The following is a 262,353-nucleotide window of genomic DNA, read 5'->3' as shown; positions in this document are numbered from 1 at the left end:
CAAGTCCAGGGGGTCTCACATCCAGTTTCAGCCACCTGTTCCCTAAGACAGGCACTAACAAGGGGGTTAATATGCCATCAGAACCCTCGTTATAATCAGTCAGGAACTTTCCCCTACACACTCACTTAAGGAGATGTGAATCTTACCCATTGGTTTCCATGGAATTGCCTCAAAATAAACGTATTTGGTCATGCTTTGTGGTTGGTGAAAGGTGATTTAGTCCAAACCATATTCAGACAGCAGCTTTGACGTCTGATATAATTTCTACCCAGTGAACCTCAGAACATACGTATTTTCCACATACCTGGGAGCCTCTGTAAAACGGTTCATTTTGTAGAAACTGAGACGTCTGCTTTACCCAGAGGTGCAAGTGATGCCAGCCCCTGAAGTGGGACAGCACACTGGACAGTGGTCTGTCCTTTCCTGTTGCTCCAGGATGAAATTAGACTTGTGTTCAAATGTACAGCATCAGTCAGGGCCCAGTCAGAAGAGGGGACCACACAGTAACTTGAATAGGAAAGTTTAATAGAGAGTGACCATTGTAACTGGGGATTGGATTAATGTGGCATTGGCTGGGAGGAGAGCTCAGGAGGAGACAGGGCAGCAGCTGTGAGGGAGGAGCAGCGGCTCACGCCACCGGCTGCAGAGGGCGTAGCCGCACCTTCTAAAACTTGCAGAAGTCTGCCCTCTGGCTGCCAGGAACGCTGTTCGCTGGGAGGGGTCTCACCAGAGGGACTTCCACCACGGAACTGCCTGGGAGGTGTCAGGTGCAGCCGCCCAGGTGGGATTCGGGAGTGTGGGGATCAGGGCCCAAGTTCAAACCGTGGTGCTGCCCAGGCAGCAGGGGCACCAGGAAGCAGGCCCTTTCCTGGGTCCCTGTCCAGCACCCTCTGCCGACGCAGCATCACAGGGGCCAGGAGCTGGTAGGCAGGACGAGCCCAGAGCGGAGAGGCAGTGCGTTGGTAATGGGTACAGTTGCTGGTGATGGGAACAGCGTGTCTCCCCAGACAGGGTTTCTTGCCCCAGCCTGAGGGGGTCACAGTAACTGATGGGTGTGTGTCTGTCTGGCCGTGACGCTATTCTTGTTCTCATAGGTTGAAGCTAATAGTTTAGCAGTTAAATTGGGAAGCAAACAAGGGGTACAGTAAGCTTGGCCCTTTTGCCACTGCAGGTGATCACGTCAGGCAGGCGACATGGGGCTGACTTTCCTGTCCTGAAACGGCAGCAGGAAAGCTTTGCGAGTCTCTGCGCAGCTGGGCTGGTAGAGGTTGAAATGTCAGTGCCAGAGTTAAAACCGACAACAGAGCTTTCCTGTACACACGGGCCCGTGTCACGCCTTGTGTGGAGCCTCTGACGGCCGAGCCTTTGGAGGGCAGTGTGGCTCCAAAATCACTTGGGATGTGCCATTGGCCGATGGCTCGAACCCAGCATGGCCACCTGTGGGTCCAGGCGCTGGGGCCAGCCCCTGAACCGAGGCCCGGTTGTGACACCATCTGAAACTTCCTTGAGGGCTGGGACCAGGTGACAGGCCCCTGAGATTGTCCCCGTGCCCCTGAATGTTTTGCTGAGCGAGCCTTTCCGTGCATGGAGCTGGCCTCGGGAGCGGGTGCTGCATGCCTGCGGACACGCCCCCACCCCATATCTCTTTCGCCTGAGTTTCCTGCTTCCTCTCCATCCTCCCTGTCTGTTCTCTGACACCGTTTTCCTGTTTGTTTTGATTTCTGCAGTCCATCGAAGCAGCTCTCCAGCAAGAAGGTGGCAAGGTAGGAACCCTGGTTGCCCACTGAGATGCTCTTCTGAAATGTGTCACTGGTCATAGTGCTTTAAAAACTTGTTTAGAAAATACTATTTTCAAGGTATTTTTTAAAAAACTTCTGAAAGTTACTTCTCATGGTTTGGGATTGAAAATAGTTTGAGGGGACGGGTTGTAAAAAGAATTTCCAAAGCAGTAGATTTGGACCTGTGTTTGTGGCTGGGGGTCTGTGGTGGAAACTTTTGTCCTTCCTCCTGTTCAGTTGAGTCTTTCCCATGTGAGGGCTGTAGGCTAACCTGGTGGGGAGGGTCAGCGGGGGCCCTGATGCCACAGCCCAGGTCTGGGTCCACCTCCTTCAAGGGCTGTGTCCTTTCCACCCCTGCTGGCTCCCCAAGGTGAGGAGGAGGTGGAGGAGCTTCTAAAGAACAAGCGTTGGTGACCACTTCTTCATTTTTCAGTTTTGGGAGCTGCCCACTGGCTTCTTGCAGTGAGAGGTAACAGCACATGCGTTCACCCCTCCTGCCAGGCCTGCTCTAGGCTTGTAAGATGCCGGCATTCTTCACAGGAAGCCATGTGATGTGTTACTGGATTTCCTTTCTAAGATGAGTTGTTGCTTCTCCTGGAGGCAGTGATTGCCTTTATGTTTTTATTTGCGTCGTCTTCTGCCTCCACTGCCTGGCCCTGCTGCTGCCTGAATGGTTCCCCCAGAGCCCTAACCCCCTCCGCCCATGCTGTGTGGGCTGCACTGCTGCAGCCCCGCATGTCTCCCTGATGCCGGGTCCTGGTGTCTGTTTCAGGTGTTGGATCATCTCGCCCCCTGAGCCCCTTCTTCCTTTTTTTAATCTCCATTTTCTATCCAGCACGTCTTCTGGTAGCTTCTTGAGAAAAGACGTGCCCAGGAAATAAATTTTCGAGCCCTTGTTGGACATTTTACTCCTGTGGTTTGGCTTGGGGTGGAATTCTAGATCAGAAGTGGTTTCCGTTTAGCCATTTTGTAGGCGTTGCTCATTATCCTCTAGTCCTGGTGCTGCTGCAGGACAGTCTAGCGCTTGCTGGTTTTTCTTTGTGACTGCTTTTCCCTTCTGGAAGCTTTTAAAAGATGTTCTCCCTGTCCCTGAAGCTCAGACATTTCAGGACGAATCTTGTGCGTCCTTTCCACCGTTAATTACGCTGGGTGGTTCCAGTCTGGAAGTGCCTGCCCTGAGCTCTGCGGGCCTCTCTGGAGCACGATCCGATCCACAGAGCCCTCCACCCCACCTCCTGGTCCTGGAGCTCCTACCCCCGGAGCCCCTGCCCCCAGAGCCCCTGCCCCCGGAGCCCCTGCCCCCGGAGCCCCTGAAGGCGGCCTCTCTGCTCTGGCTCCCCCACCCTTCCCTGAGCTCTGTCTCTCTTGCTAGAGGTCTCCCTCTGAGTGGGGTCCTGCCTGGCTGCCGACCTTCAGGTAGTTCATAGGCTGTGGTGCAGCCCGTTTGGAGGCCTGCAGTCCTGAGTTGGGTGCCTGGTGGGGGCCGCCCCTCCCCCATCTGAGCTCCTCCCTGCTGCCCCTCAGGTGCCAGCCGCCTGGGCTCTCCTCCAGCGTCCGGCGCCCTGGACATCTCATCTCTGGCCCTGTCTACCCTCCTGCTTCTGTCCCTGAGGATGTAAAACACTTGTTTTTCTTTTCCTATCATGTTAAGGGCTGAGGGTCCAGGGGAAGCAGAGGTGAATCCAAAGGCCCACCCTCCTCACTTGCTCTCTCCATCACCTGGGTCTTGGGAGCGTCCTAGTAATTCCAGACCATGCTTTGATCATAGTTTCAGCATTCCCTTCTCGCTCCACCTTTTACCCAAACAGCCTGCAGCTGGTGAGACTAAGGAAGCTGACTTGCCCTCCCAGCTCCCACACCAGGCACGTGGACGGACCTGGAGCCGCCAGGGCCCAGCTCCTCGGCTTTTGGCCTCTGTGGCTGCTGCTCTGAGAATTCATCTTCCTTTGCAGATACCCTTTGGTATAAAAAAAGGCCAGCCTGCAGGTGTTTGTTGTTTACAAACAGGCATCGTCTGCAGTCGGTGCGCGCGCACACACACACACACACACACACACACGTGCACTTTGAATCTGCTGCTCTTCTGCCCTTAGAACTGCCACCAGCCTTCCAAAGAAACTTAAAATGCTTGCTGTCATTTCACTCTTGTGGCATCGTTTCAGCCCAGGCCTCTGACCTGGCTGTGTGCTCGCCTGGGTGCAGATGGCTCTGGGATCGGTGTGCCTGGGGACCTCACAGGGCGACAGCAGGTCTGGGGTTGGGTGACATTTAGGGTGCAGTCCCGTCCACCGGCCAGGCTTGACCTGACTCCCTTTGGGGTGGATCAGGCATCCCCCCACTTCCCCTGGTAGGTCTCCTGAGCCAGGATGGGCTTAAATAAACAAGCTCCCCACCCACCATGGGAGGAACCTTGGCCTTACCCTAAGGTGGCTACATGCTGTGGCCACACACCCCAACCCCAGATTCAGCCCTTGGAAAATGCCTGAACCCCTGGTCTGAGATCAGGATCGGGTGTCAGCCCCCAGGCTTTGGACCCTCCTCAGGGTGGTCTCTGGGTCTGGGGTGGGCAGCTTCCTGCCCCAGGAGTGGGGTCAGGAGCTCATGTTTAGGTCAAGGTCATGGATGTTAAGAGGAGTGATTAGATGGCAACTTGATGGCCTGTCCTCCCCTGGCCCTTGGGATTCAGCGCCCTCGGGGAATTCAGTGAAATCCACAGAAATGCGCTGATACGTACCCCCCAAGGCACAGTTGGGGATTGTGGTCTACAGGGTTAAAGATGCCCTTCCTTTTTGTTCCCCTGAGAATGTTTCTGGAAAAGAAATGTAAGGAATGCGCAAGCTCAGTCAGTGCTGAAAAGGAAATAGAACTTCTTATGTTTGGTAAAGAGACTGTACTTTTTTTTTTTTTGGCCATGTGGCACGGCATGCGGGATCTTATTTCCTCAACCTGGGAACGAACCCGGGCCTGCTGCAATGGAAGCACAGAGTCCTAACCACTGGACCACCAGGGAAGTCCTGAGAGTGTACTTTTTAACAGTGTTTTATTGAACTGGCTCTGTGCTATGTCCTTAGTTATGTGACAGCCTGCAGATCCCCATTCTGTAGCATAGGGAGGGTGCCTAGCTTCCTCAGGGTCACACAGTGCTGAGGCGTCTTCCGCATGTGTCAGAGCCAAGGGCCTGTGCCCTTTTCACGGTCGGCCCCCAGAGGCCCCGAGTGTGTCTTGCCATGGCTGCCCCAGGAGGTGTGCCTGGAAGTCAGAGATGGAGAGGACGTGGAAGTTACAGTGTGCCCACAGGTCATGACCTTGAATTAATGTTTCACGGCTCGGGGAAGATGAGATTATTTCATATCACTGAGAGGAGTGACGTCCTGTTTTATTGCCCAAGTTCAAAGTATCTTGGCCCAGTAGCTGGTAGGGAAGGAGGCCGGGCCCGTTGGGCTCCACAGACTATGGCCTGTTCACCCAGCCCTCAGTAGTGGTGTCCTGCCCGGAGTCCCCTTCGGTGGAGACCTGGCCGCCTGCTGCTGGGTTCTGCTTTCCAGACCAGCCTGGGGGTGTTCATGTGTACAGGCCTGGCCGCGAAGTTGTCCCCCTTCTTTGCTCTCCTTGCTCTGCTGAAGGACCTTCTCTGGACAGGGCTGTCGTTTATTCTCCCCAGGCACCTGCATCAGTCAGGGGCCCTGACCATGGAGGCCCTGCAGGACCCTCCCCCAGACCCTGTGGAGGGCATGGAAGAGGACATTGCTGACAAGGTAGGCCCTGGATGGATGGCAGGGCCGGAGGGCCACGTGTGGACAACTCAGTGGCCTCAGGCACAGGCCCCGGTGGGTGTGTTGAGTGAGGTGCGCAGAGGGCACAGTGGGAGGTGGTGATGGCGCCGGCAGGGCTGCGCCGTCCACCAGCCCTGATGATCTCTGGCGGGTTTCCTCGGGTTGGCAGCCACGGGGTGAACAGGAGAGGTGTCACGTTGTCCATGGAGAGGTGCCGGCCGGGGAGGCGGGAGGGCCTGCAGCCTGCAGTGATCCTAGAACCAGGACGGTGGAATCGGCCACTCCTGAGAGGTTGCTGGGGGCAGGGCAGCCTCCCCGTGGCCAAGGCCCTGGGGCTCCAGGACCAGCTCCAGGAAGTGCAGGGGCAGGGTGGCCACAGACACCCCCCCCCACCTTCTCTCCCACCTCCTTCTGTCCCCCTCGCCCACCTCACCCTGCCCCCCACCTCCTGGACCTCTACAGCACCTCCAGCATCTCAGCTCTGCAGAGCCCTCCCCAGCTCTCCGGTCTGGCCGTCATGCCTCCCACCGCCTGGTGAGCGTGTCTGGCTCCAAACCCCGGGCCTTTCTGTCACTCGAGTCCCCAGCGTGAGCCGCCTCTGTGGGCTGTGTCTGGCCGAGCAGTGGCCCTGCCTGCGGCCCCTCAGCTCCTTTGCCTTTGAGGGTTGAGGGCACCACGTGCTCCCCCGTCCTCACTGGTGCCCATAGGGCTGCGCTGCCTCGTTCACGGGGCGTCTCAAACCACCATCTTGCTCCCCAGGTTGTCTTCCTGGAGAAGCGAGTGTCGGAGCTGGAAAAGGACACGGCTGCCAACGGGGAGCAGCACAGCCGGCTGAGGCAGGAGAACCTCCAGCTGGTGCACAGGTGAGTTCAGGCCTCTTAGTGCCTGTGGGATGTGATCCGCCCCCTGGTCGTTCTCCTCCCCTCAGGTTCTCTGAGCACCACCCTCCATTCAGCTGCTGGATGGTGTGGGGTGAGCAAGGCTCCTGCTGAGGGCTCTCCCCAGAGGAAAGGGCGAGGGAGGGACCTCTCAGGAGAAGCCGGGGCTGACACCCGGCCTGCAGAGTGCCCGGCTGGGATTCCCGTCTGGGGGTGTCTGGCGTGTGCCCCGCTTCCAAGACCTGTCCTGACCAAAGGTGCGCCCCCCACCCCACACAGGCTTGCTTCATCTCCGCATCTCCTGGACAAGGAAACCAAGGCAGCAAGTGGGGGCTCTGGGCTGGGGCCAGTGCCTCCAGAGCTCCCTGTGCTCGGGTACTTGACCCACCCTTGAAGCATGGGGTCCTCATGGGGCATAGCAGTGCGACCGAGCCCCACGTGGAAGCCACGAGCTCTGAGTTAGAAATAACAGCCGTGTGGAAGTCGGTGTAAGGAGGGAGCAGGTGCTTCCCCATCTCCTGTTTTGCAGACTTTTCACAGCACGTGGTGTGGTTTTCGGTGTTGGGAAGCCGGTCACGCTGTGTACCTCACCCCAGTTTACAGCACTTCTCCTGCAGAGGACAAGGGACTTGGCCTGTGTGCAGCCAGAGGCTTGGGGTCACAGACCCCTTTCAAGAGGTCCAGAGGCTGGGAGCACGGCATGTGTTCTGGGCGAAGCCTGGCCCTGCCGAACCCTCTGCAGCCCCAGGCTCCTCACCCTCCGAGCACTTGTACCAGCGCTGGACACTGGCCCTGAGGCTCTGGGGGACGCTAGCCTCCTGTTGTGGCTTCTCCTGGGCGAGATGGGCCTTCATGACCTGTCCTCCTGCTCTTGGAGGCTGGGAACCGGGATGTGCCATGCTGTCCTGGGCGCCTCGCCCACTGCTATAACAGAGCAGCAGAAGCACGTTCTCCTGTGTGGTCGAGACCCTGGCTCGGGGGGCCACCTGCTTTCCTGCCCTGCTTTGCTGCTGCAGAGCCAGGGGTGGGGTCGGCCCTGCTCATGCGAGGGCTGGGGCTCCAGTGCTGCGTCTGCAGGACATTCCTTACTCCCTCCCTGTCCTTGTCCAGGGAGATCTGGATGGGCCACCAGACTCCTTTCTCCAGCTGACTGGAGGTTCATCTCATCCAATGGGCACTTATCAGTTACCCACGTTTGTGGTGGAAAGTCCACACTCTGTGCCCTGCCCGGCCACCCAGCCCCAGGGCCTGTCATATCCACTTCCTGGGGCCGTTTCTGCCAGTGTTTGCCTAAGTTCCCCTCAACCACACACTCCTGCCGCTGCTGCTTGGCGTTTCCCAGCCGCACTGACCCGCCGCACTGCTCTCCTTTCTTTTCATCCTAGGAGTTCCACCTGCTTTCTCCACATCTGGTTTCTTGTTCTCCAGATCCCGCATTTCTTCTTTGCTTACTCGCTTTCTGAGCAGATGCCCTACTCGCAGCATAGGAGCCAGGCTTCCTAAGGCCTCACGTGTCTGAAAACGGGGTTGTGTCGTGTCCCCCCTCCACCCCCACCATCGATAGTGTGGCTGAGTCTGGGATCCCGCTGGGAGCTGGGTCCCTGGAAGCCGGCTCCGCTGCCGTCTGTCCCGTCTGTGACCAAGGCCCTGGCACCGCTGGGCTCACTGCTCTTTGGGGTCCTATTCTCTCCCGATGCCATGAGGGTCTCTTCTTGTTTCTTGTGCTGAGGGCACGTGGTTTCCAGCCTTTAAATCTGGAAAACGTGTCTCTCAGAGTTTCTTCCATTTTCTTGTCTGTCTGAACTTCTGTTAATCAGATATCAGACCTTATGGACCTTCCTTCTCATTTTCTTTACTTCCTTATTCTCTAACTTTCTCATTATTCTTTTTTTCTGTGTAATAATCTTTGGTTTTCTCCTTCAGTTATTCTATTGAATTTAAAATTTTGTCGTGTCGTAGTTTTAATGGCTAAGAGTTACTTCTGTTACCCATTCCTTCTGCAACAGCTGCTCCTGTTTCGTGGACGTGGTGTCTCAGGCCTCTGAGGGTGATAGTTACAGGGCTTCTGTGGTATTTCCCACATGATGTGTGTCTCCTTCAGGTCGTTTTTTCTGTTTGCTTTGGCCACTTTGTATTAAGAGCTTTCCTGTGATGTCTGGTGGTCTTTGGCTGTCTGTTCACTCTTGGGTGCGAAGCACCAAAAAGCAGATGAGAAACCCTGTGTGGACGGGCAGCTTAGAGGCATGGGCTCCAGCCATCCACAGGCAGGGCCCAGAGCCCTTCTCTGTGGTTTGGTCCGTTCCTGTCTCCTGCACTTGGGAGTGGTGGTCTGGGAAGAGGCCAGGGTCAGGGTCCTCATGTGTACCTTCCTTCTGTCCCCATGTTCTTGCTATACCTGCCTTCGAGTCTGCCACGGCTGACCTGGGTGGGGTGGGTCTGTACACCATGTCTCCAGCCTGGAGTATCAGTGCAAGGTGCCCTGGGGTCAGGGGCCAGGCACCTGGTGGGCTTGTGCCCGGGAGGGTCTCCTGCCCACACCCAGCGAGCAGGAGGCAACTGTGGGTGCAGGCCAGGATGGGGGTAATGCCCCCTGGGAATGATGGGGACTGTCCTTGCCATCAGGACTGTGCCGTGGTCTGAAGGCCAGTCACCCTCTGTGAGGTGAAGGGTGTTTGGGGGGATACATGTCCTGCTTCAGAACTGCCCTTGACTAGAGCTGTGGGCCATTGGGGGACGTCTCAGTGCCTTCCTGTCCCCTCTCTGGGCAGGGCCGCTCTCTCCAGCTCTGGGCTTAGCATCTCAGGACGGTTTCTCCCCTCCCCCTCTGCCTTGCAGAGCCAATGCCCTGGAGGAGCAGCTCAAGGAGCAGGAGCTGAGAGCCTGTGAGATGGTCCTGGAGGAGACACGCAAGCAGAAGGAGCTCCTGTGCAAGATGGAGCGAGAGAAGAGCATCGAGATCGAGAACCTGCAGGCCAGGTGGGGGAGAGGGGGGACAGGGGACCCGCGGGCCAGGTTGGGGAGAGGGGGACGAGGGACCCGCAGGTCAGGTGGGGGAGAGGGGGACGGGGGACCCGCAGGTCAGGTGGGGGATAGGGCTGATGAGAAATGCAGCTGGGCTCTCACCACAACAGCTGGCCACCCCAGGAGGGCACGATACCTAGGAACAAATTTGATTTTACGAACAGTGGAAAAACCTTTGTGAAGAAAACTAAAAAACTCTACTGAAGGCCACAAAGTATTTGAAGGCAAAGACTGACACTACCTGGATGTCACTTTCTCTAATCTTTCTCCAGTGGATGCTGCACCATTCAAAATCAAAGTCAAAATCTTTTTTTAAGGCAACTTGAGAAAATTACCCCTATGCTCCCCTGAAGGCATAAGCCTTAGATAAGTCAGGAAAAGAGGAGCATACTCTGTGCAGACACCCCACAAAGGCACAGGAGTGGACCAGGAACTCAGGCTGGGGGCGTCCACTCACGGTGACGCGTGGATCTCAAACGTTGTTTGTCAAACAAAACCAGCAGAGAACCTAGATGTCCACAAGTTAACAGTCACCTGGAGGTTCCTGCTCATCCTCCCTCTGCAGAGCTTGCTCCTGGGTGGGTAGTGATGGGGAGGCGGGTATTTCACAGTCTTTTTAACTGAATGGGCACCACTCTCAGCCTTCATCGTGCAGCCATTTTACCCTCGTGAACGACAACTCTAGGCTCTTTAGCATGTGTTTACCTTCAGCTCTTAAAGCTGGAAAATACATTTTGACACATTTTCAACAGTGGGAGGTGGCAGGAGGGACTGCACACAGAGCTGTGCTGGGGTCTTCCTGGACGGGAGGCCTCCCTGGGGGCTGGCCTGCAGTATCACCTCCCGGGAAAGCCTTCTTCCTGGGCCTTGGCACAGTGCCATCCAGTGGACCTGCAGGCCACAGCCTCTCCGTGGGGCCCTGTCCACCGGGCTGTGGGTGCCTAGGGGCGGGCCGTCCTGCCTCCCGTGTCTGCCAGCACCAGAGCCTGCACGGCAGGGGGCATCCTGCTGGCTGAGTGGGACATCCTGCTGGCCGAGTGGGACAGCAGCTGCAGGGGCCCGAGGTGGACAGGGCCTCATGAGGCCCTCACAGAGCAAGATGGGACTCGGGGTCACCGCTGCCTGCTCTTTGCACCTCAGTTAGCAGCTTCATGTGCCTGGACCCTGGTGGCCTCCCTCAGCTCCCTGGGGTTCTTGCGGGGGTGAGGACAGCGGGGCCATGGAAGGAACTGGGGATTCTTGGAGAAGGGCTGGGTCTGTGGCTGGGACAGAGGAAAACCGGCAGAGCCTGGGGTGCCAGGAAGCAGAGAGGTGCTTGAACAGAAGCACACACAGACGACGGTGTGTCATGGCTCCCAGTGGGCATAGCTGGGGCACAGTAGGAACCGCCATCCAGAGTGTAACCCAATGTGGACTCCTGCAGAGGACACCAAATAACACACAGACACGTCCGCTCGGGGGTCCCTGAAGCGTGAACTGGACCCCATGACTGGCCTCCAGACAACAGAGAAGGAACAGGAAAAGGAGAACTTGACAGAGGAGACACCTAGCAGACACACCCCAACCAGGCGATCCAGGTCAACGTCACCCATGATGCGAAGGGCACCTCTTCTCTGTGGGATTCTCCCCAAACCCACAACCTGTGCAGTCACGAGAAGACACCAGACAAACCCAGTCTGAGGGACATTTTACCAAATACATGACCAGACCTGCTCAGAACTGTCAAGGTCATGAAGAGCCCGGGAAGTCCAGAGATTGCTGCAGACCAGAGGGGACAGAGGAGCCATGACGGCTAATGCGGCGCGGGGACACCAGACGGGAAGGAGCGCTGGTGGGAAAGCTGTGTTGAGTCCATGGGTTGGTCATTTGCATTTCCAGCATGGGTGTGATGAACGCCACGATGGTGAGCAGATGCCTGGAGAAGCCGAAAGGGGCTCAGGGTCCGTGGAACTCGCTCTGTGTCTGCAGCTTCTCTGTAAACCGGAGGTGTGTAGAGACACCATCCTGGCTTACAAGAAGCTTTGGCCCAGGGCCCTTGTGTTGGGTGCGTGTGGTGGCCGGGGGACAGCTCTGCGGGTCCCAGCCTTGTTCTTGTGACCCAGGCTGCAGCAGCTGGACGAGGAGAACAGTGAGCTGAGGTCCTGCATGCCCTGCCTGAAGGCCAGCATCGAGCGCTTGGAGGAGGTAAGCTGCCGGCCAGACTCTCCCCGCCCTCTGCCCCAGGTGACTTTGGGCCATCAGGACCTGAGACAGGTTCTCCAAAGCAGGGCAGCCGCACTGTTGGCCGATGGGCCTGTAGGGGTGTGGCTGCAGGCCAGGAAGCTGTGCTGCTTGAGAGCAGGCTGGTGGCCCCGGGGGTGAGGGAGCCAGGACACACTGGGCCTGGCCGTCCCTTTCCTGGAAGATGCGCGACCCTGCCTGGCTTCCCGGCATCCTTGGGCCTGAAGAGTCACGCATAGATTAACACCTGGTTTGAATCTAGGATGATGTCCTTGAGGGGCTGACTTCAGCTTGACCCCTTGTGCCCCGTGGTCCCCTCCCCACCCAGGGATCCCTGGGCAACTCTGCACCCTGAGGACATCTGAGAGCACTTGGGCTCTGGCCTCCTCCCGGAAACAGTCCCGGGCGCCTCGCAGGCCCACCTGCCACGTGTCGGGCGCAGACAGCTGAGGAGAGCTGCATGGATGGGCGGCAGACGGGCATGTCTCCGGCAACTGTTTCGTTCTTGCAGGAGAAGCAGAAGCTGCTAGATGAGATTGAGGAGCTGTCTCTACGGCTCAGTGAGGAACAGGAAAACAGGAGGAAGCTGGGGGACAGGCTGAGCCACGAGAGACACCAGTTCCAGAGGGACAAGGAGGTGACCCAGGAGGTGAGCACAGAGCCCCGGGGTCCCCCCCCCCTTGGCGTTTAGACCGCCCCAGAGGTCCTGAAGCCAAGCTGAGCCAACTCCCGCTGCTGCAGCTGATCGAGGACCTGCGCAAGCAGCTGGAGCATCTGCAGCTCTTCAAGCTGGAGGCCGAGCAGAGGAGGGGCCGCAGCAGCAGCGCAGGCCTGCAGGAGTACAACAGCCGCACGCGGGAGAGTGAGCTGGAGCAGGAGGTCCGGAGGCTGAAGCAGGTGCGGGCTGGGCTCATGCTTCCGGGGGCCGACATGGGGGCGCGTGGGGGCTGGTGCCCGAGTTGGTGGTCCTGCCTCGGCCCAGAAGTGACGCCCCGTGTCCCCCAGGACAACCGCAGCCTGAAGGAGCAGAATGATGAGCTCAACGGGCAGATCATCAACCTGAGCATCCAGGGCGCCAAGAACCTCTTCTCCACGGCCTTCTCTGAGTCTCTCGCCGCAGAGATCAGCTCCGTCTCCCGCGATGAGGTAACGCCCCGCGCCGTCCCCTGCGGGTGTCCGCAGTCTGGGCACCTGGACCGACCCCTAGCTCCTCCCACAGCTCATGGATGCCATCCAGAAGCAGGAGGAGATCAACTTCCGCCTGCAGGACTACATCGACAGGATCATCGTGGCCATCATGGAGACCAACCCGTCCATCCTGGAGGTCAAGTAGTGCCACTCAGCGGGGCTCCAGCACAGCACACACGCAGCTGAGACCGAGGTCCCTCACCCACCGTGGAGCACACAGCTGGGCAGGGCAGGGCGGGGGAGGAGGGATGCTGGGACCGGAGCCTGCAGTGGCTCTGGCCTCTCGCTATGCCCTCCTTTCTGCAGAGAATGAGGGACAGTCTCTCAGGCTGGGGTGAACCCCTCTGTGACCTCTCCCACGCTTCCTGCCTTGTCAGGGAAAAAAGGAATGAAATGGGTCCCCGCTGGGGGTGCTGCTCCCTGTGCCCGCCAGGCACCCTAACCTGGTGCCATCCAAGTCTCAGCCACTCCTGGATGGCATAGAAGCCCCAGGACCCTGGCGCCAGACATGGTGGGGCAGGGGGAGGGCAAGCAGGAGAGGCCAGTGTGTGTCAGGGTCTGGCCAGGAGCTGCAGGGCCACCCCCCTCCAGCTTTCCTGGAGCTGCTCAGGCTGGCATCCAACCAGAAGGGGCCCCTTGGTCCAGCTTCAGGCCCAGGGGCCTCTAGGCCACGGGCCTGTGCTCACGGCCAGCCTCTCGCTGCAGTAACTCTGGGCGCTGACGCTCCTGTGACTTGAGAGTCATGGCATGGAATGTGCTGTCTGTATCGGGTGGGTGTTGCTGTTCCCCTCTGACCCTGGGGGTTCAGGCAGGGCTGTGGCTCCCAGGGGTGTGTCCTCTCCTCCCTGTGCGGATCTCCGCTGGCCCGAGGAAACCAAACGTCTGGAACCAGTTTCCTCTGGGAGTTTGAGGTCTTTAGGAGTCGTCCTGTCTCCACAAGGTGCACTTTGCAGGAGGCTGGGGCGGGCAGGCTCTCACAAGTACACAGTTCAAGGCCTTCCTGGTGGCTTGGGGGCTCCTTCAAGGAAGCCCCTGCCCGGCACTTGCACTGCCAGGAGCAGCAGCATCACCCACAGGGGCTGCTGGGCCTGCCCCCCGAGCCTGAGCGCCAGCCAGGAGCCTCTGGGTGCTCCCAGGTGGGCCAAGACCCTGCATACAGGTGGGCCACCGTTGTGTGCGAGCGCATACGTGAGGGTGTGTGTGTGCGTGCGTGCGTGAGCGTGTGTGTGGCTCTGTGTCCCTCCACCCTCCACGTGGCCCACCTTCTACACTAAGATTTAAGACATTGCCTCGTATTGTATATTTTGGGGAAAGCTTTGGGTGTAAATCAATGTAAACTTGGAGGAGAGATTTTTCTATCGTGTAGAGTAGGTATTTTTTATAGATTGAAGGTTGATCAATTTTTTAATACTTCTAAGAGAGAAAACTATCTGTGTATACACATGAAATATATATATGTACGATAATAAACACTGGAACTCTGCTCCCCGCCCAGCTGTGCCCCGCCACACAGACTGGGTCTGTTTCTGTGAACACAAGCTGCTCTGAGACCTTCACGCAGACGCCGGGCACTGGCTGGCACGCTGACCCTGTTTTCACCCCCTCGAGAAGAATTTCCAGGCCGAGCAACAGTGGCCTGGATGATGTAGGAGCACGAGGCCAGGGGCCCCAGCACCGATGAAAGTTGGTGCTGCATGTGAGGGGGCTGAGGGGTGGACCAGGAGCTCCCCATGGCGTCATCTGGGCTTGGACAGCAGGAGGCCTTCTGGTCCAGCCAACTCCTCTCAGAGGCAGCAGGATTCCCCCTCCCGGCTGGGCCCACAGGGGAGTCCAACTGGGGATGCTCCTGGGGTGGGGTGACGTGGTGGGGCCCCAGGGCCATGTGTTCCTGGTAGGACACAGCCCCCAAGTGCAGCCTGGCTGCTGACATGGTGCTGACGGCCAGCCAGGCCGAAGTGGGTAGGGGCAGACACAGTACCCAAAGGAAGACACAGGAAAGGCAAAGGCACCATGGGATTGGGCAGGAAAGGCTTGGCAGGGAAGCCAGGGAAGGAGAACTCAGGTGCCACTGCAGTCATGGGGATGCCACCAAGGAGCTTCTAAGGGTGAGTGACCAAATCTGACTTGAAGGGGGGCTGTTAGCTAAAAGTCCCCCAAACTTGATTCCCTGGCCTAGGCATCTCCCACCTCCTAGCACGGAGCTACCTGTGTACCAGACATAGATGGAGAAACTGAGTCCCCACCCGACCACCCAGTGGGGCAGAGAAGGGTTTGAGCCCAGGTCTGCTGCCCACTCAGCCCCCGGGTGATGACAGGTTGGCCTGGCCTGCAGCAAGCAGGGCCCCCAAGGCCTTGTCCTCAGCTGGGGGTGTGGCATTAAGACACTTTGAGGGTCACCAGGAGTCCTGGGTGCTGTGTGAGTAGCACCGAAGGGGCAATTGGAGGGTGTGGATGTGTCGCAGGAGTTCCTGCCTGGAGCCGGCATCCCTGCCAGGATTCAGGGGAGGGCCTGGAGAGGATGCAGGCCCCCAACCATGCTCCTGGGGCTCAGAGGGGGTAGCTCCTCAGAGTCAATACATACATCATCAAGTTCATTAGTGGGGGGCTTCCCTGGTGGCGCAGTGGTTGAGAGTCCGCCTGCCGATGCAGGGGACACGGGTTCGTGCCCCGGTCTGGGAAGATCCCACATGCCGCGGAGCGGCTGGGCCCGTGAGCCATGGCCGCTGAGCCTGCGCATCCGGAGCCTGTGCTCCACAACAGGAGAGGCCACAACAGTGAGAGGCCCGTGTACTGCAAAAAAAAAAAAAAAAGTTCATTAGTGGGGCTGGGACTTGTACCTGGCCACCCCCAGGGCCCAGTGCTTGCCAGGTGCAACCAGTGGGCCACGTGGCCAGGGCAGCATTGTGGTGGGGCCTGGGGTGCGGGCTTCAGCCCCAGACTCCTGGTGGAGTTGCACAAGGGGGCCGGCTCAGCACTGGGGGTACCGGGGTGCTCCAGCAGGTTCAGGAGGTCAGTGGGGGCCTGGGAGGGCCTTGTCCCTAGCCTTGCTGCACTGGGGACATCTCTGCTGACCTGGGAGGAGGCCAGTGCCTCTGCTTTGACACCGGCTGATGTCCCGGGTCTGTCCGTCGGGAGCTTGAAGGGCCCGTCTCTACCTAGGAGAAGCTGGGTGTGGGGAGGGGCCTTTCCATCAGGTTAAGCCAAAACCAGGAAAGAGCTCCTCCCCGTACCCCACTGAGGCCTGCCAACCCGTTCCATTTCCACTCAAACGTGGGGGCCTGTCTGCAGTCCAGCTGGTCCCACCAGCCAAGGCTGAGATCCTTGCCCTGGTCCTGCAGGGGTCCCAGCCCTACTAGAGACAGAGCCCCCTTGGGACAAGGTGGGGTGGGAGAACACATGACAAAAACCCATTGTAAATGGAAATGGCAGTGCCTCTCTGCTGCACAGGAAGAGCTTCCCGGAGAGCCCAGTCAGGTGGCCCAGGCGGAGTGTGCCCAGAGGGTGCTAGAGGGGACCGCGGAGTACACGAGGCCACTGTCAAAAGTGCATCTCTCCCGTGTGGGGAGCCCCCACCCCCAGCCCCAAAGCAGATTCTGTCTCAAGTCAGCTCCTCCCTCACATTGCTAGAGCCCCGGCTTCACCCTTCCAGGTCTTGGCCAAAGAGCACAGAGCAAGACTCTGCCCCTCCCCTGGAAGCAGACTGCTGGCAGGTGGCTGCACAGCTGGCCCCAGCCCCTGGTTCCTCGTGCCCCACGTGTACTGCCTGGGTCCTTGGCTCAGCCTGCTCCAGCCTGTCCACACTAAAGGAAGGGGTGCCCGCCTTCGCCCCCAGCCCTGTGGCACCAGCGCCTGTCACTCCACCTGCTGGTGGTTCAGAGACCAGGAGATGGAGGCCCTGTGAGGGCATCTCACAAAGCAGGTGATTACGGGTCGTTAGGTAAAACCTGCCAGAGCACAGGTGTGTCCTGTCCTCAGCCGCCTGCTGGCCTCAGGTCCCACGTGCCTGTCACACCACGGAGGGTCCCTGTGCCCTCATCCCCACAGAATCTCCACTCCTTGAGAGCATTGGTTCACTGCTGTGTCCCAAAGCTGTGAAAAGCGCGAGTGAGACCTGCACAGGGACACTTGAACTAATGCTGCCCCCCACCCCCTCTCCCCTCTGGGTGGCTATCTCCTGAAGGTCACTTATCTTCTGCTTTATAGTTACTTAAAATTTACACCTATGTGACTGACAACATCTAAGATGATCACAGGTTGACCGTACAGATGCGTCCCTGGTCTCGCTGCTCTCGTCCTCCTGCTGCCCCTGCACATGAAACCCCTTCCTTCCAGTTCTCTCCTGGGACAGTCTTGAAGAATCCTCCTGAGGTCCTCTTCTGGTGACTGGGCTTTCTCCCTGTGACAGCAGGCCTTGGCCCCTTACTGGGGAGAGCTGGGATGCTCCTGCTCTCTCCCCACCCCCACGTAGGGACTGGCTCTGCAAAACCCTGCAGTGAACTGGCAGGAACCTCAGCTATCAGGACACCAGCCTCAACTTTGGCTGTTTTTCTTGTTGGGAGGTTATAGGGCTGTGGACACCGGTTCTGGCCCAATCACCCCAGGCAGTGCAGACGGAAGCGGGCTGGGAAGGAAAGGGACTTGTGGTCACTGAGCCACCACTAGGAGTCGGCCCTTAACTCCATCCTCTAGTGATTCTGCAGCCACCAGGCCTTGGTCAGAGGCCTGTCATTGTCACCTTCGTGCAGGTGAGGAAGCTGCAAGTGGGCTGAGTCCCCAGAGGCACTCAGGAAGCAGCTCTGTCTCGGCTGTCTGAGCCCAAGCACCTATGATTGGGACGTGGGTGTCCTGGCTGCAGCACCTGGAGAATAAGATGGTTTTCCAGGAGCATTGAGCGCCGTCCCTGAAGGTCCTACTGACTGGACGCTGGAGCAAACATTACCTAACCTCCCCTTGCAAAACTCCTCTCCATCTGGAGGCAGAACTGGACCACAACCACTCTCCTTAAATCTGTCTTAGCTTAGGGGCCTTGCTTCCGTGTCTCCTGCATGGGCCGTGCCTTCTCAGGATCCCCACGCGCCCCTGAATACCAGGGTCCCTGGAGCTCCGCCCTCAGCATCCCCACTCCCCGCTGTGGCTTCTCCGTGCTTCGGTTGTGCCTGGTAAACCGCTGACACCAAAGCGCTTTCAGCAGGTCCGGCTGCCTTCACAGCCTCTAGGCGACAGAGGGACCTCCGGCTGCCCAAAGGACAGGGAGCGGCCGCCCCTGAGGAGGCTCTTTGCGAATGGGGGCGGATTCTGCTCAGAGGCCCCCCGCTCACCACACCGGCTTCCTTCCTGCCAGGCGCCGGACTGCGCCTCCCTCCGTCCTCCCAGCGGCGCGGGGGTGCTGGTTTCCCCGGTGGCCGAGGAGAAACGGGGGCTCAGACAAGCAACGTGCCCAAGTCACACTGAGTGGCACGGCCTTGGATCAGCCCAGGTCGGTCCCAGCGAACCGGAGCTTCGGACCATGAAGCCTTTGCGGGGACCCGAGGAAGCAGACAAGCCCAGAAGAACCCCATAAGGGAGGTGGCGGGTCTGCGGACACCGCAGACCTCACGGTCCCGAGAGAGGTCTGCGGCCGCAGCCCCCCGCCTACCTGCACGGCAACCGGAAGCGCCGTGACCGGGGAGGGCTGGAGGTCCCGCCCCTTCCTCCAAGCGGGGCATTCTGGGAGTTGTAGTCCCGGTCCCGTCGGGGCCTCCTCTAGCACGGAGCGCCGCCCGGGACCGGGCTCGGCCACCTCCCTGGGCGCCCCGGGAAGTCGGAGAGCCCCAGTAGAGGCGGCTACTGGCCATCGCCCCGGACTCCGCCTCCCGGCCTGCCTCGCGCGCCGCGCCGCCTTGTGGGAGTGGTAGTCCGGGCAAGGGATTCACAGCGCCGCGTGCGCCCCGGGCGCGCCGTAGCCGCGGGGCCCCGGCAGGGCGCTACGCTACGGAGGCGGCGCAGGGCGCTGCGCGGGACGGGTCGGGCCGGGTCGGTGCGCTTGCCCGCTCCGCCACTCAGCGCGGGAGGCCGTCGGGGCAGCGCGCCGGCGGCAGAGGGCCCGCCCGCCCTCCGAGAACAAGTTGTGGGCCGGCCGGCGCAGGCGAGCGAGCCCGGGCCGCAGGGACTGAGGAGGCGCCGCGGGTTTGCGGAGGTGAGTCCCGCTCCTGGGCCAGGCCAGGGCCGGGGGCGCGGCCTGGACCCCCGAGGGGCCGTGGTCGACGGGCGGCACCTCCTGGGCTTTGGCCGGTACCGGCCGGGCTGGGGGCGCTGCTGGAGAGGGGAGCCGGCGGGACCTCGGGCAGGGGGAGACCAGCCCGGGGTGCTAAGGACACGGGAGGCGGCCTCAGCCCCTCCTGCCCTTGAGTGCCCTTACCTCCGGGCAGTGTCTCGGCCCCGGCGACGTTAGGGGTTGTATCCCGGGGCGGCCCCGTGGAGTAGGGGAGCAGGCGCGCCCTGTGTGCCCACTGGCCACCAACCACATTTCCTCCTCCCGTCCCTGTCTTGCTGGCGGAGCGAACCGAAAAGTTACCTATGGTGGCCCTGAGAATGTTTGCTAGGCTGCCGGCCGACCCAGCTCTTACTGTTGCCCACAGGAGGGGCCCTTCTGATCCTGACCAGTGCAGCCTTGTTGTGTGGTCAAGTGGCCCTGACTGGGCTGGCTCTCGGGACCCCTTAACACACAGGAATTTGTGACCGGACTCCAGGCAGCAGGACCCCAGTGAGGCCAGGCCTGGGAGTTTGGGGTCCTGTGGCTCGGAGCCATGGCGTCCTGTGAGGGAAACGGGCTCAGCTGGGTGCTTGGTAGTTCTGAGCTCTTTCTGGGAGCCCCTCCTTTGGAGATCCCTGAGCTCCTCCCTCTGCCTGGGTCTGGGGGGCTGTGTGAGCCACTGTTAGGAGGATGCTGGTAATCACCTTCCCGCCCCCAGAGGCTGGGGGGAGGGGGTAAGTCGATCCTTTCACTTCTGAGTGCTTTCCTCAAATGTGGGGAGAGAGGTAGTGTTTCCCTGGCCCAAGTTGCAGAAGGAGGGCCCCAGATGGACGGGGAGCCTGAGAGCCACTACTCTGCAGCCTGGCTGGTGGGAGCAGGTCTTGGAGAGGCCAGCTGAGCCTGGCCCTGGTGTTGAGCTCCTCTTACTTCTTCTCAGGTCGTTCTGCTCCCGGGACGAGCACCCCTCTTTTCTTCTGCATCTGAAACTCTATAGAGCTGCTTCCCCTGAGCAGCCAGACTAGTGATCTCGTGACCTACTGAGAGCCAGGCTTAAGCCCCGCTGGGCCCAAAGCTCAGTGATTGCACAGCTTTAGACAGGGACCTTCGGTCTCGGATCTTGTGTCTCTGCTTTGAGCCCCACGGCTCTGAGAGCAGGAAGTGGCTGGGCCCTCCAATCCTGCATCTGGAGGATGGTTCCAAACCCCTCTGCCCTTCTTGACAGGGTAACTTTGCTGAAACTCCTTGCTCTCAGGCCCTGCATGAAATTCTCTGGGCCCCTGTCTCTCAGGTAGCACTCTACTAAGCCCCACTTTACAGACCCGGAGGCCGAGGCTGAGGGGCAGCCGTCGCTGTTGAGGAGGGTTGGATGGGGCTGCACATCCAGGTCTCTGATCCACGAGGATGCCTTTCAGCCTCTTCCTTCCACCACTGACGGTTTGTTTTTTATACATGGAGTTGGGAAGGACTCTGCTGTCCTAAAAATTCTCTGAAACCACAGATGTTTTCACCGGCCTGAGCTGGTTGGTGAAGAGCCTAAGTGGTGCGGCCCACACCCTGACCAAGGGTGCTCCATGGCCTCCGGGTCAGTTGGCTCCTCACCCTGCTCTTTTGCCTGGACTGCCTCAGGCCCTCCCACCCGGCACCCACAGGAGCATCCCAAGGCAGGAATATGGTTGTGTCTCTCTTGCCTAATCCCTTCTGCCAAGTTCACAGGCAGGGACCACTCCCCCCCACCCCCTGACCCGCTCTGCCAAGAATGCCCAGCAGGCCTGTGGTATCCCTTTGGCTGTCTCCGGCTCCCCCTGTGCCCAGCACTGCCCCATTCGCACCAAGGGCAGGGTGGTCAGCGAGCATCCTCTGTCAGCTGCTCGCTGGCAGGCAGCTCTGGTGACCCAGCTCTGAACTCGGAGGGGAGCTCCGGGGTTGGAGGGGGAGGCATCCAGAATGGCCCCTCTCAGCCTCTCATGGATGAGGAAGGGTCACTGGCCTCCACCTTCTTTGAATGAGCTGGAAGGAGGCTGTGCGTGGAGTTTCGGCTTGGAGACCTGCCCAGCCACACCCTGTCATCCTGGGTCACTCTGCAGATGGCTGTGCTGGTGCTGCCAGGACAGTGCACGGAGCCGGGGGCTGTGGGAGAGCAGCATGGGGCCTCCCGATGCCTGCGGGATGTGCTGTTCCTCCAGTAAGGACTTGTCTGGGGCACCCAGGGTGGACTCGCACAAGACCGAGTGGGACACATGGCCTCACTGCCTGTCCTGGCAGCACCATCTCACTTGAGCACCTGATCCACACCCTGCTGTCTGCTTCCCCCTTTCCCTGGTGGCCAGGCTGGGGGACGTGCCTGGATGGTGCTGCAGAATATCAGAAGGAAAATAGGTTGATAGCTGCTGTTGACGAGAGTCATGGTGTCTTTGTCCTGAGGAAGGCATCCATGGCTTCTGCTCCTCTGGGTCGTCTTGGCCAAAGGCCAGGGCAGGGGAAGTCTTCCCACACCTGGCCCCCCCACATCCACACTGCTAGAACCTCCTGCCCCTCCCCCCACGGAAGGGGAAAGGCCGCGTGTTTGGAGGCTGCAGCTCCTGAAAAGGTGCCTCCCTTTGGGGTGAGCTGGAGGCTCCAGTGCCCTCACTGTGAGGTGGCTCTGCCACCCTCGAGGCCCGAGGTCACTAGGCTGCCTGGGCCAGGGCTGCTCCTGCTGCCACTGGGCGAACAGAAATGTGGCAGTGCCAAAACCAAGCGCACTCATCATCAGACGGTACTGAACTCGTGAACTAGAAACGAGATCTTGGTGGCATCCCTGATTCCCTGACAATAATTTCCTTTTCCACGACGTACGACTGAGGCAGGTACAACTCAAAAGACACAGGACACGCCGTGACCCTGTCCCCTTCTGGGAGGCAGCCCAGACCCCCGCAGCTTGTCCTTCAGCCTCCGTGCTGGCGAGCTGCCCCTTACACATGGGTTTGATTTTGAGGGGCCTGTCTCCGCTCCTCCCTCCCCAGAAAGCAGGGACCCGAGAAGCAGAGCAAATCCCACCTGACACCTGCTGGTCGTTTATGTGACCAGTACCATCGGGGCCCTGAGTTCTGACCTGTGGCTGGATGCTTTAGGGCTGAGGTGCTGGACAGGCAGAGAAGTCCAGAAACGCCAGCAGAGCGGCCACCTTAGAGTGTGTGCAGGCAGGGATCTGGGGCTCCAGCATTTCTCCCCAAGTTGGATGACAGGGAGGGCTCGTTACCATTTTGTTCCTAGGCCTGGTTCTTAGGGGCGTTGATAGCAATTTTCAGCAGAACCTCCACAGTCTCCTCTCAGAGGTCGACGATGCTGTTGTGGGGTTCTGGCCTGGCTTCGGTGGGGGGGGGACATCTGGGCCTCACAGCACTCCTAGAAAGGACTGGCAGGGGGACATGTGCCCTGTGGGCAGTTGGAGTGGCCAGATGGTGCCAGGACCTGGGTCCAGATGAGTCTCAATGGCTACTGGCTGCTTGCCCAGAGCCCTGCCCCACCTGGGCACCTTTCCCTGGTGGCCCCAGCCATGGGCAGAGCCAGGCTGAGGGAGGCCTTGTTCCCTATGGCCCTGGCTGGCCTAGAGGTAGTTGTGGCCTTGGACCAGGTAGCGAGGAGCAGCTGAGTCAGGCCATACCCCTGGGGCCTCCAACCTCTGGGTGAGGGACAGATGCAGCTTCTAAAGGGACATAGTCCCCGGCCACTTCCCATGGGAGTGTTTCCCTGGGGCAGCGGAGGTGGGGCGGCCTCTGTGTGACCTTTGCCTAGGGGTTGGCCCTGGTCGGTTGACACCACTCTCTGATGGACTCTGGCTCCTGCCGATAAGCCTGGGGGCTGGGGCTGCTGCTCCAGGGGCCAGAGTCCAGACCCTTCCAAGAGAGGGACAAGGCATGCCCTCTGGGTGGATGTGCTCTTGGCAAACCTGCCACGAAGCCTCACCTCCCAAGGCAGAGCCCAGGCACGAGCACCGTGGATTTGTCCGGCTGCAGTGGAGCGGTGTGGGCACCCCCCTCAGAACCCTGCTCCTCACAGCCCTGCAGGCCGCCATGCCCCTGAAGCTTGGGGCTGTGGTCCCGGCATTCTGGGCACACTGCAAGGCAGACATGTCTCCTGGACTGTGTCTGCTGTCCCTTTGGTGCACCCCAGGTAGAGCCACCACGTCCCCAGTGGCCCAGCCCCTAACTGTCCACCCCACTGCCCTCCCACCTTGCGGGTTTGGGCCCATGAACTGCTGGTGCCTGACCCCTCGAGGGTGACCGTGGGAGGATGCTGTCCTACCCATGCTGGGACAGGGGCCTCCTGGCATGTGGGGGGGGTGTCCCAGCCTGGTTTCTGGAAGGGATGTAGGTGGGTTCATTCACTGTCCTGGCCTGTCCCTCCCTCAGGCAGGAGTACCAGGCTTCATGTCTGGTGGGTGCAGCTGGGGCACCCGGGCACAGGGAGCAATGCTCTGGGAAAGCCTGGGGTCCCCTCACGGCTGCTCTCCCTTCATGCCCCGTCTGGGCTGGTTTTGGGTGGCCTGTTGGGGTTGCTGCAGTTGCGAAAGCACCATTGTTACGAGATGAGATTTAACGAGACTTGCGCCCGGGGCCCTGAGTGGGAGGTGGTGTGCAGTTGGCACATGGCAAACCAGCCAGGCGTTGGGCACGTACACTGTGAACACGGCTGGGCGAAGCGTGTACACGTGTGTGGAAGCATCATCAGGCGGCCCGTGTCTGCAGAGCCTGGCTGTCCCAAGGGACTCTGGTGCCCTGTGTGTGTGCCCCGCAGGCTAGCGGGGGCAGTCTGTGCTGATGCCCGCAGGACTCGCGGGAGCCCCCGGAGCATTGGGGGTACAGGGAGTAAGGATCCCGTGCCTCCCCGCCCTGGACCTGGGGTTCAGCCTCTGCCAGGTGTTGGCTCAGCCCTAGTCCTCAGTCGGGTAACCCACCGCGGGAAGTGCCCTGTGGGCAGTGGGACGAGGTGAGCTGGGTGAGGCCGTGGGGTGTCACCCCCGGGACCCAGCTTGCCACCACCAAGACAGGCGCGTTCCACGCAAGGTCCTAAGGAGGCTTCACCCTCGTCCGGCCCTTCATGCTCTTGTCACTCTGGGGGAGGGTCCCCTGCTGTCCCCAGCCGCTGGGGAGTGCTGGTAACGCCAGGTGGGGGCTGCCATAGCCCTGTGCCTGCCCTTCCCTGAGGCCAGATCTAGGCCACCATCCCACTCAGATCTAGGGCAGCAGTTCCCGAACAAGGGCAAGGAGGCACTGGCTTGGTCTGGGCGGTGGGATAGGCACACCCACCCTTCGGGCCCTCGGGAGGCTGGCATTGCCAGCGTCTGAGCCCAGGCTTCTGCCGGGAGACGCGATTATGTTGCATTGTTCCTGAGACAGAGCAGCCAGGGAGCGGCCCTGGGCAGTGCCGTTGGAGCCCAGGCGGCCTGGGCGCTGGTGAGTGAGTGAAGGATGCAGGAAGGCATGGATGAAAGGACCTGACTCAGGGCGGGAGCACAGGGCCTGGGCCAGGCAGCCAGGGCTCCCCATCACCCTGGCGGGCCGAGCAGGGTGTGGGGGTGTTGGTGCTGCCATCCCCAGAACTCCCCAGAGAGGCCCTTCCAGGTCACCCTCCCCCAACCCTCTTGATTGCAGGGTCAGAGTTTCCTGAAGGTGTGTCGGGAGGCTGGCACGTAGGGTACAGCTGCTGCCGGGCTTGGGTGCAGAGCTGGCCCTGCTTGGTGCCTCGTGTGCTGTTCACATGCGGTACCCCAAGTGTCTGTGACAGGCCTGAGCGCTCAGTCCCCTGAGGCTAAGAGTGTCGGTGAAGAGCAGGCAGGTCCTCACAGGACCTTGGTGCTCCTTCCTCCCAGCGAGCCAGGCCCACAGGCCCCCGGGAGGTCCAGGGCTGTGTCCTCACTCTTCCCTCGGCTCTACCTGCATCAGGCACACGTGCTGCCAGCCCTGACCTGGCTGCGGGTGGACCGTCTGCCCTCCCCCGTCCTTTGCTCTCACAGTGGATGCCGGCCTGGGCCCAGGCTTGAGTAGTCTTGCTCCAGGGACACCTTTCACTGGGCTCAGCTTCAGCTCAAGCCCTCACCTGCTCAGGATTTGGCTGTGAAAGGGGAGTGTCAGAAACGCTTGGGCTCTTTTCCCACAAAGGGTTCCTATGTGGAGTGGGATTCAGGAGCCTGGGGGCTGTTCTAGTTGTTGTGGTGTCCGACTCGTAATCATGGGAGAGGCAGGTGTCTTGAGTGACCCTGCTCGAGGTGGAAGTGACCACTGGGAGTGTGCTCTAGCACCGCCCAGTACGGAAACCTTGGGCAACCATGGCTGCTGCCCCTGGAGTGTGGCCCATCTTCGTGGAGGTGAGCATCAACCACAGTGGAGGAAGGACCTCAACTCAACATAGGTGGTACGTGGTTCACACGGGTTTCATCCGGATTCCAAACTGACCTGGCAGTACATTGGACGTGTTGGGTGATGTAACATATGCTACAGAGATTCCGTTTACCTGTCCTGCCTTTCTTTTGTGGCTGTCGGAGGGTTAGAAATGACACTTGAGGCTCGTGTGATGCTCCCACTGGACGGCACTCCTGTCGGCAGGAGCCTCAGCCCTTCCTTCAGGGTCCAAGTGGGCAGTGTCGGCTTTAAAGGCCACTGGGGCCTCTGCCCCCACCATCGGCTCTGGTCGTACTGAGCAGGGGAGGCCTGAGTGGTAAGTGACTTTCAGGATCTCCAGGCCTTTTGGGCCCTACGCTGCTCTATCCTGTCCATGTCCCTTGGAGGAATGGGTCCAGGTGAACAGTATTGCTACAGGGGACTCGGCTGGTCTAACTGAAGCTGTTATGGGGCAGGGGCCCAGACTTCTCCCACCCCTTCAGCCTCCAGAGCTGCGTGTGCTGCTAGCCACTCAGGTGTGGGCATCCCCACCCGTGTCCCCTGGACGCAGCATGGACCAGTGCTTCAGAGGCCTGGGCGCCCTCCAGCCTGCCTTTGTGCAAGGACGCGTCCACCATTTCCACCCCTGCTGCTGGCCCCTGTGTCCAAGGGACTTGTTTGGAAGCTGGGAGAAGGGTGTCATTGGGTGACGGTGGACCTGGGGGTGGGGGCAGGGCTGCTGGTCACCTCTTTGGCCAAAAAGCCAATTGGACGCCCACCTTGGCCCAGAGCCTGGCCCAGGCAATCTTCCCTGAACCTGACTGGAACTCGCCTTATTTGAAATGAGGTGCACCTGGCCTCCCATTTCAGGGCGGATGATCTTGGGCCCATTGGCCTCCCCCTGGAAGGCGGGCAGCCTCCCAGGTCCCTCCTTGGTCACCCATCTCTGGGTGGAGGGAGCTGTCCCTCCGGAAAGGCCATGGTGGTGACTGCACCTCCCTGTGACTTTGGACTCTGCCCAGTGCCCCTCCCAGAGGCCATCCTGCCAGGGCTCGCCTGCCTCGCTGGGCTCTCTTCCCTTGTTTTTCTTTTCTCTGCCTAAATATCCCCTAAATCCTTTCTTTTAAGGCTGATACCCTTTTGGCCAGCGACCGTGGCACAGCCGCTCCTCCCCTGTGGGAGCAGAGAGGGGGGTGCCACTCCAGGGTGGAGGCGAGCTGTGCGCCGGGGCTGCAGCCCTGTCGGGACCCTGGCTGTGGGGACCCCTAATTTGGGCTCTCCTTTGCCACCCCAAGGCCACTTGTGTGCTGGGAACCTCCCTGGGCTCCTGGGGGCTTGGTGCCTGTGAATCACGCTGTCTCTTCTCTCTCTATTCTCTGTGTCATTTCTGTTGTTGTTGTGTGACTCGGACCAGCCCGGCCGCCCTGTCTCCTGCGTGGGTGCCCTCCTCCATGCTCCACCTCGCCAGCCGCCGCCGGCCACATGTGACCAGGCCCGGCTCTCAGCGTGGCCACTGTCGCAGGGGCCATGGGGAGCTCCGCCTCCTCGCTGGCCACTGAGACCGAGTCGGACCACGGCTTCCCCAGGGGACTGCCCTACCCAGGGCCCCCGGCAGCGGCCGGCTGGTGTAGGAGCAGCCCTGGGGGGCCTGTCTGGGGTGACACCCTGGTCACCCGACAGCACCAGCCCCCACGCCCCCGGGCCCGAAGGTAAGAAGGTGGAGACGGCGTGGCCCCAAGGGACCCTGCGGGGCGGGTGCTGCTGTCAGGTGCCCCTTCCTCGGCAGAGGGACTTTCAGAGAAGTGGGGTCCCTGTTCCTTAGGGTCCTCTGGCAACTCATATCCCCCCAGACACCTGAGAGGCTCTGGGGTTGTTCACTCAGTAGAGAAGGCCTGGGATGCTGGCCCCTCCTGGAGCCGGGCTTCAGGTCTCGTCTGGCTGGTCGGAGGTGGTTGGGACGGGACCTTGCAGCCCACCTTGAGCCCGGGGGCTTGCTTGTCTGCTGGAGCTGGAGCTTCTTGCTGGGTGGGGAGGGGCAGGGGCACAGCATGCACCAAGAATGCTGGCTTGCTTCCCATGGGATTTGGGGGGCACTGCCCTGGCCCCCCAGCCGTGCGTGGTACCCTGCGCTGATGTGGCTGCCTGCAAGGGAGCAGAGGGGGGCGTGGGTCCCCGCTGGCAAGGCTGCACACGCCAGCTCCCGCCAGCTGCAGCCGTGGCTGCACTCAGACCCACCCAGGCTGTCCTGGATCACCTGGAGAGCTTCCCCTTGGGGTGCTGGGGTGACGGGCGTGGGGCAGCCCGGGCACTGTGCCCACTGCTCACGTCTGGGTGGGTTGGGCTCCAACGTCAGCCACGCACACACTGACGCCCCTGCCTTTGCCCCGTCCTGTGGCCTCACTGGAGGGAGAGGTACCTGGTGCACAGCAGACACTCAGGGTCCATGGACCTCTGGCCAGAGGTAGCCTCACTCTCCTGGGCCCACACGCCTGGGCTTAGTGGGTAGCAGACACCCTCCTCCATCTCCCGGAGGCCCCTGCCAGCCGCCCTTGGCTGTCACTTCTCTCAGACACAGCTCACTTGTGCAGGACAGTTTCCTGGTGTCTGTGGGCCCCATGCATGTCCTGGGCTCACCGTCTAGGTGGCCAGCAGGCGTGTGGGAGCAGGACCCGCCTCCTGGGAGGCTTCAGGGGTAGTATGAGTGGTCTTGTCTGAGTTACCCTTAGTGGATGGAGTCATGAGGGCTTGAGGTCCAGGGGGATGTGCTGGGAAGCAGATGGTGGCAGGCACCAGGAGTTAACAAATCGCCTCAGTTCACTTGTTACTGTATCAGTGACGCGTTTTATTGGGGTGTAACGTAACCTACCGCCAGATCCTCCGCTCCTAAGCGTGGGGCTCAGTGGTTTTAGTCCATGTGTGCGGTTGTGCAGCCATCAGCACAATCCAGTTTCACAGCATCTCCGAGACCCCATCTCCTGCCCATCTGCAGTCACCTCCCACCCCCTGGAAATCACTCATCCACTTTTGGTCTTTGTGGATTTGCCACAGAGACCAAAAGTGGACATTTTACGTTTTACGTCAAGGGAATCATACCTTTGTGTTTGCTTCTCTCACCGAGCATTGTGTTCTCTGGGCTCATCCACAGTGTAGTATCAGTGCTTCACTTCTTTTATGGCTGAATGATGCTCCACTGTGTGGAGTTTATCTGCTTATTAGTTGATAGACGTTTGGGTTCTTTGCCCATGGATTTTATGAATCTCCTGCCGTGAACATTTGTGTACCAGTTTTTGCATGGACGTGTGTTTTCACTTCTCTTGGGTAGATACATAGAAGTGAGTTGCTCGTGTTTATTGTAAGTTTATGTTTAACTTTCTGAGAAACGGCCAGGCTGTTTTCCACAGTGGCTGCAGTGTTTCCTATCCCCACCAGCCGGGCAGGGAGGGTTCTGTTTTCTCTCAACCCTCCCAATGCTGTTACCGCCCACGGTTCTGATCCTGGCCTCCTGGTGGTTTGAGGTGGTCGCTCATGCTGGTTTCATCAGCTTATCCCCAGTGGCTGGTGCGCCTCTTCACGCCTTTCTCCATGCACACGTGTCATTTTATTTCTGCATATTTATGTCCTCAGGATAAATCGCCAGGGGTAGAATTACTGGGGCAGGGGGCGGGGGGGCTGCAGCGAGCAGCAGAGGTGGCGACCCTGTGCCCCAGCGCGTGTGTGCCTGTTGGATCTTGGCTCACACTGACCAGCGAGCGGCCTGGGCGGGCAGCGCCCTCTCTCACTCTCTGGCCTCCCGCCAGGCCTCTCCGCAGGCTGGCGCATCCGGCCTGGCACTCCAGGCAGGTACTGTCTGCCCCTGGGAGCAAGTTGTGGGAAGAGCTGCCAGTGACCTTGAGGAATCCAGACACCCAGCATGGACACTAGAAGGAGCGGCGCAGGGGGCTGGGCGCCACAGATGCAGGAAGAGGGGCAGAAAGGTCGGCTGCTAGGACCCCTCCCCACACCCATACCTGGACACGTGGACACGCACGTGCGGACGGTCCGGCTGACTCTTCCCCTGCTCTCATGGGCCCCGGGCATCGTGCGGACACCCGCCGCACGCAGCCCACCCTTCACTGAAGAGCCTCCAGGTCTGGGCATGACACCCACCACCAAGCCAGGCCAGGAGCTGCGAGGCCTTGAGGAGTAACGGGCATCCACCACCTATGAGCTCGGGCCTCCCCTGGGTACACAGAGGCGGAGAGGACAGCCCAAGGCTGGCTGAGGACGACCTTAGAGGGAGGGGCCCACGTGCACCTCAGAACCAGCAAGGGGTCAGGTGGCGACATCCTGCCTGGGAGCCTGGGCTTGGGTCTGCTGGCCTGACCGAGCAAGGTCCTTGAGTGGGGGCAATACTTAGTCCTCTCAGCTTTTTTGCGGAGGAAAATGCCGTCCCCAGGCTCCTGCAGACCCTGCGTGTCACAGGCCCTTCCATCACCTCCCTTTTGAATTGGAACCGAGTGTTGCAGCCCCAGAGAATTGAGGGCAAAGCCAGGTATTTGGTGTCCGTTTCCCACTTGGCTGGCCTTCCTGTCGTGCGGAGTAACACCCGTGTCCTGGAGTTCAGTATGCCGGTCTCCGACTTGCAGGCTTTGTCTGGTGCTCTGGCCTCACCTCGGACACTCTAGGGATCCAGGTCCTGGGCCCCCAGCGCATCAGGGTGGCCGTGAGGGTGACCCTGTGTGTGGAGACCGGAGCAGGGTAGTTGAGGGGGTGGGGCAAAGGCCCAGGGCTCCTCTGGACACCTGGTCGCTGACCCCAGAGCCACTTCATCTCCGCCCACCTGGTGACGCTGAGGTGTGGGCCACAGGTGTCCCTGAGGGAGCATAGCTCCCACCGCCTCCAGGTGTCACCTGCTGTGTGTCCTGGGTGTGGCCTCATGTTCATCCGGCCAAGGGACTGGCCAGCTGTTGGGTCATGAGAGTGGGTGGGACTTGGGCTCTCTCCCCATCCTGTGTCTTCTCAGCATGTCTGGGACCACCAGGGGCCTGGAGCTGAGGGCAGGTGTGTCCTAGGAGGGCCCCAGGCCCACCTGTCCTGTGCTGGGGGCGGGAGCCCGAGTCTTCTCCCTGGACACCCCTCTGCCAGGAGCAGGTGGGGCACCCAGGGCAAAAGACCATCCTCTGAGCCTGGGGCCCATGTGGAGGCTGCCCGGGACGCAGCGTGTGTGTGCACGTGTGTGTCTGTGTGGGCACACATGCGCCCACGCCTTGACCGTGGGCCCTTCTGTCAGTGGGGAGCAGCAGGGGAGGCTCCAGTCATCTCCAGGCAGATTTCTTAGGCTTTTGGTAGTGCAGAAGACAAGGCCAAAGCTGACCTGGCCAGGCCCCACCCCCGTGCTGGTCGCCCCAGGGCCCATCCACCCACTTGGGTGCTGTGGGCAGCCTGTGAGTCTCAGCCACATGCCCGAGAAGACGGCTTCACAGTTTGCTCTGGGCCAAGGAACAGTCGCGCTGCTCGGGGGACATTTTTTGTTTGTTTTTTTTTAATATTTATTTATTTGGCTGAGCTGGGTCTTAGTTACGGCATGTGGGATCTTTAGTTGCGGCATGCGGGATCTTTAATTGAGGCATGCGGATCTTTAGTTGCGGCGTGTGGGATCTAGTTCCCTCACCAGGGATCGAACCCAGGCCCCCTATATTGGAAGTGTGGAGTCTTAACCACTGCACCACCAGGGAAGTCCCTTGTTTGTTTTTTTTGAAGAGGGAAGTTTTCTTTCTTCCTGAAAGATTTGGCACAAACATACCATAAGAAGCACAAACTTCATGACTTGTTATGAAGAACAGTTGACTTTTCTGCCAAGCAGAGCAGCTACAGTCAGGGTAGGAGACTGTGTGTGGAGTGTGGACGCCCCTCGCACCCGGGTTAGTCCTCAAGAGGCGGGTTGCGGGGCCAGCTCTGCCCACCCCAGAGGCTGCCAGAGCCCTGCTCCCACCCCCCTCCTCAGCCCCCAGGAACCATCAGGCTCCTCTCTGCCTTTGGGTTTGCCCATCCTGAACATTTCCTGTGGATGGAATCACACCACGTGTGGCCTCTTGTGTCTTCCGGGGCTCGTTGGTGTTGTGTGTTGGTGCTTCGTTCTTGGTTGCTGAATGATATTCCATGTTTCGTTTATCCATTTATTCATTGATGGATACTTGGGTTGTTTACACTTTTTGACTGTTGTAAGCAGGTCTGCCATGAACATGTGTGGGTGTGTGTTTGTGAAAAGCACCAGTTTTCAATTCTTTGAGCATATACCTAGGAGTGGAATAGCAGGGTCACAATTGTGGTAAGTCTGTTTAACTTTTTGAGGAACCGTCACACTTTTCCAAAGCAACTGTAATACTTTACATTCCCACCAGCAACGTAGGGAAGGCCTGTGGTTTCTCCACATCCTCACCAGTGCTGTTACCGTCTGCCCTGTTGGGTGTGAGGTGGTACCTTGTAGTAGTTTGATTTGCATTTTCCTGATGGCTGCTGGTGCTGAGCATCTTTTCATGGGCTTTTTGTGTATCTCTGGGGGAGTCTTCTCAAGTCCTCTGCCCATTTTTTAAATAATACTTATTTACTTATTTGGCTGTGCTGGGTCTTAGTTGCAGCATGTGGGATCTTCTAGTTGTGGCGTGCGGGATCTAGTTCCCCAACCAGGGATCAAACTCCAGTTCCCTGCATTGGGAGCACGGAGTCTTAACCACTGGACCACCAGGGAAGTCCCCATATCTGCCCATTTTTAAAAACAGGTTGTTTGTTGTGTAGTTATAAGAACTTTTTATATATTCTGGATACTAGACCCTGATCAGAAATAGATGATGGGCATATATTTTCTCCTGTAGGTTATCTTTTCACTTTCTTCATGGTGTGCTTTGAAGCACGGAAGTTGTTAATTTTGATGAAGTTCTTTTTTTCCCCCTTTGTTTGCCTGTACTTTTGGTGTCATATCTAAGAATACGTTGCCAAATCCAAAGTCATGAAGATTTACTCACATTTTCTTCTTCAAAGAGTTTTACAGATTTCGTTCTTACATTTAGGTCATTGATCCATTTTGAGTTAATTGTTGAATGTGGCATGAGGTAAGGCTCTGGCTCATTCTTTAGCATTTAAACCCAGCACCATTGATTGAAAAGACTGTCTGTGCCCCATTGAATAATCTTGACACCCTTGTCAAAAATCACTGACCGCGGCCTTCCCTTGCAGCCACACGCACTCGCCCGGGCCCATGGCTGCAGTCGGGGAGTGGTCCTGCGCGCGCTGCACCTTCCTGAACCCGGCCGGCCAGCGCCAGTGCTCCATCTGCGAGGCGCCACGGCACAAGCCTGACCTCGACCAGATCCTGCGGCTCAGCGTGGAGGAACAGAAGTGGCCCTGCACCCGTTGCACATTCCGCAACCTCCTGGGCAGGGGAGCCTGCGAAGTGTGCGGCTTTGCCCCCGAGCCTGTCCCCGGGGCCTCCCTGCTACCCGTCATCAACGGGGTCCTGCCGGAGCCCAAGGGCAGCTGCGGGGAGGAGGCAGGGCCTGCACAGACGGCAGGGCTGGCGGCCATGGAGCCAGCTGGGGGGCAGCCGGAGGAGGTGGAGGGGGAGGAGGGGGGCGCGGCCGCAACTGGGAGTGGCTGGGCCTGCCAGCGCTGCACACTGCACAACACGCCCGTGGCCAGCTCCTGCTCGGCCTGTGGGGGGCCGCGGAAACTCTCGCTGCCCAGGATTCCTCCCGAGGCCCTGGTGGTCCCAGAAGTCGTGGCTCCCGCAGGCTTCCCCGTCATGCCTGCCCCGCCCCAGCCTGGGGAAGGCGCTGATGCCAACCCTCCCTCTGCTGCAGACCAGGAGCCCCCCCGGGGGCCACCCTTCAGCCCCTTCTCGCCTACCCTCCAGAACAACCCTGTGCCTCGCAGCCGCCGCGAGGTGCCCCCCCAGCTGCAGCCACCGGTGCCTGAGGCCACCCAGCCCTCGCCCTCTGCCAGCTCCAAGGGGCCCCCCCAGGGCCTGGGGCGGACCGCGGCTGGGGCCTCCCGCCTGGCAGAGCTACTGTCGGGCAAGCGGCTGAGCTTCCTGGAGGAAGAGGCAGCGGAGGGTGGCACCACGCTGCGCCCACCTGGTCCCGCCAGCCCTGCCCACTGTGAGGCTGGCACCACACCGGGCAGCGACGTCATTGACCTGGCCGGCGACACCGTGCGCTACACGCCCGCTAGCCCCTCCAGCCCTGACTTCACTACCTGGTCGTGTGCCAAGTGCACGCTCAGGAACCCCACAGCTGCCTCCCGCTGCACGGCGTGCGGCTGCTCCAAGCTGCATGGCTTCCAGGAGCACAGCGAGCCTCCCACCCGATGCCCCGACTGCAGCGCGGACAAGCCCGGGCCCTGCTTGGCCCACAAGGCTGGCCACCTCTTTCCCACAGCACCGTCTGAGCGCCTGGGCCAGTGGGCTTGCCCAGCCTGCACCCTACTCAACACGCCCCGAGCCAAGCACTGTGCCGCCTGCCACACCCCCCAGCTCCTGGTGACCCAGCGCCGGGGCACAGCGCCCCTGAGACGCAGGGAGAGCATGCACGTGGAGAAGCGGCGGCAGACGGACGAGGGCGAGGCCAAGGCCCTATGGGAGAACATTGTGGCCTTCTGCCGGGAGGTGAGGCCCCTCTGCATCGTCTGTCCTTCCCCACTGTCTCTTCTCCAGCTTGGGGGAGGGTGGGACTCTCTTCCCAAAGCTCAGAGCACTAGCTGGCCCTGAACTTGGGTGGGGCCACCAGGTCACTGCCCGCCTGAGTGTGCTGGGCCCTTCTCCCTGTGTCCACAAGGGTCCATGACCCCACATTCCGTGGTCCTGACCCCTCGGCCCCACTGTGAGTTCCTGCAGATGGTGGTCCCACAGGGAGGTGGGGACAGGTAGCAGCTTCACGCCAACAGGCAGGCCTGGTGCTTCCCACAGCCGCAGAAACCCTGCTGAAACTCAGGGTTGGGGTGCCCCTTAATGCCTTCTTCCCTTGGAGCTGCAGGAGGGCTGAGCCCAGGGCATCACCCACCCCCAGGGGCACCTGGAGAGGGTGTCCGTCCCCTCTCATGCTGCTACCCTCTGTCACTGCTGGCAGCCCATCCATGAGCTTGTGTTCTGGCTGCCCTGCCCCTGTCAGGTCCCCCCACTTTTCTTCCTGGAGCCTTCGGTGCAGTGGGCTGTGCAGGGAGGCCACCCAGGCTCCCTGCGACCCATGCCCACCACGCAGCCTACAGGCTGGGCACTGCACCCTCTCCCTGGGGCTCACATACTTCCCACTGACCTGTTGCCCGGCCAAGCCATCCACAGGGGTCAGGGGGCTACACATGTGCCCACCTCTTCCTCTGGGGCTCAGGCAGCAGGATGCTCTCTTGGGCAGTGGGTCCAGCCTGACCTGAGCCTGTGGCCATGGTCTCTGCAGAATGGCGTGAACTTTGTGGATGACAGCTTCCCCCCTGGACCTAAGTCTGTGGGCTTCCCCGCGGGCGACAGCGTCCAGCAGCGTGTGCGACAGTGGCTGAGGCCCCACGAGATCAACTGCTCCGTGTTCAGGGACCACAGTACCTCGTGGTCCGTGTTCCACACTCTCCGGCCCTCAGACATCCTTCAGGGGCTCCTGGGGAACTGCTGGTGAGTTTGGGGCACCCACTCGGGGGTGGGCTGCCAGTGGGCGGCAGGCAGGCAGGCCGTGTTCTCCGTGAGCCCCAACCTCACGCAGGTTCCTGAGTGCGCTGGCGGTGCTGGCCGAGCGGCCGGACCTGGTCGAGCGGGTGATGGTCACGCGCAGCCTGTGTGCAGAGGGCGCCTACCAGGTGCGGCTCTGCAAGGATGGCACGTGGACAACGGTGCTGGTGGACGACATGCTGCCCTGCGACGAGGCCGGCTTCCTCCTCTTTTCCCAGGTGGCGCCGGCGGGCGCGGGGTGGGCGGCAGGCATGGGCCGGGCAGCAGCAGGCCTCACAACTCCAGCCCCCCCTGCAGGCTCAGCGCAAGCAGCTGTGGGTGGCCCTCATCGAGAAGGCTCTGGCCAAGCTGCATGGCTCCTACTTTGCCCTTCAGGCCGGGCGCGCCATCGAGGGCCTGGCCACACTCACCGGCGCCCCCTGTGAGAGCTTGGCCTTGCAGCTCAGCTCCACGAACCCCCGCGAGGAACCAGTTGACACTGACCTCATCTGGGCCAAAATGCTGAGTTCTAAGGAGGCTGGGTAAGAGGGGTGGCCATGCTGGGGCATGGAGTAGTGGGAGAGGCAGGGCCAGCGCCCTCTGACCTGTACCACGTCTCACAAGATATCTCGGGCATGGGCTGACCCCAGCTGGAGCCTGGCTCCCGTGTTGCACTGGCCGTCCCACCTGCCCTGGCAGGGTAGCAGCAGGCAGGATGCTGTCTGTTGGCCTGTACATTGAAGGCCCTGTCCTGACTTGGGCTGGTGGTGGCCATCAGCGTCCTTGTGGAACTGTGTGGAGTAAGCCCCACAGAGGCACCTGGCAGCAGCAGCCGGGGCAGACAGGTGGGGGGAGTCGGGGGACTTCTGAGCCCCAGCACGCATTGGCCAGTGTCTGGGGAGGGTCCTTGACCCCAGGCCTGGGAGAGACAGCTCATTGGTGCTAGGACCCTTGCACTCAGCTGTTGCTGGGCAGTTAGGTGGCCCCACCCCTCAGGGAGCCGCAGCCCTGAGCTGGCAGGATCAGCCGGCCTCACCAGGCCTCCGAAGGCCCTGGGTCTGCCTGTCCCCCAGCCCAAGCCCTCTGAGCTCTTGGGCCAGCACTTCCTGAGTCCCATGTGTCTCATGTGGGTCTCCCAGAGGCAGGGAGGGTCCCCTATCTCGTGCTGCACCTCCCCGGAGGCAGGTCTGGGCCGGCAGGGGTCCCCTGGAGAGTGAGCCCACCCCCCCTCCCCCATCATTAAGGCCCGTTACTCAGGGGCTCCCTGGTCAGCGTGGCTGCTTTGCCTGCACAGATTCCTCATGGGCGCCTCCTGTGGGGGAGGCAACATGAAGGTGGACGATGCTGCCTACGAGAGCCTGGGCCTGCGCCCCCGCCACGCCTACTCCATCCTGGACGTCCGTGATGTCCAGGGCTCCAGGTAAGTGTGAGCGTGTGGATGTGGCAGGGGCGTGGGGGCATGAGAGTGGCCTTCAACCCTGTGGTCCGCAGGCTCTTGCGCCTTCGTAACCCGTGGGGCCGCTTCTCCTGGAACGGCAGCTGGTCGGACGAGTGGCCGCACTGGCCGGGGCATCTGCGGAGCGAGCTCATGCCGCACGGCAGCAGCGAAGGCGTCTTCTGGATGGAGTACAGCGACTTCATCAGGTACTGGACGCTGGGCAGCCACGTCCAGTGTCGGCCCCATGGCTGCCCTGCTCGCCCCAGTGTATGCGGTGTCCTTCCTGCCAACCAGAGGCCTGGTCCATCCTGGAATTCGGGTCAGCACAGGGTGGGGGTGTTTCTGCCAGGACTCTGTCTGTGGGTCAGCCTTACGGCCTGGCGCCCCCTGGTGGTGTCCACAGGCAACAGCCAAGACCAGGGCTTCTGGGACACTGATCCCAAGAGATCCCGATGGGCAGGATGCCTGCTGGGGTTACCCTGCCCAGGGACGGGCGCCGTGTCCGGGGGGAGGGTGGGGGCTGCTCAGCAGGGCTGTCCTCTCGCTGCCCAGGTACTTTGACTCCGTGGACATCTGCAAGGTGCACTCGGACTGGCAGGAGGCGCGAGTGCAGGGCTGCTTCCCCAGCTCGGCCAGCGGGCCGGTGGGCGTGACGGCCCTCACGGTGCTGGAGCGTGCATCCCTGGAGTTCGCCCTCTTCCAGGAGGGCAGCAGGTGGGTGGGGGCCGGGCGGCAGGGGTGGGGCCTGGCCGGGGTGCAAGGGGCGGGCCAGCTGGGCAGGGCCTGGCCACCCGTGACCCCTGCGGGCCACCGCAGGCGCACGGACTCGGTGGACAGCCACCTCCTGGACCTGTGCGTCTTGGTGTTCCGGGCTTCCTTCGGCAGTGGTGGCCACCTGAGCCTGGGCCGCCTGCTGGCCCACAGCAAGCGTGCAGTCAAGAAGTTTGTCAACTGCGACGTGATGCTGGAGCCCGGCGAGTACGCCGTGGTGTGCTGTGCCTTCAACCACTGGGGCCCTGCACCGGGCCCACCAGCCGCACAGGGTGAGCGACCCACGCCCGCCCACACAACCCCCACCCCGGCCCAGCATGGACCCCCACCCATGCCTTCTGGCCGCTCCGCAGGGTAACCGCCCTGCCACGCCAGCACAGCCCTGCCTGCACCCAGTGGGGATGTCTGCCCGCTCTCCTCACCCAGTGCCCCCCACAGTCTCCGGCCCCTCAGCGGGGGTCCCTCGCGGCACCCCGGAGCCGCCCGGCCACGTGCTGGCCGTGTACAGCTCAAGACTCGTCATGGTGGAGCCCGTGGAGGCCCAGCCGACCACGCTGGCAGACGCCATCATCCTGCTCACGGAGAGCAGGGGCGAGCGGCACGAGGTGGGCATGGGTCCGGGGTGGGGTGGGGGGGAGGCGGCTGCCCACCCACCCACCCACCGACCCCTGCACTACCTGCACCCAGGGACGCGAGGGCATGACCTGCTACTACCTGACGCACGGCTGGGCAGGGCTCATCGTGGTGGTGGAGAACCGGCACCCCAAGTCTTACCTGCACGTGCAGTGCGACTGCTCAGACAGCTTCAACGTGGTGTCCACGCGTGGCAGCCTGCGCACCCAGGACAGTGTGCCGCCCCTGCACAGGTGGGCACCCCCGCACCACCACCACCCCACCGCCCCACGGCCCCCAGCCTCCGCAGGCCCTCATCGGCCCCCCTCCCCCAGGCAGGTCCTGGTGATCCTGTCCCAGCTGGAGGGCAACGCCGGCTTCTCCATCACCCACCGCCTGGCGCACCGCAAGGCGGCCCAGGCCTTCCTCAGTGACTGGACGGCCTCCAAGGGCAGCCACAGCCCCCCACTCACGCCCGAGGTCGCTGGCCTGCATGGGCCCCGGCCGCTGTGACCACCCTGCCCCCACCTGCCTGCCCCCACATGCACTTTACGAGGACGACCCCAACACAGGATGCTTGAACCAGAATCTCAGGACCCCCACCCAGGGAGCGCCAGCGGCATGGCGCAGCTTCCCCTGGGCCTTCCTTCCTGCCCCTCCCTCCTACCCAGGGCCTCATAGCCACCAAGCAGAATACCTCGAAGCGGCCTCTAGCTCGAGGGAGCTGTGTGCCAGCTCCTCTGACCAGCCCACCTTGAGGTCTGGCCCAGATTGCCAGGGCCAAGGTAAGGCTGCCCCTTCCCATGGCCTGGGGCCTCCTGCCTGGCAGCAAAGAGCTCCATTCACAAAAACAAATCTGGGGGGTCAGAGGCCAGGACCCCAGCGTAGGAGCAGGGACCGCCCCTGTTTTGAGGGGTCAGAGAACAGGACCCTGGGGTGAGCAGGGACCACCCACCCTTATGGGGTCAGGCCAGGACCCCAGGTGAGAGCAGGGACCACCCCCCCTTGTGGGGTCAGGCCAGAACCCCAGATGAGAGCAGGGACCCACCCCCTTTGTGGGGCACGAGGTCAGGAGCCTTTTCTCCGCAGTTTGCCCCTAGGTCCCATCTCCCGCCAAGCCCTCATGAGGCAAGCAGTGGTTCCTGGAGTCCCAGCAGTGTCCCAGGAGGCAGGTGCCTGGTGACCATGGGCTCAAGCAGTGGTGGGGAGGGACACTATGCAATTCCTGGAGCGCCAGCCAGGATCGAAGCCATGCCCCAGGCTGGGGTTGGGGCAGTGGGTCAGGTGGTCCTGAGCCCAGGCCCAGCCCTGTGCTTGATGAGGGGGTTTGTCCTCAGCACCACCTGACCTCTGCTGGGAGGAACAGTCCAGGAGAAATCCTTGGCCAGCCCTGTCCAGGCACATGCAGGGTGTGGCCCTTCCCAGCCCCTCCACACCTCAGAAGCCCAGCGTCCTCCCTGTGGCTGCTCAGCCCTGAGTTCTGTGTCTGCCTGAGGATGACTGAGGCCGGCTTCCTGGGCCGGCTGGCCTCACTGTCCTGCAGCCCCCAGGCAGCAGGTGGCCCAGTCTGTGGCCCCTCGCTTCCCGTGGGACTTGTAGGCGGGTGGGTTTACACCTGGAGAAGCACCCAGAAGCACTAGACTCCCCTTTGGGCCTCCTTTCTATTCTCCTTTTACTCTGAGCTGTGAGTATTTTTAACCCTGTACATACGGCAGCTCTTCTGACACAGAGGCTATTTTATCAGTCGTCAGTACCATCCCTGTAGGATGATTCTCCGTGGGTGTTTCCAGACTCAGGCTCCGATGGACCAAATAAAAATGTTTTGTTTTGTAAGGATTCCTCCTCATCTGTCTCTCCCAGGGGTTCCTGGCCCCTCACCTCTCCTCCAAGGGCTGAAGGGCACCAAGGCCCACCTGGTGACAGCTCCTCGGGGTGGCTGAGCCAGTGCCCAGGCCAGCCTCACAGGGAGCCTTTAGGGGTATCCTGTTCACCAGCTGCCTGCATCCCAGGAAGGACTGGGTATCCAGGTGGGACAGAGGCTCAGGCCAGACCCCACAGTGGTTGGCGGACTGGTCCCCACGAAGCCTCAGAAGGACCGTATGTGTGCTCAGCTTTTCCCAGAGCCATCTGCGTTCAGGGTACCTGTCTGGATCCATCAGAGTCATGGACGGAGCAGAGGAGTGAGGGGCAGGGAGAAAAGTTTGTCTCCCGCAGGTGGTGGGGTCCTGTGCCCCCTCCCTCCTGTCCCATTTTACAGATGGCAGCCAGGACCAGGCACACAGCCTGCAGCCCCAGCCTGGGCTCCCAGGTTGGAACGGCGGCGGGCCCAGCCTCCTGGCCGAGAGGGGGGCTGGGGTGCAGAGGCCGCTTGGCGGGTGTAAGAGGCCTGTCACAGGCCAGCCTATCGTATGTGAAAGCAATTAAAGCCACCAGCAGTGTTGGCTCCAGGCGGGCCTCGGGCAGCAGGGGAGCTGCCACAACACATCTCCCCTCAGCACCCAGAGACGCCCGCCCTGCTCCACGGCTGCGCGGCCACGCCGGACCTTCTCCCGTGGGGTGGGGGCTGGGCTCCCCCGTCACTACTGGGATGTCCCGGGCAGCCTGAACCCGCGTTTCTCCAGCCCCAAGATGGCCTAGGAAGCAAGATCAGAGAGGTCTGGCAGGGGTCTCCACAGTGGGGTGGGGGCTGCGTGCCCATCCTGTCGGCTGGCCTGGAGACCCTGGCTCACCCCAGCCAGCGCCCGCTCCCCTGGCACCCCTGCTCCAGCAGGGAGGGGCTGAGGGGAATGGGAGCTGGGGGCCCCCCCGCGGTGGGGACGCAGAAGCTCATGGGAGGTGCCGGTGGGGGCTGAGGTGGGGGCCCGGCCAGGGGCGGGGTCAGGGCCTGGGGCGGGGGCGGCCACTGTGATGAGGTTCGAAGGAGGGGGAGCCGGCCTGAGGATTGGACTTGGCCTGCTGGGCCTTCGGCCTTCATCGGGTGGCACCTGGACCAAGGCCTGTGCGAGGGGTGGACGAGGGTCGGAAGAGGGCAAGCCGCCTCCACACCGCCCGGCCCCACTCCCTGCCTCAGTCTCTGACCCTCCGGCCACAGGGGCCCCTCGTCCCGAGCCCACCCCCACTCCCCACAACCCCGGCCCCCTCCCCGTCTCTGCTGGGCCAGATCCCCCCACGACCCGCTTCCTGCCCCTCACCCAGGCCACCTGGCTGCCCACCCGTTGGCCGTGGTGGCCTTCCTGAGGCGGGTGGTGCTGTGTTCTCACTTGTGAGGCATCCCTGTCAGAAGCACTTAGTGTACAAATTAGCTGCGGCCTCCCGCCTCCTCCGCACGGCTCTGGGCGCTGGGCTGACTCTCCCGCCTGCCCTGGGCGCCCACCCACGACGGAGCAGCGGGTCTGGTCCCGCTGACCACCTCCTCTCCCGGGCTCCTCTCTGGGCCCCCGACCTTGACCTGGACAGGGGTGACCGCAAGGGGCGGGTGTCTGGCGGGATGTCGGGGTCTCCCACTCCAGGCCCAGCACCTGCGTCTGCTCCGACTGGCAGGGTCAGTGTCAAGAGCCGTGAGGGACAGACCCAGAGTACGCACAGGCTCTACAGCCCCCGCCCACCCCGCCCGCTGGCCGGCCTGCCACTCAGGCAGGGAAAATCGCCTGTGACAGGCCCAGGAAGGCTGGGCCCCGGGGGCCGCGGAGGGACTTGCGCAGCTCCTCTTCCAACATATGGTTGCTGTCGGCCCCAGGCGCTGCTCTGCCAGGGCCGCTCGGAAGCTGGGTGGGGGCTCTAGGTTGGGGCTCGGCGGCCTGAGCCATTCCTCCCACTCGCCTGGCCAGGCTGCTCCCTCAGTGATTGGAAAGGCCCCTGCCCCAGCTGGCATGCCTCTCATAGCGGAGAGCTCACTCCCGCTGCAGCCTCTCTTGGCGCCTCCAGAGAGCGTCCAGGAGTCTCTCCATCCCAGGGCCTGAGGCAGATGGAGGATCAGATCGCACCCCACCCCACCTCACCGCAGGGTGGCCGGCTAATCAAGCATGCAGGGAGCGCTGGCCCGGGTGACTTCCAGAGGAGGGAGCTAATTGGGGGAGGGGTGCAGTGAACAGGTTTGGGACCAGAGGCCTCCTGGGGTTCCCGGTGCCAGGAGCCTCCCAGCCAATGTCCTTTCCCTCAGGGGGGCCCGCTCCACCCCACATCCCTGGACCAGCTTGGGCAGCACCCCCATACACTCCCTGGAGAATATCTGGGCCCTGCATGTGCCCGCCATGGGCCACACCGCCCACCCCTCAGAGGTTTATAGTGGAGTTCCCCAAACCTGCTTGCAGCCCTCTCCACACAGTCAGTCACCCAGTACCATCTCTCTGGCTCTGCTGCTCCCTCACAGACCTGCTGTGAACCTGCTGTGGCTCCCCAGTGCCCTCAGATTCACTGGACTCAGACTGGCACCCAGGGCCCTCAGGTGTGACCCTGCCCCTCTGTGGGTGTTTTGGGTTTTAAAAATTATTTATGTGGCTGCGCTGGGTCTTAGTTGTAGCATGCAGGATCTAGTTCGCTGACCAGGGCCCCCTGCGTGGGGAGCTCAGAGTCTTAACCACTGGACCACCAGGGAAGTCCCAACCCTGCCCCTTTGGACCAAGCCGTGGGTCCCTGAGGCCACCTCAGATGGGCAAGGAGAAGGAAGTGCCAAGGACAACTCACGCACTGGCCTGTGGAGGGGCCCTCAGACACTCTGGGGGCTGCCATGTGTCCCAGAGCTCATCAGCGAGAGGGTGAACATGCGCCGTGGCCATCATCCTGCATGGCACTGACCCCTCCCAGGGGCTCCCAAACCCTGCCTAGAGGCTCTACCACTGTCCCTCTACCCACGGGGCAAGCAGAGGCTGGCCCAGCCCCGACACCTGTCCTGGTGAGGCCGTGTGTGGACACTGAGGGGAGGAGACAGACCTGCCCTGGGCACTGCACCGCCGTCCCCCTGCCTTCCCTGGACCCACTGTCTGTCCTGCCCACGTGCCCCTGGCGCACAAGTACCAGCATTAACGGAGGTGACAGGCGGGCAGCCTTGGGCAAGCAGGCAGAGGACGTTAATGGCCACAATGCCCCTGGCTGGGGGCAGAGAGAGGGGCTGCATGTCCCCACCCCACCCTGCACCAGGATAAGCTGAGAAGACTGCTCCCTAGGACCCCACTGGTGCCAGAAGCACCCAGAGACCAAGTCTTCCACCATCCAATCTGCAGACAAGGGGACTGATGCCCAAGGAGCATGGGCAGGGGATTCAGGGCTCAGGTCACATGGGGGACCAAGCCCCAAAGCTCGGGGATCCCTGGCACTGCCTCAGGGAGCAGGGGCCACCTCCCTGGGCCCAAGCTTTCCCCAACATGTTGCAGGGTGGGGTCCAGTGGGTGGGTCATGACCTACCACCACGCCCCACTCCTTGGTGGAAAGTGGGACAGGCCCTAGGCACACTGTGCCAGCTGTGAGGGAGCAGATGTGCCTGGGAGTGCCTCAGGCAGAGAGCACAGGGGCACAGGGGCTGGCACTGCTGTCCGGCCTCGCCTGGCTGCAGACCGGAAGACAGTCTGTGCACCTGATGGGCTGACCTGACTCGCACACCCGTGTACAGGCCATTAGGCTGCAGCCATGGCCAAGCTCTCGGGACCCCTGGGGCAAGTTCAGGGCCCACCTGCACCCCTGGCAAGACCCCTCCTGGAAGCCCAGTCATGCCTCTCAGGTGCTGAGCCCCTTGGAGATGCCGACACCTCTCCTCCCACCCAGACTTCTGGAAAGGCCCATCCACAGAGGCGGCCTCCACGGCTTCTTCTGAGCTGCCCTCCCTGGACTCCTGCTTTTCCCAACATGCTGAGGCCTGGCCTCCTCCCCCCTCTCCGGTGCTCCTTGGTCACCTGGCTTCACTGGGCTGTCCCCTCCGCACCCTGAGAGGCCCCTCCCTTCCCTTGGAGGACGGTAACACCCTCCAACCTGCCCGGCCCCTGTGCTGGCAGCATGGCCTCCCCAGACCCTCAGAGGAGTCAGCAGTGCAGGGCCAGGAAGCACAGAGCCGTCCCTGAGACCCCCCACCCCCACCCCCACTGGCTCAGGGTGACCTTTGCCCCCTGCCCTCTCTGGGCAGTGCCCAAGATAGGGGCCTGGGCCTGGCTGAGTATGTCCGGAGTGGGGTCTGTGTGCAGAAGGAGCAGGCCTCCCGGCCCCCACTCTCCACAGGGCTGCTGGCGTGACGACTGCTCAAGCTGTCTCCCGGCCTGGGGCTGCCTGCACGGTCAGCTGGTCAGCTGGGCCAGGCCAGGCGGGCAGAGAGGAAAAGGCTGGTGGGCTCTGCCACCCACAGCAGTCCTCCAGGCCCCCACTCTGCCCTGTGGACTTTATGGGGAGAAATGGGGTCCCCCAGGTTGTGTCAGAGAAGGTGGCACTGAGCAGTCACCCTCACATCAGTGTCCTTGCACTGGGCACCCCCAGGACATGGCACCCTGCTCCTTACAGATGTCTGTCGTGGCTGACCAGAGCCCCAACAACTGGGCCATGGCCTCTCACCCTCCTGCACAGCTGGGGAAACTGAGGCCAGGTTCACAGGGCCCAGGAGGCACTAGACTCTGGACCTAGTGTTCTCCATCCCACAGACCCCTACTGGATACTCCTTTTTTCCCCAAAGCACCCCAGCCCCCCAAGCTGAGCTTGAGATACCCCAGGAGCCTGTAGCTGAGCCTACAGGGAAGGCCAAGTAGACACTCACAGGGACCTCTGTGCCTCCACAGAGTGGGCCTGGGGCAGCACACACCCCTCCGACGGCAGACCCCACCCCATGCCTGAGATGGCACATCGCTCATCTCTGGGTTAAGGCACCTTCCCCTGAACAAAGGCAAAAATTTCTTGAGAAACGTGACTGGCCTGTCTTGAGTATCTGTGTCCACTTCTGGAATGGTCCTGGCTGATCAGATGAACTTCCGCTAGGACCCAGCTGAGAAGTGGGCTCCAGACTGTTAAGTCTGGATGGTTCGGGGATCAACATGGAGTCTAGTACCCTGGGAGGTGGGGCTGGGAGCAGCTCTGGCCGTGAGGACATTAGGGGCGGGGGTTTTCTGGTGGGCCCTTTCCCAGGCCCCGCCTCATTCACCCGGGTCCTCCCAGGAGGGACAGCCAGTGGAGAGGAGTCCTGCCAACAGCAGGCAGATGCAGCCCTCCTTGGGCACCTGCCAGGGGAGTGAGGATTGGGGGCTGGGGGGTGATGCTTCTAGAAAGGGGGAGTGAGTGCATGTGACCCTCTTTCTGAGCCGGTAGCCATCAGTGGGCAGGACAGAGGTTTGGGGGTGCAGACCTTCTGTTTGGAGAAGTGGGAAGGGTACTGCAGGCAAGTCTTGGCCAGAAAAGGAGGCTTGCTTCGCCGTGTGTGCTGGGCTCTGCTGCCGGCTCTCTGCTGCAGCCCTCCCCGAGCTAAGTTCTGTCCCCTCTCGGACTGGGCTGCAGCCCTCCCCAGGCTGGCTCTGTTCTCCAAGGTCCCCCTGTCCCGGGGCTCAGCCCAGAGGCCCTGGCTCAGGCGGAGGGGCTGTCAGGGGCCAGAGCCCTGCCCTGACGGATGAGTGCTGACGGCCCCACTCCCTGCGTCCTCGGCCGCTGACACCCCATCACACTGCTGCGGGGACCCCGGGAGACCTGGCTGCCTCTGCGCACCCCCGCGGCAGCCTGCAGGCGAAGGGGGCGGGGACGGTGCCAGGAGCCCCTCATTCGGCAGCACACCTGCGTCTCCACTCTCGGCTCCGCCGCGACGCTACCCGTCCCTGCCCTGCTCTGGTGGCGCCACTGGTGTCACCGGCCACGGCTCCATCCAGGAGTTGTCGGCGCGGCGGAGACTGCTGAGCGGGTCCCGGGCGCGCGAGGCCGGTGAGTGCGCGGAGGGGGCGACTGTGGGCAGGGAAGTGGGAGAGACGGGGGGGTGCACCTGAGGTGGCCGGGGGGAGACCGCTTCCGGCGCTCGCGCCCCCACCCCCACCGCGAGCCCGGGTCGGAGGTCGCTGCGCCCCCCGGAGCCCGGCGCCGTGGCGCACGCGCGGCCGCTCCCGCCGCCAACTTCTGTAGGTGCGAGTCGGCGTCGGGGGGACGCGGTCCGTGGCGGAGGCTTCGGGGACTCGCTGCCTAGTGAGTGACCGCAGACCGCGTGGGGGCCGCTCCTCAGTTTCCCAGGCCGGAGTCCGAGTTGCGCCCCGAGAGCTTGTGCGGGTCCCGCGGGGTGCGGGGTCGCGGCAGGCGCCGGGCGGGGAGGGGCGCCGGGCGGGGCGGGAAGTTCCCGCGGGGTCCCGGGGCCACGCGCTGACTTATCGGGGCGCCGCAGGTTCTGCTCCGTCCGGGGCGCAGGTACGGCGGGCACGGGGCGGCGGCGGGTCGGAAGTTTGGGGGCCGCGCGGGGCCCGGCAGGGCGTGAGGGGCGCCGGGGTGGCGGGACGCCAAGCTTGTCGGGGCGCGGGCGGGGCAACCCCAGTCCCCACGTCCCCCACTTAGCGGCGTCCAGGCTCGGCGCACCGGGACCATCAGGGCGCAGCAGACCCATCCTTGTAGGAGGGCGCCCTCCGGGCTCCGCTGTGGAGGGAAGGGGGGAGGGAGTTGGGGTCTCGACTTCAGCCGAGGAGGAGCCTGGTCACCTCCTTTGCACCACGCCCTGTGGGGTGCTCCCAAGTCCCAAGGGCGCCAGCCGGGATGGGTGAGCGATAATCAATCCCCTGGTGGCTGGTGGTGGCTCCAAGCACTGGGTGCCCCCTCTCCCACCCTGGGGTGAGGCCTCCTGTGCCTGGCCTGCCACCAGTTCTGCCCCAGACAGGGAAAGGTTAGTGGGACCAGGTGTCTGCGCAGGCACACTGCGGGTGCAGGCCGCCCTGGGCACACGCACCCAGTCACGGGTTGGGACACATGTGCGAATGAATGTGCCTTTGGGGGTGTGTGCTGCTGTCTGTGGGTGTCTTCTGCTTGTGTACAAGCACGCTGGGCAGGTGCCAGGTGTTCTCTGGGCCCCTGTGGGGTCAGCAGGTGCTGAGATGGCTCTCAACCAAGCCCCCCCACCCCAAGCCAGGTGACTGATCTGAAGCGGGAGCACAGGAGGGGCCCCTCGCCCCCTTAGTCCAGAGGCCTAGGAGGAGCCCCCCCAGTTCAGGGGTCCGGCTGGGAAGTGGGGCGGGTGGTGGCACCAGGCGGCACAGCTGTGTGGCTCCCAGGGCTGGGTGATCGATGGCCCCAGCACAGCCGCCTCTGTCTCCAGAGCACACACACCCATTTGTCATCTGTATCTTGGGGGGGTGGGGGGCAGGGATGGGGCCTGCCTCTGCACCCACCACCAAGTCGAGGGAGTGTCTGCAGCCCCTAAGGGAGCCCCAGTTCCTCTCCTGGGCACAGCCCCCTCCTCCCAACCATGCACTCCTCTTGGAGCCCTGTCCCCTCCCCGATGTGGACATCCCTGCACAAGCTACTCACTTAGCCTCTGCTCACCCTGCTCTCCACACTCTAGCCATGGCCACGCCAACCCCACCTCCGCAGGGCCCATTTGGACAGGCAGCCCTCTCCACCCCTGTGGCTGTTTCCATAATGGGGGTGCCCATCCAGTGTTTGGGGGCAGCAGACATGACTGCCTGCCATGTACAGAGCCCGAAGGCCAGCGGGGAGGACAGCTTGCTCCCAAAGGCTGCCCAGCTACCCCAGCCCTGCCCTGCTCAGTGCCCTGGCCATCCCTGAACCCTGGGAGCAGAGCAAGTGTACATGTGTCTACATCCGTGAGTGACTGTGACCCTGTGTGTCCTCGGGTGTGCGTGTGTGTGTGTGCATGCACCCTGTGCCTGTTCACACCCCCGGCCGTGCCGAGTGTATTCATGTGTGCAGTGACCCCGTCCACTCTGAGTGGAGTGTGAGCCTCGTGTGCCTGGGCCCCTTGCATTTTGGTGGCCGCCCTGCTCTCTGTTCCGAGTCAGCCCAGCCGTGCAGAGGTGGTCCCTCCAGGCGCTGAGTGAGGAGGGCTCAGCGGGAGCTGTACGCTTGTGTGCACACACTCGCTAAGCACCCGGCTGAGGCGCACACTGGGGCGGTGGACAGCCCAGGTGGCAGCCCAGATGGAGTGCAGAGCGGCTTCTGAGCAAGCGTGCGGGGGCATGGGGAGAGGAGGGTCTTGGCCAAGCTCGGCCGCTGCAGGCTCGGCTGCCGACCTGCCGGCAGCCACCCAGATGGAGCCAGGCTGAGCAGGTGGCTGTGCCGTGAGGCCATGCTGGACATCCACGCCCCCCAGCCTGGCCTGGCCCACGCAAGACTGGCCCCCTCAGAGACCACAGTACCCACCCGACGCCCTGCAGACCAGGGACACTGTGTAAACAGGCGCTCAGAACCTCTGCTGGTTTCTCATCTCACGGCTCTTATCTTGGCTTTCCCGCGGGCAGGAAAGTCTCTGGAGGGGTTAAGACAAGGAAGGGCCGTGTCCCCAGGAGTGAGTCTGGTCATACTTGACTTCCTCCAGTCACTCACCCAGTGCCTGTGGGGTAGACGGAGACCCGGGCTCTGCTGGTGTCGGGGAGATGGGCGTGGATGGAATCACACCAGAAATGGGCCTGCTGGGGACTGGCCAAGCCTGAGGGGAGAGATGCTTGTAGGGTCAACCAATAAAGTACAGGACTTAAGCTTTAATTTCGGATGAACAACAAATAATTTTTTTAGTGCACATTCCAAATATTGGCTAGGTCATACTTATACTAAAAAAGTATTTCCCGTTTACCCGAGTCCCATTTACCTGGGCATCCTGCATTTTTTCTGCCATGTGTCTGCTGACCCTACAGAGAGTGAGGCAGGGAGGCCACTTCTGCTGGCAGAGGCCAGGGAGGGGGGCGGGGCGGGTGCCGGTGCCTGGATGCTTAGCCTTGAGCTGTGACGGAGGGGAGGGGGCATCGGCCGGGGCGGCTGGCAATGACCGAGGCCCTGTCCGCAGGTGGCCATGGGGCCGGGGCTTGCCCGTTAGCAGCTGCCATGTCCGGAGAGGCAGGCTCATGCCGCCTGGGCCCCGGGGCACGGGCCCGGGCGAGGAAGCCTAAGAAGCCACACTATATCCCACGGCCCTGGGGCAAACCCTACAACTACAAGTGCTTCCAGTGCCCTTTCACCTGCCTGGAGAAGTCCCACCTCTACAACCACATGAAGTACAGCCTCTGTAAGGACTCCCTCTCCCTCCTGCTGGACTCCCCCGACTGGGCCTGCCGCCGGGCATCGGCCGCGTCCCGGCCACGTGCACCCACCCCAGGCCACCCCACGGATTCCTCGGACCCCGTGGACCCCAGCGGCCGGCCCCAAGGAGCGCTGGACGCTCCCGCCACACCCGACCATATGGTCACCGATGTCTTCTCCCTGCGCCGCTGGGTTGGGGGCCCCAGGCCAGGGGCTGAGGGGTCCCCAGAGACACTGCTCCCTGAGGCCAGGGACCCCCAGAAGGGTGTGAGCCTCGGTGGCCTCCTGGCCGAGTCGTGGAAGCCGGGGAGGTGTGGGGGCCCGAGGAGCACGTCCGGGGTGGACGTGCCTGCCACGGGCCCTGAGAGCAGTGTCCCCTGCTACCCCCCGCCCACCCCCGGGGAGTTCCCTGAGGCCCAGAGCCTCCACCTGTCCCTGCTGGGCGTCAACTACCCTCTCGGCCCGGGCCTCTTTTCCTACCTGGGGCCCTCCCTGGCCGCTGCTGCCCACGTGCCCTTCCTGGCCTCAGCCAGCCCCCTACTGCCCCCGGCCACTGCCTTCCCTGCCCCACAGCCCCCAGAGCGCCCGGCCCTGGTCCCTCGCCTGTACTACCCCCTACTCCTGGAGCACAGCCTGGGGCTACCGGCAGGCAAGACTGCCCTTGCCAAGCCCTCCGCCCCGCCCAAAGGGCCCCCCGAGACTCTGATCCCTGGGCTGCTGAAGTTGCCAGTGCCTGGGCTGGGTGGGCCCTGGCCCCGTGGTGCTCTCAGGGACCCGGGGAAGGAGGCGGAGCTGGAGCGGCCTGCCCAGAGCGACCCCAAGAGGAAGCTGGCCCCGGGAGGCAGGCCAGAACCCCCACAGGACCCCTGCAGCAGGATGAAATTCAGTTCCCAGAGCAGGTGGGTGTCAGGGGCCCCAGTCGTGGGGGTGTTAGGAGAGGTGGGAAGAGGGCTGGGGGGGAGGGTGGCTGGGCCCCCAGCTGGAGCTCAGTCACCAGGAATAGGGGCTTCAGGCCGCAGAGGGGAGACTGAGACCAGAGAGCCAAACTGTCCTTCCTTCTGGGGTTCCGAGGCCCTAGGCCAGGGCGCCAGGCTGGACAGGGGCGTGAGGGGGTGGGGCACTGTGCGCGCAGCACAGCCTCCTGACTGGCTTCTGCCCCCCAGCCTGAGGACCGGCCCCTCCATGATGCTGTGGCCTGAGGACAAGGAGCTAAGTGACCTTGAGGGCCCTGGTCCTGCGGCCCCCCTGCCCCAGCAACCGCTGGGCCTGGTGCTGGGGGGCCCTGGGCACGTGGGCGAGGACCTGACTCGGGCCCTTGGTGACTGTGCCAGGGTGGAACAGCGCCTGGGCCAGTTGGCGCCTGCTGGGGGCCTGGCCCCGCGGCCTCTGCGGGAGCAGCTGGGGAAGATCCGCCGGGAGCTGCTCACCATCCACCAGGCGCTGGAGCGGGCCGTGCGGCCACCTGACACTCCCCTCGACCTCTCTGTGAAACGGGCACCCACCAAGGCGCATGAGGTGCCCCCAGGGCTCTGGGGGCAGCCGGAGCTGGGCCCCATGCTGGTCCGGGGGACCCCCAAGCCACCCGGCATGCTGGCAGCCCAGCCTCTGTCCAGCCACACCACCAAGTGTGAGGCTGACTCCAGTGTCCCTCCACCGGGTCTTCCCCTCCAGGCCCCAGAGGACCCTGTCCTTCCTGGCAGCTGGGGCACCCGTGGTGGGCCTGGGGGCTCCTGGCCCCCTGAGGCTGTCCCTGGCCTGCAGAACCCCACGGGTGCCGAGGTCTGACCACAGCCCCTGGTGACATCTCTGTCCTTAACAGACAGGGGACCTTCTCCAACCCCATGCCTGCTGCCTGGCCCCACACCTGCCCCAGCATGCCCGTGGACAGACCCCACCCGCCGTGGCCACACCCATGTCTGGGGCCACACAAGCACAGCAGAGGGTCATGGCTCTTTAGTGATCACAGTTGTGGACATTAAAATGGAAACCACCTTCACACCCCGTCTGGGCCTCCTTCATCCCTCGCTGGTCTAGCGTCACCTTCTACAGAAATGTCCCCAGACTGAGCATCAGGGGGGCAGTGTCCAGACCTCCTCTTGTGGACTGGGCCCTCCCTAGGGGGCCGGAGTCTGGGGAGAGAGTGGGGAGCTTTCTATGGGGGGGGCAGAGTGGGGCGGGGGGAGGCAGGTAGGTGTGCACGGTCACAGCCCTGGTCAGGCCTGTGTTTCTGCACATGGGCTGTGGACAGGGACCCCTGGACATGCTTCAGCCCCCATCTGGCAGGACAGGCCTAATGTCAGATTCATGCAGGAGGCCGCTCCCTCTGTGGTTCAACGGTGCCCCCACATTCTGTGGCCCAGGGCTGTTCGCCCAGCGTGGCCTCCGCTGGGCCCCTGCCAGCCCCTGCAGCCACGATAGGCATCGGTGGCCTTCACAGCTCGCTGCCTCCCTCCCAGCGCGACCAGACTTGGCTTTTCCCACAGGCGGGGGTGGGGGGCGGGGGGCAGGCGGGGAGGGGTGCCCGGGGGACCCTCGGACCCAGCGAATCACTTCTGTTCCTGGGAGCTGGCCACACCTCCACACCCACCCAGCAATGGCCCCAGGGAGGGCAGTTCCTGCCTGTGCCTGGCTCCCCACGCTGGGCCAGCCGGGCTGGGGCCAGTCGGATCAGGACCTGCGGCCGCCCCATTAACCGCGCCGGTAGCAGATAGCATCACCACCCACCCCTCCGCAGTGTCCAGAGCTGGGGTGCAGGCGGTCAGGTAGGGAGTGCTGTGGGTCACAGACACGGCTGACCCCCACCTTCCAGGGGCTTCCTGGAGGGGCTGTGGGCTGAGTCAGGCGGTGTCTGGAGAATCCCCAGGTCCTGAGTCTGAGGGAGACCCACCCCACCTTGACCTCCCGTTAGCACCCCTACCTAGCTACCGCACCCCGACTTCTTATCACCCAATGGACAGACATAAGCCTGACCCTGCTGGCAGGCTGGTGCAGAAACAGGATCAGAGAGACAGGACCCAACCTGTCTAGTCTGTGGGGGTGCAAGATGCAGCCCCTGGAGGCCCTCGCCCTGGACTCTGGTGAGGGACCCAGCCAGCAGGTTGGGGGCACAGCCCCTTCCCCCAGGTCCTGAGATTTCAGTCCTGCTGGAGGACGGAGGCGGTGCTGTCTCCTGAGACAGCAGGTGGTGGAGGCCCTGGGCCCCTGGGGAGGGTGGGCTGAGAGGACCGTGAGTGCAACCAGCCGTGCAGGGGCAGCGTGAAGAATGTCCCAGAGGCCAGAGTAAAGGCCCCGAGGCAGGAATGTGGCAGCACTGGAAGGTACGTGGTGGGGTCAGCAGCTGAGTGATTGGACTCCTTAGAGCTTCCTTGGGTGCTGCTCAAAGGTGGCCCAGCCAGAGCTCTGCCTCCCTGCCCCCCTTACCCCCTTACCCCCCTCCTCTGCCAGGTGGCTCCCCCTACCCCCTCAGGCTCTGGTTTCCAACAACAGAGCGCGAGCCCCCCAGGTAGGAGATCCCTCCCCACAGCCAGAGAGGCCTAGGAAAGCACTCCTGCTTCACCCCTCAGGAGTTGGAAGTCTCCAAGGGCTGTGTGGGGCAATGGGCAGGGGCTTGGGCTGCCCCCAACAAGGGCCACTTTCCCTGCCTGGAGAAAAGGTTCTATGGGCAGAGGCGTTTGAGAAACACTGCTCATCTGTCACCCCTCCCCCCACATCGGACACCTAGACGCCCCTGAGCTCATTCCGGCCTCAGAACAAAACCCACAGCAGCCCTCCTGGGTCATGTGTCTCCCAGAATTGTGTTCAGGGACCGCATCTGGGAAAATAGGGCCCAGAGGCACGGCTGGAAGTCGGGACCTGGTGGAACAGAGTCAAATTTGTAAAACAGGAGGAACCAGCACCGCCGGGAAGTGTGCAGGGGGACCACTGTCACACTGCTTGGCACATGGTGGGGTGTCGTTTCTTTTGCAGCCCCAAACTTGGCCCAGTTGGAGGACTGGCTCAGAGAGGCTGAGGCTGTGATGTCTGCCTACCGGCCAGCTCTCTGGCCTCCTACCCTGACCTCCTGGGCCTCCCCCACCAGCGGGTCAGCCGCGTCCCAGGGACCACGCCTCATACTGGACCTGCCTGGAGACCCCGCGCACTCCTGGTGGCCCTGGCTGCTTGGGTGGTTGCCAGTGCCCGCAGGGGCTGGGGCCTGCACTGCTCCCCAGATGGCCTGCTCTTCCTGACGGCTGGGACTGCACCCTGCATCCACGTGCTGGACCTCTAGGGACCCTCCATCTGCCACCTGCCCTGCCTTGTGCCAGGGGCCAGGGCCTTCGTGACGGAGGACGTGGCTGTGACAGCTGCTGGGCTCGTGGTGATCAGTGACCTGGTCCACAGGGCTGTCCGTGTGCTGCAGCACACCATCCGAGCCCCTCAAGGCCGCTGGGTGACAGTGGGCACCTTCTTGGACCCCAGGGGGCTAGCTGTGGACACCCTTGACCACCTCTTGGTGACAGACTACGTGCCCGGGGCTGTGCACAGCTTCACACTGGGCCCTGCCTTGGAGCCACTGGCCCCCGCCTCCATGCTGGGCCTGGAGGGCCCCTGCTGGGTGGGCCTGGGGCCCAATGGGGTCCTGTCTGTGAGTGAGGAGTTCGGGGACGTGTGGCTGTTTGGCAGTGCCCGCCAGCCCCTGTGCTCCCTGGAGGACCTGGCTGGGCACCACTTTGGCAGCCCAGCAGGCGTGTGCACCGACGCAGCGGGCAATGTCATTGTGGCGGATGAGCAGCGACACCAGGTGACCCTGTTCCCCTGGGCCAGGGCGCCCATCTGCCTGGTGTCCGAGAGGCTGATGTGGCCCCTGGGTGTGGCCTGTGCGCCCCAGGCCCAGGTCATGGTGGCGGATGCAGAGGACGGCTACATCAAATTGTACCAGTCCTACTTGGAATTGGCCTGATCCGGTGGGCTTGAACGGGAGCAGCCCCTCACTGTGCATGGGTCCAGCCCCCCGAGTTTGGACCACGACAGGAGGAATGTTCAGGGTTTGCAGGGTCCTCCAGGGCTGTTGGCCATGCCTTCCTGACCTTGTACATTTGCTGACACTCCTGAGCACTGCTGTCGGGCCCCGGCCTGGCCTCCTGTCTTCCCTCTGGGGAGGATTCAGACTTGGTCCACAGCCTGGATCAGCTGCCTCCCAGCCTCCAAGGCCCAAGAGGCCTGCGCTTTGGGGCTGGCAGCTGAAGCCTGGAGATCTTCAGCGTGTTGGGCCAGCTACCAGCACTTACCCAGGCAGGATCTCCCACCAGGTGCCGCAGCCCCAGCCTCCTAATCAGACAGAGGCAGGCAGGGAGGGTGTGGCTGGGCGGGCAGGGCCGGGCTGGGCTGGGCTGGGCAGCCTGGGCAGGGGCGCGGCCCTGCACTGTCCACCATTTTCAGAGGTGCCCCAGGTGCCAAGCCTCCTGAAGCTTCTCTGGGCCCAGCTGAGGTAAGGGGGGAGCAGAGGAGGGGCCCCCCCGGAGGTGCCCTGGGGTGACACATGGCTGGGTTGGAAGCCTCCATGCTCCTGGCCCACTTCTCCCATGTGACACTGTCTGAGCCTTCATTTTCTCCACTGCAAATGAGGATCAAACAGCTCCAAGCTCATGGGTGGGGTTGCTGGGAGAGTTCCGGGCAGTGGTCAAGTGCAGAAGAGCCTTCCTGTGAGGACAGACTCTTGCTGCTTAAAAATAGCAGGAAAATGAGGCCAGAAAGGGTAGGGGGTGTGTGGGGTTACTCTGAGTCAGGAGCCCAGCCAGGCTCCTAGTTCCAGTGGGTGGTCTTCAGGGGAAGGGGCCAGTGCCTAGTCCTGCCCCTGGGGGCTGGTGAGGGGATGGTCTCAGGGGTCTGTGGTTTAGGCCATTGCCTGACAAGGTCCCCTCCATATGTCCCAGCCCCTGCAAAGGTGGGGCAGTATTAAGTGGGTCAGTATAAGGAAGTGTGTGGGGCAGGTGCTCTGTAAACTTTAGTAGTTGCTGCTGGTGCTAGGGCTATTGTCCCCTGGAACAGGAGGGGCCAGGGACGCCTCCTGACCATCAGATCAGATGGCTTCAGACCCTGGGCTGGCCCTCCAACCTTCGTAGCTCACTTGGCCTCTACAGGGACTAGGGTGCAAAGGGGCCAGTCTGGGGCTGGGGTGGCAGCTTCTTCTGGGACCCCACCCAGGGCCTGGGGATCCTTTCACCCTGGGATGGTGTAGACAAGGTGAAGTCTGGGACCCTCAAATGTCAGGTCTACTGGATCCCTCAGATGAAAAAACCAGGCATGGGGGAGGTTTGGTGGCTGTGGGAAGGTGGGGAACTGGAAGGCAGGGGTGTTGGGGACACTGTGGGTAGACTGGAGGGGGAACAAAGATGCTGCGAAGGGGACAAGGACATGGGGGACAAGGACGTTGTGCACAGGGCATGGGGAGGACAAGGACGCAGGAGAGACAAGGGCGCTGCGCGCACGGGCCACCGGCTCCGGCGACCGGAACGTTGCGTGCACGGAACGCTCCGGCGAGGGCCGGAGGGCAGCCCGGGTGCCTTTGGAGCCGGACCGTCGCGCGGCAACGCCGGGAGCGGACGGAAATGGGGCTCGTGTCCCGCGGCGCCGCCGAGGCGGGGCTGGGGGCGGCCAGTGCTGTTGACCGCCCGGGCCCGCCCGACGCGGTCCCCAACCCCACCCCGACCCCGCCAGCTGAGGGCGCGGACCCGGGGAGCAGCCGGTGAGCAATCGGGGGGCGGGCCGGCGTCCTTGCGGCGCGACCTTGGGGAGCCGCCCCCGCCGGGCTGTGGGCCCCGACTCTTGCCGCGGCGGCCGCGGAAGCAGGGCCGGGAGCCCGAGGGTCTCCGGAGCCTCCTCCCGGAGACGGCGCAGGCCTTTTGCCTCTCGGAGCCTCTATTTCCTCATCTGTAAAATGGGGACGCCGCCGGCCGCCGGCCGCCGGCCAGGGTGGGCCTGAGACTTGGGAGGGCAGTGAGGACCCGACAGCCCCTGCAGGAGCCCGCCCTCCCATCCCCACGGGCCGCGTGGATGCCCTGGCGGGGAGTCTGGACCCCCGCCCTGTGGGGTGAAGGGCGGCCGGCCGGTTCCCTCTGGCCCACCCCAACCCGGGTCCCTCTGTGGACCCTTTGGAAGGGCATTCATGGTCAATGGAACTGGCTGTCAGAGCTTTAAAGTTGTTCCTGACTGCAGTACAGGGCAAAACCCAGAGCCCTAGATTCGTGGGGAAGAGCATTCTTTACTGAATGCCTGTTGTTTTTTAAACACAAACACATGGAGTAACAATGAATTCTTGTGAGCTACTGAGGAGCAGTGACCAGGAGGCTCCGCAGAGGACGGTTTTAGCCATTTAGATGTCCCTGGCCAGTCATAACTGGGCTTTTGCTCTGAATCAGTTCTTGTGGAGGATGACAGGATGTCCACTTCACAAGGTGGATGGTTGAGTTCAGGTTATGCGGGGAGGGTCGTTCTAGTGACTGCATGGCCTGACTGATCTGGAATGGGCTGGGTCACAGGGAACCAGGTGTCATTCATAACAGAGGCAGCTTTCCCAGGCCTGTGCCCTTGTTTTTATCATAGTCTTTAAAGATGCACACAGCTGCATGTTACTGCCCCGCTTTCTCCCATCTGCACCTCTGCTATCGATTGCCTCCTCTTTTATCTTTTCCTGGCTGTCTGATCTGAGCAGACTTCTTTGTGTTGGTCACTCCCAGAGGCTGAGGTAGTGGTGGGGATGGGAACTTACCCCGTGATTTAAGAGTTCTCTCTTACTACCCCACAGATGGGAACACCAACCTCTGCCCTCCGCTCTTCCCCAGACATGAGGAGCTTTTTTTTTTCTTTAAGGTAAACTTTGTAGATGAAGCATAAAACACACAAAGAAAGTGCACAGATCGTATGTGTACAGCTCAGTGAATTTTCTGAAAGTGAACCCACCGTGTAACCAGCTTCGCCCAGAGCATCTGCTCACTGTTAGGCCAGTTGTGTTTATTTTCTGACAGTAGCTCTGGGCAGTTTTCCTTAGCTCCTGTGAAAGGAGTCCCTGAGCAGGGTGTGATTGTGTCATTTGGCTGAGCTGGTGGGTGCCGACAGGCTGGTGCTGAGAGGCTTGGACCATGATGGCTGGTCCCCTATGGTGGTCACCAAGCGAGATGTACTGGGATCCTCACAGGCAGAATTGCTCTGTGTCTCTCACGATGCCCGTGCAGAAGTGTCAGGAAGACAAGGTGGTCCTTGATACCCTTGCTGATGGCCACAGGAACTTAGCCCCGGGGCTGCCTTTGGGCTCCAGGCTTTCCCCTGCTGACACCCATGTTGCCTGCCATCTCTGGTCTCTGGGGGGGAGTGGTATTTGGGAGTCCAGCTGCTGCTGGACTCAGAGGGATGCTTTTCAGTCAAAACCCACAGGTGGGAGAAGCCTCGCCCCTCCAGCCCCACTCTGGACTGCAAGGGAGGAAAGCGTCTTCACCAGTTGCCTTTTTTTTTTTTTTTAATTTATTTATTTTTTGGCTACATTGGGTCTTCGTTGCTGCGCGTGGACTTTCTCTAGTTGCAGCGAGTGGGGCTACTCTTCATTGCGGTGTGTGGGCTTCTCATTGCGGTGGCGTCTCTTGTTGCAGAGCATGGGCTCTAGGCGCGCGGGCTTCAGTAGTTGTGACACACAGGCCTAGTTGCTCCGCGGCATGTGGGATCTTCCCAGACCAGGACTCGAACCTGTGTCCCCTGCATTGGCAGACGGATTCTTAACCACTTTGCCCCCGTGGAAGTCCTACCAGTTGCCTCTTAAGCCCTGGGCATTTGAGGCTCCTCCCACAGCCCCCCTGACCCTCAGGAAAGGGCTCCCTCAATGTCGCACCTCCCCAACATGTGTGTCCCTCTCTCTCCCCCTCTCTCCGAGGGCCTGTTGAGCACTGGGGCCTGGAGGACCAGGCTCAGTCTGAGGCCTGTGTCCCTCCCTCAGGTGTATCTCCAACTTGGGGGTCTTAGCTCAGGGCAGCTTCTCTGCCTTTTGTGCTGACACAGTGGGGTCGTTAGTGTCTAGGAAAGGGCGAGCTCCAAGGTGAACCCTCACCAAGGTGAACCTCCTGCCCGTCAGGCCCTGTCTAGGAGGGCTCAGGTGGGAAATGAGTTGCTTACTGAGAATCCACATCCGCAGTGAGCTGACTCCCGTGCAAGGCAGGGCTCACAGTCCCACAGGATTCAGGAATTGCAGCTGCTTGGGGATGTTATTGCTGCTCAGAGGTCCTGGGAAGGCTGGTATCCCCTCAGCCATTCTCCAGGGCTGGAGAACTTCTCCCACCCCCATTTCTAGAACACTGCCTGGTTGCAGGAATAGGTAGTCCTGAAGGAGGTGCTCAGCTGTGACAAGAGGATGGGGCTCCCAGGGAAGGATGGGCACAGCCGCAGGCTGGAGGGTTGGGATAGAAGCAGAAGCCCCATGGAACTGAACCTGTTCCCTGAGCACCAAGGCTCCCCCAGGGGGCTCATTGGGAAGGGAGGTGGGCTTTGGCACCAGGCATGTCCCCAGGCATCTTCTGGGGCACCTGTACCAATGCCCACAGCTGCCAGCGGTGTGGACGCATCTGATTTCCCTCAGCTCAGCGGCAATTTGTTTAAATGTTCATCTTTATTCTTGCTAGCTTAGTAAGTAAATCAAGGTTTGTTAGATTTTTGATTTAAATTACTTTAATTGTTAATGAGATTGTAGATTTTTCCATGTGTTACACATCAAAAACTAATCAGTTCCCTAAAAACAAAAATTAAACCCTTGTGCTCACCCTGGCACAGCCTGTGAGGGGTGCTGAGCAGGTCATGTGACCTCACCTGTATCAGCCTGCCTGCATCTGGAGTGGGGAAGCGTTGCCCTGCCTCAGGGTAGGAATGTGAGTGGCCTGGGCCTGTACTCACAGCAGCCAGGGGCAGAGATGGACAGCTGGGCCCCCCTGCCAGCCTCGTGACCAGACCCAAAGCTGGGTCGCCCCCACCTATGGGCCCAGTGGCCACGTGGATGCGTCTGTCAGGGCCACCTGTTGGCCAGGACCTGCAGCCCTGGCACTGCCAGGCACCCCGGGTCCTCGGGGCACAGTGGCACCCGCAGCAGCTCTGAGCTGAGCCCCTCCTCTCTTCCAGCAGCCCCAGCATGGTGCTCAAGGCCTTCTTCCCCACGTGCTGTGCCTCGGCAGACAGCGGTCTCCTGGTGGGACGGTGGGTCCCGGAGCAGAGCAGTGCCGTGGTCCTGGCTGTGGTGCACTTTCCCTTCATCCCCATCCAGGTCAAGGAGCTCCTGGCCCAGGTGCAGCAGGCCAGTCAGGTGGGCGTGACTGTGCTGGGCACCTGGTGCCACCGCCGGCAAGAGCCGGAGGAGAGCCTGGGCCACTTCCTGGAGGGCCTGGGCGCCATCTTCTCCCACAAGCCCTGGTTCCAGCTATGCCGGGAGAGAGGCAGCAAGTCCTGGAGCTGCAAGGCCACCCACTGGCAGGGGCCCGCCTCCCCTGCCGCCTCCGGCGAGGACCAGGTCATGCTTATTTTCTACGACCAGCGCAAGGTGCTGCTGTCCCAACTGCACCCGCCCACGGCCCTGCCCAACCGCCAGGCTGGGGACACCACAGCCAGCGCGGGGGGCCTGGCTGCTGTCTTTGACACTGTGGCGCGTAGCGAGGCACTCTTCCAAAGTGACCGGTTCGATGAGGGCCCCGTGCGGCTGAGCCACTGGCAGTCGGAGGGCATGGAGGCTAGCATCCTCGTGGAGCTGGCCAAGTGGGCAGCAGGGCCTGTCTGCCTGTTTCTGGCCTGCCTGCTGTCTCTCATCTCGGCTGCCAGCGCCTGTCGGTAGGTACCCCTTGGCCAGGCGAGGGAGAGTCGGGCCCCTGAGGCCTAGGCCCACCCCTTGGTGTGCAGGGATCAGGGAGGCCCAGATGGCCCTTCTGAAGCTTACCGCTGCCCCCTGCACCCCTGCTCTCATCCCACGCTCCCTCCGCACTGTAGCTCAGAGGACACCCTAGTGGTGGTTTCTGTTCTGGTGTCCCTCGCTCCTGTGGCAAAGCTAGGCTTCCTGGAAGCCCCTGTGGTTGCGTGGGACACACTGAGTAGGGATACATGGTGACGCTCAGACAGCTCAGGTCCCTGAAAGGAGAATTAGATGATGAACAGACCGGGTTGTTGCCGCGCAGGGGCCACCGTTTTCCTTGCTGGCGAGTTGCTTGTCCTGCAGACCCACAGGCGCACCTGCTTCCCTGGCCCTGACCTCGCAGGAGAGGCAGCCCTGGGAGGCTGTGGGACAGCATCCACTTGCTGTCTGTGGGGCTGGGGGCGTGGTCCCCAGCCTGGGCCGCTCTCTAGAATTACCGGGACACTCCTGGCTGCGGGCCTGGTCGAGGGATTTGTAAAAGCCCCTGGGGGCCCTGAGGATGCTGGGGCAGCACGCGGGTGTTCTGGCGAGTTAGCCACAGGACCCTCTCTCTGTGAGAAGCCACCTCCCTGGTGGCACCACCTGGTATGGGACAACTGTGCTGCATCCTGAGGTCCAGGGTTTCGGCTGTCAGGTTTGGGGACTGGCCTCGCCGGCTCACCAGGGGCTCTGGGAGCGCTTGGGCCTGTCGCTGCAGAGAGACCCCAGCAGCTATGTGTGCACACCACCTTGGGCTGTGGGGGCTGCTGGGTATCCTGTCCTGAGTGGTGGGTTTCAGAGCTTCACAGCCCCTTGGAATGAATCGTGTGTGAAAGTGTGTCTGGGCCTGGGTGCAACTTTGGGAAGAGAAATTCCTTTTGTCAGCTCTCAAAGAAAGCAAGAAAGGTTATGAACCGCTTGAGTGCCCCGAATCCCGATCTTCCCCTTAGGTAGGCAGGTGCTGGCTGTTGGTGGAGGTCAGGAGCCCTGTGACGTCCATGTGGGGCATGGCTGTTGCTGCCCAGGGCAGGTGCAGGTGCTGCCCACGGCTGGTCTGAACCTCGGGGAGACCCTGCATGGGGGTCTCTGCAGCCCATGCGAGGCTGCCTTCCACTGGACTGGAATGGGGGGTGCAGTGCAGACCACACTTCACTCTTGGAATTGGGTCAGAGTGGCTTGGCTGAGGACAGAAGCTTCAAACCTTCAAGGTCAAGACCTCCTTCCTCCTGAGGGCCTGAGCGTGATCATCTGGCGGCTCTGCACTTTGCACGAGCCCTTTAGGTCCCTCCTGCTGGCAGTGGGGCTCTGGGTGGGAGCCAGGCACTGAGTTGCCATTGGACGCTTTCTCCACCTTTGCTTGAGAACATCTCCCCTCAATGCCTGCATGTCTGTGAAGTGTCTGGTTCTTTCTTTGCTGCGTGAGAAATCATTCTCGTTGAGCAGTCAGGTCAGCTGAAACCCTTGACATGGACACCCGTCTGGCAGGCACTCAGCTTCAGTGCCTGGAGTCAGCACCTTGCGTTCCCAGTTGATGGTCGTGAGTGACCGCAACCCCCGCTGGGCTGCCCACCTGGGTCCTCCCCCCGTGTCCCTGCCCCGCTGAGTTCAGGAGTGTGGCTACTGGTATTTGGGGAGACCAGGGCCCTTCCTCTCTGCACGTTGAGGGATATCGGCCATGGCTGAGACGGCCCTCCCTCCCTGGTGGGCAGAAGAACCCCAGAGACCCAGAGGTCCATCCTTCTCCCCTCCTCCGCAGGGTGTTCAAGCTGTGGCCACTGTCCTTCATCTGGAGCAAACTCTCCACGTGCGAGCAGCTCAGGCACCGGCTGGAGCAGCTCACACTCATCTTCAGCACCCAGAAGGCTGAGAGCCCCGCCCAGCTGATGAGGTGCGGGTCCTGCCCTGGTCTCCTCCACAGTGGCCAGACGCGCCACGGGCCCAGCCCCTTCCCCACAGCAGGCCTGCCCAAGCTGACCCTTTCTGGCCACGCCACCCTCACCACTCGCTCCTGTTGGACCCCTCCTTCCAGGAAGGCCAACATGCTTGTCTCTGTGCTCTTGGATGTGGCCCTTGGCCTCATGCTGCTGTCCTGGCTCCACAGGAAGGACCTCATCGGGCAGCTGGCTGATGCCCTCATCCCTGTGGCTGACGTGAGTTGGTTGAGGTGTACTTGAACACCTGTTTCCCAGGGTTGGGGGGCAGGACCCTTCCTGGGGGCAGCAGAGGCCCCTCAGCCAGCCAGAGCAGCTCACCCCTGACCCCAGACAAGTCCCCTAGGAGCTGCTGTGTCTTACAGAATAGGTGGAGCTGTGTAGACCTGGGCCCTCCAGCTCCTGGCCTCTTCCTGCAGGTGGCCTGTCTGGAGCCCCCTTGTGTTGGAGACTTTTAGGGGGAGCCACCTCCCTGCCAGGCTCAGTGTCATGGCATCCCCATTGCCTCCCCACCGTGCATGACCATTTCTGCTCTCCTGGTTCTTCGGGGTGGCTCACTTTCGGCCTGGGCGCTCTGCACAGTCAGCATCACAGAGACCTTGTGTGCGTGCCGGTGTCTGTGTGGTCGAGCTCAGCCTCCCACCCTGATGCCTGCACCAGTTCTGCATCTCCCATGCTGACAGCCAGAGGCACCAGCTCATCGGCTGTGCTCCTGAACTTGCCCTGCACAGTCTGTGCGCTGTTCCCAGGGCCTGGGCACCGCCCCAGCCTCCTCTCCCTTCCACAGTCATCCTCCCACTGTCTGTCCGTGCTGGCTCTGAGCCTTCATCTTCTTTGCCTCCTTCAGAGGCCCTGTCACTTCTATTGGGAGATTGTCTTCTTGCCTAGGGCAGCCCCTCTGGTCCCTCAGTGCCCCACCCCCCCACGCCCTCTGCCCAGGCCTCTGTGGGGCTCCTGGCCCTGGCTGTGGTAGAGCCGCTGAGGCCTGGCTGCGAGGTCCTTGTGGGCTCAGCTGCTGCCTGCTGTCATCAGCGTCCAGGCACAAGTGTGCACTGGGCCTGCTTGTGGCCAGGCCAGGACCCTGCAGGCAGGAGCCCCTACAGGCCAAGAGTCCCATAGCTTCTCAGGGAAGCCTGGCCCAGGAGGGAGGAGGGTGCTCTGCCTTTTGGCCAGCTTCATCCTAGGCCTCCTTTTTGCAAAATTGCTCAGAAATATAAATATTTAATTTAAAAATGAAAGCCTCTTCCTGCTGCCAAGCTCTTATCCTTTAAATATTAAATAAGGTCTATTTATAAAGAACATTCTGTTCCCCTTCTCACTGCTTCTGACACGGCAGAGGCCTTCACCCAGGGTTGGGAAAGGCCTGCATTGGTACTTGGGAGGGAGGTGGCAGACTTTGGGGCAGGGATGTCGGTCCTGTGGCCTCAGTGTTGGTGATGTGGCCAGGAGTCCTGCAGGCCTGCCTCCCAGGGCTGGCACAGCTTTCCTCCTGGGGCGGCCAGGACAGTAGTTGGCCCCCCTGCTTGCTTGTGAGGGTCCCTGTGCTATCTCTGGTCCTCACTTGACATTGTTCTTCCCTCTGTGGGACCCTCCAGCACCCACCTCCGCCCCGCCCGCCTGCTACGGGGGCCCGTGATGGGCTTGACCCCCTCACTCTCACTCAGGGTCACCCAGATGGGTAACTGGGGTGGGGCCAGTTGATGGACGGTGTGGCCCTCATGTGTCCTCACAGCACGTGGCTGAGGAGCTCCAGCATCTGCTACAGTGGCTGATGGGCGCACCTGCTGGGCTCAAGATGAACCGGGCGCTGGACCAGGTGCTGGGCCGCTTCTTCCTGTACCACATCCATCTGTGGATCAGTGAGTGCCAGCGGTCAGGCGGGCCGCCTCGGGGTTTCACCCAGCCCCACTGACCCGCACTTTGGCTCCTGAAGCCCGTGCCCCCAGGGACATAGACCCTGGCTGAGGGGGGGCAGTGGGGCCCAGCCATGCCCTGTCCCCTTGGTCTCTGCTTCCTGTTGACCCAGCATCCCGTGTGTGGAGCCTTGCTATGCTGTGCTGGCCACTCACAGTTTCCAGAAGCTTGGGGCAGCCATCCTCATGGTGGACTTGGGGGGGGACCAGGACCTCCCTGGGCTCCCCCCTCAAGGCTGACCCCCATCCCACCAGGCTACATCCACCTCATGTCACCCTTCATTGAGCGCATCCTGTGGCACGTGGGCCTCTCAGCCTGCCTGGGCCTGACGGTTGCCCTGTCCATCCTCTCAGACATCATAGCCCTCCTCACCTTCCACATCTACTGCTTCTATGTCTATGGCGCCAGGTGGGTGTGCACCCCGCCCCCCACTCCTGCGGGCTGACCCAGTGCAGCCCCCCGAGCCCTGGGCACCACAGACAGGCTTCTGGGGCCGGGTGGGCATGGGGTCACCAGCCCAGCTCTGATGGTACCACGTCCTGCAGGCTATACTGCCTGAAGATCCATGGCCTGTCCTCACTCTGGCGCCTGTTCCGAGGGAAGAAGTGGAATGTTCTGCGCCAGCGCGTGGACTCCTGCTCCTATGACCTGGACCAGGTACTGGCTCCAGCTCCAGTCCAGCTGCCCCTTCCGATGGGCCGGTGCAACTGCTCAGGCACCGCAAGGGGCAGCCTCACTCCTGTTTTGCAGGGCTCCGGGGTGTATGGGGAGCTGCAAGGGGTAGGGTGTATGCAGGACCTCAGACAGGGCAGAACCTTGCCCAGGTGGGGATGGACCCTGCTCTCAGGAGGCCGTGGGGCTGCAGGTGCTTAAGGTGACCTCGCCCAGGGCTTGGCTCTGGCTAGTCCCATTCGCTTGCTCAGACCTGACACAGGGACCCTGAGTGCTGCCTTCCAGGGCACGTTTTTTGCTGCCTAATTTTCACCACTCTCCTGTCTTTAGTGTATGGGCTGTATACCCTGTCAGCTGGTCTCCCCAACCCCTGTCACCCCATGTGTCACCGGGTCTGGAGGCAGGTGTCCCTCCCAGTACTGGAGAGAGCTGTCCTGAGTGGGCTTCCCCAAGTGGTCTCAGGAAGCTGGCAGGCGTTCCATCTCTGCTCAATTACAGGATGGATTTAGTGGGATGGGTATCGGGTGTGCCCAGTGCTGGCAGGGCTGTCGCCGATGCTGGCATCCTTTCTCCCTGTAGCTGTTCATCGGGACCTTGCTGTTCACCATCCTGGTCTTCCTTCTGCCCACCACGGCCCTGTACTACTTGGTGTTCACCCTGGTGAGCCAAGTGCTGTGTACCATGGGGGTGCTGGGCGTGTCACCTGGCCAGTGGACCTAACCCACGGTGCTTGGAGTGGTGACTGCTAGCAGCTGTGGGCAGGTCGTCCATCCCTGCCGGCCACATGGGGTGTGGCTGTTCTGGACTCTGGGCAGTGTGTGCTGGCCCTGGAACAGGCAGGGGTCCCACCCGCGGGGGACACCACCCACTACTGCTCTGGGACACGCAGCTGGGTTCACAGAGGGCAGGGGTCTCCCATGTTATGGGGGAGGCGAGCACAGACAGCAGGAGGGGAGTGGCCCCCGGGTGGCTGGGCTGAGGGCCCAGTGGCATGTTTCCCTGGGTTGGAGCACCACCTCCTCTGACCTGGCAGCAGGGCAGACCGCTCCAGCCTGTGGCTTCCCTGCCTTCCTGTGCTCAGGCCTCAGGTTCAGGGCGGGGTCCCTGCCTCCTCTTGGGACCCGTCAGGCTGTTCTGCTCAGGGGCATGCATTGTGGCTGTGGCCACAGTCCCAGGTCAGAGACTCTGAGCACTGTCTGTGATGCAGCTCCGGCTCCTGGTGGTCGCTGTACAGGGCCTGATCCATCTGCTTGTGGACCTCATCAACTCCCTGCCACTGTACTCACTCGGCCTCCGGCTCTGCCGGCCCTACAGGCTCGCAGGTAGGTCTGCGTGCTGGCTAGGCGGCGCACCTGCGGGCCCTGGATGCAGCCATGTGTGGGGCGGGCAGGGAGGACAAGAACCTGGTCCCGGGGCCTGAGCTGGAGGGAGAGGCTCCCTGCCCTCAGGTTCAGAGGCCACATAGGCAGCCCTCCGCCTCCTCAGCCTCCCCTGTGACGAGTGTGGACGTTTGCTCTGAGGTCTGTCTGCAGTAGTCCTGTAGGTGGTGCCTGAAAGTGGCTCAGAAAAGATGTGTCTCGTGTGGTTGTGTGGAGCTGTGTGTGCCTGCTGGTGCCTCTCCTCCTGGAGGGGACCGGCCAGGGTGGAGGACGCAGGGCTGGCCAGAGCTGTGTGACAGGCGTGCCTCCCGCCCCGCCCCCAGCAGGCCACCACCTGCGGGGACAACACGCACCAGCTCAGCTGCTCCTGTCATCCCCTCTGCAGGTGATGCCCCTGTTTGCATGCTGACACCAGCCACGGGTTGGCCAGATGCCCCTGACAGGAGGCTGTCCCCACTGCAGGCCTAGGGAGGCCCGACCCAACTGGTCACTGAGTTGTGGATTGGCTTATCCGGTTCAGGGGCTTTGAACATAACAGGGAACTTGAGGAGTTGCTGGCACGGCCCCGGAGCTGACCAGCATGCCCAGGAGGCCCTGGACTAGTTTGCAAACGGCAGCTCGGCCGCACGCCAGAGTTCACGGCTGCTGCTCCCAGCCAGTTCCGAGTCAGAAGACATGAATGTGCATGTTCCCTGGGCTTTGGGCCTTGAGTCTGCCCGCTGGATGTCCTCAAACCCTCTTTCCAAGCCACGTTCTCCACAGACCCCCAGGTGGCCCAGGCCAGGGGCCCATGTGTAGTGCTGCCCATGCTCCCTGGTCCCCCAGCCCCCACCCACACTTCAGCACGCCTGGAAGCAGGCAGGTGGAGAGCCTGGACCCGGCACCTTCCTCTCCCAGCCCTCAGCTCACAGCTAGAGCAGAGTCCTTTTAACTTGACATAAAAGGCCACAGATGCCGCCTCTTCTCTCCACCGAGTTTGCCTTGGGGCCTCTTCATCAATTGATAATTAGCTCCTGTTTCTCCTTTCAAGAACCTTCCGCCTTGGGAATCCCCAGGCTTGAGAGCCCACACTGCAGGCCAGAGTGTGGTGGGTCCCTGAGTCAGCCACGCGCACAGCAGTTGGAAGGCACTGAGATGCCAGCAGGGTGCCCACCACCCAGCAAGTGCCTCGTCCACTCTGGGAAAACCCCCGTCCTACTCAGAAAGCAGCACAACCTGCCCGCTTTTCCCCACCTGCTAGACCCGCGGCTTTGGTCTCTCAGTGCAGTTCTGCAGGAGGCCCTGACGAGGGCCAGGCTGCAGCTCAAGGAGGCAGATGGGAAGGACGGGCTGGAGAGGCGAGCTGCTGCCCGGGCAGCCTGTAGCCCTCGGAATGCCGCTCGGAGCAGGAGCGCTGGTGGGGGCGGCCTACAGGGCCCTGGGAGCCCTGGAAGGCCACCCTCCCTCACAGGGACCTTGCTCTCCTTACAGCCGGGGTGAAGTTCCGAGTCTTGGAGCATGAGACTGGCAGGCCCCTCCGCCTCCTGATGCAGGTAAGGCCTCCACACAGCCCTCATGCTGTTGCCCGCCATGAGGCCGCCCATGTTCTGAGGCATGTTCTGTGTCGCCCTGGGTGTGGGCCTCACAGGCCTGGGTGAGGTGCAGGCAGGAGGGCCCAGCAGAGCTGAGGGGTGGGGTCCGGGGGAGGCTCGCCCACCCCCAAGGCCTCTGGGCACCATCAACCTCTGTGCCTGGAACCTCCCCCATACAGGGCCCATGTATGGGGTCCCGTATGCTGTGCCAGACACCCTCAGCCACCCAGGGCACCTGCCTGCTGGGCCTGCATCCCTGTCTCCTGCCCTAGGCCCCCGGGCTCTCCTTCCAGGCAGAATAGCAGAGACTTGGCAAAGGCCTCAGGACACACCTGAGGCCTACTCTGTTGAGCTCCTTTATCTTAAGCTGTCTGGGGCCTGCCTTGCGGGAGGGAGTAGGCCAGGTGCCGTGTTGCTGGATGCAGGTGTCCGGTTGGCCTGAGGGGAGAAGTCAGATGCTGAGGCAGCCAGGCCCTGTGTGGTTTTCTCGGGAGTGTCCTGAGTCCCACTTGAGGAGGCTCCAGGGAGCTGAGTGAGTCCTGGAATGGAGGGGTCGGTGCCCCGCAGCCGGGCCAGAGCGGAGCCCGCCTGACCGTGGCCCAAGCCTGCCTCCCAAGCTGCTCACCCTGACCCCCGTGTACCCCAGGTGAGAGCGCATCTGGCACAGAGCTGGCCCTGCCCCATGGTTGTCCAGCCCAGGGACCCCCCACGCAGGCCTGCCGGTCCTAGAGAGCTGGACTCCCAGGGAGTTGGGGGCTGTGTCCCGCTGACCGCTGCCCTTGTGCTTCCAGATAAACCCCCTGCCCTACAGTCGCGTGGTGCACACCTACCGCCTCCCCACCTGTGGTTGCCACCCCAAGCACTCCTGGGGTTCCCTGTGCCGCAAGCTGTTCTTCGGGGAGCTCATCTACCCCTGGAGGCAGAGAGGGAACAAGCAGGACTGACGGGCCCTGGCCACCAGCCGGCCCAGCACCACCTCCTGCCAGGGTGTCAGGGTAGCACATGGTCCTGCTCTTTGCCTTCCTGCCCCTGGTTGCCTGGGGCCTCTGCAGGCCCTGCCGGGGCCCTGCCTGCCACATCTCCTCCTGACTCTGAGGTCGTGGGAGTAGTGAGCAGGAGGATGCGGGAACGGCCAGCCAGGCCAGCGGCCCACGCTCCAGCACCAGCACATTTGCCTCGGGAACCCCCTGCTGACCTGTTGTGATGGCACGGTAAACCTGGTGCGCACCGGCCCCCCAGGCCTATCCAGGAGCCCCGTCCTGCCCCCCACCCCAGTCTATACCCAGGCCCTAGGAGGGGGTGCAGAGCCCTGCCTCTGCCCACCATGCCCGTTCCCAGTGGGGTGGGCTGGCAGGTCTTTCTGGCTGCTCATTGGCGCCCCATCCTGTCATGAGGTGGAGGGGATCCTTCCCAGGGTGCACTCAAGTGTCCTTGAGACTCTGGCCCCCCAAGCATCTCCTTCTCTGGGGGATGCCCTCCTGGGTCCCCAGTGCCTTCCAGCTGTCTCAGTGGAGCCACCGCCAGCCAGTCTGGGGGATCCAAGCCACTGCTGACCCCCAGCGCAGTCCAGCAGCTCCAGGAACCTGGGCAGCAGTGCCCCTCACGCCCTGATTCGCACAGGGCTTACTTGTTGATGCTCCTGGAGAGACTGCTCTGCAGGAGGAGCTGCCCTCAGGGCTTTGGGTGTCCCTGTGTGAAGCCAGGCCACATGGGGTGCCTGGAGCTGTCAGCAAAGACCCACGCACCCGGCTGCCCCGTTCCTGCCCTGTACCCCTGCAAATCTTCTATCTCGCTCACTGGCTTCTCCTGGGCAGATGCTCCTGCAGCCCCCAGGGAGGGGTCCTAGCACTCAGGCTGCATCTCCCTGCTGGCCACAGGCAGAATCTGAGTGTGGGTGTGAGCCCCAGAATCCCCAGGGGGAGGAAGCCTCAAGATGCGGTGGCGTCACATACGGTGTGTCATCGTGGAGTTGGAGATGTTCATGCTGTAGGCAGCGGGGCAGTGCTCTCTGTCCATCCCAGGCACTTGGGACTGTCCACTTCTGCCACCCACGCTCCTTGGCTGTGGACCACAGTGGGAGGGGGCCTGGAGGAGTCCCCACCAGCCCAGGGTCAGGCAGGAGGGGTACTGGCTCTGTCTTTTCTGCTGGGACAATAAAACCTCCCACATATTTGGAGTGTGCGCTCTGCCTTCCCATCACCACGGTGGGCAGTGGGTCTGGGGAGGCGCTCCTTCTCCTGGGGTGGCGGGACAGCTGGCCCCCACTTTTTGTCTTGAGATGATTACCATGCCTGTTTCCTATTTGTTGCCAAGCTGCGGGGCACTGGGCTCCCTGTCCCCTAGAGCAGGCCTCTTTGCAGGTCTGGTGTGTGTGTACGTAGGCTCTGGCCTCTTGAAGATGTCCTCGTGTGGATGGATGGACCCAGGGCCACTTGCTTTCCAGTTTTGCCCTTGCCGTGGCATGAGGAGCTCCCAGGGCAGGGCTGGGGGCAGGGGGGCAGGGCTGGGGGCAGGGTTGCAGACCTCTCTGGGAGCAGGGGTGAGCTCTGATATATATATTTGTCACCACCTGAAACCTGTGGACTCCACACAGGAAGGGGCTCTCCCTGATGGACTCTGCCTGACCTGCAGCCTCCAGGGACCCTCAGGTGGCTTCCTCTGTGCCTGCTGTACTGGCTATGGAGGCAAGGGGGTTGGAGCGCAAAGAGGTCACTCAGCAACTGCCAGGCCTACATCACCACTGAGGGTCAGCAGAGGGCCCCACATGGCTCCTGGTGGGCAGGACCACACCCCAGAGCCTGCTGAGAAGAGCCTCCATCACCTGCATTTCTGGGGCCACCTTCCCAGTCACTAGATGCCAAGACACAGAGATGGCCCATGGGGCCTGCCTCACCTCCCGCTGAATTCTCTCCCCTGCTCCGCCCAGCCTGCTGGGCAGTGGTGGCTGTGTTCCAGGCCTTTTCTGGCAGCTGTCACTCTCATGCCAGGTGCGGGGCTGCCTGCCCATCTCCCAAGGGCCAGCCCAGGCCTGGCACCAGAGCTGGCCAAGGGAACAGGGGTCACTCCAGCCACTAGCAGCCACCAAGACGTGCCACCTGCATGTCCCAGGCTGCTCCTATCCTGTGTGTCGTCCCTGGACCTGTACAGCCCTTGCCTAGGGACAACCTTCATCTGTGGCCCCTCATCCTCAACCCAGGGCTCTGACCACTCCTGCCACGCTGACCTGGCAGAGCCTTGTCCTACAACTTCTCCGAAGCTGATCCTCAGGCTGCCCTGAAAAGTGGATGATTCCCCTTTCAGCTGGGGCCACCACCTCCCAGACAGGTCCTCACGGCCACCCACAGAGAAGGGCCCTGTGCTCTTCCAGTGTGGAGACAAGCTCAGAGAGGGGCGGTGAGCTGCTGAAGCAGGCGGTCTGAGCCACATAGTTCACTCCCGCCAGCTCCCTCCTGTCCTTGAAAACTTACTTTGATGTGATTTCAACTCAAAGAAACAGCTAGCACATCACAACCTTCAGCAAATTCCCTGGGGCTAATGTTCTGCCACAGCTGCTTTTTCGTGCTCGTGCTCTAACTTTTCTAAACCATCTGATCATCAGTTGCCCCTAATTGTGCTCCTAAGATGCCCAGTATATATCTTGTAAGGCCAAGGACTGACCTGTGTAATGAGGGCACGGCAAGGAGCATGGGTGGAGCCACCTTGCTTCCCATGCTCCTGGGCACCAGTCTCAAGAACCCTTTGCCCTCAGCCACCCCACAGCCCGTCTCTGCCTTTCCCCGCACTGGGGTCCTCAAAGATCCAGCCAGGCACTTGGTAGCCTGTCCCTATGTGGGGTTCGTCTGATGATTCTGAGATTCAGCTCCTGTGCTCTTAGTGGGAACATGTAAATGCCGCTGTGTCCTTCTCAGGCATTGCCTTGGGAGGAACACTGTGTCTGCCCAAACCAGTGACGTCAACCTGACCCACCAGGTTCTCTGCAAAGCTACTCTCCCTTTTACATAACAAGTGATTAGTACAGAGATATTTTCAACCATGTGACCGACCAGTCCCTCCTCCCCCTCTGGCCCACTAGCTGGCAGCGTCCACCATTGATTCTTGCCGGGTGCACACAGCTTTCCACGCCCTCTGCCTGTAGGACTTGAGTGGGGCCTCTCCTGGCAGCAGGCCTAGACTGGGGGTCAAGTAACTGACACTTGTGTGAGAGCTCCTAGGGCACCAGGGCCAAGGTCTGTTTGCCCCAATGGGTGGTCCCCAGGCCCTTCTGAGTGGACAGCTTTGGGTATCCTGGAGTGGGGGGAAGGAGACACCCCAGACCACTCGTTTGTTCCCTCCTGGACAGAGGCTGAGTCTGGAGGCCTGGCCCCCATCCTCGCTCGGAGCCAGTGGTGTGGGAACTGCAGGGGAGACTGTCAGGGCTCTTCACCAGACACCTCTGGGCCTCCAGAGGGACTCAGAGTTACCCTCGACCACCCAACACCTGGGCGCCTCGCAGGGCTGACCCAGGACCTGTGAGCGGAGGGCTGTTCTGGGCTGCTTTGTCCTTGGCCTGAGGTTCCTCCAAGGTCCCCTGGGCCAGGCCTGGCACTTAGTGGGTCCCAGAGCATCCTTGCAGAAGGGCATGCAGCTACGTTGGAGGCCAGCTCCTCCACCCACAGGGCCTCCTGGACAGCAGGGAATGGCACCCCTCCAGCCATCCCTCCCTTGACTGGGCCCCACTGCCCCAGACCCTGTGGGTTCCTGCGGTGCCTTTCTGCTCTGAGGTTGGGAAGTCGTAGGTCAGAGGGAACCGGAGCAGCACAGGAAACCAGTAAATCAGGACAGGAAGCACCTGACAGGTTGCTGAGTCTTGCTCCCAGGATCAGACTCCGTGGACAGGTTCTAGGGATGGTCACGCCTGCTGCACAAGCTGTGCTGGGAAGGACCCAGCCGGCCTCACTTCGTCCCTGGTGATGGAGAACCAGGCAGCGGGGCCTACAGCTGCTGGAGCCCCTTCGGGGGAAGTCCTGATGTACAAAGGGTGCTTTTGGTTTAAATTCTCTGCAAAGTGGAATGATAATAGTTTCTCACCCCCCATCCCTTCTGGGCAGCCTCAGAAACCTAGGACATGTCAGCCCCACATGGCTTCCAGCCCCAGAGAGGGGCCTCAGTGACTTCAAAGCAGGGAGTAGGCAAAGCTAGGCTGAGGCAGGCTCCAGCTTGGGTGTAGTGACCTCTGCCAGAGAGGCTGCCTTGGCCGTGGTTGGGGGGTGGCAGGTGGTGGGGACTCAGCTCCCCGCCCCCACCAGCTGAAGGCTAACAAGACTCTGCCCACTGGCTGTCGCTGCTGTAAACACTGTGCTGTGGGTGCATGTGCCCTTTCTCTCTCTTTTTTTTAAAATAAATATATTTATTTATTTTTGGCTGTGTTGGGTCTTCATTTCTGTGCGAGGGCTTTCTCTAGTTGCAGCAAGCGGGGGCCACTCTTCATTGCCCAGGCTCAGTAGTTGTGGCTCACGGGCCTAGTTGCTCCGCGGCATGTGGGATCTTCCCAGACGAGGACTCGAACCTGTGTCCCCTGCATTGGCAGGCAGATTCTCAACCACTGCGCCACCAGGGAAGCCCCATGTGCCCTTTCTGTACACGCTGGGGGCCATGTCTGCTGTAAGCCATCATCCAGGGTTTGGCCACTCTGTGGATTACGAATGAGCAGGTGGCCTTGCCCATCCCTGGCCAGCCTCTGCTCTTGAATGTCCCTGAGGGCCAGGAGGATACCAGGAAAGCCTCTCCCTGAAGGCAGGTGAGAAAGGCCCAGGTGCTTGCTGCCCACCCAACAGAGGGACCAGCTCCTCAGGAAGCCTCCCCGGGCACCCCACCAAAGTGAAACAGCAGAGTCCACATGGCTCACTGCCCAATGAGGGTTATCTGCAGCTTGTGGGGGGTGGTCACTCGGTGTTGTGCCCTGCCCATGCAGGGGTCTGCTCTCTATGAAGACCACCTGCTGCTGGAGACACAGCCCAGGCTCAGTGATCCCTTGGGAGGAGTTCTTGCTGCCCTGTTTCTCGCCTGCTGGACAGATGTGCCAGCCCAGCTGTCCTTGGTGCAGCCCTCGGGGCCTGGTCACTATGATGATGTGCCTGTTCTCTCTGCACAAATCTGCTTTTTAGGGAGCCCCAACCCACACGTGGCCTCTCCCTAGCACGCACCCTCAGTGCCTCGTCCAGCTGAGTCTAGTGGCTCAGCTTGGACAATGTATCCTTTTGATTGATTTATTATTTTTAACAGCTTCATTGAAGCATATTTTACGTATTATAAAATTCACCCATTTCAAGTGTGCAATTCAAGGATTTTTAATAGCTTTACCAACTAGTATAACCATCACCAATTTTAGAACATTTTCATCACCCCAAAGGGAAACAGGGTACCACTAAGCAGTTACTCACCATTTCCCCCTCCCCCAGGCGCTGGCAACCACTAATCCACTTTCTGGGGATTTGCCTATTCTGGAAGTTTCACATAAATGAAATGTAGCAGGCATCAGCACTTTATTCCTTTTTATGGATGAAAATCCATTGTGTGGATAGGCCACATTTTGTTTATCCATTGATTTGTTGATGGATGTTTGGGTTGTTTCCACCTTTTTGCTATTGTGAGTAATGCTGCTGTGAATATTCATGCACAAGTTTTTGTGTAAATGTATATTTTCATTCCTCTAGGAGAGGAATTGCTGCATTGTATGGTACTTTTATGCTGAACTTTTTGACTTACTAGTTGTCAATTACATGTCATATGTGAATATGTTCTCGTGAAAATGTTATCAATGACGAGAACATCACTCTCCACCTCCAACCCCAAAGGAAACGATGCTGTCCATTTGGTGAGCATCATTCCAGGTTTTATCCTGTGCATACATTATATTTTGCTATATGTAAGTCTAGAATGAAATGAATTAAGCTTTTAAAGCATAATCGTTGAAGTTACACTGAATATACTGTACTATCATTTGCTTACTTGTCTTCTCAGGTCAGTATTGCCTGCATCTTACCTTGTTCATCGAAGGGGCTGCGTGAACCTGGTTGATTTAATGGCACCCTATCGGGGGCTCCAGATGGCTTCACTACTTTCACCATCACCACAGCGCTACAGTGAAATTCTTTGAGCTAATTTCTGAGAATTTCTCCAGGCTCAATGAGATACGGAATTATTAGGCTGTTCAACCAACCTCCCAGAGAGCTGTTCCCCACATCCTGGCCCACATGCGACATTGCCAATCTAATATGAAAAGGGTATTACTTTGCTTCACTTTCCATCTTGCAGAGTAAAACTGTATCTTCGCACGACTTCATACGCTTTTCATAATCCATCCATTCTGTAAACAACCCCAAAGTCACTTGCTCCTCGAGTGCCCCTGGTCAAGCCTCAGAGCCTCACGCCCTGACCCTCTTCCTGGGCCCTCCTGGGTCCCCCACTCGGCCTGACCCCGATTGTTCCCCGGGTAGGAGGCTCAAGCCGGTGCTGCCGTCGTCTCTGGAGCTGGAGGACCACCAGCCCACTGACCCCGACGTTCCGCAGCGTTGGGCTGTCGGAGCCCCGCTGTCACCTGCAGGCCTCGCCCAAGGGAGGGGCAGACGAGGGGCCAGAGTAGAGCCGCCGAGCTGGGGACCCTACGCCCCCGCCAGCACACATGCGTCACTCGACCGCCACCTGCGCCCCCCTCTCCGCGCCCGCCCCCACCTTACCCCACCGCCCCCACCTTACCCCACCGCCCCTCGGCCGCGCCCCCTTGCATGAACGGAAGTCCCGCCTCCTCGGCCACTCCGAGCGCCGATTGGCCGCCTTCATCCCGCCACGCCCTGCCACGCCCTCGCCGCGCCCCCGCCGCGGGACAGCGGCTTCCGAGAGCGCTGTTCTGGGTGGGCCCCGCTGTTCTCTCCGGGGTCTCTGTGGGAGCAGCGGCCACAGCTTTCTAGGGGGTTCAGTATTGCTGGACCCAGCCGCGTCACCTCAACTCGGGGACAGCCACCATCCTGCTCCGTCTGCGGAAGGAAGGGGGCGTATGCAAACAACTTGGAGTTCCAAGTTCCTGATTGGTGAGCGTCTCGGAAGGGAGCGGGAAGCTCGGGGTGAGCAGGGCGGGCTTAAAGGGCTGTGATCGACGTGCGGACGGTCCAGTGGCTCTGGGAAGATCGGCAGCAGTGGCCAATGGCGAAGGGGAGGGGGCGGGCGAGGGCCGTGAGGAGGTGCGGGGGCAGTGGGCAGGGTTGCTGGTGAGTCTGGCATGCTCTGCTGGAAGCGACGGGGGCGGTAGTGCTGTGACGGACGTGCAGGCGGACCACTGTTTCTGGGAAAGCGGGAGGCGAAGGGCCAATGGCGACGGCTGGAAGGAGGGGCGGGGCGACGATGGGACGGGGCAACCGGAGGCTTCTCTGAGCTGCGTGGGAAGCGGTGGGGGCGGGGTATCTGTGATGGACGTGCGCACGGGCCAATGGCCGCGGGAAGGGGCAGTGGGTGACCTATGGCAACAGTGTGGTGGCGGGGCGGTGACGGGGCGGGGCGAGCGGAGGTCTCGCAGCGAAGTCTGGGAAGCGGGGAGGGGGCTGGGGCGCTAGTGGTGCTGACGGACGTGGGCAACGGCCAATGGTCGCGGGAAAGGAGGTGGCAGGCGGCCAATGGCGGCGTGCGGGGCGGGGCGGAGCGGCGGGTCTGCGCGGCGCTGTGCGGGAAGCGGCGGGGCGGCGGCGGCGGCGCTGAGCCTGAGTAAGAAGAGTCCAGGCGGGGGCGGTGGAACAGGTGCGGGCGGGGCGGCCTCGCCGTCCGCCGGCCCCGCTTACCCGCGTCGGCGCCCGCAGGTCAGTCGGAGGCCTCCGCCGCCGGGCTCCGCGGCGCAGTGGGCATGCGGGTGAGGCCCGCGCGCGCGTGAGCGACGATGGGGACGCAGGGCAGCCCGGTCAAGAGCTACGACTACCTGCTCAAGTTCCTGCTGGTGGGCGACAGCGACGTGGGCAAGGGTGAGATCCTGGAGAGCCTGCAGGACGGCGCGGCCGAGTCCCCGTACGCCTACAGTAATGGTAAGGCCGGCCGGCGGGCCGCTGCGCGCACCAGGCGCCGCCCGGCGACCTGCCGTCCGCCTGGTCTCGAGCCGGGGCCGGGCGGGGGCCGGGGGAGCAGCGACCCGAGCTCGCCGAGGCCCTCTGGGGCCCGCAGCGTCTTTGGGGGCGGAGATTTGGCCGCGGGCCTCCAGAGGAAGAAGGGCTTTTCTTTGGTCGCGGGTCCGCACCAGGTGTGCATACCTGGGTGTACTCAAAGGCAAGCCGTTGGCTCAGGGCTCAGAGCATCAATGCCTTGTGCTGGAGGAAGATAACCGTTCCTGACGGAATTAAATGTTCTCTCCAGATTTCTGGATGTGTGGCCAAAATACACAGCAAATACCCGTCACTGGCACCTGCCTGAGCTCTCCTCAGCTTCTGCAGTTGAAGGGGCTAATGCGGCCCTGTGGCCGGTACCCCTGCCCTGCGGCCCCTCCCAGGCTCACGGGCCCTCCCTCCCCGAGGACCTTCGTGCTCCTGGCTGGGCTGTCTTTCCTGACGAATTCTGCTTCTTGGCGTCCTCATTCTGCACACCCTTTGTGGCTTTGTGTCTTGGGCTGTTGTCGGTCCCGCCTGACCACCGCGAGCGGCGACTGTTTGCTAAACTGCTTGCCTGTAGCGGCCGAGAGTGTGGGCGCTGCTTTCCCACCCTTTCGTTTTAGGACTCGTTAGGGTCGTGGGGTTACCTGGGCTGGCCGAGCACCCTTCCTGCTGGGGGCTGTGCCGCCTCCCCGAGCACATGCTCCCAGCCCCAGCGAAGGACAGGAAAGCAGGGCCCTGGGTTCGTTTTAGGGGCGGGAGGGAAAGCAGGAGGTCTCCGGGGCTGAGCCAGCCCCTTCGCCACCACTGCCAGGTGTTCCTCCAGATGCAGATGGTGGGCGCTTGAGTTGCCTCCCCAGAGGTGCTGTTGCTTCCCGGAGCCCCGCGCCCAGGAAGCTGGCAGTGTGTGTCCGGCAGAGCATGAGGGCCTAGGCTCCATCAGGGCGGCAGCGGTTTCCCAGGACGTGATCACTGCTTCCGAGGGTCCTCTAGCCGGGTGCAGCGAGTGCTTGGGGACACACAGCCACAGGTGGAGAGGGGGACCCGCCTCCTGTCACCGCTGTCAGGGAGTGATGTGTTGCCGCACTTCCTGTGACACGTTGACCGAAGCAGGGCTGAGGCCTGCCTGAGGTGGTGGAGACGGAGGGACTCACAATGACCTGGGCCAGCGGGACGGCCGTCTGCCAGACCGGTGAGGAGAGCCCCCTCTTAGACAGTCCTTTCGGTCAGGGCATCAGCTCGCTCCCCTCGGGAGCTCTGATTTCCTTTCTCTTAATACCCAGTAGTGGTCTGAGGGGAGGGGTCTGTGCCCGCTTCAGGACTTGGCAGCGGTGGCGGCGGCGGCGTTGTCAAGGCTCCTGAGGGCCGGCCGCTGGCTAGTTAGGCTCAGAGCATGGGCAGCAGGAGTCTGCATGGTGGAAGCTGGCTGGAGGGAGGGCCAGGCTCTGGAAGCAGCTTCTCCCCAGGGCAGCGCCAGACTCTGCTCCATGCTGGTGGGCCCTTGGGGCGCCAGGCTAGTGTTGGCACAGAGGCAGCATTCCGGGTGCGCCCTGGAGCTCGGGAAGTGTTCTGCTGCCATGCTTGGGCCCTTCCCACTCTACCGAGGGCGGTGAACAGCCTCGGTTAAGGCAATTCCATTCTCCGTACCCTGGTTCCCAAGAGTCTTCACATGGAGGGTTGGGGGCCTACAGGAAAACACATCGTGGTTGATGTGCCCACGTCCTGGAAGGCTAGAGAGTGGGCATAACTCCATCCTCACTGTCCACTCCTCGGGGTCAGTGTTGGTGGGAGCTCGCCTCCTTTGAGCCCAGGGCGTGGGGGAAGGAAGGAAGGAAGGAGGTCTGATGGCCAGAGGATCAACGTGACTGTGACGGGTGTGCACAAAGCATGGCCAGTGTGGAGGTCTTCCCTGAACCTGTGGGGCCTGCTGGCTGTTTCTGTTTCTGGGACCCAGCGATGCTGTGTGCCTGCGCCCCAGCGTGCCAGTGCGTCACCATGTCCCTGGACAGTTCCAGGTGTTTCTCTGGCTGGAAGTTGGTTTCTGTCCTCAGTGAAGATCTAAGGGAAACTGCATCTTCAGACGCTCTCGTGCTGGACTGTGCACGCCTGGTGTTTTCTCCACTGCTTTGTCCCCAGTGCGAGCTTGAGAGCTGCACACAGGAGGTGCAGGGAGCAGCTTGGTGTGGCACCCCTGTGCTGATGGTCACCACGCAACCCCTCCCAGTCCCTTCTCTTTCTCTGTGCTTGCCTGGGTGCCGGTGTCTGGATCTCACCCATTTTTCTGGGTGGTTTTTTTGGGTTTGCCTTTCCTCTGGGAGGTGCGAGGTTCTGAGGTGAGGTGTGGGCCCAAATGTGATGTGTGCCAGGCACTCCTCATCCTTTCCTCCCCACCACCCTGGATGAGACACCAGTATCCTCCCATTTTATGGGTGAAGAACCGAGGCTCAGGCAGCGCTGGGCAGCTGGGCGCTGAGCTCCCCCAGTTAAAGTCTGGCTGCCAGGAGCCCGGCACTGTGGTTGCGGGGGTGATCCCTTCTCACCACTCACTCTTGGGCCCTTACCCTCGCCTCCACCCTGGGCCTGGGCCTGGCTCCTCTCTCTGATGACCACAACCCTCCCCTCCAGTGCTTCCTGTCCTCAGTGCATCCCAAGCTGAGCTCTTTCTTTTCTCCCTGCACTTTCTTGCCCTCCTGGCATCTCTGTCCCAGGTCCTGGGGCCCCTCCCTCTGCTCTGGGGCCTGGGACCAGGCACCAAGGCCCATTTGTTCTAACTTCACTGCAGTGCTCCTGCTCTGCCTGCCTCTCTCCTGGGTGTGCCAGCAGAGCAGAGTCCCAAGAGTGCCCAGGGTCAGCCACTAACCCGGACAGCAAACCACCAGTTTCCAGAGAAGTTTCTGGAAGCCAGACAGGGTCACACGTAGACCCATCTGCACACCTGGCGAGATTCCTCTAGTCTGCCCCTTTGTGGGAGGTACTCACATGCTACATGTGGTGTAAAGACCAACCTACCCTACCCAAGAGGATGGCAGGCTTTGAGGGATGGATTTTGGTACCTGCTTTGGATTATGCTAGTTACGTTGATTTGTAATTTGGGTAGGCATGGCTTTTGCTAGATTTTCAGGTAATAGTTAAGTGTGTAGCTAGAATATTTTCAGTTTTAGAAAGCCTTTCCCCAGCTTTCAGCACATGCCGTAAGTTTGAGCAGAGGACAGCGAAGGCTTCAGTGGCAGGCGCGGGCAGCGCAGAGCTGGTCTCCCTCGAGGGGTTGCGTGGTCCTAGCAACACTGCTGTGTTGTGTCGTGCACACATGATATCATTGTTTCCATCAGCAAGAGTGTTTGTGGCTTGGATGATGAACCAGGTAGAAGTGTGTTTCAGGAAGGAAATCCTAAGAGGGGGTGGGGAAGCAGGTGGGAAGGGTCCTGGGGCACTTTTGGCTCCTGTTCCCTTTGAATTGGAATTGGCAAGGTGCATGGTGGCTGGTCCGTGAAGAGCTGGCCACTTACCTGGTCTGGGCCTGGGCGGGGGAGGAGGAGGAGGAGGCAGGGTTGCAGCCAGGCCGGGGAGCGGGGAGTATCTAGTGTGGGGACACGCCGCTTACAGGGTGTCGTGGGGCCCGGGGCCACATCAGTCAGGACGTCGTCCATCAGGCACTTGGAGAAAGTGGGGAAGGTCTCAGTGTCCGGCACCCTTGCTTGGAGTGAGCTGCAAAAGGAATGCGCGAAGGGAGAGAGAGATGGCGGGTAGGCCTGGATTTACTGCCCTGGGCACTCGGGAAAAGGGCGTTGGGACTGAGTGCAGGCATCAGAGACCGAGATGGGGCCGTCTGCGGCAAAACCGGGTCTGCGGGGTCACCCTTAGTGTGGGAAGGTGGGCCGTTTAAGTCCTTTGGGAATGAGCTGGGAAATAAAAGTGAATAAAGTGAACTTGAACTCTGAGGGTAAGGTGGTAACCTAGGTTTTCCGGTCATGACTGGGGTCTGATAGTGACGGACAGACTCCGGTGTCCACAGTGCTGCACGATTTTCTTCTGTGGAGGTCAGAATGTCCAGGACCTCGTTGGCTGTGGACAAATGTCTTTCAGAAGGTAGAGGAGGGACAGGGGAACAGAGGTAACGGGGTAAACTGATGCTGATGGAGGCGGTGGGGCGTGATCAGGCAGCCTCGGCTCTTCACGGCCCTTTGGCTAGAACGCAGAAGAGGGAAGCTGTTCACACAGGAAGAGGGCTGCTTGGCAGACAGGCTTCCAGAATCGTGAGGAGGGAAGGAAAGTGAGGAGGAGTCTAACCAAGGTTTAGCCAAGGAGTGCAGAGGGTGTGGTGTCAGGAGGCCAGCATACAGAGAGGAAGCCCCCATCCCCAGAGAGGAAAAACAGAGTGGAGAAGGCCCGAGCCCTGGACATGGACCGGCTCTCTACAGGCAGCCAGGTGCCAGGTCTGGGCGAGGGAGTCAGTGTCACCCCTGGGCAAAGGTCTTGGCTGGTGATAAACACGTTTGTGAGCCCGGGAGGCCACCCGGTGTGTTCTGTGAATCGGAGCACAGCACTGTGGTCCCTGGGGTTGGGCAGATGCGCTGGGACTGAAGCGGTTCTTGAGGGAGTAAGCTGAGCTGTCGCCGGCCTGCACCTTCCCGGGCAGTGGTTGTCCATCACCTGGGCAGAGGTAGGGTGGGTGCCTACAGATGAGGTCTGTTGCGACATCTTGCTGGGAGGGCTGATAACAGGGACATAAGATGCTTTGTGCAGCCTTGGAACACGGAGATATCTAACAGGGTGCTGAGGGTCTGTGTTTAGGTCCAGAAGCCACCACGGAGGATTTGGGAGCTCCAACTCGGCAGCAGCGTTGCCTGGCCACTTTGCCCACCTGCTGCTGTTGGCCATTGCCTCCTAAGCCCTGGGCTGGTGTGGCTTATAGCAGTCCCCTAGTTTTAGCCAGTTGTTTTGCATTGATCTCTGCTTTCCCTTGTTTAGGCCTCTCTCTCTTCCTGGGTCCGATGTTGTTGGTCCTCAAACTGCTGGAGTGTGTTGGGAGCTGAGTCTGATTTTCCTGCTGATGTAGTTGGGGCAGGAGAAGGTGTGTCCCTGAGCACGGGCTCCGGTGCGGCATGGCCGGCAGAGGCCCCTTTCAGCGCGGCCCATGCTCACTGGCTCACACATGCACAGGCACACGCATGTGCAGGCACACACATGCGCACAGTTTTGCGCACACGGCTTGGGTCCCAGTCGGCAGCGATGAGGCCCCTCAACAGGTAGGAACAGCTTGATTGTGTTGTCATTGCTGGGAGTATCTTCCATACTTCAAGTCACTTGGCAACACGTAGACCCTTCAGAGAGGAGGTCCTGGTGAAGAATACATGGAAGATGTTTAACCTTAAAATCCAGCAGGATGGAACATTCACCCAGGAGCTCCTCATAGAGCAAGTCTGATGGCGCTTGCCATCTTGCCGGGGGACTCAGCAGCCTGTGTCCGAAGCTGTGAGACACTTCCCTTTCCACCAAGTGATCAAGAGCCTATCCTAGGGAACATAAGGGGACACAAGTGGAGAAAAGCAAGGCTTTTTTTTTTTTTTTGCGGTACACGGGCCTCTCACTGTTGTGGCCTCTCCCGCTGCAGAGCACAGGCTCTGGATGTGCAGGCTCATTGGCCATGGCTCACGGGCCCAGCCGCTCCGCGGCATGTGGGATCTTCCCAGACCGGGGCACGAACCCGTGTCCCCTGCATTGGCAGGCTCAACCACTGTGCCACCAGGGAAGCCCTTTTTTTTTTTTTTTTTTTTTTAATAAAAATGAAAAACTTGAAGCAGCCCAGGGGTCTGGCAGGGGACATATGGTATATCTGTAGAGTGAGATATTATAGGGCCTTTAAAAATGCTGGTTTGGAACAATATTTAATGAATATTCAATGATATGGGGAAATCTCTCTGTTATCTTGTTAAGTGGGGAAAAAAAGCATGTCAAATTACATAGTGTATAAATGTATGTAAGATGAAGAACAGAATCGTCGAGTGAAATCTAGGAGAATGTTAATGGTAACCTTTGAGTTTTGGGGTTATGAGTAGTTGTGTTTGTGTGTTTTTATAATGTTCCGTGTTTCGCCAGGTGTTGTGTGCGAAGTGTGCTTGCTTTTTATGGACGGCAGAAAGCTTTTGCTTTGGTTTGGTCTGGTGTGGTTTTTAAGCATTGAGGAAACCAGCCCACAAACCGCCCTCAAGCTGCTCCCCATCCCATGTGCCAGCATACAAGGACGTCTTGAATTGTATGAGGTGCCTCTGTGTCCTCTCTGTTCCTGAGCAGCCCTGGCGGCAGGCTGGCACATGCACCCGTCGTGCCGACCCGTCTGGAGAAGGGCAGGTGCTGGAGCCAGCAGATCGTCCTTGTCCGTAGAACGTCCGCGTGGTCAGCACATTAAATGTGATTCTCTCGTGCCCTTTCGGGTCCCCACTGGCCTGCTTCTTGTGCCTCTATGTTCCTTTTGCCAGCACTTCCTGTAAGTGGAACCATACAGCACAGCCTTTCTCATCTGCTCCTTCAGCTCAGCAAGTCCATTCACATTCGCATACTGCAGTGAGTGCCGTCCTATCCCTGGTGGCACTCCTGTGCACGCAGGCACCCGGTTTGTTTGTCCATTTACCTATCAGTACGGTTTGGGTTTCCTGATTTTGGCTACTGTGAATGATGCTGCTATGAACATTCTTGTACAAATCCTTTAAAATTAAAAAAAATATTTTTTTTGTGGTGAAATACACATTTATCATGTTGGCCCTTTTGTAAGTGTCTGGTTCAGTGACATGAGACATTCAAATGCACAAATCCTCATGTGTACGTGTCTCTGGGAATGGGGTTGCTGGCCATGTGTGTGTCTGCTTCCCGTACAGGGAGTGGTCAGACTGGGTCCTGAAGTGACCTTTCATTTTGAGTCCCTACCGGCAACACGTAGAGTTCTGTGGCTCTACATCTTGGCCAGCCTCGGCTGTTGTCAGCCTCTTTCCCTTTTAATCAGCTTTATTGAGGTGTAATTTATGTAACCCAGAACCTGTATCTATGTAAGGCCTGCAGTTCAGTGGCTGTGCTGACAGGTGCACTCACCTGAGAAGCCATCACCTCCCTCCACTCTTTGCAGACTACACCCCCTACCCCAGACCTGGCCACCGCTGACCTTTACATCACAGACTGGTTTGCATTTCTGGTGTTTTCCTATGAGCGGAACCACACGGTGTATAGTTGTGTGTGGCTTCTTTCTTTCCCCGTGTCGTGTGGGTTTTGGCCACGTCGCTGTGTGTAGTTGTGGTTCATGCCTCCTTTGTGTGCAGCGTTCCACGCGTGAGGACGGCAGTGTATTCATCTACTCTGCACATGGGCTTTGGGAGACTTTCCGTGTTTGGGTCACTCTGAGTAGTGCTGCTGTGAAAATTCTCACACGTGTTTTTGGTGAGTGAGTGTCTGTGTTTCTGTATGGGAAGCAGTGAGGGGTGGGATTGCTGGGCTGCAGGTGCAGCCTTAGTAGATACCACCCAGTGGTCCAGAGCAGTTAAGCAGTTTCTATCCCATCAGGAGGGTATGAGAGTTGTGTTCGCTCTATATCCTGCTTCCGTCCTCGCCATGCTGAGGGCCATACAGCATTCCATCCTGTGGATCACCTCCTGTTAAATCCTCCCAGTGGGTGGATTTTTAGCCTGTATTGAGTCTGTTTATAATAGAAAACGATGCTGAGGTGAATACCGTCGGTTACTGGTACCCTGGGACGTTCCCTCTCTGTTGCTGCTGTACCTCGTCATCTTACTGTTCTGTAGGTGTAGTGATCAGTCACAGTGTAGGACCACGGTCCCTGTTCCTTTGCTGGCTGTGAACAGAGGGCTGTCCCAGCTTCTCAGGGTCACCTGCACTCTTCACCATGTTCCCCTCCTCCACCTTCAAAGCCAGGTCAGCCCTCCTTGCGTCTCATCTGTCAGACTCGCCGGCAAAGGGTCCCCACTCTGAGGGCTCCAGATGACATTGGGCCCACCCGGGTAACCAAGGGTCCTCTCCCTTCTTGAGACCCATAACCCATCACATCTGCAAAGCCCCTCTGCCCTGTGGGAAGCATGTCCCCAGGTTCCAGGGACTAGGACTCTCCCACCACAGCCTGATGAAAGGTTCTTTTTGTTATTTTGTGTTGGTAGGGTTTTACAGGCTGGTCGGAGGAGTGCACATTTGCATTTCTGCGAGATGCTGCCAGGATTAGTTAACTGCTGTGGACTGAACATGTGTCCCCCCAAATTCACACACTTACACCTGACTTTCAAGTGGTGGTCTTAGGAGGTGGGGCCTTCAGGAGGTGATCAGGTCAGGAGGGCGCGTTATTGTCCTTGTAAAAGAGACCCTGGAGAGTTCCCTCACCCCCTCTGCCCCTGAGGACACAGCGGGAAGCCGCCCCACCAGGCACAGAATCTGCAGCCACTGTGGTCTTGGACTCCCAGTCTCCAGACAGTGGGAGATAAATGTCTGCTGTTTGGAAGTCCCAGTCTGTGGAATTCAACCCAACCAAGAAATACCACAAACTGAGTGGCCTAAAACAGCACCTACTTATTAGCGCCCAGCTCCTGCGGGTCAGGAATCTGGGCATGGCTTGGCCGGGCCTCACAGGGCCTCTGTCTCTCACAGGCTGTGCTCAGGTGTGGGCTGGGGCGGAATCCCTTCTGAGCTTATGTGGTTGTTGGCAGCAGCTGGCCACCCTCCTTCCTGGCCATGGGCCTCTCCCCGGCACGGCTTGCTTCACGGAGCAGCAGGGCAGTCCCGTGCAATGTGATCACGGAGGGGACGTCGTCACTCAGCCCTATTCCAAGGGTCAGAAGCCAGTCTCAGATCCCACTACCCTCGGGAGGGGCATGTTTGGGGTGGGAGTGCCGGGAGGCGGGACCTGTGCCCACCTGCTAGTGCCCACACACTGTTCTGAGACCCTCCTCTGTCTCCACGCACACCGTGGTGCGAGGTGTGTGGCCTTGACAGAGGCCTGTGCTGTGGCCTCCCCCTTGGGAGGATGCATAAAGGATGGTCAGGCATGTCCAGGAGGACCGCTTAGCCTAGGGCTGCCTGCACGGCAGTGTGTGGGTCCCAGACACTCCTGTGTGTCTGCCTGTGTCACTGGAAGTTTTTTCTCGTTCCAAGAGGACCTAGACATTTTTTTGTTTTTGTCTGTCTCTGGGAACTTGGCGAGACCTTATTTTCCCTCCCTAAGGAGTAACACTAAGAACAGCGGCTGCCTGTCTTGAGTTTGGGAGCAGCGCCCTGACGCTGTGCGTTGGCTTCGTGTTGGAAATGCATGGGGAGCCTGACTGGGTCCAGGAGGCGAGGTCTGGGAGCTCTACTGGAAGACCAACTCCTCCAGCGTGGGGACTGAGCTGCGTCTGCAGCGCCCCCGTGAAACCGCGGGCTCCCCTGCTGCCTGCAAGGGCGTGTGCTTGGGGCCACGCTGCCCGGGAGCTGCGTGCCAGTTTCAGGTGCTGGATTTAATACTGCAGAGGAAGGCATTGATTAACATTTTCTCTTTCATTCCTAACTCAGTCTTTTATCACTCAGTTTTTGTTCTTTGTTATGAATTTTTAACAAGTTGTCTTGTGGCTTTTCATGTTGTTGGAAAGTAGCTGGATGGTTAGGCACTTAGTGTTGACTGAACAGACATAAAGACAGAAGAGAGGTTGGGGGATGTGCTGTGTGGTGGGATGTCCCTCCTTGCCATTCCCTGCAGGTGGGTCTGAGTTGAGCCTGGACAGGTATGTGGGAAATGCCTCCACCCAGGGTCACTCAGGCTGTGCCTAGTGGTCTTCATTCTCACTGGCTCCTGCTCCCTAGGAGTGATGGACAACTAGGCTTTGAAACATCTGCAGTCTTGGTTTGTACACACAAGCTGAAGCTGCGAACTAACTTGGTTTGTTCCCTTTGCCCTGATTACCTTGTAATTTCCTAGGGGTGGAGTGAAGATGAATTTTCTAGGGGTCTTTTGTTCTGAGTTGATGCCAACAGATGTGGAAAGTGTGACTCCTGAGGGAGGACCAGCCATGCGGGAGAAAAGGTGCCCAAGGAACGTGGCTTCTGCACCAGGTCAGGTTGTCCTTGACAGGCTGGAGCCGTGGCTGTGGATGCCCCACTCAGATGGAAACACCCCATGCCCGAATGTGGGAGGCTGCAAAGACAGGGGTGTGTCCTGCTGGTCAGTGCCACCCAGCGCTCAGCCTTCCTCCTGTGTGTCACTGTCTCAGGGGGCCTGTGGGGGTGCCCGGTAGACTCCCCAAATCACTAGGATGTGAGCAGCTGTCAAGATGAGACTTGAGGAATTCCCTGGTGACTCAGTGGTTAAGAATCCACCTGCCAATGCAGGGTTCGAGCCCTGGTCCGGGAAGATCCCACATGCTGCGGAGCAACTAAGCCCATGCGCCGCAACTACTGAACCTGCGCTCTAGAGCCCATGAGTCACAACTGCTGAGCCCACGTGCCACAACTCCTGAAGCCCGCACGCCTAGAGCCCGTGCTCCGCAGCAAGAGAAACCACTGCAATGAAAAACCTGCACACCACAATGAAGAGTAGCCCCCGTTCTCCGCAACTAGAGAAAGCCTGCACACAGCAACGAAGACCCAACACAGCCAAACAAACTAAATAAATAAATAAAAGAAAGAAAATATTTGTTAAAAATCTTTTTAAAAAAAGATGAAACTTGAGTGACCTTTTTGGTAGCCTTCTTCCTTCTGCCTCCCCCGTCTCTTGAGTCTGTGCTCTGAAGCACCTCTTGCACAGGCGGCAGCATCAGCAGCCAGGCAGTTACAGTGCTCCTGCCTCTCCAGCCTGTCACGTTTTCCCAGAGCTGGTGAGCTGCTTGGTGCTTAGCTCCTCCCTGCTGGGTGCAAGGCCAGCGATGCAGAAATGGGGTAGGAGGCCAGCAGGACCAGTGCTCTGCAGCATCCCCTTTACTGTCCTGAAAAGGAGTGAAGTTAGTAGATCATCTGTTCTACCCACACTAGGAACTAAAACACACACATACGTATACATACTTCGGTAATGTAAAGGAGGAAGAAAGGGGTGCAGTGGGATGTCGTAAGATCGTTTGTGGTTAAGCAAGTCAGTGCTTGGGGACAGTTGTACTAGATGCTGAGAAAGTGACGAGGAAAATGTACCTGATATAGGTATTACTGTGGGTGATGTGATTTTTTTTCCAAAATGGTGAACAATTCTCGTTAAAATTCTGAACAAACAAGACACAGTCTCCTGTGATTCACAAGGTGGAAGCATCCCTGCAAAACGTGGTGTGAGGGTGGGGCCCACACGTTGTGCGGGGCGGGTCAGGGTCTCGGCACAGAGTGAGAGCCACCGGTGCTGCGCCGTGAATACCCAGCCGGTAGGGACACGTCGGTGGGAATCTGAATGCTCAGGCTGCAGGCCCTGGCCGGGTGCTGCCCGAGACAGCTGGGTGCCTTGTGGACAGTAGAAGTTTAAAAAGCCTCTTGTGTCAAGTGAATTGCACTCCTTTCAGAAACCCCATGAAACAGTAGGAAGACCTTCTTAACAACTCGTGAACACCTCAGGTGACAGGGGCTGACGGTCTGGGAGGGGCAGAGAGCTGAAGCCTGGGCTGTGAGGAGCCAGCAGGGACCCCCGAGCCAGGGGCCAAGTGGCTGCGCAGCCCCCAGTGGGGACACAGGAGGTCTACTCTGGCCCCTGGTGGCCTCCGAGCCCTGTGTCCATCAAGGGAGTGTCTACAGTCCTAGAGCCTGAGGCCTGGTCACCTGGGAACCCCTCCTCGTGTGTGAGGTGCCCCCGCCCCCTTGCGCACCGGGCAGCTGCCCCAGCTCCTGAGAGCTGGTTTGTGTTCTCAGCAGTCATGCCTGTGCTGTACAAGGTGTTAGATGCTTTCCGTGAAACCTCTGTTCCTCACGTTCTCAAGCACGGGTGGGGTGAGGTGAGGGAGAGGTGATGGAAGTTCTGCAACAGCAGATACTGAGACCTAAGAGCTGTCAGAGCTGGTTCAGCCGTGGAGTCTGGCTGGCACCATCCTTGCCCACAGGAGGTGCTGCCTCTTCGGGCAGGCCTCCCTTTGGACTTGCTTTGTCAGTATTTTCTATGAATTTATAAAGCACACCGTACATTTTTATCCAGATTTGGGAGGTGGGCAGGTGAGAGGCAGAGCAAGCGTGAAAAATATACGTGAGTTTTTTTGTTTTGTTTTTTTTTATTTTTTGGCTGCACCGCACAGCATGTGGGATCTCATCAGTTCCCCCACCAGGGATCAAACCCTCGCCCCCTGAAGCAGAAGTACAGGGTCCTAACCACTGGACCATCAGGGAAGTCCCCTACTTGAGTTGTTGTTTTTTTTTTTTGCAGTACGCAGGCCTCTCACTGTTGTGGCCTCTCCCGTTGCGGAGCACAGGCTCCGGACGCGCAGGCTCAGCGGCCATGGCTCATGGGCCTAGCTGCTCCGCGGCATGTGGGATCTTCCCGGACCGGGGCACGAACCTGTGTCCCCTGCATCAGCAGGCGGACTCTCAACCACTGTGCCACCAGGGAAGCCCCCTACTTGAGATTTTTTTTACCTCTGAGGGAGCATGTCAGCCTGAGGGCTGTCCGTGTTTTCTGCACGGCCAGCTCCCCGGCCATTCTCAGCTGGACACTGCCGTCTGCTGTGGGGACCTGCCGTCCACTGCCCTCAGTCCCCTCACAAGGCTGCTCAGCCTTTCTGGGGGTGCCAGTGCCGTGCTGTAGGGAGGGCTCCTGGGCGGGAGTCTCACTGGTTTAGTGGCCCATTCCCTGGGAACCCTGTTCTCCGGGAGCCCTCTGACCCAGCTGGTGGACTGTGGGAGGTGCGGGGGGGCGTGCTGGGAGGAGAGCAGAGCTGATCCCTCATGGTGCCTGCTCCTGGCTCTGAGTGCCTGTCCCCACAGGTCTCTCTTGGACATTTGGCAGAGCTTTGAGCAGAGCCCCTGGAGGGTGGGGACTGGTCATCCTTTCTGAAGTTGAAGTCGTGAGTAAGGGGTCGGTTGGGCGCAGGCGGTGGGTGGGCAAGGTGCCCAGCTGTGCAAGCCTCACGGTGTGCAGAGGCTGGCCTCCTCCCCAGAGGCGGGCAAGGGCAGCAGCCCCGCTCCCTGTGCCCTGCTTCCTCCTGGGCCCTTCCTGGGCGCCCGCTCCTTCCTGCAGCTCCAGGCTGGGCCTTTGGGCCATGGTGCCACCTCGATCGGGGTCCTTTCATGGGGGCTGCCCTTGGCAGAGGATGTCCAGTCCCCATGGCCAGAACCTGTTGGGCTGGTCCAGCACATGGAGGTGACATTGCGTAGAGGATGGGCATCCCCATCCACAGCCTTCCTGGAGGTTGCGGTTTCCAACACTGTCCTCATGGGGCCCAGCTCTCACAGCAGCTGTAGAGCCAGGACTGAAAGGAGGGTGTCCTGGGCCAAATCTGAGCTTCCTGTTTGACAGAGAATTCCAAGAGTTTCCACCCAAAGAAGTGGGTTATCAGCAGACAATTGGGGGGAGGGGTGGATGCAGAGGAAGGACAGTGGAGACGGGCCTGAGTTCTATTCCTCCCTGAAGAGTGTTTCTTTAGCTTGAGAATATGTGCAGGAGAATCTTCTTTCACTTAAAAAAAAAAAATGTGGCAAAATATACACAACATAAAATTTACCATTTTAAATATTTTTGGGTGTATAGTTCAGTGGCACCCCCATCAGCTCCAGAACTTTCTTATCTTCCCAACTGAAACTGTCCCCACTAAGCACTAACTCCCCACCCCCTCCTCCAGCCCCTGGCGACCTCTATCTACTTCTGTCTCTGAATCTGATGCTCTAGGGCCCTCGTAGAAGGGATCATACAGGATTTGCCCTTTTGTGTAGGGCTTATTTTACCAAGCATAATGTCTTTAAGGTTCATCCATGTTGTAGCATGTGTCAGACTTTCCCTCCTTTTTATTTTTTTATTATTTTTAAAAATTATTTTTATTTTTGGCTGCATTGGGTCTTCGTTGCTGTGCACGGGCTTCCTCTAGTTGCATCAAGTGGGGTCCACTCTTTGTTGTGGCGCATGGGCTTCTCATTGCAGCGTGCGGGCTTCTCATTGCAGTGGCTTCTCTTGTTGCAGAGCACAGGCTCTAGGAGCGTGGGCTTCAGTAGTTGCAGCACTCGGGCTCGGTAGTTGCAGCATGCGGGCCCTAGAGTGCACGGGCTTCAGTAGGTGCAGCGTGTGGGTTCTAGGGTGCGTGGGCTTCAGTAGTTGTGGTGCGCAGGCTCTAGAGCGTGGGCTCAGTAGTTGTGGTGCACAGGCTCAGTAGTTGTGGCACACAGACTTAGTTGCTCTGCGGCATGTGGGATCTTCCCAGACCAGGGATCAAACCCATGTTCCCCCTGCATTGGCAAGCAGATGCTTAACCACTGTGCCACCAGGGAAGTCCCTTTCCTTCCTTTTTTTTTTTTTGCGGTACACGGGCCTCTCACTGTTGTGCCTCTCCCATTGCGGAGCACAGGCTCCGGACTCGCAGGCTCAGCGGCCATGGCTCATGGGCCTAGACGCTCCGCGGCATGTGGGATCTTCCCAGACCCGGTCACAAACCCGTGTCCCCTGCATCGGCAGGAGGACTCTCAACCAATGCACCACCAGGGAAGCCCCCTTTCCTTCCTTTTTAAGGTGGAATAATATTTTGTTGTACAGATGGACTTCATCCATCTTTGGACGCTTGGGTTGCGCCCACCTTTTGACTATTGTGAATAATACTGCAGTGAACGTGGATGTGCAAATATATACATGTTCGATTTCCTGCTTTCACTTCTTTGCGGTATAAACCTGAAGTGGAATTTCTGCATTACGTGGTAATTCTGTGTTTAATTCTCTGAGGAAATGCTATACTGTTTTCCACGGTGTCTGTACCATTTTCCATTCCCACCAGCAGTGCACAAAGGTTCCAATTTCTCCACATCCTCACCAATGCTGCTTACTTTCTGGGTTTTTGATAATAACCATCTAGTGGGTGTGACGTGGTATCTCATGTGGTTTTTTCTTTATTTTAATTATGTTTTTGGCTGCATCAGGTCTTCATCGTTGGTTCTTCATTGCTGCACACAGGGTCTCTCCAGTTGAGGCAAGCGGGGGCTACTCTTCGTTGTGGTGCAGGGCTTCTCATTGCGGTGGCTTCTCTTGTTTCGGAGCTTGGGCTCTAGGTGCGTGGGCTTCGGTACTTGCAACACACGGGCTCAGTTGTTGTGGCTTGCGGGCTCTAGAGTGCAGGCTCAGTAGTTGTGTCACACGGGCTTAGTTGCTCTGCAGCATGAGGGATCTTCCAGGGCTCGAACCCGTGTCCCCTGTATTGGCAGGCGGATTCTTAACCACTGTGCCACCAGGGGAGTCCTTCTCATGTGGTTTTGATTTGCATTTCCCTACTGATTAGTGATGTTGAGTATCCTTTCATGTGTTTATTAGCTATTTGCATATCTTCTTTGGAGAAAGTCTTTTGCCCATTTTCTAATTGGATTTTTGTTGTTGTTGAGTGGTAGGATTTCTTCATATTTTCTGAATATCAGTTCCTCATCAGATATGTGATTTGCAAATATTCTCTCCCATTTCGTGGATTGTGTTTTCATTCCGTTGAGTGTCTTTTGATGGGTGGGAGCCAGGTTTTGACACATGGTTAGAAGTTAGCCAGATGGAAGGACGTTGGGGGTAGAGGCTTCACGTGCAGCTCTCTGAGGTTGGCTTTGCACATGCACACACAATGTGTGAGAGCAGTGTCTGCATTAAAAATGCCCATTTCCAAGCCTTCTTAGAGCAAGTGTTGTAAACAGCCAAGAAGCTGATGACATCTTTAAGGTTTAAGGGAGGAGGAGGAAAGACAGCTTTTAGGAAGTTTCCTGATGGCCTATAAGCCAGTTGAAGATCTTACATCTAAAGTAATGCATCCAGCACTGGCCCTGCTCCTACCCACCTTTCTTGGACTGACTTTTTTCGCTTAAAAGTATGAAAAAATAATAAACAAGGATCTACTGTGTAACATAGGAAACTATATTTGATATCTTATATAAATCTGTAATGGAAAAGAATCTGAAAAAGGATAGATAGATATATATAGCTGAATCACTTTGCGGTACACCTGAAACATAATTCAATTATACTTCAATTTTTAAAAGTATAGGGCTTCCCTGGTGGTGCAGTGGTTGAGAGTCCGCCTGTCGATGCAGGGGACATGGGTTCGTGCCCCAGTCTGGGAAGATCCCACATGCCGCGGAGCGGCTGGGCCCGTGAGCCATGGCTGCTGAGCCTGCGCGTCCGGAGCCTGTGCTCCGCAACGGGAAAGACCACAACAATGAGAGGCCCGCGTACCGCAAAAAAAAAAAGTATAAAGAATAAAAACTAAAGACATGGCAAGCAGAGGTTCTCCAGATACCTCTGCAGAGAAATGGCATTTTAGACGTTACTGTACCACTAAATCATGCTCCAAGCACGCTCCCGTTGTCAGTACCTGGGAGCTGCGATGAACCCAAGAACTCAGAAAACCCATTAGCTTTGAGAAGCACACGACGTGGGCTGTTGCTGAGACCAGCTGCCCTCCCTTTGGCCGGTGCCATTGGTACCCGGCTTGGGTCTCTGGGGTGACAGGAGGGTGGCCAGCTGGGGTCACTGGGCTCCCTGGGCTGGAGCCACACTTCTGCTTGGCTTCAGGGACTGGGCGCTGGCCAGGTGCGTCCTTCAGCCACCCTCTGCTTCCTTGCAGGGATCGACTACAAGACTACCACCATTCTGCTGGACGGCCGGCGGGTCAAGCTGGAACTCTGGTGAGTCGGGCTGTGCAGCCAGGGTGCCTGGCTGCCACATTTCAGTTGTGCGGGCCGGGAAGCCAAGCAAAGTGACTCAGGAATCCTTAAGGAGACTGGAAGGCGCCCTGTTTACGTGTCAGTAGGCTAGCTATTGATACCGCCCCTGTATAAACATGGGCTGGAACGTGATGCAGAAACCAGAAGGCCCAGGGCTGCTTGTTCGGGCAGAGCCCAGCTCCCTTTGCCCACAAAGACTCACTTCCACAGGGGCCACAGCCCCTCTCGCCTTGCCCTTTACTGGGCTCCACATTAAGGGCATTTCCAGAACCTCAAAGTTGAGATGTAAATTCCTCCAGGTTTGGGGTTCTCCAGCCCCACAGGGCAGTCTTCTGGGGTGCCCAGGCCCATGGAGGTTGGCCAGCATGTGCAGCAGAGTAGGAGGGGGTCATGCTGTGCATGCTGGGGTCCCACGGGCCGCATCCCCAACCGCCTTTGTTTCAGGGACACATCGGGCCAGGGCAGGTTCTGCACCATCTTCAGGTCCTACTCCAGGGGCGCACAGGTAAGACCAGCGGTGCTGCCGGGGCTGTTCTCCAGAGGGGCCGCTCTCCTCACATGTGCGGTGCTGTCAGACACCACGTGCAGGGTTCTTTCCAAGGAAGTTTTTCGTTTGAACATCAGCCTTCCAACCAGGAGCCCAAACAAGGATGCCCCCGAGTGGAGGGGCCTCAGCCTTCAGAGGGTGCCAGGGCCCCATGAGCTCCTGTGGCCCTTGCTGCCCAGAGCTGCTGCGGGAGGTGTGTGGGAACCCTGTACTGTGGAGAGGTCCCCCATCACCTGGTTCACCGGGGTGACTTCTCCCTGTGCTGAGTGAGGAGGCTGCTGGAGCTCCCAGGGCCAGCCGGTCTGGATCACTCATCAGACTGCGGGACTGGGAGCAGGAGCCGCCGTGGGAGGGGCTGCCACAGGTCCTAAAGGGCAGGGCATTAGCAGGGAGCGGAGATGGGGGCTGTCCCAGGCGGCGCCTGCCCTGGAAGAGCACCTAAGCTGTGGCCTGTGCAGGGGCGAGGGGGCTCACTGGGGGGCCTGGGGACTTGTTCGTCCCTCTCTGTGTCTCCTGGGCTCCCTACGACGGGCTTGCATGCTGACCGGGTCTGTTTGTGATTCAAGGCTGGAAGGAGGGGAAGAAGCAGTTGTGTGAATAGACCAGCTACCCACTCGCTGCTTCAGCTTGAGGGGACTGGATTCAAGACCAGCCCTGTCTGTGCAGGGTGGGGCCATGACCCCTTGGGCTTCTGGAATTGCTGAGGAGAGCCCTCAGTCAGCCCTGTCCAACCATTCTCCCCAGACAGGGTGCTCTGCAAGGGGGCCCATGGGCCTGTGTCAGGACCTCTGGCTGTGTAGAGCCTGTCACCCCTTCAATCTGGCCTGGGGAGTGGGGAGCCCCGGGCGTCCTTTCTGCCTGGTGAGCAGGAATCGATGGTGTCTTCAGGTGACCAGGCTCCCCCTCCTGAGACGCTCAGGGGTGGTGAGAGCGCCTCTCTCCCTGCTGAGGTGTGAATGTGGGTGGAGGACCCTCAGGCTGTGCTCAGAGGCTCCAGACTGCAGTGGTGCTGCCTGTCCGCTGGCTCCACCCCCCAGTGTGTGCCTGGTGTGAGGGGCCACAGAGGTGGTGCTTAACCTGGCAGTTCCACCTGGAGCAGCTGGTGCTGGGTGGTCAGGGACAGCAGCCCTCAGGTGTGGACGGCACTGGATGTGAGGTTAAGGAAGGACAAGGCCCTCACAGCCGGGCCCTCAGTGGACACACGGGGAGCGCTTGAGCACCAAGGAGTGTGTTCCGTGGGCCACCTTCTGTAGAGGAGGGACCCTGACAATGATTCATACATACAAGGAAGTGAGAAAGCCATGTTCCAAGGGGAGGTGTTCATTATTTCTGGACCATGGGATTACTGATGAGTTCTGTTGTCTTCCCTTTGCTTTTGAATGTTTCCCAGTTTTTTATGGCACACACATTGTTACTTTTTCGATAAAAAAAGAAAATGAAGAGATAAGGGGAGTAGTTACCTTGGGTTATGATAATTGGGCGATTGGGAAATATCAAGGAAGGTCCTGGGAGACTGAAACCTGAACGGGCTCAGATGTCGACTTGCTCGGATGTGAACATGGAGCAGGACAGAAGGGCACGCCTGAGAACCTGGGCATTCGCCAGGGCACGCGCTTTGGGGAAGGGAACACCTTTACCACGTCCACATCCTCTCCAGAGCAATCAGCAGTCAGCGTGCATGTGTCGTTGCTTGCGCTTAATTCTGTGCTAATTCCAGAGGTTCTTGTTGCTTCTGGGCTGGAGGAGCCAGTTGCAGATTCTGAGTGCGCATCTCGGGCCTGGATGGTGGGTGGATAGGTGGTTTTTGGCCGCAAAGCTGACCGTGGGTGCTCCTACCTAAACAGTAGTGCTTCGCCTTTCCTGTTTCCATCCTGCTTGGTTGGTGTTTTCCAGATTTGGCACCAGCATGGCTTTGTGCAGCCCGATGGTGCAGACTGGCATAACTGTCTTCCCAAGTCTTGTTTTTCTTGTCTTGTCACCCTCCTACCCTCGGTTAAGAACAAAGAGGCCTTGCAGATCTCTCAGGGCCCAGGCCACAGAGCCGCCGACCAACCCCTGGCCCTCTCTGTCTTGTGGCCCTTGTTTTCTGTTGCCGAGGTCTGAGGTGGCCACTCGTGGCCCAAGAGGCCCATGCTTCCCGCTCGGGGAGAGCGGTCCCCTGCACCAGTTCCCCCAGGGCTGTGCATGTGGAGGGAGCCAGTGGTGGGCGACGTCCTGTTTAGTTGGGGTTTGGGATCAGCTGGATTAGGACGAGGGGGAGCTCAGTCAGGCACTAGTCTCCTGGAGGGAGGGTTTCAGGTTTCACATGGAGAGTGGTCTGGGTGCCCAGTGAGTGCTGACTAGGACACCAGCCTGCCAGTTGGCCCCGCCTGGGTGGGGCGCGTGTGGATCAACAGCTTTGACGGCTACTCCCCTTGTCAGTGCGCTCGCTGGCTTCTGGGCAGAGCCCATGCATATGAGTGTGGGCAGGTGTGTTCAGCCACAGTCTCTGGTTCCTTGGCAGCTTCACCACACAAATGCATTACTCACTCCAAAACTAACTTAATTAAAAACCGCACCTCTGTGCTTTAGTTGGGGTGGTGATTGCGCAGGTATATATATTTGTCCAAAGTCATCAAACTGTTCATACCTAAAACCTGTGCGTTTTTTGGTGTATAAGCTCAATAAATCACCTTGGCAACAATAAGGGTGCGCGCTCCTAGGCCCAAGCTCCACATCCAGAGATTCTCTCTTACAGCTCGAGTTATATGTATGTACTCAGAGGTTCATCGCTGATGTTTGTAATAAAATTAGGTGCATTACCTGAAACCCAACAGCAGTGCTAGCTGATGAGCCTGGCATGAGGTGCTGGCCGCTGTGGGGGAAGGGCCCTGCGGGTGCCAGGCAGTTTGCACCATGACCCAGTCCGGGTTAGGAAACACCTGGGAGATGCTTGAAAGACAGGTGGTTCCTGGGCGGGTTAAGGGACCAGAGCTTCTATTTATACCCTAGAGTACTTACTAACTTTTAAAAAGCTAAGCAAAAAAAAAGAAAAGAAATATAGTGAGAATCTCTTTGCCCCTCCTCTGGCTCTTTAAGATACACAGCTGATTCTGGAGTCCTTTGAGGGGGTAGTCCTGTTAACCAGGAGCCTCATTTTGGTTTCTCAACTATCCCACCTGTGGTCGACCCTAGGTGTTTTCCCTGCCAAGCCCATGATCACTTTGGTCCCCGTCTGCAGTGTGACCAGCTCTGTGTCCTTCCTCCTGTGACCTCTCTGTCATCACCCTGCCCTGTCAGACTTAGGTGGTGGTTGTTGGTGGTGGGCAGAGGCTGGCGCCAGCCAGGGGGAGCAGCCAAGGGCAAGCTCCTCGACAGCCTCAGGGTGCAGTTGAAGCCTGAACCCAAGAAATGGGCTTCTCCTCATTTGCTTGAGCTTTTAGGCCCGCCCCTCTTCTTTCCCTACCTGCCAGTACTGGCCCGAGCTTTCGCTAGGCTTGGTGGGTCTGTGTGATTGGCCGGGGCCCGTGAGAGCCTGCCAGCAAGATGCGGCAGCCCTGGGGAGGGCAACCAAGTGGGCTGTGACCACAGCCTTCCCCCAATGCCCCAGAGTCCAGCAGTGGCAGCCTCGCACCGATCTGATCAGTGGAGACCTGTGGAGGGGCGGCAGCAGTGACCTGGACAAACCATCTTTCTCTAGACTTTTATACATAGAACATCCTGGAGTCCACCATGATTGGGCAGTTGAATCTGAGTGGGAAGCTAATCATCAAAGCTCAACTTGGGGAGGATATTCAGCGAATTCCCATTCATAATGAAGATAATACTTATGATGAATTAGTGCTAATGATGCAGTGACTCTTCAGAGGAAAACTTCTGAGTAATGATGAAATTACAATAAAATATAAACATGAAGATGGAGATCTTATAACAGTTTTTGATAGTTCTGACCTTTCCTTTGCAATTCAGTGTAGTAGGATACTGAAACCGACATTATTTGTTAACTGCCAACCGACACCCCTTGAATCAAGTCAGGTGAAATACCTTCATTGAGAACAGATGGAACTTCTAAATAAAGTGAATCACTTATTGGATAGCTTGGAACCACCTGGAGAACCAGGACCATCCACGAACATTCCTGAAAATGATACTGTGAATGGTAGGGAAGAAAAGCCTGCTGCTAGAAAAGGACATTAAAAAAAGAAGCCTGCTGGGCTTCCCTAGTGGCACAGTGGTTGAGAGTCCGCCTGCCGATGCAGGGGATGTGGGTTTGTGCCCCGGTCCGGGAAGATCCCACATGCCGCGTAGCAGCTGGGCCCGTGAGCCATGGCCGCTGAGCCTGCGCGTCCGGAGCCTGTGCTCCGCAACGGGAGAGGCTGCAACAGTGAGAGGCCCGCGTACCGCGCAAAAAAAAAAAAAAAGGCCTGCTGCTTCTGATTCTTCTGGAAAACAGGCTACTCAGGTTATGGCAGCAAGTATGTCAGCTTTTGATCCTTTCAAAAACCAAGGTGAGGGACTTCCTTGGTGGTCAAGCGGTTAACACATTATTGCCCAGAGATGTATCAATATGTTTTTAGAGAGTGATATGATTAACATCAGCATGCAAAGTTGTTAGAGCTTAAAATTGATCATGGGTTCATTATACAACTTACGATTGTCGTTATCATTCACATTTTGCTCCGTTAGGTTTTTGTTCCAACCTTGTGTATATTATAAATGTAAAATTTTCAAAAATGATGCATCGCGAAATTTTGAGTGAAGTAGAATATTTCGGTGAATTTTATGCAGATGCTTTCTCTGATTGTCCAAGCGACATATGCCCTAGTGTCTCAGAAGATGGTAGTTCTTCAGAATATAGTCCTGATTCAGACGATGTGAATAGTAGACCAACAAAAGGACAAAAAACTTTAGTGATTGATTCTGATACGGAAAGTGAACATGAAACTCCTTTGCTTCTGCAGAAAAGTGGATCGAAGACAACATTTCTCAAAAATTAGAGGACTTTACAGGTGTGTCAGGTGTAACTATTGAATGTGATAACCCACAAAGTGTTAGTGAAATAGAAGAATTAACTTTTTGGCCGGCCAAACTAAAAATTGCCAGCCACAGGCGTTAAGTTTCTGCAAAAATCCTCCGGTCCATAATGAGTTAAGACTCCATGCTCCCAATGCAGGGGGCCCAGGTTCGATCCCTGGTCGGGAACTAAGAGCCTGCATGCCACAACAAAGATCCTGCATGCCGCAGCTAAGACCCGGCATGGTCAAATAAATAAATTAAATAAATAAATATCTAAGAAGAAAAAGAAAACCAAGGTGAAATCAATAAAAATGTCCTGTCAGCGTTCGGCTTAACAGATGATCAGGTTTCAGGGCCACCCAGTGCTCCTGCAGAAAGAAGACTGTTCAGGAACTCGCAACAGCATTGCTGCCTCCTCTGCAGCTTACCCACCAGGAATTCAGCCACAGCAGCCACCATGTACAGGAGCTCAGACTCAAGCAGGTCAGAGTGAAGGTCAGATGTGCCAGCAGTACCTGCAGCAGGCCGGCCGTGGCACTCAGCAGCCACAGGCACCTCCCAGCCACTACAGCAGAATGGTATTCAGTATTCAGGCTGTATCGGCCAAATGCACCTCAACAGCCTCAGCAGTTCCAGGGACATGGCCAGCAACCAACTTCTCAGGCACCGGCTCCTGCCTTTTCTGGTCAGTCTCAGCAACTTGCCTGCTCACCTGGCTCAGCAGTACCGGGCGATCAGTTACCCACCCTCCATAGACTTTCAGCCCACTAGTTACACTGTGGCCCCTGCCTTACAACCCAGTATGGCTCCAAGCCAACCCAGGTCCTGTCAACCAAGACCAGGTTTCACTCTACCTCCTGGAAGTACCAAGTGGGTCTAATCCTTATGCACATAGCCGTCCTCCCTTCAGTTAGGGCTATACCCAACCTGGACCAGGTTAGCGATAAAGAGGCTCAGTTACACTCCCAAAAGACTCTAATACTACTATTTTAATTCGTACTGAAGTACAGAAATTTAAAAAGCAGAGCATAGGGCTTCCCTGGTGGCGCAGTGGTTGAGAGTCCGCCTGCCGATGCAAGGGACGCGGGTTTCGTGCCTCGGTCCGGGAGGATCCTACGTTCCGCCGAGCGGCTGGGCCCGTGAGCCACGGCCGCTGGGCCTGCACGTCTGGGGCCTGTGCTCCGCAGCGGGAGAGGCCACAGCAGTGAGAGGCCCCTGTACAAAAAAAAAAAAAAAAAGCAGAGCATTTTTTAATGATATCATTATTGCTGTTAATTGAAAGTATAATTTGCTGGGGAAATAAAAGACCAAAATGAAAGGTGTTTTTCCTCCCTTGCTTAAAAGTAGCAGCTTCCTAGTCATTTTGGAACACTACTCTTACATGTGCGCAAAGTGATTGACTTTTCTAGCTTACCTTGTCCAGAGGATATTAAAATGCTAGGTTGGGGACTTCCCTGGTGGTGCAGTGGTTGAGAATCCGCCTGCCAATGCAGGGGACACGGGTTTGAACCTTGGTCCGGGAAGATCCCACGTGCCGCGGAGCAACTAAGCCCGTGCACCAGAACTACTGAGCCTGCGCTCTAGAGCCCAGGAGCCACAACTACTGATGCCCGCACACCTAGAGCCTGTGTTCCGAAACAAGAGAAGCCACCACAATGGGAAGCCTGCACGCCGCAACGAAGAGTAGCCCCTGCTCACCACAACTGGAGAAAGCCCACATGCAGCAACGAAGAGCCAACGCAGCAAAAAATAATAAATTTATTAAAAAATAAATGCTAGGTTGAAGTTCAGCCATCTTACTTGGCTTTTTACTATTAACACGATGTACTAAAGTAGATCCTTATTTTCTTTTTCCCCCCACTGCACGGCATGTGGGGTCTTAGTTCCCTGACCAGAGATTGAACCCATGCCCCCTGCAATGGAAGCGCAGAGTCTTAACCACTGGACCGCCAGGGAAGTCCCCTAAAGTAGATCCCTTTGAGAACACAACTAGATATTATGTATAAAATGTAACATTGATAGGTTAATAAAGATGGTAGAATCCAAAAAATAAAAAAATTAATAACGTTACATAGGAAGCATAAGCAAGAAAGTCAGTCCCCATCCAGCGCTTCCATGTGTGGTCACGTCCGTGGAAACCTTTTCTGTGTGGTGTGTGGAGTGTTGATACTTGTATTTTTTTTAATTAATTTATTCATTTAATTTTTGGCTGCATTGAGTCTTCGCTGCTGCACGCAGGCTTTCTCTAGTTGCAGTGAATGGGGGCTACTCTTTGTTGCAGGGTGCAGGCTTCTCATTGTGGTGACTTCTCTTGTTGCAGAGCACAGGCTCTAGGCGCGCGGGCTTCAGTAGTTGTGGCGCATAGGCTTAGTTGCTCCGCTGCATGTGGGATCTTCCCGGACCAGGGCTCAAACCTGTGTCCCCTGCAATGGCAGGCGGATTCTTAACCACTGTGCCACCAGGGAAGCCCCTATACTTGTATTTTTTTAAAAACTGCCCTGTCTGTAACGTTTGGGATCCGTGTTTGTCACCTTGCAGTCTGTTATGCATGTGATCAGCACAGGTGCTCTCAAGTGAATCCTTACTTTCATTGCCTGCCTGCCTGTCATGGGAGTCTGCACCTCGCTGGACTGCTCAGCAGCCCTGGGGGCCGCATGTTTAGTTTGTTTCCTGATCTTTGTCTTACGAGCGATGCCGTGATGAGCATCTGGCAAAGCTGGTCTTTAGATACGTCCTCAATTATTTCTTAGAAGGGGGTTTCCAAGTTGGAAGGCGGGTGGCTCTACCCCCATCCCAACACCAAGGGAGAGGGCTTTGGTCCCTGTGCCCCCGGGAACAGGATGAATTCCTTGTCAGTGTACTCTGTCGACCACCACAGCAACTGATTCCCCTCCAGGCCTGGCATTCCTCCCTAGCAGGCAGCTCCGCCCTATTCTGCGCAAGACATTCTATCCAGGGAGCAGGAGCCACCAGGATGGGTTAAAGTAATCTCAACCTTTGTCTTAACAGGACCTCATCTTCTGGAATTTGAAGGACATTTTTAAGGGGAAAGGCTTTAAAATTCCTCATTTTGAGATGGAGGGTGCCCTGTTCCTTCCATCTCAGCTGCACTTTTCTCCTCCCCTGTGTGTGATAGAGACGTGGGCTGAAAGAAGACTTCCTGGGATGGGGAGGGGTGTGAGTCCTGCTTGGGGTTGGGTTCTGGCGGAGACTGCTTCAGGGTGGGATGTAAGGCCAGAGACAGGCAGTGGGCTTGGGGGCCACACTCACTTGCTGGAGTTGCCTTCCTGAGGCTTGTGACAGGTCCCTGCTGAGATGTACCAGGCACAGACGACAAGGAGAGCTGGGCAGATGGAGTAATTGGTCTCTAAGGAACGTGACAGGAAAGTCCCTGCAGCACATCCTCTGTGCGGCTTGTGGGGGCAGCTGCCAGAGTGACTGGAGTCCTCAGCAAGTGTGGGTTGGAAAACTCAGAAACACCTCTGCTCGGTGCCCCCCGGGAAGAATGCACTGCTGAGTAGTGTGGTGATACAGCCCCTCACCATACGTGGTCCTTTGTGCACCTGTCTTAGGTCGAGTGACTTTTAAATGATCACAGGGTAATACAACGTGCTTGAAGGAAAGACACTGAAAAAATGCCAGTTCTGCCCCAGCTGAGTCCTCAGGGGGAGGGAGGAGGCAGTATTGAGTCCACGAGATCCCTGACAGTCAGGCAGCCCACACACACAGGCAGCGTCCAGGGCCACAGGGCCAGGCCACGGTGAGGAGACAGGGACAGGGCTAGCTGAACCCTGTGCACAGAGCCTCCCTGAAACGCAAAGAGGAAAGCTCAAAGCACATTTCCCACGATGCCACCTGTTGAGTAAACTGTATGGTCCACCTGACAGCTGTCTGGCTGGTGCCCTAGTGTCCCTGGCTCTGCCTGTGCTGGGAGGGAGCGGTGTAGGGCCAAGCTTGAACCAGACCCCTTCCATCCGGGCGGCCCCTGGGCCTCGTAATGCCCGCGTTTCCCTTGCAGGGGATCCTTCTGGTGTATGACATCACCAACCGCTGGTCCTTCGACGGCATTGACCGGTGGATCAAGGAGATCGATGAGGTAGGTGTGCTCCTGTGGACACCCCCTTCCAGGGTCACCCCCTCCCCAGCATGTGCACTCCCATCCCCCATGAGGAGACTCTGTTACCCCCATTTTCAGCCCCTCCTGTGCCCCGGCTCTGCATCTTCTCATGCACTGACTGCTATGGCACTCTCCCAGTGGGGTCCTGTGCCCCAAGGAGCCCCACCTCATCAGAGAAGCGACAGAGGGCCCCCCCCGGGGGGGCAGCACAGAGAGGGGGCGTCCCACGTTCTTGCCTCTGCTGAGTCCTGTGCGCTACCTAGCACGCACCTGGGGTCCCCCGGATCCTGGTTGGGAACCGGCTGCACCTGGCCTTCAAGCGGCAAGTCCCGACAGAGCAGGCGCGTGCCTACGCGGAGAAGAACTGCATGACCTTCTTCGAGGTCAGCCCACTGTGCAACTTCAATGTCATCGAGTCCTTCACTGAGCTGTCCCGCATCGTGCTTATGCGGCACGGCATGGAGAAGATCTGGAGGCCCAACCGAGGTGAGGAGTGTGCCCAGCGGGGCCGGCTGTGGGGCTGGGGGTGTGGCTCAGGAGGGGCGGGGCCGTGACTGACCTGTCCCACCCCCAGCAGGCGGACAGGTTCCAGGCTCCGCCTCCCAGGCCCTTGGACTCAGCAGTCCCACCAGAACAGAGCTGCCAAGGCGGCCAGGGAAGCTCAGTAGTTGCCCAGGCTGAAGGGCTGGAGGTCTAGCCGCCGAGCCCTGCAGGGTCTCCCAGGGCACCTCTCAGTGTGCCGTGGCTCCGGGGATGAAACGGGAGCAGGGCGTCCAGTGGCTGCTCTCTGCATGCCTGGGGCAGGGGCAGGGTCTGGGGGTGTTCTGGTTCAGGAACCCTGGGAGCTTTGCAGACCTCCCCAATCCCCAGCCCCCTCTAGGCGTCAGTTATGCTTACCTGCTGGCGAGATTGCCACTGGCCACCGAGATCTCCCCGCGCCTCACGCCCACCTGCCCATGGTCTGATCCCCTCCCCACGGTCTGACCCCGCCTCCCATCTTCTGACCCCCACCTGCAGTGTTCAGTCTGCAGGACCTCTGCTGCCGGGCCATCGTTTCCTGCACCCCCGTGCACCTCATCGACAAGCTCCCGCTTCCTGTCACCATCAAGAGCCACCTCAAGTCTTTCTCGATGGCCAATGGCATGAACGCTGTTATGATGCACGGGCGCTCCTACTCACTGGCTACTGGAGCAGGGGGCGGCGGCAGCAAGGGCAACAGCCTCAAGCGGTCCAAGTCCATCCGACCACCCCAGAGCCCACCCCAGAACTGCTCGCGGAGCAACTGCAAGATCTCCTAGCTCGGCAGGCTGTGCCCCATCCAGATGCACTCTGGGAGGGCTCACACTTGGGGAGTGCTCCCGGCTGGGCGCTGGGCCCAGCGCTGTGTGCAGGGAAAACTTTGGCCACACAGTCCCTCCTGGGAAGCGTGGGGATGCCCCTAGTAGGCTGGTGGTCTCAGCCAGACCAGCTCCACAGGACAGTGGAGGGCCATGCTGCTGGGATGGTGGCAGATCACGCCCAGGACCCTGAGGTGTGGCTGAGAAGACCCCTGGAGGCGGCCCTGCCTGGCCCCAGCCGTGAGGGGGCTGTCCCTGGGGACTGGGAGACCAGGTTCCCTTTCTTATTTATGTAAAAGATGGTTCACCCCTTTTGTACATTTTTAAAGGACCAGCAGGGAAGCCTCCGTGCAACCACGTGGTGAGCCCATGACAGCCGAGGGGACGAGCTTTGGGACATTGGGAGAGAGGAGGTGTTTGAGGCAAAGATGGGAAAGAATCCACCATCAAGGCTTGAATCTGAATTCACATAACACTTCACATGGGCTATGGACTGTGTGGGGGCCAGTGGAGAACATGTGGAAGCTTTGGGCAGCAATCTTGGACTCCCCAGCTACATGCATTGGCCTTTCTGAGCATGGTGGTCAGTGTGCCCGCCATGTGCTGAGGGTGCGGGCCCCAGTAGTCTGCGTGCTGGAGCTGCAGTTTCCAGGGCTCCCGCCGGCCTTCCTGGATGACATCCGTGTGTGTCATGGAGCTACGGGTTCAGAGCCAGGGGCGACTCGCAGGTTCCCACGTTGCTTGGAAAAGAGGAAGCGGGGTGCAGCCCCCACGTCCCTCCCCAGCTCCCTCTCTCCCCAGTGGGGGCCATCAACCTTTCTTCTGTGATTCTGCACCTTCAGTTCCGTTTACATCTGTTGCTGCATGAAACTGGCTCGGTGTCTCTCCGAGTTGACACAGAGCTATTTGTAGGCAGTGCTCACTGGGGCCACCAGGCCCTGGGCAAGTCTGGACTGAGCCTGCCCCACTTGCCTCCTGGGGTGTCTAGACCCTTCTCTGGCCAGCTTCTGTCTTCTGACCTTGGGTGTGATCCCATAGCTGCTCCTCACCCAGTTGCACCCTTATGTGAGGTCACATGTCACCAAAACCTTTCTCACCCGTTTCTTAGTGATGGACGCTGAGCCCCTCCTCGAGGACCCACCGGCCAGCCTGAGCTGGAGGCCTGGCCTCCTTCCGTCCACCTGGCTGGTGACGTGGCCACAGGTCACTGGTGCTCAACTCTACCTCCTGCCCACGGGCCCCTCCCTGGCCTGTGACCCCCTTGCTCGGGACTGTTCTGTGGTGGGTGCCCCGAGGGCTGCTGTTATGGGAGGTGAGGTGGGGAGGGGCTGCAGCACCTGTGAGCAGGATCCTGGCTGAGGCCTGGCTGCCAGCAGGGTTGGGTGGGCAGAGGAGGCCCCACCCATCCTGTCCTGCCAGCAGGAACCCCTTCTTTGGACATTGCTTTGAGGAAACGGACGATCTTGCATTCACCATATCAACACTACCCTTTGCTGCTGTCCACACTTGCACTATTCCTGGGCTCGTTTTGGACAGTTTTAGTTTCTTTGTGTAGTAAATATAATTCAGCTCTGGCCTCCAGGCTACGTTGTGAGTGCATGAAAGTCTGGCTTCAACCCACTGGGCTGAGTGGCGGTTGGAGGGGTGGCACTGCAGAGGGCTGCTTTGTTCCTGCTCCATCCCCCATGACTCCCTTGCTGAGCTCCGAAGGGTTTCAGGCCTCCCTGCGTTTCTAGGTGGACCTGGAAGCAGCTTTCCCCAGCTGTTCCTGCCTGTGCAGTAGTTCAACCCATGGCCGCTGGGACCATCTGCTGCCTGCTGCCCCCGGGGCTGGAACCTGGGATACTGAGCCCTCACTAGTGTCCTGGGCAGGGCCTACCAGGTTCCTCTGCTGCTTGAGCAGGTGGTGGACCAGAAGAACTGTCCCCCGAGACTCACCACAACTGAGAACCCAGGCCTTGGGGCCAGCACCCTCAGTGGGAGAGCCACCCACTTAAAAGGGTATGTAGGGCTCAGCTCGGGGGTGTGGCAGACGCCCTGGAGGTCAGCAGGGCTGGGGTTAGGGGGACAGTTGCTCTGAACATAGCCCACACACTTGGAGACCGCTGTCTGTGGCTGTGGCTATACAGGGCAGGGGACCCATGGTGTCCTCCACACCTGGGGTGTCTCTTGGTCTCATTTGGACCAAACCAGGCTCTTATTACCCTGCCTCTCGGGTCAGCCAGTCAGACACAGGGTCACAGAACACTCTTCCATCCAGTCTCAGAGCAGGCACTCCTGGGGCCCCAGACCCCTGGGAAAAGCACATTCTGGCAGTGGCTGCGTTTGATCTCCCCGCTCCCCCCACGCCCAGGAGGAGCTTCCATCCTTCCTGAATGTCACAGAGGCCTGGAGGGGCAGGCGAAGACCTTTGGGTCCTTGCAGTTCCTTAAGCTCTCCTGGGACACGCTGTTCTCAGGGTGCTCTTAGATGCCCTTGATCTCTCTCAGGACTGTGCTACCCCACGCAGGGCCACACACAGCCGCTGAGATTCAGATCAGTCCAAGTAAACACCCTCACCGCGTCTCTAGTGTCCACAGCCCTTGTGACCGGCGCCTGTGCCAGCCAGCACACACAGACCGTTCCCTCCCTGCCCACTGCTCTAGTACCCCACTTTTTTGGCAACCACCATAACCCTTTGAGGAAGGGCCTGGACCAGGAGACAGGTGCCTGGGTTTCAGAAGGGGCGGGAAGCAGGCTCTCTAAATGCAAAGTTCTGCCATGCCTCAGCCTCTCCCAGGCTGTGCCCATCAGGTACCTTTGTGCTGCAAAGGCTTCACCTCCAGCAGGAAGGGTTTAGATTTGACCCCAAGACCTGCTGGCACAGTGTAACCACGAGAAGGGGTATGGGGAAGGTTGTGGAATCTTCCTTGGGAAGGGAGCAGAACCCCACCGTTGCTGGGCTTAACACAGAGCCCCTGCACCTTTGCCTGGACGTAGTGACTACCAGGTGGCAGGCCAGGGTTGGATGGGGGAGCCAGAGGGGTTGGCCAGCCCTGCCCCCTCTTGCAGGGCAGCTTTGATCCCAGGGCCTGGAGGGAGGAGGGGCTCCGGTTACAGCGTTTACCCCTCCTCTCCCCGGCCGGAGCCGCCCTTCTCCGCCCCTTGGTGACCCTCATGGCCAGTGTTTCTGTGCTCCTGGGCGCTGGCCCCTCCCCAGCCTTCCTCTCCTCTCCCCGCCCCCTGCCCTGAGCTGACCAGAGGGGCCAGGAGGGGGAGGGGCCGGTGCCACAGGCACAGACTCAGCTCGGAGAGACCCGGAACCCACCCAGCCTGAGACTTGAGCGTCTGCTGTGAGCTCCAACCTTGGGGGACAGAGGGGAGTCCAGGGGCAGGGGGCAGGGGGCGGGGCACCGATCACAGATCTGGGAGGGTGGATGCCTGCAGGGAGTGGGGATCGGCAGGGCCTGAGGAGGGGCTAGCGGCCACACCCCCCACCCCCTGGTCCCTCAGTCCCCATGCCGGCCCTGAGGCCACTCCTGCTGCTGTTGCTCCTGGTTGGGCTGACTGCGGGGGCCAGCCTGCCGCCGGGGCCCAGGAGCCACCCGGGTGTGTGTCCCAACCAGCTCAGCCCCAACCTGTGGGTGGACGCCCAGAGCACCTGTGAGCGTGAGTGCGTCAGAGACCAGGTGAGTACAGGCACTGTCACCACTGGCCCAGCTTGGGGGGAGACAGACTACGTTGGGGGCCCCTGGTCAACATGGGAGAAGCCAGGACCTCCCCCATGCCCCAGGCCTTGCCTGCAGAGGGGACCCTCAACCCTGGAAGTCCCTCCCTCCTCAGGCTCCCCACTCTTCTGCTGGGGTTTCACGCTGTGCTCTATATGAGGGGCCCTGAGGACAGCCGCCCCGTCTTTGCCTTCATGTCTTAAAACTGGAGGCCCCCTTCTCACTTCTCAGACCTGCCCACCCCCACCCTGCAACTAGCTGTTTTCAGGTCCAGCGGGGCAGAGAGGCGGGAACCTGTTTGGAGGTCCCGCCTTTGCAGCCCGGCCCTGCACCACTGCAGTGGCCTTGAGCACTTTTACGTCCTCCCCGAGCCTCAGTGTCCTCATGTGTATGATGGGATAACAAAAAAAGCTGTTCTGGGGGCCAGGGGTCTGAGGATTCCGTGAGGCCCAGTGAGATGACCTATGTGATGGGTGCGCCAGGCAGTTGTAGTTCATTGTCCAGATGGAAAGCAAACCTGCAGACCTGCTCAGCTTCCAGAGGGGAAACAGATTCAGGAAGAGGCAGCAGGGGACTCACCCCTGCCCTCGCTGGGCATGCTGGGGCAGGGCTGAAGGGGGAGGGGTATTTGGGTGTCTGCTGAGCTGTCCGCTCCCGCCCCCTCCACAGGACTGCGCTGCCACTGAGAAGTGCTGCACCAACGTGTGTGGGCTGCAGAGCTGCGTGGCAGCCCGCTTCCCTGACAGCGGTCTGGCCACACCCAAGCTGGCGGCCTCATGTGATGGCTTCGCGTGCCCACAGCAGGGCTCCGACTGCGACATCTGGGATGGGCAGCCTGTGTGCCGCTGCCGTGACCGCTGTGAGAAGGAGCCCAGCTTCACCTGCGCCTCGGACGGCCTCACCTACTACAACAGATGCTACATGGATGCAGAGGCCTGCCTGCGTGGCCTCCGCCTGCACATCGTGCCCTGCAAGCATGTCCTCAGCAGGCCACCCAGCAGCCCCGGGCCCCCCGAGACCACCGCCCGCCCGACACCCGGGGATGCCCTGGTGCCGCCTGCCCTCTACAGCAGCCCCTCCCCACAGGCAGTGTATGTAGGGGGCACAGCCAGCCTCCACTGTGACGTCAGTGGCCGCCCACCACCCGCTGTGACCTGGGAGAAGCAGAGTGACCAGCGGGAGAACCTGATCATGCGGCCAGACCAGATGTATGGCAACGTGGTGGTCACGAGCATCGGGCAGCTGGTGCTTTACAATGCCAGGCCAGAGGACGCCGGCCTCTACACGTGCACCGCACGCAATGCCGCTGGCCTGCTGCGGGCCGACTTCCCGCTCTCCGTGGTCCAGCGGGAGCCGGCCGAGGACGGGGCCCCAGTGGCCGCCGCCCCAGCCCAATGCCTGCCCACCACGCAGGCCTGTGTCGGCACCCCCTCTGGCCAGGTCCTCTGGCACTTTGACCCGCAGCGGGGCGGCTGCATGACCTTCCCAGTTGGCAGCTGTGCCGGGGGTGCCCAGGGCTTCGAGACCTACGAGGCGTGCCAGCAGGCCTGCGCCCGTGGCCCCAGGGACGCCTGCGTGCTGCCGGCCGTGCAGGGCCCCTGCCAGGGCTGGGAGCCACGCTGGGCCTACAGTCCGCTGCTACAGCAGTGCCACCCCTTTGAGTACAGCGGCTGTGAGGGCAATGGCAACAACTTCGAGAGCCGCGAGAGCTGCGAGGATGCCTGCCCCGTACCGCGGACACCGCCCTGCCGGGCCTGCCGTCTCCGGAGCAAGCTGGCGCTCAGCCTGTGCCGCAGCGACTTCGCCATCGTGGGGCGGCTCACGGAGGTACTGGAGGAGCCCGAGGCGGGAGGCGGCGGCATCGCTCGCGTGGCCCTGGACGACGTGCTCAAGGATGACAAGATGGGCCTCAGGCTCTTGGGCACCAAGTACCTGGAGGTGACGCTGAGCGGTATGGACCGGGCCTGCCCCTGCCCCAACGTGACGGCTGGCGACAGCCCGCTGGTCATCATGGGCGAGGTGCGAGACGGCGTGGCCATGCTGGATGCGGGCAGCTACGTCCGCGCGGCCAGCGAGAAGCGCGTCAAGAAGATCTCAGAGCTGCTAGAGAGGAAGGCTTGCGAACTGCTCAACCGCTTCCAAGACTAGCCCGCCCACCCGGCCCGCCCCGCCCTCCCCACAAGCCACCCACTCCTGGCGCGCCCCGCCCTCCCCGCCCTCCGCCTGAATAAAAGCGTCCTGGACCTCATAACCTGCCTGTGCTGGGGGTCCTGCCACCACACGGGGATTTGGCTCCAGTCTGAGGTCACCAGGGAGCACCAGTGAGGACCAGCCTCTGAAGTGGGTGTCACCTCCCATGGCTGGAGGGCCAGGCAGCCAGCTCAGTCGTGTCTCAGCAGCCCCTGGGTCCTTCCTCCCCCCCTCCTTTCTGTGCCCGAGTGGAGCAGCAGAGTCCAGGATGCCCCCAAGCCCTGACCCACAGGCCAGACCCTTCTTGTCCCCAGGATGGAACCCTTGGAGACACAGCCTGCCCACCCAGCACCCTGCAGGAGTGCTCCCAGGAGGAGGCATGGCAGATACCAGCAATGGGACAGCAGGAAACACTTTATTCCCAGGCTCTTAGCAGCCCTGTGGCCACTAGCTAAGAATCCCCAGTCTGGGGAGGGCCAGTCCCCATAGTCTGGCCCAGGGTGGTAGGGGATGGTGATCAGGGTTTGTCCCAGGGACACAGGCATGGCGGAGAAGAGGTTTACTCTTTCCGGAAAATGAGGCACTTGTTGTTGGCTGGCATGTCCACCTGGGGGAGATACTTTGGCTGGAGAAGCTGCTCCTGGTCCCCAGGGAGGCTGCCTGTGACCACAGTCCTCCCCACTTACCATCCTCTCCAGGAGCAGCTGGCTGGCCTGGCCCAGGTTCTCCAGAAGGGCCGTGTCCCGCAGCCCCCACTCTGGGTTCCTGCAGGAGAGAAGGAGGTGGAATCGGCCCGGGGGTCTACCCAGCCCACCTGCCCCCCAACCAAACCCCCTACCCACCCAGCTCTGACCTGCATCTGAGGGTGAGGTCAAAGTCCACGTTACTCTGGGGAGAAATCTTCCCATTGATGGCATAGGGCTGTGGAGACGGAGAACACTATTCTGTCTGCTATCCACAAGCTCAGCCATCCCCTGTCATCCACTGGGCAGACTTGCAGGATGGCACCCACAGAATAGAAAGGACACACCCCTCGTTGCTTCCCAGAGCGGGACAGCTGAGGACCAGCAGCTGAGCCAACGGGGTGCAGAAAGACTGGCAGATGACAGAGGAGTGTTGGAGAGGGGAGGACCTGGGTGTGTTTCAGTGATAATGGGAAGCTGGGGAAAAGGGCAACTGAAAATACGGAGACAAGAAAGGAGTCCTGAAAGGCGGGGACAGCCAAGGCCAGATGGGGTGGTCCTGCCAAGAGAGGCCCGTCTCAGGCAGAAGCACTCACCCCATAGGTGATGAGGAGCGCCTTGCGTTTGAGCAGGTGTCCTGCTGCTCTGAAGAGCCCCTGGGAAGTGACGGAAGCAGGAGAGCAGTGAGGAGCCTTCCCCAGGGCCCAAAAGAGCCCTGGGCCCGGGACTGGAATCTCAGCCTGACCTCCCCCGGCCTGAGTGCCCTGTCTCTGATTCGGGGCAAAACTGGCATCCCGCTCCCTCCCAGTGCAGGGGAAGGAATGCCGCACGACGCAGGTGGGTGGCCCCTGGGTAGCTCACCCACGCTCCCACAGACCTCGGTGCAGCTCAGGGGGCTGATGTGGCTCATGTTGATGCAGAGTAGCAAGTCCAAAGATTGCGGCAGGATCCCGCCCCACTGCTCCCAATCCCACCTCACGTCCAGGTACAGCGGGGCCTTCACGTTGGGCAGTCCCTGGGCCTGAGTGGTGGCCAAGATGCTGCGGGAAGGCAGCCCGTGGGTGGGGTGGCCTGTGCAGCCATTTCTGCAACCCTATTTGGGGGAGGCTTAGAGGGATCACAATAGCGTGGGGATCCAGGGCAGCGGGACGGGGCACATTTTCACCCCCGGGGTCCCGCCTTCCCGCCGCACCTGTCCAGGCAGCGCTGGTCCACGTCGGACGGCTGCCACTCGGCGTGGGGAAAGGCCCGCGCGAAGTGGGCCGTGTGCTGGCCAGAGCCCGAGGCCACTTCGAGCACGCGGACGCCGCGCTGGGCCGGGTCCACGTACTGCTGCAGCACGCGCAGGATGGGTTCCTTGTTCCGTTCGGCGGCCGCCGCCACCAGCATCTTTCTAGTCCCGCGCGGCGGGGCCCGTTGTGAGTGTTAGTCCAGCACCGCCGGGCCCGTTGGCAGTGGTGCTGTGGTACCGCGGGGCCCGTCGGGAGTGGTAGTCCGGCACCGCGGGGCCCGTCGGGAGCTGTGGCCTAGCTGCCGAGCAGCCGGCGCCCCCCCTCCACACACACCCCCACAGACTACAATTCCCAGGAGGACAAGCGCCGCGCCTTAAAGGCCCCGCAGCCGCAGAGGCGGGTAGCGAGCCGCGGCCTCCGCAGGGGGACGGGGCGAGGAGCTTGGGGGGCTGGTTTACAGGAACCCATTGGCTCAGCACTCCGTGCCCGTGGCTGTCCTGGCACATTTTCATAGAGCTTGTTACTCCAAAGTAGTCTCGTTCGTGTCGCATCGGAATGGGATACTTCCCTCTAGTCTTTCTTTCCTTTATGAAATCTCTCGGGGTTTTTTTGAGTTGAGGGGAAAGAAAAAACATGACATGCGCCGCCCGGGAATCGAACCCGGGTCGCAAGAATGGGAATCTTGCATGATACCACTACACCAGCGGCGCAGTTGGTACCGAGCTCGCCCGCGAGACTTAGGTGATTGTGACGCAACTACCAGCTTCCTCCACTACCTTTCCCATCCCCGCCTCCCCGGCTCCGCGCAGAGACATTAGTGCGCATGCGTCGCTAATGGTTCGGTGCACCAGGTTTGGCGGGGTCCGCGATGGTGTGGGGGGGCTCGGGGTGTCGCTCGGGCACCCAGCACTCGAGGGGAAGGAGCGGGGATGAGCTACGTGGGCTTGCAGCCGACTGGATTCGAGCGTGCTCCGTGGAAACCACGGCAACCGCGGCATTCGGAATTGTGGGGGCGGGGCCATGGGAGGGCCTTCGTGGCTGGGGCGGGCTCCTGGCTGGGCGGGGGCTGCGGGTGGGTGGGGTTGTGTGGCGGAGCTCCCTGTGGTGGACTGGGCTCCGCTGGGGCGGGGCTGGGGCTGCAGCTGGGTGGGGTTCTGGGGCGGGGCTCTTATGTGGGCGGGGTTGTGCTTGGCGGGGCTCCTTGCGGCGGGTGGGACTCCGGGAGGGGCGGGCCCAGCCTGCCGGAGCTGAGCCTGTGATGCTCAGGGCTTCTCTGTGACACCGAGATGACCAGGGAGAGCCTAGGTAGGGTTCACGGATGTTGTGCGGGGTCGGTGACCTCTGAGTCAAGTCGGAGGCCGATTTGTGTTGTGTCCACGGTTCTTCCCTGGTTGTCTTCTTGGGGCCCATGCCTCAGAAGGGGCCCTTTCAGCAGGCTGGAGACCGTGCTCTGCAGTCAGGACTAGCTTATCTCCTTTGCTGGGCACTTTTTCTCGCGTGAGACACCCCTCCCCCCATACCCAACGTCGCTCTGGCAAGAGCTCTGAGAATGGCACTGACCGAGACTTTAGCCTGGGATTGCTGTTGAGGGGGCATGCAGAGTGGGACCAGAGGCCGCTGTCTGAATGTGGTCAGAAAAGGAGGACAACCTTGCATCTTAGGGACGGGAGATGCGAAAATTCCACTCAGTGGGTCGGCCTCCAGACAACCCCTTTGGCATTCTGCATTACGACCACCCTTTTTTCGTAGCTGACTTTCCCCTTTCATGGACCTGAGTTTTTCATTACCTGACTCACTTTTGCCTCACCTCCTAGTTTGTTGGCTGAGCATTTTCTGTGTCTCCAGGTGGAGAAGAGGTGTCCCTCAATGTGAATCCCTGACCCTCACCTGTAATGATCAGTGGTCATCTGAGGCCTCACCAACCAGGCCCCTCAGCCCTCCTTGCCCACTCGAGAGGCACCACGCTTCCTGGTGACTTAACATGGCATTCCTGGGCACGGGCCACCCTGTCATATTATAGTATAATAAGAAACAGATATTTGGTCTTCGTCCTGGTTCCTGGAATAGAACTCTTAAAACCCTGAAGATTTCGTGAGTGATGGGGTGAGAGGAGCATCTGTTATTCATAACAAGCCCCTTTCAGCCTTACCTGGATTTATACCAATGAGGTGACTCTTGGAGGATGGGGGCTGGTTGCCAGGGGAACCCTGTGATTAGGGGGTTGGAACTTTCTGCCCTACTCAGACTTCTGACTCCTGAGAGGGGGAGGGGCTGGAGACACAGCTAGTCTCCAATCGCCAATGATTTAATCAGCCCTGCTCTTGTAATGGAGCCTCCATACAAATCGCAAATAGAGGGGTTCAGGGAGCTTCCAGATGGTGAACTTGGAGGTGCTGGGAGGGTGGCTCCCAGGGAGGGCATGGGGGCTCCGCACCCCTTCCTCACACCTTCCCAGGGCATCTCTTCCACCTGGCTGTTCCACAGTCGTGTCCTTTATGATGAACCAGTAAATATAAGTAAAATGTTCCCCTGAGTTCTGTGAGCCATTCTGGCAAGTTATGGAACCCAAGGAGGGGGTACTAGGAACCCTGACTTAAATCTGGTTGGTCAGAAGCACAGGTGACGACCTGGACTCCTCATTGGCATCTGCGGGGGTGGGGGATGGTGTTGAGGGACTGAGCCCTCAGCCCGTGGGTCTGTGTGGACGCTGGGCAGTTAGAGTTAGAGTCCAGTTAAATTGTCGGACACCCACTTGGTGTCCAAAGAGAACTAGAGCATTCTCACTAGAGAACCAATAAGAACTACCCCCCCACTTTTGGTGTCAGAAGTGTTGTAAGTACAGAAAAATAAGTTTTTCCTTTACACTCATGTCCTGTAAGAGAGAAGGAGCCTGCTTCCGCCATGTTGTATGGTGCTGCTTGAGGAACTGCCCACATGCCCTGCAACGTCTTCTGTTTAACGGCACTTGACCTCAGGTTGACGTCCCCCTGCCACGTTCATCACTCTGGACTGGATGCTGTGGGAACTGACACCTGCCCTCTGCACTCTCCAAGCTCAGAGCCTGGGACAGAAGCAGCTGGGTGCAGCCAAGCGGTGGCCTTTGCTACAGTGCGTGTGTGTGTGAATGCAGGCACGTGAGCATGTGTGAGCTGCGTGAACAAGTGTGAGCACACATTTCCTGTAAAGTGCCGTATGTGTGTCAGACTCTGGGAGGGTCCAAATCCCCCAGGGGATGCTGAACATGGGACACCTGGAAGTGCCCCAGACCCGGGCCTGTGCTCAGTGGTACCTCCTGGGGTTGTGTCTCCTACGGATTACTCTTGGAGCCAGGGGGGCCTCTCCTGCTAGTCATGCTCATCTACAGAGGGCTGTGGAGTAAGCCCCCCTAGTGTCCAGAGCCAACAGCAGGGTCCAGCTTCCTTCCTGTGGTCCAGGCCCATGTGCCCACCATTCACTGAACTTCCTCCCAAGCCCTCCAGTGCTGCACCCTGGGCACTTCCCCTCCCATTCCCTCACCGTCACCCACTACGGCTTCCCTCTGTATGTTAATTTTCTAGAGCTAGTATAACAGATTACCCCAAAACTTGGTGACTTAAAACAAAAATTTATTTTCTCACAGTTCTGCAGGCCAGAAGCCCAAAATAAAGATGTCAGCTCCCTCCAGTGGCCCTACAGGAAGCCCTTTCGTGATCACAGCTTCTGGCTTCTGTGTGGCTCCAGGCGTTCCTGGGTTTGTGCAGGCTCACTGCAGTCTCTGCCTCTGTCTTCACCTGGTCTTCTCTGTGTCTGTGTCCAAATATACCTCTCCTTTCTCTTACACGGACACTCATCATTGGATTTAGGGCCCATCCTAATCCAGAATGACCTTATCTCGAAATCCTTGCTTTAATTATATCTGCAAAGACCATTATTTCAAATAAGGTCATGTTCTGAGGTTCTGGGCGATGTATCTTTGGGGGGCCACTGTTCAACTCACTGCACTTGGGTATGGGAATGGGCAATCCCTTGGGAATTCCCTGGCGGTCCAGTGTTTAGGACTCAGCACTTTCACTGCTAGGGCCCAGGTTCAGTCCCTGGTCAGGAAACTAAGATCCTGCAAGCCACGAAGCCAAAAAAAAAAAAAAAAAAAAAAAAAAAAAGGAATGGGCAATCCCTAGAAACTCGGTGGCAGGTGTGGCAGCATCCAGCCGGAGCCTTTCCTGGGGGCCACCGATCACCCTTTATTGGCAGAAGCCCATCCTCTAGTCTGGGTTGGTGAGGGCATGGATTTCAGATCTGAAAAATGATGGAGGATGACTGAAAACTTAAACATCTTTCTCCTCTAACATGACATTTTTGTATCATATTTAGAGGCTTTTAGAAGAGAAAAACCATACTTGTTTTTATTATAATTAACTGGGGTCAGTGAGGTAAAGGCCTTTCCTTACTATGACACCCATTTTTTTCAGCCTGCTAGGTGAGGCCCCTGTCTCCTCTTCAACTGCCCATGACTCCAACTCCAGGATGGGTTTCCAGCCTCTCTGACAATAGGGAATGTTGCCAGCTGCAAGACGCTATCTCTACGGGGGCTTAGCAGGGTGGCACGCCGTCATGGACAGTGTAGTCCAGGGAAGGCCAGGCTAGCCAGGGTTCCTACCCTAACAGGAGAACCAAACTGAGAACTTGGTTGCAGGCCCATCCAGACCCTGACCTCTCCCAGGCTCTGGCTGGGCCCTCCCCACGCCCCTTGGCTCTGTCCCGGGGCCAGGGCAGGTCTCACACTTGAGTCCTGGGAGCAGTGAGGCTGGAAAGGTGCCTCAGGGGGAGATCAGCCCCACCCTCCTCCCTGCCCTCCTCTGCTGCCTGTCCCCTACAACCGGGCCTTTCTCTCCCTGGCTCCCCTCTCCCTTAGCTCAGTGTCTTTTGGGGACCTCTGGGTTCTCTCACTTCTCCCCTAGGCCCAGCCTGTCCTGCACCCCCTCCTCCCCTGCCTGTCGGGACCATTTCTGTTCTGCTCCTCTTTCCTGGAGCCCTTCCAAGGGGTCTTGGACCCAACCTTTGACATCAGACAAGGCCCGTAGGCAGGGCTGGGACATTAGAGTCTAGCAGCCTTGGCCACCATCAAGGCCAGGCCTATCTGCTCATCAACAGGCCCTGTCCTTCCCCTCTTCACGCTGGCCTGAGGGGGTGCCTGGGAGAGGAGGAGCTCTCAACTCATGTCAACCTGGGGGGAGGTACTCCCCCACCCCAGGGCCTGGCTCCTTCTGCCCAGAACATGTGCCTTCAGGACACAGGCCCGCCCTCACCCTGTGGGGCCCCTCACCCAGCCTGAGTGAGTTAGCATTGTGCTCGAGGCCACCAGGGAGACCAGGGCAGCCAGCATAGACCAGGGCAGGAGCGTGGTGGCCTTGACACAGCTGGGGGGCGGGACGAGGGATGGGCACCTCGGGTGGAAAGGGGGGCCAGCTTGGCCAGGGGCTGTGCTCATGCCCAGACTCCCTGGGCATGCTCTCCCCTCTCAGGGTCACAGGCTTTGCTCAGCCCAGCCCCACAGAGCGGGCAGCTGGGGCCGGGGATAGGGGTCTTATCCTTTGGCCTTGGGTAGAACAAGACGCAGAACCAAGGGGCTATGGGGGACTTGGGAGGAAGGACAGCACAGCTGCCCCAGGGAGCAGACTTCCCTGAAGGAGCCCCAGCAGGCCCAGTGCCCCCACCTCAACCAGCAGCTACACAGGTGCATGGGGTAGGGGGGTGGGGGCATCCTCCCGCTGGTTGCCCCCCCCCCCCCGGCCATGTTGTACACAGTACTTGTTGTCTGGACATGATACGAGGAGAAAGACGTGCTCTATGGGTGGGAGGCTTCAGGCCCGCTCAGGTGTGGGGTGTGGGGGGAGTTGCGCTAGGTGCCCTCCAGGAACCCACTGGGCCACAGTGCTGAGGGGAAGCCCCCTTGCCCCCTGGGGCAGCGGATCCCAGACTGAGACACACCCCAGGCTCTGGTGCTGGCCCGACTGAGCCTCCCCAAATACTTGTGGGAGCAGTGTAGGAGCCCTGAGGGACCAACGTGGTTGCACAAGCCTCTGAGGCGGATGCCATACCCCCTGGATGACCCTGGGCAGTTTGTTTTTTTTTTGGGGGGGGGCATTAAGGATTGAACTCAACCAAAGGGAGGATGGGTGCCTCCTGCAGAATCCAAAAGGCCCTCAGGCTCACAAACCCAAGAGTTGTGTGGTTCCCCCTCCCCCAACCCAGGCTGCTGCGTGTGAGACCCTGTGATGACCCTGCCCCCACTGGCAGCCTGAGGCAGCCCTAAGCAGCCTGTGAACTGGGAGGAAGGGGCATCTCTATCTAATCCTGAGGAAGGAACCCTGTGGGTAGAGCCCCCTGGGAAGGGGCTGCCTGGCAGATTAGGGCACAGCAGCCGCTCTCCTCCGGCAGGCAGGTCTGGCTCCTCCTGAGGCACTGTCACTGAAGTAGGTCTTGTGGCTGACCCCACTGCCTGGGGGGTTTGGAGGAGTAAGTGCTCTTTCTCCCCTGTGGAATGACATAAACTGGGTTGCTTCACCCACCTTCTCCATCCCCAGGATCCAGCCCCCACGATGCTCCTGGATTGGTAAGTGGCCTCCCACCTCCCTGGGGTTGGGGGCAAACATCAGCATGGAAGGCTGAGCTGCGGCAGAATGTACTCTCTGCTCCTGCCCCATGGGATGAAAGGGAGATTCCCAGGGCGTCATGTCTGCCCGAACCCGGGGGCTGACCGCCTTTTCTCATCTCTGACCCCCTCAGTCCCATGACTGGGTGAACCGGCACACTGGCCCAGGCCCACCCAGGCACCTTGGAGGAGGGTCTCCGACGTGAGTGGGAATATCCTTGCTTCCAGGGTCCACACAGCTCACTCCCAGCGTCTGTCAATGCCTCAGCTCCTTGGACATCACCGAGGGCCTGGGCCAGAACCTCGCCACGTCTGTGTGCCTATGGCTCCTGTAGCCTCCTGTGGCGGACGGCGGCCCAGGCCTCAGGGAACTTCCTTGACCTAGGCCTTGGGCCAGAGGGGCGGGCGCTGCTTGCGGCCGCCCAACCCCAGCCTCGGGCCTCGCCGCGGGTCCAGTCAGTTTCCCAAAGGCCCGAGCACCACCTCTGCCGCGTGCCTCGGCGCGGGCCCTTTAAGGGCCGGGGGTGTGTGGCGGGCCCGCCCACTCCCCGCAGCGCCGGCCGCCCGTTAAAGGGGCCGCGCCCTCGGCACCCGCCGAGTGTCAGCCGGGCGGAGGGCGCGAGATCTGGCCGCGGGCCGGCGGGCGGGGACGGCGCGGAGGGCGCGGGCGCGCTGCGGCCCCTCCGCACCATGTACACCATCACCAAGGGACCCAGCAAGCTGGTCGCACAGAGGCGCACAGGTGCGCAGCGGGGGCGGGTAAGGTAGGGAGGGGACGACCGGAGTTCCGCACGCGCTGCCCGCCCCCAGCGCGACGGCGGCTGACGCGCCCTGCCCGTGCCTGCAGGTCCCACGCAGCAGCAGGTGGAGAGCAGGCTCGGCGAGCTCCTGAAATGCCGGCATCTCGCGCCGCCGACCCCGCAGCCCCCACGGGCGCAGCCGCCGGGACCCTGGCCCCTGTCGAGGTGAGACGCGCGGCCGCGGCCGGAGCCCGGCCCTCCCCTCCCCCGCCGGCCGCCGCGGGGCCTTGAGGGTGACCTTGGGGAAAGGTTAGCGGAGACTGGGCCACATGCTCCGGGCGGGCGCGGAGGGGGCGGAGCACGCCGACCCCGCCCGCGCGTGCAGCTCTGGCACCGCACCTCCGCCTCACCTGGCACCTGGCTGGGTCCGAGGGGGCCGGACCGGATGTGCGTGACACACCTCCGAGTCCTCTGGGATCCCGCGGACCCCGAGTCGGGAGAAGGCCGACCGGCTCCTGGATCTGAGGGGCTCCGGGCGGCTAAGTCAGGTGCCTGGGCCGACCTTGGGGCTTGAGACGAACTGCTGGGGACTCGCCCTAGAGAGCGGGAGCGCGGTGGCCCAGGACGCTGGCCCGCAGGTGGCCTGCCTCTGCCCGCGGCTGGAGGCTGCCAGCGCCTTGCTTGCGGGGCAGCAGGGGGAGAAGTGCACGTGGTTCCCTCTGGCCCTGCCAGGCCACTGCTCGCCTCTGCCCTTCACCCCAAACACCCTGGTTGGGCGCGGAGACCCCCGCAGATGCTTGGGGCTTGCTGGAGTTGTGGTTTTTCCGCCTTTCTTGACCAGCATTTTTGCCATAGGAGGCTCAGTTCAACCACTTTGGCCTCCAAGTGACTGTGACCTGGAGGTCATATCCTCCATCCCCCAGGACTGAACCTTTCACTTTTTGGCTCAGGTCCTGGCTTCTGGTTTCATTTATTCTATGCATGTTCTGGGCCCAGAGCTTAGTCCAGGCCCACACAGGCCTGAGGGCTCCTGAGCTGGGCTGTGGATGGGTGGGGGCAGCAGACTCAGGGCCCCGAGGCAGCGCTGACCAGGCCTTGGGATTTCTTCCCAAGTTGAGGACAAACAGCTTCCAGGATTGGCTAAGAGGTGGGGGCTGTGTGCTGCAGGCCACAGCCTGCCCTTCCCCCTCAGTTACTGGTCTCAAATGCCACAGGTGGGGGCAGCCTGTGAGGACCCTTCTTGGCTGAGGCCCTTTCCTGGGGCCACCTGCTAGGAGCATGTTGACACTTTGAGACTGGTCCTAGTGAGGAAAATGTTCCAGGCCGGCCACAAGTGCATCCTGGGGAGAGGGGTGAGTGGGACCTTGGGGGGCACTTCCCAGGACCCAGCTGTGCTGTGACACTGCCTGTGACATCAGCCTTGGTCCTCACAGCCGCCCTACCTCCCAGGGGAGGGAATAAGGCATAGGTGTGTAGACCCGCCCCTATCACCCAAGCAGGGAGCCTTCCCCCCCCCCATCCCCCCGCTGCTTACCTGGAGAAACTTGTTGCTTCCTCCATGGCCCCTTTGCTGGGGAATGGGGAAGGAAATGTGTGTCTGTGGCAGGATCAGGGTGCTGGGGAGAGAGATGGGAAAGACAGAGCAGAGCCCTTAAGATGTTGCAACCTGCAACCTGAACCCGGGGTTCAGGGGGGTGCTGGTGCTTGGCCCCTCAGCCTGCTGCAGTCCTGTGTGGCACTGTGAGTGCAGGGGAGTGGCAGGAAGGCAGAGTGTGTGCTGGTCATGCTGTCCCCCCTTCCCTCTGAAGTCACTCCTTCCCTGAGCTGCCCCCTGCCAGTCTCAGGGACCTTGAAGAGTACCCCCGCTGGGAGGCCAGAGCAGCCAGCAGGTCCTCCACACCAGGAGCCCCTGAAACTTCTGAAATCACTCCACCCAGACTTCCTGTCCACCCTCCCTCACCCAAACTTTGCCCAGGAGGAAGGAGTCTGAGCCACTGCTGCACCCTCTGTGCCTGGTGCACCACAGGTGCTCAAAGCATCTGACCTGCTAAATGTCCGGGCTCAGATTCTGGCCAGGCGCTGCCTGTGGTGGTAGACAGGCCACATAAGTCTGTGCCTGTGATGAGCTCTCCCTTCCAGCGAGAGAGAATAAGATCAACTGTTGGGGAGAAGAGAAAATGGGGCCACCTGATGGTGCAGGGGAGGTGGACTGGTGGGGGAGGGGGCTTGGAAACTGTACTGGGTTGTGGGCTTTGGGGTCAGACAGGCATAGAGTTCTGATGCTGCCACCCACTCACCACATGTAACCTTGGACAGGTCACTTCTCTCTTGAACCCAGGTTCCTGGGCTGAAAATGGGTGGGTGGTCTACCTTGGAGGGTAGTGAAGGGGGTTAAGTAAAAGGAAGCGAGGCCTGTATCAGCAGGCACCTAGCAGGGATTCCGGTGCTGCTGTTGCTGTGGGCAGAGCTTGCCTGTGGGCGGGGCTTTCCTGCAGGCCGAGTCCCTGAGCGCTGGCACAGAGAAGAGTGGGGAAGACGGACGCTGGACTCGTCCATAGGTGCACAGGGAGCTGTGCCCTTTCCCCCAGAGGGCCCGCAGAACTGCCTTATGTAACTGCCGGCAGCGGGCGGCCAGGTGCCCGCTTGCTGGGGCCCCTTCTCAGCCCTGGCCAGGCCACTGTCTAGGTACTTGCGATTTACAGCCTTTGACTGCAATTCTTTTTTTCCTTCTCTGATGTTCAGTCTCCAAATTTTTCTAGGGCTAAGGGTAGCAGGCGAGGGGCTGTTCCAGTTAAGGACAAACAGCTATGCCCTGTGGTTGGTATAGCTCAGGCCTGGGAGGAGCCCTGCCCCTCCACACTCTATGTGGCCACCTGACCCTGCCAGCCTGGAGCTGGTGGGACTGGTGCCCCTCAAGACGCTCCTCTTTATTTTAGTGCCCCTCTCAACTGAGGAGGAAACCCCAGCGGCGGTGGGGCACCTGAGCCCAGGATGGCGAGCAGGCCGGCGGGACCGCGAGTGCCTGGCGGAGTGGCACGTGCAGCCCAGGACTCCCGGCTCCCACCTCCTGCTGTAGGTGTGGGCCCCGCACTCTCCACGGCCCTGTCCCGGGCTTCATGTGCACAGGGCTGGGCCAGCTGCCACTGGCCAGGGCAGCCCAACCAATGCCCTGGGCCCGGCTTGCCGGGATGGGCCCAGTGGCCACCTGGACATCGAATGCCCACCAGGCCGAGCTCCAGCACCCAGGGCCATCTCCTTACTCAGCATTCCTGCCCCCGTGGGCAAGAGCATAGCCCCTCGTCTGGGGCCTGCAGGGGTGGGCCAGGGTTACAGTCACACCCTCCCTACTCAGGATGGCCCACTCAGCACTTGGTGCTGTCTAGCCAGACCAGGAGCTGTCCCTGGGGACCTGGGGCAGCTGGGAGAGGGAAGGGCAAAGGCCGTCAGCTCTTGTTTGGGTCCTTCATCCCACACTGGGGGGCATCGTGAGATGGAGAGACTTCTGTGGGGGAGAAAGTGGCCAAGAACTGCGCCTGGTGGGTGGGGTTGGGCCAAGTGACCTTTACGCAGGTCAAAACCTGGGCTGATGGAGGCCTGGCTGGTCCAGGGGAGGTGGGTGGCTGGTGGCAGTGGGGGTGCCTGAGACCCTTGCAGGGCCGCCTATGTGCCTTGAGCATGGAGCTCTGCAGGGGTTCTGGGGACACAGGCCCCACTCCACCCCCGCAGTCTTAGGCCTGGCTCAGGGTAGGGGGGCTGCAGTTGTGAACTGAGCTGCTGGGGGCGCAGGCCTGCATGACAAAGGCCTTGGCCACTGGCTGCAGCACACAGCCTTCCTGTGGTTCAGGGAAGTGCCCAGGCTGGCCTTGGCCCAGGGGTGGTGAGGGTGGCCTGAGGCTGCTCCGGGAGCTCTGCCAGGTAACACCTGGGCTTGGAACAGTTGCTGACCATCTCTTCCCCCTTCCTGCAGTCCAGGGCCGAGGCTCGTGTTCAATCGGGTGAATGGCCGGCGGCCACCTGCCACATCCCCGTCCCTCAAGGGAACCCAGGAGACCTACACACTGGCTCACGAGGAGAACGTCCGATTTGTGTCCGAAGGTAGTGCTGAGGCCTGAGGGTGTGACCTGGGCCACTGGTCCTTTTCCCACTGTAACCTCACTCGAAGTTGCCAGAGGCCTGAGTTCTTCCTGGGTTCTCTGCCTGTTTCTCCTGTGACCATCCAGCAGGCTGCCCACTCCCAGTTCTGGGCTGGGGTCCAGGGTAGCCACCATGCCCTGGGGTGGGAGACACGGTGCCAGGGGCCTGGCTCAGCCTGATGATCCTCTCCCCACAGCCTGGCAGCAAGTGGAGCAGCAGCTGGGTGGTGGCCCAGCCGGTGAGAGCGGGCCGAGGCCAGTGCAATACGTGGAGAGGACCCCCAACCCCCGGCTGCAGAGTGAGCCCTCCCCCGCCCTCAGGGTGTCCCCTCCACCTCCTCCAACCCTGATCTGGCTCAGCCAGGTTCTAGTCCCAGGGGGTTGGGAGGAGGACTGGAGCCTGACCCAATTCTTCCCAGCGTCTGCTACAGCTGGGGTCTGGGTGAGGGGCTTGTGGTCAGCTCGAGGTGGGAGACGCTGGTCAGCCTGGGAGGCACATCATTGCCCAGCCTTCTGCTCCCCCACAGACTTCGTACCCATCGACCTGGACGAGTGGTGGGCACAGCAGTTCCTGGCCAGGATCACCAACTGCTCCTAGTCGCAGCTTTGGAAGGAACGCTGCCCATGCAGGGCCTGGCCCTGCCCCACGCTGGACCCTCTGCCAGGAGAGGACCACGGCGCCCTGTCCAACCGCTGCGGTGTGCCGTGCTTCACCCTGGGCCTGGCCAGGAGCCGGCCACACCTGAAGTGCCAGAATTTGGACTTTTGCTCCTGCTGACCCCTTGGCCCAGCTGTTCCAGGCTGCCAGAGGCCAGGGGTTGAAACTGTCTGACCTCAGTCCTGCTCACTGTGCCCGGGGACCAGCCTGTGGGGCTGGCAGGGAGGAGCTCCAGGCTAATAAAGTTGAGAAACTGCCCTTTGGAAAGGCCTTTACTTGGGGGTGGTGGGGGGTGGATGCGGGAGGGGGCGCTTGTGCCCCAGCACCAGGCCCAGCCCAACCTTCCATTGTAGCCTCATCTCCTCACAGCTGAAGCTTTGTCTAAATTTGGTCCCCCCCCAGCCTCTTGCCCAGCTGCCTTCCTGTGTCCTGGGCCAGGTCATTTTGCATAGAAGTCTATAAATGCCACCGCGCCCCACCTGACACCACCCCCCCCACCTCCGTAGTCATTGGCAGGTGTCCGAACCCGGTCTCAAGACCCAGAAATGTTACATAACAGGCCCTGAGATGGTGCCCCAGTCACCCAGGATTGCGGTCAGGTCTCAGGACGCCCGGTGCTGTCTCTGAATCCTCCAGGTCTCGTGGGGAGCCCTCGGGGTCCTGTAGGACATTGCTTTGCCTGTGGGGCCAGGTGACTTTGCCTGCGTCTGACACACGTGCCTCCAGAGAGCTAGGTAGCAACAGGGTAGGTGGGGACAGCTCCTGCCAAGTGCGGCTCACAATTTCTGGGCTGCGTCTCATTCCCTATACAAAGATGCCTCCCAGAGGGAGTCAGGAACCTTCTCGGATCCCACAGCTGGTGGCGCTAGAGTACCCCCAGGGGATCCCAGCTTGGGAGTGGCCGCAGAGGCCTGGGGCCGGAGGCTCTTTATGCCCCGGGGCACGACAGCAGAGAAGAGTAAGTGGTCGGGCAAGGTTTTGGGGCGCCCCGAGAAACAGCTGGTGAGGTAAGGGTCCAGACGCCCAGCGCGGTCACTCACCAGGCCCCGCCCCATCGCGCGGTCACGTGTCAGGCCCCGACCCTGAAGCGCGATCACGTGCCCTGCCGCCGTGACGGCGGAAGTGGCGTTGTTGCCAGGCGGCCGTTGCTAGGCGCGCACTGCGTGCTCTGCGTGGGGCGCGCGGTGGCCGAGGCGGGAAGCGCGAGCGGCGGCGCCATGGCCGGAGGTAGCGGCGCGCGGGGGGAGGGCCGGGGGCTCGGGGCTCGGGGCTCGGGGCCGGGCGCCGGGGTGTGGGTCCCGAGATCCGGCGCCGCCGCGGACTGGTTGGTGCTGAGATTCGCCCGGAGCCCAGTCCGCGCGCTGCGCTGGCTGTCACAGCTGGGGAGCGCGCAGACCCTGCCCCGGCCCCCTCCCTAGACCCGCGGTGGGTCTGGCACCTCACGCCCCCGTGTCCCCCAGTGTGGCAGCAGCCGTTCCTCAACGTCTTCAGACACTTCAAGGTGGACGAGTGGAAGCGGTCCTCTAAAGAGGGCGACGTGGCCGTCGTGATGGTAAGTGGGCCGGGGCACCTGGCAGCAGCAGCGGCGGCCTCTCCTCTGTCTCCTGGGCCGCTTTGCTGCAGCCCTCCTGGCGCTCCGTGGGGCTGAGCAGGACGCCACGCCTCCCGTGTCTCTCTGCAGGACAAGACCCTCAAGTGCACGGTGTACCGCGTGCGGGGCCCTGTCTCTGCTGGCAATTACATCCAGCTCCCCAAAACCAGCACCCAGTCCCTGGGGCTGACCGGACGCTACCTGTACGTGCTCTTTCGGCCCCTGCCCGCCAAGCATTTCGTCATTCACCTGGACCTGTGTACCGAGGTTACAAGCTGGAGAGCGGGAGCTGCCGGTGGGGGCCCTGCACTCCTGCTGCAGTCTCCTCTTCTCACGGCCATGCTGTATACCCCACAGGGCAGTCAGGTCATCCGAGTGTCATTCTCCAACTTCTTCAAGGAGTTCAAGTCCACAGCCACATGGCTTCAGTTCCCTTTCATCTGTGAGACTGGGACACCCAGGAAAGGTAACATGCAGATGAGGTGTGAATGGGTCACAGATGGTCTGGGAGAGGCAGGCAGCCAGAAGGCTCAGCGGGGAGGCAGGCCAGGGACAGCCTGGGTGGAGGGGCACGTGGCTGTGGCCATGAGAGTGGGGCCAGGCTGAGGACAGAGAGTGCTATGGGCCAGTTGGTGAGGGTAGGCTCTGACCTTTGCTCCTGTTCTGCACACCTGGCAGATGTGGGCTCCCCTGGTGCCCGCTGGACCTGCCTGCAGCTCGACCTGCACGACATTCTCCTGGTCTACCTGAACCGACGCTACAGTCACCTCAAGACCATCAGGCTGTGTGCTAGCCTGCTGGTCAGGAACCTCTACACCAGTGACCTGTGCTTTGATCCCGGTGAGGGCTAAAGATGTGCTTAGCCTGCAGCCCACCTGCTCTAACTCCCTGTGTGCTGGCCTCCACACCCTCCCTGGCACTTGGTGAAAATGCCCATGCTGTACCATCTTTGAGCCTCCCAGCTCCCAAGGCAGCCACTGGGGGAGGGGGTGGCGGGGCTGGTGGCCAGGCAGTACCCTGCTGGCTGGCACCTGGTGTTGTCTTGTCTGGGCTGGGAGAGGGAGCTGGGTGGGCTTCCTTGGACTCTGCTCTTCGTAGCTGTCACTGTCGGTGAAGCCCGGTGTGCAAAACTGCCCATCACCCCCATACCTCGAGAAATGGCATTCCCGGTGCCGAAAGGGGAGAGCTGGCACGACCACTATGTCCACATCCGGTGAGCAGCTCTGCCTGTCATGAGGGCGGCCGGGTGGAGGGATGGCAGGGCCGCCCCTGGAAGCTGACTGTCCTTCCACCCCGTCAAGATTTCCAAGCGACAGCTCAAAAACACCCTCCGAGGCAGTTCAGAAGAGCTGTTCCCCTTCTGAGGCAGGTGGGCCTGTGGGACCAGCGGTGACCCAGGTTCAGGCCTGAAGGGCCCATGGAGCTCGGCGGGAGAGGGGGGCCTGATGCTGCATCTGGGGAGGTGAATGCAGCAGCATGATGCCTGCAAGGGTGAGGGGAGGCTGTCTCGAGGCCCCAGACCCAGTGTGGGAGGTTCCGACGAGGGTGCCTGGTGGCTTCAAGCTTTCCAACTGGGAAGGGGTGCCGGGGCCCACGGTAGGGTAGGCTGCAGCTGTTGTTGTGGCTTCCCTCCTGCAGAGTGGGCAAGGCCAGGGCCCACTGCTGACCCCTGCCCAGTGCCTTGTGGCCACGTCCTCACAGGCTTGTCTGCACTCTGCTCAGTGGGTTCTTCTCAATTGCAATCTTAGCGGGGCCTGTGCTGCGGCTTCTCCCTCACCCAGCGGCCTTCAGCAAGCCTGTTCAGGACAGCCTGGCCCTCATGGTCCAGAAGCATGGCCCCACAGCCGTGAGTGCCCTTTGCCCTTGGAGATGGGGCTGAGGGTGGTGGCCACAGGGTGCTAACAGGCACTTGTCCTCCTGAAGTCCCGCCAGGCCCTCTCTGTGCCCAGGCCCCTTCCAGAAGTCAGCGTGTCCTGTGAGCGCTCCGAGGTCTCTAGTGTGGGTGGCCCCAGTGGCCGTAGCCAGGAGCCCTTGGCCTGGGTGGAGGCTACTGACAAGCACGTGGCCAGTGACAGCCTTCACGTGTCTGTGTATCAGACGACTGTGGAGCCCACGGCCCCAGGGGATGCATCCCCACAAGAGGTGAGTGCTTTTCCCAAGGAAGGTGGGGCTGGACTGTGCCACTGAGGGGGGTGGGATGTGGACGAGTTGTGGGTGGAGGGCTGCTGGGCCTCTGTCCACTGGGAACATGTGTGGGGCAGATGGTCCCTTCCCATCTAGTCTCCTGGCAGAAAGCAGAACCAACAGGAGGTGGTTTTGGGCAAGAATCGTTTTCAACAAAGAGTAAGGAGGCGGCTGGTGCCCTGACCCCAGCCCCAGTGGTTTGGTGGGGGGCGGGCTCAGGCTCCAGGCAGGCGCAGGACTGGGGTACTTGGAGGGTCTAGCAATGTGATTGGAATTCTGGTTTCCTGCCATAGAGCAGCTGGCAGAAGGCACTAGAACCAGGTGGCTTTCTTGGGAGGCAGGCACCAGCTCTGGGTGGGGCAGCCCTGGTGGGACAGGAGCCTCGCCACTTCGGGGTTTCACTGTGAGTTTGCCTATTTCAGAGCTTCCTCCCGGATCCGGTCCTGAGGCTCAAGGGGGTCATCGGCTTTGGGGGTCACAGCACCAAATGGGTGAGGGGTCCTCTGTTCTTGCTGGGTCATGCAAGTGTCAGATACACAGAGGGGACAGTGGGCACACCCCGTGTTTCCCTGAGGTGGCTGTGTGGACAGCCGAGCTCCCCCAGGCGTCGGGTCCCTTCACCGCTGCGGACGCCCAGCCCTGCCCGCATCCTCACACGCTCGGTGCTTCCTTGATGTGATGACATCCCGTCGCAGGCGTCCCTTTGTGTCGTGAACACCAGCTGGGTCGGTGCTGGTCCATTCGCTCAAGCTTCCAGAGACCTGAGAGCCCTTGCTCACCCTTTAAAGCTTTGATGTGTGTCGTCCAGCCGAGTGGGGCCGGGTATGGGCGAGACTTGTGGGACCCTGCAGGAACAGCAGCAGGAGAGGAGGCTGTGTGCTCACCAGGCCTTCCAGGACACGAACTCTGAGTCTTTGTGGGCTCTCTGGCCTTTTGTCACCTGAATCCCAAAGTTTCTTGTGTCGCAGACAGGGCTTAGAGGAAGCCCTGCCTTTGCGCACGTGCACCCGAGCTCTTTCTGTTCTTTTGGCACGTGCATCCCATTGACTCCTGTGTGTGGGGCTCGGGGGAGTGCTGGGGTGGGGGGACGAAGCCGACCAGCCTGTGACCTCAGCCTCCGGCCCCTGTGCACAGGCCCTGTGGACCCGGGATGGGACCGCCGTCGTGTACCCTTGCCACGCGGTCATCGTTGTCATGTGTGTCAGCACTCGGGAGCAGCGTCTCTTCCTTGGCCACACAGACAAGGTGGGCACCCTGGCCCAGGGGTGGCTTGTTCTGCAGGCACACACCCTCCCTCACCCTGCTGCCCCCCAGGTCTCTGCCCTGGCGCTGGACGGGAGCGGTTCCCTGCTGGCCTCAGCCCAGGCACGGCCGCACAGCATGCTGCGTCTCTGGGACTTCCAGACCGGGGAGTGCCTGTCCCTGTTCCAGAGCCCAGTCCACACCGTCTGCTCCCTCAGGTGGGTGCAGGGTCTCCAAGGGGGGTGGGGGCTGCGCCTGCAACACTGACCTCCGTCTCTCCATCTGCAGCTTCTCTGACAGTGGGGAGGTGCTCTGTGGTGTCGGCAAGGACCGCCACGGGCGGATGGTAAGCAGGCCAGGCCGGGGGAGGTGGGGCGGCCCATCCTGGGGTGCAGGCAGGCAGCAAGGGTCCCCCGCAGGCCTTCCCCAGCCCCGCTGGGCACCACTGCTCCATACTTGCCACAGAGTGTTTGTTTCACTCCCTTGTGGAGGGAGCTGACCTTTGACTGACCGGCCTCACCCTCTTCAGTGGCAAGTCCCCCATGCCTGAGCTGGGCGAGTTTAACATGACAGCATCTCTGAAGTTGGGTGCTTCACCCAGGGCCTCTCCTCCACTCGTGGTTGTGTTTCCTGCTCCTTTCTGCATACACATGTCTGTGGAAACCCCGGGTGGGCACATGTAGGTTCCTCCGGGCCGCAGGGGCCAACTTTCCCACCCCCTGCAGCCCAACACGCCTGCTTCTGTGGGAGAGGCCAGGCAGGTGGTGGGTGCTCAGAGCGGACTTGTTGCAGACTGTGGTGGTGTGGGGCACGGCCCAGGTGGGGCGAGGCGGAGAGGCCGTCATCCTCACGAAGGTGCACAGCGACGTTGACATCCAGGCATTCGAGGTGGCCTTTTTCGATGAAACCAGGTGATTGGCTGCTCTCCTGCCCATCCTCCGTGCTGGGACCAGCGAGTTGTGAGCTGGCCCCTCCTCCCTGGCTCACCTCCTACCCCTCGCAGGATGGCATCGTGCGGGCGGGGCAGCGTGCGGCTGTGGCGGCTGCGAGGTGGGGGGCTGCGCTCCTGCCCTGTGGACCTGGGGGAGCACCAAGCGCTGGAGTTCACTGACCTGGCCTTCAGGCAGGCCCAGGACGGCCATACACTGTGAGCCCCACCCTCCCTCCCCTAATGGCCAGGGCCCGCCCATTCCTTGCCCCGCCCCTCGGTCTCTCCGCCTTCACTTGTTACCTCTGCCTCTCTGGGCAGCTACGTCTGCAGCCGTAGCGGCCACATCCTGGAGATTGACCACCAGCGCATGGCTGTGCGGTGCGCTCGCCGCCTCCTGCCTACACGGACCCCCGGTGGCCCCCTCCCACAGAAGCAGACCTTCAGTTCAGGTAGGTGGGCCCTGCTGTGTTGGGAGAAGCGGCCCTGACGCTTTGGGCTGACCGTGCCTCCCCCTACCCAGGCCCCGGCATTGCCATCAGCAGCCTCAGCATCTCCCAGGCCAAGTGTGCCGTGGGCTCCGAGGACGGCTACCTGCGCCTCTGGCCCCTGGACTTCTCTTCTGTGCTCTTGGAGGCAGGTGGGGCCTCGACATCACCTTGCCACCAGGGTTGCCGCAGGAGGGCCGTGTCCCTGGGCTGGACGGCAGTCATGGGGCTCCAAGGGGCTGTGTCCTGAGCTGGGAGGCACCTGTTGTAGCTCACAGGGAGATGGGGCTCCAGGCAGCAGGGAAGCGCATTTCTCAGTGTCCTGGGCAGAGGGGCTGGGCACAGGCACAGCATGGATATGGTCACCCTGCCCCAGTTGGCCCAGGTGCCGGGCCCACCCCACTACAGGCCTGGGCAGTCACCGACCCACCCTGCCTGCAGAGCATGAGGGCCCCATCAGCTCCGTCTGCGTCAGCCCTGACGGCCTGCGTGTGCTGTCTACCACCTCCTCGGGCCACCTGGGTTTCCTGGACATCCTGTCCCGGGAGTACAGCATGCTGGTGCGCTCCCACGCCGCCCCGGTGCTGGCCCTTGCCACTGAGTGCAGCCGGGGACAGCTGGCCACTGTGTCCCAGGACCACACTGTCCGCATCTGGGACCTAGCGACCCTGCAGCAGGTGGGGTGTGGCTGGAGGGAAGCCAGCCAGGAGGGAGGGACTGGAGGGCCGCAGGCCATACTGAGGCCTGGTGGGTGGGGCCCTGAGTCCTTCTGCCTGTGTTTGGGGCCTGAAGGTTCAAGGCATTTGGAGAGAGACTGGCTCTCGGGCCTTGTGGCCAGCTGGTTGCCCCAGCCTGTCCGCCCTCACATGGCCCTGTCCTCCAGCTGTACGACTTCGCGTCTCCGGAGGAGGCCCCGTGTGCTGTTGCCTTCCACCCTACCCAGCCCACCTTCTTCTGTGGCTTTAGCAGCGGGGCCGTCCGCTCCTTCAGCCTGGAGACCACCGAGGTCCTAGTGGAGCACAGGTGGGTGGTCAGCCGGCTCTGGCCCCACAGACGATCGAGGTGGAAGCTCCAGTGGTTTGTGGGTCCCCTGGGGAGTGTGGGAGATCGGGCAGTGCGGGGGAGGGCCGTCTACTGGAAGCCCCGCCCTCTGCTGCCCCTGCGGGATTCTGCAGGAGGTCTGGGACAGTGCAGCTCAGAGGCAAGGCAGCGGCGTCTTGTGTGCGCAGGTGTCACCGCGGAGCCATCACCGGCCTGGCCGCCAGCCCCGACGGCAGCCTCCTGTTCAGCTCCTGCTCTCGGGGCTCCCTGGCCCAGTACCACAGCAGCGCGCCCCAGTGCCGCATCCTTCGTGTGACAGGTCAGGCCCCCAGGCCCAGCCCCAGCCCCACTCTGGCCTCCCAGCCATCCCCTGGTCAGGTCCCTGCGGGGATGGGGGTACGTGTCGCCCCCGATCGTGGTACTGCGTTCTACAGTCACACTACTGAGACCCCCAGAGCCAAGTGTGGTTTTAGGACTCACCAGCCCCCCGAGATTGAAGGTCAGTGAGAGTCTGTGCCCACCCTTCCCCAGGAGGAAGTGAGTACCTGAAGCCTGAGCACCAGGCCAGCAGGGGAGTCGGCCCCCTCCCATGGCCACTGTAACTCGGTCCAGCCAGATGGTCACTTGGTGGTCACTCTGGGAGAGCCCCCAGATTTCCTGGCAGTCCGTGGTGCCCACTGGTGTCTTGGTGCCCTCACATCCAGGCCCCATGGGCTCGCTGCTGTGGGATCTGCCCAGCCCAGGCTGGTGTTTTCCGCAACAGTAGGTCTCTGACCAGTGTCTGTTCTGGTGCCCCACCCCTACCCCGACCCAGCTGACTGCCTGTCCCCATATGCCGGCAGCTAACGTGGTGTGCCAGGAGGCCTGCCCAAGCCCCAGTGCCCTGGTGGTCAGTGGGGACAGCCACTTGCTGGCCTTTGTGGGTCCCTCCAAGTACACGGTGACCGTCATGGACACAACCTCACTGGATGAGGTGAGTCAACTGGAACCCTCCCTGTGTGCAGTGAGAGTGGAGTCACGCCAGTTTGGCCCACAGACCCCGTGGGCACCCTGACCCTGGCAGCTGCGTGTTTCCCTGGGTGGGAGGCCGTGCTCATTTCAGAAAGGACTTGGGCCCTGCGCCCCTCATGGCACAGAGGACATGTGAGCTGTGGGCAGCCTGCCGGATGGGTGCCCAAGGCCGCCCACGGCCCGGGCCCCAGCTCTGGGGGCTCGACCTCTGGCCGGAGGTCATGGTGAGGACACTTGCTGCTCTCCGTCAGCTGCTGAGGGTTGACATCAGGACTCTGGACCTGGCTGGCAGCCGCCTGGACTCAGCTGTGGCCGTCTGCTTTGGCCCTGCACCCCCTGGCCACTTGCTGGTGTCCACGTCCTCTAACATGGTTGCAGTGCTAGATGCCACGTCGGGCCGCTTGGTCCGGGAGGTGAGCCCAAGACTGCGGCTGGTGGCCTGGCCTCCCCCGCCTTCTCAGCTCCGGCCTTGCTGCCCACAGTGCCCAGAGGAGGGGAGGCCCTGGGCCACTTGCTGCTCCCTAGAGGTTGTGTTCTGTGAGAAGGGGGCTCCCCCAACTGGTGGTCCTGTGTGCTCCGACTTTTTCCCTCAGCAACCACCCTGTCTCACAGCTGTCCTGTGTCCCCACTGCGGCCTGCTCTGTCCTAGCTCTCAGCGGGGATGGCCGTTTTCTGCTCACAGCCGCCGACCGGGCCATCAAGGTGTGGGACTACTCAGCACAGGCCGGCCCTGGCTGCCAGGTGTGTGCCCTGGGCGGGCGCACAGCGAGTAAGAAGGAGGGTGGAGGACAGTCCCTGAGGTTCCCCCGTGCCTGCTGGGGCCTGACACTGCACGAGGTCCTCTTGGTCAGTCTGCAGTCTGGTGGCCAGGTGTCTCCAGCTGTGCCTCAGTGGTCTCTATATTGCCACACTGCTGCCCTCAGGTGTACATCGGCCACTCAGAACCTGTGCGGGCCGTGGCTTTCACCCCCGACCAGCAGCAGCTCCTTAGTGTGGGAGACACCATCTTTCTCTGGGACGTTCTGGCGCCCTCTGAGAAGTCCCCTCCAGGAAGGCAAGTTCCTGCCCTCAACATGCATCTGCCAGGCCTCCCTCTGCACCCCTTCACCCCACCCGACCATCTCTCTTGTCACCTCTGCAGTGTCCAAGGCTCTCCTGGGGCGCCCACAACCTGCGAAGCTGGTGAGTGGTCCCACCACACTGGCAGGCTCCATGGTGATGTCTGGTGCTGGCACTGTAACCGCTGTGGGTGCACAGCGCTGTTCTTTTCCTGGGGGTCCCGATGCAGAGCTGGTTGGGCGTGAGGGGCTGGGAACGCCTCCTGCTCTGCCCTCCCCAGGCCCTGAGCTCAGCCGAGCTCCTTCCGTCCTCAGGCCTGGGTACAAGACAACTGGAGGACACGGTGTCCGGGGCCAGTGGGCTTCCCCGGCAGCAGGTGCCCATGCCATCCCAGGCATCCCCACCCTGGCTGGACATCTGTGCCAGGCCCCCCAAGGACCATGATGGTGAGAGCAGGGGTCCTAGGAGGGCCTGGAGGGGATGTGTTCCTGGCTCCCATCCTGACATGCTTTGCTGCTCCTGGCCTGGGGGAGGGGCAAGGGCATGGGGGTGCTCTGCTCCCTCGTCTCACTGTCTCCCCACCCTCCTCAGGTGCTTTCTCCATGTCAGATGAGAGCTGTGGCCCTGAGGGTCTCCGCCAGGCCTCAGGCCCACCTGTGCTGGTGCAGAAGGAGACTGACAGGGCTGGTGATGGGGCCATGGGGGGCCCCTGGGACCTTGGCAGGCCTCCCCACCCCCGTGGTTGGCCCAGTAAGCAGGGGAGGGGCAGCAGGGTGGGGCAGGGTCACTCATAACTGGACCAGGGCCCAGGTGCATGTACCACGTGGACTCCAGGTGGCCTAAGGACAGACCTGGCTGCCCCTGGCAGACAAGGGATGGTCACCTACAGGACAAATGGAGAGTCCAAGGCCCCTACTGGGCCAGGTGGGTGATGGGACGTGGCTCATCTCTACCCTTTGAACCCAAGCGTCTGACCAGCCAGGGCAGGGTGCCTGCAAGGAGGGTCACTGTGTGGTCCCTGGGGGTTCACAGCCTCATTCCCTTCCCTGACAGGTGCCTGCAGCACTGGAAGAGCCAGGGCCCAGCCCCCCACTCACCGGGACTCCTATCGGCATTTCACAGCTCGCTACAAGGCCTCCCTGCTGTCCAAGGTTGGCTGGGTGGGGCATCCTCATAGCCCCTGCCACCAGTGGATATCCTGGAAGCCCAGGGGTCCAGGTGGCATGGCCCTGTGGTGTCTGGGGGACTCCTGCTCCCTGGTAGACACAGGCTCCCTGGCGTTTCCCTGGGGCAGCTCCCAGAGCTGACAGCAGCCCAGGCCTTGCTGGCAGTTGCCCCACGGGTCACCCCTCTGCGCTGAGCCCCATGCTCTCACCGGGCTGGTTTAGGTTCTCACTGTCACGCAGTGACTGGACCCAGGCGTGTCCTGCTGAGCCCACACACTCACTTCACTCCATGGTCCTGGCTCCCCTTCACCTCCCGCCTGGCAGGCGCCTCCCCATCTCCTCCTCCTGCCTCCCTGTCTGCATGCTGCATGCCAGGCTCCCAGCCCCGCTGGCCACCGCGTGCAGACTTTGGAGCCCACGTACCTGCCGTTTGCCTCCTCCCGGGAGCATGCATCTCCCAAGGCTCAGTTCCACGCCCGGCCTGATGGGCAGAGCTTGAGGTTGGGGGCCTGGGCCAGGTGGGCCGGTGCCAGCGTCCTGGGTCCACTTCCTCACAGGGCCTCTCCTTCCCTGCTGTCGGCGATGAGCGGCTGCACCTGAAGGCCGTCATGGGTTACAACGGGAACGGGCGCGCCAACCTGGTCTGGAGGCCAGACACAGGTGGGGGCCACGGCCCAGACGCTGCAGGGCGGGCTCAGTTCTGTCCATCCCTAGGCCAGGCCCCATGGTGGGGCCCGCAGGTGGTTTGGGCTGCAGGGCGGGCGTGTCCTCCTGGTGGCACTTCCTGCTGTGAGCAGGAGTTCTCCTTGGGGTGGGGTTGGGGGGTGTGGGCACGAGTGCCTGGGGCTGTGGGGCTGATGGGGTGGGCGCTTCCTCCCTGCCCACAGGCTTCTTCGCCTACACGTGTGGTCGCCTGGTGGTGGTGGAGGACCTGCACTCTGGGGTCCAGCAGCACTGGCTTGGCCACCCTGAGGAGATCTCCACGCTGGCCCTCAGCCACGATGCCCAGGTGCCTGTCCTGCAGCCTGCCTTGAATGCCCAGGGCCGAGGTGTGCCTCGGAGCTTGGCTCCTTGAACTGCGTGCGGCTGGCTCTCGCTTCCAGAGCAGCCCTTAACACAGAGTGGGAACGGGCCCGTGGACTGCACCCTTCCTGCTGACCACCCACCTGCCTGCCCACCAGGTGCTGGCCTCTGCCTCAGGCCGAAGCAGCACTGCCTCCCGCTGCCAGATACGTGTCTGGGACGTGCCAGGGGGCTCCTGTCGGCAGCTCCTTTCTCACCACGACACTGCTGTCCAGGCCCTGGCTTTCTCACCAGACGACAGGCTTCTCGTCACGCTGGGTCAGCAGGGCGGGGGTGGAGGACAGTGGTTTCCGGACTCCCCTGCCTGTCCTGGGAACCCTGGGCAGCTGACGTGGTCACTGTGCATCTCCCCCAGGGGACTATGGCGACCGCACCCTGGCCCTGTGGAGCATGGCCACCTACGAGCTTGTGTCCTCCACGTGCCTGCCAGAGCCAGTATACGGCATGGCCTTCAACCCCTGGGACGCTGGCGAGCTCGCCTGCGTGGGCCAGGGTGCCGTCACCCTGTGGCTTCTGCAGCAGCGTGGGGGCGACGTCAGCCTCCAGGTGCCAGGGTTCAGAGGAGGCTTTGGAGGATGGGGTCTGGCTGGACCCCAGGGCATCACTGACCCACACTGTGCTCGTGTCCCTCCAGGTCCACCGAGAGCCCATCCCTGAGGAGGTGGGGGGGTGCAAGCTGACCTCGCTCTGCTACGGGATCACACCCCTGCTCTACTGCGGCTCCAGTGCTGGCCAGGTGTGTGTTTGGGACATGTGTGCCGGCTGCTGCTTCCTGGCCTGGGAGGCGGACGACGGTGAGATCGGTGGGTGTCTGACGGAGCCCCCGTGGCCCTTGACAGCTTGGGGCTCGGTTCTCCCTGGGAGTCCCAGTGCTGGGGCGGTGGACACCGTCTTGAGTCCCAGGCATCTGGGGACGTGGTTCATGGCATCTCCTGTCCCCCAGGAGTGCTGCTGTGCTTGGGCGCGCGTCTGGTCAGTGGCAGCAACACCAGGCGGCTGCGCCTGTGGGCCGTGGGGGCCGTACCAGAGCTGAGGTGCAAGGGCTCCGGGGCCAGGTGAGTGTCTACAGTGTGTCTGGGAGCTGGCACTCTGTTGCCAGCTGGGCCCGTCCCCCAGGGGACATGCTCGGGCAAGGCCAGGGCCCGTGGGCCAAACCACCTGGCTCCCTCGGCTCTCGCTGCTGCCACCCCTTTGACCCCCTGCTCCTCCAGGTCTAGCTCTGTGTTTATGGAGCGTGAGCTGACCCTTGATGGGGCTGTCGTGAGTGCAGTCTTCCACGAAAGCATGGACATGGGTGTGGTGGGCACCACAGCGGGCACGCTCTGGTACGTCAGCTGGGCTGAGGGCACAAGCACCCGCCTCGTCAGCGGCCACCAGAGCAAGGTGAGGCCGCTGGGCCACCGGCTTGCTGCCGAGGATTTCTGAGGGGATCCCAGCCCTCACAGGCCGGGCAGCTGCCGTGCGCTCCCTCCGTCCCCGCCCCCACCGGGTGCTCCCAGCCCAAGTGCAGCTGCGAGCGTCCAGGCGTTCCCAGGACCAGCTGCACCCCTGGAACCACGTGCCCCTCCCCGTGGGCATGGGGTCCATGCCGTGTCCACGTGCAGCAGCCCCAGGCCCTGTGGCCTTCTTGACCCTTCCTCTTTTCTGCCACTCTATTCTCTTGTAATTTACGTGTTGAAGAAAACTGGTCGTCCACGCTGGAGTCTTCCACCACCGTTGTTGGACATGCTTCCCTGGGGTCCGAGGGGTCTGGAAGCCGGGCCAGGGTCTAGTCAGGGCCAGCCAGTCCCAACATTACTTCCTTCTGGGAGCGTTCTGTCTCCCACCAGTGATGCCCTTGTCTGGTGGCACAAGTTGTAGGTGGCCGTAGTCAGATCCCTCGTTCTTTCAGGAGAGAAGTGGCCTCTAGAGCTCTCAGATTTCCCGGGGCTGGGACAGGGCACAGGTAGATGAGTCTCTCCCTCGTGGACCAGGTCCCCCAGCAGCAGTCAATGTGTTACTTTCTGAGAGCTATTAAGGGCTGGTGGGTGGAAATGTGGGTCTGGCTTCCCCACCGTCACTTTCTCTTGATGCTCATGGAGTCCTGGCCTTGGCTGGTGGCAGGGTCTTCAAGTTGGCTCCTGAGTCTTTTTTAAAAAATTCTACGTTCATTTGTTACTGTTACGTTCAGGCGTAGCAGTAGCCAACGAAGAAACTCTTGTGTGAGGTAGTGAGGATTACATGTTTCCTTTTTCTTTGGTAATGGCTTTATGTCGAGGTATAATCTGTGGGCCACACACCCATGTAACATCAACGGATTTTGAAACATTTGCAGAACTGTGCAACACTGCAGTCACTTTCATCCCAGAAGGAAACCCCCCAGCCATTAAACACTCACCGCCCAGCCCCTGGCAGACGCTCACCAACTCTGTGTCTGTCGGTTTGCCTATTCTGGATGGTCCCTGTGAACAGAAACACACTCTGTGGTGCTTTCTATCTGCTTCTCTTACTGAGCATCGTGTTTTCAAGGTCCATCCGAGTTGTAGCGAGTGTCAGTGCTTCACGCCTATTTACTGCTAAATACGCTTCTGTGGTACAGATAGGATGAGTTTATCCACCCACCAGGGCATGAGCTCGAGGGTGCTGAGTTCTTGACCTGAGCTGGTGGTCACTGGTGGTCCCCCTCTTCTGTGGACCACAGGTGCTCCAGCCTCTCCCTCTGCAGCTCCACCCAAGACCGGACTTGGCTGTTCCAGAGCCTGTGGGCCCCTCCAGTGGGAAATGGGCTTAGAGGTCATGGTCTGAGGCCCAGAGGGGCCCATCACTTCTCAGCCAAACAGACCTAAATTATTATTTTTCTGAGATAAAATGCATCAGGAGTTTATACTTAATGCTTGAAATTCACATTCAGGACTCAGATATTTTGTTTTACCTCATTGGTGCACGGCCTGTCTCCTTTTTTTAATTTTTTTTTTTTCTGTCTCCTTTTTTTTACACCAGAGATCCTGACTCTGTGTAATCATACAACTGCTTTCTCCCTTGATACACATGACACACACACACACACACACGACAATCTCAGCCCCACCCCCCCTGCTGTGATGAGGCCCAGGAGTGGCCCCCCTGGGAGTCCCGTGTTCTAGGTTCTGTCAAGACAGTTCCTTCTGTGACGTCCCAGCAAGTGGATGGTCAAGTTCAACTGACTGGTGGGCTTCTTGCAATTTGGATTTCACCCAGGTCTAGTGTGGGGACACTTGGGAGGGAGGGAGGTCAGGACAGTTTCTTTGTGCCACATGGTGGGCCGGGGCCAGGTAGGCTCAAGGGGGAGATGGATGCTCTCATGAATGACCTGGCCATGCTGTGTTCCCTCTCTGCTTGAGGGCCATGGGCCTCAGGTAGGGTGGTGACTCCTCACAGGTGAACGAGGTGGTCTTCAGCCCCAGCGAGTCCCACTGTGCCACGTGCAGTGATGATGGGAGCGTGAGGGTGTGGAGCGTGGCCAGCATGGAGCTGCTGATCCAGTTCCAGGTGCTCAGCCAGGTACTCGGGGGGCGCCTGGGGCTGGGGTGCACGCCCGGGGCTCTGGCAGCCTCGTCCTCCCTCCAGCCTTGGTGTCTGTGGCCTTGGGCCTGGGCCCCTTCCCCCCTCCCCAGGGGAGTGCTAATGTTTTCCCACCGTGGGTCCCCAGAGCTGCCTCTGTCTGTCTTGGAGCCCCCCATCCTGCGAACGCCCAGAGCAGCAGTGGGTGGCAGCGGGCTACAGTGACGGCACGCTGCGGCTCTTCAGCATCCCCCTCATAGCGATGGAGCTCAAGATGCATCCCCACTCGGCTGCACTGACGGCCATCGCCTTCTCTGCTGACGGTGAGGCCGGGCTCACGGTGACAGCACGGTTTCTGCCTGGCCCAGGTCACACCTTTGGGCTGAGGGCTAGGGGCTCACGAGTAACAGCTTGGTCTCTGCCTCGCCCAGGTCAGACCATCCTCTCCGGAGACAGGGATGGGTTCGTGGCTGTGAGTCGCCCTCGCACGGGGATGACCTTCCGTGTGCTGAGTGACCATCGGGGAGCCCCGATCTGCACCATCCAGAGCACAAGAAGAGAGGTGAAGTAGCCTCGTGAGCCTGCAGGGCCTGGCCTGAGCCGAGGGTGCTGGCAGGGAAGGGGATGGGAGAGCAGGGCAGGCGGCGCCTACCAGCCTTGATGTCCCCAGTATGGAGACTTCGGGGCAGAGGGTGTGGACCTGTGGCTGGCTGCCAGCGGGGACCAGCAGGTCAGCGTTTGGGCCTCCAACTGGCTGCAGGACCGCTGTGAGCTCGTGGACTGGCTGAGCTTCCCAGCGCCCGCCCTCACGGAGGTAAGAGTCCCGGTGGCCCTGTGGGCAGGGTGCCCCCCCACCCTGCCACAATGTGCTGTGCCCTCCACAGGTTCCCAGCTGCCTGCCGCCCTCCCTCGCCGCCTTCTGCCCCTGGGATGAGGCGCTGCTGGTGTGTGCGGGCCTCAGCATGCACCATGAGGTCGTCTTCTACAGCCTCTGCCAGAAGCAGGCACGTGCACCCCTCCATGTGGTTCTGGGAGCCTGAGGGACCCGGGGCTGGGGAGGGACAGGTCTCGGGGCCACGGGAACCTCCGCCCAGTGCCTCACGCTTGCTGTCTGCAGGTGATAGAGAAGATCCCACTGCCTTTCTTTGCTGTGTCCATGAGCCTGTCCCCTGGGGCCCACCTTATGGCCATTGGCTTCTCTGGTGAGTGCTGGTGTCTTGAGTGGGGCCCGGTGGGTACACCTGTGCCCCCACACTGAGCCATACCCCTCATCCCTGAAAGTGGGGTGAGGACACTTGCTCCAGCGGAGTCTTTCAGGTAGGGTCAGGAAATGCGGGGGGTGGGGTGCCAGGTTCCCCCAATGAGGCACTGGCCCCAGCTGGAGACAGAGCCAGGGTGGGTTGGAGGAACCCTGGGTCCTGGAACTATACAGACACAGGCACAGGGCCCACGGCACCCTACCTGTCCCAGCCCACCCGATGCTGTCCCCCAGCAGAGCGTGTGCTGAGGCTGGTGGACTGTGCGTCGGGGGCCGTGCAGGACTTTGCTGGCCATGATGACTCAGTGCAGCTGTGCAGGTTTGCCCCATCTGCTCGACTGCTCTTCACGGCGGCCCACAATGAGATACTGGTGTGGGAAGTCACAGGCCACTGACCCCCAGTGGGGAGTGCGGGGTCAGGTGTTGCCCTGCTGGTCAGCCGGGCACCTGGCCTGGGCAGAGGCTCAGCTGAGAAGCTGGGTTGGCCGGGGGCCTTGTACTGGGCCAGGATGGCTGGGTGGGCTTCACCCCTCCACACCCGGCTGCCCAGGAGTGTATGCAAATCATCAAGACCTTGAACATGTATGAAGTGCTTATTGCTTCTTTTCCTTTGGGCTTTTGTTTCTACCTTGTACAGTTCAAATAAATGTGGGTGTTGCTCTGAGGCATTGTCTCCTGGTCACTCCAGACTGCCTGAGCTCAGTTTCTGCCCAACCTCCAGACGTCCTGCTCCCTCCCAGGGATCCTGACCCCTGCAGGAGCTGCGGGGGCGGGGCGGCACTGGGCAAAGGCCCCACCCCCCTGGCCGGCGCGGCGCCGGCAGTGCCCGGCGCGCCCACGCGGTGGCGCTGCCGGGCAGCTAGGCCTGTCTGGCCCGCCCGCCTCGCTAGGGCGGCTGCGCGGGCGGGGGCCGGAAGTGCGGGCGCAGCTACAGCGCGGGTCGGGGTCGTGGGTGGGGACCGGGCCTGCACTGGGGTCGGACTGCAGCTCCCGGCGGCCAGCATGAAGCGGGACGTGCGCATCCTGCTGCTTGGCGAGGGTATGTAGGCTCCTGGGCCTGGGTCAGGCGGGGGTCGAGCCTGGTCGGGGATCTTGGGGCCGGGGTGGGGAGAGGCGCCGCGACCTTGGCCGCCGCGCTGACCGCGCCGCCCCGCGCAGCCCAGGTGGGGAAGACGTCGCTGATCCTGTCGCTGGTGGGCGAGGAGTTTCCCGAGGAGGTAAGGCCGAGCGCGCCCCCGCGCCCAAGAAGGGACCAGGTCCGGGCGCCGCCGCCCTCCGCCCTTCCCGGCTGTCCTCACGGCCGCGTCTGCCCCAGGTCCCTCCCCGGGCAGAAGAGATCACCATTCCCGCGGACGTCACCCCAGAGAAGGTGCCCACGCACATTGTGGATTACTCAGGTAGAGGGGCCGCCCGCCCGCGGTTGCGCCCAGGAGCGGACGTCTCCGGCAGGTCTGCAGTAGGGTCTCTTTTTCTACCCAGAGGCTGAGCAGACAGTCGAGGAGCTTCAGGACGAGATTCACAAGGTACAGTGGGTCCTGGGGAAAGGGGTGCTGGGCACGGGGGTCAGGGCTCAGGCCTTGGGGATATGGCTGCCCTGGCTTGATCGGCTTCAGCCTCTGAGGAATTGGGTTAAGGTACCCAGAGTGTCCGCAACCTCGCTAATTCTGTTGTGACCTGTTAGCACTGAGTGTCCTTGGGGTCCCTGTGATGCGCTCTGCTGGGAGCCAGGAGGAAGGCCCATTCCTTCCTTTTGCATGCGTGGTTGGCCAGCCCACAGCTCTCCGTGCCTAGCCTTCCCTCTTCTGGTGGACCCTGGGGAGCAGTCTCCCAAGTCCTTGAAAGTGATCCCTTGGACAACTCTGTGCCCAGCACCCCCATTCCCCACTCCTTAGTCCAGCCCACTGTCCTGGGCCTCTGGGCCGCACCGGGTGTCATGACCAGGGCTGTGGGCTGCACAGCTAGCTCTCTGCTCTCTGCACAGGAGGACCTGTGCTTGGACCAAGCTTCTGGTGGGGGTGCTGCCCCTGCAGCATCTGCTGTGTCCTGGGGGTGCCACTGGGCAAGGGTACAGGCCGCAGCCACTGTGTTGCCATCATCCCCTACCTTGTGCTGTTGTCCTCCGTCTGCTGTTGCCTGTAGTGACCAGGGAGCGAAGGGCTGAGGCTGGGGCTGGGGAGTCAAGTTTAAGGGTGGCTGTGTCCTGAGCCCTCAGGGGACTCGCTGACCAGAGCTGCAGTACTGGGGCCTGGCATCTGCAGCAGAAGTAGGTAGGGAAGAGCTGGCCTGAGGTGTGCCTAGCCAACAGCCAGTGACTCGGCCTGGGAGCAGCTGGAAGGGTGGGCTCCCCCAGTCTCTGAGCCCTGTGCTGTCCAGCTTGTGAGTGGAGCAGGGAGCTTCAGATCCCACCATACAGTTCCTCTCCCTGTCCCCAACAGGCAAACGTGGTGTGTGTGGTGTATGATGTGTCTGAGGAGGCCACTATTGAGAAGGTGAGCAAGGGAACTCTGTCCATCCTAGCTTTCTGTCACTGGCGCCGAGCCTGGTCATCCACCTGTTCTCTGCACACACCACAGGCGGATGCTCAGTTGACCCGGGTTCTGGGCAACTTGCACCCGTGGCTGGCCCCACTGGGGAGCTTCACAGAGCCACCCTGGCCAGGGCCCCCAAAGCTCCCCCCGAGTTCCCGTGACCCTGTCTCCCGCCGAGAGCGTGGATGGCCTTGCGTCTGAATCTCTTGGGCCTGCGGGAGGAGTTGCTGATCTCAGGCTCTTTGTGGGTGTTTGGGAACTGCTAGGATCAGATGAGGTCCTACCTGCCCGCTGCTCTTCCCCACTGGTCTTGTTGCCAGTGGCCGTGACTTTGGCTCTCAGTGGCCCTCAGTCTCCCCCGTCTCTCCTCGAGCCAAGTGAGAGTTCCACATGGGAGCTGTGGGCCAGGCAGGCCCCCATTCTCATGGCCAGGTCTTACCTTTCAGATCCGAACCAAATGGATCCCGCTGGTGAATGGGGATACCAAGAGGGGGCCCAGGTAATAGGCAGGGCTCGGGGAGGGGGGCTGGGCCCCGCCAGCTCCCTGACCCCTGGTGACCGTGGGTCTCTCCCCCAGGGTCCCCATTATCCTGGTGGGCAACAAGTCGGACCTGAGGCCGGGGGGCTCCATGGAGGCTGTGCTGCCCATCATGAGCCAGTTCCCTGAGATCGAGACCTGTGTGGAGGTGAGCAGGCAGGGCCCCGGGGGTGCCAGGACTGCAGAGGCGAGGACAGGGGGCCTCCCTGCCTCCCCCTCTGAGTCTGTTCCCACGTGTCCCAGTGCTCGGCGAAGAACCTGAAAAACATCTCAGAGCTGTTCTACTACGCACAGAAGGCCGTGCTACACCCCACGGCCCCCCTCTATGACCCTGAGGCCAAGCAGGTGGGCCGAAGGCACCGGTGGGGAGGGCGAGCAGGAGGGAGTGGTGGGGGTGCTGAGCCGCTGTCCCCACAGCTGATGCCCGAGTGCGCCCAGGCCCTCACACGCATCTTCAGGCTCTCAGACCAGGACATGGACCAGGTGCTTAGTGACCAGGAGCTCAACGCTTTCCAGGTGCGCCCCCTTCTGTCTCCTGGCGGTACCCACCCTCCCAGCTGCAGCCACACCCCACGCCTTTGCTGCCCTTGTGACGGATGGAGAGGGCAGCTGGCTGACTAATGGCGACTTTCTCTCGGAAGCAGATGTCCTGCTTCGGGCACCCTCTTGCCCCGCAGGCCCTGGAGGACGTGAAGGTGGTGGTGAGCAAGAATGTGGCAGGAGGCGTGCGGGATGACCGGCTGACCCTGGACGGTGAGGCCCGACACTCTGCCTACATCGGTCGTGGGGTGTGGGGCAAGGCCGGGCTGTGCCTGGTGTTACTTCCTTTTCTGCTTCTCCTGAGCAGGCTTCCTTTTCTTGAACATGCTCTTCATCCAGCGAGGCCGCCACGAGACCACGTGGACCATCCTGAGGCGCTTTGGCTATGGCGACTCGCTTGAGCTGACGGCCAACTACCTCTGCCCACCGTGAGTGGTGTTTGGGCTCAGGGCTCGCCTCCCATCTGTGTCGGATGGGGCCTGGGGCTCCTGGACCCTGTGCTGGGGGCCATCGGGGCGTCTCTCCCTGGCGGGGGGACTCTCTGCCTGCCTGGACGGCCTGTGTTCGGAGGAGGTGCCCTGCGGAGCACAAGGAGGTGTGCACAGCCCCACCCCGATCCCGGCACCCGCAGGCTCCGTGTGCCCCCTGGATGCAGCACAGAGCTCAACCACCGCGGCTACCAGTTTGTGCAGAGGATGTTCGAGAAGCATGACCAGGTGAGGGCGCTGGGCCCCACTGAGCCCCACCTTGGCCTCCCGCCCGCACATGTCACCGCAGCTCCTCTGCCCGCAGGACCGGGATGGCGCCCTCTCGCCAGCAGAGCTGCAGAGCCTCTTCAGCGTGTTTCCTGCTGCTCCCTGGGGCCCCCAGCTCCCTCGCACGGTCCGCACCGAGGCCGGTCGGTTGCCCCTGCACGGGTATCTCTGCCAGTGGACGTAAGTGCAGCCCTCACCCACTGAGACATGGCCTCACCCTCTGCCCTGCTGTAACGCCACATCCCCACTTATCCCGTCTCCAGTCTGGTGACCTACTTGGACGTCCAGCACTGTCTTGAGCACCTTGGCTACCTGGGCTTCCCCACCCTCTGCGAGCAGGATTCCCAGGCCCACGCCATCACAGGTGGGTGCCCGCTTCCATACCGGCCCCCAGCCAGTGCCTCCCCGGCAGCCCCTCCCTCACGTTCATCCTCGCTCCCTGCCCACAGTCACCCGGGAGAAGAGGTTGGACCAGGAGAAGGGACAAACGCAGAGAAACGTTTTCTTGTGCAAGGTGGTAGGGGCTCGCGGAGTGGGCAAGTCCTCTTTCCTGCAGGCTTTCCTTGGCCATGGCCTGGGGGTGAGTGTCCATGTGTGCCGTGCGTGGACCTGGGGGGCAGGGGTTCTGGAAAGAGTCCAAGCAGTGAGCTTCAGGGGCGTCCCTCCTCTGCACCAGGATGCTGGGGAGCCTGCCGGGGAGCCCTCTGCCTACACCATTGACACCGTGCAGGTCAACGGGCAGGAGAAGTACCTGATCGTGAGTCCGGGGTCCCCAGGGTAGGCCTAGAGTGTGCACGCTGAGGGAGCCGCCCAACGCAGCCCTGGGAGACCTAGCCTGTGCCCCTCTGAGGCCACCCTTTCTGTTCAGCTGTGTGAGGTGGGTGCAGACAGTCTCCTGACCGCCTCGGCCGACGCCACCTGTGACATCGCCTGCTTGATGTTTGACAGCAGCCACCCCAGGTCCTTCTCGCTGTGCGCCAGTGTCTACAAGGCAAGGTCCTGCCCACCCTGGGGGCCCTGCTGCATAGCAGGGCTGTGGGCAGGTGTCCCCCAGCACACTCACATGGCCCCTCCCCCTGCAGCGCCACTACATGGACAAGCAGACCCCCTGCCTCTTCGTCTCCTCCAAGGCTGACTTGCCTGAAGGCGTCTTGCTGCCTGGTCTGTCTCCGACTGAGTTCTGCCGTAGGCACCGGCTGCCCGCCCCCGCCCTGTTCTCTTGTGCCGGCCCAGCTGAGCCCCGCGCGGCCATCTTCACCCGGCTCGCCACCATGGCTGCCTTCCCGTGGGTACCAGGATCGAAGCCCCTGTGTGGCAGACCCCTCCCTATCCCAGGAGAGTGGCACAGCTGTGGTGTCAGGACTGGAGTCAGTCAAGGTTGCAGGGTGGGCCTTGGTGCCCGTGCTGATGCTCAGGCGGGGCCCTCGGGGCCTGGCCTCACAGGCTGCCCTCTAGTCTGGGGGTACTGCCATGCTGGGCACTGACACAAAGCAGCTGAGTGGGGCTCTGGGACTTTGTAGGAGACGGAGGTGGGGTTACAGCAGCAAGACTCCCCTCTCTCCTGCAGACACCTCGTCCACGGGGAGCTGCACGCCACCTCCTTCTGGCACCGGGTGGCGCTGGGGGCCGTCGGGGCTGCCGTTGCTGCTGTTCTCAGCTTCTCACTCTACAGGGTCTTGGTGAAGAGCCGATGAGGTCCCAGACCCCACAGTCTGATCTCAGGGTGCTGGTGTGGGGCCACTTGCTTGGTGGGGGATGGAGACCCTCTCAACTTTCCTCCTGAGGACAGTCCACCTGCTGCCCCACCCCTGCCTCAGCCCCGAGGGTGGCCCTGGCTCCCAGCAGCCTGTGTCCGGCCTTGCTGCAGGTGCCGGGCATGACCCTCTTCTGTGGGCATCATGTGTTGGAGGGACTGGGAGGTGTGGGTGAGGAAGTCAGTGACCCCAGACCCGAATTCTCAGGGCTCCACTCCTCCTTCCTGGTCCCATGTGACCAGAGGGTATGAAGGGGGTAAGAGGGCAGAGCTTTGGGCCAAAGGCAGGGGTGTGGAGGCAAGAAATGGCTGGACCATTGTGCACGCCCCCACCCCCCAATCTGAAGACAGGTCCAGGGCTGTGCCTCTCACAGAAGACATGAGATTGGGTTTCCTGATTAAACTTCACTTGTGTCTTTTACATATTGGGTCCTGCTTTCTGAGGATGACTTCTTGAATTAACTAAAACATGTCTTTGGTCTGGGTGTGGGCTGGGAATGTTACTCCTGACCCCCCCCCCCCGCCCCCGCCGCCTCCTCTCTGGGTCACCATCCTGAGGTCTCAGGCCAGGGTAAGGACGAATTATGGCCCAGCCGCAGCCTCAGGGCCTTTAGGTCCATTGAGGTCCATGCTGGCCTGAGGGTGAGAGGCTGGAGGGGGCCTGATACCTGAGGACCCCCCTGATGTGACCCTTCCCCACAGCCAGGTGTATTCACTACCCAAGCCTCAACATCCTGTCAGGTTGGCTGAGGTGTGCTGAGGATCTGGGGTTTTGGGATGTGCTGAAATGTCCTGGTGTGCGAGGTGGCCCTGGTCTGGGGGAGCTGCCCTGTTTCTCACACCCCACCCAGAGGCCTTTGCCCCTCCCACTGGGCAGGAGACAGCCAGAGCTCCAGCCTAAGGACAAGGGGACAGAGAACCTTTCTTGGGCTGAGGAGGGGGCTCAGCTTGGAGTTTAGGTGCTCACTCTGGCGTGCATTCTGGACGTGGAGCAGAGGCAGTATGTGGTGTGCTTGGGTGGAGGACCTTGGCCAGACAAGTACCCCCTCTACTTCCTGTAATTAGTCATTCTTTGCAAGACAGGCCTTTAGGCCAGGGCCCCTCCCCCAGCCCTGACAAGCTGTTTCTAGAGGCGGGGGAGGTGCCTCCTCGGCACGGGATGCTCAGGCCTGACCCAACAGGGGCTGGGGGTCACACCCTTAAGTTGTCTCAACCATCCCGCTGGCCCCCCAGCTCCAGTGACCTGAGGACCCCTGGTGCAGTTCTTACTAAAGCTGGGCAGGGCAGGATGCTACTTCTAGCTGCTGCATCTGTCCTGAGGCGCAGCTGCACAGGCATTCTGAGCGGTGCTGTCAGGGGTTGCTATGGTTATAATTACCACAGCCTGTCACCTTCCTTATTGTAGGGGGTCTACCTGTCCTCCCTGGGAAGTAGGGCTCCTCTCCATCCCAGCTGCGGTCTTGTCCATTGGGGGCTCTCCCCACCCCCATGTCCATGGGTCAGTTTAGCACTGTGGCCACAGGAGTAGTCAGGAACCTCCAGCCCAAGTTGTGTTGGTCCCCACCCACTGAGCAGGGCCTGCTGCAGGGACCTCCCTCAACCCTAATAGTTGCCCAGTTGGCTTCAGTGCTCGCCGCTGGGGCCGTGGAGCCGCTGTTGCCGGGACGGTCAAGCATGTCTGACAGGGAGGGAGGTGCCTTCAGGGAGCCCGGTGGGGGGAGTCCCCAGCAATGGGTTGTTCCCTGAAGCCTTCCCCGAGGAGGTGGCATCGGCGCTGAGGCCCAGCCCGGGGCAAAGGGGTGGGCGCAGAAGGGGTTTGCGTGCCGCGCATGACTCAGTTTCCCGGCTGCTGCCCCGCGGGACGAACAGCTGCAGCCCGGGGCGGGGCGGGGGCGCCGGCACTGGAGCCAAGCGCCCCGCGCAGTTCTTGCCCGGGCACGTCCGCGTGCGGGTCGCGCGCGTGTCCTGACCGCGAGTGGCTGGGCTGGTAGCGGCGGCGTGTGCGGCGGGGGCGGGCGGCTCCGTGACGCGGCGCCGAGCGGAGTGGGCGGAGCCGGAGGGCAGGGGCGGAGCGGAGTAGTCCGCAGAGAAGCCCCTCCCGGCCGCGGCCGCCGACCCCGGCCCCCGGCCCCCGGCCCCCGGCCCGGCCTGGCTCTATGGACAGGAGCTCGCTGCTGCAGCTTATCCAGGAGCAGGTGCGTGGAGAGGTGGGGGGCGCCGGCACCGCCCCCGTTGCCGGCCCCCCGCCCTTGGGTGGGCCGGGGGGACGGAGCTCTGAGACCCTCAGCGCAGCCCCTTCCCTGCACGACCTTGGTCCCCTGCACGAGACCGAGCCAGACTAGGGCGCTTGGGGAGGGGCAAAAGGGTTGGTGATTGCCCTCAGACCTTGGCCCTACCCTTCCAGGATGGGCAAGGCAGAAATGAGGTGGGGAGACGGCTGGAGAGCTAGCGGAGCTAGAGGCCGGGGACCTAGGTACCGGTTCCTACAGCTAGCTCCTGGGACCATGTGGGCACAGGGGCCTGGACCCAGGGTGCTCGGAGCCTGCCTCTCCCGCCTGACGTGGCTCAGCCCTGTGGTCCTGGGGCCCGGCCCACCCTCAGACCTTGGCCGCTGGCCCCCCCGACCCCAGCAGCTGGACCCTGAGAACACCGGCTTCATCGGTGCGGACACCTTCGCTGGCCTGGTGCACCGCCATGAGCTGCCCCTGGACCCGGCCAAACTGGACATGCTGGTGGCCCTGGCCCAGAGCAACGAGCGGGGCCAGGTCTGCTACCAGGAGCTGGTGGACCTGGTCAGTGCCACAGTGGGTGGGCAGCTGGGGTGTGGGCGCAGTGCCCTGGCTGGAGTGGGTTGGGCAGGCGGCCCCTCCTCCCTGCCTTTCCCATTGGGGAGGGCTATAGCCATGGGGCAGGGCTTCAGACCCTGTGACAAGCTGGGTGGACCACTCAGGAGGGACGGCCACGGGGGGAGTATGGTGGCCTATGCCTAGGCCCCGCCCCCCAGATCAGCAGCAAGCGCTCAAGCAGCTTCAAGCGGGCCATCGCCAATGGACAGCGGGCACTGCCCCAGGACGGGCTGCTGGACGAGCCAGGACTGGGTGTCTACAAGCGGTTCGTGCGCTACGTGGCCTACGAGATCCTGCCCCGAGAGGTGGACCGCCACTGGTACTTCTACCGGCACCGCAGCTGCCCACCCCCTGTGTTTATGGCTTCGGTCACCCTCGCCCAGGTGGGCCTGCCCGTCCACCACCCACCACCCCGGGAGCCTCCCTTATCCTTGGTCTTGCCTGGCCCCAACACTTGTCCCTCCCAGATCATCGTGTTCCTGTGCTACGGGGCCCGTCTCAACAAGTGGGTGCTGCAGACCTACCACCCTGAGTACATGAAAAGCCCCCTCGTATACCACCCCGGCCACCGTGCTCGGGCTTGGCGCTTTCTCACCTACATGTTCATGCACGTTGGGTGAGTGGGCCCACCTCTGGCACCCCTCGGATCGGATCGGGAGGGCTCAGCCTCTCGAGGTGGGGGCAGGGGCCTGGTAGCCCCCTGGCGGACCCCACCCTTCACACCTATTTGCCCCATACGGCCAGGCTGGAGCAGCTGGGGTTCAACGCACTCCTGCAGCTGATGATCGGGGTGCCCCTGGAGATGGTGCATGGCCTGCTCCGCATCAGCCTGCTCTACCTGGCTGGTGTGCTGGCAGGTGAGGCAGGTGTGTGCGCCCTGGCCACCTCACTGGTGGGCCTCACCCTCACGGCTCTCCCCTTGCTCACACAGGCTCCCTGACCGTCTCCATTACTGACATGCGGGCCCCTGTGGTGGGGGGCTCCGGCGGGGTCTACGCCCTGTGCTCTGCACACCTGGCCAATGTCGTCATGGTAACGGGGCAGCCCCTGCGGCGGGGTGCGGGGAGGGGCCCATAAGGCCTCCCTCACAGCCTTTTTTATTCACACCCCATCAGAACTGGGCTGGGATGAGATGTCCCTACAAGCTGCTGAGGATGGTGCTGGCCCTGGTGTGCAGTAAGTAGGGAGCCAGGGTGGAGGGGCCTCAGCCTACGGCTAGGGTGCCTCTCACCTGTTGCCTCCCTCTGTAGTGAGCTCCGAGGTGGGCCGGGCCGTGTGGCTGCGCTTCTCCCCGCCACTGCCTGCCTCGGGCCCACAGCCCAGCTTCATGGCACACCTGGCGGGCGCGGTGGTGGGTGTCAGCATGGGCCTGACTATCCTGCGCAGCTATGAGGAACGCCTGCGAGACCAGTGTGGCTGGTGGGTGGTGCTGCTTGCCTATGGCACCTTCCTGCTCTTCGCCATCTTCTGGAACATCTTTGCCTACGACCTGCTGGGTGCCCACATTCCCCCGCCACCCTGACAAGAGTTCCCAGGGCCACACCAGCCAGGGCGCAGCATCCGTGGGCCAGCCACTAGGGAGGCCTGCATGTTCGTCCTCTGTGAATGTATGTCTTGAGGCTGCTTCTTCCTGGTGGGTGCAGGTGGCCCCTGTGGCCCACTGACTCCAGGCCAAGCCTTACACCAGCCCTGGCCGCCCCCTCCCAGGCCTGGAGGAATAGGACTGATGGACTGGGCTGAGTGGTGGAGGTCCCCAAGGGTGGCCCCAGAGGAGACCCTGCCCTGGCCTCTCCCATGAGACTTGCAGTCTGAGCCTTTTTGGAGAATGAATAAATATTTTACACAGCACCAGGTGGCTGTACTGGGCACTGCGGGCTGGGCTGGTCTCCCCCCAACTCACTGATCAAACTGTGAGGGCCCTTCCCTCCACACAAGCAGCAGCCTGGGCTTCCCCCTTGCTTTTCTGCACCCAGCATGAGGTGTCTCTGTATGGGAGATGGGAGCCCCTGGGGAGGGTCATGGGCCTCATAGTCAGGTTTGAGTTCAGCAAGCATTTATTGAGCTCCTACAGCAGCCAGCCCCCTGTCCAAAGACTTGTACCCTGAGATCACAGGGTAGGTGTGCAAGCCCTGGGCCACAGCCAAGTCAGTAGGCCTGGGTCCTGTGCTTCTTGGCTGGCCTGGTGTCCTCAGGGGTGGCCAGGCTGGGACCGAGGTCAGGCAGCAGGTCAGGGCACAGCTTCTGCCCTACAGCCCAGATCCACAGTGCTGTCTCCACACGGTGAGGAGTCCACAGCCTGAGGCACTGCCTGGGGTGGGGCAGAGGGAGTCTGGGGCTCAGGGGCACCAGTCACCCTACCCTGCTGGATAACTCTGCACATCACCCTGACCAGAGTCCTGGATGCCCTCTCTGGCCGCCAACAGATCGCACCTTGGCTCAGGGCTGTGGCACGCTCCTGCACCCGGCCCAGGTAGAGCAGGTAGTGCTTCAGGGTGTACTGCAGGGCTGGCAGACCGGGCACTGCGGCCACTGCCTTTTCAGACATGGAGGCTGCTACCTCGAGAGCTCTGGCAGCCAGGACTGCCGCGGGAAGTAAATGGACAGCACTCAGCCCCACCTCGACGTGGGGCTGCCATTCCCAACAACTCTCGGTGTCACGTATCTGGCCATCTAGCCATTTCACAGATAAGGCCACTAACACGCCAGGTCCCGCCCACGACCTCGCCGGGGGGACGCCCAGCTCTCCCTACTAACGCGAGGTGATAGCCGGGCCCACACCCCGGAGGGCGCACAATTCCGTGACCGCTGCGTTCACGTCTGGCAGGAGACGGAAGGCGGCGGCCGAGCGCTGCACCACCAGCTCCGGGGAGTTGGCGGTCAAGAGCTGCTGCAGGCGCGGCCGAAAGCGGCCCCCCGGTGGTCAGGTCGGGTCTGGGGTCACGGCTGGTGGATCTCGCTAGGGGCCCCGCCCCCAGGCGCGAGGGCCCGCCCCCAGGGTGAAGCCACGCCCACGGCGCTACGTCCCGCCCCGGAAGGCTCCGTCCCCCACGTGGGAAGCTCCTCACCGCCAGTTTCCGCGCCAGCAACTGCTCCAGCTCGTCGCGTGTCACGTGCTTCTCCGCCCGGCCCTCGATGGCTGCGGGCAACTCCTCTCGACACCTGGGGAAGGGCGGTGACGGGGAATCCGAGCCACGGGGGTCGGCCCGCCCGATGTCCCCACCGTCCTACCATCGCTCCAGGGTTTCCAGCCGCCCCTGGGGGCTCGCGCGCGCCCGCAGCACTTCCCCGTGGCACCCCAGGACGGCGGCCCAGCTGCTCGAGTCCTCACAGCCCGAGCCCGCGGGCAGCCGCCATCCCCACGCGCCTGGTTGGAGCCTCGGGGGCGGGGCGTCGGAGCGCCCGAGCGGGCTCCTGCCCCGACGACCTCGGCACTTCTCAGGCCCCAGACGCTGCGCGTCGCGTCGCCGCGAGCGCATGCTCCCCCGCCTGCCCCGCCCCCTCCCCCTCCTCCGCCTCGCGTCTGGTGCACGCGCGGCCCCGCCCGCTCGCAGGCCATCCTTCCCGCTGGCCCCGCCCACCTGCGCGGCCGGAAGTTCCGGTGGCGGAGCGCTGGACCGGGCCCGAGCGGATCGCGGGCTCGGGCTGAGGGCGTAGGGCGGGCCCGGCGCGGAGCCTGGGAGCGGAGCCCAGGCCGTGCCGCGCGGCGCCATGAAGGGCAAGGAGGAGAAGGAGGGCGGCGCGCGGCTGAGCGCCGGCGGCGGCAGCCCGGAAAAGAGCCCGAGCGCGCAGGAGCTCAAGGAGCAGGGCAACCGGCTCTTCGTGGGCCGCAAGTACCCGGAGGCGGCGGCCTGCTATGGCCGCGCCATCGTGAGTGCGCCTGCACCGCGGGAGGGGGCCGGCGTCCGAGCCAGGGGAGGGGCCGGGCTGCGGCTTCGCCTCCGCGTCCTCCCCGGAGCCCCTGTCCGGCCGCCCCCGCCCGACTTTCGGAGGCGGGTGGTGCTTGGGCTCTGAGAACTCAGTGATGATGTTGTTCCAAAGGGGCCAAGGCCACGGCTCCCGAGCCAGTGCTGGTTGCCAGAGAACTGTGGCGGGTGGGAGATTCCGAGTGCTTGAGGCCCACTCGGCTGGGAGCCAGGGACCCTTGCCCTTTGAGGAGTCCAAGCCCAAAGCTGGTGATTTCCACAGATCTGGAAAAGCTACCTTCACAAGACTCACTGGAGTCCAGAGGGTGGGCTCAGGTAGGCTCCACCCTCCCTCAGAACCCAGAGGCTTGGAAGCGGAGAAACCTGTAGTGTCTTGATTCCAGCTATGGGCTTCAAGCTGGGACAGAGGGGGTAGGCTGAGCTCACTCCCTCACGCTGGCTGGTCTGCCCTTGTTCTCCAGACCCGGAATCCCTTGGTGGCGGTGTATTACACCAACCGGGCATTGTGCTACCTGAAGATGCAGCAGCATGAGCAAGCTCTGGCTGACTGCCGGCGCGCCCTGGAGCTGGACGGGCAGTCTGTGAAGGCACACTTCTTCCTGGGGCAATGCCAGTTGGAGATGGAGAGCTATGATGAGGCTATTGCCAACCTGCAGCGAGGTGGGCTTACAGGCTGGCTGGTGCCAGGGTGCCTGGGACCAGGCGGGTGGACTGGCTGGAGGTTTATCGAAATCTATTCCTCCAGCCTACAACCTGGCCAAGGAGCAGCGGCTCAACTTTGGGGACGACATCCCCAGTGCTCTGCGCATCGCGAAGAAGAAGCGCTGGAACAGCATTGAGGAGCGGCGCATCCACCAGGAGAACGAGCTGCACTCTTACCTCACACAGCTCATTGTGGCCGAGCGTGAGAGGTGGGCTGTGATGATGACAGGCGCCCCCCGGAAGTCACCACTTTTAGGTTAACTCTGAGTCGTGAACACAACCATTTATTGAAGGTCAACTCTGGCACGCAGGAGATGGAGGGGAATGAGGCCTGAATGAGCCTAAGATTGGAGTAGAGTCTGACCTCCTGGCCAGACCCATCTCTGATCAGCTTTTGGTCAACCTCCAGGGAGCTGGAAGAGTGTCAGCGGAACCATGAGGGTGATGAGGACGATGGCCACCTCCGGGCCCAACAGGCCTGCATTGAGGCCAAGCATGTGAGGGTGCCCCAGCCCAAGTGTGGGTCCTGTGTGTATTTGCATGCGTGTGATGGACGTGAGGTGCCCCTGGCTCCTGCTGGGTCTGTGAGTTTCGGTGCCTGGGGAAGGGAGATGGGGTGTCAGGCCCACATATATATAGCTGCTTGGTTCTTTGCAGGACAAGTACTTGGCAGACATGGATGAACTCTTCTCCCAGGTAGACGAGAAGAGAAAGGTGAGCTGCCCGTCTTCTGGGGTCTGTGGGTAGCAGGAGTTGGAGCAGTGCCCCTTCCCAGCCCCTGACCTGACCCTGTGCTGCAGAAGCGAGATATACCCGACTACCTGTGTGGCAAGATCAGCTTTGAGCTGATGCGGGAGCCCTGCATCACACCCAGTGGTATCACCTATGACCGCAAGGACATTGAGGAGCACCTGCAGGTGAGGGCCCATGGGAGTTGGGAGCAGGACCCACACCCACTGAGCCCCTCCTAATTCTGATTCTGTTGTCACTGCAGCGTGTGGGCCATTTCGACCCTGTGACTCGGAGCCCCCTGACCCAGGAACAACTCATCCCCAACCTGGCCATGAAAGAGGTCATTGACGCGTTCATCTCCGAGAATGGCTGGGTGGAGGACTACTGAGGCAGGGCGAGTGTGTGAGCCACTCACCTGCCTTGCCCGGTACCCTGGCCCAGGAGGGCCTTGGGCAGTAGTCTCTAGCCGCTGTACATAGTTTGTGTCCCTAGATCCCTGTCTTGGTGTCCCCAAGCCCACCCCCATCAGTTCTGCTGGGTCATGAGCCTCCCCCATCCCCCTCTGGGCCAGAAACAGCGGGTGAGAGTGGGCTGGGCTGAGGCTGCCGCTGCCACCTCTGTCCCTGTAATAAAATCTGTGAGCACTATAGGGGCATGTGCTGGTGTGCGACGGGCTCCCCAGCCACCCCCTTTGGCTAGCTGAGAAAGGTAGAGATGAAGACGCTGGTCTCGAGGTTGAGTGTGGCGTGCCACCATCGGTCAGGGAAATACAGCACCTGGGAGTGGGGGGGGGGGGGGACACAGGGATTGGTTGGGGCCCCTTGACCCAGCCCAGCCTGGCCCCTGTCTGCCAGCCACTGACCTCACCAGCGTGGATGGTGCATTCCAGGGGCCGTGCAGATAGTGCCAGGGCCGGGTATGTGTCCCGGAGCCAGGCCAGTGTGGTCTTGTTGGGGTGGAATTCAGGTGTCTTCGCAGGAGGGTACAGGAACCAGCGCTGAGGGTGGGAGCAGCAAGGTCACTCTTTGTGCTGTGGTCAGTGAACCCAAAGTCTCAGCCCCACCCTTTGCTGACCTTTCGGCCATAGATCACCTCTGAGAACCCGGGCCCGTGCCAGTGGAAGGGCACCCCAGAGCCGGCACCTGTGTGGTGAGTTACGAGCAGCTGGTTACCAAGCCTAATCCTCCCCCACCCAGTTCCCAAGTCCCCTGGTCCTGCAGGGCACTCACCTGCAATTCCAAAGCTATAAGCAGGAATGGTACCTAGCAGGTTGAATGGAGGTGGAGAGTAGTGCCGAAAAAGTGATGCCCATTCCGTGAAGTTATTGTCCCCAAAGAAGTACAGGGTGTCTGACAGTAAAACACACAAGAGGATGCAGGGATCTTGGCACCTGGGTACTAAGTCACCCCACCCCACCCCATGGCCACCTGTCTGGCTCACCATTGCCCATAGAGAAGGGGTCCTGGGGGTGCAGCATCTGCTCCACATACTCCTGAAAGGGCAGGTCCACTGCAGTTTGAAAGGGGTTGGTCAGGACTGGTTGGTGCTGCCTTCAAGATGCTGGCAAGCAGGCTGGGCTGCAGGGAGGGGCAGCTCACCTTTCTGGTAGGAGTAGGTGTTGGCAGTGCTCAACCGGACCACGCTGTCCCCAAACAAGGCCAGCAGCCTTTGACGGGAGCACAGGTCCCGGAACCTCTGTGGGGGCGGGGAAAATACTCAGGGGCCAAGCTCAGCACGGGCGAGTGGTGGTCGCGAGGAGCGTGAGCACTCACCGAGTTGTCTGTGAGCCCCTGCAGAATGACAGGTCTGGAAAAGGCGTAGCTAGAAGAAAAGGAGGAATCATGGCCTCAGTCTGATCCGCGCCCATCGTCCGCCCCCGCCCACACGCGCTCGCACGAGCTCAAGGGGAAGCGGCCTAAGGAGGCCCGGGAGGACGGGCCGGCGACCAGTGCGCGGCCTCAGCGGTGCAGGGTGACGGAGCCCCAGAGTTTTCAGGCGTGGGAGGTGTGGCCATACAAGAGACGCACTTACTGCTGCACGAACTCGGCGTAGCTGAGATCGGCCCGGCGCTCTACGGTGCAGCATTCCTCCTCCGCCACGGCCGCCGGCGCCCCCGGCCCGGGCCGCCACCTGCCGACACAGCTGGTCAGTGCCCGTGGCCGCCCCGCCGCCCGCTCCGCTCCGCCCTGCCGCCCGGCGCCGCTCACCACCCTCCGTCGCCTGCCTCCCGGAGGCTCCGGGCCGGAACCACCAGCGCCCAGAGCGCGAGCAACAGGAGTAGCCGCACCCCCAACGCCATAGCCCGCCGCCGCGAGGCATGCCGGGAGCTCCGTCGTCGTGGCAACAGGCCGGCTCCCGGAAGCGGCTTCCTCTGGCCCGTCCGGGAAAGAGGGGGCACTTCCGGAGGGCGGGACGAAGGTCGCACCAAGAGCTGCTATTGGCTACTGCCAGCTCGCGTGGACACACTGCCACCCGCCCACCAGAGTCGCCCGCGCGGGGACTGGACCGTAAGCCACGCGACCGGGTGACAGGCAGCCTCAGAATACGTCTCCCGCTTCCTTTATTTGGTTCACAAGCCCCGCACACCCATCCAGGTCCGGCAGGCGGGTCAGGAGTACTCGCACAGGTGGCCGCATCCGGCGGGGCAGTGGGAGCTGCCCTCCAGCCACTTCATGATGTGCTGCAGGTGTCCGCCGTGACTGCAGCCCTGGCACCACACGAACAGACCCTTGACCACGTGGTGGCAGACGGCGCACATGCTGGCGCAGTGGTGGCACCTGTCGCAGACCCAGCCCCGGCTGCTCATGGGCCGCTTGCAGTGACTGCAGTTGACGTGCAGGGTGGTGGAGGCCTGGTTGAGGCAGCTGATGGCACGGCTGGTGCTGAGCTTGACCACCTGGTTGGACACATTCCAGAGGCAGAAACGCTGCAGCAGGTCGATGTAGGACGTGTACCAGTGCTCCTGGTGGTGCAGGGAGGGGAGGAAGGAGGTAAGAGACCAGGGTTTCGGGCACACTGAGGAGCTTCCCCCAAGTGTGCTGGGCACAGACAGAGGGGCGTGTGCAGGCGGGGCGTGCAGGGGTAGTCCTGGGGGTGGCAGCTGCTCCAGGGAGACCCCCCAGACCCTGTCACCCACCTGGGTCTGCTCGTCGATGTCTTTGCGCACGCGTTCACCCAGCACAATGAGCACGGACACGGCCATCTGCACGTCGCCCTGCTCCGCATAGAAGCGCAGCATGTCACACACCAGGGCACTGAAGAAGTCAGGTGGCAGGCGGCTGTCGTACAGTGCGTGTGAGACGGAGATGAGTGAGAAGGAAGAGTCCACAGGTACCAGGGAGGCTGCATCTGCCTCATTGCCACTCACATGGGGCGAGTCGGCCTTGTCTTGCAGGTGCTCAGGCCCGGGTGGGGTGTCCACAATCTCGTGGCGCAGTGGGAAGGCTTCCTGGGGCAGCACGTACTCGGGCTCCTCAGCTGCAATACAGGGGGGGGCGGTAGGCAGGGTATGAGCCTCTGGCCCCGCCTCCTGGCCCCACCCCTCCCCAAGTCCCCACTTACAGTGAGCGTGTTCCGGGTCTAGCAGGTACAGCTCGTCATCCTCACCTTCCACATCGCCCAGCAGGTAATCGGCAGGCACGTCGCTGCCTTCGGTCTCCTCGTTATCTGCCCGAGGGAGGGAGAGCATTGCAGGGCCAGCTCACTCTGGGAGGCCCCAGTCTCACTCCCGTGAATGCCCTGCGTCTGCTCCCAGCCTACCTTCGTTGGTGATAAGCGTGGCTGAGGAGTCCAGCAGCACTGTGTCACTCCGTGCGTCACCCTTGCTGCGGTCCAGCCGAGTCTCACTGCCCAGCCCTGGGGCCATATCCTTTAGATTGAAACTGGAAACAGGGAAAGCCGATGGATAGGTGGGCCCCAACAATCCCACCCTCTGGGGAAAGCCACCCCCAGGTATCTACCTGTTCATGAGTGGCAGGCCACAGGAGCTGCCCTTGCCCACACTGTGGTTGAGGTTGGTGGTGGACACCAGGCCAGGACTACAGTAGATGATCCGTAGCATGGTCCACGTCTGCGCCACCTAGGGGTGGGCACTGGTCACTCACGGGGGTCCTGGGTCCCTGGCGCCCCGTGCAGGCCCCCCTCTGCCTGGATGGAACCACAAACCCTCAGCTTTCAGCTGCCCCAGGGACCCAATGTTCTGGCCTGCCCCAGGTGGGAAACCGACGCCCATGGAAAGACAAAAACCCCAGCCTCGATCCTGTAGAGGCACAGAAAGAAAAGTGGAAATGAGCCTGGAGTCCCCAGGAGGTGATAAGTGAGGCAGTGTGGGCCTTTTGTGTAGGGCTGGACACCTCGGGAAGTCTAAAAAGCAAAGATAAGCCAGAAGAGGGGGCTCCAGCCCCACAGCACCCCAGACCTGCATCCCAGGAATGGCACTGGCATCTGGCCCACTTGGGGCTCTGGACACCCTTAGTTACTGGGGCAAGAGCCAGTGGTGACCTCAACCAGAACTGAGCACTGAACTCAGGGCAGGGTCTGGGCACAGCAGTCAGAGGAGCTCTCTGACCCTGCACCACGGTCATGGCCCTCAGCCCAGCCCTATGTACCTGGTTGCGGCCAAGCTCCCGAGCCACTTTCGCATTGTGGTCACAAAGCTCGGCCAGTGGCCGGCCAGCCAGGGCATAACGCTCAGCCGTGTCCACGAACCAGCTCATGCTACTGCTGCCAGGCTCCATCTCAAAGACACTGAGGGCACTGGAGGCGAGGCCTGAGAAGGGCTCGGCAGGGTCTAACTTGCGCTTGAAGAAAATTGGGTGGCGCCGATCCCCAGTGTAGGGCTTGCGCCCCGACTCAGTGGCCACTAGGCTCTCCTTGGCTGCGAAGGCCAGATCCCCAAAGAGACCATAGCAGAGGCCCTCAGGGTTGGCGCGCTCAACAGGCTGGCTGGCATCACGGAATAGGTGCTGGCATAGGGTGCTGTCCTTGGAGCCGGAGAGCAGGAAGGAGGGATCGTGCGGGTGGCGCCAGGCAATGCCTGTTGTGACATCGCGGTGCTCCTCAAACATGGCAGCTGGCACAAAAGGCCGGCGCACGTCCCAGACGTAGATGTTGTGGTCCACCATCATGGAGCACGTAGCTAGGTGGTGGCGGCACTCAGGCCGCCACTTGACTCTGGCCACGGATGCAATGGTTTGCACGCAGTGCACTTCCTTAGCGCGGTGTGTGGTCATGTCCCAGACCTTTACCATCTTGTCACGCCCACCTGTGGCCAACCAGCCCCTGTGGAAGGCCCGTGAGGTCCTCAGTGACCTCTTTTGGGGTGGGAGGGCTCCCCACTCTGTCTCACAGGTCTTGAGGCAGTGAGAGAGCCCTTCCATAAGCCCCACCCATCTTGCCCCATTGCCCCGGCCCCCACCCCACCCCACACCTGTCCTCGGGGTGCCAGTCGCAGCAGAAGACAGGCCCATTGTGGGCCGTGAACATTCTCTCACAGCGGTCGGGCCGCCGAATGTCCCAGAGCTGCACGTTGCCGTTCTCAAAGGTGGAGGCGAATGTGAAGTAGTCCCGGATGCTGAACTGGACGTCACGCACACTCTCAGACTGGCCTGTGGGCAGGACGTCAGTAGAGGGAGAGTTGGGGGCGGGTGGGTGGGTAGCCTCCAGGGACTCCAGGAGGGAGAGCAACCAAGGGGTATCCCTTGGATGGTGTCACATGCCTGCCCATGGCACAGGCCAGGAGGCCTAGAGGGTGGAGTAGATACTGCCAAGGCCTGCCCAGGGTGGACAAGGGTGAGGAGAGGCCTGGCAGAGCAGACACAGTAGCCTGGGCTGGTGAGAGGGACACAGGCATTGGGTGGTTTTTGACACAGGCTCCTGGACCTCGATTTTCCCTGGATTCTGCAACTGACATCAGTCCTTGGGCGAAGCTGTGGTCGGCTTCAGGACCAGGTATCAGAGCATTGAATGAACAGGGGCCTCCATGGGCTGAATACAATCCTTCGGGGGCCTGAGGCCCACGGAGGCATGGATGGGATGCCCCAGGATCTGCCCAGTCCCTACACCTTGAGCTGGAGCCGCCAGGTCAGCCCCAGAGCACTGGACACCTTGAGGGTACATGTCCACCCCTGTGGACCACCACACCAGGAGCCTCTGAGTGCAGTGTCTAGCTTTTCCCCAGCACAGGTAGCTCAAGGTCTGTCTTAAGAGGCCCTCAGATTCTCTCTGGGCTCTGCCCTGTGCTTCACTTGGTCTCATCGAGGTGAAAAGGGAGAGCTGGCTCAAGGGGGGTTGTCAGGGAGCTGGGCCTGCTGGGAAGAGAACTGCGGGGGGACCAGGCAGTGCACCACTCCCCACTGCTTCCCTGGGCTGAGGACCCTGGAGGTAGACTTTGTGCAATGAGGTAGCCTGGAGCTCTGAGGCAAGGAAAGAGGAGACAGCAAAACAAACCCTCTGCTCAGCTGCCCAGGTGGGCTGTGGATCTGCTCAGGCCCTGCTCTCTCCCTGATCCCACACTCAGCCTTGACTCCTGCTGACTCCATAAGTGCATCAGAGCTGTGACCACACTCCAGGTACCCCTCACACTTCCACCAGGCCTACCCCTGCCCTGCCCCTCTCCTGCTCACCTCCACCCACTCTTCCAGTGCCAGCTCGGCTGGCTCCTCCTCCAGGAAGCCCTCTGAGAGCACATCTGAGGGCCTTTGATGCACACAGCATTTCTCAACCCGCCTAGACAGGCCAGCCACCTGCAGAGATGCACACCTGCCCGACCCGCCTCCAAGGGCCTCACCCGAGAAGGTGCTGACAGAGTCCTTCCTGCGAAGGTCAAAACACTTCATGAAGCCATCCTGGGAGCCACTGAGCAGCACGTGGGCCTCAGTGGGGTGGAAGCAGACTTTGTTCACCGTGCGTTTGTGCTCTGTAAACAGCTGGTCCTGCTTGTTGCGGGATGGCCGGCCCAGGTTCCAGGTGACCACGACTCCATTGGTCGCCGCCGTGGCAAGCAGGTTCTCGTCCATCTGGTGCCAAACAACATCTGCACAGCTCAGGTTGAGCGAGGGCTTGCGGCCCACACGAAGGTTCAGCTTCTCCACAAACTGCTCCTCCTCAATGGCATAGATCTTGAAGATGCTGCGGCCTGCCACGACCACCTGGGCCGCGTCACGGCACACACTGATGGCGTTGGCTGGTGCATCCAGGTGGCAGTGCATGGTGCGGCCCGTCAGCGTGCTGCCACCCAGGGCTGTAGTCACGCGGGACATCTTCTCCATGGCTGCACGGGTGGTGGGGATAGGTCAATGAAGTTGGCAGGGCTGGTCAGCCTGGGGGTAGGGACCTGGCAGTTCAGAGCCTTTATCCTGGGTGGTTCCTCCAAAACTGCTTAGTCCAGGGTAGTCCACCATTAGTCAGTCAGTCTGACAGGCAAATTCCATCACCCTGGCTGAGCAGTCAGACGGCGCCATAGCTGCCCTGAGGCCAGTGAGTCCCATGTCTGACTTCTGGGGAAGACCCTACCTGGTCAATCCCAGGCCAGGCCACCTCTCCAACCCCCCAGCTGCCAGATTAGGATAGTCACTGGACGTTCGGTCAGTCAATCCCGCCCGGGGAAGCCAGGTGGTTCCCACCGTCCGCAAAGTCGGCCTCTGGAAGGCGGGCAGAAGGATAGAGGAGCCCGGAGAACACAGGCTATAAAGGCGCGAGGGACACAGAGGGACTTCAAGGACCGAGCTGTTTAAGGAGCCTGGGGGGTCTGGCGGGACCGGAGGCAGGAGAGGCTGGCGGCGCAGAGGTTGCGGAGGCAGCGGGAACAGAACTAGCCGAACGGAGAAGTCTCTCCTTCCGAGAGCACCCGAACCATTTCCTAAAATTGCCGGGCCGGGGAGGAACCGCCGCGCCGGAAGCAGCCCGTCTCTTTCCTGCCCCCTCGCCGGACGTGGTCCTTTTCTTGCCAGCCCCTCGCCGGAGGTGGGTGACCGCACTACAAAAGTTCCGGATCCGGGAGCTACGCTGGTGGAGGCGGAGGGGTTGACCAGGACTAGGGGTAGAGGGGCTCCCCCGGTTCCGCCTCGAGTGGTGGTGGGGTTTTTTTTTATCGCTTTTTTTTTTTTTTTTTTTTTTTTGCGGTACGCGGGCCTCTCACTGTTGTGGCCTCTCCCTTTGCGGAGCACAGGCTCCGGACGCGCAGGCAGCGGCCATGGTTCACGGGCCCAGCCGCTCCGTGGCATGTGGGATCTTCCCGGACCGGGGCACGAACCCGTGTCCCCTGCATCGGCAGGCGGACTCTCAACCACTGCGCCACCAGGGAAGCCCCTATTGCAGTATTTTAATGATAGTTCTCATCTCTGCCCCAAGGTCCATCAGCAAGTCCAGGCATCCCTAAACTAGTCCTGAATCCCTCCATCGTCTCCGCCTCCTTTCTCGCCCTCCCCGGGACCCCAAGAGCAGCCTTCTAACGGCTCTCCCTGGGTTCCTCGTTTCCCCTGATCTGAACCCCGCACAGCAGTCAGGTACCACTCTTTGGCCTTAGGTCCCCCATAAGTCCCCACCGCGCTGTGAGTAAATCCCAAGCTCCCGGCCTCTTCCTCTCTCTGCGCACCTCCAGCCACGGCGGCTTCTAGCCCTTCTTCCAGCTGGGCAAGCTCTTCCCTGCCTCGTGGCCATCGCACGTTTTTGCCCGCTGTCCTTTCCAGAAGGCTTCTCCTTCTCCTTCAGAGTTCAGCTTACATGTCACGTTCTTGGAGGCCTTCCCTGGCCACCCCATCTAACGTGGCCTCTCCACTGTCACCTCCACAGCGCTTGTCACAACCCATTCCTTTGTATACTGGTTGTCATCTGTTGCACACGAGTGTGAACTCAACCAGGCAGAGATCACATCTGTCTCTGTCTCCAAGAGCTCGAGTGCCTGACCCGACCTGTTCACACAAGCGGCTCGGCTCAATCAGTGACTCTGTGAGCCTGCCTTTCTCTCCTGGGTATGAGCCCTGGTCTGTCCGTGCTGCACTGTGTGGTCTTTTAGGACAGCGGTTCCCAACCTTTTTGGTACCGGGCACCGGTTTCGTGGAAGACAATTTTTCCACGGACGTGGGGCGGTAATGTGAGCGATGGTTCAGGTGGTAATGCAATCGATGGGGAGTGGCAGAGGAAGCTTCGCTTGCTCGCCTGCCGCTCGCCTTCTGCTGTGCAGCCAGGGGTTGGGGGGGGGGGTGTTGTGGACCCGTTTTAGGATATCCCTGACCCATTCCTATCCTTAGTTACCCTGTGCCTGAAACAGCCCTCATTTTTGCCCTTCTGGAAGGATGGGCTAGATCCTAGATAATTTTGGAGGGAATGTTATGTGTAATGATTTTAGTGTCTCTCCCCCTCTGAAACAGTGAGAGGTTAGGGACCTTCTGTTGGTCACTGCTGGGTTTCCAGTCTGGCACAGTGTTACCAGCCTCTGCACGTTTGTTGAAAGAACCAGTAAGTCGGATGAGTTGAGAGGTGCACAAAAATTCAGACTTGGGCCACTCAGGACAGATACACCTTCCCCCCACCATGGCGTCATGACCTAAAACCAATTCAGACATGTGTTTTTACAACTTTTTTAATATATATTTTTATAAACAGGTCACGTGATAAAATAGCACAAGAAACACTTACCAAATATAAGGTTATATCTTCCGCATATACAGGAGAATGAGGTCGTATGTACAATAAGAAAATGATTTTAGGGGTTGGTTGGTTTTGTTTTCCTCTCTCCCCCTAATTTTTCCTCCTACAGTCGTTGGAAATATCACAGCTTCAGTTGCATTAATACTTTGGACAAATGGACAGCTGCCCCTCCCCACTAGGGAGCTGTGGGGAGGAGGGGCTGAAGAAACTGGCTCCTGACCACCTCAGCCCTGGAGCCTCTGGCCAGCGCTCCAGGGGCAGGGAAATCTTTGGGCTGTTGAACTGTTTCTCTTCAACAGCATCTCTCGCTCGCTCTTTCTCTCTCTCTCTCTCTCTCTCACTCTCTGGCTCTCTGGAAACTGGTTACTCTCTTCCAACCGGATGGGGGGTGGGGGGAGTGTCCCAAGATTGGATGTGGGTGCTGTATATCCTGGGGCTCAAGGTTGGGATGGAAAGGGGTCCCAGCCCCCTCCTCAGTAATTGCCAAGATGTGCCAGCACCCCCGGGACCTCCCAATATCTTGGGATTGGACAGAACACGGTGAACCCATGTGGGCAAGTAGAAGTTTGGGAAGCTGGGGAGTGGTGTGAGGCTAGAAAGGAGCCCTCCCTCCTTTGGGTGTTGAGGGTGAGCTGGCCACTGGAAGATCGGAGCCGCTGGCTGGGGCCCCCTTTCCCAGCTTCCACCTGACGGATACCTGCCCTGGGTGAAGTGTGATGCTGAGGGGCCTGGGCCCAGCTGGCTACAGGGGCTGCGGGGCAGGGTCCAGCCAGGACTGCTCCCAAGGCCTGCAGGCCCAGATGGTCGCTCCAGCTTCAGGTCTCTCAAGGTAGCTCTACCACCCCTGGGTTGAGGTGGACTGGAGCCAGCTGGGCTAATGTTGATTATGCCAGGGTCACTGTCAGCCCAGCGGTCCCTCTCCTAATCCAATTCTGCCCTAGCCTGGCCAGGGCCCAAGGACCTTAGGCCTGTGTATGGGGGTGGGGCGAGCACGGCCTGTCTCACACAGCGGCAAAGAAGAGGGGAGGTCGCTGGGGTCAGGCTGGTATGAGGTGGGGGAAGGGTGGGTGGGACTTGGGCTCCTGGTCGGGCCATGGCTTTGGCGGCGGCCTGTTTCCCCTCCCACCCCTCGGAGGGCTCCAGGCGCGGTGCAGTGGAAAATGCGGGAAGCCCTGGGGTCTCTTCCGGGCCGCTGTGTCTTGAGGGGACCCAGCTCCCCTCAATCCCCCTGGGCCCTGCCAGGGGTTGCGGGGACAGCGGGGAGACAGAGCGGGGTGTGGCGGGGAAGGCGGTAGGGGCGGCCGTTTGGCGAGCTCAAAGCGCCCGCAGGACCGAGCCCCAGCCCCCCGCACCCAGCGGGCGGGCAAAGGATGGCTGCGGCTGTGGCGTGGTGGAGGGCGGGCGTGCAGTTGCGGGTGCGAGGGGCATGCACAAATTCCCCGAGCGTGCGTGCGTGCGCGGGGCTGGCCCGCCCACCGCCCTCCCTGCTCGAGGCGGGGCCGGGAGGAGAGCGAGGGGCCGAGAGGCGGGGAGGCCCTGCGCTACTCGACGACGAGGCAGCGGGGCAGGTGCTGCGAAAAGTACTTGAAGAGCTCGGGGGTAGCCCCAGGGCAGTTGGTCAGCTCCAGCTCCTCCAGCTCCTGCAGCTGCACCAGGCCCGACAGCCCGGTGGCGGTCAGCAGCGGGCAGCCTGCGTCGGGCGGGAGGCGGGGCGACGGCTCAGTGGGCGCGGCCCGAGGGCTCCGGAGGGCGGGGCTGGGGGAGGGAGCTCGGGGGCCGGGCAGGACCAGGCCGGGCTAAACTTTGCCCGGCGTCTCCGCCTTCTGACTGGGACTTGGGACGCAGCGAGTCAGCACCAGGTATGGGTCTGCACAGGGGACCCGGCAGGGCTGGCGGAGTCGGACTAATGGGGGTGGGTGGTCACTGCCCAGGAGGACGGCGTGTGTGTGTGGGGGGGGTCTCACCTGCCAGAGACAAGAGACGCAAACTCCTCATGGCCAGGAGGTGCTTCAGCCCGAAGTCCTGCACCTGGGCGGGAAGGCGGGGCGAGTTAACTATTTCCGTTCGCGCCCCGAGGGAGCCCCACTCCTGGGGTCAGGCCATAGGGGTCAGGGGGTGGGTTCAAAACGGGGGTTCTCAGTTCCCCACGGAGTCGGTGAGGCCCTGCGGACTCTTTGCGCTTCGCTTACGTCGGCCGCTTGGGTGTGGAGGGATCCCAGACTTCATTACAGGATCTGAGCGGGCTGGGTGCAGGCCAGCGGCTTGTCTGGGTGGAGGCTTTCCCCGTGCCCCCCACCTCCCCTGCCTACTCCCCCGTCTCTGGAGGCATGGAGGGCTGATACCTGGCAGCACCATCGCAGGTAGAGGCTGCGAAGGGACGACATGGTGGACAAATAGCTGAGGCCAGTGTCCGTAATGCGTACACACCTGTGGTCGCAACAGAAGGAGGCTGCCCACCTTCAAAACACCCGACCCCTTCCTCCTTTTCCCGAAGTGTCCCGGTCGTGAACTCCCCTCCTGCCCCAACATGCCCCGCCCTTTCCATAGCCCCGCCCCACCAGGCTCCGCCCCCACCTGACCCCTCGGTCGTATTCCCTACTGGCGGGACATAGCTCAGCCCTGCTCTCGTGTTATAGCCCACACTAGGCAGGCCTCTTATGAGGGCCCCGCCCCCCCCCTTGCTGCAGCCCTACTCTAGCTATAGGCCTGTCCACTAGTCCACTAGGCTCCCTGCTTAGAGGTTGGGCAGGCCTCGCCCAGCCCTGCCCTCCAAGGCCCCGGGGTGGGGGACGCGCACACCTGTCCAGCACGAGCTCCTCCAGGCGGTGCAGGTCGCAGGCCACGTACTCGAGCGCCATGTCGGTGATGCGTGGGCACCACGAGAGGTCGAGGCTGCGTAGCTTGCGCAGGTTCTCGGCCACAAGCTCGACACCATCGTCGGTGACCTTGGAGCAGCCAGAGAGGCTGAGTGCGGTGAGGTTGGGCAGGCTGTGCACCACGTTGACCACGCCGTGGTTGGTGATCTCCCAGCAGGAGAGCAGGCGCAGCGTGTGCGTGCTGTGGCCCTGGCGTGCCGTGAAGTAGGCCAGTGCTGTGTCCGTCACGTGGTAGGCCTGCAAGCTCAGCTCAGCCAGGTTGGGCAGCAGCTGAGAGATAGCCGCGATGGCGTCGTCGGCCACGTTGATGCAGTCGCTCACACTCAGCGAGGTGATGCGCGCGCTCAGGCTGGACCACAGCCCAGCTTCGGTGAAGTCGTTGCAGCCTGACAGCTCGAGGCGCACCACACCCTGCATCTGCTCCAGCATCACCTGAGGGCGGGCAGGCGCGGGGTCAGGAGGCCCCGACCTCCCCCTCGCCAGGGTGCAACCCTACCACGTTTCCCCTAGAAACGCCCCTTCCCACAGGGCGTGGTGAGGATGGTAGGAGACAGAGCAGAAGGAGCCCACCGAGGGGCAGGAAGCTGTGTTTTTAAGCGTGTATATGGTGTAAACATGCATCAAGCTGTATTCTGACAAGTGCACTTTACAGTGTGTTCGTTACACTTGAACAACATCTAAAAGAGGAGGCAGGGCACAGGGGGCCTGGGAGTCCAGGGCCTGGCCAGAGCAGGTGCTCAGAGCCATAGGTGTTAATGATGTGATGTTAAGAGTCCAGGTCCCGGGGAAGGGGCTGCCTCCACAGCTGCTCCTCTGACCTTTGCCCCTGTTTCTCCCACCTCCTCCAGCATCCTCCCTACCCAATGGGAGCTTCTTGGGCATGCATGGCCTCGCATTTAATTGACTGCTTTGCTGTTGCTGTCTTGAAATTCTTAGTCATCATTGAACAAGGAACCCGAATTTTCCTTTTGGTCCCCCAAATTATGTAGCCAGTCCTGCTCCCCCCACCCCAGAACTACACTCCTCCTCAGGACACCGACCCCACCCTCGGCTGCTTTGCTGCTTGTGTGCCCAAGCTTCTTCCTACTCCCCCAACATGTGCCGAGTGGCTGCTGCCTGGCCCTGCCCCCCATCCCTGCCCTTCTGGGCCAGTGGTGGTGCGCACCTCCAGGCCGGCATCAGTGATGGTGGAGCGCTTGAGGCTCATGGCCTTGACACCCTTCTTGGAGAGGGCATAGTTGTCGATGAACTCACAGATGTCCAGGTCGGAGACACCGACCAGGCAGAAACCCTCAAAGCCACGTGCTGCGAAGCCCTGCAGGTTCACGAACTCCTTCTCACCTCCAGGCAGAACTGTGTAGAGCTCCTTGGCATGCAGCACAGGCGTGAGGCCCGCCCAGAACTTGGGCTGGTAGAGCACACGCCTCCAGGCCTTGCACACCTGGGCCAGCACGCACCTCTCACAAGCTGAGAAGTACCAGAAGAGGCCATTGAGGATCTTCTCGTCTGTGGCCAGTGGCGGCCGCTCTACTGGGGGCCCAGGCACTGGGGCTAAGGCTGGTCCACCAAGGGGGAGCCCTGCCTGGGGGCACAGGCCCCCGGCCAGAGCAGCCCGGGGCGGTGGGGCAGCCAGGCTGGGTGGTGGGAGGGTGGGCGGGGGTGGCTGGCAGGGGCGGTTCTTGGCAGCCGGCGTGCCCTTGGTGATGCTGGCTGTGCCCAGGCCGTTCGGCTGGCCTGGCAGCTTCACCAGGCCATTGCGAGGCAAGCATGGAGGCTTGGGGTCGCCGTCGACGCCCGGGCTCGACATCTTCCTCGCTCGGTCTGCAGACAGGGTCCAGGAGAGAGGGTAGTGAGTCTGCTGCCAGGGCAGAACTGGACTCCTTTCCATCCATGGGCGTCCCCTCCCATGCCATTCCCAGAACCACCCAACAGAAAGGATCTGAGTGTAAGTCCCTCCCTCCCTGACTGAGCAGTTACAGGAAGGCAGGGCTGGTCATGACCACGACACTCCTTGAGCACCTACTGTATGCACTGAGCTCAACCTCCACCCACTCACAGAGCTTTTCGATACCTAGGTACTATGGCTCCCATTTTACAGATGACAGAACAGAGATGGAGGCACATTCGCCCATGACTGCTCCCTTTACCTTTGCTGCTCACCATCAATGTCTGCCAGGCCTGCCTCTGCTGGACAGGGGCTGGGGAACTGAGGGTTTGGGGCATTCTCTGGCCACTCCTCTATGGGGTGCCAGCGTAGCTGTCTGGAGTGGTTTGAGTAAGCCATCTGAGACTCACATACCAGCCTCTGAGAATCTCAGTGGCTACAGGAGGTTCTGTGGCTCAGAATCTACCCAGAGAAAGGGCAGGTGTCTTCCCAGGGTGCTTACCGTGATGCCAGCACAGTGAGCCCTGCACACATACTGTTTCTTTAATCCTCCACTCAACCCACTGAGGACGATGATGTGATGACTGTACCCACTGTACAGATGAGGAAATCATGGCTGAGGCAGCATGAGTTGCTTGCCTGAGGTCATAGTAAGTGGTGGAGCCAAGACATGGACACTGAGCTGGCTGTGGAAGGCTATGTGTAGGGAGCTTCCCACAGGGTGGGGGCTGAGACCAACCCCCAGCTCCCCTCCTCAGGCCTCCAAGGCTGTGAATGGGTGGCAGAGGGCACTGGGCACAGACGACCCTGGAGAGAAGGGGCAGCAGGACCCCCACAGCGCTACCATCTGTCCCACATTCCAGATCTCCTGCCCATCCCCACCTCAGACATTCAGCGAGGAGGTAGCGTACCCAGTGGCTCACCCCACTCTGGCTATGTGGCTTTGGGGAGCCACTTCCTTCCCCAAACCTCACTTTCCTCACTTCAAAGCCTGGGAAGTGACGATACTGCCCCACAGGACAGCATGTGACAAGGACTACGTGCAGTGCATGGCTCATAGTGAGCTTGCTGGCCAAAGGGTGAGCGGACAGGAGCCCCCAGGAGGGAGGGGAGCCAGTGGTCCTGCCCTGCTCTTCCCAGCACCACACCTTCCACTGGCGTCCAAGCCCTGGACAGGACAACACTTGCCAGTATTCCACACCTGGGGAGGGGGTGCATCCTGGGCTGGGTCCAAGGGTCTTACTGTAACATGTGGACCTCATGGCTGCCAACCAGCTTTGGGTCCAAAGGCCTTTCTGCCCTGGTAGCCATGAACTTTCAGGCTGGCAGTCCACCCCAGGGCCTCCCTCCCCCGAGGAGGCTCCCACACCTTGGCTGCCCCTTCACTACAGCTTATGACCGGGTAGTAGCAGCCTCACACTGGCTGATACACGACATCCCTGATGACATTTGCTGAATGCCCACTGGGATAATTGTGTATTTCAACCTTACAGCAGCCTGGGTGGGGGGCACAGAGGAAAGCACTACTGTTACCACCGTTTTCAGATTAGGAACCGGAGGTTTCCAGGAGGTACAGTTTGCCCACTGTGGCAGGGGTGGCCTGACATGAGGGCTGCCCGATATCGCTTAATGCCAGTACATAGGAGGGGACCATCCTGGGACAGCAGTGCCTCATGGAGGGACAGGATGAAGCCCACAATTGCCCCTGCCCCACTCCTGGGGCCCGTGGAGAGGCTATCCTGGCAACTCCCTCCTGCGGTTTGTGCTGGGTACAGAGGGGTAGCCCCAGCCTGAATACCTTCTGTGTCCCCAGAGCAGGGCACGCCGGCTGTCTGCAGAGCAGGCGCGGCCGGCCTGACGCCCGGAGGCAGCACCATGGACAGCGCCCCTCCAGCCGCCTCGCGCGGTCTAGGAGGCCAGGCCAGGCCAGTCCCGGCCCGCTCCACCACGGACAGCGGCGGGGTGGGGTAGGGAGGGGTACGGCCCGGCAAACCCAGTTCAGCTGGAGCTGGGAGGGGCCCTGGAGGCTTGGGGTGTGGGGCGGGGGGAGGAGACGCCCGCTCGGCTTAGATCCGGAGGAGGAGGCGGCGGAGGCGGCACCAGGGGAGAAATAACTCAAGAGCAGTGCCGATTTAGGTTGAAAATTCTCCCAGCCATGGGTGTGCACGTGGAGCGCCTGAGTTGGGGGGATCACGTGTATGCCCCGGGCATCTGCGGGGCTCCCTTCCCGTCCCCCACAGGAGCTCACATTTGCATACACCCACAGTCCCATCCCCACCCTCCAGACCTCAGGGTGGAACTGGCCCAAGGAAAAGAGTCCACAGGAGGGAGGGGCCATGCCAAAGATGGCCCTCAGCAGCCTGTGGGGCGTGTCCAAGGCCTGACTGCCCCTCATCCCACACCCCATCCCCGGCCAGAAGGCACTGGTCAGCCTGTTGGTCAGCACCCCCCCTCCCCCCATATATGCCCTGGGTTGGAGCTGCCTTCCCACAGAGGTGGCCCTGCTGCTCCCCAGCCCTGTCCACGGTCTTCCTGTGCTCCAGCTGCTCCTCATCCTTAAGCCTCTCACCCAGCCTGAGCCCTGGCTCTTTAGCTCAAAACTAGAAACAGCCACACATTAGCCCAGGGGTCAGGGCTTTGGGAGAATGCTCACTGTTCACTTTGGAAATGGGTCTGCCTGCCAGTTAGGCAAGAGGTCCCTGGGGGGCTGGGATGAGGGCCCCTCTGCCTGGCCCTGACCCTGGCCCCACCCCCCCAGCCAGACGGGTTGCAGAGCCTCCCACCTTCTTGGTACCTGCCCCCGCTGCCCCCAGTGGGGCTAGGAGGACCTGCTTGGATTTTCCTGCCAGGATGGGGCAGGGGCAGCTGCCAGTCCTCTGGGGACTACTTCCCCTTTAGGGATAAGCACCAGAAGCTAACGCCAGGAAAAGAGGCTTTTAAAATAAGATGGTCAGGCTTGCACTATTCTTAGCCTCAGCCCCTGGTGTGTTGTGTCTCTGTGTGGAGTGGAGTTCTGGGGGAGGCCTCCTCCTGGGATAGGCTGCAGGGGCTCGAGGGTCCTGGGTTCACCCCAGAAGGAGGGAGGTGATGGTCACTACTTTAGTTGTCTTGTCCTCATCAGCCTGAGCCAGAGCTGGATCAGGGTGCCACTTGGGAGAGCTAACCATGCCTCTGTGTTTCCCCAGCAGACGAATGTGAAGCATGGAGGGTCCCAGGGGCTCACGGGAGGACTCCAGACCTTGGTGGCTTCCAGGCTAAGGGTCTGCAGATTGCCATGCTGGGGCTTCATAAGGAGCTTCCTCTCCTGCAAGTCAGGTCACTGGGCCCCGAGACTCAGCAAGTCCACCTCACAGCCTCACTTCTAGCCCCTTTTCGTCCTGACCCTACAGTTCAGCCAGACCCTCTGTCCTGCATTCCTCCTCCCCTCCCCTCTCTGCCTGGGCACGTGCTGGCCCCCCTCCTTGCTCAGTAGGCCTCCCTGCTCCGTAACCCTGCCAGCTCCTTCTCTTCCATCCTTCAGTGTGAGCACTGCCCCTGCCTCTCCCTGGGGGACCCCCAGCACTGAGAAAGCATAACGAGAGTCTCCGCCATCACATGGATTATCATCACTGTCTACCTGTCTGCCTCTCCTTGGCTGGGGACTCCTTGAGGACAGACAGCATGACTACTGAGTGGCCTCTGAGTGCTTGCTGAATGCAAAGAATGGCAGTCCATTTATCAGGGTCATGCGGAAAGGGGTGCAGCTGACAGAGGCCCAGGAGGCGGGACGGAAGGCAGTCAGTGGAAAAGCTGTAGCTCAGCTTGTCAGTCCTGGTGACAGAGGCCAGTGTCCATGGGGGAGGGAGGGGTTGGTGCCAGAGTCCCTGAGAAGGCTCCCAAGACCCTGGGGCTTGGGGTGGGCCTTGCCGTTATTCAGACCTTTGGGAAGAGGACGGCTCATGTTTCCTTTTTGACTGAGTCCCCCCTGCCCCTGCCTTGAGAGCTGCAGAGTTAAGGAAGCTGGCTGCCTGTTCCCCATAATCTGGCCAGACCCAGGGGGCAGGGGACAGGAAGCACCAGAAGGGAGGGAAGCCTGGTCCTGCTCTGCTCTTCCCAGCACCACGTGCCCCCCCTCCCGCCCACTGCTAGTCTGAGCCCATCAAACACTGCCTGACCACAAGTGGGGAGAGAGAGGCTCAGAGAGTGAATTTTCAGAAGTTGTACAAAGCTGGGATTTGACCCCAAGACTCAGGCCCGGCATGGTGGTCCAGAGGGCAGTCCTGGGCCCCCACCAGCCTGCTGCTGCCTCCTTTCTCTGCTCTGTTCTGCTTCAGTCCCTGTGCCCTCCCAGCCTGGGTCCCTCCGCTGGGGTCTCTCCCCGCGTGGCCCTGTCATGCCCCTGTGCCCCTTCCAGAGGCTGCAAGCTGATGTCAACCACTGGGACACGCTTCTTTTAGACTGCTCATGCCCAGGGAACCCCCCACTCCTCATGGCCCTAAGCTCAGAGGTCTCTTCCTCCATCCCTGATGCCCCCATGTAATGTAGTATGCCCTGGATGCTGGAGGGCCCGGCCCCAGTAGAACCTGCACTGACCAGTTCTCCCTGCTAGCTGAAGACCATGGAGCTGGGCAGGGCATCGGTAGCCAGGAAAACTCACATCAGGTCGATCTGCAGTGCTGGCCTCAGGGGCTGGGGTGACAACTAGGGTAGTTTGGGAGTGGGGACACAGCGCAGGCTGACAAATTCCATGACGAGCCCTGCGACTCAGGCACATTCACATCCCTGCCACTTTGCACACGTCCTAGCAGCAGCGCTCCCCTCCCGCCCCCAGCTCGGAGATGCTTCTGGGGTGCGGGCTGCCCCACCCGTGCACTGGGGGCTCTGGGAAGGGAGCACGTGGGCCTCAGGAGAGACCTGAGTCGGTGCTCAGCAGACCAAGTCCTGAGGCCGAACTCAGGGCAGCTCAGCCATGTGGGGCCGGGTGCCTCGGGGGTGGGTGTTGGGCTTCAGTCCTCATCTTGGCCTCTCTGCTCTGAAGGACCTGAGCCCCACAGGGCCTAGGCCTGGGGCATCTAGTGCCTCAAACACTGCCAAGGGAAGGAATGTGGCCTGAGCCCACCCTCTGCAGCTGGTCTGGCTAAGGCCCCTCCCGGGCCACTGGTAAGGAAGGTTCTGGGCCACCCACTTACCCCATAGTGCTTCCTTTGCTGCCACCGTCACTCTTCCCCTGAGCCAGCCCTCTGAGACACAGCAGCAAGCTCCCACATGTGACAAGATGGGGGCTGTGGAGAGCTGACAGTGCCAGCCAAGGAACCCCTTCCCCGACCTCTAGGTGAGGTGTCTCCCTGGCTGAGAAGGCCTGCCTGAGGCCCAGCTGTCTTGAGTGTCCCAGGTGCCCTGACCTCGGGGCCACTTGTTTCCTTTTGAGCAGTGGGCAACAGGACTCATGCAAGTGCCCTGGAAGCGGGTGTGAGCTGCAGGGTGGCATCTGTCCCATGAACCTCCCCAGCGTTAGAGGTGCCCATAGGCCTCCCAAGGCGAGGGGTGGTAGAGGTGGGGGAGCCAGGCCAGGCTGTGAACGTGGCAGGCACTGGGCCAGATGAATCCTGGGGTCCCTGAGAGCTGAACAGCCCTCCCTGCTCTGCCAGTGTTTATGACTGGGGCTTGAATTTCCCTCCTCTCCAGATAGCACTCGGTCCAGCCCTATGGCCACCTCCTGCCAAGCCAGTGGGTCTCCATCAGGCCTCTGCCCTGGCCTGGGGGACCCCAAACCTCTCAGGATCCTGAGCTAGCTCAGGCCTTCTGCTCCAAGGCTGCTGTCCAGGATCTCTCAAAGGAGTCTGCTGGAAGAAAGGGCCCCATGCCCCACGCGGCCCCAGGGAGGCCTGAGTGGACCCTGGCCAGTGGGCCCTCGGAGGCGGCAGGTGAAGCAGCATCCGCCATCTGCCCTCTTCGTGGAGGGAAGGCTTCCTGTGCAGAGGCCGGGAGGGGCTGGAGGAGTGGCCACTGGGCTCCAACAGCCAGGCCTTCTCTCCTTCTGGGGTCATGGGTGGGGACTCTCCCCACCCACTCAAACTCCCAGAAGGACAAGACCCTCCCCCAGCAGTCTCAGGGTGCCCAGTTCTCCTTCTGGGGCCCTTCAGCCTTGGACATCGCCCAACCCCTCCTCCAGAGCCAGGCACGTGGCCAGCCCCCTCCCTTCGCCTCATCTTCCCACTGTGGCAGCTCCAAACAGGGCCAGGTTCAGGTGTCCAGAGGCAGATCAGCCACCGGGCCACACGTTCACAAGCTCCTCCTGGAGTGTAATTGTATATAACACCTGTCTCACAGGGGCAGGGGCTAATGGTGCTGAGGTAGGGAGCCCAGAGTGCAGTGGGGTCCAGGACCTCACCCAGCCAACCCAACTGGGGTCCTGCAATTCGGCTTCCACAGGGGCACAGCACAGTGGCACCGACCCCCAGCCTTGGTCCAGTTGCCATGGGGATCGGGCCTCGACCAGGCCAGCCACTGGGGTGAAGGGCTGCGGGAAGGCCTGGCAGGGCTGGAGGCCCAGCTGCAGCAGCCAGGGAAGGGGCTGCGGTTACGTAAGCCCTCCGGGGGTGGCGGCGACGCTGTCCCAAGCCCCCTCCCCGCGTCGTCCTCATTGTGGCCTCCGCGGTGTTGTGGCCTGGCCCCCTACCCGCCCTGTAAGCCTGGCCCGGCACACACACCTTACCTGGGCCCGGGCTCCTGGCTCATGCCACGCTGTCCACCGGGCGTCCTCCAGTCATGGGGAGCCCGGCATGGGCACCGGCGAAGCGGGGAGGCGGCCGAGGTGCTGGTCTGGCAGGCAGGGCCCGGCCGCGCCCCGCGCCCGGCCTGGCCGGGCCCCCTCTGCCGCGCCTCGAAGAAGAGCTCCCGGGTGGGAGAGGATCGGCCGCCCCGAGCCTCCCACCAGGGAGGCTGAGGCTGTGCCCAGATAAATAAGGCCGCTTTGCAGGGAGCCGGGCGGTCGCCTCCTCCCTCCCCTCGCCCTCCTCCTCCCCGCCCTCCTCCTCTGCCCTCCTCCCCGCGCTCCTCCCCGGCCGCCGGCGGCGCCGCGCCCGCCCCCCGCCCGGCCTTACGCGCCGCTCCCTCGCGCGCCCCCGGCGCCGGTAGCCAATCCGGGTTGGCGAGCCCGGGCGGGGGCGCTGAGGATGCTGAGCCCCGCCGCGCCCTACCGCGCGCACAGCGCGCTCCCGCGGCAGCACGCACGGGCACGCGCCAGCCCGGACCTCACCCCCGCTTCCCTTCGCCACGGGCGCCCGCACAATAACAAACCCTGGCGCACGGCGGGTCGGGGAGGGTAGAGGAGGGCGGGGGAGGGCGGGAGAGGGAGGAAGGCGAAGGAAGGGCTGGACGCGCAAAGGGAGAGCCGGGTGGAGCGAGCCCTGCCTTTTGCGGAGCTGTGGGGACCCCGAATCCTGAGGGGCGGAGAGGACTCGAGCTCTTGGGCGCCGGCCGTCCGACCCTACCCCTCCTGGCCCCTCTTGCGGAGCCGGGGGCCAGGCCCCCTGAGCGGCCCTCGCATCTCCCGCGCACCTGCGGGGTGCCAGGCCCAGGAACCTCCCTCAGTGAGGAGCGCAGTTGCACACCCGCAGAGCCGAGAAACAAGAGACCAGTAGATCATTTCAGAGAGTGACGAGTGCGGTGAACGTTCAAGAGGGTCACGTGATGGTGACCGCGCGAGGTTGGTGGTGGGAGTGGGGCTCCTGAGAACAAGACGCTTAAACTGAGTGCCCCAAGGGTGAGAGGGCAGATGAAGTTGTTCAGGAAGGGTTGTGCAAAGGTCCTGAGGCCTAAGGAGCCAGGCAAGTTCCCTCTGGAATGGGTTGGAGGCCTCGGTGGTGGCAGCTTTATAGGGCAGGCTGGGTGGGGGGCAGTGGGGTCTGGCGGGAGGGTGTGGAGGGCTCTGTCTGGGCCACTGGGGATGCCAGGCCTCCCAGCAGGCTCAGGGCAGAGGACAGAGGCTAATATTGCCCATCCTGGGACCTCCTGGGAGTGGAGAAGGCAGAAGGACCAGGTGCAGGGAGAGCAAAGCTGGGTTTTCACACCAGGGAAAGAGCCTCAGGGCAGAGAGGCAGCACCCCCCCCCCCCCCAGAGCCTTAACAGAAAATGAAACTAGCTGTCCTTTGCAACATTTTGACAGGAAGCGGGACCAGTGGGGCTGGTGCCAGGTGAGGGCAGTGTAGGGGGAGCAGCCTGGCCTGTCCCTGGCTGGTTTGGGGGGTGCCACTCTGGCTGTGTGTGGGACGCTGGTGGGGGTGAAGGCAGCTCTTCTGTGTGGCAGGGACTGAAGAGTCACCATCCTGCTGACACTGATCAAAGGGGGAGGCTTGGTGGGACAGGCAGGGGGTGCGTGAAGACTTCGGGGTGACCGGGAGAGTGCTGTCTGACCCATCGGGTAACGTCCAGTGTGTGCTCAGCCTCCACCCCATGAGAGCATGCGTGGGTCGGCATGGACTCCGATGTGGACAGTGCCCTGACTGGTAGGCAGGACTTCACTTTGCACTTTGAGGGGTTCTTGCCCCTCAGCAGTGCCAGGGCCCCAGGCAGAGAGCAAGTTATGCCCTCAAAGGGGCCCGAGAGGCCACCTGCCTTGGGAGAATCTGAGCAAAGAGCTCTTGCTCAGAGGGACATGCATACTCTGTGGGGGCCTCCTGAACACCTGTGCCCTGCTCGCCTCTGCCCCCACCTGTTCTCCCAGGTGCAGGGGGTCACTTTACAGTGCGGATGTGGTCCCCATGCTCCCAGGGCTCCCTCTGCTCTTTGCTGAAGCCTGCAAAGCCCTGAGTCTCTGGCACTGCCAGCCCACAGCCTTGCCCTGTACCTGGCCCCTTGCTCTTGGAGTCTCAGCTACACTGGCCTCCCTCCAGGGCCAGGAGGGCACCATGTCCCTCACCCAGATCATCCCCTCACCTGGAGCACCCCTCATCTGGAGCATCCCCTCACCTGGAGCATCCCCTCACTTGGAGTACCTTCACCCCTCAACTGGAGCACCCCTTGTCTTGATGCCTAGGCATGGAGGAGTCTCCCCAGTCCAGGCAGCTGGGGCTTTCCAGCTCTGGAGCATAAGGGGGTGAGGATCTGAGACCTTGGAAGGCTATGAGAGAGGGAGCCACTGTCACATCAGGGAATGGGGCTTCTTACCATGGAGGTCAGCCTCATGGCTCTGGAGGCCTGGGGCAGTGGCTCTAAAACTCCCTGAAGCTCCTCACAGGAGGTCCTCAGGCCTTTCCTTGGGAGTTCTGGGGTGATATGTGTGCCCTGGAACCACATGCCTGGGCCCAAATCTTCCCGCTGTGGATGGGGCCTCAGGCAAGTAGTTCCCCGCCTGGGAAATGAGTCTGGGGTCCAAGGGGTTGCCCTGAAGATCCTAGTGCAGCACAGGTGGCGAGAGCCTCGTGCTCCCTAGTGATTAGGCCGGCTCTGAAGCTTCCTGCTCTGAAGCTGTGGGGCCACATGGACACTGGGCCCCTCACTGCCTCTGCTTCCCACCCAGAGGCAGGAGCCCCGAGAGTGCCTGGGGAGGGAACCATGTGGGGTGGGAAGGCCACAAGTGTGTTTGCCAGTCCTCACCACCGAAGCCAGATGGGCACCCACAGAAGTGAGAATCTCGCAGCGTGGGGTGGCCCTGGCAGCTGTGGGTGGCGGGCGGTGGGCAGCAGGCCTCTCTGCTGCTTCTAGCTTCTGCTTCCTGCCTTCCCTCCTCCTGGGACGCAGGCCCGACTCACCAGGGGCAGGGGGGTGGAGCAGCCGGGGCTGAGGATGACTCAGGGCCCAGCTGTCACCATGGCAACCCTGTTGCCTAGCAATGGCGGTCTCCCAGTAACGTCTCCTAGCAATGGGATATTTTCCCGGGCCCTGGCTGGAGCCTGGCAGTTATTTTTAGCTCAGCTGCAAATCAGTCTGCAGCTGCGTTTTTGGCTCCTAGAGAAGATGCAAGGTGTATGTGGGGCGGGGAGGGGGGTGGATTTCTCATCAAGGGAGGAAACTTGTCATGTGTCCCAAGGTACAGGCTCATAGGTGGGCAAGGCCCGATTCCACCTGGGAGTGGAGGTGGGGGTGTGTGCAGGTGAAGCGGAACCAGCTCAGGCTGCCCGGAAGAGTTGGCAGATATGACTGTCTCCCTGATGGGGTCTCTGGGAGGGCTGGTCACTCCAGCACCCTAGGGCTCCCTAGGTCAGGCTGGTCAGGAGCATTCCAGGCCAGTGTTCATGGTGGGCACCACTGGAGTGTGTCACTTGGTGGCAGCTTCCTGGCACCCCTTGGCTCTCAGTTGTGGGAACTGTCCCCGTTGTCCTTTGCTCCCATGCTCCCAGCCCCCGCAAGGGGTGCAGCGCCCTGCCCTGGGCCAACTAGAGCACACATTCAAGAGGTCCTGGCTGCAGGGGTCTGGGCGGCCACAGACTCAGCTCGGGGCAAGGCTGAGCTGGCCTCTGCTTAGCCCCCATCTTTCCCTCTCCCCCACTTCTGCTGAAATGGGAGCCCAAGTGGGAAGTCTTGGGCAATTGGGAGAACTTGACCCTTTTGGGCTTTCTCACCATTTCCTCAAGAGCTAGGCTCACTGTCCCCTCGAAGCCAAGTTCCACCTCCCACTGGCCAGCCTCCTGTCCCTGGTTGGCCCTAAGCTCCATCCAGACCTGGGGCACTCTTCCCATCCCTCCACCCCCATTGCCTCTGTCTGGCCTTTGTGTTGCTCCCACAGGCCCGGGACCAGCCCAGCGCCCCCCTCGGTCACATGTGCTCCTCACCTGGTGCCCCTTACCCTGTGGGATTGCCTCCCCTGCTGGAGGGCAGGGCTCACTTGGACTGCTCCTTGTCCCAGCATCTGCTCCAGTCCTCTGCCAGGACTTGGGTTTTGAGTGGAAATGCAGAGAGGCCCATTTTGGAGGGTCAGGGCACCGAAGAGTCTGGAGCTGGGGGCACATGAAGGAGCCTCCAAACCGAGCACAGATGTTGAGGGAGTTACCTGAGATTTGGGGTATCATTCATCAATCCATGCACTCACTCTCCAGGTTATTTACTGAGCATGTCTGCTCCTGCACCAGCAGCAAGCAAGGCCAGGCGTGGCCTCCTGGGCGCCCTGTCTTGTGGGTGGCAGACCTCCGATGGCTTATGACACTGGGTGCTTCAGGGAAGCACCCACAGGGCGTGGGGCCAGGAGCTGTGAGGAGAGGCAGCCTTCTGTGGTCTTCTGTGGGTGACAGTCAGCATCACCACTGGGCCCCTTGAAGAATCAGCTGCGGCAGGAGGCGGGGGAAGCCTGGTGTTGAGGGGGCCACAGCTCAGTCCTTTCCAGACTAGGTCACCCTTTAGGAACCCCTTCCAGGCACCCACGGACACTAGCCCATTTTCCGGGGGAGGAGGAGGGTGGGGAGCCAGGGGCCCCAGACTGGTGGGAGGTGGGTCTGAGGCTGACTCCTCACACTGCCACAAGAGGGCGCCTGGAGCCCACTGTCCGCCTCCCAGGCCTGTGCAAGGGCAGTCAGGGCCCCAGTGACCGGCCAGAAGTGGAGCCACTGTCTCAGCAAGGGCAGCTGACGGGGGTGCCCGCCCCCTTCCTTCTAGTGGGGCCTCTTTTGCCTTCTGTGTGCCCAGTGCCAGGCCCTGTGTACCCCTTTTTTTTTTTTTTTTTTTTTTGCAGTACGCGGGCCTCTCACTGCTGTGGCCTCTCCCGTTGCGGAGCACAGGCTCCTGGACGCGCAGGCTCAGCGGCCATGGCTCACGGGCCTAGCTGCTCCGTGCCATGTGGGATCCTCCCAGACCAGGGCATGAACCCATGTCCCCTGCCTCGGCAGGCGGACTCTCAACCACTGCGCCACCAGGGAAGCCCTGTACCCCTTTTTAAATTTGTAATTGGGTAAAGTACACATAAACTTTACCACCTTAACCATGTCTAAGCGTGCAGGAGTGTCGAGTACAGCCACAGTGATGTGCAGCCGTCACCACCATCCCCAGAACGTTTTCAGCCTCCCAGACTGAACACTCGGTCCCCATTAAACACCAACTCCCCGTCCCCCTGCCCCTGCAACCTTCATTCTAATTTTTCTCTATGAATTTGGCTATTTTAGGTACTTCAAAGGAATAGACTTATATTTGTCCTTTTGTGATTGGCTTATTTCACTGAACATAATGTCTTCTAGGTTCATCCATGTTGTAGCATGTGGCAGAATTTCCTTCCTTTTTAACCAGAATAATATTCCACGGTATGGACAGACCTCATTTTGTCTACCCATCATCTGTCAATGGATACTTGGCTTGTGTCCACCTTTGGGCTATCGTGATTGATGGCTGGTTCCCACCACACCTTGCCCAGGGCAAGGGGCCAGCTGAGCCCTGAGGATGCCTTGCCCCTCTTTGGCCCTGAAGGGCCCTGAAGCCAGGGGAGGGGGCAGTGGTATGCTCAGTCTGGCAGCGGCTCCAATGCCCCCCTTCCCCTTGGTGCCATCTGCCTTCATCTGTCAGCCTGCACTTCTGGCCCAGGGCAGCAGGAGGGCTGGGGTGGGGGGACAGTGGGGTAAAGACTTCACACCCGGGCTTCCCTGGTGGCGCAGTGGTTAAGAATCCGCCTACCAATGCAGGGGACACGGGTTTAAGCCCTGGTTAGGGAAGATCCCACGTGCCACGGAGCAACTAAGCCTGTGTGCCACAACTACTGAGCCTGCACTCTAGAGCCCGCGAGCCACAACTACTGAGCTCGTGTGCCACAACTGAAACCCACGTGCCTAGAGCCTGTGTTCTGCAACAAGAGAAGCCCGCCACCACAATGAAAAGTAGCTCCCGCTCGCTGCAACTAGAGAAAACCCGCGCACAGCAACAAAGACCCAAATACAGCCAAAACAAAAACAAAAACAAAACCCTTCACACCCACAGGCGGCAGAGAGTCTATGTCAGCTAAAGCTTTCAGTGATCTCAAGGGTTCCAGTGTGAGGTTGGAGTCCTGGGTTTGTGCCTAAGGCCTCTGTAATCTGACCCCACGGTTTCACCAGGCTCTTGGGTCCCATCCACCGGGTCCACACCTCAGGGCCTTGGCCAAGGCTGTCTGCTCCTCCCCATTGTCTGGCATTCTCTCCAGTCCCCATCTGACAACCTACTCCCCACCTCCTCCCTAGCCTACACATTGGCATTGGGGGCGGGGTTTCCTCTGTGAGAGTGGGCCTCGTTTCAGCTTGTCCCGACCTACTAGGGGCTTGATTCTGGGGCTCAGGGCTGTCCTTGTTCCTGCTTTTCCACGGTGCCTGCAGCCCCAGTGCCTGGACTCTCATCGCTGGGTTACCGCGTGGCCTGTGGGAAGTCACCAGGGTCAGGTTAGGGAGAGATGGGGGATGGAAGCCTAGGTACCAGTCTTGGAGAGAGCCACCCAGATGAACTCCCCTCCCCCAGAGGTTCCAGTGGGCACCACCCCCACCCTGGCCAAGGGCTTGGAGGACAGTGGCCCGACCAGGACTGCAAACAAGGCGAGGCTGGAGGCGGGGGTTGGCGGGGGAATTAGCGGGGTATCTCGAGGAGGTGACACTGAACACGTCCGGCCGTAGAGCCCCCTCCCCAGCGCCTCCTGGGCCACGGGCTGGTCCGCCCACCCCCGAGAGCGCCGCTGCAATTGGTGGAAAGTTCGGGCGCCGCGGCGCGATTGGCTGCTCGGCCCGCCCACTGCCTCCCGGCAGCTTCCAGGCTCCCGGCCGGGTGGGCGGCCGGCAGGCGCGGGCGGTGGGGGCTGCGCGGGGCCGGGGCCAACGCCCCGGCTGCTCCCGCCGCGCCCCCGCGCGTCCCCGCGCGCCATGCCGACCCCGGCGCTGTTCTGCGCCCTTTGCTTCGGCCTCTTGGCCACGGCCGCTCGCGCCGGCTACTCGGAGGACCGCTGCAGCTGGAGGGGCAGGTACGAGCCCCACTGGACCCCCGCGCGGGCCAACCCCCTGGGACTCTACGCACCCCTTAGGAGGGGGCTGGAAGATGTGTCGCCAGCCCTTTGGGATGGGGGCGCTCCGTCCCGGCACCGGATCCTTGCCCTCCCCGCCCCCCGCCGAGTCCCAGAACGCTGGGCCTCAGTTTCCTTCTCCACAAAGTGGACGCAGCTGTTGATGGCTGCGGGGAGAGGGTGCAGCGGAAGCGGGCTGGCCGGGTGTGGACGCCGGCCGCCCGCCTCAGCACCGCCCCTCCGGTCCGCAGCGGCCTGACCCAGGAGCCCGGCAGCGTGGGACAACTCGCCCTGGCCTGTGCGGAGGGCGGGATCGAGTGGCTGTACCCGGCCGGGGCGCTGCGCCTCACCCTGGGCAGCTCCGACCCCGGCGTGCGGCCCGGCATCGCCTGCCTGCGGCCGGCGCGGCCCTTCGCAGGCGCCCAAGTCTTCGCGGAACGGGCGGGTGGCGTGCTGGAGCTGCTGCTGGCCGAGGGCCCAGGCCCGGCCGGGGGCCGATGCGTGCGCTGGGGTCCCCGCGAGCGCCGGGCCCTCTTCCTGCAGGCCACCCCGCATCCCGACATCAGCCGTCGCGTGGCCTCCTTCCGTTTCGAACTGCGGGAGGACGGGCGTCCAGAGCTGCCTCCGCAGGCCCACGGCCTCAGTGCGGATGGTGAGTGCAGGCCTGGGTGGGGACAGGTGGGAGTCGGGGAGTCGCTTCCTGGCCTCGCTGGGTGGGAACCTGCCTGTCCTCCCCACTGCATAGAGGGAGAAACCGAGGCAGCCTGTCAAAGGCACACAGCTAGTGAGTAGCAGCGCCAGGACAGGTGGGGGGGAGGGGCAATCCCTCACCTTGCGGGTTAGGGAAATTGCTGACAGAGGGCAGAATCCCGGAAGGGGAGGCCGGGCAGGGCAACCCGGGCCCCTGGTCCCTGAAGGGTTGGGGGAGGGGATGACGGCCAAAGCTGTCCAGGGCTCCCTGGCCCAGCGGTGACCTCCCTCCCCTCCCCCAGCCCAATACAACAGAAGTCCACTGTGAGCCCGGTCACCATGGAGATGCAGCCCCGCCTACCTGCAGGGCACCAGGCCCAGTATTTTGCTCTCCTGGAGCTTGGAGCCTAATCTCACAGGGGATGGGGGTCTCTGCTCTGTCTCCTGACCCTCGAATCCACCATAACCTCCTGCCACGTGGGCTGGGCCGGTGACTTTGGGCCCCAGGAAGCAGCTCTGGGAGACCAAGGGGTTACCGCCTGCTGGTGCTGCCTGTGAGATGGGTGTGCAAGAGCACGTGCCTCGTGCCCCCAGACCCTTGAGCTCCAGCTCGGCGGGTCTTTGTGCCTGCATGTTGGGCACAGCCCCCAGGCCCATGTCTGTGCGTGTGTGTGATGCATGCACGAGCCTGCAGCGTCACCCCAAGTACAGGGTGTCTTCAGGGTGTGTACACATGGTCCCTGAGACCCCCAGTTGCCATCAGGCCCTTAGGGGGGTCTGGTAGCTTGCCCTCTCTATCCTGTGTCCAGCTGGGGAAGGGCTCGGGTAGTCCTGGAGAGGTCAGGGCTGCCACTCATGACCTCCCCTGCATGCCAGGTGCCTGCAGACCCTGCAGTGATGCCGAGCTCCTCTTGGCCGTGTGCACCAGTGACTTTGGTGAGTGTCCCTGCTGTGGGGCGAGCCAGGGGCCTGCCTTCCCCTGAATGCCACTGTCCAACATGTGTCCCCACAGTGATCCATGGAACCATCCACGGGGTTGCCCACGACACAGAGCTGCAGGAGTCTGTTATCACCGTGGCCGCCGCCCGTGTCCTCCGCCAGACATTGCCACTGTTCCGGGTGGGGGGTCCTGGGGGCCAGGCGCAGGCCTCCATTCGCACCCCACTGCACTGTGGCGTCCACCCTGGCCCTGGCACCTTCCTCTTCATGGGCTGGAGCCGCTTCGGTGAGGCCTGGCTGGGCTGTGCACCCCGCTTCCAGGAATTCAGCCGTGCCTACACGGCTGCCCATGCTGACCACCTCCACCCCTGTGAGGTGGTGCTGGACTGAGGGGCCTGGGAGCAGGGTGCTGGGGAGGGGTGGGTAGGAGGGTGGGGGGGTGACCTCCAGATGGCATCACAGTACCAACTGCTTCCGAGGTAATAGCAATAACCAATAAGAACGCAGCTTGCATTAGCCAATGCGCATCGGGTGCTCGTGCCTGAGCCCAGCCCTGGGCCTGCCTCACTTTCATTTTATTCTCCCACAGCCCCCGGCACTGCCCAGTTACCGCTTCACAGAGCCAGAGACTGAGGCTCTGGGGCAGTGGTGCCATGTCTAAGGCCACCCAGCCCACGCCCTGGAGAGGCGCTGCTGCTGGGTGGGGGCATGCAGGGACCCCCACTCACGTCACCCTCAGCTCTCCTGCCCCCAATGCCAGGTGATTCCACTTCTCAGAGTGGGAGTGGAAAAGGGGCCATAACACCCAAGGTCTGAGGTGGGTGGAGGCCCTTGTAGGGGGAGGCAGGCGACACCACTCCCAACCTGAGGGAAGGGGCTGCAATCTGGCGGGCCACCGACTTCCCCGCGTGGTTCGCTGCAAGCCCAGCAGAGTCATCCTGGCCCCACTCTGCCCCTGGGGAAGAATGGGCCCCTCTGTCCACAGGCCCCTGCAACGTGCCCAGCATCCTGACGGCTGTGGGGTCTCTTCTGCAGGGTCCTGCTTGTTGCCCATTTCTAGTGGGCGGGGGCACACAATGGGGTCTCTAAGGGCCGTTTCCCGCCACTGGCCTCATTGTCGCTGCCCCCGCCTTCCTCTCCAGCCTCAGCCACATAAAGGGCCTGCGCGGTCTGGACAAAGCTGACGGCCCTGAGGCTGAAAGGCCCCAGGATGGGGGTGCACGTGGGACTACTGAGCCCAGAGGGAGCTGACTCTGCTGTCCCAGCCCCACAGCTCCTGGGAAAGAGGGCCACAGCTCAGGTCTGGTGGGGGTGCCTGGGCTGAGCCCCAGAAACAACTTCCCATCTCTGCCTGGCAGCCCTCACTGGAGAAGGGGCCCTGCCATCCTGCAGGCAGGAACTGAGGCTGGGAGAGGAACAAGGATACACAGGGCCACTTCTGCCAGATTCGGCTGATATAGGTACCTCATGTTGCCACGCCCTGTGTGAACACTGCATCACTCCAGTGGCTGCCCTGGAGTTTCCGTGGGGCAGGCTGTCTAAGGCTACACTCGTGTCGGGTACGCACTCCTTTCACTTGGACGGGCCATTTGCTGTGGGGACTGGTGAGAATTGTGGGTGGGAGCACAGTCATCCTGGATGGTAGGCTCCCCTGGGCTCCTCCCACCTTCTGCTGTTCCTGAGGCTCCTTGCTGTGCCCTTTCGCGTCCCCAAACTCAAACCGGCACCCATGGATTGTTCAGAGCTCAGGCACCAGACCTCTCCTCTCCACACACATTCCGACATTCCCTCATTGGAGAACTGGGCCAGCCTTCTGGCTTTAAATACGATCAACGTACTGATGACCCCACATTTGGATCTCCAGCCTGGACTGCAGACCCTTGTATCCCTGTTTCCCCCTCCCACCACCAGGGAGTATCTCAGTAAAGACCAGAGGAGGAGGAGGTGAGTGTGCTCTCCTGTCATCCTCCTCTTTTGCACTGCCCATGCAGACCCCGACCTGAGGAGGGTTTCGCCTCCAGCGCTGAGAAGCACCTCACCCTTGGCTCTTGCCCTAATTCTCTGGCCAGCTCCCCACAGCCTTGTTTGGACAGAGGCCCATGGCCACACCCAGTGTGGTCACTGTGGACTACCTCTGGGACCATCTGTCCAGAAAAATGTAGGGCATCTACTCAGGGCTGGGTCCTAGGATGGACATTGGCCTCTGCCCACCTGCCCCAGGAAGCGCCTCCTATGCACACACCCTCCTCCAGAGAAAGTGTTGGCTTTGCAACCAGCAAAAGGAGCAGAAAGGGCAGAAGTGGGTGTGGCTGACAGGGTCAGAGGAGCCCCAGGGTGCTCTGGGAGGAGCCTGGAAGGCTTGGGCCAGGGGCTTCATGCCTGCCCACAGGGGAGTGGCCAAGGGGAAACGGTGTGGGTGAGCATGAGGGCTGGGGCTATGGGAGCAGGTGCCTCTGGGGCACCTCTGGGCATGTGCATTCACACAGGTATGCACTCGAGTGCCCAGTACCCAAAGGTGAGGAGCAGGGTGCAGGTGTGAAGGTGAGGGACTTTTGGGTGTGCACACTGGGGAGTCGGGGTAGGTGCCTTCATTCAGTCGACCCGCTTCTATTGAGTTTCTTCTAGGTACCAGGTGCTGCTCTAGCACCAGGAATAATACAAGGAACAAAAGAGACAAGAATGGGATGCTGTGTAAGCCCAGTGCACATCCTCCTTTTATGGGGAGGGCCAGGTGACAGCCAGGAAGAAGACAGAAGGTTCTGAGATGGGGGTGGGGAGCAGCCCTCCTCCGCTCCAGTGCTCAGGTCTTGGGAGCATGGCACCGGGGTTTCCTGCCACAGGAACACCTGTCTTTCCCAAGTGGAGGCAGCTGGGGCCAAGTGTGCGGCAGTCTGCACTTGGGGATGGGGGCAGTGGTCTCCAGCATGCCTGCATTGTCTGAAGCAGCCTCCGTCCCTCCTGACCGATGCCGTGGATGGATGAGAAGCCAAGCCAGGGCCTGTGTGCAGACAAGTCTCTGCCACTCAAGGACGTTTGGCCTCAGGGTGCGGTGAGGAGGGGGTCCTGGCTCTGTCCCCGCACTTGCTTCTCTCATTCCCAGACTTCATCAGGTCACTTCCGGGAACTCAATCTTTCTTCGTGTGTGTTACATTTTCTGGAGAAGGAAGGTGGTCTCCCCAGTTCCTGGGGCTCTTCCTCCCGTCCACCTGACTGGGCCAGCTGCCAGAGCGCCCAGCACCTCACATCCGGCTCCCCTCCCATGACGCTCAGAGAGAGCCAACATCTGTCTTCTCGGTTCTGCTAAATTTCTCCTTATCAACCCCCTCCGCCCTGCCTCTCAGCCAAGCTCAAAGTCCCACCGCCCCCGCCGAAGCCTGCGCATCCTGCGTTTCCTGCGCACTCGGGCTAACTGCCTTCAGCCGTGGGAGGGGCCCGGGTGGCCTCCCCGCGACTGCTCCTGGGCTTGGCTGGCTATCGGGGTGTGCGGGGCGGCATCTCCCCGGTGAGCCCTTCCCCCCGGGCTGACCGCCGCCCCTGGCCTCCAGCCACACCGCACGGACCTCCGCTGCCAGTCAACTGGATCCACGGCACCGCTTCCCTCGGGCGTCTCCCCGCGCTGGGATGTGCAGCCCCAGGGGTCCGCAGCGCCCAGGACAGGCCCGCAGCAACCATCTGCGGCATGGGCCAACGAGGCTGAGCGACGCGGGCTACAGGCAGGATGTTGTGCGGCTAGAACCCGCGAGGGTAGCCCCGGACCCCAGGGCTCCGCGGTCCGGAACCCGCGGGAGGGTCCCTGGACCCGGACGGAGCGGAACGCGAGCGGACCGGCTGCTCAGGCTCTCCCGGCCGCTTCCGGTGTCTCGCCGCGTCCGCCTCTTCCGGCGCGGCGCCGCGGGTCTGGTAGGCGCGGAGCGGGGAGTAGGGCCGCCGCGCAGGCCGGGGGCGGTGGGGAGGACGGCCCTCTCCAGGTCCGGGCCGGGGCATGAGGGTCTCGGACCTGAGCCGGGGAGGGGACTTGAGGTGGGGAAATACTGAGCCGCTCTCCCGCAGCCATGGAGCAGGACGACCCGGCCGAGGCGTTGACGGAGCTGCGCGAGCGGCGGCTAGGCGCGTTGGAGCTGCTGCAGGTGGCGGCGGGCTCGGGCCTGGTCGCCTACGCCGTGTGGGCGCTGCTGCTGCAGCCGGGCTTCCGCCGCGTGCCGCTGCGGCTGCAGGTGCTGGGCCAAGGCTTGTGGGGACCAGCTGCCTGCCGGGCGGGTCCGGGCTGGGGGCGGGGCCTGGAGTGTGGCGCTAAGGCGGAGGGTGCAGCTACTCCAGGGCCGATTCGGCTGTGGGTTGGGACCTCCTTCAGGTAGGACTGGACAGGCCACTCTAAGAATGGAAGCCCAGGAGGCAGGCCCCCCACCCTCTCACTCCCGCCTGCTTCCTTGTACAGGTGCCTTATGTTGGCGCGAGTGCCAGGCAGGTGGAGCACGTGTTGTCGTTGCTGCGAGGCCGTCCAGGAAAGATGGTGGACCTGGGCTCTGGCGACGGCAGGATTGTAAGGACCGTGTTCGTGTGTGTTGGGGAGCGTCTTTGTTGACCTCTCCCCTGAGCGCACCGCCCCATCTGTTGGTCCTGACGCTCGTTGTGCCCACAGGTGCTGGCTGCCCACAAGTGCGGTCTCCGCCCAGCTGTGGGCTATGAGCTAAACCCGTGGCTGGTGGGGCTGGCATGGCTGCATGCCTGGAGGGCAGGATGTGCAGGCAATGTCAGCTACCGCCGTGAGAACCTCTGGAAGGTAATCCAGGGAGTCCTGGGCCCTCTCAGACCCCACCCTTGATCTTCATGCTTCCAGTTCTAGCTTGGTAGCTTGGCCACCCTGCTGACAGTGCCAGGTATCTCTGCCACCTGGGCAGGCTGGAGCTGGGACTTGGAAGCTGCAGTTACCCAATGCCCACCAAACCTCCCTCCCTGCTGGGGCCCCAATCCCTGCTGGGGTAATTTCCTCTTCCTGCAGGTGAGCCTGAGGGACTGCCACAATGTGTCTGTGTTCCTGGCTCCTAGCGTGGTAGGTCTGGGGTTTGCTGACCCCATGGGAGGCCCAAGCCATCCCCAGTGTAGGTGCTGGGCCTGGAGGAGCTGGGTAGGGGGAGCTGTGTTCTGCCCTGCCCACCCCAACCTCCCCTCTCCCCCATAGCTCCCACTGCTGGAGGACAAGCTACAGGCAGAGTTGCCTGCAGGAGCCCGAGTGGTGTCTGGGCGCTTCCCCCTCCCCACCTGGCAACCTGTGGCTGTACTGGGTGAGGGCCTGGACCGCGTCTGGGCCTATGATGTCCACAGTGGTGGGCCAGCTGGGCAGGCTGTCCCAGGGCCTAGTTCTGCCTCCATACCTGGAGCCCCCAATTCTCAGGTTGGCTGAGTGGACACAATAAAGACTCAGTGGGTTCCAGCCTGATTTTTTTTTTTTTTTTTTGCGGTATGTGGGCCTCTCACTGTTGTGGCCTCTCCTGTTGCGGAGCACAGGCTCCGAACGTGTAGGCTCAGCGGCCATGGCTCACGGGCCCAGCTGCTCTGCAGCATGTGGGATCTTCCTGGACCAGGGCACGAACCTGTGTCCCCCGCATTGGCAGGCGGACTCTCAACCACTGCGCAACCAGGGAAGCCCCCAGCCTGATTTTTGTTGGGTGTTGAGCTGGGTGGAATGATCTCCCAAGGGGGTGCTGTGGAGAGGGCTCCATGCTGGCTGTGAAGAGTTCTGCTCCAAGTTTATCTGTTGACCAGCTAACGACTGCGAGTCCTTGGGTGCTGCGGCTTGGCTGGAGGTGTGGCCCCCGCTTTCCAGGGGTTCCCTGTACCCACCAGCTTCCTCAGCCTCAGGATCTCCTGCTTGTACCTGCTCAGAGAAACTAGGCATAGTCACCACCTGGCTGTGGACAAGCCCTGCTGCTAGTGCCTGGGACTGAGGTCCTTCGGTCTTACCCAGCCCACCTCTAGAGCCCACCTGCCCAGGTGCTGGTCCACATACTCTTGTAGCTCAGAAAGTTGCTCCTCAGCCATCGTGGCTCGGACTAGCAGCTGTGCTCTCTCCCTTTCCAGCTCTGCCTGGAATGGGGGAACATAAGCCATGAGCCCGGGCACAGTGTGAGGAAGGGCCTCTGGCCAGGTTTTGCCCACTACCTGGGTGCCACGGGAGAAGTCCTGTAGCTTCTGGCGGATCTGGGCCCAGGATGCAGCTTCCAGGCCCCTGTGAGGGGAGGAGGAGGGGTGGGCGTGAAAGCTGGCATGGACCCAGGTTTATGACCAATGACCCTGCTCAAGTCAGGGCCCCTAGGTCCTTGAGGTGCCTGCTGGGAGCGAGTTTGGGACAGTATAGGGCTGCCTTTCCACTGTGGGCGCTGTGAGGCTTGGAGCCATCTGTGCATGGGGGCAGCCACTGGCCACTCAGGGAAAGCTAAGCCACAAGGCCAGCTGGGACAGTGACCCCAGTGTCTGTAAGGATGCTTATGGGGGGCCTCCCCCCATGCTGGGGGGTTTCCCAAAACCCCAGGCAGGCGACTTGTCCTAGCTTCTGCCCACTGCACAGTTGAGAACATGAAGGTGGAGGCAAAGGCTGTGAAGGTCACCAGGTAGCCTGCTCCTGCCTTGTCCTGGGGTCAAGACTTCTATCGTCCATGCCACCACAGGTCTTCAGCTATGGGTCCTCCGAGTCTCAGCTGAAGTGCCCTTTCTTCGGGGTCTCTCCCTGACCCTCCCATTCAAGGGTAGCCCCCTCCCATCCAGGAGGGTAGTCCCTCCTCTCTCCAGGCAGGTTGGTTTTTCTGTAATTATTAGTGTCTCATAAGCAGACCGAGACTGGAGAATACAGATGGGCCACCTTGTCCACTGCAGCATCCAGAACCCCTCTAAGCAGTTAGTTCATAGGATGAATAAATGAATAAATTTTATTCATCCTATGAATAAAATCCATTCATAGGATGAATAAATGAATAAATGCCTCCCCAGCACCCACACCAGGTACTCACTGTGGCTCTAATGGGCCCCCCTGAGAGGCTTCACTGGGTTCTTTCTGTAGGAACAAGAACAGCGGTTGTTGAATGAGGCAGGCTGCTCAGAGGCCCTGGGCTTGGGGCTTTGCTGAGCCTGGGATGGGTCCTGGGGCGAGTTGTGGGGCAGCAGGGAGGGGTCACCTGGGCCTGGAGCTTCTGGAGCTGCTTCTCCAGCCTAGCCTGGTCCTCCCTCAGGTGGCCGAATTTGGTGACCATGTGCAGGGGCAGCGGCTCCATGTCTGAGGTGGCTGCACCAGAGGTAGCCTTGGGGATCCTGGGTGCCCCATTGGGATCCACCAGCACCTGTTGCACACTAAACCCCACACCAGGTCACCTAGGGCCATCCCACCCCAGGTGCCCAGCTCAGGGAGGGGCCCACCTGTGGGCAGCCAGCAGCTCCTCGTGCCTCCGACTCAGATCTGCCAGGCGCTTGCGGTAGGTGCGAGCAGCCCGGGCCAGCTGTTGCTCACGGCTGTGATGTGCCCCCCGAATGTCCTCCAGAGTGGTTTCCAGGAATGTCCGAAGGGCTGTGGATGCAGGCTTTGGGCCTGCACCATCTGCATACTCCTGGAGGAGATAGGGCTGGGCTGGGGCGGGTCCACACCCTGCCCCCCCAATTCCCTCCATGGAGCTGGTCTGATGACAGTGTGCTGGGTGGGCCTGAAGTCTCCCACAAGGTCAGAGTCTCTCTGAAGTGGTCTAGCACACCCAGGCCAGACTCGGGCTCCCCAGGACCCAGAGGCCTCCCACTCAACACAGGGCCAGCTGGCCCAGTGCTCACAGCCACGGCTCGGGCGCAGTGCTGCAGTCGGATGGCGTACTCCTCGTTCAGCTTCTTGAGTTGCAGCTGCAGCCGGGCGTTCTCTGCTTCAGCCTGGTGGAGCTGGCCCCGGCAGGCAGACAATACCTGGGGGTGGAGATGGCCCTGAATTTATGTCCTGCAAGGTGGACCTTTGCTGAGCCAGACCTCAAAGCAGGTAGGGGTGGGCCTCACCAAGGCTTGTGCAGCCAGTTGCTGCCCAGCTGTCCTGGCCTCCTCCTGGGCTCCTTGCAGCTGCCAGCCCAGGGCTGCCCTGCAGACATGGGTACGAGGCTTAGCCGGGCCTAGGGCAGGTGACTCCTTCTGCCCCTTAAGAACAGCTCCTTTGCTCACTGTGCCCTGCTGGGCCCTCCTGTCCCAGGTGAGGCAGTCACTCACACACGCGTCTCCAGTGCCTGCTGCCGAGCCCTGTGCTGCTCTGGCGCCCGACTTACTTCTCCCTGCGGCTGCGGGGTACACAAGGGCTGGCTGGGTGAGAGCCCAAGCTCTGGGTCCCCTGCACTGCCCCACCTCCACCCTGGGCTGGGAGAAACTTCAACAGATTCCCGGGCTAGGTGGCTGCACACTCACACCATGCCCCAGCTTCTGCTGCTCGTTCTCAGCTGTCAGGAAGTCCTTGGGCTGTGCCTGCACAGAAAAGCCGGTCTCAGCCTCACTGTTCCCCTGCTGGACCCCTGTTTAGCTTCCACCCATGCGCTCATGGTGACCTGGAGTCTGTGGTGGTCGGAGTGTCCCTGCCCCCAGGCCTTGTGCCCAAGCTCCTGTGCCAGTGCCTGGCGGTGCCCCGGATTAGCTTCTGCTAGGGCTGCCTGCTCTCCGTGCAGTTCTAGCTCCAGCACCCGGCTCTCCAGCCACAGGACCTGCGGGGTGACCAGGTCATCATCCATTTGGGCATCCACAGGGACACAGCACACACAGGACAGGTGGGGACTCGCAGACACTGCGTGTGCACAGTCACATGGGGCACACCTGCACCCCTCACAGTTCTGGCACTAAGTGTGCACCCTCCCCCCATGCCCTCAGGCTGGCACACGTAGGCACACATCAGTGCCCACCTCACTCTTCAGCTCGAAGATTTCAGCTTCGTGTTGCTCCTTCAGGCGATGGGTTTTGATCTGCAGGTCCACCAGCTCCTTGCAGACCTGTGAATGGCCAGGATGAGAGGTGGGGCCTGTGGGGCCCTGGGGATGCCCTCCCTCCTGCCAGTGCCTGAGCGCCCCCACACCCACCTGCAGCCGCTGCTCCTCACTCAGCTCTAGATCTGAGGGAACCTCTGTCTCAAGGTTGGTGGCCCAGGTTGGGGTACCCCCAGGGACTCCTGGCAGCCAGGTCTCGGCCCGCGGCAGAACCTAGGGAGGCACCACCACTCATACCCCAGGTGTGTCTCAGACCTGGGCTGTGGCCTCCACTCTCATGAAGCCACCAGCCATCCACCCCCACACCCTCAGCCTGGCAGAGCTGGGGCAGGCCCTCCCACAGCCAGGATCAGGCCCAGGTCCTGGGAGGATCTACACCCCTCCTGGTCTCTGAGGGAACAGGGAGAACCCCCGAGCCCAGAAACGCAGCGTCCTGGGAGGACTCACATTCTTGGTGGCCCGAGGTGGGGCCCCTGGCCTGGGGCCTGGGGCTGCCACATACTCCATAGGCAAAAGGGACTCTGGGCTGCCCCAAGCCTGGTGCCACCTCGACTACTGGCCTGTTGCTGCAACACGGTGGTTTGTGTTGCCAAGGCCTCTGTTGTCCCCAGGAGACTCCCGGGGCCCCGCCCACGAGGGCAGGCAGGACAGTTCAGTGGTTGGGGAGGTGGGTGCAAACTCTCAACTTCTTCCGTATTTGGCGATCCATTCTTTCCGGTTTCCTTTTCCTCATCTGGGAAACGCAGATCGGCACCCCAGCATTTATCAGGGACGCGGATGGAACCACGAGTGCATACAAGGGCCCAGCCTGGGGAGGTGTGGGACAGCGCGCATGGTATGGAGATGCCGCTGCTGTTACTGTTGTCCTCACAGCGCGCTTTGCTCTACCATGTGGGTTCGCACACTCATTAGGCCCCTACGCTGAGCACTGGACGGGCAGGCAAACAAACTGGACAGATCCCTGCAGAGCTCAGCCTGACGGAAGCGGGCTCAGACGTCCCAGTCCGGGTCCGGGGTACTCAGGAGGGCTGTCTCAGCCCGGTGCCCGGAGGGCTTCAAGGAGGAGGCGCCGCAGCGCCGGGCGCGACTGGCCAGATGTGCGCGCAGCTCCCTTCGGGCACGCACGCGCTCCCTCCCGCGCACGCGCGCGCTCCCTCCCGCGCACGCGTGTGCTCTGTGCACTGTGCGCCGGTTCCCGCGCGCGCAGGTTCCAGGCGGGCCCAGCGGGCCTCAGGGGCGCGGGCCGTTGGTGGCGGCCCGGGTGAGCGGCGCGCTCCGTCCAGGCCCCGTGACAGGCGCCCGAAGCCCGCCTCTGTCCGGCTGTCCTTTAGGCAGTCCTTGAGACCAGCTGGCGCAGCCCAGCTGGGGTGAGTGGACGACCGGAAAAGGGGGCGGGCCGGGGTCGTACTTCGGAGGGAGGGGTCCTGGGGAGGGCGGGGCCTGCGGAAGGACGTTGAGGGGCGGGACCTGGAGAGGGGCTGGTCCAGGGTCGCGCTGCGGCGGGAGGGCACCTGGGGAGGGGGCGGAGCCTGGGAGGCAGGCGGGGCCTACCGGGGCAGCGGCGTGGCTGGGGGCGGAGCCGGAAGAGGGCGCGGTTAATCGGGGGTGTGGCCTACTGAGCGGGGGCGGGGCCTGCGGCGGGCTGAGTCTTGGCGAGAGACTGGTCCTCGCAGCTGCAGGTCAACTTAAGCCAGGAGCTTGGGATTCCTCAAGGGCCCTCGCGAAAGTCCGGGAGCAGGGAGTGCGGTTCCTTTCCTGGCCCCCAGCGTGTCTGTGGAGCTGACCCCTCCCACGCACAGCTCTGCCTAGGGTCTGGAGAGGGTAGTCCCACCCTGAGGAAGGGGCTCAGGAGGCGCGGGGTGGCTGAGCTCTGCGACCATGAAGGTCAAAGTCATCCCTGTGCTTGAGGACAACTATATGTACCTGGTCATCGAGGAGCACACGCGGGAGGCTGTGGCCGTGGACGTGGCCGTGCCCAAAAGGGTGAGGGCAGCTTTCGGGCGGCGGGAGCACAGCTGTGGGCCCAGGCATCGTAGGCCGAGACCGTCAGTCCGCATTCCGAGAGGCTTTCCAGACTACGCTGCCGGGGCCAGATCCTTCCCCTATTGTCTCATCTCTGGTTATTTGGCGTTTAGGGTTTCTTGATTATCTTGGGTCTCCTCTGAGGTTAGAGCCGTCTCGGGTCTCCCCTCTTCCCTGCGTATGGTGCCTAACTGTACTGTGTGTGCTGGGCGCTCAGTAATTGTCTGCTGGATCTCCCCTACCCCCAGGCCCGTCCCCTGCCTGGGGCACTGTGCACCCGGGCCTGGCGCCCCAACACAGGCAGCCACCTGGACCACCTGCATCTCCCTAACTCCATCCCTTTCAGCTGCTGGAGATCGTGGGCCGGGAGGGGGTATCACTGACAACTGTGCTGACCACCCATCACCACTGGTGAGTGCCATCAGGGTGGGCAGAGGCAGGAGGGTGTCACCCCTACCCTACCCTGACCGCATGTGATCATGCTTCGCCCCACCCGCAGGGACCACGCCCGGGGCAACATGGAGCTGGCGAGGCTGCTGCCTGGCCTGGTGGTGCTGGGTGCAGATGAGCGCATCTGTGCGCTGACCCGCAGGCTGGTACATGGCGAGGAGCTGCGGGTGAGCGTGCACTCAGGAGGGGTGGGGAGAGCGCCCTGGGCCCAACCACCTTACAGGCCCACCTGCTCCTCTGCCATAGTTTGGGGCCATCCACGTGCGCTGCCTCCTGACGCCCGGCCACACCTCAGGCCACATGAGCTACTTCTTGTGGGAAGATGAGTGTCTGGACCCGCCCGCCGTGTTCTCGGGTACTGGCTGCCCTGCGCCTACCCACCCCACCTCCCTCTGCCCCATCCACCTTCTCTGACCCACCCAACTCCCCAGGGGACGCATTGTCTGTGGCCGGCTGCGGCTCACGCCTGGAGACCACAGCTCAGCAGATGTACCACAGCTTGGTGGAGACCCTGGGCACCCTGCCCCCTGAGACAGTGAGCAGCCTGCCCCTTACCCTCTCATGGGGTCCAGCCTCCCTACATAACCGGTGCATTCTGCACCTGCCTTATGCCAGCGTTCAAGATGACTGCTTGCCAGCCGTGGGGACAGGTGGACCAGGCAAGGGGGGAGGGGCTGGGCCACTGGGGTGAGTGTCTCTGCCCATCTCTGCCTAGGCACCCCAAGTGCCTTCTTTCTTCAGAAGGTGTTCTGTGGTCACGAGCACACACTGGGCAACCTCGAGTTTGCACAAAAAGTGGAGCCTTGCAACAACCACGTGAAGGCCAAGCTATCGTGGGCCAAGGTGTGACCACTCCTCCCCTCTCAGTGGCAAGGTTGGAGGGTGGGGTAGGACTGGAACCAGGGAGGAACTGCAGGGGAGTCCACCATGACCGACCCAGGTGACCAGACATGGCTTGGCCCAGGGCATTCTGCCAGCCAAGGCTCCCACTGGTGAGGGAGGGGAGCTGGGCAGCCTGCAGGTCTGGCCCATGAGTGCCTGCCCTCAGGGTCTAGGCTCAAGCCCCCAGACTGGTGAGCTGAGCCAAGCTGCCTGGAGCTGCCAGACAAGGCTGTGACAAAGGCCTGTGGTCATTCCAGAAGAGGGATGAGGATGATGTGCCCATGGTGCCCTCAACCCTGGGCGAGGAGCTCCTTTACAACCCCTTCCTGAGGGTGGCGTGAGTATTGGCCAGCGTGTGGGCCCTCTTGTGGGGCAGGCTGGGGAGCACATGGCAGGGCCTGAGCCAGCGCATGTCGGGAGGACCTGTGTCCTTCCCAGGGGCCATGCTGCTGAACAGGCTGGCATGGGGCCGGACTGTTGTCCTTTGGGCCTCCCTGGCAGTCATTCGGATGCTGAGGGAGGTGTTGGGGGACTGGTTATTGGACTGTCTGGCACCAGGGAGAGGCTGCTCTTTAAATGCCCTCCAACAGTGGCTTCATTTCCACCGCCACGTCCAGCTTGCCCAGCGGTTCCCATCGAACCCCCTCTCCCCACAGAGAGGAGCCTGTGCGCAAGTTCACAGGGAAGGTCGCCCCAGCTGAAGTCCTGGAAGTGCTCTGCAGGGAGCGAGCGAGCTTTGAGCGGGCAGCTGAGCCGCTGCAGCCACAGGCCCAGGCACTCCTCGCGCTGCAGTGGGGGCTCCTGAGCATGCCCCGGCCGAAGTGAGCCCTACGTGGGCTGGGCCACACACCCCTCCTCCCTTGACCCACAGGAGGATCGAGCCTTCCTCAGCCCTGCCCAGCCTTAGAGGGTGGGCGCCCTGGCCTTTCCTGGTGTTGGACACCTGGGGCCCCTCTCTGGGCCACAGTGAGCCCCGAGACCTGGGTGTTTGTGAAGCAGCCTAGTGGGGTGCACAGGGCTCCTAAACTTGAATAAAGCTTTGAAAGGCCTCTTTTTTGATGCTGGTAAACACTCTTGAAGAGAAGCCGGTTTCAGAGAGTCCCCTTTACTAGAAGTGAGCTTTTCGGGGCCAGGCCTGGTGGGCTGAATGCAATCTGCCCTCCCCCTGCCCCTTAAGTGGGGGTCCAGCTGTGGACACAGGACTCAGCCAGAGAGACCACTGAGGCCTGATAGCAAGAGTCCTTCCCACCTGGACTCAGCCCCCAAGACACAGGTTCTCAAGCCCCAGAGACCGCAGCTTCGTCGAACACCTGGTTCTAGGTGGAGGGAGCACCCATCCCCAGCTGGGGTCATGGACCAGGTGCCTGTCTCCTGCCAGTGTCCTCTGCTGCCCAGCGTGGCAGGGTTCCCCAAGCTCTGCTGTGAGCTTGACCAGCCTGGCAGGTCCAGCCTATCACCACCCTCCACATCGCAGCTTCAGGTGACTCTAGAAATGGGGGAGGAGGAACCCCCCCTTTTCTCTCCCTTAAGTTCCCCACAGGATGAGCTGAAACCCTCACAGCTTAGGCCACCACAACCAGGAGGAGTCAGGGCACCTCTAGGGCTCTGGGCCCATGGAGAGGTTCCAGCAGGTGGTGGAACCTCTGGCCCCCTGCAGCGGGGAGTCCAGGTGAGCACAGGCTTGAAGTCACCTTTACTGGCTGGGGGTCCTGAGTCCCATCTCTATGTGGGTCCCAATGTCCCCACATCTCATCCAGCATTTTGGGGGTGTGCCCTGGGGTCTCGGGCGACTTCCCTGCTGGAGACTCCACATGCCTTCCTGGGAGTCCCGGTGCTGGCTGTGTTGGGCCGGGTGGATCCTTGAGGCCTCCTACCATCTGATGCTGAGGCTGGAGCCAGCCTTTTCCACCGCGTGGTAGCTTGTGTGCAGCAGGCGGCTGGCCTGCTCTGAGCCCTCGCCCTGCAGCCAGTGCCCATACAGCTCCTGGACTCCAGGCGCATCCTCTGGTGCCTCGGTCCTGACCATGCTGTATAGCCTCTCAACCTGCAGCAGAAGCTCCTTGCCAGGCATGTCGGGGGCCTTGAGCTGGCCTCCACCATTCAAGCAACCTGTGGCAGAGAAGGACGGGCAGAAGTGTGGTCAAGGGGAAGGTGTCAGCGCATGGGGTCCCAGAGGGCCCACTCTGTCTGCAGCTACCTGCAGGGCAGGCCATGACCTCCACATAGTGGTATGGGCAGCGCCCTCGCTTGAGCTTTTGTACCAGGTTCTGGATGTTGCGGAAGCCGTAGGCTGCGGCGAAGTGCAGCAGGACCTGGCCCTCCCTCTCCAGAGTCACCTCTTGGAGGTCCTTGTTCCTGAGGAGACACAGACCAGGCTGTCCACACGGCACGCCCAGGCTTCCTCCCGGGTGGGGGACAGTGATAGGGGAGGGTAGAAAGCTCCCTTCAATGAGTGGGGCAGGTGGCCTCAGCCCCAGCCTTGGTTTCCTGGTCTGTAGAATGGGAACCCCACCTTCCCAAGGTCTGACAAAGGCCCCAGCCTGCCCTCCCTGGAATGGGGACTCACGTTGGGACACACCCTGTGCCAGGAAATCCGTCCTGCCACCATGGGCCTCTGGGGCCCTGGGTCACCGTGCTGTGGGTAGGGGACACTGAGCCCTATGATGAGGAGACCAAGGGCTGGAGAGCTCTGGCCCCTTCACATGAGCCAGAGGGGAGGGCCCAGCTCCTGCCTGGTGCCCCAAGAGGCTGCCCTGCCCCAAGCTCCAGCCCTTCCCACTGACCTCAGGGGTCTGTAGGCGACTTCAGTGACGTGGATTCCAAACAGCTCCTGGGCTGCATGCCGGAACACGTGCTCCAGGTAGCCCCCCGAGCCCCCACCCTGATGGCTGGTAGGCTCCTGGGCAGATACACTGCTGCACCTGGGGAGGAGGGCATGGCCTCAGGTGGTAGTGGGGCTGCTGTCCACCAAGGCTTCTGGGTAACCTCTGTAACTTCTGTCATGTTTGAGAGCACTTGCTTTCTAAGTGGAAGATGAGTCACAGACTCATCACAGGGCTTTGTGGGTGTGTCAGGAGGAGGCTCTGGGGGAAAAGGACTGTCCCCTCCGTCATGTCACCTGTTCTGGGGAGCTCAGACCTGTATGAAGTTGGGGTCAGCTCTGATAACCATCAGCCAATTGTCCACAGGCTGTCTCGTGAACTCAACCACCTCTGGACACCAACACATACCACGGGGCAGATGCAAAACCAACCAGAAGGAAGCTGAGGCAGAGAAGAGGGGCGAGGACAGTGCCTGCCCCCGCCTCGTCCCTTCTGCTGCCCACCAGGACACCTCTGACCCCAAGGTCAAGAGCACCCCAATGCTGGACAAGCTTACTGCCCCTGACATGGCAGGCGCGACGTACAGACTGTCCAGGGGAGCCGACTCCAGCTCTGACAGCGAGACCCCTTCTTCTTCCAGCAGCTTGAAGACTTCTCCTACGATGAGACCACAGCACAGACAGACGCTCTTCAGTTGAATCTCAACAAAAACAGAGACCATGAAAGGTCCCCACCACCTGCATCCCTAGCAACCTGTGAGTGGCCAGACGTCCAGCCCCTGCTCGTGAGTGGGGGATGAACCCAGCCAGAGGCAACTCCACTTCTGAAGGGCCTCCCGGTGCTGCGGTGGGGCAGACGCGCCTGACCCTGGGGTGCCTCACAATGCGCCTGGAGTGGGCAGGGCACTGCGTCCCTGGACAGCGACCCTTCCTGGATCGTCTGCCTCCCGGGTGGGCATTCATTTCTCTTTTAAGCATTTGGTAGCCTCTACAAGGCTGCTCCACTCACAGACGGGGTAACCAACATGAGCCAGGGGGACTGTGCTGGGCCTTATGCTGGGGACACAGCACCAGCAGGCTCGGGGCCCCGCACCTGTTGTGATGACACAATCCACATCGCGTGTCTGGTGCTCTTGGCTGAAGAAGTCGGGTCTGGAGGCTTCCAGCTTTTTGTCGTAACAGGGCATCACCGTGACGTGGTAGATCTTGTCGGGGGTCAAATGCTGCATGGAGAACACGGCAGTGGTGCAGCTGCCTGGCCCCAGCAGAAGGCTGAGGCGGGGGTGACAGCACAGGCACGGCTGGGAGCACCGCGTGTGGGTCCTGACCACTGCAGTCTTGGCTCATTTTGTAAGATGTCCCTGTTACCTGCTGCTGGGAGAAGAAGTCCTTGACCAGGGAGCCCATGACCTGCTGCGGGGACCGGGCGGTGCTGATGTGGGGGAGGAGGACGTTCCCGTGGGTCTTCTCGGCGTAGCAGATCCAGCCTGAGGCCGACACAGGGTGGGGGTGGTGGGGGAAGCGAGCAGGGCAGGGGTGTGACTTTCTGGGGTGGACCGACTTGTACAGGAGTTGGAGCCCACTAAGCCCCCACTGTGCTGTCGCCGATACGTATCTCAGGTGTCCCTATGATCACCCCTCTGGGAACTGAAGCGACTACAGGTGACCCTCAGGCAGTGCCTGCTGACGAGCCCCTCCCCCAGCACTCCCGTCACCCATGTCCAGCTGTTGACATCGGTCCGCAGCATCAGCATACCTGGGCAGGCGGAAGTCAGCATAGGCAAGGCCTGCTTGGAATCGGCTTGTGCTCGGAATCGCCGCACGAACTCCCGCTGGCTCTCGAGGAGGCTGAAGTTCCTCGAGAAGGTGGTATCAAACACGTAGTGTGCCCCTGCAAGGGAGCACCCACCTCACCCCAAGAAGGATGGCCACAGCCCCAGGCGCTGCCCACCTCGCCCCAGGAGCAGGGCTCTGCCTTCCCATGGGGCGTCACATGACACGCTGGTGTGCATGCAGACAGCCCGGTGTCCTTGGGCCTTCCTTCCTTTGAGCTCGGTGGCTGCCAGGGACCAGGCCAAACCCTGCATGCTGCCTAGGGCAGCCGCCGGCACCGGGGCTCACCCCACGTCCTCCCAGCCCTACTCCCAGCACGCAGAGGTCGACCAGCTGATCTGAGCCAGAACCCAACTCAGACCTGGGAGATGTGCCTTGATGGTGATAGTCTAAAAACAGTATTAGGAGTGGGTAAATTCCAGACTCGGGGAAGTGCAACATCAGAATTCAGACAGTTTTCTATTAAAAGGCACTGCTCTCTGTATCAAAACAGAACTTCAAGTTGAAGTCAACCTCACATAGAGTTCCTGATGCGTTTAAGCCCAGTCATAGTGGGGCATGACGAGCCCCCCGCCAGCTCTCGTGTCCAAGCTGGAGCTCACGCAAGGTTCAGCACCTACCTATTTTTTTAAAGAACGCAGTTAATTTCCTGGCGGTGTCTGTAGGATTCAGCTGGAATCTCACAGCCAGCGATGCTCTGGACTGGGGAGAGACCGAGATGACCACCAGCCTCTGCTGATCAGGTGCCACCATCTGCAAAGCAAGGCACCTGCCGCTCACTCTGTGTGTTTAACAGATTCCAAGCCTAACTCCATCAGGGAGTGTCATTTTTGCAAACACGTAGAACCTAAAGTTTAGGGTTAACACTTCAATGTCAAAATACAAGTAACTGACTGAGATCCCACCGATGAGACCTAAAAACGTCAGGAGTCACTAGGAGACACAGGACAAAGGGCACCAGAAGATGAGCTGCCCTGACAACACGAGTGAGGGATGCTGGGGTTGATGTCGGGTTAGAGAGGCATCCCAAAGACTGTCCCACCGCTCACCTTATTAGCACCTAGAACCTTCCGCAGCTCCTCGTGGCTCTGCTGAGTTATGAGCACGGTCTCTGCCGAAGTGACGCAGCCACTGCACGCCAGGCAGTCGTCCAGCGAGATCTTGGCCCTCTCCAGCTTCTTTGTCCCTCCATCCTGGAAGCACAAGAACCTGGTACCCCAAGGGCCCTCCACATGAGGACGTGGAGCTCTCAGATGATGGGACCCACAGGAAACCTTCATTCTCCGTCTCACAACACTGACAACCAACTACTGGCTTTATGTGCTGTAAGTTCTTAGAAATTAAATATTTATTGCAGAAACACGTATACACGTTCTAGATTTTCATAGTGGCACCAAATTCTAACTTTGGTACAAACTTGGCTGGCACGTCAGATCATATTGAAGAGGCTTGCTGCCCGCCAGGGGTGGGAGACGGGCATTAAATCTGCAAAGGAGCAGCTGACTCATCACAGAGGCCCTGGACAGTCATTGGTCCCCAGGCTGCCCTCACGGGGCTGTGGGGACAGGAAAATGCCCAAGGCCAGGCTCTAAATGGAGGAGGAAGAGAAAGGCAAGGGCAAAGATTAAGGAAGAAAGGACAGAGGGACAAGGAAAGGGGCAGAGGGAGGAGGTGGCAGGAGCCTGTGCCCACCTGGGCTGTGCCTGCCCACTGCCAACACATGGAAGAGTGGGTGAGGGACACAAGGGGCAGTCACACTGTCAGACTCGGCCGGACAGTTGCAGAACTTGGTGTTCAAGCCAGACTCCAGGCTGGGCAACTCTTCTTAGCTGCAAATGATCCCAGTAGAGCCCCTTCACTCCCTCTGCACACACAGGAGTGGTCTGAGCCAGGGGCAGGTGAGCTTCAGGGGCCCAGAGTGTGACCAGGGGCCTGATAAGACAAGAACTCCCTTCCAGCCCAGATCATTAGGCCTTACTTAGCACCAAAGCCACAATTTGAGCTCAGTGCATTTTCCCAGGTTGGACTGGTCTCAAGGCCAGGCTGTGATGCTGTGCTGAGCAGGGGGCTGATGTGCTTCCGACTTCCCTCCAAATCAACCACTGCTGCCCTGGAGCAGCGCCCACGTGGTCCCTAAAAAGGACCCAGTCTTCCGTGCTGTGCTGGGCTTAGGCGGGACCCGTGGTGTGCTGCTGCGTTACCCTCCTGGGCTGAGTGAACAGTGGCTCTCTCCTTGTGAACTCTGGATCCTGTTGTCTGGCCCTACCGTGAACCATCCTGTGGCTCCTCCCCTGCTTGGGCAGGATTCCCGGGCCAGTGTGCCTGGTGGTGCCTGCAGTCCCTGGGACAGCACAGATGTTCTTGAGAGTCCAAATGGCAAACAGTCGGGGTAAATTTTAATGCCATTGGATTAGGATCTCATCATTGCTAAATTACACAGGAAGTAGGTGTTCCCCAAGAACAAGTGGTCTGGACTAGAAAATCTTACACAATTACAACTCAGAGAGAGAAGGAGAGAGGGAGGGGATGCGGGAACTGCCATCTCTGCAAAGAGCTCTCTGCAGAACACATCTGAGAAAGGATTGGTGAGACGTGCAAGGTCCTGTGTCCCTGCATTTGTCACTCGACGGAGCAGTGAAACGTGCTTCAGGCCAACCAAGCTGGCACTTACCTGACTGACTTGGAAGTAACTCCCGTCATCTTCGACGTGGATCTTGGCCACGCCACTTCCCGGTCTCTTATCCACCCTCATGGGCTTGATGCAATCCTATACCGGTAAGAAACCCCAACGGGCACCTGAGTGCACAGAGGCGGAAGAAGAGGGGCAGCCTGATGGCCACACCACCACCTGGGATGAAAACTGTGCCCTGATTCCGGTCTTCCTGCACCAGAAGCACTCGTAGCGCTATGGATCTTGTCACTACTTTCCCTACTCACTCACGCTTGGCCAGACACTCTGTCCGACCAAGAGTCGCTCTGCAGGTCACAGTCAGATGGAGGCGGTGCTTACTGGGCCTGCACGCTAACCTGTCTGCAGACAGCACCAACCCCCACCCTCACCTTCCTCAGCGTAAACGTCTGGCGGGGCACCGTGGCCAGTTTTTCATTGACTGCTGGGAAGAAGCCAAGGGGTCGCTAGGAACGCTTGGCCCCGCCCAGTTCCTGGAAGAAAGTTCCTTTCTTTAACCAACTCCTGGAGTTCTCGCGGTCTCTCTCAACAGGAGCACCTCACTGGCCATCGCATTCCCAAAGGGAACTAGTCCCAGAAAGCCTTGGTGGGAGGCCTGTCCGAGCTCCTCCTGCCGCTGTGACGGGACCAGTCCCACCCGTTCCTCCTCCTGGGACGGCTTAGCTATGGACCTCCGAGCCCCGGTCCTGCACGGCTGGTGGCAACCGATAAGCGGGGACACCAGATAAGGGCGGCCGGCTCTCAAGTGCAGCTGTCCTGTCCCCTTTGGGGGCAAGCTCTGTCTTCTCCCCCGGGGGCGACACCTACGACGACCACCGCGGTGACTCCAGCGGAGCACCTCCCAAGCCCTCGCAGCGGGGTGGGGCCGTCCCACTCTGTTCACACGCAAGGAATTGTCCAGGGAAGCTCGGCAGGGTCTCCCGGGCCCCAAGCTAGGTGAGTCCGGCTGCAATGGCCGCCCGGGACGGGGACGCGGAAGCTACGGGGCTGTGCGACCCAGCAGCCCCGCTTCTGAGCCCCTCTCTCAGGGGAGAGACTGCGCCGGAGGGGGCTCCCCGCGCACGGCCGCCGCCCTGCCCGCCCACCTGAGACGGCGCGATGAAGTCGTCCAGGTCCGTCAGCTGCAAGGCCCCGCTGAAGAGCGACGCCATGGTGCCACACTGCCGCCCGCCGCCGAGCGCAGGTGTCGCCAAATGCCGCGAAACGGCGAAGCGGTTCCGCCACGCTGCCGGAAAGCGTCCGCATAGCTCCTGCGCGACTGGCTAAGCGGCCGGGTGTCTGGGAGGCGCGCGCCCCCTGCTGGCGGCCCCGGGCACCTCTCACTCTCCACCTTGCCTGGGCGCCGGCCGGGAGGCAGAGGGGCGGCGGGGCGGCGGGGAGGCGAGGGCGCCTCGCTCGCGGTCCCGGGCTCACCTGCCAGCCAGGTGTGCGGCCCCCGCCGTCTCCTCCCCGGGAGAGATGCAGCCGACTTTCTTTACTTGGCTCCGGACGCAGCCCAAGAGCCCAGAAGGGCGCCGGGTACGCAGAGACGCCCAGTGTCTGTTGAAAAGAGAAGAAAATGAGAGTGACGGGGATGGGGAGCCGTTCCTCCCGAGGCTGCGGCTCAGTGCAGAGCCCTGGGGTTCTCGGAGAGAGTCCGCGGTTATTTCAAAGACCAGCCTGAGAAAACTCCATTTCCCTGTGAGATTTTATTACCTGAGACAGAACCGTTGCTGGCTGGACTCAGTTCTTGAGTCGTCATGTACAGGTAATGACTACTTTTTGTGGGGCTTTCCAGAAAACGCCAGTGATGGAGTCTGGCACATCCCCGGGACCCACGTGGGCCCAGCCCTGAAGGTGCCTTGGCAGGATCAGCCCCAGAATACCCCGCGGGCACGGCATGATCTCACATGCTGGGGGCCCATTCCAGCCTGTGCTCTTCCTGGGGTTCTTGTTCTGATGTGGGCTCTACCGGGTGATACCTCATCTACCTGCGGGTTAACTGTGACGTCCAGGTGCCTGAGGCCCAGGTGTTGGTGCTGCCTCCTCCAGCACCTGCTGCCTCTCCTCTTGGCTCCCAGGATGGGAACTTCCTTCTCAGCAGTGAGAGGGACTTTCACCAGGGGCTGTACCTGGTGGGCTTCCAGGCCCCAGCACCCACCATCCTGGCAATATCTGACTAAAGTCTGGGTTCAATGCCTGAAATCTCAACATTCTCACTCATTATTAGAACCAGACAAATACAAAATAAACTTAGTTTCACTGCAGTGCCCCAGAGAACGTTTACAAAAAATGTGTGAGGATAATAAGTGCTGTTGGGATGGGGCCAGGATGAGGATCAGTTAGGCTGGGGCGATGGAGAGGGTTTATAGCATAGGGGGCTCTGGCTGAGGCTGGGGAACAAAGGAGGGCTCTTCTAATGCTGGAGGGGGACAGTTTGCGTGTAGATATGCAGGGCGATTTCCATCTCTCTCCCCCAGAACCAGTGGAGCAAAGGTGGGGGCTAGTCAAAAGATGGAAACTGGCCAAATGACCATCGGCAGATGCGGATAAAGGAATGTGGTCCATCCACATCGTGGACTGTCATTCAGCTATAGAAGGATGAAGCACTGACACACTGTAATGTAGACGAACCCTGAAAACACTGTGTCTAGTGAGAGAGCCAGACACAGATGCCACTACTGTGTGATTCCACTTATGTGAAATGTGCAGAACAGGCAGGTCCATAGATCCAGGAAGTAGATTAGAGTTACCAAGGCCTTGGGAAGGGGCTTCAGTTTGAGATGATGAAAAAGTTTTGGAAATAGATAGTGGCGATGATTGCACAACATTGTGAATGTAACTCTCGCCACCGAATTGTACACTTAAAAATGGTTACAATGCCCAATTTTGTTATATATATTTTAACACAGTTTTAAAATTAATAATGTAATATGTTAAAAACCATTGAATCGCACACTTTATTTATTTAATAATTTTATTTATTTATGGCTGCTTTGGGTTTTCACTGCTGCCTGCGGGCTTTCTCTAGTTGTGGCGAGCGGGGGCTACTCTTCGTTGCGGTGTGCGGGTTTCTCATTGGGGTGGCTTCTCTTGTTGCAGAGCACAGGCTCTAGGTGTGCGGGCTTCAGTAGTTGTGGCTCTCGGGCTCTAGAGCGCAGGCTCAGTAGTTGTGGCGCACGGGCTTAGTTGCTCTGCAGCATGTGGGATCTTCCCGGACCAGGGCTCAAACCCGTGTCTCCTGAATTGGCAGGCGGATTCTTTTTTTTTGTTTGTTTGTTTGTTTGTTTTTTTTTTTTTGCGGTACGTGGGCCTCTCACTGTTGTGGCCTCTCCCTTTGCGGAGCACAGGCTCCGGACGCGCAGGCCCAGCGGCCATGGCTCACGGGCCCAGCCGCTCCGCGGCACGTGGGATCTTCCGGGACCGGGGCAAGAACCCGTGTCCCCTGCATCGGCAGGCGGACTCTCAACCACTGCGCCACCAGGGAAGCCCCGGCAGGCGGATTCTTAACCACTGCGCCACCAGGGAAGTCCCTGCTATTGATTTTTTTTTTTTTTTTTACTTATTTATTTTTGGTTGCATTGGGTCTTCGTTGCTGCGCGGTGTGCGGGCTTCTCACAGCGGTGGCTTCTAGTTGTGGCACACAGGCTTAGTTGCTCCGCGGCATGTGGGATCTTCCCGGACCAGGGCTCGAACCCGTGTCCCCTACATTGGCAGGCGGATTCTTTGTTTTCGTTTTTGTTTTTGTTTTTTTGCGGTACGCGGGCCTCTCACTGTTGTGGCCTCTTCCGTTGCGGAGCACAGGCTACGGACACGCAGGCTCAGCGGCCATGGTTCACGGGCCCAGCTGCTCCGCAGCATGTGGGATCTTCCCGGACCGGGGCTCGAACCTGTGTCCCCTGCATCGGCAGGCGGACTCTCAACCACTGTGACACCAGGGAAGCCCTTGCTATTGATTTTTAAATCAATCTTATTGTGGTACAGTTTATGCACAGTAAGGGCATCCATTTAAAGGGTACAGTCCAAAGAGCTTTGGTGGTTACACACATCCGTGAAATCTCCACCTCAGTCAAGACAGAACATTTCCATCAGCCCCAAAAGATTCCTCACTGTTACTCCTGCGAACAGGAATCCTGAGTTTTAGTGAAGTTTTCTGGCCCCGGCAACCAGTGATGTGCTTTCTGTCATGAGGGATTCGTTTGCAATTTAACATTTTTATAGAAACAGAATCATACATTATGTACCCTTTGATATCTGCCCCTTTCGCTCAGCATAATGATGTTGAAGTTCATCCTTTTCCCCCAAGTATGAGTAGTCTGTTCCCTCTTATTGCTGACCAGTAGGTCAGCATATGAATAATACCATATTTCGTTTGTCCATTGGTCTACTGATGGAAATTTGTTTTTCCCCATTTTTGGCTATTGTGAATAGAGTTGCTATGAATATTCACGTATGAGACTTTGTGTGCACATCCAGGTTTATTTCTCTGGAGGGATTACTTAGGAGGGGAATGGCTAAGTTGTATGGTTAGGAGTATACCTAACTTCTTAAGAAAATGCCGGATCCAGGTGGAAAATGGTGGCAGCAGCTGGATCCTGGGTTTCTGGGCTGCGAGGTTCGTTCCCGGCTGCAGCTGGAGCAGCCTGTGTCGAGTGGCGCCGTGGTGAGGAGGGCTCAGCTCGCATGTGGAAGACCCTCACCTACTTTGTGGCGCTTCCCGGGGTGGGAGTGAGCACGCTGAACGTCTTCCTGAAGCACCACGGAGAGGAGGAGAGACCTGAGTTCATCACCTACCCGCATCTCCGCATCAGGTCTAAGCCCTTTCCCTGGGGAGATGGTAACCATACCCTATTCCATAATCCTCATGTGAATTCACTTCCAATTGGCCTTGAAGATGAATAAAGAGAACCTGGACCACTACCCAGTGGGGACCACAGCACTGGTTTGGACCATTACTCTGCACACATGGACCAGAAAAGTGTATAGGACCTTAAGCTCACCTTCTTGTATCCAGTGATGACCATTATACTGATCTTCTGTCCCTTTACTTATGGCAGGAGATGGCTTTAATAAATAACTTAGTTAAGGGACTTCCCTGGCGGTCCAGTGGTTAGGACTCTGCGCTTTCATTGCCAGGGGCCTGGGTTCGATCCCTGGTCGGGGGACTTAGACCCCACAAGCTGCATGGCGTGGCCAAAGAAAAACAAAAAATGCGCAGCAGAAATGCCCGCACTACCTTGTGCTCCCACCACCAGGTGTGAGTCCCACTGCCCCACACCCAAGACACACTTTCCTTGTCAGACCCTTTAAGTGTCCTCGTTCTGGCGGGTGTGTCTTGTGTGGGGTTTGATCTGCATCTCCCCAGTGAGTTGGGCATCTTTTCATGTGCTTATCGGCCATTCACACGTCTTCTTTTATGAACTGTCTGTTCAGATCTTTGGCCTGTCTTTTGAAAACAGCTTTCCTGGGGCTTCCCTGGTGGCGCAGTGGTTGAGAGTCCGCCTGCCGATGCAGGGGATGCGGGTTCGTGCCCCGGTCCGGAAGGATTCCACATGCTGTGGAGCGGCTGGGCCCGTGAGCCATGGCCGCTGAGCCTGTGCGTCCGGAGCCTGTGCTCCGCAGCGGGAGAGGCCACAGCAGTGAGAGGCCCACGTACTACAAAAAACAAAACAAAACAGCTTTCCTGAGAAAGAATTCCCACACCATGCAACTTACCCACTTAAAGCATACAATTCAACGTTGTTCCTTTAACCTGAATTATTGAACACCAAATGGCTTTGGAATTTAGCTTTTGCTTCTGACCTGATAGTGTTCCTTTTTTTAAAATAAATTTATTTATTTATTTGGCTGTGTTGGGTCTTTGTTGCTGTGCACGGCTTTCTCTAGTTGCGGCGAGCGGGGGCTATTCTTCGTTGTGGTGCACAGGCTTCTCATTGCGGTGGCTTCTCTTGTGGAGCACGGGCTCTAGGCGCGCAGGCTCAGTAGTTGTGGTGCACAAGTTTTGTTGCTCCGCGGCATGTGGGACCTTCCTGGACCAGGGATCAAACCTGTGTGCCCTTCATTGGCAGGCAGATTCTTAGCCACTGTACCACCAGGGAAGTCCCCTGATAGTGTTTCTTAACGAAGGCAACCTAAACTTACAAGGGAAAACAGAGCTTACACGCAAAACACGTACTGCGTGACCATCATTTTAGCAACAAAAGTAACGTGTTTCATACGCCTCCTGTGCCGTTAAAGTTAAAACAGGACGCGAACTGTTCATTCCCACCCACATTGCAGCCGCTGTGTCTTTTGGGCTTAAACTGCAGTTCCTGCAAGTGGGCACAGAGGAACCTTCCATCCACATCTCAAAATTCATTTAACTGTGCAATTGGGGGGCCCCACCTAACTCTCAGTTGGAAGTGATTGATCCTGGACACACCTGGCAGGTGTGTCCAGTCCATCTAGTGAATTTTTAAATTCCAGATTTTGTATTTTTCATTTCTAAAATTTTCTGTTTGGTTCTTTTAAAAATATTTTCATTTTTTTCCTACCTCTGCATTCATGAGAACCCATTTTTCCATGACCTCATTGTCTGGTAATTCTAATACTGTCTTACCGTGGCCTCAGCAGATTCTTTTCCCTGGAGAATGGGTCACAGTCTCCCAGCTCTCCCTGTGCCGAGCAGTTTTTGATTTCATCATGAACATTGTGACTGTTCTGTTGTGTGGACACTGCATTCTGTTATAGTCCTACAAAGACCGTTGCTGCTTCTGTTTGGGCAGGCAATGAACTTGGTCATACTTGAACTGTGACCTCTGCCACTCCCAAAGAGTGCAGAGCTCAGTCTTGGCCAGTTTGTCATTTGAGCTGTCTACCTTGCACACACATGATTCAGGGGTCGGCAAGAGGCCTGGGTAGAGTTGCTACACAGAATTTGGGGTCCCCTCCTCTGGCTCTCTCCTTTTCAGAGTTCTCCACCGCTCTCTGCTGTCTGGTTATTCTGGGCTCCTTCCTTTGGCTCTTTCGGCCAGAAAGATGGTGGGATTTCTGCTGGTGTCTGAGCACCGCACACCACAAAGCCACACCCACAAAGGGAAATCCACTCTGGCATTTTCCATCAAGTATCAATTCCCGTCCAAAATCTGGCTTCTTTCCTTCACTCCCCAGGGCCCTCAGGGAACTGTTTTTTTTATATTTTGTCCAGAATTTTTCAGTTGTTATCTATGTACAGGACTTTTTTTTTTTAAAGGCACTTACTCTTTCTGTGAGTTGGTTCTTGTACCTGGCAGCCTTCCTGAATTCTGTACTAATTAGCATTTGGTTTGACTGTACATAATAGAAAACCCAGCCCACGGAGAGAGGTCAGAGACGGGACAGATTCCACACAGGGAATTCCTATTCACAAAAGTATAGGAGGGCAGGGGGGCGGGGTGGGGGGATCGAGGGAGCCACCAGGGACTCTGGCTCCAGGGGCGCACACAAAGGCTGTGGTGCCAGGATCCGCATGCGGACACTGGCGTCTGGCCAGCACAAAGGTAGCCTCCACCTCCCATCTGGGAGACGGCCAGTGCCTGGGCAGGTGAGCTCCCGCAGCCCTCCACCTGACCACTGCACCACCACGCCAACCTGAGCCTGGAACTCACCCCCGGGAGTCAGGGAGTCACATCCTGCTGACTGGGGTGGAGACCCTCAGGGCACCAGCCGTGGGTGGGTGGAGACGGGGACCACGCCCTTGCCTTGCCCTGCAATTGTGGCCTCTCTTTGACACTGAACCTCTGTTGTACCACCTGAGAAGGGAGAGTAAGACCCCACGAGGTGAGGCCTTGGCTCCACACACATGCCTGGTACCTGACGGTCAGCCCGCCCGGAGCTCCCATGACTGCCCAGGGAGGGAGAGGCAGAGGTGGCTCCCCCCCACCCCCCACCCCTCCTCCTGCAGCCCCTCCCCAGGCCTCCACCCACGCATTCCTATGGCCTGAGTACTGCTGGCCCAAGCCTTGTTTGTTTCCCTTGACAGACCCCAGAGGCTCCCACCTCTTGCCTTCCTGCTTCCCAGTTGAGGAAACCGAATCAGAAGACGCGCAGAACCTTGGCCTCATCTGTGTGGGGTGGGGTCATGATGGAGGGCATGCTGGCGGAGGGGACACCTCCTTCAGTACCTCCAGCCAAGCAGCTCTGGGTGGGAGCAGGGGTTAGGCGGAGGCTGGTACTGGGACCCAAACAAGCAGGCTGGGGGAGGTAGGGCAGCCCCCATCCCTGCCCACCATATGGATTCCTCCACCCTAGTCCTCACTGCACTTGGGGAGCAGCAAGGACAAGCTCCCCTGGCCTCAGAGGGCTGTGCCCTCGGTCAGCTTTACCCTTGCCCCAGCTGCTCCTGACATGCTGTGTGACCCCAGGCTAGCCACACAGCATCTCTGTGCTTGGGGAAGACTAAATGACCCTGCATCGAAGACCCTAAACCTGTGATCCGTGCCTCTTCCCGCTCTCACCAGACAGGCCTGAGGCTGGCAGGGAATGTGGTTTGACTTCATTTGCCACCACTTGAGGGCCAGACCTTGGGGACCGAAGTTGGGCTGGGGTGGGTGAGACAGGTAGGGCAGGAGAGAGCTTCAGCCAGTGTCCTGCAGCTGCACACCTGCTGAAGGCTGTGAGCTCATGGTTCTTAGGCTCAGGGTTGGCGCTGGCCATTCCTCTGTCACTGACACAGCTGCCTCTACCTCACATGCCACTCTGATGAGCTTGTGGTCCACTCAGACCCCAGACCCCACATGCTAGCAGGCAGGCCCACCCGCATGTCCTGGGCAGGGCTTGAATCACCTGCTCCAGCATGTGCCAGCATCTCTGCAGGGCCCAGCATGCAGTAGGCACTCAGGGAGTGTGCAGGTGGTTAATGAGTGACAGATGACCAGGTAGACATTGGTCTTGAAGGACTCAGGGTTGGAGATGGGACCATCCCAGGTACCAGAAAGGGAAGCATCCGAGCAGCCTTGGATAGGGAGACAGAGCATGGTGAGGGGACTGTTTCCTTGTCACACAAATATGCGTGCCCTGGACTGCCTGAAACAGACGTGACTCTGGCAGGTCATACTTGGGCCACTCTGGAAGCTGCAGCCCTAAGACAGCTGAGGTGCCTTTGTGGCCCCAGCCTGGCGTATCTGGGGGTAGGAGGTGGGAAGGTTGCAGATTCTAGGGCCCACGGTGGGCTGCAGGGGTTCTGAGGGAGCCCCTACCTGGGGTGCAAGGGGTCCCTGGTTACACGGGGCTGGGGTGGGGGCTGAGAGGAGACAGCAGGGGGAGGCATAGCTCCTGCTTGACCTTACCCACCCCGGGGGCAGGGGCCCCACTCAACTGCCTCTTTTCTGTTCTGGGGGCCTGGTAGGGGAGGGGAGCTCCCCAGGACACTCCCCGCAGGCTGGGCTCTTTGCCCTGCTGAAAGGGGTTGCTGAAGCATAAGCGTGCCCCCCCACCCCCGCCAATTTCTGTGCCCTCCCCCCCTCCCAATTTCTGAGCCAGGGGTGGGGCCGACACAGGCCTGGGTGGAGGTTTGGGGGAGGGGATGGTTCCATTCCACCAGCCCTAGGTGGCCTCTGGCTCCAGGCCTCCTTGGGAGGGGCAGGTGTGGAAGGCAGTTTGGTCTCCTGCAGGCCCCTATCTACTCGGGGACAATATTCTGTGGGGAGCGGCTCCCCACCCACCTGCCACCCACACTTGTCCACGGGCCCCAAACCCCACTTCAGAGAGCACACGGGGGTCTTCCCAGAATGCCCACCCCACTGCTCCACCCTAAGGGCTGGCAGGTGGGAAAGGGTATCACCCTTTGTTGTTGTTTTTTTTTAGCCATGGCACACAGCATATGGGATCTCAGTTCCCTGACCAGGGATTGAACCCGGCCACGGTAGTGAGAGCCTGCAGTCCTAACTGCTAGGCTACCAGGGAACTCCCTCTGGTACTGCCCAGGCCTCTGCTTTGGGAGTGACCTCAGAAGGGAAAGCAGTGGGCTGGTGGGCCCTGCCAGCCTTGTCCAACTGGCAGGGCCCTGGGTTTGTGCAGGACCCTGGGTTTGCACAAAGCCCAGCACCTGTGGCTGTGGGTGGGAGGGGAGGATGGCCACGCTACAGGGTGAGGGGTCACTCAGCCTGACCCCCAGCCCAGAACTGCTCAGCTCCCCTGTTTTTTTGGGTTTTTTTCCCGGTACGCGGGCCTCTCACTGTTGTGGCCTCTCCTGTTGCGGAGCACAGGCTCTGGACGCGCAGGCTCAGTGGCCATGGCTCACGGGCCCAGCCGCTCCGTGGCATGTGGGATCTTCCCAGACCGGGGCACGAACCCGTGTCCCCTGCATCGGCAGGCGGACTCTCAACCACTGCGCCACCAGGGAAGCCCAGCTCCCCTGTTTTGAGTGGGGGAAACAGACCAGCCAGAGCCAGAGGCGGTCCTGCCTCCTTGCACGAAACTCTCCTGCCCTGCCCCGCACTGCCCTGCCCTGCAGGGAGAGAAGACGGGCGCCAGCTGCTGGCTGCCCACTGGGGCCCTCACAGCTGGGGGCCAGGCTGACTCAGACCTGACACCCCTGGCTGAGGGGCCAGTTTCCCGGAGGGGGCGGGGCAGGCTTGCTTGTTGGTTCTTAGAGAAGGGCCAGCGGCAGCACAGACACTGCTGTGGAGGCCTGTGAAGGTTCGACCTGGGAGCCCTCTGGGGCCTGAGGCCCCTGCAGCCCCCCGAGGCCCCGCACTGGCCCGGGGCAGTCATGGGTAGGGGTACATGGTGGGGGCAGGGAAGCAGGGGGGACATCAGAGTGGCTGTCCTCCACAGACTGTGGCCTTGCAGACTGCTCAACCCCGCCTGGGGTCCTGTGGGACTCCCACCCACCGCAGCTTCTTGCTTCTTCTCCGCCTCGGTGAGTCATGAGGGCGGGTTGCTGCAAAACGCTGGTGTGCAGAGAGCACAGAGGGCAGCCAAGGGTCCTCAGGGGGTCGGGGCCTTAGGAAAGGCTCTACCTGCTCTACACATCCTCTCTGGCTGTGGGCAGTGCCCCCCAGCCCCTTCCCGGGCAGGTGTCCCGAGTCCTGGGCAGGTGCCCCTGATTCCAGAGAAGTGTCCTGAATCTCGACAGGTGCCTTGAGTCCCAGGCAGGCTGTTAGCCTTGTCTCTGCGCCCAGAGATGACTGTGTCTGGCACCCCCACTGCACCACAGTGCCCTATGGGGTTGGAGGCAGAGGCAGGGTGGTGATGGGGGCACAGGCCAAACTGAGGGTGCCCATGGGACAGGTTTCTGCCTGCCCTGAGCAGAGGGGCCCCAGGAGGAGGATGTGGGAGGCCTGTGCTCCCTGCTTCGGTGTCGTGGGCCGTGACACCATAGGGTGAGGGGCCTAACCCTCTGCTTCCACACCCATGGAGTGTGCACGGGGCTGGAAGGGGCCGGCTTTGCCTCCTTCCTACCCTGGGTGGAGCCCCTGCCATCCCTTCGAGCCTGGTGTCCCTTCCCCTGCAGGGTGGGTGCTACTTTCCAGGGCCCAGGCTGCATACACGGAACTGGTAAGGCCCCTCTGGGGAATCAGGGGAGGGTTTTCTGGCCCTGGGTGGGGGTCCTTGGAAGCCAGGACACTCGCGGCTCAGTCCCAGCCCTGCTCTGTTCTCAGGATGTCATGACCCCATGGCTGCAACGGGACCTGTTCTGGCAGCGGCCTGAGGTGACCGTCATCCTTCTGAGGGCCCAGCGGTGCACAGAGAGTGAGCACGGTGCCCAGCTGCGTGGGGAGACTGGGATGGGGAGCTAGCATTGTGAGGTCTCACCTGTCCACACCTGCAGCCCTTCCTAGCCACTCAACTCATTCAATCATGACAATGCAGGAGAGTGAACAAAATTGCTCCATTTTGCTGATGGGTAAACTGAGGCCTGGAGAGTCATGTGGTGCCCAGGGTCTCAGCGTGGGTGCAGAAGGAAGAGGAGGTTGACAGGAGATGTCCAGTCCCCAACCCACTGCCTGACCCTGCAGAGAAGGCCTGCCCCCCGGGGCGGAAGGCCCAAGTGTTGGACGAAAACCTTGTCTTCTACGAGGAGTGGGAGCTGGAGGCTTGTGTAGACAGAGCCCTGCTCGCCGCTCAGATGGACCAGGTGAACCCGGTGCCCTTCACCTACCAGCAGCTGCACATTTTCAAGCACAAATTGGATGAGGTAGTTCAGGACTCCCGCCTGCCTGCTGTAGCACAGTTTTCCCAGCTGCCCGGGGAGTGGCGGCGGCCGTCACAGTCCCTTCACCCGGAAGTTCTACCCACAGGGGTACCCTGAGTCCCTGATCCAGCACCTGAGGTACTTCTTCCTTTGGGTGACCCCCGAGGACATCCACAAGTGGAATGTGACTTACCTGGAGACCGTGAAATCTCTGCTCAAAGTCAGCAAAGGGCATGGGATGGATGCTCAGGTGACTGGCTGCGGAGGTGGGGAGGGGAAGGCACAGGGTTTGAGGTTGGGCAGGCCTGGGGGGCACAGAGTGTGAGGTGGTACAGGCCTGGGGGTTGCACAGGGTGTGAGGTTGTGCAGGCCCCAGGGGATATGTCTCTCCCTGCTCCACACCACTGAGTGGCCTCCTCCCACAGGTGGCCGCCCTCATTGCCCGCTATGTAGCGGGAGGGGGCCAGCTGGACAAGGCCACACTGGACACCCTGGCCACCTTCCCCACTACCTACCTGTGCCTCCTCAGCCCTGAGCAGCTGGGCTTCATGCAGCTCAACGTTGTTTGGTGAGTCCTGGGGTCTGTCAGGTGTGGTGGGTGTGCTGTGCTCCGAGCTCACTGCCCGGCCTTATGCTGCCTCCTCAGGGTGACCAGGCCCCAGGACCTGGACACATGCAGCCCATGGCAGATGGCTGTCCTCTACCCCAAGGCCCGCATCGCCTTCCAGAACATGAGCAGGTCTGAATACTTCACAAGGATCAAGCCCTACCTGGGTGAGCCCGGGAGGACATGGCGGGCGTGATCCCTGAGGCTCCCCTTCTCATTGGGCAGCCCGCTGGTGGTGTGACTGGTGGTCAATGTGCCCTCCATCCCTCCAAGTGTGTCTAGGCTGAGACCCTGTGAGTTCTGGGCACCCCCAGCCTATCTTCCAACCCAGAGGGTCAGGTGGTCACCAGGCAAACCAGGGTCCCAGGAATTTCTTAGGAAAAGGGACTCTTGGTAAAGGAATTGGCTTCTGGTAGCCTGTTGTCAGAGGGTGAGACTGGGGGTTGCTGCAAGGTCTCACACTTGGGGGCCCCTCTCCCCGTGGGCAGGTGGGGCCCCCATGGAGGACCTGCGGGTTCTCAGTCAGCAGAACATAAACATGGATGTGGCCACATTCAAGAAGCTGCAGAGAGAGGCTGTGCTGGTAGGGCCATGGAGAAGGGCAGGGCCTCTGGTGTGGCGGGGTCTCAGGAGAGGCAGCCAAAGCCCCCTCCAAAGTCTGGAAGGGCCAAGGCAGGGTCTGTGGGTGGGGCAGCATGGGATTGTTTGGACACAGTAGAGGACAGCCGCCTTCTGGGGAAAGGCAGGCAGACCCTGAGCCCTGTCTGAGGGCTTTGGCAGCCGCTGACCATTGCTGAGGTGCAGAAACTTCTGGGTGCAAACCTGGTGGGCCTGAAGGCTAAGGAGGGGAACAGCCCACTGCGGGATTGGATCTCCCGGCAGTCGCAGGAGGACCTGGACAGGCTGGGGCTGGGGCTCCATGGTGGCACCCGCAACGGCTACCTGGTCCTGGACTTCAACGTCCGAGGTGGGCTGGGGTGGCCAGCTGGGTGGTGTCGGGCAGAGTGAGGGGCAGGGTCTGAGTCACCTCTTCTCTGTGCAGAGGACTCCTCCGGAGGCCCTCACCTCCTCAGACTAGGACCTGGACCTGTGCTCATTGTGACCCCAAGTCGGCTCCTGGCCTTGATCCTGAACTGAGCCCACTGCTATGCTCTGGGAACTGGGCCCTGCCATGGAGACACCACCTGGCTGGGAGTAGGCCTGGGTGGTCTCTGTCTGACCCCGAGGGCACCAGAGCTCAATAAAAGAAGCCCCATCCCCCCTTGAAGAGGTGCCCTGTGATGTTCTGAGAACTGGGTGGGAGGGCCCTGATGGCTGTGGCCCAGTTGACAGGGTTCCCTGGGTTTCAACCCTCCTCTTTGCACTTGGAAAGGGGAGGGACTCCAGGCAGGGGGGCCCTCAGGGCCTTCCTGATGCTGTTTCCATTGTTGGGTCTCCCCCCAGGCCAGGCCAACACTCAGGGTGGCTTCTGGTGACACTGCTGCCCCAGGAGATGGCAGGCTGGAGTTCTGATTCTAGTTAAGAGGGTCTCTGTCCCTCCGCAGGCCCAGAGCAAAGGGACACAGGCAGGAAGATCACCTTGTCCTTTATTCAAATCAATCAGCGAAGTCAGTCCGCGGAAACCCCTCCTCAACCCCAGTTCTTCATCTGGAAGAAGCCAGAGGGCAGGGGCAGCATCTCCCTCACTGGCTGGGGCAGTGACCTTGGGCCCAGGTCCTCAGTCTGGCTCCAGGTCCTGGGAGCTGGGTGTGGGCAGGGACTGGCCCTGCAGGCCCCTGGGATGCGGGACGTGGCCAGGTCCCCTGGGCATGGGGCAGGCATCTTGGTCTAGGCAGGCATCCAGCTCCACCTACCAACCCCGGTTTTCCTGCAAGTGGTGCTGGGGCAGTGCTGTCTTTGGAGGCCATGGGGCAGGTGCCCTGTGAGTGGTTCCAGCTGGGCCCCAGGGTGCTCCAATACAGCAGCCACAGGAGGCCTGACGGCAGGGCCACAGCAAGTGGCAGATACCCCAGGTGGGCTGCCTGTAGGTGGAACATGGAAGGAGCACCCTTCAGTCCAGCTGGGATCCCCCAGGCTGTCCTGCCTCTCCCAGGCCTGGGCGGCCCCTGTGCCGGGCTCAGGGCTCACACCATCCCTGTGGGTGGGGAAGAGCAGTGAGGACCCCCATGTACAGCTGCTCTTCTGGGTCCCGATGGGGACCTCAAAACTTCCCCACTCTCCACTTTCTGCTGCTCAGCAGATTTTGGAGGAGGTGTCCCTCAGCAGGCAACGCAAGGTGAAGCCAGTGTCACCCAGATGTCACCCGAGGAGGCAGATGGAAAGAGTAGGCCAACGCTGAATGAGATTGGGCGCAAGACAAGAAGCTAGTAGCAGTTGGGGGAGGGGGGCACACAGGGCAGAGGGGGGATGGCCCGCTGGAGTGGGGAAGGTGGGTGCAGGCATACCTGAGCTGGGGTCAGTGCTCCAAGGCCGGTCTGAGGTGGTGACTAGATGGGGCATCCAGGGGATGGTGTTGGGGGTCCCAGTTGTCAAGTGGGTGAGGCCAGTGGGGCCGGTTGGGTCCGTGTCCAGGCCCAGCTCGCCCAGGGCTGACCGATTGAGGCTGCAGAGCCAGGAGCTGATGGTGGGGTGGCTGTGAGCCTTCTGCAGGTCCCCCATGTTCTGGCCCAGCAGCGTCGTCACGTTGCCCACGCTCAGGCTCTGCGAAGGGAGCGAGGGGTCGTGGGCGGGGTCAATGCTTGGCCGGAGCGCAGGGGTGAGACCCAGCAGAACACACCTGCAGAAGTGACCTGGGGCCCACACTGCCTGCACACCTCTGACTTTGGGGTGGGTGTTGGGGCCTGCAGACCGTAACCTAGGCATCCTCGTCTAGGCCAGCCCCAGCCCCTGACGGGTAGCCCCCGGCCCACCTGCAGCACTCGGGTGTTCAGACTGGTGAAAGTGTCAGTGCCCACGGAGACGTTAGCCTGGGGCAGGTGCCGCAGCTCCTCCACGGGGGCACCGCCTAGGGGCGGGGCAGCGATGAGGGGCGAGGCTTCCTGGGGCGGGGCTTCCGGGAGGCGTGCCCTACGCAGGGCGAGGTCTCACCGAGGTGGGGGGAGGCGTGAAGCTGTAGTAGGCGTCTATGGTTCTGGCGGTGCCAAAGGCCTCTCGGGCCTTGTCGTAGAGCACGTTCTTGCGGCTCTGAGGGCAGGAGGAGATGTCCAGGGCTCCGGCCAGCCTGGGTGGGGGGGTGAGGCTGATGGGCAGGCCAGAGGCCCCTCCTCCTCTGGACGCTGGGCCTGGCTCCCGCTTTCTGAACCACAGCTTTCCTCTTGCTCTCCGTGCTAGGTTCAGTAGTGTCTCCTCCAAGTTCACGTCCACTCAGAACCTCAGAATGTGAGCTTATCTGGAAATAGGGTCTTTCCTAATTGTAGCTGTAATCAAATTAAGATGTGGTCATACTGATTTAGGGTGGGCCTTGAATCTAACGACTGGTGTCATAAGAAGAAGGAAACTTGGACATGAACACAGTGGGAAGCCAGCTGTGACAGAGGCAGAGATGGGGGTGATGCAGCCCCGAAGCTGGAAGAGGCAGGAAGGAGCCTCCCCTACGGGTTTCAGAGGGAGGCCAGCCCTGCTGACACCTTAACTTCAGACTTCTGGCCTCCAGACTGTGAGAGGACACATTTCTGTTGTTTTTAGCCACTCTGTTTGTAATCTTTTGTTACGGAGGCCATAGGAAGGAAGCTAATCACCTACGATGGCCTGGCCTGGGCCCCCACCAGATCCTTCCTTGGCCGAGGAATGGAGGTGGCTCCGAGGTGTGGGGGGTGGGTTGCTGGGTGGGCTCACCAAAACTCCAAGGGCTGGATGGCCTGGATCTGGCGGGGGCTCATCCAACAGAGGCGGGAGCCCCCATTGGCCACAAGCAGGGCACTGGTGATGGTGCCGTTGTGGTCCAGGAACTTCTGCAGGATGACCTGTGGGCAGGGTTCGGGTCTGCAAGGCCAGGGTCAGCGGGGTCCCCTGCCCACCCCCACCCCCACCCCCACCCTCACCTCTGTCTGGTTCTCCAGGGCCCTGTCTGGGGCCAGCAGGGCCACGACCGTGTCCTTGGACGTGATGTGCCACTGGCCAATCTCCGCATGGGAGTACAGGTAGGCCAGCGAGGGGATGAGCTGCAGCTGCTCCTCGGGGACGCTGCCTGGGTAGACCTGCAGTGGGAGGCAGGTTGTGGTCAGGCCACACGGCTGGCCCACCACCTGCCTCCCACTGCCGGTCACTGGCGCACCTAAGCCAGCTTGGCCTTGACGACTTTCTGGCACTGGGTGGGCAGTGGGTGCTGCAGCAGGGGGTCCAGGTTGGCCCTGAGCACACGCACGGCTGCCCGGGCAGGACTCGAGCTGCACGCAGTCGTAGCACACCAGGAAGAGGCCATCGTGCAGCGTGGCTGCAGTGATGTTGCCAGGGATACAGGGTCTCCCTGTGGCAAGGTGGAGTACAGGTGTTGAGGACCCAGCTGGTCAGCACTGCTGCTGACTTTGGGCCCCACCTCACTCCTGACCTTGACCCTTCCCAAGCTTGACTCCTAGCCAATAACTTGGCCTGGACCAGACTGACTCAACCCTGACCTTGGTCTCAACTCCCAGTCCAGCCCCACCAGACTCTGACCACTCCCCTCAACCTGGACAGAGACCCTGGGCCAAGCTCAGGAGGTCCAGGCAGAGGGTGCCATGCCTCTAGTGCCCCCACTCCGGGATGAGGAGCCCGAGCAGGGGGAGATGCAAAATCCCCAGGCCATGGTGGCCACACTGACCTGTGTCCCACTTGGGCCGTGAGGGTACCAACTTGGCCTTGGCCTCGAGGAAGCCAGTGCCAAAGCTCCTGGCATCATGCTGGCTGAGCTGCCCTGCCCGTGGCCACTATGTTGCCAAAGAAGTCTAGGCCCACGGCCTGGCGGGCGGGCCTGGAGAGTCCACACCCTGGGGAGGGCCACCAGGGCTACCTGTTCCCTCCTTCCTCCCCACAGACAGAAACTCTGTGACGGGGAGCGACTGGGGACAGCAGTTGGGCATCAGAGTGGCTGCCGGCCGACCATCAGGCCTGGGCAGGCTGGTGGAAGGTTGGCTGGATCCCCACCCACCCCGGGGTGCTGCCCTACCTCCTGTAGCTGCATCCACAGGCTGGGGCTGATGTCGGTGGCTAGGGGTCCCAGAGCCTGCAGCCCCTCCAGGTTCCAGGAGCCAGAGGGCCTGGTGTGCGAAGGGGGCTCTGTGTCGGGCCCTGAGCAGCACCCAGACCCCTCAGACCGCCTACCCTCCCTGAGTGCCATTCCCAGGGCCTGCCCAGCAGAGACTCTCCCACCCCAGGCCTCTGGGCACCTCAAACCCATACCCCATAGGCTGCAGGGTCAGAGTGGGGTGGGAGCGGGGTCAGAGGTTAGAGGTCAGTGGGGCTGTGGACATTGATCTCCAGGCTGCCTCCTCTATCAGGTGGAGGAGGGGAAGCCTGGGCAGATGGCATGGGCACCCACTCACCCGAGCCTGGTCCTGCCGCTGGCCAGCAGCCTGTGAGGGCGGCCATCAGCTGGGGACAGCGCCGCAGGTTCTGCAGCACGTGGGGGTCTGCAGCCATGATGCTGGATGCATCTGTGTCACACACCAGGACCCCAAGGAGCAGCAGCAGGTCGGAGGTGCTGAGGCGCGGGCGGGGCCCTCCCTGCAGGACAGCAGGTCAGCATGAGCCTGGTCCTACTGCCCGTCACCTGTCCTGTACTGGCCTGGCCGGCCCACGGTGCCTACCAGGCAGGCCAGGGCCCTGTGCCGCAGGGTGGCCCTCTGGTCGGGCAGGTTGGCCAGCAGCCCTGTGTTGCCCTGGGTTGTGCGGTAGACGAAGGCCTGGCAGTCGGTTTCCCTCACCTGTGTCAGTCTGTGGGAAGGTTGGGGGGCTGTCAGGAGAGGGGGCAACTGGGGGGCCTCCGAGTGACTGAGGTGTCCCTGGGGAGCATGCTCAGCCCACGCGGCTGGGCGCTGGGCGGGGAGGGGCACTCATTCGTAGAGGAGCAGCAGGTTGGTGGGGTGGAGCTCCAAGTTGCCCTGGAGGCCTTGCCGGGTGGCCAGGTTGGCCAGACAGCTGAGCTGGGCAGGGCAGGCAGCGTGTCACTTCCTTGCCCGGCCGGGGGCTTGCCCAGCCCCTTTCCCTCTGCCCATCTTAGGGCCCCCCACCTACCTCTCAGCCCCCGTCCCCACGTCCACCCGTCCCCTCCTTCTGCCTGCTGGCTCTCTGTCCCTGGACTTCATGTTTTCCTCTTCCTGCCTCAACCTCCACAACGAGAACTGGCCTCAGAACGGGTCAAACCCAGCTTGAGAGCCCCCTCCCCTCTGGCATCAGGCCCTTGCCCACCCCAGCCCCCACTGCACCACATTGGCTCACTGAGGATCTGCTTATCCGATGCGCCCCTGCCTGGACGTCTTGTCCCACTTACTTGGCCTACTTTGGGGTTGTTTCAGATTTATTACTAAGTTTATATTAATTTTATAATAAGACAAAATAATAGCTTTCTTTCCTTCCTTCCTTTTATTAAACTCAGGGACTGTTGACGCTTGGGTCAGCTGTGGGTCCAGGTGAGCTCAGCTGGCCCCTCTCACAGCCCAGGTGGAGGAGAGGCCAGCAGGCTGGAAGATTACTCGCCCTCGGGGAGCCCGGAGGACCTGCCACAGGTGCCAGATGGAGGCCAGGTAGGCAAGCCCTCACCAAACCAAGAACAAGAGGCAGGAGTCTGTGGGTGATTGGTGAGAAGTCCTGGAAACAGTCCATAGTGGGCCACACTGGAACATCATCCAGGGGAGGGAGAAGCCCACCTCAGAGGCTAACTTCCCGTCTGCTGGGTGACCTGAGGGGTGCATCTTGTGTCAGCTAGAGACAATCTTGCAGCTCTCCAGCACAGGGCCCTTGTGCTCAGGAGAGCTACTCCGTGTCCTGGCACCACATTCCTGGCCCTTGCTGCCTGGGTCCTCTGCCAGGGATGCCTCCCTTCCTGCCCGTCCCCGGGGTCCTTCTCCAGGGAGTCTGCCCTTGCCCTCGACACCCAGGCAGTCTCGGCAGGGGCCGCCGCTGACCTGCCAGGCTCCGAGGAGGACATGCTGCGTCTCCATCCTCCTGATCAGAGTGGCAAGCTGGTCCCGGGCTAGCTGACTGGCCGGCTGGCACCAGAAGCCTTGCAGGAGGGAGGTGTTGGCACTGGGCAGAAAGGAGATAGACAGTGAGGGGCAGAGGGAGTAGGGGCCCCAGACTGCAGCATTTGGGGTGGAGGTCAGACTCCTCAACACAGGGTCGGGGTGAGAGACCCAGGAGGTATGGACAGCAAGGCTCTGGCTGTCAGCATATGCATACCACACATTTCCCCCGAGGGCGCCCTGTTGGTGCTGGACTCTGAGCTATGAGCAGGGCTTAAAAGTGGCCCCTGTCCAGACTCAGGGTCTGGTTGAGGCCCAGTTCCAGAGCTTGGGGCTCTGAGGTCCCAGCGATGGCTGAGGTTTTGAAGGGCACCTGTTGGGTGACTGCAGCCAGGCCTTCCTCGTGATGTGAATCTAGTAAGATCCGTGCACAGGGGAGGGTCAGGTCTCATGAGACCTTAGCCTGGGCCCGGCTGGTCCAGCTTGGCCTCCAGCCCTGCCTGATCAGTCAACTGACGGATCAATTGATTGATGGCAGATCAGTGGCCTCCAACCCCCACCAGGACAGAGTCTCAGTTTGGGACCTGAGAGGGCAGCAAAGCTTGGGGCGGAAAGAAGAAAGCTGAGAGGCCTCAGGACAAGAAGTGATTGTCGGGACTTCCCTGGCAGTCCAGTGGTTAAGACTCCGTGCTTCCAGTGCAAGGGGTGTGGGTTTGATCCCTGGTCGGGGAACTAAGATCCCACATGCCGCATGACGCGGCACCCCCCAGAAAAAAAAAAGTGATTGTCTGCCGGGCCGAGGTGGGGGACCCGGGCCCCAGCCAGCCGCGATGGCCTGGGGTCCTGTCCCAGCCATGTGGGTGTGACTGATGAAGGACACCAGCTGCCCTGAGCCATCTCCAGCGAGTGACCTGGGCAGGCAGGGCCAGGCCCCCCATACAGGAGCCGGGAGTCAGTCCTGCCCCGGCCATGCCTGGGCCGTCAAATGCAGACCCTGGAGATGGTCCCTCCTTCTCACCCCCACCCAAGCCTGCCAGGGAATCTGCTGGGGAAACTTGATTGTGACTCCGAACCTGCACTCACCTGGCCCACAGGTTGGCCCTGCTGACATCCAGCCCTCCCTGGGTGGCACCCTCGGCCTGGGGATGAGAGCAGTGGGCAGTGAGTGACACCAGGAAGGCGAGGCCTGGGCTCACCAGGGCACTTGGAACAGAACAGGCCATAAACGTCTGTGTGGGAGTGTCCAGGGTCGGTCTCCCCAGGGCTCCCTGTGTCCCGGGTGGGCCTGTGACAGCCCCAATACGGAGTCCTTGGGAGCTCCACGGTGCTGGTCACCTGTGTGCCAGCCTGGGTCTGAGCGTGCTGTGTGACCAGGTGAACATGTGTGGCAGTGTGTCTACCTGTATACACGACTGTCTGATGCTGTATGCCTGTGCCCCTAATGGTACGTACAGTGGTGGTGGTGTATACACAAGTATGGTGGGGTGTACATGTGTGGGATGGCATGCATGACTACACAGTAGACCTGTGTGCCTGCTGGTGTGGCAGTGTATACATTCTGTGACGATGTGTAGCTGGTGGCATGTGACTGTGTGTCTGGAAGCATGTACACACCTATGTGATGGCCTGTATGCATGCCTACCAGTGTCCACCTGTGTGCACCTTCTCCCTCCACCCCCTGTGTCTCTGTCTTCACAGTCTGAGCCCTGAAACCCCCGAGCAGAGGGACAGGGGTCAGCTACCACCTTCTCCTGCTCCCCGGTTGCTCAGTCCCTTCTAGCCATGGCCCGCTTTGTCCCTGCCTTGTCCCCAACAGGACCCCCACCCGCAGTGCCCCATCTGTGCCACCCCCTTCCCTTCCCAGACCCCCAGTAGAGGCTCAGGAGGAAAGAGGGTGATCCTGCCACCCCGAGGAGACGGCCAAGGGAGCTGCCCCCCAAGGGGGGGAGGGAGAGTCATCTCACCTGCTCTGGGGCCCATGGCTGTGTGGTGCCCACTGGTCATCCTGGCAGGAAGGCACCGGGGTCACAGGCAGCGGGTCTGGGTCAAGCTGGAGAGGAGACAGGAGGTGGTGAGGCCGGGACAGGGTACAGAGGGGAGGTCACCACCCAGGGTCACACAGGACAGGTGCCATGCAGGGCAGGTGACCGCGAACCTTGGGCTGCAGCCGTGTCTCTTGGTCTTTCAGGAGGGCACAACCCACAAGCAATGTGTCTCTGGAACAAAAGGGAGTAGCAGAGGGGGAGCCAGGCCAAATCCCAGCTTTCTTATCACAGGTCAGGGCTCAGGGGATCTGCAGCTGGGCTGCTGTGTCTCCAGTGGACAACTCTCTCAACAGCTCGGAGGTGGGGGTGAGCGGCGGTCCCAGTGAGTCCCTGCAGCAGCTGGGGTGAGAGGCCTGCTGGCCCCCAACCTGCCCTGGTGCAGCCCCAGCTTCACCCCCACACCAGGCGGCCCAGGCAGCCCCCTTCCCTTCTCAGGGCCTCGGATGCCCAGTGAGACCTGGCCCCGGGCACAGCCCATGCTGCAGCCTGCTGGCAGCTCTGGCCATGGTGGAGACTGAAACTGAGGCCTGGGGAGGGGTTGTGCCAGGGAGCCTGGTCCACACTGCTGGCTCTTGGACCATGGCCTTGCATGGGCTGCTGGCTTGGGGCACCTGTGGGCCTCTGGACTCTGCATGGCCCAGGAGGAAGATGGGGAGGTAACCGCCCCAAGTGGGGGCCAAGATGGAGGCTCAGAGGGGCTCAGCTACCTGCCCAGGGCCACACAGAGGCCAGACTCACAGCTGGGACCCTGTGCGTCCAGTTGGTCATGGTTCCCGTCCCACCCCCGCCCCTCACCTGAGCACCAAGAACTCTGTCTGTCCTAGAAGGAGGCTGCTCCAGGTCCAGGCGGCAGATATCAGAAGCGGGGATATTGTAGACGTGGCGCCAGGAGCTCCAGACACCAGTGGTCCCACCCCGCTGTGTGTCAGCCCCTGCAACTGAGCTTCGGGGCGCAGGGATGGTGCAGGGTGGGGGCACCACGGTCTCCGCTCACCTCCATGGCTCGCTCAGCACCCTGCCCTGCCAGCCACCCACTCCTGCAGTGATGCCTGCCAGGCAGACTTGTAGGGGAGGGGCTGGGGCTATACCAGGTGATGCAGCCTTGTCAGCCCCTGGAGGCCCCAAGAGCAGTGGGCACCTGCTCCCCAACCTCACAGGAGCGGGAGGCTTAGCTCCCAGTTGGCGGCTGCCCAGCACACACCCCTCCCCTGGGGGGCCTGGCTCAGCCATGACCTTGCCGTGAGGGTCGCACCTGCGTTTGTACACGTGTACACCTGCACTTGACATGTGTGCTGGCATCCGTGTGTGAGCACACACATCTGTGTGCACACATGGTGCATGTGGTTCATGTGTCCCCTGCAGGGATCTTAGGCACACGTGGCCCCACTGTGGGGCCTGGGTTGAGTGACATGTGGCGTGTTTCTGTACTGTGGATACTGGAGCAGAGCCGGCTATGCATGTCCACACGTGTGTGCACTGTGGGGCAGGGAGGGTGTGCAGGCAGCCTCAATGGGAGAGCTGTGCCTGCCACACATGTGGCCCTGGTGCCCAGCACCCTGGGGCCCAGGACAGGGACGGCTCCACAGGGCAGGTCTCCAAGGCAGAGCAGGAGGTGTGGCCGCGGGAGGGTTGGGAATGAAGGTGCCCACAGACACTTCTTCCCCAGCTGAGGTGGGGCGGGCTGGCTGCCCCAGGCTGGCCCTTGGCCCCAGCTTTCACCACATCTGCCCCTGCTTGGCAGGGCCAAGAGGGCTCTGGGGCCTTGAGCCCCCATGACATGGGTTCAGCCACTGAACAACTACCACCTGCATCAAGGGCCACACATGCCCATCGAGCCAACCCCGCAGACAAGCAGAGGTGCTGACCCTGGGGGACCGACAGCTGGAGGGACCAGCTGAGGATCGCTCCCCGGCCCCTGGATAGGCCCCATGGGAGTCCAGCTGCAGCGTCTAGAGCTGGAGGGCACCCAGAGCTTGTGGTGACAGCCCCTCTCCCCTGAAAACTGTCCAGTGACTCCCCGTCCAGCTGGCCCAGGATGGGCTTCCAAGGGCCCCTTGGCCACCAGGAGGACCAGCTCAGCTCCATCTGGCAGGGTGTGTGGCAGTGAGGCCAGTGACCCCCAGGGTCTGGAGGGGGGCGGGGTCCAGGGAGCAGGTCCCACTGGAGGTGGGCAGGCTCACCCTGGGCTCTAGCACTGACCCCCTGAGGCTGGCTGGTCAGCTCTGGAGCAGTCAGTTTTGGCTGAGGGCTTGCTGGAGCTCTGGGTGCTGAGGGGTCTGTGGGGGTGGGATGTCACTTGGTGGTGGGGTCTCCACCCACCCCAGGGTCCAGGCCTGGCTGAAGGACACTCCCCATAGGCCAGTGAGTGCAGGAGGCCAGATGCTGGCTGCCCCTTTTGGGTTTGGCCTCTAGGGAGCCCAAGGCCCCGGGTGGACAAATGACCACAGCAACAGAGCAAGTGCTGGGCTGTAGAGAGTCACACCCATCCCCAGCTCTGTCCCGTACTGCTCTTGGAATCCGGCCCCCGCCAGCAGCACGGCACAATGCTCGCCGTACACACGAGGAGACTGAGGCCCACGCTGGCTGACGGCTTGTCCCTGTCCACACAGAGTGAGCAGGGGCAGGGTTGGGCACTTGGGTGTGCTCCTGACCTGCCGACATTGTGCCCCCTGGAGCATGACTGCTCATGGGCTGCCCCACAGTAGGCTGTGGAGGGTAGATGGACTGGGTGGACCCCATGTCCTGGGGCCAACGGGAGAGGCAGCATACCTGTAGGCAGCAAGGTCGGGATCTGTGGTCCTGGGGGTTCTCAGAGGGGCTGACAGGGCTCTTCAGGGGGAGGAGCCAGGCTGTGGGGAGAGGGGAAATATACATGGAACATCCCCAGGGCAGTTCCTACCCATGGGCCCCTGTTGCCCTTCCATCCTGCCTTCCCTCCCTCCGTGGCTGCCTGTCTGTCTGTCCAGTCTACCCCTCTTCCTGTCTGTCTTGTCGCTTGCTCTGCAGCCTCAGCCCATGGGCCCTGAGCCAGGCTGTCATGCCCAGGTCAGTGCTCTGCGGCAGGTCACGCCTGCCCTCCGCTCTCCCCTAGGCCCCTCCTCAGCCAACTGGTCCTACCCTGCAGACCATCAGTCAGGGTTGTCCCAAGGCCCCAACCTGGCTGACCTCCTCAGGCCATTTGGCAGTAAGCAGGGGCTGGAGCCCCAGGGCCACGTGGTGGCGGCAGCTGTGTGCTCCCGTCCCTGTGGCTGGGGTCGGGGGTGGGGGCCCTGGAGGCTGGGTCCTGGCCCAGCCGAGACTCCTGGCTACAGAAGGGTGGGGATGGGGGTGACCCTTGGCTCCCTGGCCTCACCAGCAGCTTCCTGGGACCTGAGCGGGGGGACAGCAATGATGCCAGCCTGCTGAAGAAAAATGATTCTCTCTGTCCTGGCATGAGAAACGCCCTCCAGAGTTCAGGACCTGTGCCCTAGGGAGGGCCCCAACATGTGGCCAGTCGCTGGGGCACAGGGAGGAAGACCTGGCCACCCTTTGGGGTGTTGGGGGGTAGCCCTGCCTGAGCTGGGTGGGGAGGGGCCCCTGGGGGCACCTGGAAGGAAGGGCTGTCAGGGTGGTCCTGGCTTGGCCACAGCCCCTGTAGGTCCAGACCCTCTGGCAGGTGCCAGCAGTTGGGAAGCACCTGGGTGTGTCCATGGGAAATGGAACTTCCAAAGGTCACCGCAGTCTCAAGAGGACAGGGCTATGAGGGGCCGGGGTCAGCAGTGACCCCGTGTGGCAACAGCAGGCATGACAGTGGCTGAGCACAGCCCAGAGGTGTAGGGGGTGGGGCCGTGAGGAGGGGGCGTGGGGAGAGGCGGAAAGCCTGCACAAAGTGGGCTCACGGCCCTGAGTCCTTTGGGGACCATTCTTTCATTCTCTATACACACTCACTGAGCAGGGTCTGTGGGCCGGGCCACGCTGGGGGTGAGGGGCTGATGCTCCACAGGGACCTAAGGAGGACACAGTGGTGAAATGCTGAGAAGGGGGCGAAACAGGTAAGAGTTGATGGCAGAGGAGGGCATTAGGGTGTGGGGGGGCAGATGGTGGCGGGGAGAGGAGGGCAGAGGGTGAAGGTAGTGGGAAGGTGGAGCAGAGCATGGTGGGGGGAGAGGTGGGGCAGTCCTCAGCAAGGAGGTGAGGTGCTGGGAGTGCCAGGAAGGTGATGCTCTCCCACCCCGCCCCCATCTGACGAGAAAGGGTTGTGCTGGGCACATCACAGTAGCCATCCATCTGTCCGGGCTGCTGCCCGGTGGGTCCCTCCGATCCTGTTACAGATGAGGAGACGGGGGAGCAGAGGCTGGGACCTGGGTCTCTGCAGAGGCCCCATGCGGGGTGGGGGTGGGGTGGGGGGGCTGCCTCTGGCTCCACCCGGGCTGAGAGCTTGCTGTGGTTACAGGTGGGGTGAGCCCAGGAGCCCCACAATAGGGCCTGTCTGCCTTGGCCGGCCAAGAGGAGGGGCCTGGCCTAGTTGGGCACAGGGACATGGTGTGTGACCTCAAACTGGCTGGAGGCCTAGGCGCCAGCCCTCCCGTGGCATTCTGAGATGTTGGAGGGCCCCAAGGTTTGCACTGTGAGGGCAGCAGCTCTACGGAGAACCCTGGTGGGACCAGGTGGATGCTCTGATGTTTTGGCTGTGGGTCTTGGGGTCCTCCAGGGATGCAGCTGACCCAGCTCTGTCCCCTACTCAGAGCCCAGCCCCCACACCAGGGCTGCAGGGTGTTCACTGTATGGGGGGTGGGCAGGTCAGCAGCTAGGATTATAAGGTCTGTCCTGGCTCCTGCTGGGGTCTAGGGCAAAGGTCTGTCCAGTGAAGGGATGGGGTGGGGGTGTGAGCCCCCCTGAAATCCCCACATCAGGCACATTCATGGTCACTTGCAGGGTCAGTCATTGAGCGTTTATTCCCAGTTCTCAGAGTTCAGCTATGGCTGGGGAGGCGTGGCCGTGTTGTGGGGATGGAGGAGGCGGGGGCTGGCGGGCTGCCCTTGCTCCCAGCTGAGGTCCTGCCTGGAAATTGCCAGGCAGGTGATGGAGGCAGCAGCCGCAATTAGGGGCCCGGAAGACCCCATGGAGCAGCGCTCAGGGCAGGCCTGGAGGGATGGCACGTGAGGTGGGGGCTGAGGAGTGTGGCCCACACCCACCTCCATGTGAGACACTCAGGATGCAGGTGGAGGGGGCAGAGTCTAGCAGAAGCAAAGGCACAAGGTCAGACGGGCCTAGCAAGGAGGGTTGAGGTCTGCAGATGGAGAACCCAGCCAGGCTGGGGTGATGGCCACAGAGGGTCCAAGCAAAGCAGCGTGGAGCACGGTGTTCTGGGGTGTTGTCTGGGGGCCCAGGAGGAGCCCACCTTGAGGGTGGCCCAGGTCCTGGCTCTGCCTCTTCCAGGGTGACCCCGATCAAGTCTACAAATAAGTTCCTGGGGTTGAGGCTCTAGAACCAGGGAGGTGCTCTGGGGCAGTTTGTGGGGGTTGGGGTTTTGGGAGGGAGGCCCATGTGGGTCCCACAGCCCAAGAGCTTAATCCTCTGGAATTGCAGCTGCCTGGCTCCCCCTGCTGGCCCTGCCGGCCCCGCTCCAGGCCTGGCCATTGCAGGGATGTGTCCAGGACTCTGACCTGCAGCCCCCAACCCTTGGAGTCCCAGCCTGCCATCCCCACCCCAGCACGATGCTCTCAGTTGTCCGGCTCCAGCGTCCACTCCGACAGCCACTTCAGGCAGGAGGCCCGCTGTGCTTCTGTCTCAGGGAGCTTGGCAGGGGGCGGTGGGGGCCGGCCCGGCCCGGGCAGGGGCGTGGAGGGGCTGCAGGGCCTGGGGCCCCCTTCTGTGGGGTCAGGGTCTGGGGCAGCCCGCAGGACCTGGACGAGCTCGTCCAGTGGCTGCACCAGGGTGTGGGGGCTCCAGCAGGCATCGAGGGTGGGCACGAAGGGGTCGGGCGTGCAGGCCTCCACGCACTCGGTGCATGTGGGGATGCGCAGGTAGAAGGCGTGGAGCATCATGCGGAAGGGCTGGTCCTCCTGGTTTGAGGCCTGGCCATAGGTCTGGTCCCCCACGATGGGGTGGCCCAGGGCGCTGCAGTGCACGCGCAGCTGGTGCGTCCGTCCTTTGGGGAGGAGAGGGGGCCAGTCAGGCAGGGGCGCCACCCCATGCCCACCCCCTACCCATTCACGTCATGCCCAGCACCGTCCTTGAAGCCTCACACAACCCCTGGGGGCAGCAGACCTCCCTGTTTCATGCCACAAAGACGTCAGAACTCAGAACAGAAGCGACTTCTGGGGTTGCCCCTGGTGAGGCCAGGGCGATGCTCGATCAACTAGAGAACCCAGGCCAGAGCGACCTCGTACAGGGCAAGAGGCTGCAGGCTGTGAGGCTGAGTGTGGGGGAGGAGTCAGCCTGGCCAGCAATGCTGGGAGACCCTGGGCAGGTTCCTTTCCTGTGTGATGGGGACACTTCGGTGCCCTGTGCCAGGAGATGCCCAAGGCAGGACACCATCAGCAGATAGCAAGGAGACCTGGGCACACGCGCCCTGGACACACCCGTGAGAGGCTGCAGCAGCACTTTGGAGACAGGATCACCTGCATACAGTCCGTGTTCCAGGACCACCAGCTCAGTGAGGCTTGGTTTTGGGTTCTCACAGCCTGAAGGGAGCAAGGAAAGCCCAGAGAGTTGGCTGGGCCAGCTCTATGGCTGAGTCCACCCCAATCCCAGGTCGCCTGCCCGGGTTGCCCCAGCCTACCCAGGGTCCCCACTGGACGACTGTGCCCCTGGCCCCCACCCCCTGCCCTCCGTACCCTGTGTGCCCTCAATGCACATGGTGTGGGTCCGGCCTTCTGTGCTGTTCTTGCCAATAGCATAGCTGATGGTCATTCGGCTTTCCTGGACGTGCCCCCGCACCTGCCAGGAAGGGGGTCACACGCTGCTCACGGGGTCACCCACCACTGCTGGGAAACCCATCTGACAGCCAGAGGCTATCAAAGTGGATTGAGAGTTGGAGTCTCCTGCTCCAAGGACCAGCTAGGCCTTACCAGAGCCAGATAAGCCTTGGTGACTCTCCGGTCCTTGAAGCACCTGTAGGCACTGCCTGCGGCTGCCTTGTTCAGGGCCACACACAGTGCCCCGCTGGTGGAGAAGTCCAGTTGGTGGCAGAACCTAGCATGGGGCAGAGGATCAGTGGTGGCTGGGCTGTGGGCCGCTTCCCACCGACGGAGGCTGCTGTGGGTACCTGAACCCGTAGCAGGTGTCAGGGTCGGCCAGCTCTGGGAAGCGGTGCCGCAGCTGCTTCTGGAGGGTCAGCGTCTCCCACCAGGACTTGCTGTCGATGCGCACATCCCAGTGCTTGTTCACCACCAGGAAGTCACGGCTCCGGTACACGACACACAGGTTCTCCACGCTGCCTGGCTCCATGGTGGCTGCAATGCAGGGCAAGTGCATGGAGCAGGGTCATGGGGTGTCCAGCCCACATCAGGGTCCTGCCCACCTGGCGTGGACACCCCTGCTCCCCAGGGCCCTGGGTCTGAAGCCACCGAGGCTGTGTCAGGCAAGCTTGCAGACCTACTGTGTGCCTGCACTCCCACCTCTGAGTCAAGTAGCAGGGTGTCAAGTAGCAGGGGTCTGGCCAATATCAGGGGAGATAGTGTTGCCCTAGGCTCTGGCTGTGGGGCAGTCCTGCCAGACCTGGGCCTGGGGAGAAGCAGTCTTGCCCTACAGCCTGCTCCCACGGACCCTTCCCGGACGGGCCACGGACGCGCGATAGGGGCCTTTTCCTGAGTGGGGTGGGGTGCAGGGCAGGGGATGGGGCTCTCCCTCTCCCACGTATACGTCCCCTGCCCTGCCTCCCCTCCGAGGAACCCTCGCCTCCCGCGTCTGATGGGCACAGGCGGAGAGGTGCCCGGCGGACTCCACTGCGAATACTTCCCGCGCCCCTGCCCATTCCGAGATCGACCTGCAGCTGAGCTGCGCCGTCTGGGCCCCCGATGCTGCTGCCCGGCCCTGGCTCCTGCCCTCGCGTCTCCCTGCCTCGTGGCCCAGCAGCCCCGGAGCAGTCACTTGGACCACAGAGGTGCGCCTCGCCGGGCCCAGCCTGGGCGCTCAGTCCCGCCTACGTCCCGCCCACGTCCCGCCCACGGCGCAGACGGGCGGCCGTGCTGACCAATGGAGAGCGCCCGGATCCCGCCGCTCCAGCTCCAACGTAGGACTCGGCCCCGCCCGGCCTGCGCGCGCAGCCACGCCCACGCCCCCGCCCCTCCCGCTGACCAATGGCGAGCGTCCGGATACGCCGGCCGTTGATTGGCGGCGCCGGGTCGCTTTGGGCAGGAGCTGCGCGCTGGGCGCGGGAGGTTCGCAGCCGGCGGCGGGCGGCCATGGAGGACTACGAGCAGGAGCTGTATGGCGTCGAGGATGACTTCCACAGTCAGTTCGCGGCCGAGCTCGAGGTGCTGGCCGAGCTGGAAGGTAGGCGTGGGCACTGCCGTGGCCTCGTCCCCCATAGCTCGACAGAGGTCTGGCCCACCCGGGGATTTCAGGAGGGCTGCTCGGAGGGGAGGCGCGAAGGCCGGGAGGCAGCAACAACCTGGGAGAGAGCAGGGCCCTGCAGCGCCGCCGACCTCGGGGGCTGTGACTGTGTGCAGACGAGCTGCTCTGCATGACTGCTGTGAGTTTTCTCTCCGCAGGGACAACCGGCATGTCACCTTCCAGGGACCCCTGGCCCACCGTGGGCCGGCCCCGCCTGACGTTCGAGGAGACCATTGCTGGAGGGAACGCTGCCACTCACTGCTCTCCAGGCGGACCTCCAAGGAACAGCAAGGGCGGTGCCAGGAAGAGGCAGCTGGCCGCTGACATCCACGGGGAGAGACCCCTGCCCCCTAGTATGTTTTCCGGGGGCCCAGAGCATAGGGGTGGGGTTCGAGGCTGGAGAAGGACCTCTGTTCCTTCCATGTGTCTCCCCAGCCCCCAAAGTCAAACGGTCCAGGCTGGAGGCTGCCAGGAGACTGAACTTCAGGTCCGATGAGATGGAAGAGCCGCTGCCTCCTGACTCCCCGACTCAGGACATCACCCCCCCACCGAGTCCTGAGGTCCCTGCTGAACTATGGGGCAAGGGGTGTGTAGCTTGGGGTACAGGTATTTCAGTATCTTGGAAGGATCTGGTTTCTTCAACAACGTCTTGAGGGCTGGGGATTGGGGGCCTGTGGGAGGGCTGGGTAGCCAGCAGTGGATCCAAGTCCCTTCCCCAGGAATCCCCAAGATGGTCATGGTCCCTTCCCAGGCCCTTGGACACCGGGGCTGATGTGGGTCTCACTAAGGCCTCGCCAGCCGCCCGCAATCCTGTCCTGAGGCGGCCCCCTGTCTTGGAGGACTACATCAATGTGACCTCCACGGGCGGCGACCGGGCCTTTCTAGTGCTTCGGGCTGACCCAGTGGGCACTGGGGTCCAGGTGGGTGCTGTGCAGACATGAGCGGGGGCCTGGACATCACATCCCCTACCCTGACCCTGGGAACCCCTCTAGAGGTCCATCTGGCCTCTAGTCTTCCACTCGGGAGAGCCATCTTTCTCCTTCACTTTCCTCCTCTTTCTTTTCTTTTTTCTTTTTCTCCTCCTTTTTACTTCTTTTCTCTTCTCCTCCACCTTAGACCTGCTGCCATTCCAATGATCCCTTGGGGTTCCTGGTGAGAAGGGGCTCCTTGTGGCCCGTTGATGCGAGGAAATGCCATCTAGGTCCCTGAGCACTGTTGGGAGGGGGGTTGTAGAAATCCCATAACCTAGAGGAGGGTGACTGATGCTCTCCCTTCCCTGCAGAGCCCTCTTCTTGACATCCGGTGGCATGGCCGTGGCCAGCTGGACTTGCTGGGTGTGTCCTTTGCCTCCCTGAAGGAGAAGATTGACAGCGAGGTAGGGTCTGCTGGGGTTTGCTGGGAAGGGAGAGGTAGCTCAGGGGTGACTGGCTGGCTGAGCCATCCTGATTCCAACCCCATTGTCTGCACAGCGGCGGCAGCGACTGCTGGAAGAGGCCCAGCGGCTCTCGGACACACTGTGCAGGTGACACAGTGGGCCCCTCCACCTCTGAGGTCCTCACCGGTCCTTGGACTGCTGACCACCAGCATGTATTCTGGGGGATGTGATCCCTGCATGGGGTTAAGGCCCAGTGGCTCAGGGCACAATGCTCTCCAGTCTTAGGTCAGAGGAGGTGGAGGAGGGGCCCCAGCCCTCGGGGGCCTCTGAGGAGGAGCCGGCTGACAGCCAAGATGCTTCCCAGCATTGCCTCTGGGTGGATGAGTTCGCACCCCAACGCTATACGGAGCTGCTCAGTGACGATGTGAGGTCCTGTTTTTGCTTAAGTGAAGTGTGACTGGCTTCTTTGTTGCCGAGAGAAAAGTACTTAGGGCCTAGCAGGTCTTCATTTTGCCAGCCCACAGAGGTGTCAGGATTTGGAGAAGGGATTTGACCAGCCTCGTTGAATTGTAGGTGGGGAAACTGAGGCCAGTACAGAGCCTTTCACCGGTCATCACTTCACCGGTCATTCAGCCTCAGCATCACTGTGTGTGTCTTTGGGCTCATGACAGTAGGGTGACATGAGGGGCAGGCACTAGGAGTCCTTGGTGCTGGTGGCCGCCCCTCCAGGCCGGGCCTCTCTTCTTGCAGTTCACCAACCGCTGCCTCCTCAAGTGGCTGAAGCTGTGGGACTTGGTGGTGTTTGGCCGAGAGCGGCCCACCCGGAAGCCCAGACCCAGTGTGGAACCGGCCCGTGGTGGCAAGGAGGCCACAGCCTCCAGCAAGTGGAAAAGCCACGGACAGGTGCTAGAGGAGATGCTGGAGGCTGAGCTGGATCCAAGCGGGCGGCCCCGGCAGAAGGTGAGCCCACCTGGCTGTGGGCTGTTCTCTGGATGGCTGGCACCTTTGCAGCCTCTAGGGGCCATGAGGCACATTTACTGCCCCCGAGGGTGTAGGTGGAATGATGTCAGAGTCTAGGTGAGGAGTGTCAGCAAGGTGAGCTGGGATTTGAGTCCTTTCTTCTAATGACTTAGATAAGACTAGCACTCCTTGCAGGGCCCTGCACCTCCCCACAGTGATTATGCTGGACTGTGGGTGGGTTCTGGGTGTTAGTCACGTCAGTAACAGCTGTGTCTTTGTCAGGTACAAACGTCACCCACTTCAGGCAAGGCTTTATTCTCGCTCTGCACGACCAGCAGGCAGGGGCTTGTTCTCCTTTGGTGACTGGGGCAGGGCAGGAGAACATCTCTTAGCACTGAGCTTCATGGGATAGGATTTTCAGTCTCTGGGGGTTGGGCCAGGGTCTCCCAGAGTCCGTGAGGTGGTGTGGGTTACAGCATGTTTTCTCCTGTCTTGGCTGCAGGTGGCGCTGCTGTGTGGGCCTCCAGGGCTGGGCAAGACTACCCTGGCCCATGTGATTGCGCGGCACGCTGGGTACTCTGTGGTGGAAATGAACGCGAGGTGAGTTGGGGGAGGGCCAGGTCTCCTTTTGTCCTGATGTGTCTGGTCGAGCCTGGGATACAACCCTGAAAGCCTGCGGGTGGTGGGCTGTGGAATTGTCCATCCTCAGGGCTCACTGGGATTTGGCCGCAGTGTCATGGGGTGGCCTTGTGTAGTATCCGTGAGTTGTACACGTGGTGGCTCTGCCCTGGGAAATTGTCCTGCTGGGGACACTGGCTGCTGCCCTGGCTGAGGCCATGGCTGCCCTGACAGCCCCTCCCTGGCCTCTTGGTTCCAGTGATGACCGCAGCCCTGAGGCCTTCCGAACGCGCATCGAGGCAGCCACGCAGATGGAGTCGGTGTTGGGCACTGGTGGGAGGCCCAACTGCCTGGTTATCGATGAGATCGACGGGGCCCCCACGGTGGGCCTCCTGGGTGTGCTGCGGCCGGGTGGGCAGGCAGTGGGGGCTGTGACTCACCTCCGTCTGCATGTCCCCCCAGGCTGCCATCAATGTTCTCCTGAGCGTCTTGGACCGCCAGGGCCGACAGGAGGCAGAGCCAGGGGGCCCCGCTGTGCCCACGGGCGGGGGGCGGCGGCGCCGGGCGGAAGGGGGGATCCTGATGAGGCCCATCATCTGCATCTGCAATGACCAGTGAGTGGGGCGGGGTGGGGCGGGGTCTCCGCTGGGTGGGCGTGCCCCACGCCTGCTGGGCTGTGGCACGCACCCTGGCGGCCCTGGCCAGGTGGGCTCGCTGTGCAAACCGCTCATCCCACAGGTTCGTGCCCTCCCTTCGGCAGCTGAAGCAGCAGGCACTCCTGCTCCACTTCCCGCCCACGCTGCCCTCCAGGCTCACACAGCGGCTCCAGGAGGTCCGTGAGAGCTGCCCTCCCTCTGCCATCAGGCCCCCAGCCTCCCAGCTGGTCCCAGGATATGGGGTGGAGGTGCTGGGACAGTTTGGTCTCTGGTGGTGGGTGGTTCCAAGCAGCGACTGAGGTCCTTCCTCAGGGATTTTTGGCCTTTGCTCCCCATAGGACAGAAGCTGACCCCTGTTTCTAGGGAGGAGGTGGCTTTAGGGTGGGGGTCGGGGGAACACTCACCCTCTCACTTCCCTGCAGATCTCCCTGCGGCGGGGCATGCGGCCTGACCCTGGCGCGCTGGCGGCCCTCTGCGAGAAGACAGACAACGACATCCGCGCCTGCATCAATGCCCTACAGGTGGGCAGGTGGCCGTGGTGGGGGTGGGGCAGGGGCAGCCAGCAGCCAGCACTCCCCCATCCCCGCACCACCACCGTGTCTAGTTTCTACACGGGTGGGGGTCAGCCACCCTCACCGCCCCACCCCCCACCCCATGTCCAGTTCCTGCATGGGCGGGGCCAGCGGGAGCTGAGCGTTCAGGCTGTGCAGACCACACGCATTGGCCTCAAGGACCAGCGCAAGGGGCTCTTCTCCGTGTGGCAGGAGGTCTTCCAGCTGCCCCAGGCCCGGAGGTAGGTAGGCCAGCCCCAGTCTGGGATGCCAGCCAGCTCTGCCTTTGCTGACGGGGTGTGAGGCTGTACGGCCCTGGGGGCTGCTTGGCTCTGCCTCGGCCTCCCTGACTGTCCCTTCTCGGGGACCTCAGGGTATCGTAAATGTATACAAGCTGGTGCCGCCGGGAGGGAAAGCGTGGGCAGGGCTGGGTCCAGTGTGATGGGGCGGGGCTCCACTCCAGCCTCAGGGCCCTCTCTGCAGGCACCGCGTGGGTCAGGACCCAACCCTGCCCACCCACACACTCCTGCTCGGTGATGGACACGTGGGTTCAGGGCCCCTCGCTACCAAGGTGCCCCTGACCGCGGCCTCTCAGCGGTTCTACCACATCTTGCATGTGGCCGCTTCTGCGGGTGAGCACGAAAAGGTGGTCCAGGTAACCATGCTCTACCTCAAACCTTTGTGGGGGGCTGAGGGGCAGGAGGCCAGCATCCGGCAATGTTTCTCATCCCCAGACAGTGAGTGGGACACGCTTCAGATGGTGCTGAGCCCGAGGAGAAACAGGCGGGTGGGAGGGTGGGGAGTGGACACGGGGCATCGGGAGGCTTCTGAGAAGGGGTGGGAGCAGGGACAGGCTGGGAGGAAGGACTGACCCTGGCAGGAGGGGGATGGCTAGCGTGGGGTCGTATGATGGGGTCACTCTGGCTGCTCTTGGGGAACTATCTGAAGGGCCCCGGCAGTAGCTGGATTCTGGATGTGAGCTGTGGGAACAGGGACGTGGGTGCACGTGGGGTGGAGAGCAGGTGGTGGATGCCCCCCATCCCCTGGGAAGCCTGGTGTAAGTCGCCTCCCTGGCTAAGCAGCTCTGGATTAGCAGCTGGGGATCCTTGCAAATCTGGAAATCCACTGTGTGGAGGGCAGCGTGGTGGCTGGAGGCGAGGGATTCCCACATGGAACAAGGGTTGGGGGCTCTGTGTCCTTGATTCTGGTGAACAGAACTTCCTTTAGGGAGGGCTTGGGGGCTTCTTTCTCACATGTCTCAGGGTCTTGGTCAAACCAGAGTTGGGGTGGCAGGGTGGGCCTTCCTGGCCACCCCCGTCCCCAGGGCCCTGTGGCTACTTGCTGGTGTCTGCAGCTGTGCCTGAGACCCTGGGCCTTGCAGGCAGGTGGGAGGGGAAGGGTCCCACTGGGTGGTGCTTGTGCTGTGGGCTGGGGGGGCGTGAGGCTGGAGGGGCTCAGGGAACTGGCCCGTCCACCCGCCTGCAGGGCCTATTCGACAACTTCTTGCGGCTGAGGCTGCGGGACTCCAGCTTGGCAGCCGTGTGCATAGCACTTGACTGGCTGGCCTTCGACGACCTGCTGAGCCGGGCCGCCCACCACGGCCAGAGCTTCCAGCTGCTGCGCTACCTGCCCTTCCTGCCCCCAGCGTTCCACCTGCTCTTTGCCTCCAGCCACGTGCCGAGGATCACCTTTCCCAGCAGCCAGCAGGAGGTGCGCCCCACACCCTGCCCACACCCAGGGTCTAACACCGGGGCCCTGGGTGACTTGGTCCTCGTCTGCCCTCCACCCCAGGCCCAGAATCGGATGAGCCGGACACACAACCTGATGCAGACGCTGGTGTCGGGCATCACGCCAGCCACCCGCAGCCGGGCTGCACCGCAGGCGCTCATCCTGGACACCCTTTGCCTGCTCCTGGACATCCTCGCACCCAAGCTGCGCCCTGTGAGTGCCTTGCCTGGAAGGGCTGTGGCTCCTGGTGGGGCAGGCCCCTGGCCACGCTTAGCACTCCTGCCTGCTGCCCACTATCCCACAGGTGAGCACACAGCTGTACAGCGCCCGAGAGAAACAGCAGCTGGCCAGCCTCGTGGGCACCATGCTCGCCTATAGCCTCACCTACTGCCAGGAGCGCACGCCCGATGGGCAGTATGTCTACAGGCTGGAGCCGTGAGTCTGTGCAGCACCTGGGGTGGGGGTGCCTGGGGGCAGGAGGCTGGGGGGCTGGGCTCCAAGTGCCATGGTGATTGCTCGGCACGAGTCTAAATGCATGGCTTTGGAGGTGTGAGTCTGTTTCCCCATTGGAGGGTGGGAGAGTCAGTCCTAGCTCATTCCTTGCCCAGATGTGACTGGGGGATGGGCACAGCCCTGGGACCTGAGGTTTACTGCAGAGCCTCTCAGTGCCCCCAGGAGCTACCCCCAGAGGGCCCTTGAGCTCCCCAGGGCCCCGTTTCTCTGTCCTGAGAGGGTCGTGGGGATGGAGGACCGGCAGCAGTGGTGTCCAGATGCAGATCCTTGAGGCAGTAATGATGCTGGTTCCCAAGCACCCAGCCCCAGGCCTGAATCCAGGCCATGCCACGTTGTGTCAGTTCCTCCCTTGCAGCCCTCTTCAAGCCCACATACAGCTGGGGAAACAGAGGCTCAGAGTGGATAACACCCCTGCTGCCACAGAGCTGGGTGCGGCAGGGACAGGACTGGACCCGGTCCTGCATTGTTGCATTCCGGCAGTTGGGGTCGGTGCTAGTGAGTAGCTCCTGCCCCGTCTCTGCTGACTGAGTGCCCTGGTGTCCTGCCCTGCCCTGCTCACCCCGAGAGCAGGAACGTGGAGGATGTCTGCCGCTTTCCCGAGCTGCCCACCCGCAAGCCCCTCACCTACCAGGCCAAGCAGCTCATTGCCCGTGAGATTGAAGTGGAGAAGATGCGGCGGGTGGAGGCCTTGGCCCGGGCTAGGGTCGGCCCCCAGGTGAGCCCACCCCAGGCTCTGAGCAGAGCAGGGCCCTCAGAGTGGACACCGTCCTTGGTATGATCCTGCCCAGTCAGCTCTCACTGTACGTGACTTCCTGTAGGTGGACGGGGGTCCCCTGGGGGGCACTGGGGAGAAAGGGGCGCAGCCATCTGCCCCATGCAGCCACGAGCAGCGGCTGGAGTGCATCCTGAAGAGAGCTGCCCTGGAGGAGCAGGTGTGGTAACCCTAACGCTAATGGGGGGGCGGGGCTAGGTGGCCAGAGGGTGGGGCCGCGTGGGCCTGGGTGGGCGACCTTGGAGTGCTATGGTTCTAAGTCCTGGAGGTCCAGCTCCCTGCTGTTCAGCGTGATGGTTCCACCTGGCTTCAGTTTCTCATCTGGGCAGGATGCTGGCACCTCCCACCCTGGACCTGACCTTGGCAGGGAGCAGGCAACTGTGAGGGTGGTGAAGGGTGGAGGGAACACTTGCAGAGGGTCCGCGCTGGGGTGAGGGTAGGGGGCCATTGCCCAGAGGTGCCACGAGACCCCTCCTCCCTGGGAGATGGCCTCTGGGCCCTCCCACCAGGTAGGGGGCTGTCCGCTGTGGGTCAGCCCCCATGAACCTGACCGGCCTGTCTCCTTTAGCCCGAGAGGGACTTCTTCGGTCGTGTGGTTGTCAAGAGAGCGGCAGCCCCGAGCACAGGTGTGTGGGGAGGTGGGGGCGGTTGAGGGACTGGGGTCAGGGTCGGGTGGAGGAACGACTGTGTGGCCCCTGCAGAGCACGCAGCCCCTGAGACTGACACGACCGAGCAGCGCATGGGCACCGCGGTGGGCAGGAGCGATGTCTGGTTCCGCTTCAAGGAGGGCGTCTCCAACGCCGTGCGGCGCAGCCTGTACATCAGGGACCTGCTGTAGCCTGGGCCACACCAAGCCCCCAGGATCCATGCTGCCACCTTGGCTGTGCTAGATACTCTGACCCACACTTGACGTCCCCAGGATCTATGCTGGACACTGTGGGGGCCGTGCCAGATCCCCCTGTCCATGCCGGACACTCTGGGGTTGTGCCAGACACCCTGGATCCACACCGGACACCCTGGAGCCACACCAGATGTCCCCAGATACACACTGGATGCCTGGGTGTTGCTTTCTCTCCTAGAAAATGTACAAAAGCATGTACATGCTTGAAAACTCTTTATAGAAGTCACACTTTTACAGAGTCATTCTTTTTACAGGGAGGCGTGAGTCTGCGGTGTGGGGGCCTCACAGGATGGCACACTTGCCCTTCTCCACCCACGGGTTGTTCTTCATCAGGTCGGGGTTCAGGAAGGGGTCCTTGGGGATCCCGTCCTCAATCCACTTGAGGAGCCTGTGGGTGGGGAGGGTAGGGTGAGCACGAGGGCACCTGCCCTCCCTCAAGTGCTGCCTGATGGCAGTGTGTGGGGGTGTGGTCTTGGCTCATACAAATGAGCACAGAGCAGGGAAACGAGACGCAGATCATGGCTGGCCTTGGGTGGGGTGTGGCCGGGGCTCCATGGGGTCCTGGGGACTCACTCAGGGATAGTCTTGGATGACATCTCCCTCTTGAAGGCCAGCTGGTACTTGAGGCTCTCCACCTCTTTCTTCATCTGGGGCACGTCCCACTCCTCCATGGCATCCGGGGCTTCGGAAGTGGCCAGCCTGGGGCTAGAAGGTATGGGAGGAATCAACAGACCCTCCAGATGCTCCATCCCCACTGGTGAGCCCCCTCCCACCCCCCAACAAAGGGAGGGAGGGAGCCCCCACCCTATCACACTGACACCAGCTCACTGCCTAGGGAGGCCCCCACAGCCCATGCCACTCACCAGGGTACAGGGCTGGAGCTGAGGCCCCACTAATGAGGCCCTGTGTGCCTGCCCCCACCTCCCATGGGGCTAATTAACTGCAGAGAAAACTTTCCACCCCTACCCACCAGCAAAGCCTCACCAAGGCTGGGCCTGTGGGTTGGAGAAGGTGGGGTAATGTCCCGGTGCTGGGGGATAGCAGAAAAGGACAGGTCCCCTGACCCTCCACCTGCAAGACCCACTTTCCACTCCCGGTAGCAGAAACCTATCATGTCAGGGATGGGACTCTGACACACACACCCATACCCATACCCACACGTGCCTCCCCCTGCTTTGCATGGGCAAAGCCCACCCCGAGGGCAGGTTAATCCAGGGGCCAGGAGAGTGAGGCTGCTATTTGCATCTCTGGCCAGGGGGCTGGGGGCAAATGCTGGGGATTTTGGGGTCCCAGGCTGAGCAGCTGGTCCAAGACTTGGAACCCCTGCAGCCTCCCACTGCCCAGTGTCTCCTCTGACCTGCCTACAAGCCCCTGGCCCCGTCTCTGAGGGTGGGCCCGCCCATCACAGCCACAGGTTCAGACCTCTCAGGAAACCCGGCCAGCTGTGGCCAAGTGAGGGCAGGTCGCTCCTGTCTCCCTTGATGCAGCCCACTCAAGGGGTCCAGGGAGCCCCTTGCTGTCCTCCATCCCCTGCCCTCATCACTGAGGCTGGGAGCCAGAGAACCGACTTCCTTGACCTGGGAAGTGTGGGCAGGTCCGGCCAGGAGTGTGACCTCGCCTGCCTCAGGCCGTGGAGGGAGCTCCTGGGAGGGTCAGCCAGGAGCGAGGGTGAGAGCCGGGGGAGTAGGGGGACTTTTCAGGGGCAGCCAGGGGGGCGAGCAGGGGCTCCCTCCTAGAGACCCCGAGTTCCAGCACCCCACCCGGCGGCTCAGGTTCTCTGAGAGTCACGTGGGCGGGGGCTTCCCAGGCTGGGGGCGGTGGCAGCCCGGTCCGCAGCCCCCTCCCCCGTCTCCGCCAGCCTTACCTGCGCGCAGCCGCCGCAGCCGCAGCCGCCGCCGCCCGCCCTGCGCGCCCCCGGCTTCGGCGCACGGCGCTGGCTCGGCGGGCACTGCGGGCGGCGCGCACGGCGCACGGACGCGGCTCCCCACGCAGCCAGCCCGCGGACGGAGGGGTCCTCTCCACCGGTCAGGCCGGCCCGTTGCGACACGCAGGGCGGCTGCCCTCGCCCGCAGACGGACAGGCAAGGGTGCCTCGGGGGTTAGGGTGGTCCAGGTCAGCCCAATGGGACCTGGGCAAGCCCCAGAGCCCCAGGCCTCGGTTTCCTGCTCAGCGCAAGGAGCCAGTTCACCAGACCTACCTTGGACGGTGACCGCTAGGGCAAAGATGACAAGGGCCAAGTGATGGCGAGGGCGAAGTGATGGACGAGTGAGCCGGGCACACAGGCGGGCAGAGCCCAGGCAGGTGCCCCGCCCACTCCTGCCACCTGGGCCAGGCCCTAGCACCGCCCCCACTCTCTGCTCTCCTTCCTCAGGGCTGGGTTGCCCCTGGGAATCTGGCTTCATCAGGCACACTCTGCTAGCCCCGGGCAGGGCACTCCATTGCTGGGGCACCAGCTGGGGGTGGCAGATGCATCCGGGAGCAGTGTGGGGTCAGCTCTGGCCCTGGGTGACGTGTCCTCCCACCGGGCTGGATGGGCTGGGCGGGCTGGGCTGTCACGTTGTACAGCACCAAAGACCATCAGCTGTTAGGTTGTATCTCAGCCGCTGCTGCCTCTCATGGGCTGGAGTCACCAGGCCAGGTGGGAATAGCAAGGATGGGGTCAAGATGCTACATCCCCCTGGGGCTTCAGCAGTGTCCACTGATAGGCCCAAAGCTGACCCACCACAGTGTGAGCCTGTTCTGGCCAGGCCACCTGGGCCTGGGTGGAGTTGCTTCCTGCTCCGGCCCCTGCCCTGCATTCCCAGGCCAGAGGCAGGCAGACTGGGCAGCTATGGTGGGTGGCAGGGCCCAGCTCACCAACCAATCCCTTCAGAGGCCAGACCCCACAGCTCCCCAGGGCAGCCGGGGCCAGACCCTCAGCAGGTGCTCCTGCAGCCTCCCCTGGCTGACTCTGCGCCCACTCAGAAGGCAGGACAGGGTAGGGGGTGTTCCCTGCCTGCCTTGGGCTCCTGGGCCCTCCCTGTTGTGACCACATAAAACAAGGTCAGCTGCGCCTCCCCGGCCCGTCTGGCACATCAGTGTGATGACAGATCAGGAGGCACTTTGGGAACTGGGCCATGTTAGGAAAAGTAGGGATTATTTTTATTATGGATTTATGGGGGTTGGGGAGCTTAGAGCCAAGGGTGCCAGCATCCTCCTCAGGGCAGATGGCTGGCAATGCTGGCCTCACTCCACCCCCCTGCCTGGCCCCTTGGGTGCCCTGTGACTGGGCGTGTTGCTTGGGCTACCTGGGGCTCTCCTGTGGCTGTGGGCCCAGCTCACGAAGGGGCTCGGGGCAGGGTGTCGAGTCAGCCCCCAGAACTGGCTCAAGATTTAGACTGAGACCCAGGCCAGCCAGGGCCTGCCACCACCCATGCCTTTCCCTTGAGGGTGTGGGCAGGACAGGGAACCCAGGACCAGGTTCTGGCACAACAGAGAGTCCTCTGGAAGATGCCCTGGTGTGACCCGGCAGGGCATGGCCCCTGTGGTCTGCTCCGGGGCCTGCATTGCAGGCACTGTTTAATCTCTCCTCCGTGGATCAGAGAGCTCCACTGTAACCACAGCTGAAATCAGCCTTAGAGCTGCACACAGGCCTTAGTGATGACACTTGAACATACCTGGGCATCGTCACGTCATCAGGATGGCGGGAGCTTGGCCTGCAGGAGGGAGCTGTGTGGGGTGCAGGGTCTGCACTCCTGCTCTGAGGTACTGTTTCCTGTCTATGAGTGCTGGTCACACCCGCTGCCCTGTGGACCCTCAGGGTTCAGAAGTGGTCCCTGTGCTGACCCTGGTGGCCCCATGTGGCAGAGGCCAAAACTCCACACGGTGGTCGAGCTGACACATGCCTGCTCATGTGAGCCTGTGAAGCTCCCGTCCTTGGTGAGAGTTGGGGGACCCAGCAACTCCTATTTCTCACTTTCCTGGGAGGCTGGACTTGTGAACCCTAGACACCCCAGGGGTACTGGGTGGGTCTGGAATGAGCAAAGGCCCAGTGATTTGCGGTGGGAGGAGGACGCTCCAGAAGCAGTGATGGCTTGTGCTCCAGCTGACGCCACCTTACAGTTGCCCAGAGCAGATCCCAGGAGACCAGCAGCCTTTCTGAAATTATCTCCACTAACTGGGCTGCTGGTGAGAACCAACAGGGCTCCTGACTGGCCTAGAAACGGCTGTTCCAGGCCCCACACCTGCAGGGCTCCTGACTGGGGCGGGGGTGTGGGCTGGGCTCCTGGGGACAGGGTGGGCATGGGGGGAGGTGCAGTGAGATCCTGAGGCAGGGTCCCCCTTGTGCTAGATTTAGTGCTCAGGAAGAATCAGACAGTGGTGTGTATGGGGTGCTCTGACCCATTCTGGGCAGGGTCCCCAAGGAGGGCTCAGGGAGCAGGGGCAGGAAACACCCCCACCAGATGGGACCTGCAGCCTGGTGCTGTCCCAATGCCACTCCAACCTGTGGCCTTGCTGGGCGGGGCCAGAGCTGAGGCCGGCCTCTCACCTGGTCCCTTCTGGGCATGCTGGCGACCCAGTGCCACCCAGGCTGTTGTCAGCTCCCTGCTCAGGGTCCTCCTGAGACCAGGGCTCTCTTCCACATGGTGCCCCAGCAATGGAGTGCCCTGCCTGGGCAGATCCAGCCCCACATGCAGGCGTGATGAGGCCTGAGTGAGACCACCTCCCCCGTGTCTGCAGCTTCGCTTCAGACCTTGGGGAGGTCAGACCCTACATACAACCGGCCTCCAGTGAGGAAACTAAAAGACAAGTGTTCCATGCTGCAGGACCCAGGCCTGGCGGGCGCCCAGCCTGACAGCACTCCATCCCAGGGTGGGCGTGGAACCCTTGGTGTTACAACAGGCTGACACGCTCCTGAGGCACAGTGACAGTGGCCCCGGGGGATGTGCCTACTTGTTTCCTGTCCCTGGAAACAAAACCAGCAGAGGCGAACACGGGGACTGGAAGATACCAAAGAAGCTTTATTTCACCCAGTTAAACAGAGCTCACAAAAAACTAGGTAGTTCTTGGATAATCTTTGAATGTTTGAAAACGATTTTCAAAAATAATTTAAGCTGTTAGACTCGTGTGCAAAATATACAACAAATGATTCCAGGGAACCATGGGCTCTAGTCAGCACAAGCTCTGAATCATAAAGTCTCAGGGAAGTGACTCTGGTTAAGTGGTTTATTTTAACGGCTCTGCGGTCCACAGGTGACTCCATCTCCTTCCTCGCCCGCTCCAGTCCTCCTGTGATGCTGGCTCCTGCCAGCATGTGGAACAGGAAGACGCACATGGTCTGTATCTCGGGACTCTGAGGCTCAGGAACAGGCCCAGGGCCTGCACCCACCTAAGCCCCGAACACTCCAGTGCCCACAGGCCATGGGGGTCCCCTCCTGATGAGGCCGATGCCACTCAGTGGTCCTGTGCATTGCTGGTGAGTCTACCGGTCTGCACCCCCAAAGGGCCATGCACCACGAAGGTGGGTGAGTGGGGCAGATGCACACATCGGGCCACCAGTGCGTCCTTACAAAGGCCTGGGCGTGGCTCTCAGCCTTCCCTCTTGACTCGCACGCCCCAGGTCTGTGCAGCACTGCAGAGAATTCTACCTGAGCATGGGGCAGCGGCAGCGTGCAGCTACGCGAGTGGGGCTGGGGGCGTGTGGAGGGCCCCCCGCACTCTGTCTCACAGCTGACCCCACACATGCACCCCCTGACGAGGTGGAGCAAGGCTGGCCCAGCGCAGTGGGCCACTTCCAGGAGCACTTCACCTCTGCTGCCTCACAGAGGAAACAGGTGCAGACCAGCCTATCAGCCACCCTCCCCCACCCCCCCACCCCCCGCTGCCCTTGGGCCAGTGGCCAAGCACAGTGGGACTTGCACCTTCAGCACGTGTGCTTCTAGTCCCAAGCAATACGACCACCACGTGGGGGTGGATTAAAGAGGCCTCCTAGAAACAATTTCAGTGCCCAGAGGTTTTCCACAAAAGCAAAGGGAGGAGACACCTCTGTCAGGCAGGGGCCGCCTCCCAAGGCAAGGACAATGTCCAGCAGTACTCGCCGTCTAGGGTAGTCGGATGAACTGGCCCCTGTGCTGAGCAGGAAACTGAGGCTCTGGGGCTTGCCCAGGTCCCACCCTCTTCTGTGGGTGTTGTGTCCTTCATTTAGTGACTTCCCTCAAACACCTGGAATCCCTGGCCATCTGCTTATTTCATCAGAAGCTGCAGAAGCTCTGGTGACTGCACAGTGCAAGTGACTGAATGGGCACCCTCAACTATCACAAAGCTCTCTTCCCAGAAAGGACCCCCGTCCTGTGCCAGGGGATGAGGTCTCCATGGGGACTGTGGACGTTCACCCCTCCCAGGTCCAGCGTGGGGCTCCCTCCCCTGGGCCGTGTCTGCCACTCGGAGATGCAGTCTGTGCAGACTGCTCTGGCCAGATGGGGTGGAGAACTTGAAGCCTCACAGGCAGACACTAGAGTTGCAGGGATCTAGACACCCCTCCCACCCCCGGAATTAAATCTCCCGGGGAGGGGGGGGGGCGGAGCGTCTGTCATGTGACCCGGGAGAGGACGAAGCCAACGGGAGTCCACGCAAGGAGCGCGCCCTGGGCAGCGGAGCTCGCGGGGTGGAGACGGGCGGGAGCGGCACCGAGGGCACACCCGCCGGGCCCTCCCCACGCTCACGGCCCCAGGATGTGCCAGGCTCGCTGCTCAGGTTCACCCAGGACAAATCTGCTCTTGGGACTCGGCTTCGGGAGGAGCCCACGCACCGCGGGGCCCTGGCCGCTCAGCCGCCGGGACCGTAGAGCAGGGTCAGTGGGCTTCCACTCAAGGCCAGGATTTCGGCAGGAAACCCCGCGCGACAGATGTCGTCATCAAAAGTCCTTACTGGACGAGGACTCCTAGCACGGAGGCTGACGGCCCATTTATCTAGAAAGCTTGAGCCAAACTAAGGTTTCCGGCGGTCTTACTGGTGTTAACGTGGGGTGTTTATCATGAAGAAAGTACTGTACGGCTCCGCGAGGGAAGGCCCTGCAGGAGGTTCCAGGCCGCCAAACCCTGGGTAGGTCCACGATCCCCGCCGCTGCCCTTTTTTCAACTGCCTGTGGCACTGGAAGCTCGCTGCCAGCTTGGGAGATCCCTTCCGGGTCGAAGCGCGGAGGGGGCGGAGCGCTCAGAGGGCCCGCCCCCCGGCTGAGGGGCGGGGCCTCTGTGGTACGCCGTCGTGCGTGGTGCAGCCATCTTGGAGCCGGGCGGTGGCGTCCTCAGGGCGGAAGTGTGGCGTGGAGGGAGCCGGTGTTGTCACGTCTGTGACTCTCAGGTGTTCCCTTGATCTGGCTTCCCAGGCTCCTGTCAAGTTATGGTAGGTGACCTTTGAGGGGGCCGGATACCCCCACGGCGGCATTGGTGAGCGTGACCGGCCGCGGGACTCCGTGAAAAAAGGGGAGATGTTAGAGTTAGGCGACAGAGCCGGCAGGGTGCCTCTGCCTGACCCATGTCCCCCCTCTCAGGTCCCGTCTCAGGTCCTCCCTCTCAGGTCCCCCCACCCATGTCCCCCCTCGCAGGTCCCCCCCTCTCAGGACCCTTCCTCAGGTCCTCCCTCTCAAGTCTCCCCTCCCCACGTTGCCCCTTTCGAGGGACACCCTCCCTCCCTCCTAAAGGGCTGTTCTGGAAACCTGAGCTAGCCACTTAATTATTGTTCCAGGTGCGTTTTGAGGTGTGTCATGGAGTGGACACCGGGCAGTTTTGTGTAAAACTTACAGTCTGGAAAGATAGGTGACAGTGGACAAAGCTTGTATTCCAGCATGAGTCAGTTAAGGACTTGGGGCGCTGTCCCGGTGGCCTGTGGCTTGGACAGCAAGTACAGCAGGCTTGCAGGGAGGGGGAGGGACGTGTTGGAGACAAAATTTGGTGAATCAAGACACAGCAAAGAAGCCATGACCTTTTGCACACCTGTGAAGCTGGTCTCCTGGGATCCACATCCAATCTTGTCCCACCACCGTCTGCTAGGGTGTAGATGGCGGCTCCCACTGGGAGTAGTTGTGGCATCTGGGGGGTGGAGGCTAGGGGTGCTGCTCAACACCCACAGGGGGCCCCACTGCCACCCTATCTTGGTGAGTCCCTGAGTTCTAACTTGGAGGCCGCCTCTCCTTGTTCCTCCACAGCCCCTCCCTCCTTAAGCCCCCTGGCCTGGTCCTGGGCAGGGCCTGGGTTGTGCAGGTAGCCAAGTCCCACCTTCTGGGGGGCCCATGTCTAACGGGCAAATGCGTCAATGGCATGGTGAGAGTGCTCCCCGTGGTGTCTGGAGGCTCTGAGCCGGTCTTATGCCGAGGTCTGTGGAGCTGCATCTCGGAGGAGGGTCCCAGCAGCCCTGCCAGGACAGAGTTTCATGTTACATTCACCCGAATCCCAAAAAGATACCTCCTGAATCTCCACGACTTTGTATGGTGGTGTCAGGCGGCTCCATCCTCGGCTGGCTGGGCCACCCGTGTCCCCTGCCTGGCACTAGGTGGAGCCACAGGCCCATGCAATCACCTCCCTACGTTGCAAACGCTGGACCTAGCTTTCAAATTCGGTCTCAGGACCCCTTAACTCTCCTTAATAAATCCACTACATGTAAACATCACGTTTTAAAGAAAAACAGCATTATTTTCCCATCGTTTTATGTTTGTGCAGATCTCTTAAACGAGCTGCATTCTTGGCTCTGCTTCTGCTGAGTCGGTTCCGACTTTGCCTGTCAGGTATAGAGCCTCTGGAATATCCCACTGTACCCTTTCAAGAGGTCAGGGCTGAGAACATATAGTTCTTCGCAGCCCTATGACCCTGGACCCACCTCGTGAACCACGTATGGTTGACTCACGCCCTTTCTGGTGTTCTGTCCCCATTGACTTGCTGCTTTTTGATTCCTTTTGTTGAAGATAAGGAGGGTCAATCATAAAATATTTAGTATAATTTTATGAGGAGAAATGAGCTTGTGGAAATCTGATTTGTAATCAAGGTTACTCTGCCTGTTGGTCTTGCTGAGGCCCAGATATTTGAGATTCCCAGAGGACACCGTCTGTGTCAGAGACTGGGTGATTGTGAGGGTCCTGGTCCTTTCACCTTTTGGGGTCTATGGAGAGACTGGGCTGCTGTGATTGTGGGGACATCTTGCTACTTAAAAAAATTAAGTATAGACTTAATTAAAACTTTTTTAGAGCAGATTTAGGTTTACAGAAAAACTGAGCAGGAAGGACAGAGTCCCTGTATGTCCCCTGCCCTGCGCTCCCCCCGTCACTAACCTCTGCGCTTGTGAGGCGCGCTCATCACGGTTATGAACCAATGCCAACACAGTGTTAAGTAGCATCCTCTTCCTGTGCTAGGCCCCCGTGATGTGTGGTCCTCACGTCTCGTGGGCTCCTCTGGGATAGGGTCTCTGGCTTAGTTTTGATGGCCTTGACCATTCTGAGGTGTGCTAGTCAGGGATTTCGTAGGGTGCCCCTCAACTGGGGTTTGTCAGATGTTTTTCTCATGGTTAGGCAGAGAGATGGTGACTGCTCCTCGGACCACGACCTTTCTGTATGTCCTGCTTCCCTCCCCTAAGATTGAGAGAGGCTAGAGGCACTGAACAGGGTCCTTCCTGTCCTCCTCAAAGGGAGAAAGAGAGAGGGAAGGGGCGAGAGCCTGAGGGGACGGCAGCTCGGGGCCAGGAGAGCATGTGGTGTCATAGAAGCAGCAACAGCAAAGCAGGGCTGAGGGAGATGGAGGCCCAATACCCTTGAGCATCTGGTGGAGCATCTGGTGGGAGCACCTGGTGAGGAGCCCTGCAGCCCCTCCGGTCTGAGGCCTCATCTCAGGGGGAGCCGAGGCTTTGCTTTGGTGAGGGACTCCTTGGTCCTGGTGGCTGAGCTCTGTCCGGGAGCACATGTCCTCCCAGCTCAGCCCATGTTCCCTGGATCCAGTGGGCAACCAGCCTGCTGTCTCCCCGCTGGGCTTGCTCTCAGGTGAGCTAATGGGATTGTGAGTTCAGGCTGTCGTCTCCTCAGACTCCCCCTTTGGCTTTTCTGGGAGGCCTCACTCTGGCCTCAGGGCCTTGAGCCACTGCTTTCACCTGCTTTGCCCCTCAGGATCCCCATGAGGCTCTGAGGCCCCCGATGGTGCTAGTCATGGGTGACCAGCTCCTGCTGAGGGCCAGGCTCCACAGGGAGCAGGCAGGAGGGGTGATGGGGAGCATGGGTGTGTGCACTGACGAGGTGGTGACTGTAGGGGCTGGTGGATACTCTGGGCTGAGTGGATTGGGCTGGATTGGGAGGTGGGGGCCCCACTCCAGGCTGTCCCTGTCACCTTCCCAGCACTTGGGGTGGGAGCAGCCTGGAACTGTATGGCAGTCTGGGCCTTACCCCTCATTGTCCTGGTGACAACTGGTTTGTGGAAAAGCCTGTTTCCTTCCTAGAAAACGAATGTTTGGCTCCATTCTCCACTGACATGTCCTTAATGAGTGAGGATGCTGAGTGAGGATCGAGGCTCCTGGCTTTTCATAAATGTTCTTAATGAGCCTCTGTTTCTTGTTGTCTCTCAGGCACAGCTGATGGGCAGCCTTCCCATCTGCAGGACCCGCCGAGGCAGCCCCCCCACCCCCTGGGCAGCAGGATGTGGTCGCAGAGGTTCTTGCTGCCTTTGAGAGACGGTCTCCGGACCCTTCTTTTCTGTTGGCTCACGGCTTCTTCCAGACCCTCCACCTGTGTGCAGCTCTTCGCCCCGTGGCCTCCCCAGCCGAGGAATCTGCTTAGCATTTAAAGCAGAAGCAGAACCAGCCCTGCCCCCCAGAAATTGAACTTTTTGTTGTTTGTCTTCAGAAAAGCAAACCAGGTGTTGAGTTGGGCTCATCTGGATTGCTTCAGCCATGGGTGAACAGCCAGACCTTCCCATTTCAATATCCACATGCCTCATTTCTCCCTCCCTAGTGAGGGTCGGAGGTGCTTTGATTGTGCATGACACAGGCTACCCCATTTCACTGCTGGAGAGCTCAGAGCTCGCTGTGTAAGAAACAGAGGGAGGTAAGAGAAAGGAAAGCAGGATGGCCCCTGCTGACCATGCTCCCAGGAGCCTTCTGTGCCCTGGGAGCTGGGCTCACAAATGGTCTGGTGTTTCAGGTATGGACCTTATTTTGGAGCCAGACTGCTGGGGTTCACATTCTGGTATTGTCCCCTCCTGGCTGTGTGGCTTCAACTTCTCTGTGCCCTCGTTTCCTCACTTGTGAACTGGGGTTAACCCCACAGGGTGTGAGGATTAGATAAATTAAATCATAGAAGGGGCTAATGGTCAGTGCTGTGTAAGTGTCACCCCAAGGTGATTTTTTTTTTCTTTTTGCGGTACGCGGGCCTCTCACTGTTGTGGCCTCTCCCGTTGCGGAGCACAGGCTCCGGACGTGCAGGCTCAGCGGCCATGGCTCACAGGCCCAGCCGCTCCGCGGCATGTGGGATCTTCCCGGACCGGGGCACGAATACATGTCCCCTGCATCGGCAGGCGGACTCTCAACCACTGCGCCACCAGGGAGGCCCCCAAGGTGATTTTGATGATGGTGGTGATGACGATGATGATGATGGTGGTGATGATGATGATGGACCTTTCAGCCTTGACTGAACCAGGTCCTGGAGCTACTGCTAACTGCCGGGACTCATCTAGAGGATGCCAGACCGCCATCCCATAGACCCAGTTCTAGCTCCATTGTTTCCAACCACCTGACTTTGACTGTGGAAACATGTGGGACTGTAATGTAATAACATTCCATTTCATCTCCTTAGTTTTTCTCATATTAGAAAAGAAACACATATGAAGGAATATAATGGGTCCCGTGTAAAAACAAACAAAATGTGTATAAACCCAAAAGTCAAAACATAATTTAGAGGATCATAAAAGGACTCGCTGCTTAGTCTTTTTTGGTGCCCCAGTACATACTGAATTGACAAAATATTTGGGTCTCAGGCATTTCCAAGCACAGGTCTTGTGTAGGAATTTAAGAATGCTTGTGTCTTTATTTATTTTGGAAGGGGAGGGGAATTTATTCATCTTATTCCAAGTGGAAGAATATCTGATGTATCAGGACAGAAATCTTGTCTTTTGTTATTGTCGCAAAACTTTATCAGAGGCTCTAAACACAACCATGGTTTCACTGGAAGAGTAAACCCTGGAGAGACGGGTTGCTGGAGGCGACGGGAGGCAGCGCATGTGAGCAGGATGCTTATCCAAGCCGCTCAGCAGCATCGGTATAGCCAGGGTTCCAGGAAGCAGCCAGCTGAAGGGTCTCTGTCAGAGGGTGTTCTTGTGACCAGTACTTAGGGTATCGTGGACCGTGGGCCACCGGCTCGGCCTGGGTTGGGGGAGGCTCTGGCATGTCCGGCCACCCGCTTCCTCACCTCTGTCACCGGCTTCCTGGAGTGAGGACCTGACACAGTTCCTCTCCTCTGCTCCACAATGGGCTCCCAGGCTGCCATGGGGGCCACACTCCCTTGTTGATTCCTTCTTCACTGGGTGTTCTAATCACCCTCATGTGGGAGATTGAGTGGCCCTTAAAAGATCTGCTGGGCCTGGTCTTGGAGGAAAGAGCAGATGGAGCCTGTGCAGCAGCGAGTCCTGCAGACCCCGGGGACTTGGCCAGTGCTGGGTGACAGGGCAAACGTGTGGTTAAGGGCCGTGAAGGGGATCAGGATATGCCGAGCCAAAATATAGCACCTTGACGTGAGGTTTATTTTGAGCTGAAGGCATCCGAGAATCAATAGATGCAGAAAGAGGCCTTTTTGGAGCGTCCCTCATCTGAATAAGAGCAACTTCTGGGAAATAAGGCTGCTGTAAATTCCTTCTGTCGGGCCTGTCTGCTTCCAGGGGGGATACTGTGAATAAATCCTATCCCAAGTTCCTTCTCAGGGACATTATCCCATACCTTCTTATGTTTCAATTGTTCTCTTAAAACTCGTTTGTCTTTCCTAAAGAGACTTGTTTTTCCTGTAGGAAGGCTTTTCTCCCGGCTCCCTTTCCCCCATTAAATTAGGTATATAAGCATCTAATTGAAACCATTTACTGAGCCAGCTACTTTTCTTGGCTCCCATGTGCATACGAATGAACTTTTTTCTTCTGTTAAATCTGTTGTCAGTTTAGTCCACACACGTCAGTTACTGAACGTGAGAGGGTAAAGGAAAAGGTATTTCCTACCCTACAGCTTCCTTCACCACAGAGGCTCCGTAACTTGGCCAGACATGGAGGTGGGGTGAGGCGATGCGGATGGAGGGGGCATGGGGATTTGAGGGCAGGAGCCGGGACTGCCCCTCCTCCCCTTATGTGTGACATCACGCTCAAAAACTCACCAGAATGAGTGGGAAGATGGAGATTGATCCCCTAGGCAGACAAAAGATGGCTTTTCATCAGAAACAAAACATTGTCAGGCAGGAAGGTGAGTGAGAAGAGAGGTCCCAGCAAAGGCAGGCAAGGGTTGTAGAGAAGGGAGGGGCATGCCTTCTACAGGGCAGGCGATGTGTCATCGTCTTGGGGGCTACACGTGTCAGAAAACTGAAAAAAATTTTAGCTTTTTCCTGTGTTTGGTTTAAATTCGGTTCAAAATGTCCCACATGGGAAACAAGGGGGATTTGCTGTGTGCTCCCACCATACCCTGAACTTGTCATCTCCTTGGCGCTCAGAGAGAACAGCGAGTCCATTGGCTCCATCACCTGAGCCAACAGGAGCCACTGGGCCTCAGCCAGCTCTGGTGACCTCTGCCCTCAGGAGGAGCTGGGAGCAACCTGCGTGCAGGACGTCTGCCCCTCCTTCTGGAAGCCACACCCTAACCAGGTGCAGATGTGCTGGGCGGAGGTTTGCTGAGATGATTTAGAATGTTTATCATTGGCAACTTAATGTTCAGGTTGCAGGTGTGAGAGGTCATACCCGTATTTTCACGTAGATACAGAAGAACATATTTTCTGAATTTTGGGGAGCTCCCTTAAATCATGCTGGTTTTTCAGGGCGAGACACTCCAGAACGTAAGAGAGTTAAGATGCAAAATGCTTTAACACGGCTCTCTAGCATCGTGTGTGCTTGGAGTACATCTGTTGAGAATTTTGCGTGGGCTCTGCTTTTGTGGAAACAAATCCGAATTGCCTGTTTATCAAAGGCGGAAAATTAAGGGGATTCTGAGCTCGTGGTGCAGGGAATGGACGTGGTGACACAACTTTGAAGTGGTAGAAAAATTATTTGTCACTATTGTAAGCTTAATGGTGACATCTGGTATCACTACGTGTTTTCTGGCTTTTTCAGTTGAATTTTGGTTCTTCAAACCCTCTCCGGGATTGGAGGTGGCAGTGGGCTCGGGTTTCAATGGTGTGGAAGCCCTGGCTGCTGTCTTACATTACTCGGCTTGAGGTGTCAACCTGACCTCTGGGTCATTCCTTATGCTCTGGGATAACTGGGGTCCATTTCTTCCCAGGAGAAAATAAAATATAAAATATACTGGATGATAATGTCCTTTGATCAAAGATCCTTAACAAGGGAACACCCAGGAGATCATTGAAAGGCTGAGATCACCCCTCCCCCTGTTTCCAAACATTGACCAAAGGTCACAGCCTGTGTACTGGAGGGCATGCTGGACGGCCCTGCGAGCCTCACGTGAGCATCGGGACCCTGCACGCCCAAGCCTCCTACATACAGGGCTACAGAAAGGCGAGTGGAAACAGGAGAAAGACTTCAAATGCACTTCCCCAGAGAAGATAGGTAGATGGCCAATAAGCACCTGAAAAGATACTTGGCAAAATGCAAATCAGAACCACCACGAGATACCATTTGCCCCCTCTCTGGTGGTTATAATAAAAATGCAAAATGACAAGTGCTGGCGTAGATGTGGAGAAATTGGAACCCTCGTGCATGGCGGGTGGGGATGTAAATCAGTGTAGCCGCTGTGGGAAACAGTCTGGAGGTTCCTCAGAAGGTTAAGCACAGAGCTATCAGGTGACCCAGCAACTCCACTCCTGGGTGCACACCCAAGAGAATTGAAAAGAGGCATCTGAGCACATACCTGCCTGCCCATGGTCATTCCTGCACAGTCAGTGCAGCCGTAAGGTGGAAAGAGCCCGTGTCCATTGACGAATGATGGATAAACAGAACGTGGTCATCCGTACAAGGGGGCATCATCCCGCTGTAAAAAGGAATGAAGTGCTGACACACTACAATGTGGATGAACCTTGAAACCGTTATTCTAAGTGAAAGAGCCCAGACAGAAAGGGCCACATACATGACATGAGTTCACTTGTGTGTGAAACATCCAGAACAGGTAAATCGAGAGACAGAAAACAGATCAGCGGGTGCCAGGGGCTGGGGGAGGGGGTGGGGAGTGACTGCTAATGGGTGTGGGGTTTCATTTTGAGTGATGGAAAAGTCCGGAACTAGACAGGTGTGATGGTTGCACGAGGGAGACAAGCGAGACTCCTTCCCCATCCGTCCGAGTGAGGACAGGGGATGGTGTCAAGGGTGCAAGTGTGTGGTGCTGAGAGGCCGCCTCTCTCCATCCGGCCCTTCCCACAGGGTTTCACAAGCTGAGAGCTGTAAGCTGGGGTCTTGGAGGAGCCACCCCCTCCTCCCCGGCAGGAGGAGGATGTTTCCTGTGGTGGCAAGGGGCACGGAGGTCCGGGAGCCACGGTACAGCCCCACGGCTTCCCACGTGGTCTGTTCTCTTGACAGGTTTGGCTGCGGTGAGTTTTGTGTGGCTGTTAGATATCTTCCCAGCAGAATCCCCAGAGAATTCTAAATTTCAGTTGCACTCTCTAAATTTTCATTAAGAGCTTTCACCCAGAGAAAATGATGGATTAGATTTTACCGTTGGAAAGAAGCCAGATAAAATTAGATGACTTTTAGTCCCCGTGGCCCGCGCCTCACTCCCTGCTTTTTTCTAAAGTCTTTGCTCTTCTCTCTTGGTTCCCAGCAAACAGGTGCCTGCGGATGTTTATTCGTTGAAAATACTGATGTGTGCAGCTCCCTTCGAGCCTCTCTGCTTTTGTTTCACGAGTGCCTTTGCTTTTCTCCAATCTCTTCAAGTCGAAGACAGCTTTGGGCCTTGGGCTCCATGTTGGCCAGTGTGTGGTTTCTTTCTTCTCTTCAGGAAGCTTGTTAGTTGTTAGAACTTTATAGCCGTAAGCTGATAGAATATTTTGCTGCACAAAAGAAATTAATCTGATTCCTTGTCTATATCTTCTTTTCTCTTCCAAACTCTCCTTCTTGGCAAAGTTAACCCACTGTCCCATCCAAGTACAATTAGGAGTTTGCCTCCCAACCAGCCACTTTTAGCAAAGCTGTGTTCTGACAGGCGACTATCTTCTGTTACCCGTGTATGGATGGTGAATTGTGAAAACAACTATTATTTCTTCCCGCATCAATACAAGGAAGAAAGATTATTCTGCACAAAAACTAAGACTTAGATTGGTCTGGAGGAGCTGATGAAACACATTGGGGAAGCCCCCTAAGGCGGTTGTTGGTTACAGGGGGCGCGGACATCGGCGTTATTCATGCGAGTCTCGGTTTCAATTCCACATGGTGTTGGCTTCAGCACCACATGCACTAAAACTGGAACGATACAGAGATTAGCACGGCCCCTGTGCAAGGATGACACGCAAGTGTGCGAAGCAGTCCATATCTTTTCATGATCATTAAGTCAGTTTTCCCAGAAGAGTGATTTTCAGATGGGTACCCGGCCCCCACCTCTAGGAGGCTCTGTCAGGATTTTGAGACAATATGGCCTGAAAGAAAAATCACATTAAATTTTATGTTATGGTTTGCATTTGGAAAATTTTCTAAAAATAAAACTCATTTTTATTTCACGGTACTAACGTGGATCAGAAAGTATGACAAAGTCTTCCTGGCTGATAAGGCTGCGTGGAATATACATTCTAAGAGAGTGATCTTCAGGGTAGGGAGAGACAAGTACAGGTGGGAATTTTGTGATGAGCACAAGACTGCTTCTGAAGCTGCCAGATTCTCCTTTTCACCTGTGTTCCTGCAGTTCTGTTACTTGCCACTAGATGTGTGTGAGTGCTGTTAAGGCCTGCAGTCGTTAGTATGATAGATCTATTCCTGGCGATCCGTAGATACACATAAATTCTACGTGGAATTCAGCAGAGATCTGGAGCAGGTTTCAGATGCCTCGCCCCCACGTGTCCCGGCATCTTAAATTAATCGTGTGGGAAAGCTCTCCACTTGCAACAAGGGAGATTTTTGTGCTGTATTCAGACGTGGGCGGATCCCAGTATGTGTTACCTGGCGCCTGGGAGGAACCTGTGGTCCGGGACGCGGTCAGAAGGACCTGGTCATAAACGACAGGCTTTCCAGGTGAAAACCTCCCAATTATCCTTCTGTGGTGCCAGTTTTGGCAGACTAACAGCACCCACCAAAAAGCATCCTTTCCGTCCTCCTGCCCCCAAATTTTAATGTCGTCCCAAAGGTGCTCTCATGGCAGCTGAAAGGAAAGTTTAATGGACAGTTTTATTGGTTTCTCAAGGCTGTTTCAAGATGATGCCGAAATCCCTTGGAATGTTTCTGGGACCGCGGATTCAGGGAACAACAAATCACCACCAACTGGGGGCCCGAGACAACACTGGTTCTCTTGCAGTCGGGAGCCTGAATCAGAGATTCAGGTGTCTCAAGGCTGTGCTGCCTGTGGAGGCTCTCGGGGGCTGGAAGGGGGAGGGTCCTTCCGGGCTTGTCCAGCCTCTGGGGCACCAGGTGTCCCTGGGCTGTGGCCGCGTCACTCCAGCCTCTACCTTCATCTTTGCGTGGTTTCTCCTCTGTCAGGACTCCAGTCGTTGGATTGAGGGCCGCCCTGATCCAGGATGATCTCATCTTAAAGATCCTTCACTTTATTACGCCTGCAAGGACCCCGTTTCCAAATAATGTCATAACCTGATATTCAGGTTGTATTCATCATGTTTTGCCATTTTCTGTACCTTGTGATGTCTTGACATCTTAAGAAACTTTTTGCTTCCAGACCCCACACCACCTCTTTATCCACCTCTCACACACGGTGCCAACATTCCCCCTTGCCCTTAATCACCCAGGAAGAGGGACCAGACAGCTGGGGACAACCCCAGCACTCCCGGAACTGATAAAGGCTCTCCTAGGCCTCCCCCTGACTTCTGCTTCCACTAGGGTGCTTCCCCATGGCCCTGCATGTGTGGCCTCATCTCTAGGACCCCTGAGTCTAATAAACTTTGTCTTCCCGAGCTATTCTTCTGTGCCCACACGTGTCCGACCGTCTCGTAAGAGAACACAGAACAGTCTGGGCACAGATCAGGGTGGATGTGGATATTTGGGGACACTCGTCAGCCCCCACGTGGACTGCACACACGTGTATATTGGCGTTAGGCCAGCAGGTCTGGCCACCGTCCCCCTCCCGTGATGCACAACGGGACAGGGTGGCCAGTCACCTGCTGGGATGACCCCATCCCAAGGCTGAGGCCCCGGGAACCTCCATCCGGGCTCCGAGGTGCTGCTGACTCTGTGCATTTCAGATAAGCAGGAAGTTCCTGAAAGGAAAACCACAAGCTTTATTTTTATTTAATTCCAGCCATTCTGTGGTTTTTGGAGATGGTCTTTAAAGATTTGTTTTTGATTTTTATCTCAAAGAGAATGCAGAAAAGCCCATGGGTCGGGCTCCAGAGAAAATACACACAGAGAAGAGAAGCAGCAAGCTTGCCCCAGGCAGCTGTGGGGAGCAGGCAGGATGGGCCTGGGGGGCACACTCTGGAGGAGGAGCTGCGGCTCCACCAGCTGGCGCTGCTGCCTGGAGCCCCAGCCTGGGCCACGCGGGGTGAGTCCCCACAGGCAGAGGGGCCGAGCGGGCTGTTGGGTTTAGGGGAAGTCTGCTTTCATTGTCACCGGCCCGGAAAGCACACCAGGTTCC

At 60.8% G+C, this 262,353-nt stretch overlaps 27 protein-coding genes, 2 non-coding genes and 1 pseudogene across 43 annotated transcripts in view; 19 read left to right on the top strand and 11 right to left on the bottom strand.

The window, feature by feature from the left end:
- Positions 1–13,003, top strand: part of RAB11FIP3 (RAB11 family interacting protein 3) — a 21,287-nt gene extending 8,284 nt beyond the window's left edge. Inside the window, exons 3-11 of the mRNA XM_065892578.1 lie at positions 1,728–1,763; positions 5,440–5,533; positions 6,311–6,414; positions 9,265–9,405; positions 11,553–11,634; positions 12,182–12,319; positions 12,412–12,567; positions 12,676–12,816; positions 12,890–13,003. Coding sequence (XP_065748650.1) covers positions 1,728–1,763; positions 5,440–5,533; positions 6,311–6,414; positions 9,265–9,405; positions 11,553–11,634; positions 12,182–12,319; positions 12,412–12,567; positions 12,676–12,816; positions 12,890–13,003 — 1,006 coding nt within the window. The remainder of the gene's footprint in view (positions 1–1,727; positions 1,764–5,439; positions 5,534–6,310; positions 6,415–9,264; positions 9,406–11,552; positions 11,635–12,181; positions 12,320–12,411; positions 12,568–12,675; positions 12,817–12,889) is intronic.
- A 19,680-nt stretch (positions 13,004–32,683) lies between these two features.
- On the top strand, positions 32,684–38,447 carry CAPN15 (calpain 15). The gene is made up of 11 exons (XM_065893386.1): positions 32,684–34,087; positions 34,872–35,080; positions 35,169–35,352; positions 35,432–35,655; positions 36,408–36,533; positions 36,605–36,757; positions 37,104–37,265; positions 37,368–37,594; positions 37,761–37,927; positions 38,010–38,188; positions 38,270–38,447. Exons 1-11 carry the CDS (start codon positions 32,684–32,686, stop codon positions 38,445–38,447), a joined length of 3,213 nt encoding a protein of 1,070 aa, XP_065749458.1.
- A 10,470-nt stretch (positions 38,448–48,917) lies between these two features.
- PRR35 (proline rich 35) lies at positions 48,918–50,897 on the top strand. Its single transcript, XM_065893651.1, has 2 exons — positions 48,918–50,011; positions 50,276–50,897. Exons 1-2 carry the CDS (start codon positions 48,918–48,920, stop codon positions 50,895–50,897), a joined length of 1,716 nt encoding a protein of 571 aa, XP_065749723.1.
- A 2,752-nt stretch (positions 50,898–53,649) lies between these two features.
- NHLRC4 (NHL repeat containing 4) lies at positions 53,650–54,051 on the top strand. The gene has a single exon (XM_065893627.1). It carries the CDS (start codon positions 53,680–53,682, stop codon positions 54,049–54,051), a length of 372 nt encoding a protein of 123 aa, XP_065749699.1. The 5' UTR covers positions 53,650–53,679.
- A 5,202-nt stretch (positions 54,052–59,253) lies between these two features.
- Positions 59,254–68,411, top strand: PIGQ (phosphatidylinositol glycan anchor biosynthesis class Q). Its single transcript, XM_065893106.1, has 10 exons — positions 59,254–59,942; positions 61,757–61,888; positions 62,030–62,150; positions 63,664–63,790; positions 64,100–64,253; positions 64,391–64,502; positions 65,097–65,177; positions 65,725–65,839; positions 67,367–67,428; positions 68,259–68,411. The coding sequence occupies exons 1-10, from the start codon at positions 59,254–59,256 to the stop codon at positions 68,409–68,411; spliced, it is 1,746 nt and encodes a 581-aa protein (XP_065749178.1).
- A 7,958-nt stretch (positions 68,412–76,369) lies between these two features.
- On the top strand, positions 76,370–104,337 carry RAB40C (RAB40C, member RAS oncogene family). 2 transcript variants are annotated; one of them, XM_065892547.1, is made up of 6 exons: positions 76,370–76,511; positions 93,281–93,341; positions 93,825–93,885; positions 102,941–103,018; positions 103,360–103,525; positions 104,057–104,337. In XM_065892547.1, the coding sequence occupies exons 1-6, from the start codon at positions 76,370–76,372 to the stop codon at positions 104,335–104,337; spliced, it is 789 nt and encodes a 262-aa protein (XP_065748619.1). The 2 variants fall into 2 exon arrangements, with proteins under 2 accessions (XP_065748619.1, XP_065748618.1); XM_065892546.1 differs by having other exon boundaries at positions 103,303–103,525.
- LOC136135015 (protein TFG-like) lies at positions 97,639–99,863 on the top strand (annotated as a pseudogene).
- A 3,307-nt stretch (positions 104,338–107,644) lies between the features above and the next one.
- On the top strand, positions 107,645–110,331 carry WFIKKN1 (WAP, follistatin/kazal, immunoglobulin, kunitz and netrin domain containing 1). The gene is made up of 2 exons (XM_065893072.1): positions 107,645–108,044; positions 108,753–110,331. The coding sequence occupies exons 1-2, from the start codon at positions 107,874–107,876 to the stop codon at positions 110,229–110,231; spliced, it is 1,650 nt and encodes a 549-aa protein (XP_065749144.1). The 5' UTR covers positions 107,645–107,873; the 3' UTR covers positions 110,232–110,331.
- A 338-nt stretch (positions 110,332–110,669) lies between these two features.
- On the bottom strand, positions 110,670–112,475 carry METTL26 (methyltransferase like 26). Its single transcript, XM_065892829.1, has 6 exons — positions 112,149–112,475; positions 111,834–111,996; positions 111,553–111,612; positions 111,127–111,194; positions 110,960–111,038; positions 110,670–110,880 (listed from the first exon to the last, which is right to left on the bottom strand). Exons 1-6 carry the CDS (start codon positions 112,343–112,345, stop codon positions 110,833–110,835), a joined length of 615 nt encoding a protein of 204 aa, XP_065748901.1. The 5' UTR covers positions 112,346–112,475; the 3' UTR covers positions 110,670–110,832.
- Positions 112,476–112,827: 352 nt separating this feature from the next.
- Positions 112,828–112,898, bottom strand: TRNAG-CCC (transfer RNA glycine (anticodon CCC)). The gene has a single exon. It is a non-coding gene; the product is annotated as a tRNA-Gly (tRNA).
- A 6,523-nt stretch (positions 112,899–119,421) lies between these two features.
- Positions 119,422–124,608, top strand: MCRIP2 (MAPK regulated corepressor interacting protein 2). 3 transcript variants are annotated; one of them, XM_065892621.1, is made up of 5 exons: positions 119,422–119,561; positions 119,667–119,784; positions 123,527–123,654; positions 123,890–123,991; positions 124,220–124,608. In XM_065892621.1, exons 1-5 carry the CDS (start codon positions 119,510–119,512, stop codon positions 124,288–124,290), a joined length of 471 nt encoding a protein of 156 aa, XP_065748693.1. In that variant the 5' UTR covers positions 119,422–119,509; the 3' UTR covers positions 124,291–124,608. The 3 variants fall into 3 exon arrangements, with proteins under 3 accessions (XP_065748693.1, XP_065748694.1, XP_065748695.1); XM_065892622.1 differs by lacking the exon at positions 123,890–123,991 and having other exon boundaries at positions 119,510–119,561; positions 124,220–124,290; XM_065892623.1 differs by lacking the exons at positions 119,667–119,784; positions 123,527–123,654 and having other exon boundaries at positions 119,510–119,561; positions 124,220–124,290.
- Positions 124,609–125,280: 672 nt separating this feature from the next.
- WDR90 (WD repeat domain 90) lies at positions 125,281–141,315 on the top strand. Its single transcript, XM_065893246.1, has 43 exons — positions 125,281–125,352; positions 125,394–125,577; positions 125,811–125,902; positions 126,032–126,208; positions 126,299–126,407; positions 126,620–126,781; positions 127,040–127,154; positions 127,243–127,310; positions 127,690–127,787; positions 127,865–128,083; positions 128,548–128,616; positions 129,260–129,370; positions 129,440–129,585; positions 129,656–129,713; positions 130,160–130,278; positions 130,371–130,514; positions 130,617–130,747; positions 130,819–130,935; positions 131,225–131,460; positions 131,667–131,806; positions 132,013–132,143; positions 132,667–132,797; positions 133,087–133,248; positions 133,448–133,576; positions 133,759–133,874; positions 133,977–134,017; positions 134,209–134,352; positions 134,486–134,581; positions 134,948–135,045; positions 135,618–135,720; positions 135,948–136,069; positions 136,242–136,401; positions 136,499–136,689; positions 136,778–136,946; positions 137,087–137,198; positions 137,355–137,526; positions 139,540–139,662; positions 139,811–139,985; positions 140,094–140,224; positions 140,333–140,476; positions 140,547–140,666; positions 140,780–140,864; positions 141,158–141,315. The coding sequence occupies exons 1-43, from the start codon at positions 125,281–125,283 to the stop codon at positions 141,313–141,315; spliced, it is 5,580 nt and encodes a 1,859-aa protein (XP_065749318.1).
- Positions 141,316–141,905: 590 nt separating this feature from the next.
- On the top strand, positions 141,906–147,454 carry RHOT2 (ras homolog family member T2). 8 transcript variants are annotated; one of them, XM_065893428.1, is made up of 19 exons: positions 141,906–141,959; positions 142,079–142,137; positions 142,236–142,317; positions 142,400–142,443; positions 143,356–143,409; positions 143,895–143,947; positions 144,026–144,134; positions 144,230–144,331; positions 144,404–144,502; positions 144,631–144,739; positions 144,834–144,954; positions 145,158–145,242; positions 145,319–145,461; positions 145,545–145,645; positions 145,731–145,861; positions 145,958–146,038; positions 146,150–146,272; positions 146,364–146,566; positions 146,849–147,454. In XM_065893428.1, exons 1-19 carry the CDS (start codon positions 141,923–141,925, stop codon positions 146,973–146,975), a joined length of 1,863 nt encoding a protein of 620 aa, XP_065749500.1. In that variant the 5' UTR covers positions 141,906–141,922; the 3' UTR covers positions 146,976–147,454. The 8 variants fall into 8 exon arrangements, with proteins under 8 accessions (XP_065749500.1, XP_065749505.1, XP_065749499.1 ...); XM_065893433.1 differs by having other exon boundaries at positions 141,920–141,959; positions 145,731–145,867; positions 146,849–146,975; XM_065893427.1 differs by having other exon boundaries at positions 141,923–141,959; positions 144,628–144,739; positions 145,731–145,867; positions 146,849–146,975.
- Positions 147,455–149,190: 1,736 nt separating this feature from the next.
- On the top strand, positions 149,191–151,402 carry RHBDL1 (rhomboid like 1). 3 transcript variants are annotated; one of them, XM_065892890.1, is made up of 8 exons: positions 149,191–149,229; positions 149,668–149,826; positions 150,039–150,263; positions 150,348–150,496; positions 150,625–150,737; positions 150,812–150,912; positions 150,996–151,056; positions 151,131–151,402. In XM_065892890.1, the coding sequence occupies exons 1-8, from the start codon at positions 149,191–149,193 to the stop codon at positions 151,400–151,402; spliced, it is 1,119 nt and encodes a 372-aa protein (XP_065748962.1). The 3 variants fall into 3 exon arrangements, with proteins under 3 accessions (XP_065748962.1, XP_065748960.1, XP_065748963.1); XM_065892888.1 differs by having other exon boundaries at positions 149,665–149,826; XM_065892891.1 differs by lacking the exon at positions 150,039–150,263 and having other exon boundaries at positions 149,665–149,826.
- A 623-nt stretch (positions 151,403–152,025) lies between these two features.
- Positions 152,026–153,356, bottom strand: LOC136135354 (uncharacterized). Its single transcript, XM_065893245.1, is given in 6 exon segments — positions 152,026–152,176; positions 152,239–152,242; positions 152,302–152,460; positions 152,635–152,836; positions 152,946–153,039; positions 153,109–153,356. Coding segments are annotated over 6 exon segments (858 nt in total).
- Positions 153,357–153,461: 105 nt separating this feature from the next.
- Positions 153,462–155,884, top strand: STUB1 (STIP1 homology and U-box containing protein 1). The gene is made up of 7 exons (XM_065892031.1): positions 153,462–153,747; positions 154,265–154,463; positions 154,549–154,714; positions 154,915–155,002; positions 155,163–155,219; positions 155,306–155,422; positions 155,500–155,884. The coding sequence occupies exons 1-7, from the start codon at positions 153,589–153,591 to the stop codon at positions 155,623–155,625; spliced, it is 912 nt and encodes a 303-aa protein (XP_065748103.1). The 5' UTR covers positions 153,462–153,588; the 3' UTR covers positions 155,626–155,884.
- JMJD8 (jumonji domain containing 8) lies at positions 154,983–157,598 on the bottom strand. The gene is made up of 9 exons (XM_065892033.1): positions 157,445–157,598; positions 157,269–157,367; positions 157,010–157,058; positions 156,836–156,932; positions 156,678–156,746; positions 156,467–156,586; positions 156,312–156,379; positions 156,100–156,234; positions 154,983–156,013 (listed from the first exon to the last, which is right to left on the bottom strand). The coding sequence occupies exons 1-9, from the start codon at positions 157,534–157,536 to the stop codon at positions 155,933–155,935; spliced, it is 810 nt and encodes a 269-aa protein (XP_065748105.1). The 5' UTR covers positions 157,537–157,598; the 3' UTR covers positions 154,983–155,932.
- A 247-nt stretch (positions 157,599–157,845) lies between these two features.
- On the bottom strand, positions 157,846–162,505 carry WDR24 (WD repeat domain 24). The gene is made up of 8 exons (XM_065893113.1): positions 162,025–162,505; positions 160,666–160,843; positions 159,845–160,517; positions 159,197–159,315; positions 158,997–159,118; positions 158,799–158,903; positions 158,374–158,714; positions 157,846–158,199 (listed from the first exon to the last, which is right to left on the bottom strand). Exons 1-8 carry the CDS (start codon positions 162,503–162,505, stop codon positions 157,846–157,848), a joined length of 2,373 nt encoding a protein of 790 aa, XP_065749185.1.
- Positions 162,506–164,801: 2,296 nt separating this feature from the next.
- On the bottom strand, positions 164,802–176,624 carry FBXL16 (F-box and leucine rich repeat protein 16). The gene is made up of 6 exons (XM_065892700.1): positions 176,341–176,624; positions 168,927–169,582; positions 167,685–168,193; positions 167,228–167,312; positions 166,850–166,913; positions 164,802–166,575 (listed from the first exon to the last, which is right to left on the bottom strand). Exons 2-6 carry the CDS (start codon positions 169,566–169,568, stop codon positions 166,427–166,429), a joined length of 1,449 nt encoding a protein of 482 aa, XP_065748772.1. The 5' UTR covers positions 169,569–169,582; positions 176,341–176,624; the 3' UTR covers positions 164,802–166,426.
- A 6,790-nt stretch (positions 176,625–183,414) lies between these two features.
- On the top strand, positions 183,415–185,696 carry METRN (meteorin, glial cell differentiation regulator). Its single transcript, XM_065893441.1, has 4 exons — positions 183,415–183,523; positions 183,814–184,214; positions 185,129–185,188; positions 185,265–185,696. The coding sequence occupies exons 1-4, from the start codon at positions 183,426–183,428 to the stop codon at positions 185,579–185,581; spliced, it is 876 nt and encodes a 291-aa protein (XP_065749513.1). The 5' UTR covers positions 183,415–183,425; the 3' UTR covers positions 185,582–185,696.
- Positions 185,697–189,066: 3,370 nt separating this feature from the next.
- ANTKMT (adenine nucleotide translocase lysine methyltransferase) lies at positions 189,067–190,622 on the top strand. The gene is made up of 5 exons (XM_065893552.1): positions 189,067–189,405; positions 189,627–189,731; positions 189,831–189,971; positions 190,191–190,241; positions 190,371–190,622. Exons 1-5 carry the CDS (start codon positions 189,244–189,246, stop codon positions 190,590–190,592), a joined length of 681 nt encoding a protein of 226 aa, XP_065749624.1. The 5' UTR covers positions 189,067–189,243; the 3' UTR covers positions 190,593–190,622.
- Positions 190,623–190,954: 332 nt separating this feature from the next.
- On the bottom strand, positions 190,955–194,682 carry CCDC78 (coiled-coil domain containing 78). The gene is made up of 12 exons (XM_065893244.1): positions 194,623–194,682; positions 194,269–194,388; positions 194,095–194,181; positions 193,747–193,899; positions 193,610–193,666; positions 193,418–193,485; positions 193,214–193,292; positions 193,001–193,126; positions 192,599–192,786; positions 191,351–191,417; positions 191,175–191,275; positions 190,955–191,066 (listed from the first exon to the last, which is right to left on the bottom strand). Exons 1-12 carry the CDS (start codon positions 194,680–194,682, stop codon positions 190,955–190,957), a joined length of 1,218 nt encoding a protein of 405 aa, XP_065749316.1.
- A 1,164-nt stretch (positions 194,683–195,846) lies between these two features.
- On the top strand, positions 195,847–198,591 carry HAGHL (hydroxyacylglutathione hydrolase like). Its single transcript, XM_065892192.1, has 8 exons — positions 195,847–196,158; positions 196,544–196,608; positions 196,697–196,814; positions 196,894–197,002; positions 197,079–197,182; positions 197,389–197,490; positions 197,787–197,866; positions 198,186–198,591. The coding sequence occupies exons 1-8, from the start codon at positions 196,054–196,056 to the stop codon at positions 198,352–198,354; spliced, it is 852 nt and encodes a 283-aa protein (XP_065748264.1). The 5' UTR covers positions 195,847–196,053; the 3' UTR covers positions 198,355–198,591.
- An 808-nt stretch (positions 198,592–199,399) lies between these two features.
- Positions 199,400–206,028, bottom strand: CIAO3 (cytosolic iron-sulfur assembly component 3). Its single transcript, XM_065892190.1, has 11 exons — positions 205,958–206,028; positions 204,855–204,950; positions 203,233–203,376; positions 202,804–202,936; positions 202,107–202,241; positions 201,719–201,837; positions 201,444–201,573; positions 200,936–201,008; positions 200,313–200,450; positions 199,727–199,884; positions 199,400–199,638 (listed from the first exon to the last, which is right to left on the bottom strand). The coding sequence occupies exons 1-11, from the start codon at positions 206,021–206,023 to the stop codon at positions 199,400–199,402; spliced, it is 1,431 nt and encodes a 476-aa protein (XP_065748262.1). The 5' UTR covers positions 206,024–206,028.
- Positions 206,029–209,406: 3,378 nt separating this feature from the next.
- Positions 209,407–218,749, top strand: LOC136135352 (mesothelin-like). The gene is made up of 11 exons (XM_065893243.1): positions 209,407–209,514; positions 215,646–215,730; positions 216,325–216,368; positions 216,473–216,563; positions 216,830–217,008; positions 217,100–217,255; positions 217,431–217,573; positions 217,652–217,779; positions 218,101–218,195; positions 218,393–218,579; positions 218,655–218,749. Exons 1-11 carry the CDS (start codon positions 209,407–209,409, stop codon positions 218,747–218,749), a joined length of 1,311 nt encoding a protein of 436 aa, XP_065749315.1.
- A 492-nt stretch (positions 218,750–219,241) lies between these two features.
- LOC136135351 (mesothelin-like protein) lies at positions 219,242–226,773 on the bottom strand. The gene is given in 18 exon segments (XM_065893242.1): positions 219,242–219,414; positions 220,057–220,312; positions 220,522–220,646; positions 220,723–220,832; positions 221,447–221,574; positions 221,653–221,808; positions 221,886–221,975; positions 221,977–222,077; positions 222,411–222,511; positions 222,513–222,547; positions 222,756–222,846; positions 223,132–223,168; positions 223,171–223,312; positions 223,396–223,522; positions 223,640–223,731; positions 224,713–224,833; positions 225,853–225,973; positions 226,734–226,773. Coding segments are annotated over 18 exon segments (2,046 nt in total).
- A 5,638-nt stretch (positions 226,774–232,411) lies between these two features.
- RPUSD1 (RNA pseudouridine synthase domain containing 1) lies at positions 232,412–234,933 on the bottom strand. Of its 3 annotated transcripts, XM_065893080.1 has the most exons (6): positions 234,784–234,933; positions 234,064–234,250; positions 233,867–233,990; positions 233,633–233,735; positions 233,378–233,479; positions 232,412–232,944 (listed from the first exon to the last, which is right to left on the bottom strand). In XM_065893080.1, the coding sequence occupies exons 2-6, from the start codon at positions 234,243–234,245 to the stop codon at positions 232,517–232,519; spliced, it is 939 nt and encodes a 312-aa protein (XP_065749152.1). In that variant the 5' UTR covers positions 234,246–234,250; positions 234,784–234,933; the 3' UTR covers positions 232,412–232,516. The 3 variants fall into 3 exon arrangements, with proteins under 3 accessions (XP_065749152.1, XP_065749151.1, XP_065749153.1); XM_065893079.1 differs by lacking the exon at positions 234,784–234,933 and having other exon boundaries at positions 232,517–232,944; positions 233,624–233,735; positions 234,064–234,245; XM_065893081.1 differs by lacking the exon at positions 234,784–234,933 and having other exon boundaries at positions 232,517–232,944; positions 234,112–234,245.
- A 268-nt stretch (positions 234,934–235,201) lies between these two features.
- Positions 235,202–243,363, top strand: CHTF18 (chromosome transmission fidelity factor 18). The gene is made up of 22 exons (XM_065892512.1): positions 235,202–235,292; positions 235,511–235,705; positions 235,788–235,938; positions 236,104–236,272; positions 236,635–236,727; positions 236,822–236,874; positions 237,007–237,151; positions 237,478–237,687; positions 238,190–238,287; positions 238,565–238,688; positions 238,768–238,919; positions 239,044–239,137; positions 239,384–239,482; positions 239,624–239,754; positions 239,996–240,167; positions 240,998–241,222; positions 241,304–241,453; positions 241,545–241,675; positions 242,324–242,468; positions 242,572–242,685; positions 243,094–243,153; positions 243,229–243,363. Exons 1-22 carry the CDS (start codon positions 235,202–235,204, stop codon positions 243,361–243,363), a joined length of 2,937 nt encoding a protein of 978 aa, XP_065748584.1.
- A 345-nt stretch (positions 243,364–243,708) lies between these two features.
- GNG13 (G protein subunit gamma 13) lies at positions 243,709–244,097 on the bottom strand. The gene is made up of 2 exons (XM_065893535.1): positions 244,000–244,097; positions 243,709–243,814 (listed from the first exon to the last, which is right to left on the bottom strand). Exons 1-2 carry the CDS (start codon positions 244,095–244,097, stop codon positions 243,709–243,711), a joined length of 204 nt encoding a protein of 67 aa, XP_065749607.1.
- A 15,894-nt stretch (positions 244,098–259,991) lies between these two features.
- Positions 259,992–260,095, top strand: LOC136135798 (U6 spliceosomal RNA). The gene has a single exon (XR_010656638.1). It is a non-coding gene; the product is annotated as a U6 spliceosomal RNA (small nuclear RNA).
- Positions 260,096–262,353: the final 2,258 nt, after the last annotated feature.

This window comes from Phocoena phocoena, chromosome 15, assembly GCF_963924675.1.
Source record: "Phocoena phocoena chromosome 15, mPhoPho1.1, whole genome shotgun sequence".
Classification (NCBI taxonomy): Eukaryota; Metazoa; Chordata; class Mammalia; order Artiodactyla; family Phocoenidae; genus Phocoena; species Phocoena phocoena.
Note: the sequence above shows the minus strand (reverse complement) of the source record. Positions and strands in the feature narration are given on the sequence as shown.

What these genes read in the sequence shown, in the direction of transcription:
- CAPN15 (XM_065893386.1), top strand. Translation starts at nt 32,684, where the DNA reads ATGGCTGCAGTCGGGGAGTGGTCCTGCGCGCGCTGCACCTTCCTGAAC. An exon ending in GGGCTCCTGGGGAACTGCTG is followed by an intron (nt 35,081 to 35,168) that starts GTGAGTTTGGGG and finishes AACCTCACGCAG; the next exon opens with GTTCCTGAGTGCGCTGGCGG. An exon ending in GCAGGGGCGAGCGGCACGAG is followed by an intron (nt 37,928 to 38,009) that starts GTGGGCATGGGT and finishes ACCTGCACCCAG; the next exon opens with GGACGCGAGGGCATGACCTG.
- PRR35 (XM_065893651.1), top strand. Translation starts at nt 48,918, where the DNA reads ATGTCCGGAGAGGCAGGCTCATGCCGCCTGGGCCCCGGGGCACGGGCC. An exon ending in AAATTCAGTTCCCAGAGCAG is followed by an intron (nt 50,012 to 50,275) that starts GTGGGTGTCAGG and finishes TCTGCCCCCCAG; the next exon opens with CCTGAGGACCGGCCCCTCCA.
- NHLRC4 (XM_065893627.1), top strand. Translation starts at nt 53,680, where the DNA reads ATGCTGGGCCTGGAGGGCCCCTGCTGGGTGGGCCTGGGGCCCAATGGG.
- PIGQ (XM_065893106.1), top strand. Translation starts at nt 59,254, where the DNA reads ATGGTGCTCAAGGCCTTCTTCCCCACGTGCTGTGCCTCGGCAGACAGC. An exon ending in ACTACTTGGTGTTCACCCTG is followed by an intron (nt 65,178 to 65,724) that starts GTGAGCCAAGTG and finishes TCTGTGATGCAG; the next exon opens with CTCCGGCTCCTGGTGGTCGC. An exon ending in CCGGCCCTACAGGCTCGCAG is followed by an intron (nt 65,840 to 67,366) that starts GTAGGTCTGCGT and finishes CTCTCCTTACAG; the next exon opens with CCGGGGTGAAGTTCCGAGTC.
- RAB40C (XM_065892546.1), top strand. Translation starts at nt 76,370, where the DNA reads ATGGGGACGCAGGGCAGCCCGGTCAAGAGCTACGACTACCTGCTCAAG. An exon ending in CCCGTACGCCTACAGTAATG is followed by an intron (nt 76,512 to 93,280) that starts GTAAGGCCGGCC and finishes GCTTCCTTGCAG; the next exon opens with GGATCGACTACAAGACTACC. An exon ending in GGATCAAGGAGATCGATGAG is followed by an intron (nt 103,019 to 103,302) that starts GTAGGTGTGCTC and finishes TGCGCTACCTAG; the next exon opens with CACGCACCTGGGGTCCCCCG.
- WFIKKN1 (XM_065893072.1), top strand. Translation starts at nt 107,874, where the DNA reads ATGCCGGCCCTGAGGCCACTCCTGCTGCTGTTGCTCCTGGTTGGGCTG. An exon ending in GTGAGTGCGTCAGAGACCAG is followed by an intron (nt 108,045 to 108,752) that starts GTGAGTACAGGC and finishes CCCCCTCCACAG; the next exon opens with GACTGCGCTGCCACTGAGAA.
- METTL26 (XM_065892829.1), bottom strand. Translation starts at nt 112,345, where the DNA reads ATGCTGGTGGCGGCGGCCGCCGAACGGAACAAGGAACCCATCCTGCGC. An exon ending in GCCCCCTGAGCTGCACCGAG is followed by an intron (nt 111,613 to 111,833) that starts GTCTGTGGGAGC and finishes GTCACTTCCCAG; the next exon opens with GGGCTCTTCAGAGCAGCAGG. An exon ending in CGCTCCTCATCACCTATGGG is followed by an intron (nt 111,195 to 111,552) that starts GTGAGTGCTTCT and finishes CCGTCTCCACAG; the next exon opens with CCCTATGCCATCAATGGGAA.
- MCRIP2 (XM_065892621.1), top strand. Translation starts at nt 119,510, where the DNA reads ATGTACACCATCACCAAGGGACCCAGCAAGCTGGTCGCACAGAGGCGC. An exon ending in GGTCGCACAGAGGCGCACAG is followed by an intron (nt 119,562 to 119,666) that starts GTGCGCAGCGGG and finishes CCGTGCCTGCAG; the next exon opens with GTCCCACGCAGCAGCAGGTG. An exon ending in GGACCCTGGCCCCTGTCGAG is followed by an intron (nt 119,785 to 123,526) that starts GTGAGACGCGCG and finishes CCCTTCCTGCAG; the next exon opens with TCCAGGGCCGAGGCTCGTGT.
- WDR90 (XM_065893246.1), top strand. Translation starts at nt 125,281, where the DNA reads ATGCCCCGGGGCACGACAGCAGAGAAGAGTAAGTGGTCGGGCAAGGTT. An exon ending in CACACCGTCTGCTCCCTCAG is followed by an intron (nt 129,586 to 129,655) that starts GTGGGTGCAGGG and finishes CTCCATCTGCAG; the next exon opens with CTTCTCTGACAGTGGGGAGG. An exon ending in TTCTGTGCTCTTGGAGGCAG is followed by an intron (nt 130,936 to 131,224) that starts GTGGGGCCTCGA and finishes CCCTGCCTGCAG; the next exon opens with AGCATGAGGGCCCCATCAGC.
- RHOT2 (XM_065893427.1), top strand. Translation starts at nt 141,923, where the DNA reads ATGAAGCGGGACGTGCGCATCCTGCTGCTTGGCGAGG. An exon ending in GCCATGGCCTGGGGGTGAGT is followed by an intron (nt 145,868 to 145,957) that starts GTCCATGTGTGC and finishes CCTCTGCACCAG; the next exon opens with GATGCTGGGGAGCCTGCCGG. An exon ending in TGTGCGCCAGTGTCTACAAG is followed by an intron (nt 146,273 to 146,363) that starts GCAAGGTCCTGC and finishes CTCCCCCTGCAG; the next exon opens with CGCCACTACATGGACAAGCA.
- RHBDL1 (XM_065892888.1), top strand. Translation starts at nt 149,191, where the DNA reads ATGGACAGGAGCTCGCTGCTGCAGCTTATCCAGGAGCAG. An exon ending in ACCAGGAGCTGGTGGACCTG is followed by an intron (nt 149,827 to 150,038) that starts GTCAGTGCCACA and finishes CCCGCCCCCCAG; the next exon opens with ATCAGCAGCAAGCGCTCAAG. An exon ending in CCTGGCTGGTGTGCTGGCAG is followed by an intron (nt 150,738 to 150,811) that starts GTGAGGCAGGTG and finishes TTGCTCACACAG; the next exon opens with GCTCCCTGACCGTCTCCATT.
- STUB1 (XM_065892031.1), top strand. Translation starts at nt 153,589, where the DNA reads ATGAAGGGCAAGGAGGAGAAGGAGGGCGGCGCGCGGCTGAGCGCCGGC. An exon ending in CCTGCTATGGCCGCGCCATC is followed by an intron (nt 153,748 to 154,264) that starts GTGAGTGCGCCT and finishes CTTGTTCTCCAG; the next exon opens with ACCCGGAATCCCTTGGTGGC. An exon ending in TATTGCCAACCTGCAGCGAG is followed by an intron (nt 154,464 to 154,548) that starts GTGGGCTTACAG and finishes CTATTCCTCCAG; the next exon opens with CCTACAACCTGGCCAAGGAG.
- JMJD8 (XM_065892033.1), bottom strand. Translation starts at nt 157,536, where the DNA reads ATGGCGTTGGGGGTGCGGCTACTCCTGTTGCTCGCGCTCTGGGCGCTG. An exon ending in GAGGCAGGCGACGGAGGGTG is followed by an intron (nt 157,368 to 157,444) that starts GTGAGCGGCGCC and finishes CTGTGTCGGCAG; the next exon opens with GTGGCGGCCCGGGCCGGGGG. An exon ending in GCACCATCCACGCTGGTGAG is followed by an intron (nt 156,014 to 156,099) that starts GTCAGTGGCTGG and finishes CCCCACTCCCAG; the next exon opens with GTGCTGTATTTCCCTGACCG.
- WDR24 (XM_065893113.1), bottom strand. Translation starts at nt 162,505, where the DNA reads ATGGAGAAGATGTCCCGCGTGACTACAGCCCTGGGTGGCAGCACGCTG. An exon ending in GACTGGCACCCCGAGGACAG is followed by an intron (nt 160,518 to 160,665) that starts GTGTGGGGTGGG and finishes GGCCTTCCACAG; the next exon opens with GGGCTGGTTGGCCACAGGTG. An exon ending in ACATCGACGAGCAGACCCAG is followed by an intron (nt 158,200 to 158,373) that starts GTGGGTGACAGG and finishes CTGCACCACCAG; the next exon opens with GAGCACTGGTACACGTCCTA.
- FBXL16 (XM_065892700.1), bottom strand. Translation starts at nt 169,568, where the DNA reads ATGTCGAGCCCGGGCGTCGACGGCGACCCCAAGCCTCCATGCTTGCCT. An exon ending in ACCTGCGATGGTGCTGCCAG is followed by an intron (nt 166,914 to 167,227) that starts GTATCAGCCCTC and finishes CTTCCCGCCCAG; the next exon opens with GTGCAGGACTTCGGGCTGAA. An exon ending in GCGTCTCTTGTCTCTGGCAG is followed by an intron (nt 166,576 to 166,849) that starts GTGAGACCCCCC and finishes CGCCCGACGCAG; the next exon opens with GCTGCCCGCTGCTGACCGCC.
- METRN (XM_065893441.1), top strand. Translation starts at nt 183,426, where the DNA reads ATGCCGACCCCGGCGCTGTTCTGCGCCCTTTGCTTCGGCCTCTTGGCC. An exon ending in CGCTGCAGCTGGAGGGGCAG is followed by an intron (nt 183,524 to 183,813) that starts GTACGAGCCCCA and finishes TCCGGTCCGCAG; the next exon opens with CGGCCTGACCCAGGAGCCCG. An exon ending in CGTGTGCACCAGTGACTTTG is followed by an intron (nt 185,189 to 185,264) that starts GTGAGTGTCCCT and finishes GTGTCCCCACAG; the next exon opens with TGATCCATGGAACCATCCAC.
- ANTKMT (XM_065893552.1), top strand. Translation starts at nt 189,244, where the DNA reads ATGGAGCAGGACGACCCGGCCGAGGCGTTGACGGAGCTGCGCGAGCGG. An exon ending in GCCGTGAGAACCTCTGGAAG is followed by an intron (nt 189,972 to 190,190) that starts GTAATCCAGGGA and finishes CTCTTCCTGCAG; the next exon opens with GTGAGCCTGAGGGACTGCCA. An exon ending in TGTTCCTGGCTCCTAGCGTG is followed by an intron (nt 190,242 to 190,370) that starts GTAGGTCTGGGG and finishes TCTCCCCCATAG; the next exon opens with CTCCCACTGCTGGAGGACAA.
- CCDC78 (XM_065893244.1), bottom strand. Translation starts at nt 194,682, where the DNA reads ATGGAGTATGTGGCAGCCCCAGGCCCCAGGCCAGGGGCCCCACCTCGG. An exon ending in GTGAGGAGCAGCGGCTGCAG is followed by an intron (nt 194,182 to 194,268) that starts GTGGGTGTGGGG and finishes GGCCATTCACAG; the next exon opens with GTCTGCAAGGAGCTGGTGGA. An exon ending in GTGGACCAGCACCTGGGCAG is followed by an intron (nt 191,067 to 191,174) that starts GTGGGCTCTAGA and finishes TTCTCTGAGCAG; the next exon opens with GTACAAGCAGGAGATCCTGA.
- HAGHL (XM_065892192.1), top strand. Translation starts at nt 196,054, where the DNA reads ATGAAGGTCAAAGTCATCCCTGTGCTTGAGGACAACTATATGTACCTG. An exon ending in CCCGCCCGCCGTGTTCTCGG is followed by an intron (nt 197,003 to 197,078) that starts GTACTGGCTGCC and finishes CCAACTCCCCAG; the next exon opens with GGGACGCATTGTCTGTGGCC. An exon ending in AACCCCTTCCTGAGGGTGGC is followed by an intron (nt 197,867 to 198,185) that starts GTGAGTATTGGC and finishes CTCTCCCCACAG; the next exon opens with AGAGGAGCCTGTGCGCAAGT.
- CIAO3 (XM_065892190.1), bottom strand. Translation starts at nt 206,023, where the DNA reads ATGGCGTCGCTCTTCAGCGGGGCCTTGCAGCTGACGGACCTGGACGAC. An exon ending in GCTGACTTCCGCCTGCCCAG is followed by an intron (nt 201,838 to 202,106) that starts GTATGCTGATGC and finishes TGTCGGCCTCAG; the next exon opens with GCTGGATCTGCTACGCCGAG. An exon ending in TCGGCTCCCCTGGACAGTCT is followed by an intron (nt 200,451 to 200,935) that starts GTACGTCGCGCC and finishes CCTCCTCCCCAG; the next exon opens with GTGCAGCAGTGTATCTGCCC.
- LOC136135352 (XM_065893243.1), top strand. Translation starts at nt 209,407, where the DNA reads ATGCCGGATCCAGGTGGAAAATGGTGGCAGCAGCTGGATCCTGGGTTT. An exon ending in ATGCAGCTCAACGTTGTTTG is followed by an intron (nt 217,574 to 217,651) that starts GTGAGTCCTGGG and finishes CTGCCTCCTCAG; the next exon opens with GGTGACCAGGCCCCAGGACC. An exon ending in CCTGGACTTCAACGTCCGAG is followed by an intron (nt 218,580 to 218,654) that starts GTGGGCTGGGGT and finishes TTCTCTGTGCAG; the next exon opens with AGGACTCCTCCGGAGGCCCT.
- RPUSD1 (XM_065893079.1), bottom strand. Translation starts at nt 234,245, where the DNA reads ATGGAGCCAGGCAGCGTGGAGAACCTGTGTGTCGTGTACCGGAGCCGT. An exon ending in GGGCACACAGGGTACGGAGG is followed by an intron (nt 233,480 to 233,623) that starts GCAGGGGGTGGG and finishes TGCTCCCTTCAG; the next exon opens with GCTGTGAGAACCCAAAACCA. An exon ending in GCTGCTGCAGCCTCTCACGG is followed by an intron (nt 232,945 to 233,377) that starts GTGTGTCCAGGG and finishes TCCTCCCCAAAG; the next exon opens with GACGGACGCACCAGCTGCGC.
- CHTF18 (XM_065892512.1), top strand. Translation starts at nt 235,202, where the DNA reads ATGGAGGACTACGAGCAGGAGCTGTATGGCGTCGAGGATGACTTCCAC. An exon ending in TTCCCAGCAGCCAGCAGGAG is followed by an intron (nt 241,223 to 241,303) that starts GTGCGCCCCACA and finishes CCTCCACCCCAG; the next exon opens with GCCCAGAATCGGATGAGCCG. An exon ending in GAGCTGCCCTGGAGGAGCAG is followed by an intron (nt 242,686 to 243,093) that starts GTGTGGTAACCC and finishes TGTCTCCTTTAG; the next exon opens with CCCGAGAGGGACTTCTTCGG.
- GNG13 (XM_065893535.1), bottom strand. Translation starts at nt 244,097, where the DNA reads ATGGAGGAGTGGGACGTGCCCCAGATGAAGAAAGAGGTGGAGAGCCTC. An exon ending in TCATCCAAGACTATCCCTGA is followed by an intron (nt 243,815 to 243,999) that starts GTGAGTCCCCAG and finishes CCCCACCCACAG; the next exon opens with GCTCCTCAAGTGGATTGAGG.